The 282039-nt window shown below is 36.6% G+C and overlaps 25 protein-coding genes and 1 long non-coding RNA gene across 44 annotated transcripts in view; 14 read left to right on the plus strand and 12 right to left on the minus strand.

Moving 5' to 3' along the window:
- Positions 1 to 8118: 8118 nt before the first annotated feature.
- Positions 8119 to 14348, minus strand: LOC117983203 (uncharacterized). 2 transcript variants are annotated; one of them, XR_011237573.1, is made up of 5 exons: positions 13933 to 14348; positions 13039 to 13230; positions 12391 to 12602; positions 9859 to 12131; positions 8119 to 8641 (listed from the first exon to the last, which is right to left on the minus strand). XR_011237573.1 is itself a non-coding variant. In XM_034969689.2 (4 exons), exons 1-4 carry the CDS (start codon positions 14112 to 14114, stop codon positions 10978 to 10980), a joined length of 1740 nt encoding a protein of 579 aa, XP_034825580.1. In that variant the 5' UTR covers positions 14115 to 14348; the 3' UTR covers positions 9751 to 10977. The 2 variants fall into 2 exon arrangements, 1 of the variants encoding a protein (XP_034825580.1); XM_034969689.2 differs by lacking the exon at positions 8119 to 8641 and having other exon boundaries at positions 9751 to 12131.
- Positions 14349 to 16653: 2305 nt separating this feature from the next.
- LOC117983241 (ribosomal silencing factor RsfS-like protein, 312) lies at positions 16654 to 19538 on the plus strand. The gene is made up of 3 exons (XM_034969731.2): positions 16654 to 17122; positions 18025 to 18285; positions 18854 to 19538. The coding sequence occupies exons 1-3, from the start codon at positions 16825 to 16827 to the stop codon at positions 19021 to 19023; spliced, it is 729 nt and encodes a 242-aa protein (XP_034825622.1). The 5' UTR covers positions 16654 to 16824; the 3' UTR covers positions 19024 to 19538.
- A 376-nt stretch (positions 19539 to 19914) lies between these two features.
- Positions 19915 to 21638, minus strand: CycY (cyclin Y). 2 transcript variants are annotated; one of them, XM_069503232.1, is made up of 2 exons: positions 21536 to 21638; positions 19915 to 21424 (listed from the first exon to the last, which is right to left on the minus strand). In XM_069503232.1, exon 2 carries the CDS (start codon positions 21308 to 21310, stop codon positions 20300 to 20302), a length of 1011 nt encoding a protein of 336 aa, XP_069359333.1. In that variant the 5' UTR covers positions 21311 to 21424; positions 21536 to 21638; the 3' UTR covers positions 19915 to 20299. The 2 variants fall into 2 exon arrangements, with proteins under 2 accessions (XP_069359333.1, XP_034825617.1); XM_034969726.2 differs by having other exon boundaries at positions 21507 to 21632.
- Positions 21639 to 22384: 746 nt separating this feature from the next.
- On the plus strand, positions 22385 to 37916 carry LOC117983164 (glycerophosphocholine phosphodiesterase GPCPD1). Of its 3 annotated transcripts, XM_069504354.1 has the most exons (8): positions 22385 to 22641; positions 22732 to 23773; positions 24093 to 24318; positions 24899 to 25108; positions 25390 to 25512; positions 26304 to 26438; positions 29145 to 29291; positions 31127 to 32550. In XM_069504354.1, the coding sequence occupies exons 1-8, from the start codon at positions 22635 to 22637 to the stop codon at positions 31502 to 31504; spliced, it is 2268 nt and encodes a 755-aa protein (XP_069360455.1). In that variant the 5' UTR covers positions 22385 to 22634; the 3' UTR covers positions 31505 to 32550. The 3 variants fall into 3 exon arrangements, with proteins under 3 accessions (XP_069360455.1, XP_034825551.2, XP_034825537.2); XM_034969660.2 differs by lacking the exons at positions 22385 to 22641; positions 31127 to 32550 and adding an exon at positions 32579 to 37916 and having other exon boundaries at positions 22674 to 23773; XM_034969646.2 differs by lacking the exon at positions 22385 to 22641 and having other exon boundaries at positions 22674 to 23773.
- Positions 35651 to 43212, minus strand: LOC117983220 (transmembrane protein 268). Of its 2 annotated transcripts, none has more exons than XM_034969717.2 (4): positions 41227 to 43212; positions 41032 to 41147; positions 40311 to 40823; positions 35651 to 37332 (listed from the first exon to the last, which is right to left on the minus strand). In XM_034969717.2, the coding sequence occupies exons 1-4, from the start codon at positions 41543 to 41545 to the stop codon at positions 37120 to 37122; spliced, it is 1161 nt and encodes a 386-aa protein (XP_034825608.1). In that variant the 5' UTR covers positions 41546 to 43212; the 3' UTR covers positions 35651 to 37119. The 2 variants fall into 2 exon arrangements, with proteins under 2 accessions (XP_034825608.1, XP_034825600.1); XM_034969709.2 differs by lacking the exon at positions 35651 to 37332 and adding an exon at positions 37624 to 37863 and having other exon boundaries at positions 41227 to 43209.
- A 3789-nt stretch (positions 43213 to 47001) lies between these two features.
- On the plus strand, positions 47002 to 50649 carry LOC117983212 (suppressor APC domain-containing protein 2). The gene is made up of 3 exons (XM_034969700.2): positions 47002 to 47997; positions 48734 to 48937; positions 50207 to 50649. The coding sequence occupies exons 1-3, from the start codon at positions 47002 to 47004 to the stop codon at positions 50318 to 50320; spliced, it is 1314 nt and encodes a 437-aa protein (XP_034825591.1). The 3' UTR covers positions 50321 to 50649.
- Positions 50650 to 50657: 8 nt separating this feature from the next.
- mRpS18B (mitochondrial ribosomal protein S18B) lies at positions 50658 to 51860 on the minus strand. The gene is made up of 2 exons (XM_034969741.2): positions 51347 to 51860; positions 50658 to 50825 (listed from the first exon to the last, which is right to left on the minus strand). The coding sequence occupies exons 1-2, from the start codon at positions 51734 to 51736 to the stop codon at positions 50670 to 50672; spliced, it is 546 nt and encodes a 181-aa protein (XP_034825632.1). The 5' UTR covers positions 51737 to 51860; the 3' UTR covers positions 50658 to 50669.
- Positions 51861 to 52236: 376 nt separating this feature from the next.
- Positions 52237 to 67748, plus strand: LOC117983186 (centrosomin-like). 3 transcript variants are annotated; one of them, XM_034969681.2, is made up of 13 exons: positions 52237 to 52472; positions 52507 to 52548; positions 62391 to 62440; positions 63318 to 63457; positions 63548 to 63667; positions 64294 to 64371; positions 64584 to 64642; positions 64726 to 64762; positions 64848 to 64955; positions 65042 to 65196; positions 65285 to 65356; positions 65652 to 66730; positions 67441 to 67748. In XM_034969681.2, the coding sequence occupies exons 2-13, from the start codon at positions 52517 to 52519 to the stop codon at positions 67632 to 67634; spliced, it is 2124 nt and encodes a 707-aa protein (XP_034825572.1). In that variant the 5' UTR covers positions 52237 to 52472; positions 52507 to 52516; the 3' UTR covers positions 67635 to 67748. The 3 variants fall into 3 exon arrangements, with proteins under 3 accessions (XP_034825572.1, XP_034825560.1, XP_034825565.1); XM_034969674.2 differs by lacking the exons at positions 52237 to 52472; positions 52507 to 52548 and adding exons at positions 58909 to 58960; positions 59163 to 59265; XM_034969669.2 differs by lacking the exons at positions 52237 to 52472; positions 52507 to 52548 and adding an exon at positions 58873 to 59265.
- An 841-nt stretch (positions 67749 to 68589) lies between these two features.
- On the plus strand, positions 68590 to 85732 carry LOC117988870 (U2 small nuclear ribonucleoprotein auxiliary factor 35 kDa subunit-related protein 2-like). Its single transcript, XM_069499516.1, has 16 exons — positions 68590 to 68759; positions 69264 to 69402; positions 70277 to 70454; positions 70681 to 70780; positions 70850 to 70946; positions 71433 to 71570; positions 72163 to 72270; positions 72957 to 73023; positions 77273 to 77329; positions 77414 to 77488; positions 78104 to 78321; positions 79524 to 79787; positions 80689 to 80865; positions 82090 to 82255; positions 84112 to 84217; positions 85544 to 85732. Exons 1-16 carry the CDS (start codon positions 68623 to 68625, stop codon positions 85710 to 85712), a joined length of 2196 nt encoding a protein of 731 aa, XP_069355617.1. The 5' UTR covers positions 68590 to 68622; the 3' UTR covers positions 85713 to 85732.
- On the minus strand, positions 73077 to 75097 carry LOC117991984 (uncharacterized). Its single transcript, XM_034979974.2, has 4 exons — positions 74810 to 75097; positions 74504 to 74701; positions 73761 to 73876; positions 73077 to 73600 (listed from the first exon to the last, which is right to left on the minus strand). The coding sequence occupies exons 1-4, from the start codon at positions 75006 to 75008 to the stop codon at positions 73442 to 73444; spliced, it is 672 nt and encodes a 223-aa protein (XP_034835865.1). The 5' UTR covers positions 75009 to 75097; the 3' UTR covers positions 73077 to 73441.
- A 2114-nt stretch (positions 85733 to 87846) lies between the features above and the next one.
- mTTF (mitochondrial transcription termination factor) lies at positions 87847 to 89508 on the plus strand. Of its 2 annotated transcripts, XM_034977548.2 has the most exons (6): positions 87850 to 88203; positions 88322 to 88500; positions 88583 to 88679; positions 88750 to 88903; positions 88980 to 89130; positions 89242 to 89508. In XM_034977548.2, the coding sequence occupies exons 1-6, from the start codon at positions 88005 to 88007 to the stop codon at positions 89464 to 89466; spliced, it is 1005 nt and encodes a 334-aa protein (XP_034833439.1). In that variant the 5' UTR covers positions 87850 to 88004; the 3' UTR covers positions 89467 to 89508. The 2 variants fall into 2 exon arrangements, with proteins under 2 accessions (XP_034834823.1, XP_034833439.1); XM_034978932.2 differs by lacking the exon at positions 88583 to 88679 and having other exon boundaries at positions 87847 to 88203; positions 88734 to 88903.
- Positions 89509 to 90169: 661 nt separating this feature from the next.
- Positions 90170 to 92057, minus strand: LOC117987965 (dnaJ homolog subfamily A member 2-like). The gene is made up of 2 exons (XM_034975411.2): positions 91886 to 92057; positions 90170 to 91750 (listed from the first exon to the last, which is right to left on the minus strand). The coding sequence occupies exons 1-2, from the start codon at positions 91952 to 91954 to the stop codon at positions 90590 to 90592; spliced, it is 1230 nt and encodes a 409-aa protein (XP_034831302.1). The 5' UTR covers positions 91955 to 92057; the 3' UTR covers positions 90170 to 90589.
- Positions 92058 to 93035: 978 nt separating this feature from the next.
- LOC117992936 (uncharacterized) lies at positions 93036 to 116409 on the plus strand. Of its 5 annotated transcripts, none has more exons than XM_069507540.1 (6): positions 93036 to 93239; positions 93975 to 94127; positions 102896 to 103001; positions 109372 to 109532; positions 114186 to 114425; positions 115682 to 116409. In XM_069507540.1, exons 2-6 carry the CDS (start codon positions 94110 to 94112, stop codon positions 115838 to 115840), a joined length of 684 nt encoding a protein of 227 aa, XP_069363641.1. In that variant the 5' UTR covers positions 93036 to 93239; positions 93975 to 94109; the 3' UTR covers positions 115841 to 116409. The 5 variants fall into 5 exon arrangements, with proteins under 5 accessions (XP_069363641.1, XP_069363806.1, XP_069363718.1 ...); XM_069507589.1 differs by lacking the exon at positions 93036 to 93239 and adding an exon at positions 93603 to 93754; XM_069507705.1 differs by lacking the exon at positions 93975 to 94127 and having other exon boundaries at positions 93037 to 93235.
- A 782-nt stretch (positions 116410 to 117191) lies between these two features.
- On the minus strand, positions 117192 to 131351 carry LOC117986014 (polycomb group protein Psc-like). Its single transcript, XM_034972822.2, has 8 exons — positions 127836 to 131351; positions 126849 to 127020; positions 126602 to 126680; positions 125311 to 125488; positions 124210 to 124376; positions 123521 to 123816; positions 122511 to 122829; positions 117192 to 121710 (listed from the first exon to the last, which is right to left on the minus strand). Exons 1-8 carry the CDS (start codon positions 131118 to 131120, stop codon positions 121479 to 121481), a joined length of 4728 nt encoding a protein of 1575 aa, XP_034828713.1. The 5' UTR covers positions 131121 to 131351; the 3' UTR covers positions 117192 to 121478.
- Positions 131352 to 133897: 2546 nt separating this feature from the next.
- Positions 133898 to 135345, plus strand: LOC138404442 (uncharacterized). The gene is made up of 3 exons (XR_011238380.1): positions 133898 to 134059; positions 134151 to 134219; positions 135268 to 135345. It is a non-coding gene; the product is annotated as an uncharacterized lncRNA (long non-coding RNA).
- An 883-nt stretch (positions 135346 to 136228) lies between these two features.
- On the minus strand, positions 136229 to 137530 carry LOC117996222 (uncharacterized). Its single transcript, XM_034984262.2, has one exon. The coding sequence runs from the start codon at positions 137445 to 137447 to the stop codon at positions 136248 to 136250; it is 1200 nt and encodes a 399-aa protein (XP_034840153.2). The 5' UTR covers positions 137448 to 137530; the 3' UTR covers positions 136229 to 136247.
- Positions 137531 to 141633: 4103 nt separating this feature from the next.
- On the minus strand, positions 141634 to 150800 carry Tpr2 (Tetratricopeptide repeat protein 2). Its single transcript, XM_034972764.2, has 9 exons — positions 150592 to 150800; positions 149720 to 149970; positions 146972 to 147170; positions 145936 to 146074; positions 145699 to 145816; positions 145192 to 145609; positions 144566 to 144650; positions 144255 to 144348; positions 141634 to 143361 (listed from the first exon to the last, which is right to left on the minus strand). The coding sequence occupies exons 1-9, from the start codon at positions 150657 to 150659 to the stop codon at positions 143249 to 143251; spliced, it is 1485 nt and encodes a 494-aa protein (XP_034828655.1). The 5' UTR covers positions 150660 to 150800; the 3' UTR covers positions 141634 to 143248.
- A 1247-nt stretch (positions 150801 to 152047) lies between these two features.
- LOC117985970 (dolichyldiphosphatase 1-like) lies at positions 152048 to 155140 on the plus strand. Its single transcript, XM_034972775.2, has 6 exons — positions 152048 to 152264; positions 152353 to 152453; positions 152996 to 153174; positions 153705 to 153932; positions 154642 to 154776; positions 154888 to 155140. Exons 1-5 carry the CDS (start codon positions 152168 to 152170, stop codon positions 154772 to 154774), a joined length of 738 nt encoding a protein of 245 aa, XP_034828666.1. The 5' UTR covers positions 152048 to 152167; the 3' UTR covers positions 154775 to 154776; positions 154888 to 155140.
- A 6749-nt stretch (positions 155141 to 161889) lies between these two features.
- LOC117985979 (uncharacterized) lies at positions 161890 to 165269 on the minus strand. 3 transcript variants are annotated; one of them, XM_034972785.2, is made up of 5 exons: positions 165065 to 165269; positions 164216 to 164362; positions 163546 to 163740; positions 162393 to 162462; positions 161890 to 162050 (listed from the first exon to the last, which is right to left on the minus strand). In XM_034972785.2, the coding sequence occupies exons 1-5, from the start codon at positions 165143 to 165145 to the stop codon at positions 161959 to 161961; spliced, it is 585 nt and encodes a 194-aa protein (XP_034828676.1). In that variant the 5' UTR covers positions 165146 to 165269; the 3' UTR covers positions 161890 to 161958. The 3 variants fall into 3 exon arrangements, with proteins under 3 accessions (XP_034828676.1, XP_034828683.1, XP_034828690.1); XM_034972792.2 differs by having other exon boundaries at positions 162389 to 162462; XM_034972799.2 differs by having other exon boundaries at positions 162385 to 162462.
- Positions 165270 to 165417: 148 nt separating this feature from the next.
- NC2beta (negative cofactor 2beta) lies at positions 165418 to 167444 on the minus strand. The gene is made up of 4 exons (XM_034974844.2): positions 167300 to 167444; positions 166860 to 167215; positions 166375 to 166538; positions 165418 to 166010 (listed from the first exon to the last, which is right to left on the minus strand). Exons 2-4 carry the CDS (start codon positions 167098 to 167100, stop codon positions 165864 to 165866), a joined length of 552 nt encoding a protein of 183 aa, XP_034830735.1. The 5' UTR covers positions 167101 to 167215; positions 167300 to 167444; the 3' UTR covers positions 165418 to 165863.
- A 1480-nt stretch (positions 167445 to 168924) lies between these two features.
- On the plus strand, positions 168925 to 170817 carry LOC117982373 (coiled-coil domain-containing protein 25). Its single transcript, XM_034968732.2, has 4 exons — positions 168925 to 169209; positions 169587 to 169678; positions 170252 to 170398; positions 170471 to 170817. Exons 1-4 carry the CDS (start codon positions 169137 to 169139, stop codon positions 170780 to 170782), a joined length of 624 nt encoding a protein of 207 aa, XP_034824623.1. The 5' UTR covers positions 168925 to 169136; the 3' UTR covers positions 170783 to 170817.
- Positions 170813 to 175879, minus strand: Tgt (tRNA-guanine transglycosylase). Of its 2 annotated transcripts, XM_034968719.2 has the most exons (6): positions 175577 to 175876; positions 173912 to 174209; positions 173223 to 173466; positions 172602 to 172770; positions 171809 to 172003; positions 170813 to 171193 (listed from the first exon to the last, which is right to left on the minus strand). In XM_034968719.2, the coding sequence occupies exons 1-6, from the start codon at positions 175706 to 175708 to the stop codon at positions 171038 to 171040; spliced, it is 1194 nt and encodes a 397-aa protein (XP_034824610.1). In that variant the 5' UTR covers positions 175709 to 175876; the 3' UTR covers positions 170813 to 171037. The 2 variants fall into 2 exon arrangements, with proteins under 2 accessions (XP_034824610.1, XP_069362024.1); XM_069505923.1 differs by lacking the exon at positions 171809 to 172003 and having other exon boundaries at positions 175577 to 175879.
- A 175-nt stretch (positions 175880 to 176054) lies between these two features.
- Positions 176055 to 178373, plus strand: LOC138403296 (uncharacterized). The gene is made up of 2 exons (XM_069503296.1): positions 176055 to 176150; positions 176705 to 178373. Exon 2 carries the CDS (start codon positions 176705 to 176707, stop codon positions 178364 to 178366), a length of 1662 nt encoding a protein of 553 aa, XP_069359397.1. The 5' UTR covers positions 176055 to 176150; the 3' UTR covers positions 178367 to 178373.
- A 3478-nt stretch (positions 178374 to 181851) lies between these two features.
- Positions 181852 to 201314, plus strand: LOC117982159 (uncharacterized). Of its 4 annotated transcripts, XM_069503388.1 has the most exons (26): positions 181852 to 182041; positions 182407 to 182423; positions 182616 to 182848; positions 184481 to 186432; positions 186625 to 186804; positions 187005 to 187781; positions 187910 to 188050; positions 188181 to 188534; positions 188754 to 188897; positions 189433 to 189627; positions 189815 to 189998; positions 190423 to 190532; positions 191164 to 191310; positions 191803 to 192014; positions 192793 to 192823; positions 193312 to 193531; positions 193826 to 193904; positions 194219 to 194397; positions 195081 to 195276; positions 195489 to 195710; positions 196160 to 196256; positions 197546 to 197702; positions 198733 to 198909; positions 199592 to 199755; positions 200660 to 200809; positions 201122 to 201314. In XM_069503388.1, exons 3-26 carry the CDS (start codon positions 182662 to 182664, stop codon positions 201287 to 201289), a joined length of 6423 nt encoding a protein of 2140 aa, XP_069359489.1. In that variant the 5' UTR covers positions 181852 to 182041; positions 182407 to 182423; positions 182616 to 182661; the 3' UTR covers positions 201290 to 201314. The 4 variants fall into 4 exon arrangements, with proteins under 4 accessions (XP_069359489.1, XP_069359441.1, XP_069359579.1 ...); XM_069503340.1 differs by lacking the exon at positions 182407 to 182423; XM_069503478.1 differs by lacking the exons at positions 181852 to 182041; positions 182407 to 182423 and adding an exon at positions 182224 to 182351.
- A 6396-nt stretch (positions 201315 to 207710) lies between these two features.
- The window catches only part of Pka-C3 (Protein kinase, cAMP-dependent, catalytic subunit 3), a 108588-nt gene continuing 34259 nt past the window's right edge, over positions 207711 to 282039 (plus strand). The window contains exons 1-4 of the mRNA XM_034972457.2: positions 207711 to 208216; positions 241194 to 241362; positions 243492 to 243601; positions 252788 to 253033. Coding sequence (XP_034828348.1) covers positions 208039 to 208216; positions 241194 to 241362; positions 243492 to 243601; positions 252788 to 253033 — 703 coding nt within the window. The 5' untranslated portion in view covers positions 207711 to 208038. The remainder of the gene's footprint in view (positions 208217 to 241193; positions 241363 to 243491; positions 243602 to 252787; positions 253034 to 282039) is intronic.
- Positions 269821 to 282033, plus strand: LOC117985759 (uncharacterized). Its single transcript, XM_034972544.2, has 3 exons — positions 269821 to 269985; positions 281396 to 281524; positions 281827 to 282033. Exons 1-3 carry the CDS (start codon positions 269956 to 269958, stop codon positions 281977 to 281979), a joined length of 312 nt encoding a protein of 103 aa, XP_034828435.1. The 5' UTR covers positions 269821 to 269955; the 3' UTR covers positions 281980 to 282033.

Below are 282039 nucleotides of genomic sequence, written 5' to 3' on the forward strand. Positions count from 1 at the left end.
ATTTAAGTAAGCTAAAAGTTCCTGCGACAGTTGCTAATTGCTATAAAATTCTCTAGCTGTCCTGCGACTTTGATGGAAACTATAAGATCAATATTTCGAGATACCTTCATTGACACTGTTTCGGTCATAAGCGAGAGATGAATCTATCTGACTAGGCCTTAATTAAATTGCTAAGTATGTTTTTCTCTGAATTAGATTTATTGATTGATTATTAGATTTATATGGGTCGGGATTATTTTAAGAGAGATGAGATATCAGGTAGGTAAGTGTCTACTAAAAAGGAACATCATTTTGATTACCCAAATATAATTTCATTTTTATTACTTAAATACAGGGTGTAACCAGAACGCTGGCAAAAACGAAGACAGTGATAGAAAGTACTGATGATTATTCCACAAAAAAAAAACGCGAAAAATATATAAAAAATACCATAAATATTTAAAACAACTGATTGATGCTAGAGGTCAACAAACATTGGGTAAGTAGGCCACTCGGAGTCAATGCCACGTCGTAGGCGAGGCATTGACCCGAGTTTTGCACGCTATACATTGCGGATTTAAAAAATACTTACTAAATCACTGTAACTACAAAATGAAGAAAATGGTTATTGGTATTGGGTTGTGTTTAGGTAGTATAATATAATAACGCTAAGTTTTTGCTAGCGTTCTGGTTACACCCTGTATAATTTATAATTGGTAGTTGTCTAGTTATTAAAACACAGATCATGGAGTCAATTGAATCTTTAGGTATTTTTAACATAATATGTATCAATATCCTATATCGTTACAACATCAACATAGTGAAGCAAATAGAAGATATATTTAACTTCTTTATTGTTCCCTCTTGCGATCCGAATCAATAACAAAGTACATATGAAGTGAATCCAAGTAAATAGATGTATCTATATGGGTATAGGTGGTATTTTCAATACTTCAACTGCAGCTAGTGCTAGTAGGATCATTACTGCTTGTCGTAGCGGCTCTACATCTTCCATCATTGTTGAACCCTTCAACTAAATGAAGTATTTTTTCACAATAAGAATGTTCAAGGGAAATTATCAAGTAACATACTGCATCTAGACGGTAAGTAATGGTAATTAGATTCCGAGGCATCCGCAGTTTGAATAGATAAATGATGTCGAAGTGGCAATGTAGGTCGTTCCCGTCACGTGTGCACGCGTGTAGTTCACTCTACCTGTAGGCTTGTGTAGCTCGGCGTGTCACGGTGTGTTAGTATTGTTCTCACGAGAGATGGACCATTTCACAGATAGCATGTGAAAAATGACGTGAAAACCCGAGTCGAAGAGCGCGCGAGCGAGATTACTCGCACTTTGCAGCGCGTGTCAGAAAGGGAATCTGGAAGCAATCGTTTGCTACGTTGCGTTGCTTGCACGAAAAGCGAATTTTCGCACTTACAATCATGAGTGCGAAAATTCACTTTCTATGAAAACCAACGTACCTAAGTACAAAAAATCGGCGCTATTAATTTTGATCATAATTCCTATTTAAATTAATTTAGCAAACGATTGTGTTGAAGTGGGAAAATTGAAAAATCTGTTTCCGTTCCGTTTCCTGTCCAGAAAAATAATAATTTCACCAAATGAAATTAATGATTGCAAGTGCGGAAATGGAAAAATCACTTTCAGTAAATAATCGCCAGTGAAATCACTGTGAAGAAAAATAATGATTTCACCAAATAAAAATAATTTAAAAATAGCAATAATGCCCATCGCTATCGCTAGTTCTCACTAGTCATCCTTTGTACACCCCACAATAATAGCTTTCTTACCAATGATCGAACTGGAACAAGAAACCTTGTTCCGAGGCTGTGTTCTTTCAATGCGTTCGACTTATCTTGTGAATGTGAACGCGTGATTATTGTCTTCACTGAATGGGCCGTGGCTTGGTTAGGACTGACGAACGCACACATTTCGGTCCTTTATAAACACAATTACATTATACTGAGATATCAATTATTCGTGGGGTGAGGATGCTAGATCCTTTTTTAAGGACCTTTCATCCCGTCTCGCGGAATCCACGGGGGACCGCAGGGCTGGCAGTTACCTCAGTCAGCATAATTATTAGTCTGGCCACTCAACGAGGTAACGCTGCCAGCGTTCTGGGCACCCTGCCTCGTTGCGGTGGCTTAGATGATATTTTCGATCTGTAATTTTTAGGTTCAATTATTGTTTAAATTTGTTTTAGTGATAAATAAATAAATAATGTATTAATGAGATATGAAACTCAAAGTTCAGACATTCAGTATAAAATGACAGACACTGTTAAACTGTTTCTAATTTTCAGCTAATTTATGTAATCCTACATACATAGGTACATATCATATACCTACTACCACTGAATACTTGATAGCAACTACTAATTATTGATGTAGGTACGATATATTATATAAAATATATCAGATCAGACTACTTAATATTAGGTATAAAGGCGAAAGTTTGTGTGTAGGTATGTATGTTTGTTACTCTTAACCCAAAAAGCACTGGACGGGTTTGGCTGAAATTCGGAATGAAAGTACATTATACCTTTGATTAACACATAATTATGCTACTTTTTATACTGGAAAATCAAAGAGTTCCCAAGCGGTTTTGAAAAATCCAACTCCACGCGAATGAAGTCGCGGGCATCATCTAGGACGTTATAAATTATATTCAACGAAGTATCAAACCAAAATGAAGGGAAAGGAATATTTTCAAAGTGCCATAAGCTATGGGGCCAGTTACCTACTCTGTACTCTGTACGCTGTTATTAGCTCTGAGCTGCAATTAAAAATAATTAATGTCTCTATTAATCGTAACAGAAAGTTATAATTATTATGGATATCGATCTTCCCTTGAGATTTCTGTGAAACGAACATGTAAATGTAATCCGGGACGACCTTTAGCCCGATGGACCGAACGTGATGATCATAGGAAGGAGGTGGATGACGGCCGATTGATGGATGAATGTAAACTGGGCAGCCTGGGCTGTAGGTAGGTATATCACACTGGACGAGACGTTAAAATACATTAAAACAGAGCAAAAAATTGCGAAGCTACGAACCGTTGTCTCTCTAACATGGTAAAGATTATGTGCACTAATTAAAAACATCTATCAGTTCACGGACAAGGCCACACTGTTAACAAATTGGGTCAAATGATTCTTGTAAATTAATGCCGGATTAAGTCAAGACAGACCGACTATTGTTATTTATTATTATATTCAGCAGCTCACGAATCTAATTACTTATATTTTAAATACGAATATTTTCTGGACGACTGCTGTCACCTATCTAGTATCAATGTGCTAATTGCCTATACCTACTCGTAGACGATTTCATAAATTAATTTTCCCCACTAGCAGTACACATAATACACAATAGCTTAGCTACCATTGTTGTTGAAACTATGTACTTACCCTTTATAATACACATTAACAGTCATACGATGCGTAGGTATATACTATATAGGTATACCTATTTAATATAAACCCTATAGACTGTAATAGGACCACGAAATAAAGAAAAGCTGATAAGAACCTACAAGATAAGTAGGCGGTAGCCGTAGGCAGCGTCTCAGAGACTAATCAATAGTCCTCAGATTAATTTAAAATAATAATAATCAATAGTCTTTTATTTAAAACTAAGTAAGTAATTTGTTTAAAACCACAGGTTTAACGTATTCGATATTTTTTCAATTTTATTATCCCTATGATGTTCAATAAAAACATTAATTATTTTATCAATATTTTTTTATACAAAAAAAAACCGACTTCAATACCTAACCGTGTTTGTACACTAAAACCAGCCAAGTGCGAGTCAGGCTCGCGCAATGAGGGTTCCGTACTACAGTCGTATTTTTTCGACATTTTGCACGATAATTCAAAAACTATGATGCATAAAAATAAATAAAAATCTGTTTTAGAATGTACAGGTGAAGACCTTTCATATGATACCCCACTTGGTATAGTCACTCACTTCGAAAGTTGAAAATACTAATTATTAGTTCATGACCACAATTTAATTTTTTTGTGTGATCTAAGCCTAAATTCACAGTTTTCAGATTTTTCCCCAAATGTCAACTATAAGATCTACCTACCTTCCAAAATTTATTGACGAATATCTTATGTATACAAGAGCATCATCATGATCATCATCATGATCAACCCATCACCGGCTCACTAAAAAGCACGGGTCTCCTCTCAGAGTGAGAAGGGTTTTGGCCATAGTCTACCACGCGCCATCTGGCCATGTGCGGATTGGTAGACTTCACACACCTTTGAGACCATTAAGAAGAACTCTCAAAAAATATTAATACTATAGAACTATATTAACTCTTGAATACATAATCGAGGAACATACATAAAAAATAAAAATAAAAAATTATAATAATAAAAAAGATTCCAACGAATTGAGAACCTCCTCCTTTTTTGAAGTCGGTTAAAAATACCTAGGTAGGTACATTTAATTATAGTAATTTTTCAGGCTCTGCTATTCATAGCCTATTTCGGTGCCGTCACAGTCAATTTTAAATCCAATACCATTTTTAGTCCGATAAAGGAAGGTCGTTAATGTCTCCAACTGACAGTAGTCCTTGATTTAAAATATTGCCCGTCGATTAAATTGTGACAGGCCTTACTCAAAGTGCCAACCTCTTGCTTTAGGGCCATTTATCAAACAATCTAAACATTTATAATATTATGGGCTAACTTAATAATATGAAATTATCGTTGGTGATACCCACAACAGAAGTTTTAAGTTTAAAACTTTATTGTGACAAAGCACAATTCACATTATGTACCTAGGTATTGAATATATATTATAATGTAATATACTTTGCTATGCTTTAAATTAGAGTTTTGAATTACCCTAAAAAAGCTATTAAACATATTTTAGGGCACAATTATTGTAGGTAGGTATTGTATACTTCTTTTTGGCACTATGACGCAAGTGTTGACGTGGAGAGATTAGCCAGTTCATTCTAGGGACAACGTTACAGTGATTATAAATCAATCGACGACTTGACCACACACGAAGACTTCAATGACGTCCAAGGAATTAGTAGGTAGGTAAGTGCAGGCTGCATGTAGTAAATTATGTCTTAAGTCTATTTGCACACCATCGAATTCAGAATAAGTAGGTATAGCTATAGAAGTAGTAAAGAGCGAGACTGTGTACAGTACGCGGCCGAAAGTAATGTAGTTACATCGGTCTTTAGAATGACATTTCGGTAGTAGTAGAAGTTGTAGAGCGTTGTCTCTGTTACTCATACCTATATGACGTTTTGTCGGTCTGAACGACAGAGACAACGCTCTACAAATCTGCTATCCCCTTTTAATGGTCGATGTACATTACTTTCTGCCGCGTACTGTAAGTTAATGATTTAGACTTGTGGATTAGCGACATTATATCGAATACGCACAACGAATAATATGATGATTTTGAAAAGCGAAAAAAATGAGAAAGCGGGTAGTTCGATACTGCCCGTCACTGCTTCACTTCACCTCTCTGCAGTCACGTCGCGCATGACTACGATTCTTCAATTAGATTTGGTTTACCTACCCTAAAGTTAACGTTGCACGGTCCGCTTCTAGAAATTCATTCGAAGTTCTTGATTTAAAATTCAAATCGATCATCTTAATCTTAACTTAACCCTTGGTCAGTTGTTAATACCTACCATGGTGGAACCACAGGTAAGAAGATTTATATCAACAGCTATATTCTCTTCCTTTCCTTTATTAGCCCTTGTTAATGTTAATCAATCGTTGGACATAGGCCTGTTCATGTGTACGACATTACTTTCACTGTTATGCTAATCTCATCTAACCTACAAGTTTGAAGTGAATAGACTGTCATCACTAACAATAATTATTCAAATAAACATCATCATCATCAACTCATCGCCGGCTAATTACTAAGCACGAGTCTACTCTCAGAATAAGAAGGTTTGGCTATAAGTAGTCCACTACGCTGGCCAAGTGCGGTTTGTTTGAGTTCACACACCTTTGAGAACATTATGGAGAACTATCAGGCATGCAATTTTTCTCATGATTTTCCTTCACTGTTAAAGCAAGTGATACTCAATTGCTTAAAATGTTCATAGCTCTGAAAAGTTAAAAAAAACCGGCCAAGTCCGAGTCAGGCTCGCGCAACTAGAGTTCCGTACTACAGTCGTATTTTTTCGACATTTTGCACGATAATTCAAAAACTATGATGCATAAAAATCTGTTTTAGAATACATACGTGAAGACCATTCATATCCACTTGATATAGGTACTAGTTACCTTACTTCGAAAATTGAAAATACTAATTATTAATTCATGACCACAATTAATTTTTTTTGTGTGAAGTAACCACAAAATATAAGCTATAAGACCTACCTGCCAAATTTCATGATTCTAGGTCAACGGGAAGTACCTACCCTGTAGGTTTCTTGACAGACCGACAGACAGACAAAGTGATCCTATAAGGGTTGCGTTTTTCCTTTTGAAGTACGGAACCCTAAAAGTAAAAGTGAAAGGTAAGTACGTGCCCGACGGAACCCCCGATCCACTGAATAGGAGCCGAAGTCTTAACCACTAGGCTATCACCTCTTGTCAAATTATGGTAGAGCTGTATTTAAACATAATATAATAAGAACAATGAGAGAAGGTAATTAGCGTCAACATAATATATCGTGCAAACGGAGGAACGGAAAACGTATGCCATTACAAAATTCATTCTAGATAACTCGTGACATAAATTTAGTATCGCCTTGTACAGTTCATAGAACTTAAATTGTTTGTTTATTTGTTTGTGTACACAGATATACACGAGATGGAGACGTGTATGTAGAGAAAGTCATTATGTTATCGGCGGTGCTTGCGCTGCGGAGAAATGCATGCACTCCATCCATCCATGCAGCGAAGACACTCGTTCGGCGATACCCTTATCACCAGGCATTGTCCCGTACGTGACCAGTTGATGTTTATTGATTAACATTCTTGAACTTTGTGCGTGTAAACATATCTCTCGTTATCTTTATTGCTTCTTAAAAATAACGAAGTACAGTACGCGGCCGAAAGTAATGTACATCGACCTTTAGAAGGAGATAGCAAATTTGTAGAGCGCTGACCCTGTCGTTGAGATTGACAAAACGTCATATAGGTATGAGTGACAGAGACAACGCTCTACAAAGCCGAATTCTAAAGGTCGATGTACATTACTTTCAGCCGCGTAACGTACTTACCTAGTTAATTCGTTGGTAAAGGGATGTGTAGAGTTCGAGCTTCAGGCCCTCGGGTGCCTCGGGCCTTGGGGAATACCAATCAGTCTCAGTTGCTGGAATAAGATTTTATTGATTTTACGTTTGTATGGTCATCTACATTGTGCAATCTCTCTTTGCTTTGCACCTTAGGGCCTCCTATTCGGGGGCCGGAAGTTCGATCCCGGCCACGCACCTCTAACTTTTCAGAGCTATGTGCGTTTTAGAACCTGGAAACCCATCACAATATTATCCCAAAGACAACCCCTACCCTATACCTTACGAGGTCACGAGCCTCAGCAGAATACTCCGAAGAGAAAGAGAGGGGGTATGTAAAGGGTACGTAAAATAGTAGGTAAAGGTAACACTCTTAAGCCTTTCATATTCAAGTAGGTACTGTATTATATTAGCGAAGTATCGCACGCGTTCATCTCGACGACAGACAACGGGCTGTCCTCGGCGAAATTCGATTTATCGCCGGGCGCGCACAACGCGGCCCGTTGTGGAGTTCCGCCTCTTTACTTGCGAGCCAGAACACGTCAGGGCTAACGACACAAGAAATCGCTAACTCTTACCTTCTAATTACCACTGAAACTTTAGGCGTGGTATAAACTGATATTTAACGTGGGTCGTAGACCGTATGAGATTTTGTGGTAAGACAGCTACAGGTTTCTGAAGAAAACTAACATCTACCCATTTTCCACCATTTTATTTTTATCTACAGATTTTTGCTATGTTCATCATCATCAACCCATATCTGGCTCTCTACCACCCTGCTGAGTTGGTTCTCTCGGAATGAGAAGAGTTTAAGCCATAGTCTACCACGCTATCCTATAATGGATTGGCAGACTTTATAGATAGGAACCTTCGAGAGTTGAGAACTACGTTAGAGAACTCACAGGCACTCTCAATATGCAGATTTATTCACGATGATTTCCTTTAGGTACGGTCAAAGCAAGTGATATTTTAATTGCTTAAAACTGCGTGTTGCATTGCCAGCTTTGCACGAATATGTTGGTCCGCCCCTTGAACAGGGAGAAGCTAGTTCCAAGTTTGCATATGCGTATCAGAAATGAGTTGGAATAAATATAATAATGTGGAAGGATACCATTCATTAAGGTGGTATGTGGTGGTACTACCTCCCTTACCTACTATTTCAGTGTCACGCATTCATTAACCTGATTTTAGCTAAGCACACTTGTCTAAATAATAATAATAATAATAAATACTTACCTAATGAATTGCAGCCCTACACCGGGGTCTGCAAATTAGTATAGAAGATTGAGTACAAGAAGTGTCGGATTGCAGCGTCCGACGGACGAGGGCCTTGCGCAGCCTCCCGCCGACAGCTAGCGTTTATTTATGCCCTTCCTTACTTTCTGCATTGTATCTTACTACTTAGGGCTGCAACGATTTGTGGCCGATTAGTTTCAATCGCCAGCGAGATCATAATGTATCTTTGGACAGGCGATAGACAGCAAATGATATAGTGGGTAGTCGTTGTCCCACAAAGATGGATATAAAATTATTCAATGGGAAAAGGTACAGGTACGGATGCTTTTTATGCAATTCGTAAGAAACTTGCATGCCTTAGAGATCTCCATAATGTTTTCAAAGGTTTCTAAAGACTATGGCTAAACCCTTCTCATTCTAAGAGGAGAACCGTAGCTACTCAGTTGTGAGCCGGCGACGGGTTGATGATGCTGTTGATGACTCCAACTTTTCCCTACCCAAATATTTCGTCCTCAGATAAGACCACGGGCATAGGTACTTATAATAAGTATGTAGGTCCTGGCATAATGCCGTTCCCGCCGCCTGCCTGCAATTACCACACTCATCTCCGGACTTCCATCGACAGGGCACGGTGAATTAGCAAAAAATAATCATCAAAGTGCACCGCGGCTCAAGCTTACTCGCCCCGCGCGTATACATGATACTTGAGAACATTACTGCAGAAATTTCCATGAAATTATATTTGCAACAGTGTACCTATTAAAGATCGTAATACGAACGTTATTAAGGAAATTATCCATAGCATTATTCACAAATAACAGTTGTTAGGGAGGCTCGATGAATTATTTTGACGACCTGTCTTCTGTTCAATGCTACAAAAACTCGCCCTGTTAGGTCCCGGGTTCGAATGAGAATGATGAGGTCGGGTGATTGGCGATGAGCTTTATTAATTGTCGAATCGGCCGTCATGATATTCTTTCATGAAGACTTTCGAAACCTCATGTAAAAGTAGGAGGCGCTCTACAAGCCAAGTGCTAAGCGATTCAGCATCCTGGGAAACCAATAACGTCCACTGCTGGACATAGACCGTCTCTTGTAAAGGCTTTCATTCCATACGCCTGTTTCCAACTGCTCCCTGTTGTCACAGGTAATCGCGAAATCGAGTTGTGTTAGGACAACGCCTTAGTTACTTCTAACTAAGGCGTTGTCCTAACACAACTCGATAAAAATTTGATTAGCATTAATTGAATGGCGATCTGTATTTTCAAGTCAAGTCAAATCATTTATTTAAAATAGGTAACATTTGATTTGATAATTTATATAATATAATCATAATTTGGATAATATAATCCATCTGACACTAAAATATTTATCCAATAGGTACTTACTAGCTGTGTCCCGCCACTTTCGTTTCGTAATTCACCGAAGAATAGGTAACTACCTATCTGTTTTACGGTTTGCCGTGGAAACAAAATATTTGCTCCTGTTAAAAAAAATTATTTACACTGTAAAAAGTAGGTTAAATATTCCTTGCAAAAATGGGATCCATCGAAATCTTAAATCAGAGAAACCGCTTAGGAGTTTAGCACGCACGACAGCTTGCCAGACAGATAGACAAATATAACTTAAGAAAAGGCAGTTATTTGGATATCACAGATTGAGAATTTTATTTATTTTTACAGATTTCTTAAATAAAATTATAACTATTTATTGGAATGTTACAGTTAAAAAAACCCTTTCTTAGACAAATTGCGTTTTAACTACCTAGAAAAAACTAGTTCTAACTGATAGCCTTTGTTTTAGAACTACGTTTAACTAGCAAAAACTAGAATCCAGTCGAATAGTACTAACAAAGACTAAGAACTAGTAAAACGTATTTAAACAAGGCGGGGAGGGCTCTGTTACAGATAACTATACTATACCTAAATCTGAGTTTTTAATTTTTTTACCCAAATAAAAAAAGAATTTACAAATTTCTTGGAAGTAGGTAGGTAGTTAAGTAGGTGCCTAATACCTATCCATCTAAATCTTTATTGTATAAACAAAATGCCTTTGAAACGCTGCACGCGTCTTCTTTCAATCCCGATCCCAATTGTACAAGATCGAAGGCAGTTGCTATCAAATAAATAACAACACAAAGGGGAAATGGTTAAAAATTGTACAGCTGCCGAAAAGGAAGACTTCAATCACAGCCGTGAAGCGAAGTATTTTCTTTGAAGTGAGTAACACAAAGCATTATGTTTATTGCTATAAGTGTATTACGCCATGCACCTCGGAATGTCAGCGTAGACGGTAGAAGAATAGTGTACAACAATACATACAGGACTAATGTTCTAGGCGTAAACGTAAACCATACGTAAATGCTTTTATGGTTTTTCTGTTAGGAAAAACAATAAATAGATCTGTCAACGTCGTCGTTCTGTCTAAAACATGAACCAACGGTGACCTAAAAACTTCAACTAAGTAGATACAAGATTTATCTAAGGTAGGTGAATTATTAATATTTATCAATTTTTGACAACTCTGTTCAAATGCACCACAGTCTCTCTCGGTTGTAATAGCAAAAAATATACAAGAAATAGCATGTAACTTAACATCATACCGCCGATTGTCACTATTACTACGAAACCTTTCCACCAACTATGTAGATTGTTGTCGATAGTCGCCCATAACGAGATGAATATAACGATCTCCACAGTGCACACTATGATCCAAAACGCATGCCACACGCGGACGTGGCGGAAACGAATCTTGAACTCCATGAGGCAGAACAAGTATATGAACGCGAGAAACACGTAAAACGCTCTCTTCACCGTACTAGCTTGCGGCACAATTAAAAACAGTAACATCACCTGATAGTGACCCATTAAAATAAAAATAGCTAAGAAAGGAAAGAAATTTATAAACGCAGCTATAGATATCAATCGCGCTACGAAAAAGGAATACCACCCTAAAAAGTTAACAAGTGCGCCTGTAGCGTCTTGCGGCAGAAGACCGCGCAAGTAGGACCGCGGAACTCTACGCGGAATGTCAGGCTCGTCTTGGATTACTTCCCAATGCTTTCTCCTCGGTGGAGCAGACAACCAGGTGGGTATCGATTCTGCATTTTCGACTAATTTCTCCGCCCACACGGCGAATGAGCCCGGTCGCGGCGCCGGGACTGCCGGCGGCGGCGGGACATCTACGGTTTCAATTGTGTATTGTGTATCACGCCTCCGCGGTGCTACTCGATCTATAATGGATATAGGACGAACGTATTCATCGTCGCTGTCATAGTTCTCGTTACGGGCTTCCGGAGGTAAGCCATCCAAACTCAGATCTGAATCCGAATCTATGTAATCATCGTAAAACGGTTCTTGGAATTCCGAACTACGCGGGGAAAATTGTATTAAATCACTATTTGTTTGTTCTCGGTTATCTAGTGATTTTTGCGAAGTGAATGACTGTCTTTTTATTATTGGCTCGTAACTAGCCCTGCTTTGATTATTGTTGTTAGTTTGTCCATCATTTTCTTCGTTGATATTTTTATCTTGATTTTCTACGTTATTTCCCCATGGATATTTCCGGCCACACAACTTTTCTCTTTCAAATCTTCGGTACATAGTAGCAGTACTTGCCATTCGAAGACAAGATGCAATGAGGCTTATCGCTTGCAAATTAACTGAAATAAAAACAAATCCCCATTAATTTAAAAATTCTAGTAGGTAGAGGTAGGTAATAGGTATGTACTTAACTTGACTTGATCAAGCCATAAGCCCAGGGTTATTATAGCCATATAATAATATAATTACAAAATCTTAATGTATCAGTTCCTACTTTAGTAGTCATGCGTTGTCTGTCTATCCTTAATAGTATCTAGCCACTTTTTAAACATCAGCTGTACTAAAACAAAGAACATGCGTTGTTTACATCATACATACGCTTATCAAAGTCCGGATTCGCATAACGTGCCAACATGTCTAGGATATTGATAACAGCGTGAGGCGCGCAATGTATGAAGGCCTGCAGGAACAAATAGAGCTCCATTGAGGAAGGCGTGCGGGCTCGGTTGATCGCCTCTCGCGTCCGTGCCTCGTCCTGTGCGTGAGAGGAACACACCGCCTCGACCCACCAGAATATCAAGTAGCAATATCTATAACATTAATTAATATTTTACTAAAACCCGTAAGTGGTTCAGATCCTGGTCATCACGCGCTTTACAGTGAAGAAAAACATCGTTAGGAAAAGGAGAAGTTGTCTCCATCATAAACCTTATGACGTGTAACTATCCATCTCCTTCAAGACGCCTTGAATAGAGATCGTTCACCAACAGTGGAACATTAATGCTGATTAATGGCCCACTGTTGGCCAATGGCCATTGCTGACGATAACTATAATTTATTTGAAAGTTTCAGACCGTAACAAAATTTGAATCAACCATAATAACCAGTACCACGATCGTAAGTAAATAAGTATACAAGAAAGTGTAATATGTAAATATAACAAAGTGTCACAACTCACTATCTATAATAGATTTAAGACCTAAGTATTAGGCAAAGGTAATTACTTATTTATTTTATAGGTCTCACCTTCCAATAGCAGCAATAGGGAAAAAGAGAGCACTGAAAATTTCCTGAACGATCCATAGAAAATCATTCTTTTGTATGTTGACGTTGTAAGCAGACAGGTCTGTCTGCAAGCCTGGCGGCGGCGAGGCGAGGGTGAACACCAGCGACAGCAATGCGGGCATTGCCATTAGTATCAAGCAGAATATTGCAAGCCTGGTGGAAATTTGCGATAATTAGGTAAGTTTTATTCTCACCATCTGAGATGTCCAGTAGGTAGGTACTCTTCCACAATCCACCTCCAGTCCTGCTAACCACCCTCTTTTAATTATCTTACTAGTTACTTAGGAGTTGGTGGATAGATACGTATTAAGTACTTAAATCTACATAAGCAGGTATTGAAATGTTCAGTCCTGTTCCTGTTCCTGTCATACCTACACCGAGATTAGCGAATCAATCAAGATTAGCGAATCAATCGAGATATTAGCGAATTACTCCTAGCACAAGCTTGACGCTTAGTTGGAGAGGAAAGGGGAATATTAGTCGATTAACATGGCTAATATACTTTTTTTTTAAACACCTAAGGATACTTACTTAGCAAATTAATTTGCTGAATTTCAATCAATATAATCTACTCATGTGCTGTAAGCCGCATTCTTAATTTAAACATCTCCATATTTTTTTATTAATTAAGCCTGACTCGCACTAGGCCGGTTTTTTAGTCAGTCTACGGTTGGGAGCTAGGGGGCCCCGGGCCTGTATACATATTACATTTACTCCAAGGGCCCCGGGCCTTCCTAGAACTATGCTCTACGATGATGCATTTGACATTTTTATTAGGTACAGTGCGACAAGGCTCTTTTATATTTTAGCAAATACCTAGTTATAAGTTAATAAATAAATTATTATAAAACTTACGCATTGTCTTTATTTTGAAATTGTTCATAAATAAGTGCCAAATCGTAGCAAACAACGACCAAGTAAATGATCAGACCGCCGCAAGATGGCATCACTCGGTGCAAAAGTAAAGCCTGCCAGGCTGGCAACTTCCATCCTAAGATCTCACCAGATACTTCTTTGTCCAAATCGCATACCACCATGTTTTGTTTCGTCAATAACAAACTCAACTGTTCACACTCATTATAAAGAGTTAACTAAGTACTTGTTACGTACTCCATAAGCCCTTTAGTATTTACGTCTTCATTTAACTTTTACATCACATAATTTAAGCCATATTATTCACAAATAACGTTTTTTTAACATTTTTCCCCATAGTAAAGGTATAAAACTACCTATTTGTAAGACAAAATAAAACGAGTCAAATTCTATTCAGAATAGCCCCACGCCTATTGATAAAAGCTGATTAGATAAAATTGTAGATGATAACTCTTGTCCTGTGGCATAATTTTAAGTAATTTAACCGACTTTCAAAAAGGAGGTGGTTCTCACTTCGTCCCGTTTTTTTTGTGTAGGTATTTATTTTATTTTATTCACATACAAAGTTAGCCCTCTACTGTACTGTACTGTACTGTAATCCCACGGTGATAAGTGACGATACAGTCTAAGATGGAAGGAAGGGGTATGGGCATGGCAGTTTTTAATAAACCCATGCCCCGTTGGTTACACGGCATTATATCGGAACGCTAAATCGCTTGGTGGCACGGCTTTGCCACTAGGGTAGTAACTAGCCACGGCCGAAGCCTTCTACCAGACAAGACCAGAAATTTTGAAATTATAAAATTCCAAATCCCAGGAATCGAACCAGGGACCTCCCTCTAGTAAGACCACAACGCTTACCACTGCGCCAGGGAGGTCGTCAAAAACACCGATTTTTCTAGGTTTCTGGACCATTTTTTCTTTATCAACAGCTAAAGTATCCGTAGTGGTCCCATAAAAATTTCTAGATCCACCTCCTAAATCCTGATGCTGCAGGATTACTGCAGTTATCAAGATTCAGAAAGTGTTCATACTTCATAGTGAATTAAAATTGTAGGTACCAAGCAACGACTTCATGCTTGAACTCCAAATCCCACCTCCTCAACCCTGATGATGCAGGGTACAGTACTCTTAAACTATAGTGATTCAGGAACTGTGCAGTGTTATTTTAGGTACCAAGCATAGACTACATCGAACTTCGGATCCCAACTCCTCAATCCTGATGCTGCAAGGTACTGAACTCCTAAGCCACGGCGATTCGGGAATTTCTGATGGTGAATTGATATTTTAGGTCGAGCAACGGCTTCATGATCATTGATCATACTCCAAGTCCGGACTCCGAACAGAAATAATATTGTAAATGCCGCGCATATACATTTTTTATTGAATTCCAAGTTCCAACTCTTCAATCCTGATGCTGTAAGGTACTGAACTTCTAAGCCGTGTGGATTTGGAAGGTTTTTGCTGGTGAATTGATATTTTAAGCACCAAGCAATAGCTTAAAATAAAATAAAAAATATTTAAATACCGTCTTCCAAAACCACTAACTAACTAGTTACTAGTTAGTCATAGTAGTTAGTGCTCAAAAACATTCCGAGGCACGAGTTGAGAACAACCTCCTTTTTTAAAGTCGGTTAAAAACACAGACTATTGACCTAGTATAGAGTTTGACATAAGATGTAGCTAGAATCAAGAGACGTGTCAAACGCGTATACCCGAAAGGGACAAAACAACAAAAGAAATAATACTCACGTAAAAAAGGTTATGTTTCATAATTTGCGTTCGCTACAACTTTTACACAGCAATGCAACATAAATGGCTTCTACACACCTTCAATACTAAATTTAAAACAGAAAACTAAATAAAAACTCGTAATATTCGCAATAAATGACTATCACAGAGGTTTGTTGGGCACAAACTACAACGTGCCCAACAAAAAAAAACTAAACTATGACAAAGACAAAAAACTGTGTTTTTCTCTTTATCACTCTTCAGAGCTTTTCTACACACCTAGCTTGCTCTAGCAAGGTATTTTAATGCCAAGTCTCCTTGATTCTTAGTCTGAGTCTGTGGTAATTTTCTTTCTCCTTTTCTTGCTTAGTGGCTTTTTGTAGTGCCAGAACCAGCACAATGCACTTCGCCAATGTCAAGTAGCTTGAGGGAGGCACATAGGAGATTGGCCGGTAAAAATGTGCCAATTTTCTGAGTATTTTCTGTACTAATAAAGGTAGATACAGGAACGTTTGCTTTCTCATTCACACTAAAAAGTGAGCACAGATAAAGTTACTAATGTGATAAACAGAGACGCAGCTAACCTATTTTTTGTCCCTTATCGTGTAACTGGTTTTTTTCAATAATACATACAAGAAGTTGCAAAACAAACTTTGAGAATTCGTGGCGTAATTGTATTTCTCATGAGTTATTTACTTGTTTTCACATAAAAAATGTTTAATACAAATATTGTTAATCGGTTAATACAAATATTGACTACTAAACAATGGTAATAATTGTCGTGTTATTCATCGTTACGTCGTGCTATCGCTATCTCATACGCGGTTACACAGTACTTAAATCTACCTATTATTCTATCTACGACCTAATAGAAGGCTTGTCATCACAGAGTAGGTACATTACCTACTCTAAGATTGGATATGATTTTTATCTTTGCTAGGCAGGCTAGGCTGGGCTAGGCTCAAAAGCAAAAACCCAGAGCTGTAAAACCAGTTAAAAAACAAAATATCTTTGTTGAAGGCTGAAGCCTGAACTAACCTAAAAATAATATATGATAATTATTTGTTATGTAAAAAATACGATGAAATTTATCAGCTTAAAATATATAATATAACTTTATTTGCATATTTGTATATCATAAAAATGTTTAAGAAAATATTTTTTCAAACTGCAATCAACATTCATGGAAGTAGAGTTTACAAACTTTCAAGAAAATGCAACAGCGTTTTAAGTAAACAGTATATACATTGTGGAATGTTATTAAATAACCCAAGAAATTCTTCAAAATCAAGTGACCATACTTCTCCAGCCATAGCCAGCAAGTACCAGGTTATAACGGAAACCAACTCTCCTGTTATTGAGAACACTGCAGATGAAAATGTTTACTTGCAGGATAAATATCCTGTTGTGAGTGATGAATTCGAAGGAATAAGCTTGAAAAGTAAGTAAATAAATTAGGAGTATAAGAAAGAGTTGCTAACTCATTAGTATATTATCCTTTTACTAATATTAGGTACTAGCTGCCCCAGCGAACTTCGTACCGCCTAACAGTCGATTCAAATTTTTTGAATTTTTCTCTCCGTAAGAACCATCCCCGTACTTCAAGGAATATTAAAAAAAAGAATTAGCGAAATTGGTTCAGCTGTTCTCGAGATTTGCGATCAGCAACACATTTAGCGATTCATTTTTATATATAGAAAGATAATGCCAAAGTTTGTCTTGGTATTAAGTACCTTGCATCCCGGAGATGGACATAGTCTACATTTTAGCCCAGAAATTCAAAGAGGGATTTTCAAAAGTCCATCTGTTAATTTTGTACAGAGCTAGTACCTATGCATCCTGGGAACTGATATAGGATATTGTTGATTTTTAAAACCATGCAGATAAAGTTGTTATCAGGTAGATATTATATTAAGTATTGAAAAAGAGAATCTGACTGACTGACAGCATACAGCTACAGCTAGGTCTAGAAAGTAACAATTTCCTTTGTAGGTTTATAACATACTAGCTGATGCTCATGACTTTGTCTACATGGATTTAGGTCTTTGAAAATCCTGTGGAAACTTTTTGATGTTCCTGGATAAAAGTAGCCTATATCACTCCAGATCTTTAACTATACCTATGCACAAAATCACGTTGATCGGTCGCTGCGACGTGATTGAAGGAAAAACCAACACACTTTTGTATTTATAATATGTGTAGTGACACCTGGAAGTCTTATGTTGTAGAACATAGCTAAACAAAGCCAGGGGGCCAAATAGTGCAGACTGCAGAATAAATGTAGAGTTTGACCAAAGTGTAACAATAATTCACACATTTCCCATGCTTTTCATTTTGTTTCAGGAGGAAAAAATAATGTATTTGAAATAGAAGAACTGGTTGACTTACTGCAGAGAGAAAATTCTAAAGACATATTTGTAGCAAGTGTGCCAAAAGACATAAACTATGTGGAGTACATGTGTATTGTTAGTGCTCGCAGTAAGAGACATATCTTGGCTCTTGCGGAGTTTGTAAGAAAAGTATATAAAAAAAAGTGTTACAAAAGTGACACTATACCTAGAATTGAAGGAAAAGATTCTGATGAATGGATGGCGCTGGATTTAGGTGAACTGACAATCTTTAAACTACTACATAATATGTATTTGTGAACACAGTGTAATGTTTTTGTATTAGTCTATTGAAAATGAAGTCAGTGTGTACGGGTTTGAATAAAATGTGGAAAATTACTTATTCAAGGTCCTGTCTGTTGGTTTATTTTATACATATTCCTAGAACAAATATGCTGAGTTTGCTACACTCATATGTGCAGAAAGGAAAATATTAGTTACAATATAATTAACTTCACGGGTGTGAAGCTACAGGGACTGTGGTTTTTGTGGCACTGAATGTAGCAGAAATCATGTGTAAGTTTAGTAAATAAATAGAAACATTAATACTTTTTACCAGTTGATCCACCCGGCTTCACTCCGCTGAAGATATAACTATGTATATAGCCTATGTTGCTTCTAGGTATAGTAGCTATCTAATGATGAAAGAATTATTAAAATCAATTCAATAGTTTCAAGAGTTATTAATTACAAACAAAAAAATCTTTACTCTTTACAATATTATCGTACTTAAAAATGGCAATGAATTATAAATATAATGTAATCAATATTTTACATTGTTTCAGGTAATATAGCTCTGCACGTATTCTCAGAGAAAACTCGCAAAGTATATGATTTGGAAACACTGTGGTCTGTGGGGTCAGAATTCGATGAGAAGACTAATAAGAGCAGTGATGTTATAGATATCTTAGAAAATTATAGCTCCTATCTTAAAGATCTTAAACCATTAGCATAAGTTATCAATAAAAAGTTATCAGTTACCTATAAAATTAATTAAATATCAAAATATTTTAATGACTTTAGTTATGATTTGTAAAGTGCAGCAATGAAATACTTGTTTTGCTGATCAATAAATCATAGACTTGTAGAGACTTAGTACAGTTAAAAGTAAAAAATTGAAATACAATAATTATGTTATAAATGACTGACATTATGCAAATCTTAGTTTATTTGTAGTCTGGAATCCTACCTTGCCGCAGTGAATATAATTTTTTTTAATCTAAGCAGATATTAAATAAGGGTTCAAAAGGTAAATAAAACATAAAAGTATGAATTCAAAGTCTCATATAAAATGTTTATTTTGCTTAATTAGGTATGTTAATGATACATAAAGTATGGACTGCATAACTTATTCACAAAATGTTAATTGCTTTTATAATAGTTCAACCTAATCAATTCCTATAATATTGTATAGTGAAGTATTATAATAAATATTGTTTCTTTCACATGAAAATCATTTTTCGAGCATAACATTATCATTTCCTATTTAATTATTGGATTATAAAATAATTTGGCATAATTTCATATATAACTATGTCAAAGCCTAAATGCATTATTTGTTAAAATTAAAAATATTATAGAAATGTTGACTAAATCATTCATACAACAATCACAAGATCTTATTTCAGTCAAATGCACTTGCACATTTTAATAGTTTCTAAGCTATCTCTAAGCAGCATAATTTTGGAAGCAACTATTTTATTAGTGCTTCTAATAGATTAAAATTACAATAAAATAAACTGGAAGCCAATACAGTATAAAGAAACATAATAATTTATGTATAAGAATTAAGTAGCAAAACAACAAAATAATATTTTGTTGTTTTGTTTTTTTTATATTCCATATTATGGATATACTTAATACAAAAAATATTGGACCTCATTTTGCAAGTCTTTCATTTTAAGAATCATCAGTAATAAAAAATGATGACTAACTTTGTATAGAATGACTATTATTACTCCCAAACAATTCAGGTTTTTGTGCACAATTAATATAGGTACTGTCATTAGTTTGGTTGCTTCACCCAAGATACACAACATATTATTTCATCTTACCTTGATATTTGGCAATTCTACAAAGCATTCTTTGTAAATAATGACCTTATATATTCTTGACCAATAATATAATCCAAAGAAATGTCAACACTTTAGTGTTAAGGTTTTAAATACAAAAGGTCCATAAATATTGAAGTATCTCTGATTTAAATCTGGATCCCAAAGATTCATAAGTAATTAAGATAATATGGCCACACTACGTCTAACACCAGTGCCAGAATTGACATTGTCTAAACTTGACCACTTTTTAATGCCATTCTTAACCACTTCTGCAGATATCTTGTCCTCCATTACTCTCGACATTGCTTCCAGTTTTTGTGCTCTTTCTTTGCTCAAAGGTTCACTAGGGAAAGCTAAATCATTAGCTTCAGCTAGGGTACGCAAGTCAAAATAATATTTAGCATATACACTTGAGGGAACGTTAATATTAAATTGTAGCATTTCTAAAAACTGTCTTTCTAATTCATTCATATCTTCCACAGTGATGTCTTTTAATATTTGGCAATAGTCAACATTCCAAACCGCCTGATCATCCCAAACTTTACTTGCCAGTAAAATAGCTCCCAAAACTATTCTTTTCCAGTTGGAAGGAGCGATGTCAAGCTCAGCACATATGAGAAGCCTCTCCAAGTACACCAATGTGATAATAGCACACTCCGCAGTCAACTGTGCAGCATTGAACAAAGTTCTTACGAATTTGTAAATTTGCTTATGTTCAGGATTATACTTATCATAGTCATCACTTACTCCTTCTCTACTCAAGGGATGCAATTTTTCATCAAATATATCCAATCTACGTTCTGAAGTTCTATTTTTTATGTGATAATATATTGCCAGAGCAACACATTTGACTGTGTTCTTTAAATTAGGCTGAGACACGGTGCTATCATCTAAATATATAGTAGAACAGGAACTGCTTTTTTTTAACTTATTTTCAGCTATCTGATGTTGACTACGCTTTCGTGTTATACCATTCTCAATTGATGCTTTGGACCTTTCCATAAAAATTGTACCTGCAATAGGGTCCTGAGAGGGATCAATGTCACCATCGTCAGGCTCTCTCTCGCTGATGTGTTGAATATTGTTAGAACTAACTTCTCCCTCGGGAAGATAGTCTTCAAGTTTCACGATATCTTTCCTGATCGGTGATGGGCTCCGGTAACAACAACAACTGTTCTGGTTACCCATAGCTGAATAATGTATAAAGTTATGGATAATAATACATTATCTTTCTTCAAGCACGAATTGAGGCACCTAAATAGAATGCCGACTTGCTAGTATGACTTATAATGCCCATAGTACCTGCAACAAAAGAAATTAATATTCTATTACCTCTGCTGGTATTGATTTTTTATACCAATTAATGATTGTGGTCCTAACGCACCCTAAAGTTACTAATCACATCACAGTTACCTATTATATTTAAAAATTAGACGAGAAAATCGGAGCAAAATACATTTTTAATGTGACATATTTAATCACAGATAACGACAAGACATTTGATGTCTTTGGCAAGTTTTAACTGGCCTTACGGCTCTGGATTCTAGCCGTAATTGTCAGCGCTGCTCCTAACCATAGAAATATTAAACTATAATTATCTTTGATGAAATAATTATAATATATATCTCTATGCTCCTCAGACTAAGAATCAAGGGACTTGTCAAACGCGTATACCCGAAAGAGGGACAAAACAACAAAAGAAATAATTAGGAAATAATACTTACGTATGAAAGGTTATGTTTCGTAATTTGCGTTCGCTACAACTTTAACACAGCAATGCAACAGAAATGGCTTCTACACACCTTCAATACTAAATTTAAAACAGAAAACTAAATAAAAACTTAAATAATATTATAAATAATATACTTTATAAAATTATAAACATATAGATATTCGCAATAAATTACTATCACAGAGGTTTGTTGGGCATAAACTACAACGTGCCCAACAAAAAAAAGCTAAACTATGACAAAGACAAAAACTGTATTTATGTCTCTATCACTCTTCAGAGCATTTCTATACACCTAGCTTGCTCTAACAAGGTATTATTATTTTAATGCCAAGTTTCCTTATTCTTAGTCTGAGCTATGCTCCCATCTATGCTCCATCTATGCCTTTAAGTTTATTCCACCAGGGTTCCACATTTGTTCTCCAAAAGAGCCCCCCTGTCAATGTCATTCAAGTGCCAAGATAGCCTTGTAGGCTTGTCATAATGATATATACCTACATTATGGATTAATAAAAGATACCTATAATAAAAGATTAGGACCAATTAGGACGCGGACGTTGTACTACGAAGTACCTAGTACTTAGAAATTCTTTGGATGGTAATCATTCATCCAAGGAATAAATCTTATTGTTTTATTTTAAAAAAATAAAAAAATTCCTTCGGAATTCATATCAATAGTGCTAATCACAGAAACAGAGTGCTATGAATTAGTTCTTCCTTCAGTTCTTGACTTTTAGTTATTTGACAATAATTATTTTCGTAATCATATCAATCAATAATTACATGAAAGGTATTTTGAAAATATATTTCTGCTACGTATATTTTTGTAAAAATTTTCTGTTCGCTTATCAGATTATGCAACGTTGGTTCTTTTTAACAGATCGGAAAAAGCAAAAAATTAAAGTTCCAAAAAAAATGTCTCAAAAAATTCAACCTGAACTACCGGAAATCTTATCCCAGGACTGGGAATTCAGTGTATTCGCGCCGAACATTGGAGCCAAAGAAAAGGTAGTCATAACGGGAAGCACCACAGAGCTCGGCGAATGGAATTACAAGAAATGTGTTGTGCTCGATTATATAGAAGAAAAGGACTTATGGATGAAAACTGTAGTCATTCCAAATACCTGTGATGTCTTCTATCGCTACGCCATATGTCTCATAAACGAAGAGAGTAATGATATAATTGTGCGCAGGTGGGAAACTCACATTCATCCAAGAGTCATCAAAGAAAATATTCTTGTACCTGTTAGTGATGTGTTTGGTGAATATGATGGCAAACAGAAGGTCAGTAGAGGATGGCTCACTGCACAAACTTTGGTTCAGCTTAAATTTATGAACAATCCATTGAAGTTGAAGAGTCGACTCAGTGGCCGGCTCATGAACATAAAAGTTACACCTGTGCAGTTATCTTTTGGAGTGGAGCCTCATGTAGAAGATTCATCTTTGAGTACAGACATAATGGATGCAGAGGTTCCAGCGGGTGTCTATGTGGAAGTAGCGACTCTTGATAATGACCCTACCATTTGCCAGTTGCAGCCTCAGGAACAGTTTGGTCGAGAGTATAAACCGGATGGAGTCCTCTTGGTCAATGTCTTTGCTCCTAACCCAAAGGGCCTTGCATACTTAATTGACTTCTACTCATATAGCACTCGAGCTTCTATAGAGGACCCTCCCTGCCACATCGGGTACACCTATGTCCTTCCTAATATGTTTAAACCTTCCGAAGGTTGTTTGGAATTGCCTGTCACATGCAATGTAAAACACCGACCGCTGGGCACTGTTAATTTTGAGTATCTGATAATTTGCCCAATGGAAGATAGTATCTGTAGCTTGGATGTGTCTTACGCAAAGCATTGGGATTCAACTTGGACAGGACTGGAAGTTGGGCATAGAGGCTTAGGTGCTAGTTTTAAAACCAAAGAGTAAGCATACATCAAATAAGACTAATATATATTGGCTAATACTGAGTTATTTCTTACTAGATGATGCCCGTGACTTCATCCTTGTGGATTTAGGTTTAAGATTTCTATGGGAACTCTTACATTTTCCAGTATAAAAACACTGTACTGTCACACTTCAGACCTTTAACTATATATTTCACATTTATAATATTAGTAAGCATTTGTTTCTTATCAATTCTTATAAGACACAACACAAATACAAGACATAAGACATAAGACTTAGGTGCTTCTGAGACAGGCAAGACCTGGTAGTTTTGTGCTCTAGTTTTAAACATTTCAGGGGAAATGCCATTCGTGAAAACACAATAGCTTCCCTAAAAAAAGCAGCTGCCAGCGGGGCAGACATGCTGGAATTTGATGTGCAGCTCAGTAAAGACATGATACCTGTCATATATCATGACTTTCATGTTTGTATTTCAATGAAAAGAAAAAAGGAGGTTGAGTTCACTGAGATGCTTGAATTGCCCGTTAAAGACTTGACCTTGGAGCATCTCCAGAAACTGAAGGTATCATGCAACCTAGCTACACTATACTGTGAATGCTGTTTTTTTTTAAATTTCATGATAAAATTTCCTAGATTTGTTCATGATCTCAGAAATCATTAAATTCATATTGCCAAGGTCTTTCCTTTTTATAGTCGCTGATGATAATACCTTTGAACTTACAGATGTTATGTAAAACTAACATCTTATTAATAAAAAATTATGCATTTCTTACTGTACTTCTTCTTAGACCAGTGAGTAAATTTTTATTAGGGCTGTTTCTAATAAAATTTCATTTTATTAGAAACATTTATTTGTTCATCATTATTTAATATACTAAATTTTCTATTAATTATTTATATTGTCAGAAAATTAATTAATATGTTTAAAAATTAATTAATATGTTTAATAAAAAAAACTATATGTAAGAATTATTACTTATTTAATATTTATTTATTACTTTTTTATATTGTCATAATATTATGTTTACCACTTTGAGACGATTTTTTTTAGAAAGATTTATATTTTCACTTACTATGTGTAGATAAAGATAGTAAGATAAAATAGTAATTGATTGCAATGAACACAATAATTATCTTTACAGGTTTACCACTTAGTTGAGGGGCGTAACCATGAAATTTTGTTCTTTGATGAGGATTTAGAAGAGCACCAACCCTTCCCCACTTTAGAAGAAGCATTGAAGACTTTAGATGAACACGTAGGCTTTAACATTGAACTGAAGTGGACGATGGAGCTGAAAGATGGTACATTTGAGTTGAACAACCCTTTTGATATGAACACTTATGTTGACAAGGTAACAAACTGAACATGATTTTTAAATATGTAACAATATACATGTCTATGCCAGTTTGTGTGTGTGTAGTGTGTGAATATAGGTGGTAATTATAGGTTAATTAATTAATTAATAGGTACCTACCTATTTTATACAGAATTTGCAGCACGGGCAATTTTACAATTTTAACAGTTGAATTCTAAATTGACTACTGCACAGTGACAACAATTTTGACAAAAATTCAGGTGTTGCTGTGAACATAATATGAGGTCTGTTTGATTTATAAGCTATTGTATTCACAGGTTCTGGAAGTGGTTTTGAAACATGCTGGCCAGCGTCGGATTGTCCTTTCCGGTTTCAATCCAGATATTTGCACCATGGTCCGCAACAAACAAAACAAATATCCAGTCATGTTTCTAACTGTGGTACGTACATTGCTTGATTTATAAGGTTCAATTGAATTTTGTTTTATGGCGTGCGGCCGCACCAGACGGGCGCAATTTACTTCGCCAATGAAGTGTGGAATTGAAGAGACACGTTTAAGAATGGTTGGTGATAGCTGGGAATTTCGACATATAATTTGGATAGTTTATAAGTTGCTTTTTTCGAACGAAGTCGCGGGCATCAGCTAATAATAATATAATATACTCTGCGTATATTATATTATTATTAGCTGATGCCCGCGACTTCGTTCGCCTGGAATTAGGTTTTTTAAAAATCCCGTGGGAACTCTTTGATTTTCCGGAATAAAAAGTAGCCTATCTCACTCTCCAGGATTTTAACTATACCCAAGCAAAAAATCACGTCGATCCGTTGCTCCGTTGCGACGTGATTGAAGGACAAACCAACCAACCAATAAACCAACAAATAAACACACTTTCGTATTTATAATAAGGGTACTGATTTCCTGAGATAAAATTGGCACGCCATCCCTGACCTAGTAGACAAATAATTTTAATTCCCGCTGACACTTTATTAGGATTCACTTATTATGTTGATTTCGACTGTGGTTTCATCGTAAGTTTTGCATAACGACGTCGTCAAACTACCCAAGTCGTTCTACCCAGGTCGACCCGTGAAAACGCGGATCGACTTATATCTGAGGTGTTGAGCATAAAGTTTCGTGCGATTAGATCGGATCTGGGTGCCAATGTTTCCAATCAATTTCTCACTGCTCTGTGGTAGATGAAGAAGGAACGAAGAAGTACATTTTCAGGGCGCTACGGAGAAGTATCAACCGTACCGTGACCCGCGCTGCCTGTCGGTGCCGGCGGCCGTGCAGAACGCCATCAGCTCCGATATTTTAGGCATTGTGGCGCACACCGAGGACTTGCTCAGAGATCCTACACAGGTAATAATAATAATAACAACTTCTTTGCTCATGCAGCCAGCTCCACCCACCTTCATATTTCCTGAAGCTGCAAGCATATCTTGCATATTGTTTGAAAGTTATTAAGAAAGTACCTCTAACAGTAAGCAAAACTTCATATTATTTTCAGTATGTGTCACGAAAAAATAAATGGGACTATTCACCTAAATCCATGCAGGTGAAGTCACGAGCATCAGCTAAGTCATATTCTTTGATTGCTCAATAAAAACTAAATGCTCATAATAGTTGACGGACAGGCTTAAATGCATAATCGTAATTTAAATTGGCATTGTTGTTCGAAGTCACGCGATTGCAATTTGTTTTAAAATGGGGGAGTATTGGCACGCTGCGTTGAGCCAAGCGGATATATCGGTCTCATCGTGGGAATTATTTACTACTGATGCTAATTGATTGACGCTGATTGCAATGTTTTTTTAAGTTACATTTCTACATATTTTTTTACTTCAAATAAGTACTATAAGTATGTAACAAAAGGATTAGAATTCTGAAATTACGAACTTTTTAATCGGTGTCCAAAACTTTCATGGACCTAGTTCGCAATTAGCGAGCTAATGAGGCTTCAACTTATCGATTATGATTTTAAATAAGAAATATGTTAGGAAATAGTATTGAGCCATAATCGTGACCCAAAGGACAGACATAACAGACAGGTATGTAGATATAATGGTCCACTATTGGGATTCGGCAAAATATGATTTGTGATATTTTATTTATGAATTTGTGGCTTGCGGCAGCAATGGTATCGTTCCGCACATTCGCACTAACTCGAATGGTCGGCCCAAATATAGGTTTCTTAAAATCACGCGGGAACTCTTTGTATTTCCGGGATATATCAGTCTAAAAGATATCCGAACACCACGGGAAGACTATTCACTGTCACAAAAAGGGTAGTGATTTATATTTTATACGGAGATGCGCTGTCATCCGCCCCCGCTGTCGCGTCGTCCAGCGACCAGCAGGGTGATTCGCTAACTCAGTGTTCTGCAGTGTACGATAGTCACCGAGCTTATTTGATATATTGGTTGGTTCTACAATGCTGCTCCATTGAGTGATATTAAAATAATTTTTCGTAGAAAACCTTGAATGGATTAAAAATAAATGTCAAATGTGCTTGGTGGCTATCATTCAGTGTTGATCACTGAGCGAATCACCCCACAGTACGGCAGCGTATTGTATCATGCCCTGCTCTCGCTGACGTCGAGGCCGCGGCCCAACGGCTACATGCACTAATATTTTATATTATTTCATGAAAGTGAGTAACGACATCATGATAAACGTTGGATTAGGCAGGTGGTAGGTAGGTCAATATTGTTTTAATATACGAATTATTACATGATAACGTAATCTTATGGTATTATTTCAGAAAATCGATCGACACGAACACAATATAAAAATGGTGGTATGTGCCTACCTATGTGTATTACCTACGGTGCCAACATTGGTTGTACCTGTATTTTTAACTAGCAGTTGCACGCGACTTCGTCCGCGTTATCATCATGATCAACCCATCACGGGCTAACATTAAGAACGGGTCTACTCTCAGAATAAGAAAGGTTTAGGCCATAGTCTACTACGCTAGCCCAGTACAGACTTCACACACCTTTGAGCAAATTATCGGGAACTCTCAGGCATGCAGGTTGCCTCACGATGTTTTCTGTCGCCGTCAAAGCAAGTGATATTTTAATTGCTTAAAACGCACATAACTAAACTTAGAAGTTCGTGCCCGCGATCGAACCCTTTACCCTCAAACTCGTTACCACACGTCCTCGTATAATTTCTAATTATCCATATTATTATGACGTTAAAAATCTCCCCTGTAAAAGCTTCACACACTTCTTAGTCTCACCATAAGAGTTTACATTTCATTTTCATTTCAAATGCCTAATTTCATACAGCTTTCATAGAAACGACTTTCGTACAATCTTCCAATCCCATTTTACCCTCTTAGTAGTAGAACTATGTAAAATGCTTTATTATCTGATGCATACCGGAAGGCATAGCGTTGGAAGACCCCTCACTAGGTGGACGGACGACATCAGACGCGTCGCAGGGAGCCGCTGGATTCAGGCGGCGAAAGACCGTGGCGTATGGAAGTCCCTAGAAGAGACCTATGTCCGGCTGTGGACGCCTGTCGGTTGATGATGATAGTGATCTGATGCATAAGTTGTAGAAGAAACCTTCCTTCCGAATTACAAATTAATAATGACATTAAATAAAAAAAGTCCATACAAACTTTCATCTCCTATTCACCTTTAAAAAGGGGTGATTTTCAAAAAGGTTACACAATGTTTTTATTATCTCAATATATAAAAGCGAAATACCACTCACTCACTGACTGACTGACTGGCTAATCACGAAATCTCAGGACCTATAAAGCCTACAAACTTGAAAATTGGAAGGTAGGTTCTTTCTAGGGCGTAGGTGTCAGCTAAGAAACGGTTTTGAAATATCCTTAAGGGGGAAATTTCCCAAATTGACATTTATACAGATTTTAAATCTACCGTCCCATTTTCAAGTTTGTAAGCTTTATAGATCCTGAGATTTCGTGATTCAGTCAGTCAGTGAGTGGTATTTCGCTTATATATTATATATATAGATATAGATAGATAGATAAATAATATTGGACGTAGTCGAATTTCATTTCAGAGTATAACATCTTTTTTTTAGATAAAGCTAGCGAAGGACGCTGGTCTAGTCATATTCTGTTGGGGAGATGACAACAATGACAAGAACACTATAATGAAACTCAAGGAGATGGGTTTGCATGCTGTGATATACGACAAACTCGATCAATACATCACTAAAGAAGTTAAGGTATGTTTATGCACTTTGATTTTATACACTTTTCCAATATGCACAGCTCCGGCATTTAATAAAGCACGAGCAATTTACCTATATATCAACTAGCTTAGACCCTGCCTATGCTTACGAGTTGTCCGCGTGGACTACACAAACTTTAAACGCCTATTTTCCCCTTTAAATTATCCTTTCTTAGCGGATGCCTAGTTTATGACGTAGGCATTGCAATAACTGTCTGCATGCCAAACAGCCCTATCCATCTTGTATTTTGAGCTGTGCGTTGATAGATCAGTCAGTCAGTCAGTCACCTATTCCTTTTATATTATGTTTAGATGTAGTAATACGGTTAAGCACACATTACTTGCTTCTTTTTCGCAATGAACATAGTCAAAAGTTTGCTATAACTTTTATTATTTCATGTTACAAATTTTCAGTTTACCTTGAATGAGTCATGTTATCCCGCAATCATAGCGCATTATGCACAATGACATTAGGGATTATTTTAATTTCCATAATCTTAGTCACGTATTCTCCTTTTCCGTCGCAAAAAATTTATCCCAGGGTCGAATATTTACCAATGGTGTAGTTCGATTCTACAATGGTTTGGATTTCAATCCGCCCTAAAATATATTGATCTAATTAGGTCCTTATAAATTATTGAACAGCTGATATTATGTCTACAATTTAACTGCATCGGTTCCTGAGCTAGCTGTGAAGTGCAGGAGGGGTGACGGCAGCTGTTAAAGATATTCTTTTTCATGAAGTCCGCTCAGCCTTGGTTGTAGTCGTAGTATTGGGTGTAACGTTAAGCGTTAATGTATTTGTGTCAGTAACGTAAACCGCTTTACGGTCGAGACTGACGTTGAGATCTATAGAGCGCACTTTGACTTTGCCCAGATTTAAGCCATTGTTAAAACAAGACAGCGATATATTGCTGGCATGAATCTATCTCATTTTATAACTACAATTTAAGTCTGAGCAGAGTCAAAGTGAAGCTGTGATAGCCTAGCGGTTAGGAAGTCCGCTTTCTAATCGGAGGTCGGGGGTTCGATCGCCCCACCTCCTCTCACGCACCTCTAACTTTTCGGAGTTATATGGGTTTAAACTAATAAAATATCACATGCTTTAACGGTGAAGGAAAAGGTTCTCGAAGGTGCGTGAAATGTTGGTTGTCTACCAATTCGCACATGTCCAGTGTGGTAGATTATGGCCAAAATCCTTCTCACTCTGATGATAGACCCTTACTCTGTGTAGTGAGGCGGCGATCGATGGGTTGATCATGATGAGAGACAAAGTATGCTCTATACTCTATAGATCTTAGCCTGAGTATCACTCACACTAAAACAATGTGTAGATACGTGTATATTCACACAAACATAAGCCATACGGGCTTCCTGAAATATAACATCTTTACGTCAACCGACACTGGGCAGCTAACATCTCGGTTTCAGTAAACCGGGGTGATTACGTAAAACGTTGCTGTAGCGACAGCAATAGCAATCCGACAGTTCATTTGCGGTCTCTCTTCTTCTTATTTTGCATTGTGGCTATTGCTGTCTCTCTCTAGCCGGACGTTTGACAGCAATGATCGCGAGATTTACGCCTGTCGCGAGATACGTAATCACCCCGCCGCGCCGGTCGCATATTATCAAAAGTTGTCTGTCAACTTTTTGTCACACCATTCTGCGACCATCAGAAGCAGAAGTATTCGACAAAATTCTGACAGTATGTAGTGACAAAATATATGGAATTGAGTGCCTTCTGGCGCGTTAGAATATTTCGATTAATTTCCGATAATATGCGGGCGACTTTGAACGGTAGACCTATAAATGTGTAGCACTATACAACAGGAAAGTATATTCCTGGTGGAGGCGCGCGAGTCGCAGCGCGACATGATGCGCCAGGCCGCGCTCGGTACGCTGCCGCTCAGCGATGCGTCGTCGTCCACGCGCACCGCGGGCGACTCGGCCGCGCGCCCCTTCCTCGACCTGTCCGTGCGCCGCAGGGCGGACGTGCCCTCCACCGTCACCTCGCTAGAGTCGCTCGCCTCCTCCATCGACATCCGCGACGACCCCGCCGACAGGAGCTTGAAGCGCAACCGAGACCTCATCATAAGCATAGATAAAGAGTCGCAAGTGAAGGAACAGCGCGGCTCGTTCAAGGGTCTGTTCCCAGCGGGCGACTCGTCCAAGGGCTCTCCAAAGAAATTGCGTGTAGATGAATTGTAACCCGAATTTATTACGCTTAGAAATACGAGTAAATAGAATTAGGATTCTTATTAGTTTTTTCTCACTTAGCTCAATTTTGTACTTCTCTCGATTTAGCTCAATTATCACCTATCTCGTATTATAATTTTTATCCATTTAGATAAATTTATTTAAATTATCATATCTTTCTTTTTATGTGGTATAGGCTCGAGTATTATAACTTTATAAAATAACATAATTTCTGTATTTAATATTTAATAATAATATCCTAGAAAACAAATTGTTGTAGATAACTTGTGACAAAAAGTTGAAAACTAAAACCCGACTACGAAGTAAAATTGTTTTTCTGTCCCTTGCCTTGGTATACTTATTTTAATGTTCCAGTATAATTTTCACCTCTTTCATACGATAGCAAAAAAAAATTTTGGTGACCCCCACTTTTTTGGTGCAACATATTAATTGTTTCTTTTAAATGTAGCCTATTCCCCGGACCATAACAACGAATCAATTGACACCTCATTCATTAAAATCGGCCCAGTAGCTTAGCCGCTATAGTGGAACACACATAAATACAAACCTACATACATATTATATACATAGACTGCCAAAATCATAACCCTTCCTTTTGGCTTTGCCGTAGTCGGGTAAAAACACAAATAGAGACAGAAAAAAAATCATTTAAAAATACTTACATTTTATTGTGTAAAAGTTTAACAGTTAATAAACAAAATAATTAATATGTAATTACAAATAGGTTTGTTAATATTTTTTTATCCACTATTGGAACCTGTTTCATCTTTTATTTCAATTTACAAGTTATGCGATCAAAAAAATAGTCATTTTACAGGAATATGTTCTAATTTTATAAATAACAAGATGCCAATTTTGTAGTTTTGTTTACAAGAATTTGTATTAATTTATAACTGTGATATTGGATTAATTTTGTACAATATATAATAAATAATTATTTTTGTATCTTTTATAATTTCTCATCATTTAAGTATAAAATATATTACCACACCAAGCAAGCGTTTTAATTATCTCGTAAGTCGGAAGTGTACTAAGTAATAAAAATTTGACATGTCTGTGCCAAAGGACAATGCAGGGACATCTAAATCCGAAGAATGAAGGTATCTACTAATAAATTTTATTGTAAACTTTTTATTGCTAACAGCATATTTGAACAAGTCCGTTGCCCGCTTGTAAAAAAGCTATGCATATTTATATCGTCACTTCAATTTTGTACATAGAATAGGAATCAATTTACTTGCTATTTGCATCTATAGGACGCTTTTAGAATTTCAGTTAAGCCTTTGTCTATTTACATCAAATTAAGTTTTTTTTTTAATTTCTCATCTCCATACATTATTTATTTACATTGTGAACTCCATAATATTACAAGGTAAGTAAAAAAATCTTGCCGGTCTTGTAATCCATACTTATTATAAACTAGCTCATGACCGCGACTTCGTCCGCGTGGATTTAGGTTTCCCGGATCCCGTGTGAATTTTTGATTTCCCAGGACAAAAAGTAGTATTCCGTCCCATAGTAGCCTGTCCTCAGGATGAAAGGTATCTCTCTGTACCAAATTTCGCAAAAACATTTAAACGGATGGTTCTTTAAAAATCCCGTGGTGTCCACCACGATTTAGGAATGCAATTCCTTACAATATCAGGCTTGAGAAGTTGGGTCCTCGAGTTTGACGTTAATGTTTTTACATGGTAGGTACCCCCAATATCAATTATTTATAACCGACAGTTTCTAAATCCCATCAGTTTTGGTGCTCAGGTTCCCTGCAGCATCAGGATTGAGGAATTGGAATCTAAACTTTTATGGGACGTCACAATTTTTTTCTATCGATTAAAAAAATAAATAGCGCGAATCGGTTAAAATCTCGCAGATTTCGGTGTACATGGGTAGAAAAACACAACTCCTCTTTTTTGAAAGTCGGTTAAAAAAGTAGCCTATATTACTCCTTGGTTAATCTTCTACTTGTCAGTGCAAGTCTCGTCAAAATAGATTCAGCCGTTCTGAAGATTAGCCCGTTTAAACTGACTAAAATTTTTAAAACGTGATTCAGTTATGGTACAGTTTAAATAACCTTATGAGCTTAATATGAGGTAGTTTTTTCGAAATTACAGACAGACAGTTCAATTTTATTTATTAATATAGATGAGGAAGTGTGTCTGTCTGTCTGCCTGCCTGTCTGCTAGCTTTTCACGGTCCAACAGTTTAACCGCTTTTGATAATATTTGGTACAGAGATAGCTTACATCCCGGGCAAGGACATTGGACATACGCTATTTTTTATTCCGGTTCTCACAGGATTTAAAAAAAACATAAATCTACGCAGACAAAGTCACTGGCTGGCATCTAGTTTAGTAAATAAAAAAACCAATAATTTCTACTTAAATGAATTTATTAAATACTTGTATATTTTGTTAATGACTAATATGACCTATAAAGTGTAGAAATACTTCGAGTAAAGGACGGAATGTTTTACACGAAATCACAACATTCAGCTACCCCAAGTTTGTTATTTTAATAATAGTAATAATTCTATTTGAGACCGCCCCATTTCAGTGGAAATTCACCCTTATAACTGGGTCCCAGACCTCAAAAGGGTTACAGTGCGACAAGGCTCTTTTGGCGCGTGGCTAAAATCCCCTTTCGGGTTTCCTAATATCTTTTTCAGTTTAAATTAGATAAAATTTACTCGATTTTCAACATTGACATGTTCAATATATGTATTCCGTAAAATTGAGATTTTATTTGCTGGCAACCTTTGTTCTACAACTGCGCCCCCGCCGCACCGGTCCCCCTGTCAATGTCATTCAAGTGCCAAAAGAGCCTTGTCGTCGTACTCTAGATATTGAAAAAACAATGTGAAAAATGGATGATGACTTATAAAACGTCAAAATACTCGCTCAGTAGAAGAGCTTGTATTATGAAATACACAGATGTGACGTCATAAACGTTTGACGTAATTCGACGTACTTTTTTACTTTAATCGGTAATTTAAAATTGTTAGCAAACTTAAAAGTAACAGCGGACGTGGATATTACAGATTTTGGAAGATCTTATAATATTGGGGCCGATTCTCTAGTACACAATCTCTAAACTAAACTAAATTAACAGGTCTAAATCTAGTGCTTTCCTTTTCCGCAAGCAACATTATGAAAGGGATAGCAATAGATTTAGACGTGATATTTTAGTTTAGTTTAGAGATTGTGTACAAAGGAATTAGCCACAATCTTATTTTTTACATAGTCATCATCCCAATTTTAAATTACGCTGGGACTAAATACCTAAAGTACGCGACAGGTCAATATGGCAATCGGGCCATCTCAACCTGTCGCGTACCATACATAACAAATGTTCTTCAGAGATTTTGAACATGAATTCACTTATATTAATAGGCTACTTTCAAAGGTACACTCACATATTCGCACGAGTGGCTTATGCCTGTTCACACATACGTCTCGCCTCACAATCGCTTGGCGAGATTAAGCGCATATCGATAGTGTTCCCGTGAGTGAGTGGAATGTCGAGTTTGTATAATGCGCGATAAAATCAATTAAGCAACATGCGGGCATCTTAGCGACCATCGCCGTGTATTTGAAGTTAATATTAACCTACAGAATATAGATTATGTATTGGTTTCATACTATAATATATACTGTCTTAGTTAAAATTATAAATAGTTTAAAATTACATAAGTGCTTGTGTGTGTTAAACAGTGCAGTATTAAGTTAGATAAACATTATGCTAAGGTAACTAATTAATTTGATTATCGCTAATAATAAATTTAAGAAAATACATTTATATATTTTAATAATATTTCCAAACATTATATTGAGCTTTGGCTTAAAACTATAATATTATATAAATACTTAAACTGTAGGAAAATTCCACAATCTGATATATGTTTTAAAATTGAAGCAATCAGCAGATAAATCATAATGTACTAGACACAGAGATATCTATTGTAAATATTTATCTATTAAAATATGTATATTTAGTTGAAATTATCGCTATAATTATAAATATAAGTACATTTTGTGCGTAATTAATTATTATTTGTGCAACTGATACTGATATGTTATTATGTACCCCTGTTACATTTTGTAAATACTTAACTATGAATATGTTATAACAATGTGAGAAGAATGAAATTTTAAATAATAATAAAATATAAAATTAGCGTTTGAATCGAAATGTAAATCTATACTGACTACAATAAATCGATCAGTCTCGTAAGGGCTCCAGTAGACGGATTGCACGCTTGCAGTCCGTCTGGTGGAGCCCTAATACCTGTTGTGATGTAGACATCTATATTTTAACTTTACATACAATAATAACCTCAAAAAATAAGAGAATATTATGTTTTGTTATGTATGTGTTAATGGAAATCACTCACGATAGTTTAAACGCTAAAATATGTTCTCTTTTAGCTTGAAATATTATCATTAAGTACTTTTTACATTTAAGTTGCTACAGGCTAATAAAACGCTAATATGTAAACTTGTTGAGTTATTCATGCCTGTATAAATATTGAAGTTGCTATCTGAGCCCTGCCAGTCAGTATGCGGGCATATTATCATGTTCGTGCTATATTTAAAACAGGCATATCATATACCTACTACTGTCAAAAATAATTACATTACTTCCGACAAATACATAACTAACAAATCTAACAATATAATTTAACCTGTGATTGCAGGATACAATATTATTTTAGATAATAATATGACTTTATCTTCAGTAAATAATACTAAAGTTGCTTATGGCCCCTTGACATTTAAATCTTACGTAACTACCATAAAATTAATAAAATAAGTTAACAAAATAAAACATTTTAATCAAGTGGTCCCAAAAAGATTGCTTAAGTACACAAAATATGTATAAATGACTAAAATACTTCAATTAATTAGTTATTTAGAATTAAAAATACAAATTACTAATTAGACATCAATCTATAAATAGATGCTATTAGTTTTAGCAATTTAATAAATAAGCAAAGCCTGAAAGTTGTTTAGAATCAATTGCAATTATTTTTACTACAGGTTATATTTTGACCAAAAATACTTTAAAATCCTGAAAATTTGAACAACTTGTTTGAATGACCGCATGCACCAGCTGATTCGAGCCGCGCAAGCAAGAGCGCGCACGGTCGACGTTAGCCGTCCCGTTTGCTCCGGCCACTCGCTTGGGGTTACCATGTTTTGCGAGGACAACGACTCAGCACAAGCTCGTAACAAGTTCGTAAATTGTCATGAAATATTTTTGAAATTTTGTGTATACGTATATTCTTTATGTAAAAATATTCGACACGTGTTTCGGTTTTTGCTTATACTAAAACTAACATTGTATTGTATGTTAAGACGTAACTTAGTAATAGAAAAAATTATAATACAGCATCATAAATTATTGGTATAGAGAAGGGCAATCTTAACCATCTTAAAACTGCCACATTCAGATACCATGGAATATAACTATTCTTATACTGCTAATCACATTTCATACAAGCGAAAGCAAGAGTATAAGAAAATTGTAGACATGTAGTATATAAAAACGGAAGATTTGCAATTTCGAGTTCGCATAATGGACGGATTAATTATCATTTAAGTATGTCTTTTAGTATAATTGCATATTTTGAGTAGGCAAAGTGAAAAACTTAGCCATTCCCGCCGGCGGTTTAGTTTTCAAGTGCTCTTCTATAAACTGACAGGGACAGACGTACTTCTCACCGTGACGCCCAGGAACGGCGCTGCTAAGGTTTAACTTTTTTTTGACTACGTAAGTTCCCCAACGGCCGGCGTAACGTAAATATAGAAGAGCACACCTTTCCTGTAAATAGACAAAAATATAAGTTACTATTTACGGTTGAAACTCATTATTTTATATGGGTCGAACTATATTGGAGGAGACATCATTAACAATTTACCAATCTAACACTTTCAAACCAAACATTAGTTTTACACTATGAATAATTATTATTCAGAGGTTTTGCCAGACTGTTAACTGACATCAGACCATTCATTTGTGCAGATCTGCATAGACCAGGTACTCTGTGACGTTAACTCCTGCATAGTTCAACCTTAAAAAAAATGTAGACTTGCCAAACATAAAGCGGTTTGGTCAGTCGAGACCGCGCCGCCTGAGCCAGTCGTTGCAGGGCGGACAACAGGCGCGAGTGTCTCTGGGCTCTTTGTTCCTCAATATCTCCTCGACATACTGACAAGGACACATCGCGTGCGCGTAATGGCGCGGCGACGCGGGATTTCCCCCGTCCTCGTCTAGCGTCCAGTCGAGCCGACGTCGCAAGAAGTCTTTGCCCCACCGCTGGAGGTATCGGAGGAACACTTGCTCTGCCATATCCTGCACATTTATATGCTTCGCTTACCCATCACAATACTACTTGACCATTAATAGAAATAAATAATAACCCAAAAAGACCATTTATAATAGGTATTAATAGATAGACTGTGAGCAAGGTGAGTGTAAGTAAATACAGTTAGTATTAACTAAAGTAATATAACAGATATAAAACTATTGTTATACCCTTATTCTAAAAATCTTCTAGTTCAGTAATAAAATATGATGCATTATTGGACACTATAGTTTAAATATTTCAATCTACAACAAATTAATACTTTCTTCAAATAAGAATAAAACTGATAATATAAATTATATTCCTGTAAATAGATATAAATATTCTATACATGGAATGGTTTTATTATAAAAACTAGCTTATGCTCGCGACTTCGTCCGCGTGGACTACACAAATTTCAAACACCTATTTCACCCCCTTAGGGGTTGAATTTTCAAAAATCCTTTCTTAGCGGATGCCTACGTCATAATAGCTATCTGCATGCCAAATTTCAGCCCGATCCGACCAGTAGTTTGAGCTGTGCGTTGATAGATCAGTCAGTCAGTCACCTTTTCCTTTTATATATTTAGATAAAAGTCAGTCAATCTATTCTCATTTTTTGAGATAATGGATTCCCTTTTAAGAAAAGTAAGGCTAATCAACTAATAAAAGTACCTAATAAAATTGTGAGGGTCAATTATTAAAAGATACAATTCAAGCGAAACAAGAAAGAAGCAGTTCAAAAGGCAATGAAGTAGTTTTAATGTAGGTTATAAAGTTATTCAAAACCTACATATCCATTAAAAAATATACTGCCAAGTGCGAGCTAGACCTATTACCGATCATAGCTTGGATAGAAACATATAAGTAAATAGATAATTTGTTAAATAAACTGGCTCAAAAATATTTAATTGTAAGTAATATTTTTTGAATTGTTTAATTTGCAATAAGGTTGGCCAAGCGGCTTGGATGAATTAGTGTTTAAATTCATCCAAGTTGGGTGGACATTATTTAAAATTCGATAGCATTAGGAATCACTGAAATAAGCAGGTGTGACAGATAAATTAGGTACCATTTTAATACAGAACCTTAAAAAAATATGACATTCTAGTACGCATGCTGGTTTGGCCAATAATAATAATTAGCACATTAGACTACTCTGAACAATTTAAAAATCCTAAGTAGGTCTGCCAGTATTTCTAATTAGCCAGTCAGGAATCAGGATGGTTCCATCCATATAGTAATAAGTCAACCAGCTCATATCCTAATTAGAATTTCTAAATTCAGAGTTGTGTAGTAAGCATTTAACTCTTAACCACTTTGAGATATAAGGCCTAATAATTTATACAAAAGCCACAAAACCTATTAGTAGAGTTGAATTTGAATTTTATTTAAATGCCTTCCCAAAATAAATCTATGTTAGTATTATTATATCAAGCGTGAGCATCAGAATGTTAGGGATATGGCATTCGAACAAATAATAATATGTCTATGGCTTTCATAGATTTACGAACATGACGTAGTAGTTTATGAAGACCTAATTATACACTGAAAATATTGAGGGCTTCATAACAGAAGTGCAGTTTTACAGGACGGATAAAAATGGAAATAAAATTCATAACTAGCTGATATAATAATGTTTAGTACTGATATTTGGGACATGTCTCTTTTTAGGTAAATAAATCTAAACTATGTTATGGAGCTTATTTTGTTCTACATAGCTGTTGCAGCAAAAAACTTTTAATGGCATTTTTGCCTATATATACATCCTATGCCTATATTTATATCCTTTTGTTATGAAGCCTTCTGTATAGATAGAGGGATTAAAGAATAAATATGCAGTCCTAGCCCAGTCTGATAAGCCAAGTGGTAAGTATTATTATAATAATAAAAATTTGTTGTCTATATGAAATTATTAACAGAAAAATTGTTGCCAAAGTTAATTTAAGGGTAAGTATTTTAGAACTATGCTTGGAGCTCATCTATATGATCATATTAGAAATGGTGAGATAGGAGAACCAGAGTAACTGACATAGCTCAATGAGTTGCTAAGCTGAAGTGTCAATGGGCCGGACTTATGGTTTGAAAAACTGATAGACATTGAGGTCCCAAGGTGCTAGAATGGCTGCCTCTGACTGGTAAGCGCAGTTTTGGACCCCCACTAGGTGAACAGACAACAAGTGGCAGAAAGCTGTTGTATTCAGGAGTCGCAAGATCATGATGTGTGGAACACAAAAAAAATGTATTTTATGATATGAAACAAGATGGCAATGATTGTGCAAGAAATAAGCATTTACCCAACAAAAACAGTTCTACAGCCTATTAATGCCCCACTAGTGGGGGAAAAGCCATGTAAAAAGGAAATGCATAACTTTATTCATAGCCCTTGTCTCATATCATCATAATTGCAATGTATTATTAAAAAAATTAATTAAGTTTATATTTATTCAAATACCTGTTTCCTAGATAATCGTGTAGACTGGCTACCCTGGATAACTATATCACTTGCAGATACATCCAATCTTTGTTCCCAGCCTTGCATTATAGTTTTGCCCTCTTCACTTTCAATGAATTGTTGTAAATGAGCAATGCAGGGAGCAGAGTCAAAATAAATGAAGCAAAGGTTAACTTTGTGGCATGATAGTTTACCCCTGTCGTCTAAAGCGAGGAGCAACTTGTGCTTATTTAGTAATTTATTGACACTCGCCAAACACTGTTCCAGTCCTTTGGAGAGTCTTAACTTGATCCACATGCAAAGAAAGATGGCCAGAGCATTGAGAATAAGCCACAACACTCCCAGAGAGAATAGTGTGAGCCCTTCCAAACCAGAGAACAATAGAGTGAGGAGCACAAGAAATGCCACAGTTATCCAACAAACTAAAACTCTCTTGTAGCAAACATTGTACAGTGTGAAACGGGCATCGTTAACAAGCAACTCCATAGCATGGACATATTCTTCAACGGTCAACTAAAACAATGAAAATATACTTATTTTGAAAAATTAAAACAGAAGTAAAGGACCACATTTAATGATAATTTAGAAAAATCATGATTTTTAATGAGATTGCTTTCAATTTAAAAGATCTTTGTAAAAATCATATTCTAAGTGAGAACATAATATGTACAATGTTTTACATTAACACTTAGCTGAATAAAGTTCCAATATATCAACTTACAGTCAAACCTTGAGCCATCAGCTCTTCAGGCACAAGTTCTGGACGAAATCTGGCTGCCGTTATCCAAGGCCATTTAGTGTTGGTAGGCAACAAGGTCACAATAATGTCACCATTACCTGAGTATAAAAATTATATTGAGGAAGGAAATAGCATTACGATAATAATGAAGATAGGTAAAACGATAATAAAACTTACTAAAACCATGTCGGACGTTTCTGAATTCAACATTTTTCAGGACAGCACTCTGCGACATAGACTCAATGTTTTTGTCACCACGATCTATGTTTACATGAACAGTTTCGGTTTTCAGAACCGCTGGAACTGTAGCATTTGAAGACACTGATGGGCTATCATTTAATACGGCATGATCATTAGTTAATTTTGGATCTGATTTTAAATTGCTTGTTTGCGGACACTCATCGTCAAATTGTACCCAATTTTTCCTTGGTTTATCTTTATTTATATCACCATTTGATTCAATTGCTTCAGGCACCTTATCGCCTAGTTCACTCATTTTAAGTTTAAATTAATGCCTAAATTGTATTCTTAAAATTATAATTACTGTAAAGCCAAATCGGGAATAAATAGACGGTATTTTTATTTTTCACTTTCAGACAAAGAGTATTATTATATATAGGGAAAAGAGAGCCCTCTCGAGGCATTTTATGCCAATATATTTTGAAGCGCCATCTGGTTCTTGGTACCGACACTAATCGATATATATACCTACGTATACTCTATATAGGTATCTATATATTGTCCTACCGTGCTGTTCACAGGAATAGGCTACTTGACTCATATCTAATTTCGTCCAATAAATGATTATTTATTATAGTATTTTGCTTAAGACAACGAAATATATCAATAACAATTATTAAAAACGCAGGATGGATATATAAATCCAATTTAAAAAAATACAATTTTTATTTTTATTTGACACGCAGAAAACGCTGTCAGCCATGATGTAAATATGTAAACAAAGAAATGTCATCCCTATGTCACGCGTGGACTAACGTAGTATCCATATATATAAAATTTAAAGTTCTGTAAAAGTTTGTCAGGACTTTAAATTATCTACTTATTATATCAAAGCACAGCCTAAACATCTAAACAGCTGGTCCTAGATACATGAAATTTGGTGGGTGTGTTCTTTGTAGGTAAAGAGAAGGTATCCACTAGGAAAGGATTTTTTGAAATTCCACCCCTGAGTGGGTTAAATGGGGGTTTGAAATTTATGAAGTCCACGCAGGCGAAGTCACGAGCATAAGCTTGTTTTTATATATTTCTAAAAACTCATAGTAAACGTAAAAAATTATCGTTTTCTCTTTATAAATTGAATAAGTTATTAAGTAAGACTTACAACAAAGTGATCTTTGCAAAAATAAATTTGGGTTGCAGTCGTTAGTCATATAGGATCCCTTTAAGCAAGTCTTCGCGTGTTACGTATATTTATTTCACTGGGCACTCTAATCCACAACTTTCCTGTGGTCTTTATCGATGCGTTTTTACATTTTTGGATGATACAATAACGATAATTACTATATTTTTCATGTAAACTAGTATAGAAGTCATGTTTATTAAACTTTGGGAGGTAATGCTGTTGTTTACAAATGCATGACGTCAGAGCACAGATAATCTATCGGCCAAACATGGCCGACAGTGTTTTCACCTGTCTAAGAAAAATATATTTTTAAATTAAAGTTTTACGGTTTTTAGGGCGCAAAAAAATATAGTGTTAATTTTTTTGATCTAATAGGACAAATATTGACCATTTAAGACCTACTTAAAAAAAGTGTCAACTAGCCTATTCAATATTTTGGCGCCAAACAGTAAGTTCTTTGTTTAGGAATATTATTTAAGGATATTATTGTGTTAACAAGACTTTCTACGTTTATTAATTATTAATATTCACAGAAAGTCAGACTTAGCACAATGATATCCATTATATTCCTCAACAAAGAAAACTCACAGTAGGCGTCAAAATATTAATTTCCTGCAAACAGAATTAACACGGCAGAATATAGCTTTCGTTTATACAAAAATAAACTACAATAATGTTCTAATCTGCTATTAATTAATATTGTAGCAAATAAACTTTTTCCCAATATCAATAAATAATTATATGACTAAAAAAAATACAAAATATTACGCTCGCCACAATATTATAGCATACTAGAACAAAATTAATATTATATCTATGTACAGAAGGGCAGGATTTATAGCTAAAAGAATAGAATTTCAATTTTCAAGTTATTTTTTATTTTTATAATGTTTACGTTTATTATAATAAATAGCAGCGTTTCTTTTAAATTTATCTTCACCTCCATATGTGATTTTTCCGGATAAAATTCGATTAATGGTTCTGCACCAACTATACAAAATGATATTAACTGTGGCATCTAAAAAATATGTTTTTAGCTTATCTTTGTGAGTCAAACATTGAAATGGGTAGTCTACCAATACATCACAAAGTACGACAATACTCTTTTTAATATTTTTTTTTGGTACGTTATTTTTCAAAAATGATTTTGTAACATTCTGAATGTTATGGAAGTAATTTTCAGCAGCTTCACTCGGATAACACAGCCAATTTTTGTTGCAATATTCTTTTGCTTTTATATATTTATATATATATTTTCAGACTTCAGAGCTCTGTGCTTCAGAGATTTTAATTTTGAACGTCACCGTCAATCACAAAATGTCACGAGATTTGTAATTGGTTTACGGCTAGAGGTTCTAGCCTTTTAGTGCTATTTGAAAACACCGTTCCCGTCGTTGAAGGTTCGTTGTTTACGATGTCACATGACAGCTCATGAACCTAAAAAGATGGCGAGTAGCATAGTAGTGTTTTCGCGGCGGCAATGCAAAATTTAAATGCATTTTTATTGCACTTATCGATCGAATATTTTTTTTGTAAATTGTATGGTAATTTATCATTACTTTAGGATCAAATTAAGATACTTTAAAAAAAACAGGCTAAGTGCGAGTCAGACTCGATTTGAAGCAATCCGTTTTGTAATTTGGTAATTATGGTTTTCTATGAATGTTAGGATGCAATAATGGTTTTTAGTTAACTATGAGGAAATATTCCACGTACGTAACGGAAATGAGGCAATATTAATATGAAGATTGTAGAAATTAGGAATTGTTAGGAAATAAGATAAAGGAACGGACTCACTCCAGAAGTTGGCTTGGACGACCGTTATGCTTCTGGGTCCACTCTGCTGCGAATTTTCTGCCGATGACTCGGAAGATCGAAGAGTTTCTTCTTTGTTCGAAGGACCACTTGTTTGTACCTTGGGCTGTTGGTTAGGCGCTGGTAAGTTTCGAACCTTCGTTCTTCTTGGCTGTCGCAATTGGGTTAGTGGAATCTTGAGTTTTCCTTTATTAACTTGTGTGTTGAAATCGATGTAATGTAAAAGTCCGTTAACGTTACGTGCTGAAATCATCTGAAGCCTGTTAGTCCGTTTCCTGCCTAATGTCAGGCTGTCACATTATATGTCGTATCACTGTCACTGTCAATGTCTTTTGAGTAGACCACAGACCCAGTGCCTTGTCTATGATCTGTTTGTTTATATAGTTGTTGTGTTCACAACACGCACCGAGTGTAAAGCCCTTTCATATTATGATACCCCACTTAGTATAGTTATCTTACTTTGCAAATAGTTACATTTTAATTTTTTTTGTGATGTAACCACAAATTCATGGTTTTCGAAAATAATTCCTTTACTTGTGCTATAAGACCTACTTACCTACCTTCATTATACTATGTCAACGGGAAGTAGGGTACCACAGTCCTTTGTTCTGAGAGGTACCCTATAGGTTCTCTTGACAGACACTACGGACAGACGGACAGATGCAGACAACGAAGTGATCCTATAAGGGTTACTTTTTTCTTTTGAGGTACGGAACCCTAAAATACGTTGTTACGTTGAGTGTGTTTTGCCGGACAGCACGTGAAGTTCTAAAAGAATAAGAAAGAGGGTAGTTCGCTACTGTTCATGACCGCTCGAATTTCATCTCGCAGCCATTGTTGCCAACTCGGATTTTGAAAAAGGCGTAGACCACATTAGAAAAAGACGTAGATTTAGTAAAAATTTCGGATGAAAAGTTCGTAGATCAACGTACTTTTTTTCTGGGTAAAATGAAGAGAGTAAGGTAGTGTTTTGTCATACAATTTATTCATTTTCATCAATTTCAGCCTCACGCAAATGAAACTCATACATATTTGTTAAAAAATTCTTGCAAAGGTCGCTGTTTTTTTATATTTAATTTTTGTAAAAAGTAGGCCAGTTAGTGTTTTATTGAAAAGTCTGTTTCTTAAGTTTGTTTTCATTAAGTTGTTAGTCCGTTTGAATTTGAACTTTGAATCGAAATGCATAGTATCTCTATGATAGTACGACATAGTGCATACAAGGCTCTTTTGGCACTTGAATGACATTGACAGGGGGGTGTAGTTGTAGAACAAAGGCTGCCAGCAAATAAAATCTCCTCAATTTTACGGAATATATTGAAATTGTCAATGTCGAAAGTCGAGTAAGTTTTATTTAATTTTAACTGAATAAGAAATTGGGAAAGCCGTCCCTGTTTCCAAATAGAGAAAGAATAATAAAAACCATTTATAGGTGGACTAGCTATATTTAGTTACCTGGTGCTAAATATAGCTATAAGATGCAGACACATTTATGCTGTACAATATATTATTAGGATATATCATGATGTTATTTAAATGGAATGGCTCTAATATTTAACAAAAACAGTGAATTTTAAATTTTTTTACTTAGCAACACTGCATTTAAGGTCACACCGTGATATTTCAAAAGATGGCGGCTTTATTTTCGCCACGCGCCAAGAGTCTGACAGTGACACTAGTGACAATTTCTGCAAAGCGAACGTTCCATTTTACACAGTCACATGTATATTGTTGTAACTGTATAAAAAGGGAACTTTTTTAATAATCTTTTTCATGAATGAAAAGGAAATTCAAATTATGCCCATTCAGCCTCAAAAGGCTAAGTATTCGATTACTTTGTACAATTTGATAAAAAATACGTAGATTCTGGGACTGAAGTTCGTAGGTTTGCAGGAAAGGCCTAAAGTTAGTAGATCTACGTAAAAAGACGTAGATGTGGCAACGCTGCTCGCAGCACTGCAGTGAGCAGTCCCGTCATGACCCCGACCCATGGAACTGGGTCGAAATATCGACAAATAAAGTCATCAAATTAATCGTGGTATGCACCCGTTATCTACATTATAATATGGAGCCCCAAAATGCTGAAATTCAATATATATTTTTAGTGTCCCTAAGGCTCTTACATAATGTATGACCTAAATCGGCCCTGTCGGGTAGGTATGATTCTATCGAAAATTCAAACTAAGTACCTACATAATATGAATCCGAAAGTACGTTTATTCTATCACCAGTTTCAATTAAATTGGGAAGTTGGCACAGACCTAGCAGTCCTAGCGCACTATTTGTTGATAGATATAGCGGGTGAAGTAGCGGAGAGTGAAAAACATCAATCCAAGTAGGTATATCAGTAGCGCAAAGGCAAGTCTAGCTATGGGCTATGGCCTCTACCTGCCCGAAATGTAGTCTGACCGGTTTTCATGCTTACGGTCGTAGCCTGCAGTCCGCAAAATCACTCCCACTAGCCGGTTCCATCGCCCACTTCAAACATAATAATTCTACCGTTTTAAGCAACCTGATTTTGTCTCTTATCTATTACATACAGTAAGCGAAGTGAAGTTAATAAAATCGAATTAGTTTCGTTGCTATTTTTTGGAGACTGATTTGTAATTAATGTTTGTGATATGTTGATAATAGTGAATATCCTGAGATAAACATACCTAATAAGTAGTTAGGTATTTAAGAACGATGTGTTTTAGTGCTAGTGTTAGAAGATAACAAATCTTTATTGGTCACTGATCAAGAGATTCTAAAACGAACAACAAAAGTACCTACTTAACATGATACATTATAATCCTTCGAACATGGAATCTCTACCCAAACAATTTGTCTCTGCAATGAGAACTCTGTTTGATATCATGGATGATAAACACACTGGGTATGTAAATTTAACGGATATCGAAAACCGATGGCGCGACGACCGCACCAAAGGGCTTCCCCGCGGCGTTATAGAAAGCCTGCAAAAGGTTGCTTCCCATGATGGACTCCTAACGTTTGAAAGCTTTTGCACTGGTCTTAAAATTTGTCTCTTGCGGAATCAGGTGCAAAATGCTTCCAATAAAATTAATGCAATTTCAGAAGATATCGATGCGAAAGGACTGCACTCTCAGATGTGTAGTAGTGCACAACTCCATCGCCCTCCGTCTGCTCCTTTAATGGATATGGATAACGCACATAATAGAGATAGAAGTTGGAATTTGATGAGAAAAGCGGGGAACTCGACACAACATCGAACAACGAGTATGCCTCAATTGATTGAAAATAAGGACACTCCACTACCGGAGATACTTTCTAACGGTAAACCATCGTCTATTACTAAACACGATACTTCTCAATCGCATCGGGTTTACGGGCCTCCAAAACCGCCACGCTTAGAAAAAAACGCCATGGAAAGGAAAGAAAATTCTAGAAGTTTTAAATCAGAAGATAAGATTTTGGGAAGTGATGATATAGGAGACGTTAGATTGGATAAGTTAGATTTTGAAGACATAACGCGATCTATAGAGGGGCAAGATCGTGGTTTAGGAGATGGTAGGTCAGCTAATGGGACACAGCAGAATCTTAGAAAAACGCCTCGTCGACGGGAACCCCGCCGCCACACGCTTCATAACGGCGTTGATTACAATCTGCTAAAAAAAATGAAACAAATTGAGCAGGAAAAAGACGTACTGCTACAGGGGTTAACTGCTGTAGAGGAAGCTCGGGAATGGTACTTAAAGCAGTTGACAGAAGTACAAGATAAGATGCGCTATGCGGGAAGGATGGGTGCATATGTGGTAAGAAAGTTGCTTATTTCATACTAGCTCTTGTCTGCGACATCGTCCGCCTAATAATATAATTCATAGCCTCGATTATTATGTACACGACAATAATGTACCTAGGTAGCTACTCGTATCTATCAGTGAAAGAATTCAGATATCAGAATCGGTTCATCAGTGCCGGAGTTGGTGTTTGGTGGTGGTTGGTGTTGTTTCTTTTGTTAAAACTTCATAATATAATCAACTTCTGGCACGCGAGCAGACACGTCTACACGCCAATATTTTAAAGAGGTAAAGATTGTAAGTTTGGATGTAGGAGATACTGTCCAAAACTATAGTAGGTACGCACGTCACCCGCGCTCGCCCACATCTGGTTAGTGCAGAGGCTGTGCGGGTGTGCAGGGCGTTCCCTCCCCGATTGCCATCTCGAGCTGTCGCCGACTCATCCGATTTCAAAAATATTACATCCCAGAGTACTATTGACCTTGACCTTTTATTTTTATTTTAGGTAGGTCACTAATTCAGCGCCGGGAGCAGCGTCGTACCTTTTTAACGCCTGTAAATAAATATAAATATTTTTATTCAATTAAACTTTTGAATCGTCAAATGCATCTACTGGTTCGGAATGCCTTTTAGTAGTTTTTGCCACATACTATCATCTGGCACGGTTACGGTAACGCTGCTCCACTTTCGTCTTTTAAAGCTGCCGGCATCGAACGTAACCACTAACCTATCTTGACATTGGTACTTTAAGGAACCTTGGAATGAAGCACATCAAGAGCGCCTGGAGCTCCTTCGGGCGCGTGTTTTAGAACTAAACCGACAGCTTGGAGCATTGGCCGCAGGATGGCGCCATGGGCAGTTGTCCCTGCACATGAATTTGGCTTTGCCGGCAACTACTCCGACTACGCCGAACAATGCTGCTGTGCTCAAGTCACAGAACCGATTGCTTGCTGAGGTAAATTTTTTGGTATAGTTCTTGCAATTCACGAGCGCGCGTGAACTTTACTTGTGATTACGTCGTCATATACTATTACGTAAGTGTGCGTGCCTGTCGGACCAAATCAGTCGCGAGCATAGAGCAGAAACAAAGAGGAGATGTTGTATTAAGATTTCCCTATGAAATATCGAGTGACATTTTGCGGGGTGAGGGGTTGTGGAACGCCGCCCACTTCTCAATTTTCCATCTGCGGGTTAGTAGCAAAACTACTCGCTTAGCGACCTAACATCGATGTCACTACATAGTTCAGCTATCTCACACTAGATGTCAATAATCTAGAACTATTTTAATAATTACGTATAAAATTACTTACAAATGAAATGTGATACCATTCATAGCATCAGAACGTCTGTCTGAATAACTTTGACACGATAAAACACAACACTTCATCCTTTTGTTCTTAAAAACGCGAAAACACACCGATAATACGAGTCTCAATATATGTGAACCTGACGAACGCAGACAGCATACTAACTAAGGCCCCGCCCACAGTGATGACGTCAGGACCTAGTTGAAAATCACAGTGCACAGTTGCTTAGGCCAACTCCTCTTTGTTTCTGCTCTATGGTCGCGAGCATAGGCTTGGTTGTCTGAGCTGCAAAATGAAAAGGGCAGCCTGATTTTTTCTAATCTGAACAATTCATGGTTTCTTTTTTATTCACTATACCCACCCACACACTTGAACCCAATCATTACCTGATGTAAAGTGATGATTGGGCCTAAAATGGGACATACAGGATGTAACCAGAACGCTAGCAAAAACGATGACAAGTGATACTACTGATGATTACTGATACGATAACACCAAAAAAACGCGAAAAAATCTAAATAAAAGTTCTATATTTCCTAAAAGTTCACGATATATTGCAAATAAAATATCTGACTGACGCTAGAGGTCAATAAACGTTGCGTAAGTAGGCCATTCTGAGTCAATGCCACGTCGTAGGCGGTGTAGACCCGAATTTTGCATGCTGTACCTACATTGCAGGGTTGAAAATAATAAATCACTAAAACTACAAAATGAGGTAAATCATTATTGTTATTGGATTGTGTTTAGGTAGTATAACAATAACCCTAAGTTTTTGTTAGCATTCGGGCTACACCCTGTATTTTGCCTATTCACTCTTGTTTTAAAGATACTTGGTTCATAATTATTAATTGGTAAAATTGGTAAATTATAAAATTGCTCTTTTAAAAGTTGGTAATCTTTAACATTATCTTTTACAGGAAGTGACTCGCAAGAATGAACGAATATCTATTCTAGAGCGAGAAAAGTCAGCGCTTATAAGAGAATTACTACTACAAAGAAACAGAACAAAAATTATGGATAATTTCACATAACATCATTATAATAAATTAATAAAATCTCTTACTTTTGCCATAATATACTTTAGATATCACAGAGTCATTTTGTTTTTAAAGCAGTTTATTCACAATGTCTCTATGTTATATACATAAAAAACAGTAATGTTAAAAATCTTATTTATAAGCCTTTTAAATAGTAAGAACACTAAAACTGACAACTAACTAAGAATCATAGGGTTCTTTTTCACTACTAAAAAACCTGTTAGATCAGTTTCATTTGAAAAATGTGCTGTTAATAAAAAGAGTTATATTTCTATTTATTATATAAATAACTAATTTTGTCCACAATATTTTAATAAACTAATACATACTATAATCACAGTTTTTAATTTGTTCCAGCATTTTTATTGTAAAGCGAGTAATTGTATTCCCTAAAAGGTACATCATAAGTCAAGTACCCCTGATCCCAGGCTCTTTCAATAGCAACCAACAGCTCCTTGTGTTTCTTTTGGCAAAGACCAGTTTTAAATGCATCCAAAATCTGTAACAAATAGGTAGCACTTTGTTATACAAGTCTACATTCTGAGTTTGTCTATTTCTATATATTTCCTAGTGGATTTCACAGATTTTCGGCATCATTTAGAATATGTCTTGAGGAAGGTTTGTGTATACATAACACATTCACACTAGAATAGTTAAGCCCACCCAAAAACAAAGCCAGAGCAAGTAGCTAGTTACAAATCCATACTATTATTATAAATCTGAATCGATCTGATCTGATCGATATAGATCGTGTCTACTACTAGTATCAACTAGCTTTTCACTGCCTATCTGTTTAACCAATTTTGACATTTAGTACAGACAGCTTGCATCTTAGAGACAGACTTGGCAAATTTTTATCCCGGAAATATCTGGATTTTAAAAACTTAAATACACATTGGCATCTAGTAAATATATATTTTTAACATATTGATTTTACATACAACTTCTAAGGTTATAAGAGCGGAACGAAGCCTGCAAAGCAATTGAAAGATGTCCAATAATTTGTTTAAAAGATATTACCTGGCCAGTGTATTCAGATATAAACTGCTCTAATAGTTTTGTGTTTCTTGGATCTAATATCAGGTACTCATCGCGACAAATAGGGCAAGGGTTCCCCGTCGATATGATACCATTACGAATACAAGTTCTTCGTGTTTTCCTTGGTGCAAAACCGCCTCTGTGGTTGCGTCTGTATAGATACCAAACTGGATTATCTCCATACGTTTGTTTATACGCTTTGCTATCTAGGTATCTCATGCTTGTTTCTAATGGTATAAGCTTAGTTCTATCTTTTAAAGGATCAATTGTTTTCTGCTGTTCTTCAGCTTGGTCCGAAAAGAAACGAACTGTTTTCAAATCTGCGAAAATTGCTCTGCTAATAATAGAACGTACATTTATTGCAAATGCCATTTTCTTCAACCTGACTTATTCGAATACAAAGGTTTTTAATTTATCAAAAATAGTAAAATTAATAAACCCAATTTATAGGTTAAAACTACTTTACTCTTTAGTCTATGGCACAGTTTTTTTTTTTAATAATAAACTCACAGATAAACTTCTTGTTTACGGCAAAGAGTATTGTTTTTTTTATTTTTTATTTTACGGCCCTGGAAAGAGTATTGTAATTTTTTTTTTTTTTTTTACGGCCCTGGATAACAGTTTTTTAAGGCCTATTGTAATTTGTAATCCCCGTGTAACACAGAACGCTAGCCACAGAGTATATTGAACGCTAGCGCTAGCTCCACATGTTGGCCCCAATGCTGGCCCTTGTTCGCCCAACAACGTGTGTATCGGGAAAATGTTGCCCTTTTCTGATGTAATAAATATCGACTGTTTTGTTTCCTATAAAATACCTATCGTAGGTACAAGAACATCCCTAGTGAAAAACGATTCTTTTTTGAAACTCTGCTTTGAAATAGTTAACTGACTTGACTAAATTGACAGAACTGCGCAACGGAATTTCAGAATTTATTGGAATTTAATAGAAAATAATTTCGTTTGATATAATTTTTGTAGAGGTAATTTAAATAAAATATCGTTAACATTATTAATTGTTTTATCAAAGAACGAAGTGGTTGGGTTAATTATTGTGATATCTGAGTGAACTGTTTTGGAACATTAGTTTTTCATAGAACCTTCGAAATTGTCGCAAAATCATAAACGTAGTGATTATATTCTCTTCGCAAAATCATGTCGGAATCTGTAGTCGAGAGCGGTATGATGTAAGTACCTTCTGATATCTAATTACCGACCTAATATGTTTTGTGGCTTTGTGCATAATATTATTTTGATTATGGTTTACATGCGGAAACAAATTTGTTTAAAGTGTAGGTACCAGAGGTACCTTTACATTATATCTTAATGACTCCTAATAATCAGGGCTACAGAGCACAAACCTGCATATACATGTAGGTAGGTAGGTAGTTCAACATAATAAAATTATGATAAGTTACTAATTTAATTAATAAGACACCATAGCCTTGCTAATTACATTTAGGTCTAGTTGCACGATAGGTGATTAAAGTTATATTGGGTTACTGTTTAACTTTAACTAAGTAGGTACCTATCACAAACAAAAACAAAAAAATGGGTTTCATAGTTTATGCAACCCACTTTGCTTTTATTGGTAGTTAAAATTTAGGTAAGTACCTAATATGATGATTGCAAATTGTTTATTTATCTGTTACCATTTGACTGGCCATCAGCACTCATTTTTGCACTTATAAAACTCAATTCAATTTGACCAAAGCAATTAAAAACTGGCTGGCATCCAAAGGCTATGAAGAAACAAAATATTTTAAAAATAAGAATATAGTTTGCGCGCGCGCCCACTCACACACACACACGCTCACACACATATATATACACACACGCATACAGAAAACACACACGTACACACACTCACGCTTATCTATAATTTTAGTATATTAGGTATAGTATTAGGTGAGGTATAATATTAGGTTAGTTTTTAGGAAACTTGTAACTGCCTTTCTGCAACACAGGTTTTTTCCTAGTGCAGAGGGTAGGAAACTCGTTCTCTTACCTATAATTTTAGTATAATATTAGATATAATATATTAAGTCCTTAGTTTTTAAAAAACTTGTAACTGCCTTCTGCAATACAGGGTTTTCCTAGTGCAGAGGGCAGAAAACTTGTTTCTCGTGTCTAAATTCTAAATTCTAAATTCAAAATAAATTATTCTTATTCTTATTCTTTATGCTTCTCACCCTGTTTGGAGCGGGTGCCAATTATTATCCACGCAAACCATCTAGGTACTCTTCATATTTTCTGTGACTCCACATTGGCACCTACTCCAAAAACTTATTGTAGAACTAGGTACGGTAAATTATTATACTTACAGGTAATATTCTGTAATAAATTTATTTACTTTTTATTTATTAGTGCTAGAGTTTTCATTTCTTGTTTTTTTTTTTACTTACTGATCCCTGTTACTTTCTTCGTGTGTATTTAGGTTTTTAAAAATCTAGGGGGAACTCTTTGATTTTCCGGGATAAAAAGTAGCCTATGTCACACTCCTGGTCCTTAACTATACCCATGCAAAAATCATGCATGTGATTGAAAGACAAACCAACAAACAAACACACTTCCGCATTTATAATATGGGTAGATCACATTATTTTAGTGGCACTATCAGAATAACAAAATTTTAGTACTACCTGCACTTAACAGTTCATAGAATAAGTAATCAGCTTAAATCGGTGAAAAGGTCCACTACCTTCAAAGGTCTTTCTCTGAACTTCCATGTGTTATTAATTATGCGTGCTCAAAAAAACCACCTGTTTAGTAAAATAAATGATCGCGAGTGATTTACTCATATTCATTGAGGAGTTCTTCTCCATATCCAAAAACATTCATCAGATCTTCACTTCTGAAATACAACCTACAAAACAAAAAAACGATCATCATAATCGATTCTCAATTGGCGTAGTCACATACCTAACAAACATACAAAAAAAAACCGGCCAAGTGCGAGTCAGGCTCGCGCAATGAGGGTTCCGTACTACAGTCGTATTTTTTCGACATTTTGCACGATAATTCAAAAACTATGATGCATAAAAATAAATAATATAGTCACTCCGAAAGTTGAAAATACTAATCATTAGTTCATGACCACAATTTAATTTTTTTGTGTGATCTAACCCTAAATTCACGGTTTTCAGATTTTTCCCCAAATGTCAGCTATAAGATCTACCTACCTGCCAAATTTCATGATTCTAGGTCAACGGAAAGTACCCTGTAGGTTTCTTGACCGACAGACAGACAGACAACAAAGTGATCCTATAAGGGTTCCGTTTTTCCTTTTGAGGTACGGAACCCTAAAAACATAAAATAAAATAAAAACATTTAAAATGAAATAAAATATTAAATAGGGGTTTGAAATTTGTCTCTTCCACGCGGACGAAGTCGCAAGCATATAAGCTAGTCAGCTATAAACTTTTGCAAACAAACTTAGTTTTACCGTCCAAAACAATGACATTCTAATAAGCAAGGACATCGCACTGGCGCGCATAACAAGGGACCAAGTAAGTGTGCTTATACTCGGTGTAAGCACACTTTCTTCATTAGTCGCATGTTGACTGCAAAGCTGTCAATATGCCTAAATGCGCGATCAAAAAGTGCCGAAATAATACGTTAACGACGCAGAAAAGAGTGGTGTGACTTACCACCGGTAAGTTTATTTTATTTACGTAAGATAACATGCGAAAAAGTGTAAAATCCTTAGTAAAACCATTGAAAACACTAGAAATATCTAAAATTATTTACAATGTTCCCATTCCTTTCTCTCACGCACATCGGAAAGAGACAGATGGAAGGGCGCGTCATGAATGTCGGAAAAACAAAACTGTGGAGTAGCTTTTTTTTGTTCAATGTAAAATCTATTGGCCATTATTGTATCACATTTATTTTATTATCTTTTGACGACCTCCGGTGCGCAGTGGTAGCGCGGTGGATTTGTATGACGAGGGTCCCGGGTTCGATTCCCGGCTGGGCCGATTGAGATTTTCTTAATTGGTTCAGGTCGGCTGGTGGGAGGCCTTTGGCCGTGGCTACTTACCACTCTACCGCCAAGCGATTTAACGTTCCGGTACGATGCCATATAGAAACATCTATAACGGGTGTGAATTTTACCCCACCCCTACAAGTTAGCCCGCTACTATCGTAGACTGTATCATCACTTTCCACCAGATGTGATTGCAATCTAGGGCTAGCTTGTAGTGAATAAAAAAACTTGCAAGTTTTCCCAGTTAAGAAAAACATATTACATGCTTCGAAGGTTATATTGTTTATCTTTATTTGGTTTTATTTTTCAGCTCCCTGTCAATTGTATGAAATTCTGAGTGACATTTGTTCGAGCACCTATCTTCAATACCCTGGCCGTGCTCCTCACCGAAATCCTCAATCATCAGCTCTATCCATATTTTCCTCCGAATCATTTTTTGTCCTCTATACGAAACAATCGGTAAAAAAAACATACAAAATTTTACAGAAGAGGTGATCAAATGAGTCAGTCAGTCAGTCAGTGAATCAGCACGAGCAGATATAGTATAATAGTTATATAGTAAAGATATAGTATAATAGTTTCATATTTACAAAAACGAAAAATCTCTCAAAGAAATAACAAAAATTAATAGTGCTACACTACTCCATTCCATTTTTTGTTCAAGTTTGCTTCTAAAATCACCTTATTCAGCTTCGAGTGCTTAATCGATTTACATTGCGGCTTAATCACTGAAGTTAGTTTACAGGACTTGAATGTTCGCGGGAATGTATAAATGGAGCAGTTGAAGCTAAATAGGGTGAATTTAGAAACGTGTGCCATGTCTGGGCTCTTGTGTTGTATGCCACGATGTGTCCATGCTTATTAGAATGTCATTGGTCCAAAATGATAGGGTTTTGTTTTTGAGATGGTAGAATAATTTAACAAAATAACTATTTATGTTCTTTCCAAGCTCTAAGGAACCTTCAGTGGGCGAATCTAGCTCACATCACTTGGCTCGTTTTAATTTTTAACCAACTTTGAACATTGATGCTGTTGTTTTTTATTTTTGTACTATACTGTACCTACTGTACTGTAATTAAAATCTTTTATAAGTATTTTTAGCTTTGATGAAAAATTAAAAGATGAGCCAGAGCCGGCCCAGAAGTGGAGCGTGGTACTACCAGTAGCGTGCACAGGGTTTGAAGTCAGGGTAGGCACTAGTTAATTAGGAGCCTGTTTACTGGTAGCTCATAATGAAAATATGCATTGAGCTATTACAACTGGGGTAAGCAGTGCATTTATGCCTCTATGACCTGCACGCCACTGGGTACTGCCGTACTCTTTCGTCGCGCGATTAGGTCTGCGTTACCACTTTCGAGAAAAGTTTGACCAAGAATTATTACTTCCTAGGTAGGTACTTCCACAGTTTGCCCTGTGTTTATAAAAAGTCAACTATTGTCATTTTGAAATGTTTAGGTATTGAATTTTAAGAAAATACAATTTTTGAAAAATGACTACGTTGCCACCGATTTAGCTTTAGCAGATTTTTTATAAAATATACTTACGTAATGAACTGTACTTGTAGTACTTGAGTCTTGATCTATACACTACTACATAATAATTGGGGCCCTACCGCGGTTGTTTGACAGCTACAATGTCACGATCGCAATCATCTCTGTTTGGTTAATGCTCGCTCACTATTGGCTAAAATGCATTGTTGCAACAAGAATTGCACAAATTCAGCCAATCAGAACAATTGAGATTGTAATAATGATTGATGCCGGTTTTAGACAATCGCCCTACTGGTATATGCCGTCTGTGCTGCGTTGGTGCCACGACGAGGACTCGTATTTGAAAATAACGTATAAAAGTCAAAAGATAAAATGCAAGCGAAGTGAATGCAAAATGTTGTTTAATTTGATGGAATAGCTGATGTTCGTCTGAACCGAGACGCCAACTATTGACACATTGGCAGTTGTGTATCTTGCTACTGACTTGCAAGGATCACCTGAAAACATGATCTTGTACTTCTTAATGTGTCTAGCGGATTCCAGCAACTCGCGAAACTTCGCCATTCAAGTCAATATTTGAACGCGAACTTCTAATGGTTCCTCAAATTATGTGCTTCCAACCCCACCCACTTGAGCTTCTCTAATTGTAGGAGAAAAATATAGTTCTTTAAAGTCAAAGTCAAATGATTTATTCAAAATAGGTAATAAATTACTCTTTCCGATTGTCAGTTGTTGGATTTGTGGTGATAATTATTTCGCAAACTTAAAACTAAAGCTACGAGGGTTCCAAACGCGCCCAAGTCTGAGAAGAGCCCACAACAAACTCAGCCGGGTATTCTTTTTATTATCACCACTTTACAAAATCATAAATTAAACTTATTAGAACTATCACAAAGCCATTAAGCAACTCATTCCCAAGCTTGCTTATCATTTAAAAAACCTTAGTGACCGATATCGGAATCGGTCACTCCGGTTTTTCTACAGATCTCCTCCGTCTCTTTAGTCAAGTGATTTGATCGCGGAGAGATACTCCGAACATGCATCTGTAATAACGTTGCTTAGTTGTTATAGAGCACCTTTTGCGTTGTAGGTATCGCATCCCGACTCGCGTCACATCCTGGTGCGGCGCTTTTGGTACCCCCATACCTCCAGACAGCCTGTTTGCCTGTCTCGCCTATTGTTCCTCCGCATTGAGTTCAATATGATGTTTCAGTAGTGTACTTATGAGGTGCCACTGAGATTGGGAATAGACCTGCAGTTTGCAGAGTTGTTTGTATTACGAAAATTGCCGCTTTTGAGATAGATTAGCGGAACAAAAGTAGGTAGGTCTAAAACTATTATAGCTCCAGAAATCGATTAAAGTAATTAATATTTTTTAATAGTTTTGTGGTTTGTAAAGTTATTTTTAATGGTAGATTGTAGTCTGGGTAGAAAAATATTTTGACGTTTTTCGGCTGATTTACATTGCTTTGTGAATTTCAATAGTAGGTACCTACCTAATTATGTAAAAAGTTAATAGACAGAGGGACGAAGACAGCACAAGTGAAAATTGGCTTAATAAAGACTTTAATAACTGAATAGACTATTCAGAAACCGGCCCATTCCTACAGTACCTACCTACCTATAGACGGTGTATAGATCAGTCTTCCGGGTCTAGGATGAGGGGATCCCTAAATCAAATACTGCAGTTTATTCACCTGTTTGTAAAGACCGTCAATTTTTAATAATTTCCATTCTAATTTCAAAAGCAATCATACATGTCGCACTCCTGTAAATAATTGCTTTTCATATATCGTATTCTGAAATTTAGAGCACCTTACCTACTTACTGATCAACTCGTATATCTATTTCTGTACAATGTGTAATGAACAGCATCCGTCTCCGCCCTTTGTGCGATTGTGTATTTACTCCCTCAACTATATTTATCTCTTTTCATCCTGACTGGCAGCTGGAGTGATAATGTTCTACCTTCGCATTTATACGAAGTTTCTCGAGAGTCCCCGATTTCTACCCGAACTGCGCCTGCCCTAATTTCAGTGTCCTCTCGGGTGCCGTCAAAACATCGACATCAACACAGCATCGTTTACTATTTCATTTGTTTACTTGTTAAACGCGCAAAATGTGATTGTAACTCTAATTTTATATTCCGTTTAATAATATAAACTCTCTTTTACCACATAATACTCATTAATATAATTTTAAATGTAGACTATACTAACTAAGATCAGTGATTTATTTATAGACGTGAAGATTGTGTTGTGATTTATAAGTCGTGGTCTTTTTATGATATTATAGTTACTGGGACATTAATTGTAACTTTTAGCTTTATTGCATGCATGTTGCACGTGTCTAAATGTTAATATGGCTACTTTACCTCGAATGAACACATCAAAACATGGGGCCAGCACTATATCTTCACCTTTTAGGTAATATAAATAGATATTTACACTCTATACCTTTAATATGTATTATAATTTATACGTCATTCAGTTATGTAGGTTTGAGCTACGTAAACGTGACATATTTATTACATTATGTATTGTATCATTTATTCATTAATAATAATTTATCAATTCTTAGTAGCTAGGTAGGTATTCACTTAGGTAAATAAGCGATAAGCTCTCTCAACATATACCTAAACTGTCACGATTTAAACGTAGTTGACAAAACAGTAATTAATACAATAGCACATTAGCATAATATAACTGTATAACTACCTACCTACCTACCTATTTTCGCGTGTTTTTCAAAATAATTACTTACTGTCCGTATAACATCTATCAATCATGCAGCACTTCTTGGCGGGTAGGCAGCTACTTATATTATGTACGAGCACGTCGGGAAATAGGTAATAATATTATTACACTTTACACTTTTATAGTTCTTGTCAGAACAGATATTATGATTTTAATACATAATATATTCACTATTTACTTAATTTTAGATCTATGTGTGTCTACGTCAAAATTCCTTTAAAACACTATTCATATAAGCTCGGAACAGGCAACAATCTTCCAAACATACAAACAATAAAACACACTTTCACATTTACAAAATTATAATTCTCATATATTACTTATAAATGAAATTACATCATACATATAACTCTCATACATATTAATTAAATTATTTACCTACTCAGTCTTATTCGAAATATTTTGTTTCACAAAGAACAATAAGCTTAATTTGCTGTCATCATCATCATGTTCAACCCATCGCCGGCTCACTACAGAGCATGGGTCTCCTCTCAGAGTAAGAAGGGTTTTGGCCATAGTCTACCACGCTGGTTATGTGCGGATTGGTAGATTTCACACATCTTTGAGAACTTTATGGAGAACTCTCAGGCATGCAGGTTTCCTCACGATGTTTTCCTTCACCGTTGTAGCAAGTGATATTTAATTAGTTATAAATTAAAACACACATAACTTCGAAAAGTTAGAGGTGCGTGCCCGGGATTGAACCCCCGACCTCCGAAAAGGCGGACGTCCTAACCACTATGATTCGCCAAAACAGACAAATCTGCTTGGTACAGTGCAGCATGCGATATACACCACCCACCCTCCTAGTAACAATCATGCAGAAAAGGTGCTGCAAAAGGTGGTGCTGGTTGTTACCATACAGATTTATCTGTTTTGGCGGATTGTAGCAAATGAAGCTTATTGTTTATAAGTAACTTAGCTTCTATACTTTTGTTTAATTTGGTTTACGATTGTAAAAAACTAAGCCGTAATCTTCAACACTGTCTCGTCTGTGGTCTCGTTGTATCTTGATTAAGACGTGTCAATAAAAAAATCGCCATTTCTCGAAAATTTAGTCTCACTAGCTGATGCCCGTGTGAGATTTATGGTAAAAAGAAGTTAAGACAGTGGGCTTTAATAGTGATGATAAATTAAATCCAATGATTACTTATGAAAGTTATCATTTATCAATTATTTGTCAGGTAAGGCCAAATACTAAGTAATTAAAAATCAAGCAAAGCATCTGCCGTATTATTTCAAAGTAAGAATCCTAATCATCTAAACAGGCTTCTATAGTAATTAGAAGCTAACAACCTAGTGTTTACTTTTATCTCAATGTATAAAATAAATAGCACAAGAGGGTAGGTGATAAATACAGAAGTAAAACCAACCAAGTCGAATAATAACTGAATTGTATTTGTTCAGCATTGATCTATTTATATTAAAATGAATCTACCACCCATTTCGCTAAGGTGTTTAGTCATGGAGAAGAAAGGGCAAAGAAACTCCATAACACACATCTTTTAAAACATTAGAACGTTGAGTAAAGTAGTAGGTACATATTTGGTACACAGTTACAACAGGTAACCTATAAAAGGCAAATGATTACATTACATTATAATACAATATAAGAATACTTAACTTCAGTAAGGTCCGCTGTGTTTGCTCTGGGCTGTCGATACAAGACTGTCCCCTCTCTGTCGAGGTAGGGTACTTTTATAACACTGCCATCGCAAACCAGGCGGATGTCGACTATCACATGATCTTAATATTAATCATTATTTATTTTAGGTTTGTTGACAAAAGGTATGTTGACACACCCAATTTACAATAATAAAATCAGTGACATTGATGGTGTACGTATTAATAATTTACAATAATAATAAGCGACTTAAATTGTCAGTTTACACAACATTATTATTTCACATAATAGCCAACTGTATGTTGACAATGGCTTAGTATAATGTCACTCTTAGTACATTGACATTGAATCCGGAAACGGAATAACGATTCTGTTTTAAATATCACAACAAATACTTATCTCGGACTCCCAAGTTTATGATTAGATGAATTTTAGCATAATAATTATGTATCCAATTTTATCGTAATATAACACCCGCGACTTCGTCCGCGTGGATTTAGGTTTTTGAAAATACCGTGGGAACTCTTTGATTTCTCGAGATAAAAAGCCTATGTCGCTCTCCTGATCTTTGATTATACCCATGCAAAAATCACGTCGGTCCGTTGCTCCGCTGGGACGTGATTGGAGGACAAACCAACAAACACACTTTCGCGTTTAAAATAGTAGGTAGTGATTCAAGATCATTTGACTGTTAGAACTTATTACGTAAGAGAATTGCAACACTGAGTCGTATGTCGACTATCACTAATTGAAGTCAAAAGGGTAGGTACTACCTAATAATGTTTTATAGTATAATTTCACCAGTATCAAGAAGTAGTAGCGGTGAATCAATAGATAGTAGCTATAAATTGCCTCCTTGAATAATTTTGAATTTGTTTGATCGACTTGCGCGGCACCAGCCTTGTGTTGATGGTACCCTCAGATTAATCTGACATGGTAAGTAGGTACTTACCTACTGTGTCAGAAACTTTCACGCAACAACAACTGTACAAACAACTCAATCGGATCAACGATACGCGATGGCATAGAATATGATAATCATTAAATTGATCGATTCTATTAATAAGTCGAAATTATCAGAATTAAATTTTATCATCTTGGGTCTCCCAAGATCCTGGTTCGGTTATTTCTCAGTACGCAAATGATTTATAATTTTTTGACAATTTTTCAGCACCAGCCCGCGCAAGCTACAGGAAATGACGTTGCCTTCTGACGGCCATGGTACGTACCTATGTATATGTTAAACTGACATACCTAGCTAGTATGTACGTAATGTTAAGAATAAATTATTTTGTAATAAATAGTAGGTAGTTATACTATTCATAGGCCATAGCTGTGATAGCCTTAGTGGTTAGGGTGCCATCCCTGGCATGCACCTCTAACTCATCGGAGTTATGTGCGCTTTAAGTAGGTAATTAAATATCACTTCCTTTAACGGTGAAAGAAAACATCGTGAGGAAACGTGCATGTTGGACGTGCGTCATGTGCAACTGAGAGTTCTCCATAATGTTCTCAAAGGTGTCTGAAGTCTGCCAATCCAAACATTACTTATTTGCATTGGGCTTTGAAATCGGTATTAACTATGTTACTTGCCAGCGCAGCGCAGCGCAGTGGAGAAGGCGGGTAGAAAGGCGCGAGGAGTGCAACGGATCGACGTGATTTTTTGCATGGATATGACATAGACTACTTCTATCCTGGAAAATCAGAGTGCCCGCAGGATTTTTAAAAATCGAAATCCACGCGGACGAAGTCGCAGGTATAAGTCCCGCAAATTGCTAATGCCCGTGGCCGCCATTTTAGTGACGTCAGCACTAGACTGAAGTTTTGAGCTGATAGTAGGTATATTTTTATCAAAATTACGTCATTTCGATGTTAATGAGACATGGTTCCATTCCAGCGCAATAGCAATTTGCGGGACTTATATCAAGTAGTTCGTAAATAATTTAAAATACACGGGGTCGCAGGACCACGGGAGCTAAATTCCCGTACTGTAATGAACTTGCGTTTTTGTGCATACACCTATAACATTGATATAATTTAATATCACTGTGTTTCTGGATTACGTTTCTTATTAAATTAAAATTTCGTATTATTGCAGATGTGACAACAGCTAGCGGCGTTAGCATGAAACAATTTGAAGAACAAATCAACAGCTTAAGAAAGGAAAATTTCCATTTAAAGCTAAGAATATATTTTCTGGAAGAAAAACTAGGAAGTGGAGCACCACCCGTTGTTCAAGTGAGTATGTTAATTGTTGTTGTGGATTAAAAGAATTCTACTTACAACACTGTTGATGTTGCTAACACGTTTGCACGTTTGGTGTTGTAGGGGTTATTGGAACATAATGTACGACTTCAAGTGGAAGTAGAAGAACTGAAGAGGCAGCTCAATGATAAACAGGAATTGCTGGCCGCAGCTGCAGAGGCAATTGACGTGTTGGAGAATCAGGTAAACATTCGATAGGTATTTGCGTTTCTTCAAGAAATCTTTCAAAGCTAAAAAGTAGTTTATACTTGAAACCCAAAACTCAAATATTGCGAATATATTACATACATTGTAATGAAATTAACATTAGATCTTCCTTATAATACATGTCATAAGTAGCCCTTAAAAATCGTAGCGAACAGGAAAAATCAAAGTCTTTTATTGAATTAGAGATCCTTACGAAAACTGTAATTGGGTATTACAGATCTCTTATTATTGAAAATAAAATACAGCCCATGTCACTCAGGAATAACGTAGCTTTCTACTGGTGAAAAAAAATTCAAAATCGTTCAGTAGTTCCAGAGATTATATCCTGCAAACAAACTTACAAACTTTACCTCTTTATAATTTTAGTATAGATGGATACCACTGTACACTTTATGATTGTAAATTGTTTAATTTGACAATTAAGTATGGAAGTAATGGTGATAATTAATTACGTAAACTTCAAATTATAAAGTTGCATGGGTTCCAAACGCACCCTAGTGTAAAAAGAAGCTCAAGAACAAATTCAGCCGAGTATTGGATAACATAAATTAAATTACAATTAGATGTTATGAATTTCATTAATTAATTTTATGGTTTTAAAGGGCTCGACTTCTACAGAAGCCGCAGATTTGTCAATTAACAACAGTATCGTAAGAAAAGAGACGAATGAGCCGTCTAAGGTTAGTAAAAAATAAGAAATCACAGTTTAATCATACACTTTTGACAGGCCAAGAGAATGGCACCGAGTGGAGTCGCAAGATGCGGACTGCGAGCGGCGAACGGATTGGATGGAGGCGACTCCGCGGCTCTTCTGGTAAACGTTACCACCCACTCGATGTCACCCTCTTGGTCCGTGCTCTACCTAACTCATCACTTTCTTCAATTTATTAAGGTTGCTGACCCCCAAACGGATGCCGTGGATGAAACGTGTCAATCAGAATCTGCCGCTGGGTAAATAGCTAACCATATTATTGATTTACTTTGTCAAAGTTACCAATATTTTTCTTAATGTTGTATTATTATTACTGTTTCAGTGATTACTTAGCTGTGACTGTAAACAATGAAAGTTTGGTAAGATTGTTCTTTCTAACTTAATTAATTCTCTAAATTGTATCTTATTCAACATAATATTATATATATGTATGTTTAATTATAGGATCAATTGACCCGACTCAAAAAGGAAAATCGTAAAGCCCTTCAAATGATAAAAGGGTGCATGAAGAAAATTCAACAACAGGACCAGGACATTAAAAAATTAAAATTGGTATGCTGTTAAATCTAAGTAAATTAATGAAGCGGTCACTATACATACCTACTTAATTAATATCAATGAGTAAAAATTATTTTCAGAATAAAGAGTTGACATACGCTCAAGTTAGTGATTCTCATATAGAAAATTATCAGGAGATATTAAAATGTAAAGATGAGCATATTAAGGACTTGGAGAACAAACTTCGACTATTACAGAATACTGTAGAAAACATACAAAATGATGATGAAACTGGGTTTGTTGAATACTTATATAGTGATTTATTTAAATACCAATTATAAATACATTATATCAATACTATAACGACTAAACATCCTTTTCAGGAACCTACAACAGCTCTTGACGAGACGTTTGCAGGGCTTGGCATATTTCTTAGACAAATTATTGTCCCACAAGTAAGAAATATTTTATGCTAATCTATGTACATCCACTATTTTTAGGGTTCTGTACCTCAAAAGGAAAAATGCAACCCTTTAGGATCACTTCATGAAAAAATCCGAAAACCGTCAATTTGTAATTACATTACCAAAAAAAGTTAAAATGTGTTCATGAACAAATATTAGTTCAAAGTAATTTTCAAAGTCAGATAACTATACCAAGATCTTATGAAAGTGCTTTACCTGTACATTCTAAAACAGATTCTTATTTATTTTGATATATCATGCAAAATTTCGAATTTACCTACCACAGATGCGTTCTCGGCGAAGAGAAGAAAAAACTGGCTGAGAGTATTTTAGAGCAAAGTTTGGCACTTCCTGTTGGCTTACAATTGGATGAAACGATGGCTCCAGCCGAGTTTTCTATGGATGAAAGTAATCTAGACATTTCACAGTCCATGAGAATAGAAGATTTAACATTGATGTTTGGACATCATCTAGCGTGTGGTTCTGATAACAACCACAATTCATTTAAGAAACAGCTAAGACATATTCCACAGGCAGACATTATATCGGAGTCTGAATGTTGGTCAGAACCTGACAGAAACGTTTCTTTAGCACGAGTCGGTCTGTGCGATACGGGGGTAGCCGCACGGGAATGTGTATCCGAAGCTAACCGATATCGCACCCGTCGCTCGCGGCTTTCCTATGGATCGCGTTCCGAGGATAATAAGCCTATACAAGAAAATGCCTTACTGGAACAAAATGACATATCTGCACTTAATCGGCAATTAGAGGAGGAAAAAAGAGAATTAACTAACAAATTGGACCAGGCAATTCAACAAATTAATGATCTTGTTAGTGAAAATGATGATCTGAAAGCTGCGTTGGACACCGAGCGTACGAACGCAACTGACACTAATAACCGTTTGGAAATTGTACAAGCTGCTTTGATCGCTCTGGAAAGGAAGCTCGCCGATAACGAACAACAAATTGTGTGCAATGTTCAGCTGGTGGAAAAACTGCGTGCAGAGAAACAAGAATTAGAATCTACGTTTATGGAAACGGAACGTTCACTCAGGCGAGCCGCGGACGAAGCGACCGTGCAAGCGTCCAAAGTGGCACTCGAGAGAGCACAGGTGCAACATGACAAGTTCCTAATCGAGAGAGAACTCGAGCAAACAAGGGAAAAGTTATCTGCAGCGATGGAAACCAATGCGCAGCTAGAGATTGAAGTGACCCGCAGAGTGGCAATGGAAGATGATGATAAAAATGTTGAGCCCCGTGAAGGCCTGCCAGCCGAAGAAGATCGATCTACGTCACCGGACCAGGGTATAGACAGCGATCGGCTGTCAAGCTTAGAACATAACGATGCTGTCAACTTATCACCTCGTAAGTCATTTTCTTCTTTCAGTTATTAGATTTAAAGAAAACACGAACGCTTATTTTCAACCGACATAAAAAAGTAGGAGGTTCTCAATTCGTCGGAATCTTTGTTTATTATTATGTATGTTCCGATTACTCGAAGACGCCTGGACAGACTTGGAAAATTATTTTTTTGTTTGAAAGAATATACTTCCGAAGGGGTCCCATATAAATTTGGTGAAGATCTGATGAACATCTTTGAAGATGGATAGTGGAACTTCTCAACGGATAAGAGTAAATTGCTCGCGAGCTTTTAACAATAGGTTTTTAACCAGGCATAGCATATTTTAATACATGGGGCCACTAAAAATTGTATTTATTATTCAATACCTTACCACAACCACTAAAAAATAAAAAAATATTTCATTTATTACAGAATATATTATGTATACAAGAGTTAATGTAGTTCTATAAATAATTTTTTTTGGAGCCGGTGCCAATTAGCCACATAAATCGTCTACCTACTCTTCATATTGTCTTATGACTCCACATTGACACGTCATTGGCACCAACTCCAAAAAATATTATTATAGAACTACATTAACAGCTCTTGCATAATAATATATTCGGTAATAAAATAAATTATTTTTTACTTTTTAGTGGTTGTGGTAAGTTTTAGGGGTAAGGTATTGAAGTCGTTTTTATTTTTAATAATTTATTTTTCTTTCTTTGTCTAGGATCCTTATATGAGGAAAATAAAACATTAAAACAAAAATTGTCAAGGACGAAAGCCACTTTAGCAGAAACTCTAATACAGCTCAACGCGTCCAATATGAGAAAAATGGGTGTACAACGAGCTATTTGTAGAGAAATCCACAAAACCCACGGAGTTTTGCGCCAAGTCCGAGGTCATGTCGAACATCAAAAGTAATATTTTGATATGCGTGCCGTTTAGTGTAGCCGTGTACTGACATTTTTTCTTCTATATTATTTTACTTAAAAGAATTGACATACTTATCAATAAATATTATTTTTCGATTAATCATTGAAGGTGCTTTATTTTATTTTCTCTTTATCTAGTGCTTAGTAGTAAGAAAAATATATTATGTATACCCCAGGTACAATACGCGTCAGAAAATAATGTACATCAGCATTTATAATGACATTTTGGCTTTGTAGAGCGTTGTCTCTGTCACTCATACCTATGTGAAGTTTTGGTCTGTTACAACGACAGAGATAATGCTCTACAAAATCGCTATCTCTTTCTAAAGGTAGATGTACATTATTTTCTGCCGCGTACCACATTTAAAACTAGCTTTTGCTCGTGACTTCGTCCGCGTGGAAACCCCCTTAGGGGTTGAATTTTCAAAAATCCTTTCTTAGCGGATGCCTACGTAATAATAGCTATCTGCATGCCAAATTTCAGCCCGATCCGTCCAGTAGTTTGAGCTGTGCGTTGATAGATCAGTCAGTCATCAATCCTTTTATATATTTAAGTAGAAGAAGAAGGAGTCTAATAGGTATTATTAAACGTAGAAGTACGCGTTGGCAAAATAAGTAGACCCGGCAGCACAGAATATAAATAATACCTCGTAACTACTAACGTACCGGCTGGAAATATTGTATATATCTCAGTAAAATCTTTATTCCAAACAACAGCTGTGGCAGCTAAACGTAAAGAGACACCAGTCATCCTACATTAAAATAATAATAATTTATAAATTATGATTTTATAAAGATACCCGCCCGCATCCACTACACCGCATTCGATTTTTAAAAAATAACTTTAAAATAAATCATGTGTATTGTCTATGGTTTTGATTTTCTTTCCGTTGGCGCGAAATAGTGAATCGTGTAGAAAAGTATCGGATCGAGGTATAAAAATTTAAATAGAAAAAAGTATTTTCCTGTATAAAAATATGATGCAAGGATACCAATATAACATATCAAACTCAAATTTTAATAATTTGGGTTATCTTAAAGTCGTTGCTAATATCGATGACAAACATGATCGTTCTGCTCCGTCGAATTACCACTGGAAAGTACTAAAATGTAGGTACGTACATAAGGCTGATCGTTCCCTTTGAAAAGAAATTGTGTGTGATTAAAGGTATTTATTCCTTAGTGTGTATGAAAGCAACGCATACCTATAAGCAACGTATAAACGCAGAGAAGTCCAAATCTTTCTATGTGCTAGCTCTTGCCGGGCTTATTTGGCGCTATGACTGCGCGCTGTGAATCCGTCATCACCACGGTCCTCAGAATACAGAACAATTCTGTATTCTGAGCGGTCATCACCTAGTGCCTTGAGTTGGTAGTTAGTCTTTAGTGGCAATTGGCAGGGCACTAGGTAGTTCGAAGAACCGATTGATAATGAGGATGGTGATGACTGCGCGCAGACTTCGATATCTACTGCGTATCTAAAGTCACAATGTGCTCGTACATAAAATTTATAATTATGTACCTACTTACTGCGTTTAGTGTAGTACAGCTTGTACCTAACAAGGAACATTACTTAAACGGAATGTGTTGATTACTCAGAAAAGTTAATATTTTTTAGAATGATAATATTTTCTGCTTCATCTATACTGGCAAGTCCAGACAAAAGTGACGTTAAACAAATACACATTATTTTCAATAAAATAGGGAATGATTACGATCGTCTGACTTCTTTGTTTTTGAAATATTCTTTAACTCAAGTAAGTCCTAAGTTACATAATGTGTTTATAAGTTACTACTTAGATGATGCCCGCGACTCCGTCCGCGTGGATTTAGGTTTTTGAAACATCCCGTGGGAACTCTGATTTTCCGGGATAAAACTTCCTATGTCTATTTCCGGGATGCAAGCTACATCTGTTAAATCGGTTAAACGGATGGACCTTTAAGGATCCCGTAGGAACTCTTTGATTTCCCGGGATAAAAAGCCTATGTCCTTCCCCGGGATGTAAGCTAACTCTGTACCAAATTCCATCAAAATCGGTTAAACTGTTGGGCTGTGAAACTGTTAAAGCTAGCAGAGGGACAGACAGACAGACACACTTTCACATTTATTATAATACTAGATGATATGCCCGCGACTTCGTCCGCGTGGATTTAGGGTTTTTAATCCCGTGGAAACTTTGACTTTCCGGGATAAAAAGTAGCCTATGTCCTACCCCGGGATGAAAGCTATCGCTGTACCAAATTTCGTCAAAATCGGTTGAACGGGTGGGCCGTGAAAGGCTAGCAGACAGACAGACAGACACACTTTCGCATTTATAATATTAGTATGGATAAGCGGTACGAGACCGTGACGTGCGGCAGCGACGCGCGATTCTTGGGGAACGAGAATAAATTGTGCACTACTTATAGTACTTTGTATATAAATGTATGGATAGCATTGGAGGTGAGAGTCCGCAACGCACGATAACTTGCATACAATTGCGCGACACTGTGTCGCGTGTCACCGTCACATAATAGTTTTTGATTTATCATGCAAAATGTCTAAAAAAATACGACTGTAGTACGGAACCCTTGGTGCGCGAGCCTGACTCGCACTTGGCCGTTTCTTTGGTTAATTCCCTGTTGTTTTAGGATGGTAGTATTGGCCAAGTGACTTCCGAGATGTACCAAATGTGTTTCCACTACACTATGTCGGCTAAAATCGCACCTATTTGGAACGTCTTGGGATATAATCATTTGATAAACAACAGAGATTTTTTAACGGCTCCAGGACCACAAGATGGTATTCAATGTGCAATTGTTGCGAACAGTAAGTACAAACTAACTTGGCCTCTATCTGTATCATTTATTTATTTACCTATTTTATAGTGCGCGCAAAATTAGTAGTCCAATAGCAAAATTAGTAGCACAGAATATATAATAGTATGACACGAGGCATACCTACCTAATATAATTTGCGCATTGTACGAAAACTCGCTCGATTACCTACTACAGTATGTAAATGTATTAGGTATCTATCTATACACCCATTTCAGAGTCCACATTAACATTACAATTGAAGCCAGAGAAAATCCACTTGATAAAGTGTAAAGACGAAAAATACTTTGAAGGTGAAAGCATAAGAGTTCTTCCTAGGTAAAGAATGTTTTATCATGATTCTAATATCGATAGAATTTCTTTATTAACAACTGCTTATATTTTAAGCCTCAATAAAGGTGTAATAGAAGAATATTATGGAGCTTTACCTCAATCCGCTAAGTTCAAATGTTATAAAGATCTACGGCGTCATTGGAAAAATATAGTAAGTCCATATTATGATCCAAGTAGGTAACTACAGAAGTCAATTTTTCTTGTTATTGTGTACAAAACGATAAATTAATCTGTACACTATTGCGTACATCAGTCCAGTCATGTTTTGAATCTCTATGTGGTGAGATCTGCGAAGTTTTTTGTGTTTTAATGCAAACCGCTAAGATGTGGAATGCCCTTCCGACCTCTGTCCTGCCACATAATAATAAAACCTAAATACCTTTAAGCCAAGAGTAAATAGGTATCTTTTAGGCAAGCGTGCTCCAACCTAGACATCATTAATTCTTTTTATTAAGCATGGTTGTCGTCATGTAAAAAAAGAAAAATAATAAAAGATCACTTTAGTGATAAGGTCGCCCTTTGTTTTTTAGGTGTATAGCTATTCTTACTCTGTAATTTTCTTAACAATAAAGTTGTTTTAAATTAAATTAAACTAAATAAGTTGCTTCGAACAGTCATATCATTTTTACCTTTATAGCACGGTTACCGACTACCAGAAGAGGAGTATCCATGTTATTATGCGGTTAGATTTTGGCGCGGCGATCCGTTGACATACCCTGCAATTTGCTTAACACGAAATTTCCCTATCATTACACCCTTACCAAAACCAGCAGAAGTAAGTTTGAGTTACCTATCTCAATCAAGTAACTAAGGCTATAAAGCCATGATTTGAATTTAAAAGAAAGTAGGTATACTGGCCGAAGCAACGTGAGGATGGTTTCGACATTGCGAGTGGGTAACTTTAGAGTACCTAACATAATTTAACGGAGCTCTCCAAACGCTAAAACTAACGTCCGCGTCCTTAGTTAAACAGAGGACATATAAGACAGTATACTTACAAATTACGACAAGATATGAGGCCCTGAACCACGCACAACAGACGGAAACGTTTAAGTGCGGAAACCAGCCCAGAGCGAAGAAGAGGCCCTGAACCCTAGGCCCTAGTTTAACTATTCAAGTTAACGTTAACTGTCATAGACATAGGATTATTGCTTGTGCATAAATCAGCCATTTTATATGGATGGGAAAGGTGCAAAACTTCCGTCCTTTTTCTGTTTTTCGACAGATTTACGCAAAGCTTAGTAGGGCCTCTGGTTCCTAGATAGTAGATTAAGCTTTAATCGGTCTATCTAGTACAATATTCGGCCGTTGATGCGTAAAATAGAGAGCTAACTAGGTATCTCTATAGTATTTTGTTTCACTTTCAGCGACAAATATTAATGAGATTTATTAATTGCTTAAAAAGTAAGATGCCAAGTTTTCTTGGGATTCCACTAACGATTGAAGCAGCTAATACCGAAAACAATTTGGAAAACGTAAGTTATTTTTTGAAAAAAATGTTACTGCTTGATTCAATTTATTATGGCAAGACTATCCATTTGTCCAAAAGTTGTATCATATTTTATGAATACTTATTCATGTTTATACCGCGGAGAGTGCTTGCACAAATAAATAGTTGTTAAATAGGTATATGATGAGCCCACGATCTTTGAAAACGGCTGCTTAATTTTCAAACAGGTCGGTACGCTTGACATTGTTTGATATTCTGAATTCGTATTTGGTACCACAAAGTACTACCTATAGGCTATATGTATAGGTACCTACCAGGTACAGAAAGCTCACTCCACAAAGATATTTAAATGAATATGAAATATCGACTCTTTAACTTCGACGCCATAAAATCCAGTTCCGTTTGCACAACGCTGCAGCCTAAACAATGTTTATAAAAATGCCTCTCTTTCCATCGCATAAACTCTCTCTCATAATATTATGAGATAAAAGTTATGCAAGTGCCGTCGAAGGGGCGCGCTGCCGGCCGTTAGGTACCTATATTCAAAGGGTCAAGTGACCAAGTGAGCCCGGCAAAATTAAGCAATCGATTCCAAAGATTTGTGTAGGTAAATGTCACAAACTCTACGTTTGTCCTGGCTTTTCAGTTTACGAGGTATATACCTACCTATCTACCGAGATATCAATGCATTTTCGTAACATTCTTTTTCAGATTAACCATGGCGAAATTTTATCAGAAACGCAAGCCGTAAGCCTCTGCACACCAACTCAGTATCAACGCAGAGATAATTAGGTAATTGTTTTAAAAATATCAATTTCAGTAAAAGAATACTTAATAAAACGTGATTTATTGTTAAAATGTAATTTATTTAATTAATCATTTCAATTTGTCGTCAGGTGGATTAGTAAAAACATTATTAATTTGTCACAATGCAGGTATAAAATTAGTGCATTATCCACTTAGATTAAAATAATAATTCTCACTTCACATCGTCATTATCACCATTACAATATTTGTTGTAAACCGTAACATAAATTAATCATTAAATATTTTTTCGTCATGTCTAAGTATGTTGTTTTATTTATTTTAGTTAAATAATATGATTTAACTACATTATCACTTGTATACCATACCGTCTTATTAAACCTCATAATAAAAAATAAAAAAAAAATTAAGGTGAAGTAGGTAGGTACATTCTAAAAGTTAAGTTGGGTTGAGGGAGACAACGCCGACCGTGGTGTTGGGCTGCGAGGTGGAGTTAAGGACGGTTGACCAGCTGTGAGGTCGAAGAAATGGGCCACCGATGGAGACAGATTCCTGTGCGCTGGTTGTGGAACTTGTGTGCTTCTAACATCCTGAAAACGAAAGGGATTTTAGCTGTTATGTTATTTTTAAAAAGAAGTTTTTTTTGTGCAAACAGTTTACAAAAAAATTGTAATATCTATCCTTCAAAACAAGAGGAGGTTAAAAGCGAGAGGAATAAGAATTTATCGACATTTACTGGAAACAACTAACCGTTCTTGCCCCACGTGGAGATGAATTCGGCGTAACTTGAAGATTAGTTTGGAACACAGGAACATTTAATAGATATTGAAGTTTGTATCCCCTTGCTAAGTCGTCCACTGTTTTACCTGAAATACAAATCGTGGGTATTATCATCATCAACCCATAGCCGGCTCACTAATGAGCATGAGTCCCTGCTCACCTCTCAGAATGAGAAAGGTTTTGGCTATAATCTATCACGCTGGCCAAGTACGGTTTGGCAGACTTCACACATATTTGAGAACATGGAGAACTCAAGTGTGCAGGTTTCCTCACGACGTTTTGTTTCACCGTTAAATTAAGTGGTATTGAATTTTATAAACGCCCATATAACTCTGAAAAGTTAAAGGTGTGTGCCCGGGTTCGATCTCCCGACCTCCCGAATAGGAGGCAGCTGATGTATTAACCACTATCTATCTATCACGGCTGTACTCGTAAGTAGGTGTAAATTATAATGCGGCGCATTATGTGCACAAATCTAAACACGACTCACGAGGCGTATGATTTAGCATTGTCCAAAATCAAATCTCGGCCGTGCGCGAACTGCCATGTTACAACTTCAAACTCGATTATTTGTTTTGCGAGCAATATTTAGCTTGGAGGCAGCATGGCATCGGTTGAAGAATACCTACCTACGATAAGTACCTACCTAGGTACTACTTTGAGAGCGCTCGTCAGTAGGTATCTTTAAAATAAAATTAATGACGGAAAATTACCTGTTAGACTCGTTGGAATGTTAGGGTTACACCGTCCTGTTTGCATAATTTTTTTCAGAGCTGCTACATTATTGAAAATTATTGCAACCGCCGCCCCATCAGCTAACTGAGACGAATCGCAGCATGATAACAAAAATGTCCAGTCATCACTCTCCCAGTGTAAGGCGGCGAACACTGCAAGTTGCAATGTGGATGCTCCTAAACATAAAATATTCTTTAATCCACATTCAACAGTCGCTTTATAAAGAAACATCTGCGGTAATTATTTTCACATTGCAATTTAATCTAGGGCGTTTTTTTACTTACCAGCTTCACTTAATAAATGTGGATTAGCTCCATATTGCATTAATAGTTTTACAATACAGTGTAATCCGTGTCGAGCTGCTAGTCTTATGGGCCATCCGCCTTGAAAATTAGGATTAAAACCACTGCTTAATAATTTTGTCAACTCTCTTTCATTACTGTTTATTATATTAAATTTTAAATTTTCCTTGTGTCTATCCATTAAATAAGTTTTTTTTAAATATATATTTAACAAATGATCTACAACTCCTGTACCTACGCTAATTTTACCAATAAATTTTCAACTACCCTCTTTTAAAATATATCATAGACAGTAGACACACTAACATAAAAAAAAAACTAATTAAGCTCGTGTCACTTATGGCAGTGAGGACAAAATTCATATCGATAAAACATCGCTACCAAAAAAAAAATCGTCAATCGGCTCTTTTCGGTAGGTAGGTACGCAATGAAATAACACGCCAGCACGCCAGCAATTTCCCAGGCGTAGATAGAGTAATAAAGGTAGATACAGGAACGTTTGCTTTCTCATTCACACTAAAAAGAGAGTACAGATAAAGTTACTAATGTGATAAACAGAGACGCAGCTAACCTATTTTTTGTCCCTTATCGTGTAACTGGTTTTTTTACTCTATCATAGATAGAGTTATGACTTATGGACTTATGTGATAGTCTTTGGTCTTGTCGCACTGTAACCACAGACTGTACCTGCTGTACCTTAGATAAAATGTGCTGTAGCCTTGTGCCTACCTACCTACCTACCCTTGCTGTACCGTAAAACGGGGTGAATAGGTACGAATTCTAACTTCGCATTGAAATTTACGGATGTTTTGGTACAAATTATGATGCTTTAACTGTTTGTAAGCATCTCCGGTTGTAAGAATTCTAAGGAAACATCCAAAAAATATAAAATAATGATAAATTACTGGTATATTTTAATCAAAATATATGCTGTTCCTATTTATACTTGATCCGGGGTGTAACGGAATGGCAAAGGGGTGAATAGGGAAAAAAGGTTAGGGTTGTCAAACACAAGTTAGTCTATCCTCTAATATTACAAAAACTAGCTTATGCTCGCGACTTCGTCCGACACAAATTTCAAACCCCTATTTCAACCCCTTAGGGGTTGAGTTTTCAAAAATCCTTTCTTAGCGGATGCCTATGTCTTAATAGTTATCTTCATACCAAATTTCAGCCCGATCTGTCCAGTAGTTTGAGCTGTACGTTGATAGATCAGTCAGTCAGTCACCTTTTCCTTTTATATATTTAGATTAGGAAAGTGAAGACTTGTTTGTTTGTAATCGATAAACTCTGAAATTACTGGACTGATTTTGAGAATTCTTTCACCATATTCTATAGCTATTTTATTCAGAAGTAACATAGGCTATATTTTATGTTATTATAGATGGCATAGTAGGTATCAAATCTTTAAAAAAAGCAACCGCCGAGTTTCTTGCTGGTTGCTGGCATTCCGAATCAGTGGTTTGACGATTCAAAAATAAATAAATAAAAATATTTTTTATTTAATTAAACTGTTACAAGTAGTGTAGTTACCTATACTTGTAAAAGTTTAATTGAATAAAAAATATTTTTATTTATTTATTTATTTATCAATATTAAACAGTAAAATGCCATTTAACTAAATTTTACTAGTCGACTACACAAGAAGGAAGATTTTTTTTGAACAATTTAATAAAATATATAAAGTGACAGCCCTGTCCCTATATAAACCTTACTGTTCCTATTTAACCTTGATTCGTTCCAATTCAGTAAGTATAGCGTTCCTATCCACCCCTTTCCCGTACCTATAATCCCCATGGCAAAGCCAAAACCACTTGGTTCCAATTTTTTCTTTTTTACAGAAAAATATGTAACATTTAGACAAATCTGCTTTTGTGACGCCTCTTAGATAAATGTTTAATGATTTCTAATAGTTTTTGTACTGTTTTATTCTCGTACTGCGTCAAAGTAACCAAAGTTTTGAGACCTACGGCTTAGCGCGTTTTGAACAACGTTTTTGCAATGACGCTTTCGTTATTTTAATGTCAATTTGTCTCTGGTTCAGTGTTGCCAAATAAAAGATCAAATAGTCTACTATAGGGAAAAACAATGCTACCAAAATTCTAAGCTGTTTTGGGTATTATTTTTACGTTCAAATCTCATTCCCAGTTTTGTCCCTATTCACACCCCGGTTCCTATTCACCCCGTTTTACGGTACCATTGCTGTACTGTAACTGCATGTCAAAGAGTATATAATCACTACGTATAAAAGGACTACCTACGTCCTACGTTCATATATTACAAAGTACTCTGTGGTCCTACGTCTGTATTATGTATGCGCAGTGCACCGACCAGAAATAAAAGCGCAGTGGAAATAATAATCCAAAACGTAGTGATTATATTCTCTGAATAATCCCACATAATAACAATTTTTGCATGGATTTTTGTAGTTTAATGAGAATTGAATACCTTGTGAAATAATCAAAAAAATATTAAATGGTTACAATTTGGTGTTTTATAATGGGAAAGTAATAAAGCTCAACTTACCTAACCTTTTAAAATTATCACAAGAATAGGTACTTAATATTTATTTGTTATTAATTTTTAGGCATAAAGAATGGCGAAAGATTGTAAAAAGGGAAAGAAGAAGAAGAGCTAGAACACAGTTAGCAAAAGAAAGAGGCAAGTATACTATTAATAATAATAATCAAACAACAAATTATATACCTAGGTATTTCATTATTGAGCCTGTAATATATATACTGTATAATAATATATATTATGTATATACTGTATAATATATATTTAGAAACAGGAGCATAGGTACATTAATTATATTGTGTAAAAATACCAAAGCACTGTACCTATATTGTAACACTGTTACACACATCTCGGTAGAGACAAGTGGCAACTGGCAAGCTTACTTCTAGAAATATAAGGCAGCTACATTTTAAAATAACAGTCAAAAGTGTTTTAGCATAACACATACACTTAAATATCTTTGGTTTTAGTTAAATGTTTTTCCTTTTATATATTAGACTAGCTTATGCTCGCGACTTCGTCCGTGTGGACTACACAAATTTCAAACCTCTATTTCACCCCCTTAGGGGTTGGTTAGCGAATGCCTACGTCATAACAGCTATCAGCCCGATCAGTCCAGTAGTTTGAGCTGTGCGTTGATAGATCAGTCAGTGTCACCTTTTCCTTTTATATAGGCGGATGCGGATGTGGCTGACATCATAATATTAAATTTACTCAATGTTTAAAGATAAATGTAGAAAATATTGATCATTTCAGATTTTAGTTTTGTCCACACTGTCAATGATCAAGATTTGCTTGAAGAACAAAAGGCTTTAGAATTACTTGAAATAGAAGAAATAAAAATACAGAATAATATTGAAAATGAAAAATGGTTGCAAGCAGAAGTCATAGCAATGGACCAGTGGAATAAACTTCAAATGAAAAGAGAGCTGTTACGACAGAAGCAGATTGAACAGCAGACCAAACTTAAACTTGTAAGTTTCATTGTATACTTAAAATTAAGTTACTATATTAATGGACAAGTGGTGATAGCCTAGCAAAACACATATTATACAATTGAAGATTATGTAAATGATAAAAAAGCGTGGGGCTCTGCAATTGCTTGTTCAATATAGCATATATTATAAATGTAAATTATTAAACACTAGCTGATGCCCGCGACTTCGTACGCGTGGATGTAGGTTTTAGGTAATCCCGTGGGAACTCTTTGATTTTCCGGGATAAAAAGAAGCCTAAGTCACTCTCTGGTCTTAAACTATACCCATGCAAAAAATCACGGCAATCTATTACTCCTTTAGGACGTGATTGAAGGACAAACCACTAAACCAATTAACCATCAAACCAATAAACACGCTTTCGCATTTATAATATGGATAGTGTTTTGAAACGACCAACCGCCGAATTTCTTGCTGGTTCTTCTCGGTAGCGACAGCATTCCTAACCAGTGGTAAATTATTCTGACAATTCAAAAGCTCTTGTAAAATTGATTTTTAAGTAGAAAAATTTATTCTATTCTATTCTATCCTAGTTTAGTTTAGTTAAATATTCTTTATTGTACACCAAAAAGAAAAGACACAAAAAAGTAACATATAAAAGAAGAACATACAATTAGCGGCCTTATCGCTGTGAAGCGATCTCTACCAGGCAACTAGGTATCCTAGTGGTTAGACTAGCCTCCTAATGAGGGGGTCCATTTTAAACAATTAAATCTATAGAATCACTGAATTTAATACATTTCCGGTAACATATACATCATACGCACAAAGCCAATAATTTTGTGGTGATCCAGATTTACTACATTGTTTTACGTGGTTTTACCCACAAGAGTTGTGAAATGTTATCTTATAATATTTAAACTTTGTTTACACATAGGTATTCAGTTAATATTACTGTTGTAATATATCACATTTTGCAGTTTTTTTTTTAAGAATATTAGCCAAGTTAATTGCTGACTAATATTCCCCTTTCCCCTCCAACTAAGCGTCAAGCTTGTGCTAGGAGTAGGTACGACAATAGTGCAACGGGTGGGATTTGAACCGGCCACCTTTCGGTTTTCAGTCCGCTCCTTTAACCGTGGAGCTATCGAGGCTATATATAACATATATATTATTATTATATATATTATTTTAATAGTAGTGAGATGTGAAGTGATTTTCAAATGTTTTGTAAATTATAGGAATGGGAAATGGAGAAACAAAGACGAGAAAAAGAAAAGGAAAGATTAAAGAAAATTGAAGAGGAAAATAGGCAAAGACAAGAAACTTTCATGTACAATCTGGAAAAGTTCCTAAGTGGAGACACAACAAAGCTGCCTGAAGAGTTGGCCGTTTTATATGAAACAAGACCTGACTGTGATGTATGCCCATTTTTCATGAAAACTGCTTGCTGCCGCTTTGGGGATGAATGCTCTAGGAATCATAAGTACCCAGGCATAAGTAAAGTAAGTTATTTAACAAATAATACCCTAACACAAGCTTTATATTGTTTTGCATTTTTTAGCTTTGCCATTACACGTAAACTTTTTTTGGAAATTTGGGATGCAAATAGCTAATGACATAGACATCCGCTAAGAAAGGATTTTTGTAAATTCAACCCCTAGGGATTTAAAATTGTCCCAGTCTACGCGGACGCAGTCGCGGGGATAAGCTAGTTGGTAGTATTGTTATATATTGTAACTTTGAAGACAATGCAGTCTAAGATGGAAGGGGTATGGCAGTTGTTATTAAACCCACGCCCCTTTGGTTTCTACACTGCATCGTACCGAAACGCTAAATCGCTAGGCATACGGCAAAGCTTTGGCGGTAGGGTGGTAACTAGTCACGGCCGAAGCCTCCCATCAGACCAGACCAGAAATTTATAAATGATAAAATTCCAAACCCCTGCCAGGAACCTCCGACAAATAAGACCACAGTGCTTACCACTGCGCCAGGGAGGTCGTCAAATTTTGCACCAACACTACATTTTGAATGTATCAATTCTGGAGAGGACGCGTGATTCTAAGTTAGGGTTAGGTCATGCTAGGTTAGGTAGGTACAGTACGCGGCAGAAAGTAATGTACATTGGCCTTTAGAATGACATTTCGGCTTTCTAGAGCGTTGTCTCTGTCACTTTTTTTTTCTCATACCTATAAGACGTTTTGTCGGTCTCAACGCTCTACAAATCTGCTATTTCCTTCTAAATGTCGATGTACATTACTTTCTGCCGCGTACTGTATATTGATTGGAATATTTTTAAGTGATAATTAGTTTCAACTTTTAATTAATTAGACTATTTTGATAACAGTTGATACTATACAACTATAGTAGGTACATACATAAAACTATGTTTTTATTAATTTCTAGTTTCTCCTTGCTCCAAATATGTTTGGCCACTTCGGGTTAGATAATGCCAACTATAATGAATATGATACTGATATTATGTTGGAATATGAAGACAGTGATACATATAAAGACTTCAAAAACTTTTTCTATGACATATTGCCCGAGTTCCAAAAATTTGGTAAAGTTGTACAGTTAAAGGTAAGTTGATGTTGGAAGCTAGTTTGAAATGTCAGCATTCACGTAATGTATCCTTTACAATATTATACAAGGTTATAAGTACATATATTTATAGGAAGTTTTCCAGTGAGAGTAATTGTATTTATAACTAGCTGACACTCCCCGGCTTCGCTCGGGTGGAGTTTAGAAAATTGAGGGGGAGGTTGAATTAAATTTTTCTCCGTAAGAACCATCCTCGTACTTCAAGGAATATTATAAAAAAAGAATTAGCGAAATCGGTTCAGCGATTCTCGAGATTTGCGATGAGCAACAAATTTAGTGATTCATTTTTATATTATAGAGATAATAATATTGGGGCTAATTCCTTTGTACACAATCTCTAAACTAAACTAAAATGGCACGTCTTAATCTATTGCTATCCCTTTCATAATGTTGCTTGCGGAAAAGGATAGCACTAGATTTAGACCTGTTAATTTAGTTTAGTTTAGAGATTGTATACAAGAGAATCGGCCCCATTATTTATATTTTATGATTCCACCATTATTTGGTAACAGCATTCTATTAATAAATAAACTATGTATGTAACAAATTGTATCTTAACTCAAAAATCATATAAATACATACATATACCTACAGAGTACATGAAGTACCAGTTGAATGTACTTTCAACATAGCATTGTGAACCCCTTTGAAGAGTATAATGGATCTATTATTGTGACAAGGTTTGTATGGTATATAATCTTATGTAAATGCACTCTAAGGCCACGTTTCCATAATGCAAGTTCTTTTTTTTTAAATAAAAATAGCGAGCAAACGAGCAGGCTGATGTTAAATGGTTACACACAGGTATAACATTTGCATGCAAGTTACTACTACTACTACTTAAAATTATATTTCCCTGTACTTGCTCTGCACGTTAAAGGGCAAGCGTTTGCGCCAACGCTTGTAAGACAGTTTACTTGTCACTTGCATATCATATTGGACGTAAGCGACAATTGCGCGTTTTGCTTAGAAGTTCAAAATCTACTTTCGTGCAACCTGCAGCTGATTTTATGCTACGTTTCCACTACTGAAGTTGTATGTATAAGTTGCAAGCAAGCCACTTGTATCATGGAAACGTGCCTTAATTTATATGTAAGATGCGTTGTTATTAAGGTATTACATACTAGTGAAGTTTATTTAATCTATGGATTAAATTTTACTTTGACTCCTAATTGCTTCGATTATTCCTGTTTCTTCTTACAGGTATGCAATAACTTTGAAAAGCATCTCCGTGGGAACACATACATAGAATATGAAGATATACACAGTGCAGTGCTGGCGTATAGAGCCCTGCATACGAGGTGGTATGGGGGGAAGCAGCTTTCATTGCAATTCTGTCAGATTATATCATGGAGTAATGCTATTTGTGGTATGTTGCTCGCAGGCATATTATAATTATGTCGTACTATATAATAAATAGCCTCAATAGCTCAACTGGTAAAGGAGTGGACTGAAAACCGAAAGGTCGACGGTTCAAACCCCGCCCGTTGCACTATTGTCGTACCTACTCCTAGCACAAGCCTGACGCTTAGTTGGAGAGGAAAGGGGGCTATTATCTGTACATATATAAAAGGAGAAACTCACTGACTGTGTACCGGGTGTTAAAAAAAATTAATTATGAGAGAAATGATGGAAATGAAACTGCGTAAATAGCACACGGTAGGTAGGATTTAATAATATAAAAATATTGGTACAGAAAAACTACCGCGGCTTAGCTCATGGGTCGGCACACAAAATTTGTAGGGTCGTGGTGTTACGTTGATTTCGGCCTTTGCCCTAGCGGCAGTAATGTGTACTCCCCTTGTGTTGACGGCCTCGTAGATGGTGTGAGGCCGGGAGTTCGATGTCAGCAGATGTTGCCGTGGGTACCCGACGGTGCTGACTAGATGATGGAGTTTGCTGGTGGGGTTTAAACCCGCCTTTAAATCCAAACTTCGCCCCTGGAAATGATAACCAAGGTGGGTTATCCTCTGGCATATAAATTTCCATTCTGGAATCGAACCCGGGTCCGTGTCGAACACAGAAGGTAAGTACTTCGACATGACAGAATTGCCGGTGTGGCGATATCAGAACGGAGATTACAATGATTTGGCTAAATAAACGGCTGAAGGCCCAAAATATTGAAAATAATGAAATTATTCACAAAAATATAAAAAAGAGGGTTGTCAGAATAATTTTACAATGATGAAGCAATCTAGATTGAAAATTACTAATGAATTGGCAAATAAACTACGCTAATCGATAATGCAAAGGTTGAAATTAACTACTAAGGTTATGATTATTAAAATAAGCAAGTAGAATAATCGAAATTTGAAAAAATAACTAAGTATGAAACGTGGTGAAAAAAATGACAATGAAACAATTACGATTTACATGTTTGAGTACCATCCAAAACTTACCCGTAAACGGGAGCGTAAGAGCACTGCATAATATATTTAAATTAAAGAAAACATTTCCATAACGCACATTTTAAAGGCGTCGCGTCCACCATAAAAAAGGTGGACGCAACAAAAAAAACTTACACACCCAGCGTCAAGACGCGCCGGGTGCATAATGGCGGTCTGTCAATCAAACCAACTTCAAGCCGTTCTATTCGACCTGACGTATAAAACAAGCAACAGCAAAGATTTCGTTTGGAAATGGGTGTTGCTATTTGCAACGCCTAAATTTAATAACACTGTATATGAATTTAAAAAAAATACAAAATTACGTTTAAAAATATGATTTATAATAATAAATTAGATAAATTATAATATAAATAATAAATTCATGTAACGCTTCGTTACATTACCCCCCTTCGCACGTAAGGATTTTATTTTAAAAATAAAAGTTTTTAATTTTTTTGACAACTGATTTTTAGGGTTACCTCAAACGGAACCCTCACTTCGTTATCTGTCTGTCGTGTCTGTCAAGAAACCTATAGGGTACTTCCCGTTGACCTAGAATCATGAAATTTAGTAGGTAGGTCTTATAGCACAAGTAAAGGAATAAATCCGTAAATCGTGGATTTGTGATTACAACACACAAAAAAATGAAAATAAACAAATAATTAGTATTTTCAATTTTCAAAGTAAGACAACTATATCAAGTGAGGTATCGCATGAAAAGGCTGTACCTGTACATTCTAAAACAGATTTTTATTTATTTTTATTCATGTTTTGATTTATCGTGCAAAATGTCGAAAAAAATATCCGAATACGGAACCCTGTTTTTATTTGATTACAGGACTGCAATCTCGTAAACGCTGTCCAAAGGGCAGAACTTGTAACTTTCTCCATGTATTCAGAAATCCTATGAGGCTAACATTTGATGAAAATCGGCATTCTGAAAGGTAAAAACGTCCATATAATTATTATGTTATATTTTATTATTACTATTATATAAATAGAATAGAATAATATAATATTCTACTGTGCTAAAGCTTTCGCTTGCAACTTAGAGGTGAGTGGATTTAGGTTTTTAAAAACTCGTAGTAACTGTTTTCTCGGTATTAAAGTATCCCTATCCTCCAGGCATAGTTACTATGCTATTGCTGTTCCAAAAGATAATGTAAAAAATGTCCCAGCATCGTTGATCAAAATAATTACTATTTGTAATATAGTATAGTCACATAGTGTATCACAGGCCATAAATAGGTCACAAAAAATATGCATTTAGTTACTAAATATACTTAACAGTCAAGCGCTACCCTATATTATAGTTAGAATAAAATAATTTATATACAGGAAGATTTTTTTTGTTTTGCACAAATTTTTTTTGGTGGTTCTGTATCGTTAATAAAACACATTTTCATTCATAATTTTGTACCATTTTAGAATTTATTTTTTTACCTTAAAATAAACAAATCATGGTCATACTATTCGTAAACGAAGCACGCTATAAGCACGCTAGCTGACTCTGACGTTTTCCCTTTTTAAAAAAAGTACCAAATTCGCATCTTAGACGATATTAAAGCGCGCAGAGGTCAACGGCCGCCGCGCTCGTCATCGGGTGTGAGTGCGTGTATTTTAATCAACAGTTGAAGATAACTTTTGTAGGGTGACCCTAATCATCTGTTCAAAAGTGGATATCTTTGGTAAACGATAACTTTGGTATTCTTAAGTAAAATAAAAAAATAAAAAATACGTGTTGATTAAATTTCAATCGATGGAAGATCGATGGAGATGGAGCGCGCCTGCTTAGGTGCCTGTTCACGCTTCTTTTGAAGGTCTGAATATTAAAATTGGGGAGGAAAACGGCAGCCGGAAGGGCATTCCATATTCTATAATAGCGGTGTGTATTAGATACGCGGTGGAATTTCGACTACTTATGTAGGGAGGGCACACCTTTACGGCGATAAGGTATTGTTTGATACCTTATCACACTCCGAAATATAATGTTACATTCCGAATTAATGTAGAATACCGTTATTGATTTTTTTTTAGAATTTAGGCATTCTCTTTTTCATCAAGATCGGTTTAGTAGTTGAGCCGTAAAAAGGTTCATATTAAGTAGTATGGAATAAAAATAGGTGCCTTCGTTTTTATGACAAAAACTGACAAAACTTTAGTTTAACTGATGCCTAAACTTAAAGTTAAATCTGATTATTTTTTATTGTGGAAAGACGGTACTTAGATGTTTAAAACTATACATATAGTATACTTAATATTTGTTTTAGACAAGAGCGAGCCTCACGATCTTGGCGGTGGTCAGAATCACCAGAAAGGACTTCGCCAAAACGCTCATCGCCGAAGCGTACAGACAAAGACAGTGAACGTTACCACAGGCATAGGGATAGAAGACATTATCATTCACATCGTTCACAATCGCATCGAGAAAGATATTGAATAAAGCTACATAATATTAAGACTCATGTTTTATTGATTGTTTCCACAGATATTATGGATATAACTAAACAAGTACCTACTGGTACTGCTGCTGACAGCAGCAGTGAGCGTCTTGCCGCATGACTCATGTGTCATATTATGTGAGCTCTGGTGCTCGGAAAATGTTAGCGATGTCATGGGCAGATTACACCTACCGAGTAGTGAAGCGAGACAGTAAAATGTCACTCAGCCGAAACAGTGCTGTGGCTGAGAAATTGCACTCGTTAAAGTGTTTATACCAACCGAGGACACTGACTCGCCACTGTACTCGGTAGGTGTAATCTGCCCATCAGCATGTCGGCATAGTTTCAACACGAAGACCATAGGTACATACATATCAATTTAAATTCCCAGTAAGCTCTGTGGGGCGCAAAATATTTTGTATGGCACACCTTTTCCAGCGTACTTGTTATAATTTGTTCATTTCTGTGTATAAAAGAAACCCATAACATATTTTTAAAAAATTAAGTAAGTAAAAACACCATACTAACATGATTAGTATAGTATAGTATAGTATAGATACCTTGGATGAATGATTACCTAACCAATCGACCATAGATTATAATATATGAATACCTGCAACCGACCTCCCCCGGTTAGTCCCTGTCCCTACGTACAAAATAGTATTTAACATCAAATATCTAATAGAGAGTAAGCCCGGGAGGGCCAGACCTTCGTTATTTTAAAAAAGCTGAGAGTATCTGCGTATTGTCCCCACAACAAGGAGGAACGATCAGCGACTATACAAAGTCCCGCAAATTGCTATTATCTCTATGCGCTGAAACCATGTCTCATTAACATCGAAATGACGTCAACCGAAATAAAAATATACCATCAGCTCGTAACTTCAGTCAAGTCGTCACTAAAATGGCGGCAACGCGCATTACCAATTTGCGGGACTTATACCTACGATAAAGTTTTGATCATGGTGGCTTTGGGACAACAGGTTATGAAGGTGTAAAACATGTGTAAAAATCTTATGTCAAGGGTCAAAGTATGCTTTGACGTAGGTTTGACTAAGTAGTTATTTGTACCTACTTATTTAGTGTAATTTTTTATATATATTTTCATTGGAATAGTGTTATTAAATCAGTAGCTGATCGTTTCTCCCTGTCTTGGAACAATATGCAGAGAAACTTTCAACTTTTATAAAATAACAAGGGTCTGGCCTTCCAGGGCTCTTAAGCAATAATATTTATAGTTCAATGCATAAAAGAAGTACGCTTAAGGGCCTGTTTCACAACCTCCAGATAAGCTTTATCCCAAGGCTTTATCTAACGAATAAATTTGACGTTATGACAGTTTTTGTATTGAAAATCCGTCAAAGTGTCATATTTATCCGATAGATAAAGTATATCTGGCGATTGTGAAACAGACCCTTAACTTATTTTAAAATTTGTTTTAGTAGATGGTACCGGTGAATAATTGGTGGTTGATTTTTAAAATAACGGCTGTATGGTTCCGCTAGATGCAAACAACATGCGGCTGACACCACAGAGTACTTTATAGATTCAGTATTTGGCTTGCAGCTAATCTGATCGAACAACAAGCGCTTCCAAGCGATGGCAAGTATAAGAAAACAAACACTCGTCCACACGCTTGCCAGTGCTTGTTGTTTGCTGTTTGTCGCAAGCATGTGGATCTAAGGCTATCCTGCTTCAAAATGACATTGAGGCTTAAAAAGACTAGAACCCGAAGCCGTAAAGCAAATTAAAAAATACGTCAACAATTGGCCCCGTGTCATATCAGGAAGACAGCATCAAGACCGGGAGCCGCAGCAGAAACAGCTGAAAACGGCAAGCGGCGCAAGTATGCCTCTCTTATAGAGAGTTACATTTTTGTGCCGTTTGCCGTGGAGACCCTGGGGCCATGGAGTCTTAGTGCTAAAAATTTTTTACGAGACATTTCACCGCGATTAATAGCCTCAACTGGTGACAGAAGGGCTGGCTCATTTTTTGCGCAGCGGATCAGCCTAGCTGTCCAGCGCGGAAATGCAGCCAGTATTCTTGGCACCATTCCACGCGGTCATGATTTATATAGTAATTAGATAAGGCTAGCTTTAAGTTTTATTGTATTAAAAAAAAAAAATTGACACTGACAGTGACATTTAACTTCTATTTTTAAATATTTTGTAATGTAAGGAATGGTATGATTTTGTATTTGGATTTTTTTTTAAATAAAATTAAGTACAAGTACCTATTTATCGCTTAAAAAAGCATTAATTATAATAAATCACATTGCTGCAATAATCTAATGGCCACCAGGAACGTAATAGCAGTGCTAGTCTCAAAGTCTTCATACTTTGCATATCAAAAAATATACCTTCATTCTTTTATAGTCTCCTGTAAATTTCCAAGAGAAACTCTGTTAACTAAGATACTACGTAGCAATTTCTTTGCTATAACAGCTAAAAAAAGTTCTAAACATGCACCAGAAGCTACAAACGATAAAGGTTTGCTAGAACATAACATGTTTGCTAAAACAATTTTTATTAAAATACCTACATTGAAAAATAATAATTATGTTACATTCTCAAGTATTTTAAGCTTAATATTCTTAAAATTTTCCAGTAAATGATAATTCAAAAGCAAAGTTAATTAAGGGTCTTAATTTTCATTCTGATTATGAGGCGTTACCTTTTTATAAATTGCCCATAAAGACATTACTATATATCTACAAGACAACAAAGAAAGATGAAGAATGTGGTTATTGCAAAAACAGGTTGTACTATATTGCAGATCGTATCAAAGTAAGATAGTGTGCAACTAATAAATTATAGAAATAATTTTAATAAAGTGAAATAATTATATATACTGACAGTTTATTTTCAGTGCCCTCCCTTAGTTCTAAGCCAACATATTGTTCGAAGAACCTTTGTATACAGCTTATCATTTGATTGGCTTGAAAGTTCCTTGAAAGTTTTATTAGGTAAGATAGAAGTTGAAGTAAAACAAAATAATTTGCTCTGAATAAAACTGAAAGTTTTATCAAATTTTAGATATGGGTGTGACAGGAGACCGAATACTGAGAGATTTGTGGGTCCTTAAATATCACCATAATACTATAAAGGAAAGACTTCAAAGGGTTAAAAACAATGGTGTTGAAAACCTTTACCCTTGGATGGTTAGGTGTTCAGAAGATATAATGAATAGGTACAACTATTTACTATAGTTTTGAAGATTTCTAGGTTAATTTAATATACTTATGTTACCTATCAACATCTTTTAGGTATATTCAAATATTCCAAGAAACAAAATCTATTCTAGGGGAGAACAAATCTACAAAGATGTATCTTGCCAACCGATTAAATATCTCCCCAGAAATAATCGAGGATATGTATTTAAAAGTTCCAGCCTTAAAAACTACCAGAGCTACTAAGGTATAAAAAGACTAATATAATAAGTACTTTGACTTACCTTAACTCAACATTAATTATTAGATTTTTGAAAAAATTAAAATATATTATAAATAATTATTATCTCTGTTACAGGTGAAAAAATTTCTAGACTTTCTATTAGAACAGGGTTTCAGCCTTGAAGAAATTACAACTAAAGCTAGAATACTTACAGCATCTCAAAATACAGTAAAGCAGAGACTTGAAAAATTAAGAGCCCTGGGTTTACGAGAAATTAATTTAAATGTTTTGTGTAGAAGTAGAAAAGATTTTCAAAAGTATTGTGAGTCAATAGAGTCAATCACTAAAGAGCAGTTATAGAATGTTGTGACTAATAATTTTAATAAATTGTTGTATTTTTTATTGCTTTTTATTATTTATAAGACTTCCTGTTCAAATACATGTGAAAATGTTATAGGTATTTAGTAGGTACCTACTCAAATAGAAATATAATTTTAATCCAAGTACACTAAGCTGGAGAGTATGTGGCTAGTACAGATAAACTATCTGAATGCTGATTTGCAGCTTGTTTTAGAAGAAAAATTGGATTATTATTCAAAGTATTACAGGAAATAAGGCAAGAAAAAGTGTGTTCACGTCACTACCTACGCATTCATCAGAATTTAAAACTGTACAATTGTTGTTGGCAGTTGAATGCAGATTTCTGGCATAGTACCATCATGGAAAAGGTAATGAAAGTGGTACATATGGCACAAATCACTACCTCTATTATAAAAGTGTTTGTTTGTTGGTTTATCCTCTAATCACGTCGCAACGGATTGACGTGATTTTTTGCTTAGATAGATTTAAAGACGGAGGGTGACATAGGCTACTTTTTATCCCTAAAGAACAGAGTTCCCACGGGATTTTTAAAAACCTAATTCCACACGAACGAAGTTGCGGGCATCAGCTAGTACAAAATAAATGATCAAGTAATTTGAATTAATGAGGCATTGCAACTGAACAGATGTCCATCATTTGTTAAGGTAGAAATAAAATTTCTTTTCATGCAAATAAAACAATATTTCTTTTTAATTTAAGTATAATAATCATAAACCAATGCAGTTACATGCACCTGTGGTAGTGGAATGAATTACATGAATGAAAAAACCATTACTAATATGTTTACTGAATCCTCAACATTACATAAATTAGTAGGTAGGTATAATATACATATTATTTTGTAAATTATAAAATAATTATTATACATAGTATAGATAAGGCGGTTTATTGCAATGATATTGTGACCCTAATAAACTACATCTTGACATGTTCAGTCACCACTCACCAGACAGTAAATTGATCAGAAACAACTCTAAGACTATTCTGCAAATTAAGAGTGTCATATTTTAGTCAATATTAACTACCTAAAATTCATAATAAAATTATATAATGTGAGGTCTGAGTATAAATCCAAAAATAAGGATTCAATACATTTATTAAGCTATTGGTGAGCGCATTGTACACCTGGACCTGCATGCATATGCTCATCGTCATCACTGGCATAGGCTTCCTCCCGCCCTCGGCTCCTCTCACTGGCTGTGTGCTCCATCATGTTGACTTCTTCCACATCCTCACCAGTCGGCATGACAAACACTGGTCTTGGAGGTAAAATACTTTCGATTTTCTTTAATTGCTCTTCATTTGCAAAGTGGTTTTCAGGAAAAGTTACTTCAAATCTAACATAGAGATTTCCTTTTTCAAATGGGTTCTTATGTTGAGGCATGCCTTCGCCTTGTATGCCTTTTAAGTCTCCAGGTTTGATCACTTCTCCAGGAGAATGTCTTATAAGAAGATCCCGTCCATCTAAATGTTTAATGACAAACTCAAAGCCACACAGAGCCTCAGTCAAGGTAATCTCTCGCTCCATCAACAGGTCATCACCTGTTCGTTTGAACAGTTCATGAGGTTTTTGTTGTAATACTATAATTACATCACCAGGTTGAGTGTCAGGCTGCTGGTCTCCTTCTCCTCTAAAGAATATTTTTTGATTTTCACGCATACCTTTTTCAACATGTACTTCTAATATCTTGGTTTCATTTAAAACTTTCTTGCCTTTGCATTTAGGGCATTTGTCTTTTTCATCAATAGTTTCACCTTGCCCTTGACAGGTAGTGCAACGAGTCTGGAATTGACGGGTCATATTGGGGCCTATTTGCTGATATGACACTTTTATACCTTGACCATGACAGTCCCTGCAAAACGAAACGGCTCCAGTCTTTCCACCGAGACCTTTACACGGGCCACAAATTACATTTTTACTTAACTGTAGCTTTGCCGTTTTTCCGACATACATATCTTCTAATGTCACTTTCAATGGATGTATGGTATCCTCGCCACGCGCACGTCCTCGTCCTCTGCCACCACCACCACCACCACCACCACCCATACCGAATATGTCACCAAAGAAATGTCCAAGAAAGTCGTCAGAAGGAAATCCTCCTCCTTGTCCACCTTCTTGCAATCCTTTGAGCCCGAACTTATCATAGGTTTGCCGTTTTTTTGGATCTGATAAAACTTCATATGCATAGCTTATCTCTTTGAACCTATCGCCAGCTGCTGGGTTTTTGTCAGGATGGAATTCTTTAGCCAACTTGTGGTAACTCTGAAATAAAATTAACAAGTTGCATTGATTAAATGAATCGAGACAACCATGCTTGACAAAGGAGTAGGAACTCGAACTCGCATAGTTACATTGTTGAATACCAGCCAATTAAGCATTATGTTAAAAGTTTCTTACCCTTTTGATTTCAGAATCACTTGCATTTCGCGAAACGCCTAATATTTCATACAATTTATTATCAGCCATTTTACGATCGAAATGAGGGAGACACCACGGAATTACCTACTTTGTCGCAGCTGATGGCTGCTGCAAAAACGAAAAAGAGCGATTTCAGAATTGTCACAGTCAATGTCACAGATGATGCAATCCACAGAGTACATTATATATACTGATGCAATCATAAATGCAGATAATATGAGATAATATTCTTTACTCTATGATAATATTATTTGGTTCTTGGATGAATAATTATTTGGTGGATAGTGGTCACGGGTAACTTTAGAAACGTGTCATAATAATTATCCTTTCATTGTACCTAAAATAAGGATCTTTCTAAGCCGTGTTTCTTTAAACTAAAAGCCCTGTTAACTGTTTAACGAGGTTTAACGAAAACTGAGAGTGTTTAAATTAAATTTAGCATTCTAACATTCAACCCGCTGCGCTGGCAGTGCGATTGTGTAAAAAAATCTGTATGAAATGAAATTCAAAGTTCTGACTTCTGACTGACTGACTGACTTATAATATAGGCTCTAGAGACATGAAATTGTTGTACATAATATATATCAGTACCTTTATTATAAATGCGAAAGTGTGTTTGTTTGTTGGTTTGTCCTTTAATCACGTCGCAATGGTGCAACGGATTGACGTGATTTTTTGCATGGGTATAGATGAAGACGTCAATCCGTTGCACTGTTCCGACGTGATTGAAGGACAAACCAACCAACCAAAAAAATGTGAATAGCGAAAAATGCCGAATTTTTATAAACTAGCTGATGCCCGCGATTTCATACGCGTGGAATTCGATCTTTGAAAATCCCGTGGGAACTCTTTGATTTTCCGGGATGAAAAGTAGCCTATGTCACTCTCCAGGTCTTTATCTATACCCATGCAAAAAATCACGCCAATCCGTTCCACCGTTGCGACGTGATTGAAGGACAAACCAACAAACCAATAAACCAACAAACCAACAAACAAACACACTTTCGCATTCGCGAGACCAAGCCTCGAGGCCTGTACTCTCGCTTAGTCGATCCGGCCAAACAGGGAATCCCCGTACCACAGAATAATATATAATAAATAGTACTAAACATCATCCTCATTAAATTATCAACTAACTGAACTAACAGCCGCAGTCCTGCGCCTTTTGCTAACTAACTTTACTCACAACTTTCCTATGGTATAACATCTATGGTTTACATTTTGTGTGTAGTGCATAGATTAATATGTATACCTGTGTAGTGCGACGTGCGTGAGAGCCGAGGCCCGAGCGGTGTCTAGCTACGTCTGATAACATTTGAATAGCGTTAAGTAGGTAAGTATAAACTTTTAACAAACGTGCCCACAGCCCTCACACGTACCTACGTAATACAAGAACAACGTATAATTTAATTTATGACACAGTAATAATATGGGGTAGGTATAAGGTAGGTTTTATTGCGTAACATCATGGTAATTGCCGCCACGCCCAATAACGAATTTCTACTGTCACCTTTTATGTATGTTGGTGCACAAAGTACAAACATTTGCTTTGTAAACTGTATAGGATAGAGCGCATAACTCCGATGGCGATGTAGGTACCTCCGTGAATATTTATGACATATAGGCATAGTCACTGATATAGATACCTAGGTGTGTCTAACTATCTACTGTGAAAGTGCGCCCCAAGCGTCTGTAGCTCTGAGGAAGTGCCGCCTTTGTTATTGATATTTAGACAAATGCTTACCTAATCGTATTACATAGATGTATACTTTTAACATAGTTTTTAGACTAGAACATGTTATCTCAATGTTTACATAAACCGTTTGAAAGCGAGAAAGTGCTGAATAGGTATGATAGGTTAAAATATTATTAATAAGTACCTACCTAGGTATAATAGTACATTATGGTGCAAGTGTGTAATGTTGGTGATTACCGCTGAGGCGCCATTGAGACCCGAGCCGTTAGGTGAGATAGCCGAGGACGGTAATCATCAATAGACACGTGTATCATACGACGTTTATCAACACATTTGTGAAGAAAATAATAATAATAGTACATTACATTCCAGGCCTGAAATATAGCGATTACTGGCTGAGTACTATATTGGAAGGCCAAAGCGAAGCCGAGGACTTCTCAAGTGATTTTGAAAGGACGAGGCGCCAGCCTACTTGGGATCCACTTGTGAATCGTGATCCACTCACTGATGTTCGTCTTGTCTACAGTAAATATGTTTGATGTTGCAATGTCGTTGCATAAGTAACTAAATACTATCAAAATGAAGGTTAGTTTTCGAATCGTCAATGAGAACCGCAGATTCCGATAGGACAGATAGGAAGCGCGACAGCAGCGACACGCGACGGAAACGTGCCCAACAAAGCTCCTAGAACTGAATTTGTAATACAAGATATTACGTACAAGAAACTGTAGACATGAAGACGGCCATAAAGCGAAGCGCGTAGGACGCTGCTGCCATCACGCTACAGATCGTGACGTGCTTCATCCAGTTCCTTTATGGTACAGCTGGGTGTGCAGCGCACCGGGCTCGGGTTTAGGAGACGCCGAGCGCCGCGCCGCTGGCAACGACGCCTCCAACAAGCATGCGTCGCTCACGGCCTCAGAATAAGGACTGTTAGAAGTAGCCCTATTGTGACACTTACTGTTAGAGCGAGATAGCTAAATGCATATAAAGCTCTTGTTACAACATGACAAAATGATTATGCTTTGTCCTTATCACCGTGGCCACTTTTTTTTGTTTGTCAAAATGTATTTGTACGTGAGTATTTGACAAACAAATCTGCTTGAGCGAGAGGGACTGAGGGGGCCACGCTAGTTGCAAATCTGGACATATCTGTGCTCACGGCACTCTCTTCTCTTTTTTAATATTTTTGAATCAACGACAAACTTGTGCTTATTTTTTCTTTTTCCTGAAAAATAGTTTTTATTCTTCTACCTTCTAGTGCGAGTTCGACTCGCAAATAGCTGGTTTTTTAATAACTAGTTACTTACTGAAAAAAAATATAGGTATATTTCTTTCGGCATTTGCGACTCAAGTTTAATATACAGGATGGAAAAAATATGAGGCCCTTCACCACAGATTTTACTGAAAGGAAATTTTCTCTTTTTTTTTAAAGAAACGGAGTTTGCATTCAAAAAAATCTGAAAATCGCTTGTCCCACCCGGGAATCGAACCATTCCGTTATTAGTGGTTCCATTTAGACCATAATCTAGAACAAGGTACTTAGAGATAACATATTAGCAACTTCTACTTCAATGTCTTTGGATGTTAGAGTTATAAGAAAATTATAACTGTCTTTTACAAAGATTTATGTTGAAAGTGAACAGTTCTAGGTAATGTTGAAAGAACTTGTGTACTAAATATTCGATTTTATGGATATCGTGTAGGTACGACAGACGAGTGTAAGAGATAATGTTTCTTGGAGAAATTGGAATCGATTTTTTTAATTAAATAAAATTGAAGTGTCTGTCTGTAATTTTGAAATATTTACCTCATATTAAAGTCATGTGGTTATTTAAACTGTACCATAACTGAATCACACGTTTTAAAAAAAAATTCTTCGGAACGGCTAAACCAATTTCGACGGGATTTTTACAGATAAGTGGAAGATTAACCAAGGAGGAATATTGGCTACTTTTTAACCGACCTGGTGAGATAGGCTTCTTTTGTCCCAGAAAATCAAAAAGTGCCCACGGGATTTTTAAAAACCTAACTCTACGCGGACGAAGTCGCGAGCATCAGCTAGTAAAAATAAAATTGCCAGTGTTTTTTTTTAATTTTTAGCTTGTACGATTCCCGGATGAGATAAGCGAATTTCAGAAAAATTTTGAATCCAGTTTTTTTTTCAAATAAGAGAAATTCCTTTAATTAAATTTGATATGGCTAGAAGTAAATTAGATAGCTGGCCGCGATTTTTTTCCAGCCTGTATACTTATTACTTACCTATGCGATACGTATAGTTATTTCTTAATTTGAAACTAAATATACGTCGAATTATTGAATTAATGTATCGGATTTGGGTTTGTAATTTAAGCTCCCAACTTTGAAAGATCAAGTTGATTATATTACTTGTTACGCAAGAACATAATTTTAGTGATATTGTGAACTCATGATGATTTTGATTTGTGTCGAAAAGTCGGAATATACTTAGACATTCGAATAAAGAGAGGTCACGTTGCATCACGACGAGTGGTAAACCAAAATAAGCGTGAATAGGGGATAAGCTAGAATGGCCATAAATGTTGCATTTGCCATTGCAGGCATTGCGTAGGTACTTGTGCAAACTGCATATTAGGACCGCAGAAGTAAATAATAGCTACGGAATATTTACCTACTCATGTATCTTGCACGTTTCCACATTGTCCCACTTATGTATGTATGTATTTACTTTATTGCACCACAAAACAAATAACAGGTTACAAAAAAGAAAAGGAACTTAAAATGTTGGTACAAAAAAAAAGTTCACCAGGGCAGCTAGTGAGTAACATACCTATTTAATAAGTATACCTACAATTAATAAAGGAAGCCGCACTTTTGTCTAAAAAAATCTTTTCAAAAGACCGATTTCATACGCCACTACAAAGTATTTAGATAGGTAAGTATAAAAATAATTTTTGTCTGTACACCTCTATTGGCATCTACAATATTATTTCATCATCAACAGTTCCTGAATCCTTACGGTTTGGAAGAGCTCTACTCAGCAGCATCAGGGTTGAGGAGTAGAGAATTGGAATTTAAGAATAAAGTCATTTGCTTTGTACTTACTACACTAACTCCCCCTTAACAATTCTTCAATTAACATTTAAGCGGAATACAGCCTTGCAGCAGTTGAGGAGTTTGATACAGTAATTTTTGTAGGAGCCCTTTGTAAATTTACTCTAGATCAGTAAGAAAGAATCACGAAAAACGGTCCAGAAATCTTGGATAAATCGATGTAATATAAAAAAACCCGGCCAATTGCGAGGCAGCCTTGCGCACCGAGGGATCCGTAGTACAGTCGTATTTTTTCGACATTTTGCACGATAACTCAAAAACTATTCATAAAAATATTTTTTTTTTAAATCTACAGGCCTTTTACAGGATACCCCACTTGATAGGTATGGTTCTTACTTTGATAATTGAAAATACAAATTATCAGTTCTAATTATTAGTTATTAGACGGACGGACCGACGGACGGACGGACAGACAGACAACAAAGTGATCCTATAAGGGTTCCGTTTTTCCTTTTGAGGTGAACCCTAAAAATAGCTTATTAAATAGTACATTTAAACTACCTACGTAGTCTTGCGAAAGAAAGTAGAGGTGGGTCTTGACTCTTGGTAGTCAACTGTCATTACAGAAGTCATTACGTACCTATATGTAATAGAAGCTAAAATGTTGAATGACCATTATGGTTAGCCATCAATGTCATGATCATTATCACCAACCCATGTACGAGTACCTACCTACCTCCCTACCGGGAAAGCCGTACCGCCAAGTGGTTTATCGTTCCGGTACGATACCGTGTAGAAACCAAAGGGGTATAATACTGACATACCCAGATTAGCCCGCTACCATCTTAGACTGCATCATCACTTACCACCACGTGCGATTGCAGTCAAGGGCTAACTTGTATTTGAATTAAATACCTAACCTACGGAGTTCTTCAATAAATTCTTTAAATATCTTGCGACAATGACTCTAGTCCACAGTTTTAAATCGTAAAACTGTACTCTGGTCCTTCGGTACCCTTTTTCTAAAGCGACAGTCTTGATAATACCTACTTGAATCCTAGACTCCTACTCCTAGAACATGTTTTGAGCTTTGATGTTTTAAATTGAGCTACAAAATATTACTGACATAATGAATCCCACCAAAAACATTTCATGTAAATTTGGTTGCCAAGACTCACGAGTTCATAATGCTTTCACTGTTAAAAAGTTATGAGATCTCTAGTAGAGCCAAGCCCCTAGCTCGTTTTGTGCTGCCCATGGGGTTGTCCCAAGTCCAAAGTATATTTATAGCTCTTGTGTATAGTAAGTGCTCTTGACTGTATCACATTTATAATATTAAATAACAAATAACTCTACTTATAAGCTCTGATTCTACAATTCCTACATCTTGGTAAAAAAAAGTATTCTGAATCATTCTAATTTCTACTTGTACCTGCTACCATCTTGAGTCTCACTTTTAAAAATAACTTCATAATAATATAATGAAATGCAACCTAAGCTTTATAATAATATATGCATATATAAATCAGTTACCTACTTAATTATTTTTTACATAAGTATTTAATTATAATATTGTCTCGGGTCAACTCTAACATAAATATTTTGTACACTGCAGTATTGCAAGTGGATCATAAATATTCAAATGTTACGATTACCTAATAGCCTAATACAATCAGTGATATACGAATACAGTGGAATAAATTTAAACGAAGAAGTCGTTAGTAATAAAACCACTAATGAATGCGTTAACTTTCACTCACTGAAGCATTGAGACTATCTCCCGTTTTATGTTTAATCTTGCACTGGCACTGTTTACCGACCTCTCTGGTAAAAGGTTTCTTTATAAGACCGGGAGCCGAAGCAGAAACAGCTGAAAACGGCAAGTGCCCGCAAGTATGCCTCTTTTATCGAGAGTTATATTTTTGTTCCGTTTGCCGTAGAAACCCTAGCGCCATGGAGTCTTAGTGAAAATAAAAATTTACGAGACATTTCACCGCGATTTATAGCCTCATCTGGTGACAGAAGGGCTGGCTCATTTTTGCGCAACGGATCAGCCTGGCTGTCCAGCGTGGAAATGCAGCCAGTATTTTTGGCACCGTTCCACGCGGGCATGATTTGTACAGTACCTTATCTAATGTAAGGCTAGCTTTAAGTTTTATAGTAAAATTTATTTTAAAAAAAATGTTTCGGGTTTGATTCCCAGTGAGGTAAATGAAGAAAATACATCATCCTATCATCGCGTCGGCTCACTGTTGAACACGGGTCTCCCCTCAGAATGAGAATGCTTTTTAAGGACATCATGATCAACCCATCGCCGGCGCACTACTGAGCATGGTTCTCCTCTCAGTATAACTAAATTGACGACTGTTTGGTCTGGCATCTGGCAGTTATGACTAACCACAGCTGAAGCCTCGGGCTAAAGCCGTGCCACCGTGCACGTACCATCCGATGAGGAGGATTAGTTGTGGCACACATGTGGCAGCGCGTGTTATCACATTTAAACGAAGAATGAAATCTGGGGTAAAAGATAATGGGGATGAAACCTGGACGTAAGATCAAGAGAAATCTCAGTTACTTTTCACCGCAGGTGATTTTAAACATGATAAAATTTCGGAGAACACAAATGACACGACACGACGAAGTACCAGCAGTTCGAAAGGATGATGGGCTCTGGCTCATGAGCGCCCGGGTGCAATCAATACCCGGCGCTCTCTTATAGATGCGCGATTTAATGCGCGTGGGGTAGGCGAGTAAAAAGTATTTTTTAAGAAGGAAGGTCTTGCAACTAACTTACAAAAACACAAACTTTAAAGAGAAGTGAAAGAGAAGAAAGAAGCGCTGGGACGGCACACCATTGATTTATTAAATAAATCAATGCGGCACACGCTCTTTGAATAGGCTACTTGACTCATATCTAATTTCGTCCAATAAATGATTATTTATTATAGTATTTTGCTTAAGACAACGAAATATATCAATAACAATTATTAAAAACGCAGGATGGATATATAAATCCAATTTTAAAAAATACAGTTTTTATTTTTATTTGAAACGCAGAAAACGCTGTCAGCCATGATGTGACGTCATTAAATATGTAAACAAAGAAATATCATCCCTATGTCACGCGGGGACTAACGTAGTATCCATATATATAAAATTTCAAGTCCTGACTAACTTATATATCAACGCACAGCCTAAACATCTAAACAGCTGGTCCTAGATACATGAAATTTGGTGGGTGTGTTCTTTGTAGGTAAAGAGAAGGTGTCCACTAGGAAAGGATTTTTTGAAATTCCACCCCTGAGTGGGTCAAATGGGGGTTTGAAATTTATGAAGTCCACGCGGGCGAAGTCACGAGCATAAGCTAGTTTTTATATATTTCTAAAAACTCATAGTAAACGTAAAAAAATATCGTTTTCTCTTTATAAATTGAATAAGTTATTAAGTAAGACTTACAACAAAGTGATCTTTCTAAATCTAATCTAAATCAGCCTGTGCTGTCCCACGTCTGGGCAAAGGCCTCCCTCCGATCTTTACAAAAATAAATTTGGTTTGCAGTCGTTAGTGATATAGGATCCCTTTAAGCAAGTCTTCGCGTGTTACGTATATTTATTTCACTGGGCACTCTAATCCACAACTTTCCTGTGGTCTTTATCGATGCGTTTTTACATTCTCGGATGATACAATAACGATAATTACTATATTTTTCATGTAAACTAGTATAGAAGTCATGTTTATTAAACTTTGGGAGGTTATGCTGTTGTTTACAAATGCATGACGTCAGAGCACAGATAATCTATCGGCCAAATATGGCCGACAGTGTTTTCACCTGTCTAAGAAAAATATATTTTTAAATTAAAGTTTTACGGTTTTTAGGGCGCAAAAAATATAGTGTTAATTTTTTTGATCTAATAGGACAAATATTAACCAATTAAGACCTACTTAAAAAAAGTGTCAACTAGCCTATTCGTCTCGAGCGGCGGCGGCGCGGCGCTCTGCGTCGTACGTCGCACACCTTGCACGGTCTTCAAAAGTAAAGCCGGCACTTGATGATGGGCAACGTATGAAACGGGCGTAAGTCCAACAGAAATGTAACTACTTAACTAATTAGGTAGGATTTTAGGAACCCTCGATGGATGAGTAAGTACCTACCTAGCTCTCAGTTCTCACTAAATCGGCTTTTTTTTTCTTTATTTACCTATAATATGATATTTGATTTAATTCACTGTACAAAACCAAACTCTAAAGCATATCTTTCTTCAACGCCTATAATAATAATAAATAATTGAATTCCACGCACGTGCGTGGTCATCTCCTTCAATAATATTTTTATCGTGAAACTTAGCTTAATCGAATTGATGATACTTATTGCAAAAAATATACCTAAAAGTACATACTTGGAAGATCTCCATGAAACAATAGCTAAGACATACCTAACAATAGATTCTGAAAACAGTTTCCGTAGTGCACGTAATTAATTCAGTGATACAATTGTTAACGTAACAGGTACCTACTACCTACTACCTACTATGGTACGTCTAATGTCTATTATGTAAATTCGTGTTTGTATCCGGCTACGACCTCCAGAAGGTCTCCTAGGTGGTGCAGCCAGTTAGCTGTGCGTCGATGAGGCGGGGTGGTGCGGATGTATCTTCTCTCATATTGGAAGTGAAGTGAAAGTGAATGAATGTCGGAGGCTTAATTAGAGAGGACGGTTGCGCCTGCGTCAGTTCCTCTGAAACCGTCGCGTTCAACACACATCTTGCGTACTATCGGACGTACGCGCACCATTCTAGCACGCTCGCATCATCGTCACCACACTGTCCATAGAGGTACGCACGTGCACCACTGACACAACTCAACATGAATTACCTACCTACAAACAGTGTTTTAATTTAACGGGTCCACGTTAATAATTAAGTTCGAAAAGTAACTCCAGTACCTACCCGATTCCAAAAAGTGCGTGAAAATCTAATACTGAAAATTCGTTTTCCTGATTTTTTAAAATTCTATTGAGGTTTGTACGTTTTGAATGAGGAGACTAAATTGCATCGCACTTAAGTTATCTGAACATGATTTGAATCATAATCGAAATACTTACATACGGGAGCAGTAGTTTTTCAACGTCTGGTAACAATAAATAAAAGTTGTATTTACTAATAAATTAAATGTAATTTTATATTAAGAGTCGTGTTAATAAATAACAGTTACTATGACTCTACGGTAAGACAAGTTTTAAAAACGGGTAAGTAGAAGTTTGTTTAAATTATCTATACAACTCAAATAACTAAAAGATATTTTTTTAAAGAAAATAGAAATTATATGACGTAAGTTAATCACATTTTTACACTTACTTACTAATAATATTTATAAATTGCATTGGTTTATTAACACGGAATTTACGGAGGCAGTGGCGCGCGTCGAGCTTTCCGTACCATAAAATGCGTCCCAAATCGACGATTTCTCGCGCGGAGCACCTTTTCACGCAAACGTTTAAACATGCAGGAAGGAGGTCAGCAAATCGAGTTTTGCTTTCACAAACACAACAAAATAAATTCGTCTCACGTATCGATTGTCCTCGAGCATTCACGGACTGCATAAAATATAAAAGAAAGCGAACTCATTAACAGACTACTTTCTTTGAAGAAAAGCTTGTCATTAGGTGTAATTATATATTCTTGCGTCCATCAAAGTATTGCTAAAATCGTGAATTTGTCACTATGAAAATAGCGATTCCAGGAAGTCTTATGTTATTGTTAAGTTCGGCAATGGACTTGAAAAGCTAGCAACTGGAATAAAATATACCTAATACATTTTCCCATAACATCCGTTACCTAGACAAGGATCCAATTTTTGATTTAATAAAAATAATTTAAGTAGGTACTTATGTAAGTTGTAAAATGTAGCTACCTACCTACTTTATTTTAGCGTTTATAACTACCTACTTACCAAAAAATTTTATTTGATCTGTCGATAGTAGAGCAAGAAAGTTGAGCTTCTTAAATATACAAAAAATACTTAAACAGTCATAGTTTATTAACATTATTGTCTTCTCGTAGGTATTACTTAGGTCATTGTAAAATATGCCCCAAACCAGCACATTAAGCAAGTTACGAACCTATAGTATTTAGCTACCTAAATATAGTCAAACGTATAGGTATACAAACATAAGGTTCTAATCCCAATAAGAGATAAGAACCTCCTATGCACCACTCCTATAGTATTATTGTATCCCCTGCTAAAATTGTTTTCATCTACAGATGAGCAGGCACAGTTGCCTGGTGACGGCCGTCCTACTGGCGGTGCTCTGCCTAGCTGAAGCCCAGCGCCGCCTGGCCCTGCCTGACCCCAGGAGTTGCGCTAACCGTACGTAAATTACGATCATTATCGTCGTCCACGTTACTTAGACACTTATGTTCTTAACTTCTTCTACGACATTCTCGGAAATTAGCTACTTAATAGGTACACCGTTCAACACAAACTGGTTAAGTTACATTTTGCTCATCTGTTAGTGGAAGCATGATGGTTTACGCTTGAATAAGCTCTATGAAATGATGATGCACTCTAATATTTTTATGCACTTTTAACCTGGAAGAATAATTTTAGTTCTACATGGGTAAGTATGAGTGACTATGTTAAAAAAGTTCCAAATCCGAAATCCTAATTTACTTTTTGATAGGATTTCTTTTCGAACTCGAACATAAATAAAAGAATATAGGAAACATCAAGAAGAGATATCGTTTCCTAAATAACATGAGCTCACTATCCAGGATGTTCGATTTAAAGTTATTTTTTATAAAGTTGCCACAAAGAAAGTTGTTGTCTCAAAGATTTAATACATCTTCGAGATATAAGATAAAATCCGCTCTGCATATCCGTCTTAGATAGGTAGGTAAGTGGGACAAAAGCTCGTTGTGAAGCTTTTGTATCACACGTAAATAGGTATTCTTTACATCCTATACCTAAATACGCGATATCTATTTGATCTGTTTAATATAATATCATACATATGTTTATAAAACTCCATAAGTAAATGAATATGTGTAACAAAGGCAAAGGATTCTAAAACAGATTTTTATTTATTTTTAAGCATCATAATTTTTGAATTATCGTGCAAAATGTCGAAAATATAGGACTTTTTTACGGAACCCTCGTTGTGCGAGCCTGACTCGCACTTGGCCGGTTTTTTATATTATTTTTCCTTTTGAGGTACGTAACCCTAAAAATGTATTCATAATACACAGCTGTTTTGAGGTAAATTTGTCTTGTAAAGTAATTGTTTTAACATCATCTTTCTCGCATCAACTTGTGCCTTTTGACTTTTGACCCATGCTTGACCCGAGATATTGCGCCAAGTGTAAATTACACTCAGGTTACCTAGCCGTGAGGTAATCCTGAGACGGTTGGTATGATTCTAATACTTGATACCCGGAACAGTTCCACGTGTTATTGTAGGTAATTGTGTCACCATATCGGAAGTTCAGAATTTAATCTAAAATTGCTCAGTAGTATTCAATTAAATTTGTGTGCTTAGAAGATTACTTACTTGAAATCGATAATGTAGCATACTATCATAAGATAGTATCTGTGCTCGGGACTCGCTCTATGGTTTGGAGAGTCGAGAGTACTAAAATGTAAAATTGTTAAGAAAAGTGACCTAATAAAATACAATATTGTGAGAAAGTCTCTTTTATTTGTTTAAATAGTTACATAGATAGATAATTCATTAGTGTGATACAACATGTGCTTCTAAATATACGAGGCAGCTTAAGTAATTTCAATATAACGGTCAAAAGTGTTTCAGCATAATACATACATACATTTAAATGAGTATCTTTGGTTTTAGTTAAGTATTACAAGACTTTTAAGTTATTGTTTAGAGTGATTGTAAACGCGTTCCGAATACTCATTAGCAACTTGTTAGCAAATATACAATTTACGAAGAATGGAGTTGTGACGGCAACAGTCTCTGAATGTCTCATGGTCTGTAGTAAGAAGAACGTCCGTTTTGCACAATTGCTACATATAGCATAAAGACCAGCAGTGAGTAGTGACTGGTGGATCACCTTGCAGCTTAATTGCTTTGCCCAATTCCAATTGATGATCCTCGGTAACTGAGCGAGATCATCCTTTCTATTTCGAGTCACGTTCTATCGGCATTCTCATTGACCGTTGCCAGTAAACGTTATTTATGTGACCATGTATGTATTTTATAACGATTATCGATTATGTAATACCGATAATTGAATATAATTATAATATACTTACAGAGTTAATATAATTATGATTTGGTTTATGATGGTAGAGTCTAACCTACCTTTACGGTGTAGGAGTATACTTACCCAATCAAATTTTTAAAATATATAGTAGGTAGGTAAAGGTATATCTAAAGGTGCCTTCAAATTTGCCGCAAAATGCCGTAGGTAGGTCTTATAGCACAAGTAAAGGAATAAATCCGAAAACCGTGAATTTGTGGGTGACATCACAAAAAAAATTACACCACAAATAATATATATTCAACTTTCAAATTAAGATTACTATACCAAGTGGGGTATCATATCATCTTTACCTTTACATTTTAAAACAGGTTTTTATTCATTTTTATGCATAATACTTAGTTTTTGATTTATCGCGCATAATTTCGAAAATATACGACTGTAGTACGGAACCCTCAGTGCGCGAGTCTGACTCGCACTTGGCCGGTATTTTTAAGTCAGGGCGGCTCCTAACATACCCGCTTCGTGTGGGAGCGCATAGAGGACAATTGACCGTCAGCCGGACACAAAGATAACAAAGAATCTTTTGTGAGTGTGTACCTATTTTATATGTTTACAATATTACGTAATTTAGGTACCTATCAAAGTTTTTGTGTCCGCACTCAACCATTTTGCATACCTAAAGATACGGTCTACATATAGCTGAGCACAGCTGAGCAGTCAGTGAACCAAAGAGAAAATTATTAACCGTAATCACAACATTAGGTAGGCATAGTGAGTAGCTACGTATTTGAATTTCAAACTCTAGTGAATTCATTCCAATACTGGAAAAGTGCATTTTCCTGAGTGTCCCTGTTTACTGCGGAAATTATTACAAATATTTATAAATCGGATTCGGTTACATTTTGATATAAGTAGGTAGGTACCTACATATCATCATCATCATAATTAGCCTGTGGAAGTCCACTGTTGGACATAGCCCTAATGAGCGCCACCGCACCCAGTCCTCAACCTTTCCCATCCAGCCACTTCCCGACAGTCTCTTTACGTTGTCGGTCTATCGTGCTGGAGGACATTCTCCACGATGCTTGCTTATAAGTGGTTTCCACTCTAGGAATTTATAGAGTGTCAGACAGTGTCGTGGCAACCACCCGCCAGAAGCCCTTAGAGTTTAAGGGTGTCTGGCAGGAGGTTGCCACGACACAATGTCTGGCAGTGCATGACGTAATTTCTAATACTATTCCGAAGCAAACATAAAAAATTACACCTTTGTTACCTGTTATCTCCCAAAGCCACCATGATCCAAACTTCATAATGGCTAATCATTCCTCCCTATATTGGGGACAAAATAAACTTTCAGCTTTAATAAAACTAACAAAGGTCTGGCACGCGCTGGCTCATAGTCCATTATATACATTTATATTAATTTATTTCGGTAACTTACAGTTACAAAGCTCCATAAGGTAACGACCGACACAGATGACATGACCACGACATAGTATGACGTGATCATGTCATCTTACAATCCCTCAATAATCCGATTAGTCTTGCACGTTATAAGTATCTGTATAATGTAGAAGTACGAGCGATTATCTTAACGTCGCAATTCCCCGAACGTGAGTAAAAATCACCGTAAGGTCGAGATGTTTACCTTCAACTTTCTCTTCAAATTGAAATAACGAATAACAACATCCGTAACTTTTCACTTTGCTATAGGAAGGTACTAAATATTACGCCTTCCGAAAGTGTGGCTTGAGATTACATAAGGTATTTATCGAAAAATGTAATAGTTTCATAAATTCATACTTATCCAATTATAGGCATAGTAATTAGATAATAATATAATGGACTAAGAGACAGCGCGTGCCAGACCTTCGTTATTTTATAAAAGCTGAAAGTTTCTCTACCTATTGTCCCCAACACTAGGAGGAACGTTTGTTTGGATGTTCGTTGGCTTTGGGAAAAACAGGTATTAAACTGAGTTAAAAATCTTAATCGTGAAAGTATAAAGTCAATTTATTTTATATTTTCTTCAGAATAGTATTAAAATCACGTCATGCATTGCCAGGCACTTAGTGTCACGGCAACCCCCTGCCAGACACCCTGAAACTTTTAAACTTTAAGGGTGTCTGGCAGGGGGTTGCCATGATACTAAGTGTCTGGCAATGCATGACGTGATTTCTTATACTATTCTGAAGAAAATATAAAAAAATAGACATTACAGTTAGACGAAAGATTTTTTACACCTTTATTAAGACGTAGGTACTTACCTGTTATCTCCCAAAGCCACCATTATCTAAACAAACGTTCCTCCCAGTGTTGGGACTTGGGACAATACGCAGAGAAACTTTCAGCTTTTATAAAATAACGAAGGTCTGGCACGCTCTGGCTCTCTCTCTATAATAGTAAAGTCGATGTTCTTTGAAGTGTCAGACTCTTTTTACACACGCCAATACGTTATAGTGCTTACGTAAAGTTGAATTTATGTTAACGACGAGTCAAGATGTAAATGTTTTCCGGTGTAGGGGTAATTATAATTTGTACAGATGCGCGAAAGGCGAAATATGCCATAGAGGGGATCACAATTTACAATGGGCACTTTCTCGTTGCGGAAGAGACGCTCCATTGCTTTCAATCTGCCCATGATAGGCTTGTCTTGCGATTTGCGGCCTTTTGCAACGCGGCTAATTTTCGCGGATTTATTGTTCCTAGTAGGTATAGTTCCTTACTTGAAAGTCAATACATAATAATCATACTTCGTTATCATCATTATCATCGTCAACCGATGGACGTCCACGGCTAGACAAGGGATTTCCACACGCCGCGGATTCCCGCCTAAATCCAGCGGCTTCGAGCGACTCGTTTGATGTCGTCTATTTACCTAGTTGGGATCTACCACAGACGTTTATCCAGGACCAGGATCTACCGTCACTGTGCCTTGTGATGCGAAGTTCCATTCCAGCACCTTGGAACCCCAATTTCAGTTTTTCGAAATATGTGCCTGCCCATTGCCACTTCAGCTTCGCAATCCGTTGAGCTATGTCGTTTACTCTTATGGATCGCCTCATTTCTGATTTGATCACTATAGACATTTCAAGCATAGCTTATACATAGTACCTAGAACCCACAGAACATAAAGAAAGTACCTATGCTATAGCATAATAGCATCATACATAGTAAGTAGTAGTAGTAGGTGTGCTATTATGTATCTTCCAAATATTTTAAGTAGGTGCTGTACTGTACCTACCGCTTCTCGGTCGCAACTTTTATCGGAATAAAACAGTACTTATAGGTACTCAAGCATTAAGTACAATCCTACATGAATACCTAAGTATAATCGTAGCTTACATAATTTGATGTACCTGTTTAGAGTTAATCTTTGCCTATTTCACACAAATAGCACCCTCCGTTCCATTAGTTGCATAACACTTACATTTTTTAGGTATCACATGTAATTGTACAGAATACATTAGTTTTTATGAAAACGTAATTTACTGCTAACAAAGACGTGTGAACCGAACATTCTATTGTGTTAAAGCCGTGAACTAAATGATGTTCAGATTACATTTTGTAATACCGCTGTAATTTTACAGCTTCGAGAACGTCAAGAATCGCAACTGCTGGCGCTCATGTGCTTTTTGAAACACCGAGTGGTTTTTGTAGACTACCTCCTTACCTTCGACTATTTCAGTGATGTTGCAACGTTCTCACGATTCAATGCCACAGACCAGACGAGTTGCGAAATAGCACTACCCATCTAATGACTTTATCCTCACTGAAGTATACTTATCTAAATATTTAAAATGACCTTATGACCCGAAAATTTATCAATCCAAACACTTCAAGTGAACTAGAAATATTTTAGATTGTTGATTTTGTTATGAATGTTATCTTTCGATCTACAAGTACCTACTTACCTGCCAACAATAGGTAAATAGGTAGAGGTATGTTACGTAGTAATGTAGATAGCGATTGAAACGGATTAGATTATTTTTATTGAGTTGGTCCTTCATAAAAAGCTTTAATAAAAACACTTCTTACAATTAGTAAGGATAAGATTGTAGATTCCTATACTTAGGTACCTACTTAGTTCGTTCCTTAAACTATCCACTATTTAGCCAGACATTTAACGATTGACTTAGGTACTAAAATGTAGACTTCGGTTTTTGAGGTGAACAAGCTTCTAAACAGATAGGTAGTATAGGTAATTAATACCGTATGATATAAGAATTCTAGACTATAGAGATGAAACCTTTACATCTCCTTATTTGTTCATGGCTAATAAGTATGTAGTAGGTACAGATTTTTTTAATCATCTAGTTAACCTACCAATTGCCTATATTTTATGATGGCATCATTATTCGTTACCTATGCTACTTATCGATTACATAACCGGTGAGCATATCGAAATGCCTTTAATTATTTTAGAAATGTTTAAAATTAAGTCCACTGTGCAGTTGGTATCCGCAGGTATCCGATTATTAAGTATAATAAATTGATTTGCTTTTCCCATTGTTTAGGAGTTCGTCATTCGACATACCGCGATGCGCGAGGAGTTCTACACTCGTACTTCTTCAGCTGGGAACATGCGCCCACCCGCAACCTGGAGGTTGACTGGCTCGACGCGAGAAACATCTGCAGGCGGCACTGCATGGACGCTGTCTCTTTAGAAACTCCACAGGTAAATAATTTTAGACCTCTTGCACATATTTATACCTATCAAACTAAAGCTACAAAGTCTTTCAAATATTGGACCTACCTACTCGTAACGTAATAGATGAGAATCGGATTTCTAGTGCCGATTCAGTCATAAATTAAGTACTTAGTTATAAAGTTTAATTTGTAAACTATTTTAAATTTAGAGAAGGATCTTCAACTTATTGTTTAATATACTTAATAGATTATAGTATAGACAATTTATAAATGGGTTTTCTGCGAAAAAAAACACCGAGGATCATATTATTAAGTCTTCGGTGGCCACTGGATATTCATAGTTAGAATATCAGCTCCTTAAGGTAGGTATCTTAATAGTTATCCCTACGAAACAATTAGGAAATCGATATGTTGCCTACTATTGCGAATATGTGTTACTAGTCATGTAGGTACAAAAATATATAGGCGCCTAACTTCAAAAGATCAGTATCTATTGTGACTGATTTAATCTACCTACAATAATTATGCAATAGATCGATCGAAGATCCAAATGCAATAGAGCTAGACTTGGTACAGATACTCTCTTAACAGGTACGAGTAGGTATCTTAACTTACGTCACGTAAGGTAATAGGGTCAATCGTGTTTCGTGACGATACGCTCACTTTCCCATAGGTATAATCGATGTACTATAAACATCTAGTATTAATAATACTGTAGTACATATTTGTACATATAGAAATCTGGGATTTGCCATTTGCAATAGCAGTTTATATTATGTTATACCTACAATTATCGAGTTTTAATGAAAAATGCGAGGAATAGGCTGCTTAAAATAGAAACTCATAGATCAACATGTAAGCTCGTTGAAGTCTTTTGCTTAGCATCTCCGCTACTGATAGAGAGATTTGCTCGTGTACAGCGAGCTTCAAGTTAATCTGCTATCCGATTAGGTGTTTTCCTTGTTCGCAAAGTGCATGTTCAATCTTAGCTACATTTTCGTATATAGTAACCTGGAATTTGCAATAGCAATTTATGTTTCTTAGCATGTTAATTTGATATCCGGTTAAGAAATAAATATTTTGTGAAAATTTCAGCTCTCTACCTATTACGGTTTATGAGATACAGCCCGATGACACAGAGACAAACAGACAGACGGGCGAACATCGGAGGCTTAGTAATAGGGTCCCGTTGGCATCCTTTGGGTATACGGAACCCTAAAAATTCACGGATACTAATCTTCTCGAAATTGATAGATCAACATGTAGGCGCGTTGAAGTCTTTTGCTTAGCACCTCCAATAAAGCTTTGACAAATTAATGTTAGTTGTTGAACTCAAGTTGTACCTATGGGCTTCAAGTAAATCTGATATAGGTACGTTTACATATTTTCCTTTTTCGCAAAGTACATATTTTATTTTATACAAGCTGATGCCCGCGACTTCGACCGCGTAGAATTTGGTTTTATAAAATCCCGTGGGAATTCTTATATTTTCCGGGATAAACAGTAGTCTGTCACTCTCCACGTCTTTATGTATAGCCATGCGAAAAATCACGTCAATTCGCTACTTGACTCATATCTAATTTCGTCCAATAAATGATTATTTATTATAGTATTTTGCTTAAGACAACGAAATATATCAATAACAATTATTAAAAACGCAGGATGGATATATAAATCCAATTTAAAAAAATACAATTTTTATTTTTATTTGAAACGCAGAAAACGCTGTCAGCCATGATATAAATATGTAAACAAAGAAATGTCATCCAGTATGTCACGCGTGGACTAACGTAGTATCAATATATATAAAATTTAAAGTCTGTAAAAGTTTGTCAGGACATTAAATTATCTACTTATTATATCAAAGCACAGCCTAAACATCTAAACAGCTGGTCATACATGAAATTTGGTGGGTGTGTTCTTTGTAGGTAAAGAGAAGGTATCCACTAGGAAAGGATTTTTTGAAATTCCACCCCTGAGTGGGTTAAATGGGGGTTTGAAATTTATGAAGTCCACGCAGGCGAAGTCACGAGCATAAGCTTGTTTTTATATATTTCTAAAAACTCATAGTAAACGTAAAAAATTATCGTTTTCTCTTTATAAATTGAATAAGTTATTAAGTAAGACTTACAACAAAGTGATCTTTGCAAAAATAAATTTGGGTTGCAGTCGTTAGTCATATAGGATCCCTTTAAGCAAGTCTTCGCGTGTTACGTATATTTATTTCACTGGGCACTCTAATCCACAACTTTCCTGTGGTCTTTATCGATGCGTTTTTACATTTTCGGATGATACAATAACGATAATTACTATATTTTTCATGTAAATTAGTATAGAAGTCATGTTTATTAAACTTTGGGAGGTTATGCTGTTGTTTACAAATGCATGACGTCAGAGCACAGATAATCTATCGGCGAAACATGGCCGACAGTGTTTTCACCTGTCTAAGAAAAATATATTTTTAAATTAAAGTTTTACGGTTTTTAGGGCGCAAAAATATATAGTGTTAATTTTTTTGATCTAATAGTACAAATATTAACCATTTAAGACCTACTTTAAAAAAGTGTCAACTAGCCTATTCGTTGCACCGTTGCGACGTGATTGAAGGACAAGCCAACAAACCAATAAACCAACAAACAAACGCACTTTCGCATTTATAATAAGGGTATAGTTAGGTACTCCATTTCTCCCTGATGTATGAATGGATCTTATCTATTTATGAACTTTCCATTCTGTACCTACTGATTATTAATTGATTGAATATATAGGTAGTAAGTAGAGCTCCTACTCAAAACTTTTCGCAACGTTGTAAGGAAATCAATTGTTAGCGATCATCCGGGTGTAGACTTCAGTAATTGCATGAAGTACCCAAGTAAACCTGCCTATCTTGTGCGGCAAGTTTTCTCTATGCGCTTCCTACCGCAATCGCAAGTCAACGAACGCAACATCATTGTTGTGTCTTCCTATTACCTATTTGAGATGGTAAGAGGATTTCGCGATTGACTCAAATCGTGTTTTACACGTAGCTCTGAAGTTCGAACAAAGACTTCTCATCTCACTGGTCGTAGGTGCAGCAATAAGCAGCACTACCGTAGTTATGTATGTAGCTTTTCATTTTTCAAAATCGGTTCAGTATTTCCAGAGATTATCGCCTACAAACAAACTTACAAACTTTATCTCTTTACAATATTAGTATACCTAGATATAACCTGAGAAAGATTAGGTGTCACCTGCTGTAATCAACACCAGGCCACTACAAGTGTTGTTAGGCATCATCCATATTAATTGGGATGCTTAATTTAAATTGATTAGGTTTGTAGAGCGTGGAAGGCGTCCGAGAAAGGGGTGCAATGGCCGAGCGCGTCACTTCTCGACTAGGCAACGTACTCATAAGGCGCTCGCAAGTCACAAGTGGTACATGACCCACATTCTTCAGCAGTCGACAGCCGTGTTGCCCACTTCGAGTGCCGGATGCTTCATGCTTGTAGCGGAGGTGAATTTCCCGTCACAGCCAGCGCTCCTTAATTACTGTTTCATATTATATGACACTCACAGACGACACTTTATGATTAGAAAAGAATTTCTCTATTAGATTTTTGCTAATTTACCTCCTATCCGGAATAAGTAAGTTTGTACGTACCTACTTGGATGTGTACGTAGAATACCTAAATCTGACTTCGATCACAATCTTTGTACCTAGGTACTCGTACCATTCTCAATTTATTTGAAAGCTTTAACTCTGTAAGGCCCAGCATTATGTAATAGGATAGAAATGGAACAGCGCGTGCACGATGGTCGATGTAGCATGAATCCAACCTATAACCCTTAAACCACTATTGGCGTAGTGTAGGTATTTGATTCTTCAACTCTATTCACGCGAGCAGTCAGCATCATTATCATCTCAAGCCTTCGTCGGCCCACTCCTCTGAGAAGGGTCTTATCTCTAAGTCATAGCCCATCATGCTGGTCAAGTGCGGATTGGCAGACTGCACACTACACCTTTAAAAACATTATGTAGAAGTCCCACGCATGCAGATTTCCTCACGAGTCGCAATGTTTTGGTTAAAAACACTGTTAAAATTCATAATATATATTACTTAAGTACTATGAAAAGCGTGCCCAGGATCTTACCCCATACACCCTGAATGCGAGGCCAGTCACTAGTGCTTGTTACGTTGACTATCACGCGGATAGTATAGAAGTTTTAATAAATAATCGGATTATAAAATATAATAAGCATCGATGGAAAAACATTTTTACTTTTATGATTATAATAATGAGTCTTAATGCAAAGACTGAGGACTCATATTCTAGTGAAATTTTTGAGCTTTGTTACATTGATCTTTGGACGGACAATCATAATAACCGGATTTTGTCCTATCTATCGTATCTAACTGGTAGATACCTACTTAGATTAGATAGAGTGCATTTCACAGGTATGTAGGTACGACTCGTATGTATAGCAAGTTGCATTCTTCCATAAACTTGTCTAGTCTAGAGATGTTTTTTTAACCGTTGATATTATAGGTATGCGTTTAACTGCAATCATAGTAGGTGATGATACAGCTTAATAAGGGTCAGCACACATGCCTGGAAGGTGTCCATTCACTCTTTTGAATGAACCAATATTGTACCAATAAATGGACACAATTTATTCTAAAGTAAAAAAAATCATTTGCAGGAAAATGAGTTTGTAAAGCAAAAGATAGCCCGTGCCAATATTCGATACATTTGGACATCGGGCCGTAAATGCAACTTCGCTGGCTGCGACCGTCCCGACTTGCAGCCCCCCAACGTGAACGGCTGGTTCTGGTCGGGCTCCGGAGCGAAGATCGGACCGACCGCGCAACGCAACACCGGCGACTGGTCCTACACCGGCGGCTACGGACAGGCCCAGCCCGACAACAGGGAGGCTGCTCAAGTAAGTTGAAGAGATTTGTTAGGGCGCGTCCTTGCTCTAGAGCTTGCACCGTAATTCCTGCTGTCCCGCGCAAGTTTAGGTAGTCTTCCTTATAAAATCAATTTTGCTCTTTAAAAAAAATATCAAGTTTTTTATTGAATTGGTTATCGATTCGTGTTAGTTGCAAATTAAAATTGCGTATTTTAGGAGGTAACGCATGGAATCAATTATTATTTCACATTTTGTGATTCTTTTATTACGTTTGATAAATATTTACTTCCTTTTATAATACCTACCTAATTCAAATCGGTTATTGTGAAGACACAATATACCTACTGTATTTTTTTTATTTAATAAGTACACATTTGTTTTAAATAAAGAGTAGATAACTAGGCTCTCCCATAATACAGCTAGCGCAGTATTTTACTTGGAGACGCACCTTAAAGACTCTTCGTTGGTGCAGGTGTGCATTAAGTGGCATTAAAATGGGAAATCCCGAAGTCGATCCCCGTGTGGGTAAGAAACCTGTATTGTAATTCGAGTCGTGGTGACAAACGATGTAGCGCTTAGAGAGTTCATTATGATATCGGGTAGAGATTAAAGAATAATCAGTCCTATAGAAAAAAAACCTGCACTACGTAAATTCACTTCTCAATGATTTTTCGTCATTTTTATACAATTTAGATATTTTTTTACAATTTCTAAGCTAAAACCTAGCTTAAAATATGATATTATAAATTCCGTTAAAAACAAAATTTTGACTGCCTAATATTTATATAGTCGCCATTAAAAATGAATAGCTACTTTAAATTCCTAACTTACTTTCTAATAAAATAGAAAACTACCCGTTACTCATAACTTGTCCGGTTTTTGGGTAACGGTGTATCGATATTAATATTTTTAATTATGTGTGTGGAGGACGAGGGTGATGACGCGGACATCGCGGACTGACATTTATTATGATTTATTGACTATTGTGCTTTTGGGTCCACCTCCATACGGATTTAGGCTTTTATCTTTCTTTATTTGAAGCAAGTGATCACAATAATAATAATATTAAGTATGTCCGCCTACACGAGAGAATTATACAACTGCAAAATATTTAGTGTTATAGTTCCATAACAATTTTACTTTCCCCGCCCATATTAACCGTGGTAAAACGAGAAAACACGTTCCAACCAGCAGCTGTTTGAAATTTGAATCGACGACCTTTCGCCTTAAATTGATCATAGTATCATATATATGATAGTAGAAATTAATGCTATTTTTATGTTTAGGGCAATGACGAGTCGTGCTTAGCGATCCTGAACAACTTCTACAACGACGGCGTGAAGTGGCACGACGTCGCCTGTCACCACGTCAAGCCGTTCGTCTGCGAGGACAGCGACGAGCTGCTCAACTTCGTGCGCTCGCGCAACCCCGGCCTTCGCCTCTAGGACTCTACCGCACCGCACTACTTCGCCCTCTAAATTATAAAATCGTCACCAACTTAAGCCGCACTCAAGTACAACTCGTTATGGAGTGATCATTTAAATGTAGGTTCTAAGTTTTATGAAGCCTTTCCTTTTCCTCCTCCAATTATATTAAAAAGTCTCTTTTGGAGTTAACTAACGTATTGTGCGTGATGACGAAAATCTATCATTTGTTTTGAACAAGCCGCCCTGATTTGTAACTGTACCTACTGCGTAAGTTAACGCGCGCAATCTTACTTTTTTCATTTGAATTTTATGATTACGAGTACCTGTGCTTTAGCAGTGCGGTTAATGTGAGCGACGACCTTTAGATGGTTGATATTGTACAAAACCAAGTGGCTAACTCTATTTAAGTTATTTATTAATTAAATAAAACTAATACTGACACTAAAACAATTATTTCGTTTAGTGTGCTTGCGTGACCTGTCAGATAGAGATTATGATTTAACTCTCGGTCAGTGGTTCTATCTTGTAAAAAGCTTTGCGCAAAATAGGATTAACTTATAAATATTAGAATAAATGAATAAATTGTTTTGGCGTTGTATTTTCTTTGAACTGCCCTAATCCACCTATCCTATCCACTTATTTATAGTAGTTACGCGACAGGTCGAGATGGCAATGAGGCGGGGAGGACGCCCCGCACACCCGCACGTCACCCGCGCTCGCTCGCACCGGGTTAGCGCGGGGGCTGTGCGGGTATACGGGGCGTTCCCTCCCCGATTGCCATCTCGACCTGTCGCGTACTATAGGTACCAATGAAAAAATAATCAAACTTGAGTTTAGTTTAATATTTATATTAATATCTTAAAAATATGAATTTCACATAGATAATTCACTTATCAAAGTCAAACAAAACACTATATAAATCAATTATTCAAACAAATACTACAACATTTAGCATAAAACAGATGTCAGCTCATTTCACAATTATTATAAGATTAATTAAAAACAAAATCAAGAAGAAAAACAGACACAAGTGAAAGTATAAAAATTATAATACTCTTATCAAATCATAAAAGTAGCCTCATGAGGGCTGGAGTGCTATAGTTTATTAGATAATGCATTGCTCGCATTGAACACTGGTATTTTGGCAAGCACGACGAAAACTGCTCAGTAGGTTGTCACACTACGTGCGTCTATCATTTGTTAATTGTTATTAAAAGTCATCGCTCATTAGAGCCACCCGGCACCCAACCACCGACTTGCATCGTGCAGTCAGTAGATCGCCTCGTTCACTGACGCTTCGGAGTTGATGTAGTAAGTGTATGTCCATAGTAGTCCTTATAAAAAAACTGGCCAAGTGCGAGTCAGGCTCGCGCAATGAGGGTTCCGTACTATAGTCGTATTTTTTCGACATTTTGCACGATAATTCAAAAACTATGATACATAAAAATAAATAAAAATCTGTTTTATAATGCACAGGTAAAGCCCTTTCATACGACACCCAACTTGATATAGTTATCTCACTTCGAAAGTTGAAAATACTAATTATTAGTTCCTAATTTAACCTAACCCTAAATTCACTGTTTTCAGATTTTTCCCCAAATGTCAGCTATAAGATCTACCTACCTGCCAAATTTCATGATTCTAGGTCAACGGGAAGTACCCAGTAGGTTTCTTGACAGACAGACAGACAGACAACAAAGTGATCCTATAAGGGTTCCGTTTTTCCTTTTGAGGTACGGAACTCTAAAAATACTAACCTTACGAGACGACGCAGTGCAGTTCGGGTGCCGGGTGGCTCTAATGAGCTATGAGCATAAGGGAATGTTCATACGTCCCTACAGCGCGCGTCTACAAGAGCGCGCTTATCTGCGCTTTCTTGTGAAGTTGTGAACGCCTTTATACGATTCCTATTGTGCAGACACTGGCAAACAACTTTATCAAATGCGCAGTCAATCTTTAAATCTCTTTGGCGGACCGAAGGGGACGCGAGGGGACTTCTACTGCGCGGGAGCACGCGATTGGTCGGTCACTACGCTGCTTTTGCTCAAGTGGTTTGTTGGTCACTTTATTACAACTTTTGCGAGCTACATTAGACGTCGCCGTCGTGTGCACCCAGCCCTACGTCAAAAATATACCTATAACGCGTAAAATCTAACTCCTCACGCGCCATTTTAACTTTTTGTGTCAAATTTCGCGTCCAAAGTACGATTTTAGTCCTTATTAAGTAAGTGGTACTTTTGACATGACAGTTGACTCATAGAGTTAAAACGGCGCGTGAGGAGTCATTTTTTACGGACTATTATCATTTACAACTGCATGTCCATATACATAAACTAAAATCTTAATTTAAATAATTTATCCTAAAACATATTAGGTATATTGAGGTAATAGATATACAATGCAAAAGCAGTGCCTATTTACTATTACACAAATCTCCAAACAAAATTGACGGTAAAAAATTTAGGAGTTAAGTTCGTTTTAAGCAATGAAATATCACATGCTTTAACTGTGAAGGAAAACATCGTGAGGAAATCTGTATGCCTGAGAGTTCTCCATAGTAATCTCAAAGGTGTGCGAAGTTTGCCAATCTGCACTGGGCCAGCGTGGCAGAAGTGACCTAAACCGAGAAGGCTTCTTTCTGAAATGAGACTCATGCACAGTAGTGGGCCGGCGATGGGTCGATCACAATGACGATTGCAAAACAAAATTTAGTCTTATCTGAATTTGCGACAGGTTAACCCAATAAGGGTTTTAACTTTTAGCAGTATACCCTCGACAAGGCCAGCTGAGATCTGTTTCAGTACAATACACCACAGTCGCCTTGTGATCAGATTGGCCTACTTGTTTTGCGCGCTAAACCTAATTTGCTATCATTCTGATAATGTTCCTAGCAGAATGGCTTGTACAGCTTTTACTACCAATTTAGTTCAGAGTTTTGTGTACAACGAAATAGGCACCAAAGTCAATAAATTAAAAATCTAAGATATAAGGCTAGTAAACATCACAAGTAAAAACAAATTGAATTAGTCTTAACTAAATAGCAAGCTGTTCCTTTTGCGGGAACTTTGTAAAAGATATATATGTACCTACTTAACTGAGAAAGATGTGAATTAAAAATGTCATGATTATAATTACGCGAATACTACTATATCTATATTTAAGTCCCTTATAATAATATATTCACTCACGCATTAGTCGCCTCAATGGCGTAGGCCTCCCCCAATTCTCTCCAAAGCTCACATATAAACATAACTTTTGACATTAAAAACTAATTTTATTATGACGATGAATGAACTGATATATTTTTATGAATTGATATTGTTTCGAATACGATGAATTTATGATCAAAAATGATGTAAAAATAATTAAATTATTGTAATAGGAGATATAATTCGAATTAACGTATTAGACAATAAAGGCTTTTTTATTTATTTATTTATTTAATCTATATCTATACTAATAAATAAAATTGAAGTGCCTGTCTGTAATATCGAAGTAACTACCTCATATTAGGCTCATATGGTCATTTGAACTGTACCATAACTGGCTCACACGTTTAAAATTAAAAATTTTGTCTGTCTGTCTGTTTGAACAGGCTAATCTTCGGAATGGCTGAACCTATTTTGACAGGACTTTCACAGACAAGTAGAAGATTAACCAGGGAGTAACACAGGCTACTTTTAACAGACTTACAAAATAGAAGGAGTTGTGTTTTTCTACCTATGTACATTAAAATCTCCGAGATTAATTCTTACTAAACCGATCTGCGTAGTTTCTTTTTTAATCGATAGAGAAATTTTGCAACATTGTTTCATAAAAAAATTGGATCCCAACTCCTCAATCCTGATGCTGCAGGGGACCTGATCAGTGATCACCTAAACTGATGGAATTTAGAAACTGTCGGTTAAAAATTGATATTGGAGATACCTAGAGTGAAGAAGAAGAAGACCTACTAAGTGAAGACTATAGTTGAACTCGAGGACCTAAATCCACGCGGGCGAAGCCGCGGGCATTACCTAGTTAAAACTAAAATTCATTGGAAAATCTAATTAGTAATTACATTAATACAGCTTGAGATTTTGGAAGTAGAGTTTAAAACTGTTGGATGAAAATCGTTTTTCATTTCGAAAATCGAAATTCGTTTCCTATCTATAATAATCTACTAGCGACCAGACCCGGCTTCGCACGGGTAGCTTATTACCATTTTCTTAGGGATCTCTAATTTTTTGAAAATACAGCCTATGTCAATAATGTAGCTTTCTAATGGTGAAAGAATTTTCAAAATCGGTTCAGTAGTTCCAGAGATTACTTCTTAAAAACAACGTCACAAACTTTACCTCTTTATAATAACAGTTTAGATTAGTATATACTTATGATAAAACTAGACGATTTCGAATAGGTACGCTCCCCATGTGAAGCCAGGGCGGGTCAACTAGGTCCCTTTTATCATCGTTGTTTGAATATTATACTCACCGACCCTTACAAAATCTCATTCATTATTAGCTTAATCTAATACACAACTGTGCCGTCGCAGTCTGAAACATTAGATATTTTTCAGGCCAAATGCGTTCCTTCCTTCATTATGTCTGTACCTGGGGTCGCGTCGACCGTCGTAATCGTAAAAGTAAACAATTAAAAGACGTTGCCACTCTAACGTGGTAATTGGTATCCTGAAAAGCATCTGTGTGCGAGTTGGCTTATTACTGCATGCGTGTTCGACGTTGCAGCTCTCACGATGTGGAAGGTGATTGGAATCAGTCGGTGAAGCACTTGCAGTCGGCGAGTATGGCGGGGAACAGCAGCGCGGCGCGCCTCGTCCCACTGCAGGGAGCTACCATTCGCTATCACCAACCAATAGCACTGCGGGCGTCCGCGACGCCACGGTAATGTTATCTATACAGTATTGTAACTCAGCCGTATCTTTGAAATAAATACCTACCGCAGCGCGGTACGTAAACATGCGATAGGGCTACCCGCCTCCAGCATTTTAATTACATTTGCTTACTTTGTGTTTAAATATGTACTTGTTATTTGCCTACTTTTTTTTTACGTAGATACAAGTTAGCTCTTGACTGCTAAGATGATAGCGGGCTAACCTGGAAGGGGTATGGCAGTTTTTATTAAACCCATACCCCTTTGGTTTCTACACGGCATCGTACCGGAACGCTAAATCGCTTGGCGGCACGGCTTTGCCGGTAAGTTTGTGTTTAAATATGTACTAGAACTTATTTTTAGTGAAAAAACCGCGCGGTTATTAAAAAAACAAAACACCGTCCGTTCGTCACTGCGGCACAGTCGCGACTGACTGCACCGCGAGCGCACCGCGAGATCGAGGCGCGTAGGTATAGCTCGCGTTTCGCCCGTTTGTATAAAGTTGGAATACTGCATAGATAACATTACCGTGGCGACGCGCCACCTACCACCTAACGCATAAACTTGTAAACGTCGCATTTTATAGTGAAACTATTTGGTATCAGGAGGTAAGTCACCTGATGTCGGTTAGCACGGCGGAGAGCAGCCGCTTGTCTGTGAGCGTGATGGTCCCGATCTCGTCCTCCTGCAGGAACGCACATTCGCCGGCATCGAGTGCATGTGACGTTGCCACTCCGAAGCATGAACTTGGCAACGTGGTGTCGTGTGGTGGAAGTGGTTGGCATCAGCCGGTGAGGCACCTGGAGTCGGCGAGTATGGCGGCGAGCAGCGGCTGGTCGCGCAGCGCGGCGCCGAGCTCGGCCTCGTCCCACCGCAGGCGCAGGCGCCGAGTGCGCGCGCTGCCCGCGCCCCCCGCACCGCCGCACACTCGCAGCGCACCCCGCTCCTCGAGTAGCGAGCAGGAACATGCCATCTCACTCACGTCCAGGGGAGCGATGTTCCGCGCCTTGGCCACCCTGATTAAATTAGGATTATGATAATACTAGCTGATGCCCGCGACTTCGTACGCGTGGATTTAGGTTTTTAAAAATCCTGTGGGAACTCTTTAATTTTCCGGGATAAAAAGAAGCCTATGTCCTTCCCCGGGTTGCAAGCTACCTCTGTACCAAATTTCATCGTGGTAAATTAAAACTACCTGACTATTCATAAGCACTTGTAAAAAGTTTACATGAATAAAAAAAAAAAAACAAAAAAACATCAAAATCGGTTGAACGGTTGAGCCGTGAAAAGCTAGCAGACAGACAGACACACTTTCGCATTTATAATATTAGTATGGATTATTATACTTTTAAAGGTAGACTTTTGAGTCAAGCGTCTGCGGCGTCAGTGAAGCTGCAGATACAAATATGCGCAGCGATACTGACTACGCCGACTAGAACCTAGACCCGTAAAGCCAATCAATAAAACTGACGACCTCCCTGGCACAGTGGTAAAGCGCTGTGGTCTTGTTAGTGGGAGGTCCCAGGTCCGATTCCCGGCAGGAGTGGAATTTTATAATTTCTAAATTTTTGGTCTGGTCTGGTGGGAGGCTACGGCCGTGGCTAGTTACCACCCTACCGGCAAAGCCGTGCCGCCAAGCGATTTAGCGTCCCGGTATGATGCCGTGCAGAAACCAAAGGGATATGGTTCAATAAAAACTGGCATAATTCTTCCAGGTCAGCTCGCAACCGTTTTAGATTGCATCATCACTTACCACCAGCTGATATTGCAGTCAAGGGCTAACCTGTATAATATGAATAAAATAAAATAAACTCACCTTTTATAAACATCATGCAGTTTTCCCATTACAATTTCCTTGCTTTTCCCCTTAGTCAACATCAACATAAGACTGCACAGGATCAACTTTTGTTGCATCGGTAAGCTGTTTTCCACGTCTGCATCAATTCTCCTACATCCACCGTAGACGTCGTTGAGAACTTCTAGAACTTGCTTTAGTTCTACGGTGACTGATGAATCCTTCAGCATTTTATCTACAGATTGATTCTCCGAGAATTTACTATGTATTGCGAGATCAATAACCCTCCGTCCTATGTCTAAAGCTCCTCGCATATCTCCGGATACGGCGGCAATTTTGGCTAAAAAAGAAAATCTCTTAAGTGAAAGCTATAATTTAAAATTGATAAATTTATAATATAATTTAAAATCTATAATTTAAAAATGAATCACTAAATGTGTTAGTCATTGCAAATCTCGAGAACAGCTGAACCGATTTCGCTAATTCTTTTTTTTGAATATTCCTTGAAGTATGAGGATGGTTCTTACAGAGAAAAATTTAAAAAATTTGAATCGACTGTTAGGCGGAACGAAGTTCGCCAGGGCAGCTAGTTTGCCATATAAGTGAGTAGGAAATTCACGTTTCCACGAGCGAAAAGGAAAGTACGAACAGCAGGAAATATGAGGATTTACAAAATGTTTATAACAATGTACACATAGGTACTAGTGCCAAAGTGGTAAGGATTTTAGGTCTAAGGATTTGAGTGAGGTTCACGCTTCAGTTAGCTCATTGAATCTTTTTCCAGAGCTAAGATATTATGGAAAATGAAACGATCTTATTAGTGAGGCAACCCACCACAAGACAATGCTATATGTTTCCACTGGCATGTATCAATATACACATCCCAGTCGAAAGGTATCCTCGCTCATACCTAACAAAGACAAGGCCTGAGAGAACCAGAACTTCGTTATTTTATAAAATAACTAAGGTCTGGCCCTCACGGGCTCTTAGTTCATAGGAGGTAGGCAGGTTAATATCATTTTGTAAATTACCTGCAAGCATCTGTAGCGCAACAGGCGAGAACACATTAGTGGTGTCCTCAGCAGCTAGCTCGTGTGTGAATATATCGATGATCTGCTGCTTGGTGTAGGGCGGGAAGTGTAGCGTGGCAGGTCGAAGGTTCGCTCGAGTTTGCAGTCTTGGGAGCGAGCGCTGCGTCAAATCCAATGAGTTTGCAATCCCTATTAATACTAGTCGAGTTTCCGGTGCGGATGCCCACTCGAATATAGTGTACAGTACTGACTGTCGCTTGCTATCTAATTGATCGATCTCATCTAAAATTAGTAGGCTGTAAGTAATAAAAAGAAACAAGTAAAACATTGTTCTGCAAGTGAATATGTCTCAAACAAAACTTTTTTTATTTGTTAAAAGAATCGCCACTTTCAAATAAAGATGATTTAAAAAATGATCTTTATCGCAAACATATCATGCACTTTAGCACTTGGATATACCGGTAGTCGATCCAGCATCTCTGCAGCGACCTTCACCGAGTCTTCGATTCAGGGGAAACTTCGGCTAAGTTTCCATCGAATCGAAGACCGCAAAGCGGCGCAACACCGTGGAGTGTGGAAGCCCCTACAAGAGGCCTATGTCCAGCACTAGTGGACATAGTCGCTTGTAGGGTTATGGGTACCAAATGATTATTATGTAGATACAACATTTTTAATTACAAAATACTTACACGAGCTTGTGTTTTTTAAATAAATATTTTTCAATAGCGCTAAGACAAGCTTTCTCGCTTGTGCCTGAAGTTGTTATCTGCAACTCTTTGCAAATCCTACAATAAATGTTCGCCGCCGATTTCATCGTCGTACAATTAATATACACTTGCTTATATCCATCGTGTATCTAAAACAGTAGACTAACAGTAAAAATCAAGCAAAAATTATTATTAGTATTTAAATGATCAAACAGTTCTTTAAAAAAACTAAGAGTAAAAAGTAAAAATTAGCAAGGTTGAATAATATTACATAGAGATTAGATAGCATGTCCATCTCCGAGTATATGCATTATGCAATACTAAAAAATATTGATTAGAATTGAGATGATGCCTATGTCAAAAAGAAATTATTTCTTAGGAATTATTAAATACATGGTCTTTCAAAATTCGTAGAACCCACGTCCAATGTGATAGTTTTAAGTTTGCTAACCATTTACCGATTTAACTAGAAAAATACTGATCTGACTAGTAGTCATCATCCCTATTGCCCTTGATTTCTCTTGGCTCAAAGAAATCCTGTTGTAGTAAATAATCTCTAGAGTAAAATAACAGGTCTAAATCTTTGCTATCTCTTTCTTCCTGCAAAAAAGGATAGTACTAGATTTACACCTGTCAATTTAGTTTAATGTTTAGAGAGGTGTACAAGAGACATCAGGGGCCATATTACTGATCTATACAATTATACACTACATAGAAGCTGTTATAGCCTAGTGGTTAGGACGTCCGCCTTCTAATCGGAGGTCGGGGGTCCGATCCCGGGCACGCACCTCTAACTTTTCGGAGTTATGAGCGTTTTAATTAATTAAATATCACTTGCTTTACCGGTGAAGGAAAATGACGTGAGGAAACCTGCATGCCTGAGTTATCCATAATGGTGGTGGTTCTCTCAAATTGGTTCTCAAAGGTGTGTGTGAAGTCTACCAATCCGCACATGGCCAGCGTGGTAGACAATGGCCAAAACCCTTCTCAGTCTGAGAGGAGACCCGTGCTCTGTAGTGAGCCGGCGATGGGTTGATCATGATGATACAATTATACTCTACATAAGTTATTTCGATAGTTTACCTTTGGAATTTGTAAAATGTACGATAAACTCGCAGTTTTGCCCGTACCGGGTTGTCCAGAAACATATAAAGAAGCGGATTCGCCCTTGTCAAGTTGTTCAGTTAAAAAATGCTGTAAAAATTCTATTTCCTTTTCTCTACTCACAAGTGGTTTTAGAGTGTTCTCTGTAGGACTATTTCTGTAAAATTTAGAAAGTTCATTAGATAGTTCGCACTTCGCACCATGTCGCAAGACAGCGATTTGGTACTTCTTCAGAGCCCTTGATGCGAGTTTCATTGTGTTGAAGTCATTCACATTTTATAGTAGTCAGCAACAAAGCTAGATTTGCACCCGCCAGTACAAGCAACTATGGACAGGTGCATACCTAGCTTTGTTGCTTACTGTACCTACGCGACAGGTCGAGATGACAATCGGTGGGGACGCCCCGCACAGCCCTCGCGCTAACCCAGTGCGCGATGGCGCAGGTGACGTGCGGGTGTGCGGAACGTCCCCCTGCCTCATACACCGATTGCCATCTCGACCTGTCACGTGATATAGGTACAAGTGACGCCAAACTAAAATGCAGTGATAAAAATAGCCTAGACGTATGCCTTCCAATCGGAGGGTCCGGGGTTGGATCACAGGCACTCTAATTTTCCAGTTATGTGCGTTTTAACGTTAGGCAGACGCTAACGTCTGGCACTGACCTAGGTAGCTATTTGCTGACGCTATCTGCATTTTCAGAACCCCCGATGCAAGTCTCGTGCGACTATCATCATTCATCATTCATTTGGATTATAGGTACTAAAGATAACTTGCAGGCGTGGAATGCTCAACAAGCAGCTCGAAAAGCGCAATATGAAACTTTGAAACTTTGATTGTCTGTCTATGATGCTTATTTCATGTTTCATAATTTGTTTTTCATGAGAAGGTAAGTATTTATATTTTCAATAATTTATTCAAATTGTTCTGTAGGAGGAACTCCATATAGAATGCGCTTTTACGAAAACTATAAAATCTTTTACTTGGGATACAGATTGGCAAGAATTCTGTAAGTATATTAAAGAGTATTTAAACCAAGGCTAATGTACCTACCTGTAGGGGTTATCTATACTAATAATATAAAGAGGTAATGTTTGTTTGTAGGGGGTAATGTCTGGAACTACTGAACTGATTTTAAAAATTGTTTCACCAGTAGAAATCTACATTATCCTGAGTGACAGGCTATATTTTATTTTCAAGCACCCGCGCGAAGCCGGGGCGGGACGCTAGTTAAAAATAAAAAGTTTGTAAGTACAAGTAATGAACTCACTCAATATTTGGGGAATGTATGGTATCTTTTTGTGCACAGTTCTTTTGCTTTCTTGAAATTTTCTTTGCAGAACACACATCTGAAAGTTAATAAAAAAACTTGTTAGCTATGTCATAACATGGGTAAGGTAGGGTTCCATAGTCATGCTTAAAACCCCTTCTTACTGTAAAACAAAAAGAAAAAACAAAGCTTGAAACAATTTCTTGAGTGAGTCAGATTTGAACAGATATAGGTACTAGGTACTAACCATCCGTAACATTTGCTTCTGTGATCTTATCTTCTAGTTTCCTTTTCAAAGGACTTTTCAAAATGTCAATATTTAAAATGTCTTTATTTTCATTATTAGATTTGATTTTTGTTTCATTATAATAAGCTCGTTTTCGGGATTTGAAGGGAATAGTTGCTTGTAGCGACGCCATCTGTAATTAAATTAATATTTATTTACAAATATAATTTATATCTAAGAATCCATTTAATTGTATTAAACAAAAACATAATTTTACCTTTGACTTACATTAAGAACCTACTTTTCCTTTTAGAATTTCAATAATACTATGATAAAAGAAAATATCACGTTGATCAAAAGTATTTTATTTAAATTCATCACATTTTAAAACATAAAACCAAAATTTTGGTCCTACAATTAGTTCAAACAATCTTATATCAACACATAAAACATAACACATGATTAATTTTGATTTTGTAAAAAGAAAAAAAAACATTTTGTTGTTATTGAGTTAAAAAAAAGTAGTAATCATAATTAAAATAATAATTCATACATCTAGTACCTATCATAAGTGTAAAAATGTAATTATTATGTACCCAATTAAATAATTTATAAAAATGCATACTGTAACTGTTATATATTCAATGTCGCAAGATATAAAAATATGATATTAATCATCCCTATTAAAAATATTACAGTATAATATGTACACAAACAAAAAAAATGTAAACTCATTCAATGAATTAAATATTTGTAAGTAATTGATATAATCAAAAATTTATAACTGTACTGTTAGTTCACACTGCTGTGAAATACAGACTAAGTATCAGTAATATGTATTAATAAATTAATAATAGTTAATCTGCAAACTTGGAACCCAGCCTTATACTATGATTATTGATTAATGTTTATTATACCCACTTATTGTTTATCTTTGTTATTAAAATCGTTTTGGGCTGAATGCGACATATTTGACATGTTTTTAAATAAATCATATTGTCTTTGTGCTTTAAGCCAAGCATTTTGCATTTCCATTTGATGTCTCAGCATAGCTCGATGAGCGTGAGATAACAGTTGTGGCTGCGTTAGATAATCAGCCGGAGAATTTATAGGTTGACTAATATTCATTGTGGGAGTTATGGGTTGTCTTATGCCTGTCACCTTGCTAGGAGGCATTTGTGGCTTAATAGATTTAATGCCTGCTTTGGATGGCCCTGGAGAAGCTTTGGGGGGCTCAACTTTTGGTGTGCTTGTATTGGGTAACTGAGTGCTTGTAATTTGATTTGACTGATTCATGTTCAGTTCAGTAGATGTACTATTTGCTTGCTTCTCCTCTGCAATGACTAGCTTTGGGGAAGAGCTAGGCGAGCGAGTTTGTGATCTTGGTGAAGGTTGAGTTGCACTGGATGAATTGTGAGGGTAATTAGGGGATGGAATAGTGGGGCTTGCATTGTTTGTCTGTTTCATCTGATTGTTCTGTGGATTTGGGTCTGGTCGAGGAGGTGGGTTAACTTGTGATCCATTAGCATTAATTTTATCAAGTTTTAATTGATTTATAGTACTTGCAGACGGCACTCTCAGTGGTGGAGCACTAGTCGGAAGGCTTCTGTTTGAAAAGCCTGCATAGCTGTTTGCTGGAGCCATTGGCATTGGTACTGCTTTTGAAGGGATGTTCTGTTTCTTAGCCAAATTAGCTATAGATTGCATTGTCTCAAAGGCTTTAGTGTGTTGCGGTCCTAACTGACTTTGGATGTTATGTGGAGTGGACAAATCTAGTGCAAGTGCCTTACCTTCCATATTGCCTACATTTGGTGGATTTGGTTTAGCAATAGTGGTATTAAGTTTATTTGCAGCAGTGAATGATTTTGGTGTAGCAGGTACCAGCTTGGGGACTTGAGTTTTGTTTTTAGGCAGTTTAGACTTTTTGTCTGACTGTAATGATTGGAGTTGTTGCTCAAATGTTTGTTGGAATGTAATTGGCTGTGTAAAATTAGCACTCTGTTTAGCTAATTTAGTATCAGAAATGGGTTTCAAATTAGGTACAGGACCCTTTGCGGAAGTTTCAGATGATTTAGTGGGTGGTTTTGGAGGTCCTGTATTATTTTCAGATTTATTAGGCACATTATTTTTATCAATATTAGGTTCTGGTTTGTTTAATTTCTTAGGATCAGTGTCAGGCAATTTAAGAATCTCAATGTAATTATGCACTGGAGGACTAGGCACCTTATGAGCACTGGTAGTAGAAGCAGTTGAAAGGTTTTTATTAACAATATTCTTTTTTGGGTCAGAATTGTTAGGGTCAGAGGGGCTGCGAGGATCTAATTTCTGATCAGTCAAAGTGATAGACAATGATGATGGTATATTGATTTTACATGAATCAAACAGTGACTTTAACGGATCACCTGATGATGGTGGTGTGCTAGGTGTGGGAAGGGATGTTTTAACTTGTGACAATATTTTACTTCTATCAATTGTCGGATCACAGTTATTAGCCAAAAGATCCATTCGCAATTTTCCAATAGGTGGCCCTTTACTTTGTGTTGTCGGAATAGGAGGTATACTGGGCTTAAGATCAGGCATTTTCTTTATTATAGGTTTAGGAAGTTCAACATGTTTAACATTAGATGATGGTGTTTCAGGCTTAGGTATTTGGAGTTTAAGAGGAGATACAGTTTTCTGTACTAATGGAGAGGGCTGTGGAGCTGAAGGTACGTCAGATGGTTTACGTTTGGGGGACGAGATGGTCTGAGGCACTGCCACTGGTCTTTTTTGTGCAGGACTATCTAAATGTTGTTTTAAAGTAGGAAATTGTTGTGGTTTAACTTCTTTCGAAGGCATTTGAGTATTATTACTTGCATTAGGAAGGTTGGGTTTTGGGGTTTCATCTACTTTTTTTACTTTATCAACTAAATCAAGTGTTGGTTTTTGAAGGTGATCATTTAAATTAGATATTTTTATGGTTCCTATACCACTGCTACCTGTTTGAGGTAAGGGTATTTTTGTCTTCTCTATCTCTATTTTAATTTTTTTCATTTCAGGTAACATTTTTGAACTTTCAAATTTCCTTTTCAAAGTAGCATCAGTTTTTGTTGCACTAGCCAAACATTTATTTGGACTGTCTTTTGGTGGCGTTTTTGTTTCACTAGCATTGGGCTTGTTAGACGGAGAGTTTGATGTAGTAGAAGTACTTTTAGCTGTTAATTCAAATGAATTTAAAAACTGTGACTTCTCCACCTCATCATCATTCTTTTTTACTGGCGAAGAGCATCTTGGTGTCTGGGCTGAAGCAGAATCTTGTGCATTTGTATCCTTCACTTTCTGTCCTAATGCTTCGTTTTTCTTTGTAGTATCACCTACTTTCTTTGTATTATTATCATCAGGCATTGGACTGTTGGTACCGGAGGAAGCTTCCGAGCCCTGATCGTTTACGTTAGGGGCTGGACTGCTCACATTTGTGTCTTCAGTACATGTAGGACTGGATTTTCTATCAGGAAAATGGGTTCCTTTTCTATTTATATCAAATAATCTATTCCGAATTGCAACATAATCAATTATTTGGTAAAAAAATCTCATTGGTTCATTCCTTTTCCAATTATAAATGTAAGCAATATCCATGAGTGTATAATAATCTGGCAACGGAACTCTTTTGTATAATATGTCAATAGCGAACTGTGTGCTATCAATATCAAATTTCATACTCAAAAACTTTTTTAAATGACTTATATTGACAACAGCCGGACATTGCAAGAATCTCCTAGTAGTCAGTGAAACTGAAGGTGGCTCATTGCTGTCTGAAGATTTGCTGGATATACTATCAGCATCTGTAATATCAGCATATTCCAAGGAAAAAGATATCACATCCTCTGGACTAAAAATTATTCTTTCTGTATCTTCTCCTCTCTGTTCTGGTGTAGCAGATGCAGCTTGACCTGGCCTAGATGCATAGAATTGCTGACGGCGTTCCATCTCTTTTTGAAACAGACCAGGCACTAGTTTGTACACTATATCTTGCAGAGCTTTATCAAGTTTGATGTTAGGTTTTGCGGAATTAATCATCATTTCACAAACTGGGCAGTAGCTTTTCACTTGCAGATGTTTTATAATACAGCTACGGCAGAACGAATGTAAACATTCGACGATGGTAGTTGCATCGATGTAGTAACCTCGACACAAGGGGCACGTAATTTGTTCGTTGACTTCACCAAGTAGTGTTCTTTGAGGTACCACTACACTATTGTTTTGTTCAGTCATTTTTACGACTTTTTTATCCGATTGTTTGTTAGAAGTAACCATTTTTAATGAGCATTACCAGCGTCACCAAATAACGGGGGAAACACAGGAGCCAATTAAATAGCATCCCCAAACAAAAAGTATTATTTCACTATATCGTTGTATCACGTTAACAAATCACATACGTTTTCAAATTACATTGGTGATAAATTAACTTTTAAACATTTTAGTTTTTAAATGCGCATCGATATTTTATAAGAAAGAGTCGGTCAGTCGACAATCGACATGGCGGATATTCGCTAAGTTGGCAACCCTGTGACCCTGTCCATTATTAGTGGTTATGTATTAGCAAATAAATTCTAACAAAACAAACTGTAAATAAGATGCAATTTAAAGTAAATGCCATAAAAGAAACAAATTACGGTCATAATACTTAGGCTTTAGATAGTAAACTTACCCTAATTCTTATGAAATTGTATGCATTGTGTCGTCCCAAATTACAGAAACGATTTTGGCGCGAATATTGTCCTGAACTGTCAAAGTCAATATTTTAAAAACAGATAAATATAGGATAAATAACAGCTGATTTGAGTGCTGCCAGGTTATATAATTTTCATTTTATTTTATCTATGGTATTCGAGTTACAAAAGCGGTTTCTAAAATCGCCCTGCGAGCCTGTCCGAACGTGGTTCGAACCATGTCGGAATGGTCGGAACCTTGTCGGAACGTGTACTGCTGAATAAATTCATCGCTTTAGTTAGTTATAAATCATAAAATAAAATAAAAACGATCAGGGGGCACGGCAGTGCTCCCGCCAAGACGAGCCGAACTAAAAGACGGGTTTCAAGTTCCAAACCGACTTCACTACGAACGAAGCAGGCATTATTATACAATAATCAAATTATTATATTTAAATAATTAAATTATTGTACAATCTTATACGAATCCCGAAATATCTTTATGTAAATCCCGTGGTAAAATCTGCATCAATCACGAAGCACAAAGCACGAAGGGGATGGCGGGGTCTGTAAGTCCCCTGTAAGTAAATCTGTAATCCCCTTCGTGGTTATTTGTTTTTAAAATACCTAGAAAAAGGAGCCCCGCAAGCGGGGCTCCGTCGACTTGGCCTCCATCGCATAGTGAGGGGTCTCTTCCCTCCAGCCCCCACTTCGGTAATTATTTGGTGAAATAAATTTATAATGATAACTATTTTAACATTTGCATTTTGCAAAGTAAAACATTTGTTAATAGAATATTTGTCAAATGTTTTTTTGTAAAATGATATGTTTGCGGAATAACTAGGTACGACGTTTGTGACTTGATTAGTTTTTGAAGCGTTTTTGGTGAAATGATCATTTGTTGTACCTACGTTTTTTTTCATCATTAGTGAACCATGAATGAATTAGGGAATGATTGGTGCATTATTACAATCCCAATTGTTGTGATTGGCTGAATTTGTGCTATTCTTGTTGCAACAATGCATTGTTCCCAATAGTGAGCGAGCGTCAACCAGTCAGAGGTGATTGCGATCGTGACATTCTACCACAATCGCGCAGCATATCATGGCTTTGATTATAAAAAATAGTGAAGAAAATAAAAACGTAGCATCCTTGGAAGCCTAGAATAAAATAAGGCGGTAGGTAACCCTAATTTTAGGCCTCCCAAGGTCTCAAGGAACTTATCTATATTTTTTACTTATTTATTTTACAAGAAACGGGAATTAAAAAAGTTTTTGATTCTGCATTGCAAATTAACTATTTATCTATTTAGATTTTATTATATAAAAAAAATCTTATTAAAATGGAAAAATAGATGACCAAACACCTCCTTCGTCATAAGATTCTACCAATAAAATAATTTAAGATAGTGAAATGATACTGAAACATGGCATGATAGACCATTGGCCCTACCGCGGTTGTTTGACAGCTACAATGTCACGATCGCAATCATCTCTGATTTGTTAATGCTCGCTCACTATTGGCCACAATGCATTGTTGCTCATTGTTGCAAAAAGAATCGCACAAATTGAACAATTGAGATTGTAATAATGGTTGATGCAGGTTTTAGACAATCGCCCCGCAGGTTAGTATGTGCACTAAATCATACTGGGTTTTTTTTTCTTAAAACGCCCATTACATTATCCAATTTGCAGAGCGCTAGATCTAGTGCTGCAGCGCGATTAAAAAAGAGCTAACTTATTACACTAAACTAGCTAGCAAAGCTAGTTATTTTAACATCCTTTCACTGTAGTCGTAGTGGTAGTGATCGTCATCCAAACCTCATCTTTCGAAGAGCACTTAACGAATATGGCACCATCAAAACACCAGAAAGTTGGCATTGCTTTAGCAATGGTGTCGAGTTTAATGAGGAGTAGTAAAAAAGACGCAGAAAATGTGGCTAATTCCGTTAAATACAATCTCTAAACTAAACTTAAATGGCACGTCTAAATCTATTGCTATCTCTTTCATAATTTTGCTTGCGGAAAAGGATAGCACTAGATTTAGACCTGTTAAATTAGTTTAGTTTAGAGATTGGGTACAAGAGAATCGGCCCCAATGTTGAATCAAGGAATATTTATTGCTGAGACAAAAATTGACAAATATGAACATTGTGAACGTATTGGAGCCATCTGATTTTAGAATTTTTTTAAGATTGGGATCTTCACTTCACAGCATATTAGCTAGTGTTTGGCACGCTAGAACGCTTAGCGCGCTAACTCATCTAGCGCTTTGCAAATTGGATAATGTAATGGGCGCTTTAATAAGGGCGTAATAATTAATGGCAATTTTTTACTGAAACTGGGGTAAAACCAAAATCAAAAGTGGAAACACTAGACCAAATGTCAATTGCCAATCGCCATTTGTGGTTTTCTTTCTTTCAAAGTTGACAGCACGAGAGGACCCATCTTTCTGTATCTGAAAATATTTTAACAATCGCAAGAGCCTCGTTTCTTTAAAAATTACTAGCCTTAAGGCTTAAACTTTTCAAATATGAGGGCTAAGGTATTTTAGTGCTACTTTCAGTTAAATATGGTGTTTTTATGTTGTGGGAAGGAAATGCCGCATTTAATATTTTTGTTGTATTTTGTTTCAGTGGCGTAAGAAGCGCATGCGAAGGCTAAAGCGTAAACGTAGGAAGATGCGTGCGAGGTCTAAATAAAAGGTAAAGTTTCATATTCTCTGTATTTAGTACCCATGTAAAAAAACCATGCTTTTAATCCAAATTCACAGCACTTTCGAAACCAGTTGTTTGACATTTCACACAATTTATTGTAATTATTAAGTCAAAATATATATGTCTGGATAGGTTAGAATTTTCCATAGTTCATGTGGAATAGGTATTCTCAGTGAATTTAATGTCTACCTTTATTTGAGAACTAAGTACCCATTATAGTATACAGCATGTTAAGTAAAACTAGAAAGTTGTTATATGGTATTTAACATGCTGCACTAATTATTGTAAGTTGCCTAGGTTTGTGTGCCTTTTTTCTTAGGAATTTCCATAAAGAATATTTTAGTTCTATTTAGTTTTAAAAACGATAATACTGAAAGCTAACTTACCAACAGTAGTAGTAATAATAATCAGCCATGTAAATATTATTTAGCACCTCATGGACTTTAATCATGTAGATGATTTTAGCACCGCATGTTCATACGGAAGCATGTGGGTTGGATCTCGCAAAGAGATCCATAAATCCATACTAACCATTTCTATGCTGTGGCTCGATCTGATAAACGTATGCAAGCTGAATTTGTATAAATGAAGAAAATATTGATTAAGCTGTAGATCTGGTTAGATATTTTGTTGCGTAAAAACTATAGAAATTACCTATTTATTTATACTAAACAGCCTCCTTGTAGTAGTGACTGCAGGACCAAGCAAAGTATGTTAGTGATATCAGAAACAATTAATGTGGCCACTGTTTAATTATATTCAACCAACACTAGTTGCTGCTAGGTTAGCCAGTGTTTTATTTTTTTTTCTCAATCTCAACCTGGAATTATTTTTCAATATTGAATAACCCTCCTAGGCAGTCGTTATCTCTTCATGAGAATAATGCAAAGAATTGGAGGGAATATTAAAAATATGTGCTTACTCCACCCTTGTGTATATTATTATGCTTAAGGACTAATAAAAGCACACATTTTTTTTTTAATTACTTGAATAGTTGTGATTTTTCCAAATTTTAATTTTTTCATGTATTTTTCAGGTACACCAGTGAGGAGAGAAGAATAATATTATCTTTTACAACTTAACTTGTGTATCAAATAAAAAATTCAAAACCCAATATTGCCTCTCCTTATTTTTACCTGACTGTGGTGTAGTCCAAAGGATGGTTATGTGTTTGATTTATTACTGACAATGAGTACTTCCCGGTGACCTAGAATCATGGAATCTGACAGGTAGGTAGTTTTATAGCACACTTATGGGGAAAAATCGAAAAACAGCGAATTTGTGGTTACGTCAATAAAATAAAATGTGTTCATGAACATTAGTATTTTCAACTTTCAAAGTAAGATTACTATACCAAGTGGGGTATCATATTCATATGAAAGGGATACCTGTACATTCTAAAACAGATTTCTATGCTAAATAGTTTTTGATTTATCGAGGCTGTAGTATGGAACCCTCGGTGCGCCGGGTCTGACTCACTAGACCATTTTTTAGGGTTCCGTACCTCAAAAGGAAAAATGGAACTCTTATAGGATCACTTTGTTGTCTTGTCAAGAAACCTACTTACGTTGACCTAGAATTATGAAATTTGGCAGGTAGGTAGGTCTTATAGCAGACGGAAAAAAATCGCACAATAAGATAACTAAGTGTATACCTATTAAGTGGGGTAATCATAATATGAAAGAGCTTCACCTGTGCACTCTAAAACAGATTTTTATTTACTATAGATCGTTTCAACGAATAGTACCTATGGCGTTATGTTGGCAGCGATGTTTTCCAGTGTTGCCACATTACCTATAATAACCTACCTCAAAGTAAGGGTGATTTTAAGTGTTTTTAGATAGATTCTTATATATTCACAAATGATTCGATTATGGTTTTCTAACGATTGCGCAAATTTCACTCATTACTTTACTACCGCGATAAAATCCGTACAAGTCGTTTCATTATAATAGTTATATTATTTGATTATCGTTTTAAAAATCTGTATCGTTAGTAATAAAAAGCATAAATTATTTAATAATTTTTATTATAATTATGATCCGACAAAAAATGCTCATCCAACGAATTTATACCTGAGAGATCGTCGTCATCTTCATCTTCCATAATATCATCATCGTCATCAGAAGTGTCGCTATCGTCTCCCACTTCAATTATGAACCTGTCCATCTCGCTATCAATAACTGGGCCATCGGCGTTATATTTTTCTTCCAATTTTTTCACGTGCTCGCATTCTTTTCTCCATTCTTCATCGGTAATCGTTGCAAAGGCTTCTTCTGTGATTTGAACGATTTTATTTGCTTCTTGACCTACGTTTCTTTCAGCAATACGTCTTTTTAAGACACTCCATATCAGCTCTATGGGGTTTAAATCGCAGTGGTAAGGTGGAAGCCTTACCACTTTATGCCCATGCGCTTCCAACATTATATCGGCTTCATAAACGGGCGGCTGTTTGTGCTCTTTTATTATTTGAAATAGCTGGGCTTTTACCATTGTTTGCAAATAAGAAAGACCATTTCTTGTCATCCAGTTTTGCATTTCTGCTTTTCTGCTTGACATTGTTGGTGCTTTGTTAAGCTGTACTGTGTGGTAGGAGGCGTTATCCATAACCACAATTGATTGGGGAGGCAGATTCGGTATTAGCTTTTCACTAAGCCACTTATTAAAATTCGTTTTATTCATATCATCGTGGTAATCGGCTGCTTGTGACCTAGATCTGAAAATCAGTTGAGCATTGGGTATGAAACCCATAGCACCACCCGCGTGGACGATAATCCAACGTGGCCCTTTGGAGTCTGGTGATAATACACCTTCTTCTTGTTCGCTTTGCCAACATTTTCCGGCGCAATATGTTGCGTGCATATATGTCTCGTCCAAATATACAACTGGGCGCTGGTTTCCGAGACGATTATTTCGCAATTCTTCCAGGTATCGATAACGCCAGGCGACAATGTCGTATCTCTCCATTAGGACTTTCCTTTTGGATCTACATTTTTTAAAATAAAACCCCATATCTTTCATTATTCTCCACAAAGTGGTACGACTTCCTTTGAAATCTATCTCGCTTTGCATTTCATGCGATAACTTTGTTAGAGTAGGCAATTCCTTTTTTACGGAATAAAATTCATGTATTTTATGCCTTATAGCACACCGTTCGAAGTCATCAAGTTCGATTCTTTTAGGCCGGGGACCGCTTTTGCGTGGTTTTGAAACCATAGTCGACGTGCTGGCTGCGACCTCACCTTCTTTGGTGATTTTAGACACCTAACCACCTTTTCGGATACACCTAAAACAAATATTTCGGTTTATTACACCTAAAACATGTATACATGCTTGCTTACAAGTAACTGCCGTTTAAAAAATTGCAGTTTAAGTGTGGAAATTATTATCTGCCACTGGTAACCCTATTTGACTAACCTGTAATGGCGGCGACGCGAGCTTGAACACATCTTAAAGGAATTAATGGGGCATTATTACGTTTTTCACGTTCACAAAATTTCTTCACCTTTAACACCATCATTCTCTCACCACTTTTCAAAGTTTTGGGCATGATTTCAGTCGAAAATCAAATAAAATAAACAAAATCTGCGGGAGCGTCTTCTCGTGACAATATGGTGCCCAAAGAGTATATAATCACTACGTCAAAGACACTACGTTTTAATGGTGCCAATGACACTGTGCCAATGACTTTGAAAGACAGGGGAGCCAACATAACGCCATAGGAACTATTCGTTGAAACGATCTATAGGTTTTTTTTATAATTTTTTAGTGTTTTACCTACACTTCAAGAAAATTACTAAATCATTTTAAATACATATCAAAAATTGCGTAACCGGCAGGACTCGAACCGGCATCTGCTGGGTTCGCGCCCGATGCCTTGACGCGACTGTTCCTGCCGGTTACGCAATTTTTGATATGTATTTAAAATTATTTAGATTTTTATTTATTTTTATGATAAATATTTTTTGATGTATCGTACAAAATGTCGAAAAAATACGACTAGTATGAAACCCTCAGTACGCGAGCCTGACCGGCCGGTTTTTTCAATTTATGAACTGGATGAACCAATCTATGAACCTTTCATTTCATAATTGGTTGGTTCACATTTTGTTCTGTGTAACATGGAATCCCATTTTGTAGTCATTATGACACCACTGAGGAGTGAGTTTGGTTGAATGTTGAAACACTCATCATGATCAACGCTCATCTAAGGAACAAAACGATGTCATCATGATCCGAGAAACAAATACCCTTGGCATATTATTATGCTCTGGATCAATATACCTACCTGGGAGAAGCAGTTTGAGTTGGAAGGTGTATGGGCTATGGCATTCATAGTCAAGGTGGACTAGTCTGTGATGTCAGTTTAAAATCTAACTGCTTTTCTATGCATCGTACCCCGGTACGCTAAACCGCTTGGCGGCACGAGCTCGCCGATAGTATTGGCAACTATAGCCCGGCCGGAGCCTCTCACCTGATAAAACTTAATTTAGAATCAAATTACCCCTGCCAGGAATCGAAACCGGGACCTCGCACTTTAAGAAAAAATTGGGAATTCGATTCGTAGTTTTTGAGCATATAAGCAATCGTTTTATATCGCGATTCAAGTCGCAGTTATGACGTATTACTAGCCAGTCTCCGTTGCGTTACACGCTGCAATGTGACGTGCTTTACTGCTCCGCTAGCAGCTCCTCGTACAAATCGAACACGCGTACGCGCGCGTTCACTATAACCTGCCGTACAGTTTTTCTTACACGTACATGCTTCAGCCTTCAGGTGACAAAATATAAATCAGCTTTTAAATTCAAGCTAATACCGGAAAATCAGAGTTCTCGGAACAATAATGGAGTTTTTTATAACCTAGATCCACGTGGACGATGTCGCGGAAACATAATAACTTTTTGAAAGTTTTGTTAGTTTTTTAGCGACTCTCGCCATATCATAGACAGTAGAATCCTTCTACTGATGTAGATTTGAAGTGTCTAACTCATTTAACTAAATTGACAGGTTATAGGTACCTACCTACCGGTAGTCTTTAAGATCCACAAATTGAAGGATTTTTCTTCTGATAGGGAAGCCACAATACAACAATGGGCCGTATGTCCGGAATAAAATGGGAGAGAGCTACACAGTGCAGGCCTATTCACAACATTATTTCATCCGATTTTCCCAAGTATTATCCGCAACCATGGAAATTTATGGTAGGTACAATGCCGTCCTATACAGAAAATATTCAAAATAGGTCAAGTGCGAGTCGGACGCCGACTGACATACGGTTTACTTTTACGGTTCATGAGATACAGCCCGCCGACTGACATACGGTTTACTTTTACGGTTCATGAGATACAGCCCGCCGACTGACATACGGTTTACTTTTACGGTTCATGAGATACAGTCCGCCGACTGACATACGGTTTACTTTTACGGTTCATGAGATACAGCCCGCCGACTGACATACGGTTTACTTTTACGGTTCATGAGATACAGCCCGCCGACTGACATACGGTTTACTTTTACGGTTCATGAGATACAGTCCGCCGACTGACATACGGTTTACTTTTACGGTTCATGAGATACAGCCCGCCGACTGACATACGGTTTACTTTTACGGTTCATGAGATACAGCCCGCCGACTGACATACGGTTTACTTTTACGGTTCATGAGATACAGCCCGCCGACTGACATACGGTTTACTTTTACGGTTCATGAGATACAGCCCGCCGACTGACATACGGTTTACTTTTACGGTTCATGAGATACAGCCCGCCGACTGACATAAGGTTTACTTTTACGGTTCATGAGATACAGCCCGCCGACTGACATACGGTTTACTTTTACGGTTCATGAGATACAGCCCGCCGACGGACAGCGGAGGCTAGTACTAGTAATTAGGGTAGAGAACGCTAAAGATCGGATACCCGGCGTGTGCTACTACTACGCTAAATAAATGTGCCTAATGCTTTTATTAGTGATCTAAACCATCTTCGCATTATTGCCTTTCTAATGAGATCGGTTTGGGGCACATCAGTTGGACAGTCAGTCAGTCTATAACGGACATAGGTAGAAGAAACATTTGTGTTTTATATATTTTAGATTTACCTAGAGATATGTGAGTAGGAAATAATATAAATAGATACACCTTTTAAAGTTATATTTCAGGAAGGACGTTCACGAATAGAATGGCTCCTGTCGTACGAATATCAAAGAATGTGGTTAGAAGAGAGAGAAGCTTGGAAGAAGCGCATGTATCCTGAAAATGTTACAGTCAACGTTGATATTGTAAAGCGCTACGTTTTGACATTTAAAACGAACTACAATCCCCCGAAGCCGGAACAGAAGAAACCATTTAAAATGAAAAAGTACGTACGTAGAAACACAAGATAATAAGAACCATAGAACAATGTTGATTGTTTTGCATCTTGTTTTTGATATTATTTGAAATCCATTAACCATAAGAGTTGTATATAGATATAGTGTTGTTGTATAGAGCTTCCGAGACGGTCAAGCAAGCGGCTTGATGTAAAACACCGAAAACGTAGATTTGTTTTGCTTGATGAAGCAAACGGCACTTTTCTCATATCTCGAACACAACGTATCCAAACGTCGTCGTCGCGTCGCACCAATTACCCCCCCATGTTGAATAAAATCTATTTCTGCGCCCGCGCCGTGTTCACGTCCACTAAATTCTATGAAGAGTGATATTGTAAAATGTAAGATTATGTACCTTGTGTGACAACTGACAAGCTTACACTAAGCAAAGCAAGTAGTGATAGGAAGCAAGCAAGAAAAGTTAGGGTCAAATCTAACGGAATTTATTTCCAGTGTCGTCTGTGCTGATATGCGCTGTCCTAAATTGCCACATTGTAGCGCAATCCCGTGCGCTTTCCGCTAGATTTGTCCTTATATATTTAACCAGTTGAGTACTTGAGAACAACGATGATGACTTGAGAAGAAGCGATGAATCTAATCTATCTAATAAAAGAAAAAAATAATTTTAGGTTTGAAGGAATAGGAAGTAAAACAGCTTCAAAACGTCCACCAGGAGATAAAGCAATGGGCAAAAATAAGAAAACTGAGAAGTCCGAAACTTAGTTACGAGAAGAAACAATAATATAATAATATTACCTCTATTATATTTATTCCTCGCTACATATTACATTTTTCTATAGGTATTTTACTTTTAACAATTTACAATAAACTATGCGATATTTGTTTTATTAACTTTATTTTATTTCTTAAAATGCCTTTGCAATTTTCTTTAAATGACTTACAATGTGAAACCGATTTAGATGCAACAAAATTCATAAATTTTCATTATTACTTTTTGGATATTCATATTATTCATTAAAAATAATTTTTAACCGTTTACTATACCGTTCAATATGAAATTAAACAAACGTGTTCCTTATTAAATATGTATTTAATATGAATTTATCAAACATGTTGCAACTTTTTAGCTATAAATGTTAAATACCTTTTTTTTTTTTTTTTTTTTTTTTGAGGGGGAAATCTTCTTAAGATACCCAATCAGGTTATGTGGGATTTCTACCCACTAAAACCCCCTCGGTGGCCCTCCTCAGCGCGTTTTTGAGAGGCTTCGGGAACTCTAAAGAACGTACGCCGGTGCCTCTCTCGCGCGACGCCCGTTGGACACATCCTCGAGAAAGTGCAGCCACTCGCGACTTCGAAGTCCTAGCGCCAGGGACTAGTGGTTTAACTGATCAGGACGTTGATCAACGCCGCCCTGATATCTCCGCCTTCAAGCAGGATCAGCGCGCTCGCGAACCCGCTCGGCGGCCTCCTTCTTGAACATTACTGTTTCACAGAAGGAGACCACTGCCCGCCATGCTTCATTGTCTTCCAGCATTGCCGCTATGACGGCCGGTGGTGACAAGTCTCACCCTATGCAGCCGACCAGTGTGCACCGCTCGGGCTCCCAGGCAGGGCACTCTTCAAGCGTGTGCTGTGCGGAGTCCCTGTCCTCTTCACAGTGATGACATCGCGGGGTAATCTCGCGACCGATCCGACACAGGTACTCACCGAAACAACCATGTCCGGTAAGTACCTGCGTCAGTCTGAAGGTTACGCTGCCATGTTTTCTCCCCAGCCAGGCTTCGAAGTTTGGTAGAATGGCACCGACAGTGCGTTAACGTGCGTTTCTCTCCTCGTCTAAACGCTTGCGCCAATTTACTAATGCTTGCCGGTGCGCTTGCCGTCGCAGAATTCCGGTATTCAACCCGTCTAAACTAAATAATTTATTTATTTATTTAATTTACACTGTTTCGGAAATTCGCCAAAATAGAAAACAATCCAGTCCAAGATTATCTCCAGTAGATCAATTTCATACCTACTGACTAATATCAAACCTCTTTTTTCATAAAAATGCTTGTTCAGTTCTATGTAGGCCACCAAAACCACAAATTATTATAGTTAAGAAATAAAATTGCATTTGATTTTAATCTAAGTATATTAAAAATTTACTAATACATACTTACTGTGATCAATTAATGGAGAAATCTTAACAGTCATTCGTATTAATTAATTATTATTTGGCAAAAGTTCATATGGCAGACTGTATTTTATCCTAATCATGAACGGTGAGATTGTGATTTGTATTTTAGAATAACAATCATAGTTTTTCACGTTATAACTTTTTTATATTATAAAACTAAGTAATTTATTAAATCAGTCAAAATAATTGTGAGTATCATACGCAATATATAAAGAATAAATATGTGTTATTAGTTTTAGTCAAAGTTATACTAATAATATTCATTCCTTAAACATATTAAGGCAAGGCAAAAGAAAAAAATCTACATTTATTTTTGGTTTATTTTGGTATTTTTAACGGTCATGTGATGTTACTTTTCTATGTTAAGCTTTCTATGTTTTGACGAGAACAATAATCTTGTTTTCGATAAATATGGAATGACGGATTTAGAGATGTATTAAGTATTTCTTTATTTTAAGATCCATAGTTTTCGTTTTGTTTGTGGAAAGGTGTTTACGACTTAATTTATCCGAATTGGAAGCTGAATGCAGACCCAGGGAAAGCACTTCCAGCACCGAAGTCGAAATGTTGAGCGCCGCGGTTGAAGTATGTCTGGAAGGCCATGTTTGGATCCATATCTGAAATTAAATATGAAAAACTGGTCAAGTACATGTCTGAAGTCAATCAATCATTCTTTATTTGCACAAAATGCAGGTTTACAAAATGTTTTTAAATTCACTTATAGTATCACCACATTTGACACACAATGGCATGCAAATATCTACTCACTTGAGCTCATATGCTATTACAACGTAACTATTTAAGTTCAATAATATTTAAATATTTCAATGGTTCAAAAATTGCCTAAACTACAACTTACATCACGTCACATATGACATAATAATAACCTATAATAAATTAACAAAGAAATAATCAAAAGAAATAGTCGCATATAATATTATATTATCAGAACATGAATAAGGTAGAGTTCCACAGTCGTATTTATAATCCTAATAGTTTATTCCCGCGACTTCGTCCGCGTAGACTACATATACAGTATACTTCAAACCCCTATTTTACCTCTTTAGGGGTTGAATTTTCAAAAATCCTTTCTTAGCAGATATGTCTACGTCATAATATCTATCTGCATGCCAAATTTCAGTCTGATCTATCCAGTAGTTTGAGCTGTGTGTTGATAGATCAGTCAGTCAGCTTTTCCTTTTAAATATATGCAGATTATTACTTAAAAATAAGAATAATCAGAAACAAAATTATAATTTTTTCTTTAAATAATTATGAGTGAATTTGTTTCTGCCTTTAAACGCAGCCGACCGACGCGACGCATCGACGCTTGTTTCACGCTTAAGACTTAAATTTAAATCTCTGCCGCGTGTAGTTATAGTACGCGACAGGTCCAGATAGGCAATCCGGGAGGTCGAGCGCGGGTGTACGGGGCGTCTCCCCGCCTCATACCCCGATAGCCAGCTCAACCTGTCGCGAACTACAAGTAGGAATATGGTGGAGCACTGACCAGCCAGGCCGGAGCCGTCGTCGTCGAGGTCCTGTCCGCGGTCGTAGCGCACGCGCTTCTTGGGGTCGCTGAGTACCCCGTATGCCTCGCCCACCTGCACAAACAAACACAAATCATTACTAATACTATACTAATAGCATTGTGCACGCAAAGTACTACTAGTCGGAACACGAGGCGTATGATTTCTCAAAAAAAAATAGAAACAAAAATTCGGATCGATTTTATCCATATAAACCCTTTACCCTATGTCTGAGAAAAAAATCTATTCCTCTTGCTCTGAAATGTTTTACGTAATAAAGATTGCTCCTTACCTCCTTGAAGCGTCGCTCCTGTTCGCGCTTCTCCACGTCCGTGGCACCCGCGTGCCGGTCCGGGTGGTGCACGAGGGCGCGCTTTCTGCAATACGCACATCATTTGCTATTATGAAAGAGAACTATAAATAGGAATCCGGTTCCAAGGACTAAAGTAAGGGTCCAGTCTCCACTTAAGCGGAGAGATACTTTTTTACGTTATCTGTTGAGAATCTGCCCCCCGATTGTGTAAGAATAACCATTTCATCGCTATCGCAATTGTCAAGGAATTCTGCCCTTTGATTGGTTGATTCGCTGTTTACATTTTTTTACAGCCAATCAAAGGGCAGAATTTCTTGACGATTGCGATAGCCATGAAATGGTTATTCTTACATTGATTGGTATGCTAAACATATCTCCCCCATTTTGGTTGATATCAATTTTTTATATGTATACAAACGTAGCACAGTACGCGGCACAAAGTAATGTACATCGACCTTAAGAAAGAGATTTGTAGAGCATTGTCTCTGTCGTTGAGACCGACAAAACGTCACATAGTGACAGAGACAACGCTCTACAAAGCCGAAATATCATTCTAAAGGTCTATTTACATTACTTTCTGCCACATAGTGTAGGTAAGTACGTACCTATAAGCTTTCTTGATGTCATCATCGGATGCAGTTTTCTCAACTCCAAGAATTTTATAGTAGTCTTTACGTTTAGATTTTTTAAGAGCGATTTTGGCCTCGTGTAATAATTGCTTGTTTTCTTTGCTCTTGTCGATTTTGTATAGTTTTTCGTAATCCTTGACTGCCTCCTCGTAGTCTCCAAGTTCAGTGTAACATTTAGCGCGTCTGAGTAGCGCCTTCACGTAGTTCTCGTTTAGTGCTAGAGCGGCTGTGCAGGCTTCGGCGGCTTGTTTAGTTTGATTTAATTTTGAGCAAACTGTTGCCTTGTTAAAGTATAGTTTAGCGTTCACTTTCTTATTTGTTTTATCAATAGTTAACGCTTCGTTATAAAGAGTTAAGGCTTCCTGCCATCTGCCCATTTTGAATGCTTCGTTACCTGTAAACAAATGATATACCATAACGTAACGATTATTACTTGAAATATAAGATATCAATATGTATAATATAAAGCTATTTAAAACTAACCTTCTTCTTTCTTTTGTTTCAACAATTTAGCCTTTTTGTATGCTGCGATAGCCTTTGTATGATCGGGTGCAAGGCGAAGAACTTGCTGGAAATGCTTAAAAGCTTGCTCGTCTTTATCCTGAAAGTATGAAAACAAATAAATAAATGAATTCCTTATTATTAATAAAAATACGAGCGCCGCTCGCAAGCGAAAACCTTGCGAGGTAATGACCAGAAAATTAAAATACAAGTGCATACCTCAAAATAAAGGCACAATCCTCTCACGTAAAGTGCTTCAGTGTCAAAACTATCGAATCTTAGGCAATCGTTGGCTATCTCTTGTGCTTCTTGACATCGCCCAAGCAGAGCCAAGCACTCGGCTTTCATGAGTTTAGCCCTGAAGAAAAAATATTCAGTATTTACTATACATACCCATAATATTTAATATACATATCCAGTCGTCGTCGTCGTCGTTATCAACCGAAATACGTTGGACATAAATGTACAGTACGGGGTAGAAAATATTGTACATCGACCTTTAGAAAGAGAGACAAAGCCGAAATTTCATTCTAAAGGTTGATATTTCTTGACGGCTACTGCAAGGTAACCACACGCCGCAGTCCGCGGTCGATCCAGCGGCTCTCTATGACTCCTATGGGGGCTTACTAATGCTGCGCTTTCTAGTGCGAGGCCCCGCCCCTCCCATTGCGACTTGGGCAGTGTTGGTTACTCTGGATCTCCACATTTCGGATTCGATATTATAAGCTAAGGAGCAATATTTACATGAACTTTATCAAGATGTTGACCACATCCTTGTATTATGGAGATAGTGCAGCATAATAGATAAAACAATTACATAATGAATGGTTTTAAATAATGAATATTTTATGTTATATATGTATATTTTATGTACTTTGTGAGACAGCTTGGTTCCAATACAATAGAGATTTTACAAGAAGCTCAATTTTGCAATTGCAGAGAAAAGGACCACCTTCACGATAGCGCGACTGGGATAGTGGAAATAACTGGGCCCAAGGCCAGGCTCAGTATGACCCGGCGATGGGTTGATGATGATTAACCAAGACAAGCAGTCAAAGTCAAAGTCAAAGTCAAATGATTTATTCAAAATAGGTAATTAATAACGCTTTTTGATGGTCAGATGTTGGATTTCTAAGATATAGTGGTGATAATTACGCAAACTTAAAAAACTAAAGCTACGAGGGGCAGTTGGCGTGCATTGAGGTTGGAGATGATTATGACGATGATGATTAAAAAAAGGAAAATAAATAGTTACCGAGAGCTGGCGGGACTGTATTCAAGGCACCGGTCCATGCAGAAGACCACGCGGCGGTAGTCCTGCGCGGCCATAGCTCGCTGCGCGTCCTCGTGTAGGCGCCGCAGCGACTCCAGCGCGCTGCGCTCGTTGGACGCGCAGTCGGCGCCGCCGAGCGAGCTTGCGCTGTTGACGGCTTGCTCAGCTCCGGATATGTCACCTACAAAGGGACATATTTTCTGAAAGACCTTCTAACCCACAATCAAATCAAAACTGAGATATTTTTTTTTCATTTATTCATTATAGGCGCACGCTTGACCACGATCACACCTGATGGTAAGTGATGATGTGGCTTAATATGGAACGTGTTTGCCTAGAATGTGCCTATTCACTCTTGTTTTAAAGATACCCGGATTGTAATTGGTAGGAAACACTGATCTCGGAAGAGTATTCCAGACCCTAGCCATGCGTATAAGGAATGATGACGCAAAGCGTTTCGTAAGCGTAGATGGAATGTTGACGACATAGGGGTGGAAACTCGCCCGGCGTCTTCCTACCACCGTAGGTAGAAAGGTGAAGGACAAGATCGAACAGCTCCTGAGCACACTCTCCAAAATATATCCTGTAAAACACTGATAGGCCGGCAACCTTACGGCGGTTATCAAGACTCTGAAGCTTCCCCAAAAGTGGTGAATCTTCGCCTAGAAGTCTCCTTGCACATTATGAAAAAAAACTATTCCTATATCCTGATTGCCCAATACACATGTCACCCATACAGACTTTATTAAGTCTGCTTTGGGCAGTCCTTTGCACAAGTGACTAGGCTGCTGGTTGATAAACCATACTTTTGACATGATAATTGATGCATGGAGCAAATATGGCGTTCTTTTTAAAAGTTTATGCATTATTCTGTTTAACTTTATGAATCTCTGTATTTTAATTAAATTAAATTTAAAACATCTTTGTTGCTTAATACTATGACAAAGAATAAAAAATACAGGATATGCTTAAAAACAAAGGGTGGTTTAAGTATTTTTTATTGTCTATAACATAATATATTATTGGTATGTTGACATAGCTAATGTGCTGGACTTGTTTCTTAGATTTAACATCTTACTAGTATGTACTTATACATTATGCAAATAAGGTGATCAGCATGCTTGCGTAGGTGCATATTAACTCTTGATTTATATTAATTTTAAAACACAATGACTTTTGGTAAAACCTCTTACCTACGTAAAGTGCTTAGGAATTCTTTCTCTAAGCTTTTAAAGTTAATATAATTTAAAAAGATTTATTTAGTTTTATACTAGTTGATGCCTGCGACTTCGTTCGCGTGGAAATAGGTTTCAAAAATCCCATTGGAACTCTTTGATTTTCCAGGATAAAAAATAGCCTATATCACTCTCCAGGTCTTCAACTATACCCATTCAAAAATCACGTCGATCCGTTGCGACGTGATTGAAGGACAAACCAACAAACTTTCTTCAAGTCAATTAATAGAAAAGAATCAAGCCAAAACTCAATATAGAGTGATAAGATAATATACTAACATACTTGTACCTATTTGATAGTTAAGTTCATCTTTATCAACAAAACAACTCTTTTAATCAAGTAAATAGTATTATTCATTAACTCAGATGTCTCAGAGTAAGCTATGACTAATGACAGATAACTACTATTATGATGCAACCTCATTTTCTCTTTTGTTGACTCACACTCGCCCACATAAACTGGAATTTGTTATGCTGTTATTATCAATCACACTTTGATTCTATAAAATAAATAATAGGATAAGACGTTAGACACCAGTCTGTCCAAAACTGTATTCTGAATAGATGATTAAAAGGTCTTGTAATTTTAAAAATATCAACATATTTACTATAATGTTGTGTAGGTAACTAGTTCATTTTTTTAATAATTTTGTATTTAATCAAATAGTTTGATGGTATTTTTAAAATAAGCTTGTTTAATAGTAGGATGTAGGTATAGTACCTCACTACACAAAACAATTAGTCCATCTGAAGTTGCACTAAGAATTAAAACACCAGCCTGGCTGTGATCTGCTTATGTTGGACTACTTATTTTGCACACACTATATAGGTTATGACTTTAATGAAAACACCAAAAAGCAGTAATCGTAAATACTATTAGATTATTTTCTTACAGTATAGTTTTAAGTTTGTATTATATAAAACAAATTTCTTTACACCTTTTACCTTGACTTGAATTGTGAAACTAGTCTGGTGTTTCATTTTAATGCAGCCGTGACATTATTTAAATTACAAGGGCTAGTTACTAGCTACATTTCACTGAAAGTCGAGACTTCCCAGGCAGAATGCTACTACATTACATTACATATTATAAAATTAACTATTACTGGGTACACTATGAGGAATGAACGATCTTCCACATAGTGTGCCTGATAATAGTAAATTATACATATAACATATTATAAGTGAGAAAGTAGCCTGCCTGCTAGCTTTTAACAGCCCATCCTTCCAATTTTAACAAAATTTGACACAGACATAGCTTGCATCACAAGAAGCACATGGGCTACTTTCCATTCTAGAAAGTCAATGAATTCCCACAGGATTTTTAAAAACACAAATCCACGCAGAATAAAGATGCAGTAGTGAGCACGGAGCAATAATATAATAGTGGTGTTTTAATATTGGTGACGGAATTTTTGCCTATGTAATCTATTGTCGATGCAAAAATACACAAACATTACTTTTCGTGTACAAGAAAATGAAAAATCAGACCTACCCAATGCAATATAGCATTTCGCCATTCGTATGTAACCTTTGGTGAATGTGGGATCAAGGGCGACAGCTTTCTGTGCATCTTCAAGAGCTTTCTTATACATATTAAGCATCATATAACAAGCAGCTCTGTTGCCATAATATGCAGCATTTTCGGGACATAATTTTATAGCTTCTTCATACATGGCCAATGCACCCTTATAATTTTTAACCTTGTACAAATGGTTTCCACTCTCTTTTTTTTCTTCAGCCAGTCTGCGAAATTTGAATGTTAATTTAGACATGTATTTCACTTGATTTTCTTTTACATTATTCATAAAGAAAACAAAACTTTTATTATTTCAGTAGGTACTTCAGGAAAGCCTCAATAGCTCAACGTGTGAAGGAGTGGACTGAAAACCGAAAGGTCGACCATTCAAACCCCGCCCGTTGCACTATTGTCGTGCCTACTCCTAGCACAAGCTTGACGCTTAGTTGGAGAGGAAAGGGGAATATTAGTCAATTAACATGGCTAATATTCTTTAAAAAAAAAAAAAAAGTATTATTTCTTAAGGTAGTACTTATATCTATTTCAAAGATCAAACATGATTTATATGATATGAACACAGTCTCTGTGAATTATTTTAAATGATAGGGATGTTATTAGATCAAAACCGTGCTTTCCAGACGAAAATTTTCATCCAAACTACCCTACGTTCAAGTGTTCAGTAGGTTGTTGTCCTGAAAGTAGGTCACGATTCAGGAAGATTCAAGACTTATTTAAACAGTGTATTCATAGAATTATACTCTGACTGCTATAGTTCAATGCTTAAACAATATAATTTATTGTTGAGAATTAAGAATTGGGTGTACAAAAGGTCAACAAATAAATCATACCTGTCTGGACTTTTAGGAATAATATCATCAATTGTGATGTACATATCCCCTACTTCCGACTCTGCCATTTTCAGTTTGTTATGAATTGTGATAATAAACACGCGTTTTTTCACTTAAATTCCACAAATCTTTCTTTATTATTTATATGGTAGATTACGGAACCACAAAATATGTCAAAAGAAAAATGCCAAGGCAAACGGCGAATGGAAAAATGAAAATTCATAGACAATATTTCTGGTCGGTGGACAATACAAGCCGAGACGCAGTACCGTAGACTGAGTAAAAATGTCTAGACAAAAGAACGTTTGCTTTCTCATTCACACTAAAAAGAGAGCAAAGAAAAAGTTACTAATGTGATAAGCAGAGACGCAGCTAACCTATTTTTTGTCCCTTAACGTGTAACCGATTTTATTCAAGGAATACAACTTTAGTTGCATAACAAAGTTTGAGAATTCGTGGCGTCATTGTATTTTTCATTAGTTATTTACTTGTTTCACATAAAAAACGTTGAATACAATTAATATTGTTGAGCGGTTTATACATATATTGACTACTAAACAATGGTAATTGTCGTGTTATTCATCGTTACGTCGTGCTATCGGTACCTCACACGCGGTTACACAGTACTTTAGTCTAGCTTTTTTAATCAGTCTACGCGCAGTACAGACCAGCCTAAATAAAAAACTCGTTTGGATTTTATCCAGTATGTTGTACAAGTCTCTCCTTTACTCGTTATTAGTTTTGTAGATAATAAAAAGAGATAGCTCCATATATTTTCTTGCCAGGTAAACGAGGGTAAATTCAAAGCTACTTCTTAGTATAGAAAGTCATAAAATGGGGTTATCTTAACATAATATATAGTGAGACATAAGAGTTCAGACAAGGCTCTTTTAGCGCGTGGCGAAAATCAGAACTAACGCCGCCCTGTGTCCCCTATGGTCTCAAGGCTATCTATATCTTGGCCGAAGAAATTGTATGTAAAAGTTAGGTAGGTACTTTACTATTTTAGTTACTACTAACGTAGGTGTATTCCTATGTCGATGATCTTGGCACTTGAATGTCATTGACAGGGGTATATAGTAGATAATCTATGGACAGGGGGCAGTGTTGGAGAACCGTTATATTATATCCACGAAATCTATGTGGAGAACAAAGGCTTAGAATCATAGAGATATTCAAACGTATTCTAGTATCCAGTCTGTGGTTAGTTACTGGTCTGTGGTTAGTTGTATGTTATTGATCTGTGGTTGTTACCACAGACCTGAAAACCTGCTTTGATCAATCATTATTACAATCTCAATGTGATTGGTTGAATTTGTGCGATTCTTGTTGCAACAAAATATTGTAGCCAATAGTGAGCGAGTATCAACCAATCAGAGGTGATTGCGATCGTGACATTGTAGCTGTCATTCTACCGCAATCGCTGTAGATTATATACCAAAGGGTTGTCACTTGTCAATTGTCACGGTTGTTGATTTTTCGTTTGGGGAAAAAATATTATAATATTATTCTAAATGCTTAAAAATGGATTGAATAAATGAAGTATTCATCAGTTTTTATGTAAAAGGGAGTCATAATGGAAAATACTGCATCGCCTGTAAATGAAGATTTTTTGCATAATGGTGAAATTGAATGGCAACCGCTTTCTCTTACTTTGGTTGAATATCCAAAGGGTACAGTACAGACAATTTTATAACTTGCACTACTGATTATAAAAATGATTTGCATGATTTGTGGACGAAATATTGTTATTTGTTTCAGGCGATTTGTTAGGCAAATTTTTTGCCTTTACAAGTTTAGCTCCATTTGGAATTGGTGCTGGCTTTGTAACACTAATTTTATTTCGAAGAGACTTACACACAGTAAGTGCTAGATTTTTTTAACTCTCTATAACAAGCAAGAAATTGACTAATCTCGCCTGATGGCAAGTGATCTCAGTATGGCTAATTGAAGTTGTACACAATCTCTAAACTAAAACCACAGATTGAAATGTATTGCTAACCTTTTCATGATGTTCCACGTAGAGAAGGATATCACTAGATTTAGATGGAATTGGCGACATTGAACTGTGGTAGTCTCAGATGGACACTAATTAATTTACAGTGTGAATGGCAGCTTAAACAAATGCATCTAATCGGTTTCTAAGCATTTTAAAGGTATACTGGGTAACATTTTAGAATTTTGTACAGGTGAATGAAAAAAACCAATTAATTGTTAAACCCAATATTAAGTAATGATATGTTTAACATTACCTACTGTAAGAAAAAGTGCCTAAAACAATCATTACAACTTACATTATTTATTAGTATTTACCAGGAAGATGGCACACAGTTCACACATTATACACACACACATGAGTGTGAGTACACTTTTCAGTAAGTAAAATGTTTTGTCTTTCTTACAGATAGCTTTCTTTATCGGAACACTTATCAATGAAGTGTTGAACATAATATTGAAACACATAATCTGTGAGTCGCGGCCGCTAGTCCGGGGCCACTTGTATAATGAATATGGAATGCCGTCATCGCATGCTCAATTTGTTTGGTTTTTTAGCATTTATGTACTTTATTTCTTCATTATAAGGTAAGAAAATTAGAATCTCTTATCATCATCAACCCGTCTCCGACTCACTACTGAGTACAGGTCTCTCCTCAGAATGAAAAAGGTTTAGGCCATAGTCTACCATGCATGCAGATCTTTTTAATAATATTATGGAGAACTCTCAGGCATGCAGATTTACTGACGATGTCTTTCTTCACATTAATGATATTTGTTTTAAACGCACATAATCCAAAAAGTTATGCCCGGGATCGAACACTAGATCTCCCGAATAGAAGGTCTGTTTTGTCTACTGTCTTAACCACTAGGCTAAAATCGTATTATAATTTACTCTAAAAATATCACTTGCTTTAATAGTGAAAGAAAACATCATGGATTCTGCACACCTGAGAGTTCTCCATAATGTTTTCAAAGGTGCATGATCTGCCTAAACCCTTACCATTCTGTGAGCAGACACATGCTCAGAAGTAGGCTAGATGTTGACGATGACAAGTTAAATATGAAGAACATGCTAAGATGATAAATAATACCACAATTTTTCCATTTGGTTTTAGGTTGCATCACATAAATAATAACAGCATTATATCCGCACTATGGAGAGTTATTATAGTAGGTAGCTGTTTTACTCTTGCTTTAATTGTATGTGTGGGAAGAGTATATCTTCACTACCACACGACAGCGCAAGTAGTTGTTGGTAGTATTGTTGGATTTATATTTGCCACTGTGTGGTTTACGGTGGTTCATAGAATATTAACGCCGTTTTTCCCTCAACTGGTATCTCTGTAAGTATTGCTACGTAATTATTATTTATTAATGACTGGTTGATGCCTGCAACGTCGTCCACATGAATTTAGGTTTTTTAAAACTCCGATGGGAACTCTTTAATTTTCTGGGATAAAAGTAGGTTTCATCTCCAGGAATTTGACTATACCCATGCAAAAAAATCACGTTGATCTGTTGCTTCGTAGAGACTTAATTGAATGATAAACCTACAAACAAACACACTTTCGCATTTATAATAAGGATAGTGATTCTAATGAACACATTCACATTTTGTAAAATTTCAAGCATTTAATTGAATTTTCAGCTTTTATTTTAGGAAATCGTTAAGTGCAGTTTTTTTCTTATATCTATGATATAAAAAAAGAAACGACTAAATCAACTTACAGCTCAAAGCACTGGGTCTAGAAAGTTGAGATTTTGCATGTAGATGTTCTTTGTAACATAGATCTTCTAGGCAAATACACTCCCAACCTCGACCTCATTATTGCTTTTGTGATTGTCGTCAAGTGCAATCTTGCAATAAGAAAACACCCTCGTTTCAGAAATGTTTCATGAGCGATGCCAGACTGATCAGTTAATTGATGTTTAATTGCTTAGATCTCTACCTCTATATTACTCTATATGTCCTTCTGATTGACAGCTTCCAAATCATACTTAATTTTTTCATGTGATCAAATAAATAACATTATCCTGTTATTTTATTTCCAGCAAACTATGTGAAATGCTTATGATAAGGGACACAACACTGATTCCCAACGTGCTATGGTTCGAGTACACGACATCGCGGCAGGAGGCACGCACGCGCGGCCGTAAGATGGCTGCCCTCAAGCCTACCCAATGACGGTAAATATTTTACACTGTTATTTCATTGTCTAACAAGTACAGCTAAATAATAAATTTATAACGCGTACGCTGATCAGTTGCGGGCGACATTAAACAATTGATGGGCTTTAGGTACGCCTGCGCGCGCGCATCGTGCGCCGGCGGCAACGCGCGGCTGCGGGCGTGACGCTTCCTGGCCGCGGGGGTCATCGCGCTACTTGGCGGCTTCGTTATATCTAGATTAGAGACAGGCTCAATACTGACATATTGACACACATTTGTTTTAAGTTTCACTATCTTGTTATGGTTGTTATTACTTATTATTTTTCTTACGTTTCATTCTATACAGTGTATTCCGCTTATAATAAATCAAGTCAAATGACAATCGTACGTTACTTATTTCATAAGTGCGTGTTCACGTCAAAAGTGTCGAAGCCGTTCGGCACCAGGGTGTTTCAATTTTGGTTGACGTGAATGGCCACTTGAAATAATTGTTGATTTGAAAAAAAATAGGTAGGTTTTAGTAGAATAATAATAAGTGTTATATAATAATAAAATACGAGACGCGCCCATTTCAGCGCATTTCGTGGCAATTTATTATTATAAATCACAGAAGTGGCAAGGCAACATTTTTAATTTTTATCTAACTTTGGAGACAGACTTTGGGATTTTGAATAGAATAGAATAGAATGTTTTTTTATTCATGTAAACTTTTTACAAGTGTTTATGAATAGTCAGGTAGTTTTAATTTACCACTGGTTCGGAACGCCGTTCCCACCGAGAAGAACCAGCAATGTGTGTATTGCGTCCCGTCTTCGCCACTCATCACTTCTGTACAAACTGCACCATATGTTGTAAATAATTTTTCAAATAATTTGACATGGATCCACGACATCGTGGATGGACGACAGCGTCCTTGTGAATAGGCTACTTGACAATTTTTTTAAGTTGGTCTTAAATGGTTAATATTTGTCCTATTATATCAAAAAAATTAACACTATATTTTTTTGCGCCCTAAAAACCGTAAAACTTTAATTTAAAAAAATATTTTTCTTAGACAGGTGAAAACACTGTCGGCCATGTTTGGCCGATAGATTATCTGTGCTCTGACGTCATGCATTTGTAAACAACAGTATAACCCTGTGGTTAACAACAGTATAACCCTGTGGTTATACTGTTGTTTACAAATGCATGACGTCAGAGCACAGATAATCTATCGGCCAAACATGGCCGACAGTGTTTTCACCTGTCTAAGAAAAATATTTTTTTAAATTAAAGTTTTACGGTTTTTAGGGCGCAAAAAAATATAGTGTTAATTTTTTTGATATAATAGGACAAATATTAACCATTTAAGACCAACTTAAAAAAATTGTCAAGTAGCCTATTATAACGAATATCTTTCGAAACTGTCGTTGTGCTTTTACTCAGTTAAGTACATACATATTTGTAAATTCTTACAATATACAGTTGATAAGTATAAAATATATAAGTACAACTTTGCAACATGTATGTATAGAGTATTTTATAGACTATTGAGTATTAGTCAGCCAATACTCTCGACATCATATATGCTTCCGTTATGATTAATAAATAAAATATAATAATAAATAATACACACACAGATGAGACACATAGGTAACGATAACGAATATGTACATACCTACAAGTACCTACTTTGGATGATGGGCTTGTAATAATAATTCATCTTATTAATAATGTAATATGTAGTTTGATATTCGGCGACTACACAAAGTACTTAATACGGTAGCTTATATGTACGAAACATCGATAGTAAAAAATATTTTACCTTATTAATTAATAAGAACTGAATTGAGAACTCCCTCTGTTTGAATTCTGTTAAAAAATTCCAATAATCTGAAAAATTTTGAAGTGAAAAGTTTTTGATTAAGGTAGGTATATTAGCCGAATAAGTATTACAAGACAATGGAGTCCAAATATTTGAAATGAGTTTACTGTACGACGTTCGTTTGAATTAATCTATACCTAATTCTTTGTCAAAAATTAGGCCTTCGTCTAAATAGGTATATAAAAGGAAAAAGGTGACTGACTGACTGACTGACTATCAACGCACAGCTCATACTACTGGATGGATCGAGCTGAAATTTGGCATGCAGATAGCTACGAGTATTATGACGTAGGTATACGCTAAAAAAGGATATTGAAAATTCAACTTTAAAAAATTCAAATTTAAGGGGGTGAAATAGGGGTTTGAAATTTGTGTAGTCCACGCGGACGAAGTTGCGAGCATAAGCTTAGCTAGTCTTCCTATAATTGCATGATAAGTTATTACAACGGTCAGACTATCAAATTAAAATAATTTCTCTATTCAAATTATATTGATAAAAAGTATTGATTCAAAGTAAAAATAAAAAGCGCATTATTAATATAATTAAAGTAAAATAAATAGATAATCCCAGTCTACTTCATAAAAAATGTTTGTCATAGTAAAACTAGATCTTGCTAGTAAAATAATAAAATTAATTGAGGCTATTTATATGGCTCATTACTAGATTGAACTCTGTAATTTATACGAAAACAAGATCATAGTTGGAAACTGTTTTGATGGCGTGTAGTATACTCCTATTCTATCTACGACCTTGTTCTATGAAATTACAATTTGAAGCATTAAAAATATAGGGAACAATAGATAGTAAATAAAAGATTGAATAACTGCTCTAACGGTCTTTACTGGTAATGATACAAATTATTGAAATGCTTCGATGTTAAATCATTATTAAATAACAATAAAATAGTAATTTCTGTATTAAAAAGTTAATAAAATTTTGTATTTATTGTACGTGTGGCTGCAAAATTAGTAAGTGTAATAAATTAAATAGGTGTACCGTACCTATTGTGTTGTTCGATTAATATCCAGTGAATTAGTTGAAATAATATTTATGTTTATACTAAAAAAATTGCCATTTTAATTATGAAAGAATTTAATTAAAATTAAATATTGTATTAGGTTGAATTACTTTGTTCTAATTGGCAGCATTGTTATACGCGAAGCTTGGTTTTTTATTGTTGTTGCCATAGAGTTATGATACTAGGTAGTTGCAGTTATTAACTAATTTGTAAATATGTGTAAGGTCGACCATTACTAGAAATTGAGAAAAACTTTGAAGCACGCTGGAAAGCATTATGCTCATACATTTTGTACTAGATCCCGCAGAATTATGATGGATCGGACATCCGCTTCTGATGCTCACAAACTACAGCGTGAGTGCGACAGAAGAGTTTTCTGTCAAGCAATTTCTGATAATGAACTGCTGGCTTAAGACTGCGTCCACGCTGCAAAGCACAGAAAGGCGCGGACGTAGGTCATGATACACTTAGGACGAGCGAACGTTTTAAATCAGTTACTTGAGATAAAGTATCAGTCGAAATCATACACTGAGCTTAATATTGCACAGACAGGCATATTTGGAATTGCGTTTTTTTAGTAAAACAAAAACACTGCATGATATAAAACATGTTCAAAAAGTAAGGCCAAGAAAGCCGCATTTCAGTCTGGACGCGGTTGACTAGTTATGATAGTGTAGGTAAAGTCATCTTTAAGGTTGTGTCTAGAATGTTAGGTGTTATGAAACTCAATGATACTCTTCCATTTAACGCGATTGTTAAAATAGGATAGATTTGATAACTAAAGATATTTTAGTCATAATAACCTACCCTATAAAACTGATTTATCTCTTTTGTTTTATTAGGTAAAAGAAACATACAACAAGTTTGTTATCTACACTAATATTATAAAGAGGAAAACTTTGTTTGTTTGTTTGTTTGTTTGTTTGTTTGTACTGAATAGGCTCAAAAACTACTGGACCGATTTTAAAAATTCTTTCACCATTCGAAAGCTACATTATCCACGAGTAACATAGGCTATATTTTATTTTGGAAAAAAATAGGGTTCCGTAAGATATTTGGGTTTTTCGGACACAAGGTGTAAAAAATCAACCAGAAAAGTTACTTATTTTGCGTACGCTGCCTAAACTATAAAAGATAGAACCATAAAATGTTCTAATTAATTGTAGATCTTATAAATATCTACAAAAAAGTCCGCGACACACTATACCCATCTATGTCGAGTGAGGCACAGCAACCATTTTTTTATTTAAAAATCTTGAATTTTTTTGGACTACATTTAAACGCGTTTATTTTACTCATGCTATTAATCCTTATCAAAATAAATGATTTCATCACTAAGAACAGTTTATGGAGATAATATTTGGTCTTTGAATGATTAAAATTGGACGTTTGGTTTTGAAGTTATGGCGAAATTAAAATATTACGATTTCTGCTGCACGGCCCGTTGTATTATATTATATAAAGAGGTAATGTCGTTAAGTTTGTTTGTAGGGGGTAATCTTTAGAACTACTGAACCGATTTTAAAAATTCTTTCACCAGTAGAAAGCTACATTATTCCTGAGTGACATAGGCTATACGGGATCTTTAAAAACCTAAATCTACGCGGGCGAAGCCGCGGGGATCAGCTAGTATTTTATAATCTGATTTACGTATTTAGATCTAATTAGATTTACGAATCTAGATTCTAGACCATATCTAGACACAAATATTATTGTTACTAGACTTGAAAATGAAAACTGACTTAAGTACTATATTTACTTTAATCAATGACTAATGTACCTATATATATATAATATTTTGTCAAATAACAAATAATGAAAATATGCCTTCACTTGAAATTTTAAAAATAACATGTATCTAGATGAAGATAGAACTTATTTATAATTTGTAATAATTGAGGTCCATTTCAGCTTCGTGGAATATTCGGCATTTGGCTTAGCGACGCAAATAAATAATTATTTATATTGATTTTTCAAACTGATATTCAACAGGAAGTCTTGTCGAATATTCAGCTTGTGTTTTGGCTTTAAGTTTTGATTTTGGACTAACGAAGGTCTGGCACGCAATGTAATAGTTTCATAAATTCATACTTATCCAATTATAGGCATAGTAATTAGATAATAATATAATGGACTAAGAGACAGCGCGTGCCAGACCTTCGTTATTTTATAAAAGCTGAAAGTTTCTCTGCGTATTGTCCCCAACACAGGGAGGAACGTTGGTTTGGATCATAATGGCTATGGTAGATAACAGGTAATAAAGGTGTAAAAAATCTTACGTCAAACTGTCTAACTAGGTATAAAGTTTTTATATTTTCTTCGGAATAGTATTAGAAATCACGTCATGCATTGCCAGACACTTAGTATCGTGGCAATCCCCTGCCAGATACCCTTAAACTTTTAAACTTTAAAGGCGTCTGGTAGGGGTTTGCTAAAAAATAAAAAAAAATTGACTTTATAGGTACTTTGACGTAAGATTTTTTACACCTTTGTTACCTGTTATCTCCCAAAGCCACCATGACCTAAACAAACGTTCCTCCCTGTGTTGGGGATAATACGCAAACTTTCAGATTTTATAAAATAACGCAGGTCTCGCACGCGCTGGTTCTCTCTATTATATTTACTTTAAGTTCCAAAATCTATGATCCTCTCTTCAAAAATGCGGTAGTAAAAATAATGTGTTTGATTAAAAAAGCTTTACCTTAAAATTCGAGAGTTCGCTATTTCTAATTCGTCAAAAGCATTTTGTATTAGCACTAGATTACTTTGACTTCGCGTGGATTTACGGTTTTAAAAGTTAGAATTTTTCAAAAAAAATCCTAATAATTGTAAGTAGATACTTATGGAATGTAAGGTTTAAGCCTATAGGTTTACCGGTTGGCTGTGCTTTCTGTCAGTTAGTCACAGTTAACAGTTTCATTTCATTGGATAGATATTTATTTGTATGACCGCACAAGACATTATTGGAATTAGATGGTTCATGATTGTTTTCATTTTCGATGCCGCTTCGATGAATAGATATTTGAAATCATCTTCAATTGCTGATAAAGTAATGATATTTGCGTTGTCTTTCACGAACAATTATTCATAATAGAGATGAACCGTCTAATTTTGTACTTAAGAATAATATATTAAATTTATCTAATGATATTACCCAGAGTAGCCTTGTGAGCCAAATAAATAATCTGGATACCAAATGAAAAATAATATTATGAATGCTTAAAAAATAATTATATTTTTCTCGGATACAATATTTTTTTCATTTATTTCCATATTATCATGAATAATTGCATTTAGAAATTTATAAGAAAATGTTAGCTATAATTTATATGCATATTAGCACAAGCACATTACAAAATTCGAAAGAGTGCACGAGAATCACTGACTGTTTATATACTTGGGTCTACCTCAATGACGAGAATAATTATTATTATTGAACTCACGACCTACTGAAAATAGTCGCTTAAATTTTAAACATTAAAACTTATATTAATCTATACTAATATAATTAAGAGGAAAGATATGTTACCTATAGTCGACGCATTTTAAACTGAGTCGTCGAGTTCTGTCTGTTTCGCTCGCACTTACAGGTGCTTCGCTGTACGTGCGAGCGAAACAGACTGATAACTCCATGACTCAGTTTAAAATGGGTCGACTATAGTTTGTTGTAAATTGTAATCGATAAACTCTGATACTACTGAACCGATTTTAATAAATAATTCTTGCACCATGAGTAAGCTTAGTAACGAGTTACGAGTATTAGGCTATAAAGGAAAAAACGGAATCCTTACTGGATCACTTCATTGTCTTTTGTCTGTCAAGTAACCTAGAAGGTACTTCCCGTTGACCTAGGTCCTGGAATCTTGAAATTTGGCAGGTAGGTAGGTCTTATAGCACACATGAGGGGGAAAAAAATGAATTTGTAGATACATAACAAAAAAATAATTAAAATGTGTTCACGAACAAATAATTGGTATTAAAATATGCAAAGTAAGATTACATTATAAAACAAATTTTTATTTATCTTTATTATAGTTTTTTATAAGTGACGTGCGGGTGTACGGGGCATCCCCCTGCCTCATACCCCAATTGCCATCTCATCTCAACCTGTCGCGGACGTAACCCAGCTTGTCGTTATTTTATTTTTATGCTCTTACTTGTAACTCGGTACTTTTTTGATAGGCTTTTGTAAAAAAATATTAGTTGCTGTAGGTACTTCTGCCGAGTAATAATAAATTAAACAAAGTCGTTTTAAATTTATTTTATTGGTTTACCAAAATAATTGCTACCTAGGTAAAAAAATAGAACACAACTTCTTTATGTTGGTTTATCGATGTTTTCGTTTTTATTGTGCGTATCCTCTGCACTATCTGTTTCTTCTGTGTCCGCTTCGTAATCACTTAACATACCTGTAAATAAGTAAATTAATTAGGTATTATGTAGGTACTAAAGAACCGTGATGCCTAGAGGTTAAGAAGTTCGTCTCCTATTCGGGAGCTCAAGAGTTCGTTCCCAGACACGCACCTTACAATTACGACTATGATAATTAAATAACACTTGCTTTTCTATACTATCCTTGTGCTGCTGACGCGGCTCTACCTAGTTCCAATTTTGCCCACCTTAACAAATAAGATGGTGACACAAAAATATAAGTTTAGTGGGTAGGTAATGTACCTACCTAGGTATGTATTAAAATATAAGGTACTTACTTATGTCTATTTTCTAGAGCTTTGAGCACATTACCTACTTACTGTCATTTTGAAATCCAGATATCATTGAGCAAAGTGAGGTTCTATTTTCTGTTAAACTTTCCAACCATTTCTGTAAATAATATTTTTTATCAATCATTATTTATTATACACAATCTATAATTCAAACTTATTTTAGTTAGGTATTTATATTTTGAAGAGTAATCATTAAAATCATTTAAGTAGGTCTGTACCTATCATTAAAAATAATTGTAAGGGTGCGTTTCTACTGACGCGGAGTTGGGCAGAGGGCTGATGATAACCTATAGGTATGCCTATTTTCACGTCTCTAACTTAAAAACATAGAACTTTCATACAACCTTCCAACCCCCATTTCACCCCCTTAGGGGAGGACTTTATCAATAACATTTCTTAGGTGACACGTATATCCTAGAAGAAACCTACCTTCCAAATTTCAAGTATGTTCGTGATTAATCAGTCAGTCAGTGAGTGAGTGGTCATCATCATGATCAACCCATTGCCAGCTCACTACAGAGCACGGGTCTCCTCTCAGACTTCTACCACGCTGGCCATGTGTGGATTGGTAGCTTCACATACCTTTGAGAACATTATGGAGGACTCTCAGGCATGCAGGTTTCCTCACGATGTTTTCCTTCACCGTTAAAGCAAGTGATATTTAATTAATTAAAACGCACATAACTCCGAAAAGTTAGAGGTGCGTGCCCGGGATTGAACCCCCGACCTCCGATTAGAAGGCGGACTAGATAACCACTAGGCTATCGCAGCTTATTTCCTCCATCCCTGATACTTCATAGAGTGAGTGGTATTTCTCTTTTATTTATACTACTAGCGACCCGCCGCGGCTTCGCATGGGTGCAATGTAGATACTAATGTGGTGTCATTGCCTCGGAAACTAAAATGAGGATTTTTTCCGACCTAATTCACATTATTTCAATTTCTCTAGGGATCTCTAATTTTTTGAGAAATAAACTATAGCTATAAACCTTCCTCTTGAATCACTCTATCTGTTGGTGAAAACTGCATTAAAATCCGTTGCGTAGTTTAAAAGATCAACGCGTTCATACATACATCCATATAAAGACAGCGGGAAGCGACTTTATTTTATACTATGTAGAGACTAGAGATATATATAATGGGTAGTGAAAAGTGATAGATAACAGCGACTGTTCTTTACCCTATCGTTTGGAATCAGCCGATCTACTTTTTTCATAAACGCAAAATTAGCTTTTTGCCCAACCAAATGTTTGGTGACTTCGCTTGTCGACATTGCTCTATTCAACATTCCTTGTATCATTTCTGGGTCTTCGACAAGTAAGCCAGGAAACATCAAGACAAGTGGCTTTGTTTCAGCTCCGTCTTCGTGTTCGACCTACAATTTATAATACCAGAGTTAAAATAGCAATAAAGCAAGTTAAAAATAATCGGTCATGTGCGAGTCGGGCTCGCGCACGAAGAGTTCCGCAGTCCGTACCAAGAAATAACAATTTAATTTTCATGGCGGCCATTTTGAAATCTTTATTATTTGTTGTGATAGCCGCCGCCGGCCCTAGAAATACATATTCTGTGAAAATTTCACCTTTACATATTACCGTTTTAACTAAGTAGGTAAATACTACTTACAAAACAATACTTTGACATACAAAGACGACGTAACGCGGGTTCTGTTTCGTACCTAATTACGCTAGTCAGGTGAAATTGCAGTAAAATAAAAAAGTCTAGACAGATATATCCAATATGTCCATGCTACGTCTTCGCCACTTGTCTAAACCATGGCTAGGTTGGTCCACTATTTTTATTTGAAAAAGCTGTTAAAATTAGGTAGGTATAGGTATTAATTTATTTACGAGTTGCAGAATTGCCTCCGCATCGCTGTTGCTTTTTGAATCAGGTGTGTTTTGTATGATATCAACCCATTCTGAATCTTTAGCTAGCAAAGGACACTGCGGTTCCGCTCGCTCAACTTCATTTGCGTTGCTAGAGCTTTCACCTTTCTGGAAAAAATTACATAAGAACATTTTCACCATCATCATCATCAGCCGGTGGACATCCACTGTTGGACATAGACCTTCCCTAAAGAGCGCCACTACACCCGGTCCTCAGCCTTCCTCATCTAGCCTCTATATCGTCGGTCCATCGTGCTGGAGTGCGTCCCACACTACGCTTGCTTTAATTTAATTAAATTAAGAACATTTAATTTGCTCAAATTAAAAAAGGGTTTAGTTATTAAGTAGTTTGGCAGTGGTCCTATTTTAGTAGGTAAGTAGGTACAATACTTACCTTTACAGGTACAGAAGGCTCACCCTAGCGACGTTCGCGCTAATTACCACCAGGTGTTACGGATATCCGCATCCGCAAATGCGGAACATCCGCATAAATACAGACATTTGAAAATAAAAAAGTCTTGACTATGCCATATGTCCATGCTAAGTTGTTCCACTATTCTTATTTTAAAAAGCTGTTAAAAGGCGAGATGGCAATCGGAGAAAGAACGCTCGCATGCCCGCACAGCCCCCGCTACCCTGTGCGGGCGAGCGCGGGTGACCTACGGGTGTGCGGGGCGTCTCCCGCCGCATACACCGATTGTCATCTCGCCCTGTCGCGTACCTAGGTACTAACCTACATTTGCATAAATTGATACTATGCAAGATACCAACTTTGCAGGTTTTAACAGGAATTGTAGAGTAAGTACTTACAGATGCTTCTGGACGCGTAGTTGCAAATGTTTTATGTTTTGGTCGTTTATATTTCTGTTTGTTGGTTTCACCGCTATTCATATTGTGGGAATCAACATGTTGGAGCTATTTTTGGAATAGTATGAACAATATATAATAACACAGATATTGTTTATTTATTTATTTGTGAATAAACAACATCTTTGATGGTGATTGTAACGACAATGATGACAACTTAATAATCTTTTTTTAAATTTTTCATGTGGGATGTACCTAGGTAACATCCTCCTTTTCAATCACTGCCACTGACCTCTGCTAATACAAGTACGCTGGACTTGCGATTGCCAACTTATGTTTTGATTGATAAAACGATACAACTTTGAATAAGCTGACTTTAATTTCAAGAGTCACATAAAATTAACATTTATATAGGGCTTTAGGATTGAACAATCAAAAAGAAAGACGGAAACTGCGCTGCAGTACGTCTATGTACGATTTGACATACAAGGCATGAATCACGCTATACTGCAGAGGGCGACATGCACGATGTGCGACTTAGCGTTAACCAGAAAAGTCTTCATACAATTTCTTACACTGTGACGTCTAAGGGCCTCAAAGACACTTTACCGTCACACGTTGCATGTCTTGCCATGAAAAAAAAGATACATTGACACACTTTTACAATTAAAATATTAGTATGGATGTTTCACCAATCAACACAGTTTTCTGGTATGTATAGTATTTTTTCAACATTAAAAAAAATACATAATATATTGATTTAAAATAAAATATGAAATGGTAAAATGTTTTCATAGTGCAACTATGAGTAATCATCGTCCTCAGTGTCCTCTTGTTTGATTGACTGTGGTGGCACGTACGGCTGCGGCACCCCCTCCACACCAATCAAGCCTTGTTGTTGTAATAGTAACCACTGTTGTTGTTCATGTTTTGCTTGTTCCTCTTTAGCCTGAAATATTATATTAATAAATACTTATTTCACACTAGCTGATAGATAAGTAATTAACTAAATGATCAGGAACTTTTCAATCTTGTCCCCTCTTCACCATTTTACCACCAAACCGCAAGACGTCGGGCGAGTTTCCATCCATATGTCGTCGACATTCCATCTACACGCACAAAACGTATCGCGTTCTACGAAACTAGTCAGCCTAACGTCGACTAAACACGTGAGTACAGCCGGGTGTAAGATATGTATGAAGTGAGAATAAAATCAGAAGTTTGTCAGCAGAATCCAAAATTTGTCAGCTACAATGATCACAATGAAATTTTGGGTGCAAAGCTTGCAGTATGTAAAATGATCTCAATCTTACTTTAGCAAATAATTCCTGCTGTTGCCTCAACAGCTCTTCTTCTGGAATGCCCAAGTTTTCAAGCCTTGTACTTTGTCTTCTTCTTTTAGCAGCCACTGCTTTGCAATCTTTCAGTACTGCTTCTGCTTCAACTGTGTAATCACTGAAACCCAGTCGATCCAATGCTGAAAAATGTTGTTAGTAATATTATTTAGTGCAAGTTTACGTTATTTGGCCTTATGTATAAGTTTAAAAGCTTAACTCCTGGCTTGAAAATATTAGAGAGCATCAAAGACAAATGTGCACTTGACCTTGATGATGTCACAAATGAGTAGATGATAGAATGTTTTTTGTAAGTGAGGCAACACTTAAAAGTTATAGGGAAGGAGTAAGAAAGAAATACAATCCATATGGTTGGAGAGTTATATTGGCGGAGTAGTATCATAAGCTGGAATCATCGTGCAATGCATATTGCTGATACAGATAAACATGGCTGTTCTACTTACCTTGAAGAACATGTTCAGCATTTATTGTTTTCTTATTACTCTGATTGCATACTTCATTAGCCTCCGAACTTATAAGATGAATAAATTCCGTACAACAATTGAGTATTAGCTCGCGAGACTCGAAAGCAACTCGAACAGAAGGTACCAACTCTTTGATCATTTTGTTAATACTTGCTCGAGGCAAGGTTAATTCGTCTTCTTCTGATGGTGGAGGGCATAACTCTCGCTCTGGACTTCCCATGATGTTGGTAGTATATTGTTCTTTCAATACAAAAACGGTCACAAAACAGGTTCACTTAAATCTTTCCACTTACATATGTACTACGAAGTACCTATTCTTTTTTGTGGACTTCTATCTAAGAAATAAAAAAAGACAATTATTTAGTTATTTTTACGTTTAAACAAAAGAGAATGTTAAAAAATTATTATTTTAACCTCACCATTAATAAACATTTGGGTTTGATTTGATTTTGACATTGACATTACCAGGGTTGCCAAATGCTTTACAAAACGCAATTAAATCGACCACAATAACGCACATTGTGCTAATTTTTATTATTACAAAAAAACAAAGATTCCAATGAATTGAAAACCCCTTCTTTTTTTGAAGTCGGTTAAAAAATCACAAATTGGTATAATATAAAATATAAAGTGTGTGAAATAAAAGTGTGTGGTGGATGAGGTAGGCAGGAGACCATGTTTGGACTTTGGTGGCGCGCTCTAGGAAAGCATAAATCCAGCAGTAGACGGATTTAGGCTGATAGCACAGTTTAACGAAATACTACCAGTTGTTCGACGCCTTTGAAGTCGAGCGATGCCACCGCTCGTGTAGGTATATACGTGTTTCTACGCAAATATGCAAGGGTTGTCACAAAATTGGGATTACAATCGCGGGGAAATCGGTGTAATTTTAGACCCTTGTTCTGTTTACAATTCGTATAGCATCCGTAGACAGAACAGTAATGCACCATTTTATGATAGAACTTACTAAACGACACTTAAAATATTTAAAACCACGCTCACGAAAACCCTCGTCCATCAATCACGCAAACTACGCGAATCTGCGTGCAGCGGGCCGCGCCGCCCGCGCTCCGCAACCCACCCTACCGTTGCTCTGTACAAGTTACAAGTACATTCGTAATTGGACTGTATATTTCAAGGCTGTGCTGATAGAATGGAATGAAATGCTGAAAAACTACTGAATCGTTGAAAATGAACAACGGTTAAAATAATATATCTAAGCTCACTTATTTCGGAAAGTGGCGACAAATAAAAATAAAATCATTTTTTTTTAAATAATTTAACTTATTTATTACCGAATATAATATATAATATATAATATTATATATACAAGAGTATACACACAAGAATTTACCGTGCAAAATGTCAAAAAAAAAGGTTCCACCCCCTATTCTTTGAAGTTTACCAGTCTAAAAATCTGAAAGAATTGGATTTTTAGGAGTTAATGTATATTTTACAGAAAAAATAAAACTAACGCTCTATCATAGTTTTTTAAATATTAATAACATTGTGGCTAATTCCTTTGTACACAATCTCTAAACTAAACTAAAATGACAAGTCTAAATCGATTGCTATCCCTTTCATAATGTTGCTTGCGGAAAAGGATAGCACTAGATTTAGACCTGTTAATTTAGTTTAGTTTAGAGATTGTGTACAAGAGAATTGGCCCCAATAAACCTCTACAAAAAAAGTTAGTTTTGCGGTTCGTTAACAAAAGTGATTCTTACTGTTTTAATTCTTTTTTAGTACGGAACCCTCGGTGCGCGAGTCCAACTCGCACTTGACCGATTTTTTTAGTAAAACAAAACATCACAATGGGGCCGATTCTCTAGTACACAATCTCTAAACTAAACTAAATTAATAGGTCTAAATCTAGTGCTCTCCTTTTCCACAAGCAACATTATGAAAGGGATAGCAATAGATTTAGACGTGTCATTTTAGTTTAGTTTAGAGATTGTGTACAACGGAATTAGCCACAATGGTTGAGGTTGTTTTAGTGCATTCTTTGGAAAGCATTCGGCAACACTGCTGTGCTGCCACTTGTCAGTGTCATTTCTGCAGACGAAGTAGAACTACCTTAGATGAACTAATTTTTATTGTTATTCATCACAGAGTAGGTACTTTGGTTATTCATTTTTCTAAAAAATAGTGCTAGTCGATTAGGTTACATTTAAAATAAAATGTTGGTAGCTTTTGTAACAAGAAAACATTTTCAGTAGTCATAGATTGATATATTTATAAACGCTCTCAGGCAAAATGGTTTTTTATTTTACAAGCGATGTTGTTTCACCACCTGTAACTTTATTCATGGGTACCGACAAACATGAGAGTAAGTAGTTTTTTATGTATGTCTGCTACCGTTTCTTAACTCATCTGTTTAACCGATTTTTACATAATTTGGTACAGAGTTAGCTTACATCTTTGAACTTACATCCTGAAGACAGGCAGGTTACTTTTTAATAGAGCTCACACAGGATTTTTAAACACCCTTCCGTTTAACCGAATTAACGATTGGTAGGTTTCCTGGACATGGGTGTAGGCTATTTTTTATCCTGGAAAATCAAAGGGTTCCCACATGATTAAAAAAACTAAATCTACATAGCAGTGATATAATGCTTTGAGATGTACCTACACACTTTTGTAGAATTCAAAATGCCTGGTCTAAAAATAAGCATAGTCATAATATTATATTCCAAATTATTTTAGATGAAGATTTAATTAAATGGGGATGGCCTGAAGATGTTTGGTTCCACGTTGATAAAGTTTCATCAGCACATGTCTACCTTCGTTTAGCACCTGTAAGTAGTCTAATGTAAAGTTGTCCTGATTATCAGCATTATCCACATCCTACATCCACCCAGACGAAATCGCGAGCATCGTCTAGTAAATAATAATAAAATAATATGGCCCCAAAGTCGTTTTCCTGATGTTTGGTTCAGTGTATGCACATTGTGATTTTTGACTTGAGTAACCTGGTTATTTTAACAATAGGCCTACCTTTGCTAGTTTTGGATAAAACAAAAATTTGTTTTCAATTTGGGATCAATCCCAGCATCCCAGTCGTAATGATAATGTTTTAGGTGGTTTTAGGTTGTTCACCCCAAATTGCACTACAGTGGCAGAAAATATTGTACATTGACCTTTAGAAAGGGGTTCTGGCTTTATAGAGCGTTGTCTCTGTCATTCATACCTATATGACGTTTTGTTGGTCTCAACGACTTACAACACTACCAAACTGCTATCTATATCCAAAGGTCGGTGTACAATATTCTCTGACAGGTACTGTACCTATTCAGATTAGGTACTGGTGATTATGTATCTACAACGTTACATTTTACTAAGGATTAAAAAAATGTTTTGTCTTTTTTAAGGGTCAAACAATAGATGATATACCAAATTCTGTGCTTGATGATGCATGCCAATTAGTAAAAGCCAACTCTATAATGGGCAATAAGATGAATGATATTGACATTGTTTACACTATGTGGTCAAATTTGAAGAAAACAACTGGTATGGAGGTGAGTTATTGTAATAATAAGAGAATACAAATGAATTCAATACAGTATTTTATGGGATTTTCTTGCTTTCAGGTAGGACAGGTTGCATTTCACAAAGATAAGGATGTAAGAAAAGTCAGAATAATTAAAAGAATTAATGATATTGTGAATAGACTAAACAAAACTAAAAGAGAAGCATTTCCTGATTTGAGACTAGAAAGAGAAACTAGAGACAAATTAGAAAGAGAAGATAAAAAGAAATTGGTAAGAGAAAAAAAGGAAAAAGAAAAAGAAGAAGAAAAACGCAAGAAAGAGGAAGCAGAGTTAAGAAGCTATGCTACTTTGATGAAGAAAGAAAATATGAAAACAAATCATGATGGAAATGATTCCGATGATTTTATGTAATGATCTAATAAATAAAAACTGTGCTATGTTAATTAGTGTATGCTTTTATTTCTTAGATTTACTTTAACAACAAAATAAAACAGCTGACAGATGTGATTTGTTTGAGGGCTTCTGCTAGTGGCAATATAGAGTACCTATTACCATCTTGTCAGCAAGGCCAGCCATAGTTCAGTATTTGATTATTTTGCATATATACACTGCCATATAAGTTTTTATTCACTCTCTTATGAAAAAGTAGTGAATTTTATAAGATGTTTAGTCTTCCAATAAGTTAATTCCAACAGACATCAACGAGTTTATAATCCAACTAGGATAGTTCTTATCAGGATGTAAGTCATTTACAAATTTCTTAACAAATTGCGGGAATGTTCCTTGTTTAATATTTTCTCTCATGGTTCTCATCAGACGCATCTGCAATGAATTAAAATAATGAAAATTGCCATAGCCCAGCCGCAATAAAAGCATAGCTGTATCTCCACAGTAACCGACAGCTCAACAGGTTGCGAAGCTGAAGTGGTAATGGGCAGGGCACATAGTTCGCAAAACCGATAGACATTGGGGTCCCAAGGTGGTGGAATGGGTCGCCATTCCACCACCTTGGAAGACGCACGCACGCACCGGAAGACGCAGTGTTGGAAGACCCCCCACTAGGTGCACGGACGACATCAGACGAGTCGCACGGAGCCTCAGGCGGCGCAACACCGTGGTGTGTGGAAGTCCCTACAAGAGACCAATGTCCAGCATTGGACGCCTATCTGTTGATGATGATGATCTCCATATTTATATTATAAATGAGAAAGTGTGTGTCTGTCTGTTAGCTTTTCACGTCTTTTGATGAAATTTGGTACAGAGATAGCTTGCGTCCCAGGAAAGGACATAAGCAAAATCAAAGAGTTCCAACAGGATGTTTAAACGCAAAAGAAGTTGTGGGCATCATGTAGTTTTAAACATCTTCACTTAATTATCAAGTAAGATCCTAATTAAATGTCTTTAAATTAAAAATTGTAAAGTATAAAATATAGGTACCTGAAACGCAATATTGTGCACCGAGATCAAATGGCATGCTACTGTTTCAACTGATACTATACAATGTAAATAGGCTCTGGTGTAGTTTTTACATGTAGTACATTCACAGTCTTTGTCAATGGGATTGAGATCACTTTCAAACTGTTTCTGTTTTAGGTTCAATTGACCTGTATTTATTAAAGCACAGCCAAATCTCTGGAAATAAAAAAAAAACTTTTTTTTATTGTTCTACTCAAGGCTAGGGTGAAATCTAGATCTAGCCTATTCTAGATATTGTAGACCACAGTATTACATTTTCTAGTAAGTTGATTTCCTCCATGTAAGAAATTTCTAATTCCATCTTCAAAATTTTGTATGTACATGTATAGAAGAATAATAATCTCTTAAGTTTTGTAATGTACAAACAATTTTGTTTTTTTATATGTATCAAAATGAGGGAATATGTGGCCTAGTTGTGTCACTGTTTATCAAACGGTAATCATGCTGACTAAACAACGTTGACCCTGGTTGATAATTGGACAGGTAATTAACTTAGAGAGCATGTTCAGCCGTCGTCGGTCCCGGTTATTATCACTAACATCAGATAATAACCATTAAAACTATGAAGCAGAATCTCGTTCTCTTAGTCATATGCATAGGAGGTTCTGGGAACCCCCACATTATTATCTCAAGAAAACTCCTAACATTATAATAATTACGGAATGGAGTGACGACCCTCGGAACTAAGGAATATGATGCAATTTAGTTTTTTGTACAATATAAAGATATACTTAAGTATTACAAAAGTTCTTACAGCTGTCCGTGTAGGGAATACACAATCAAACATGTCAATTCCCAGTGCAACACACACAACAAGGTCAATAGCTAAACCCACTCCCATCAGATAGCGTGGTTTATTTTTATCTAGTATTTCAGTCCCCAGGCTGACCATCGGCCAAAAGTCATCTTTTGCTTCTCCTCCACTGCAAACACAAAAATGTTATTTCATCAGCAGCCTGTGGACATTCATCTATCTGGCCATTGAATGTAGGCCTTGCTTATAAATATTACAACTTTTTTAAGTTTACCTTAACCTAATTTCTGTTTTATTGAACTAAACAATTATGACAAAGTTTACTAGGCTCAGTGCTAGAGATAATTCTTTGAAGATTTTCTCTTAACACTATTTTGAACTCTATTTTAGTTGGGATTTAGTTTATTATCAACTTATCAATAAACATAGCTCAAGTATTTTGCTGTTCGGTGTGCACTGACCCTAACAAAACAACTATGGACACAGGTCTGCTACTATTAATCAAGAAAGCTCTTTACAAATTAAAGTCTACACAAATACACTCCTAAATAGGCACTTATTGCCCAGCTAGCTAGCTTATTCTATCAAAGTCTGTAATTAATCTTCAATATTAAAATGTACCTAAGACCTCCAATAGCAAAACCATTTACATCTTTTGTGATATGTTCCTCAGCACTCTGTCTTCGTAATTCTGGATTTAATAAGCCTTGTACTATGGGGAATATATTTTGTTCGGTAGGCCTTTTATGAGCTTTTAGACAACGGTCCAGCCAGCGACTTGTTCTTTCTGTGGCTTCTTTTATGCGATCATAATCTTGGAATGTTGTTTGTACTACATCGTCTAGCTGCATTATAATATCAGCACCTATTAATCAATAAAATTTGCACCCATTAATCCATATAATATTACAAATGCGAAAGTGCATCTGTATGTCTGCTAGCTTTTCACCACCAGTCTGATTTTGATGGGTACAAAGACAGCTTGCATCCCAAGGCAATCAGCACCTATTAATCAATAAAATTTGCACCTCTTAATCCATATAAGTTTTGATTGATTTTTGTTGTTTGATTACCGGGATATAAGTTTTTTATTCCGGTAATCAAACAACAAAAATCAACACTTAAAAGCAAGTGAATGAAGTCACGGGAACCACCTGTCTGGAACAGATCTTAATTGTATCTCTGAGATGGGCAGGTATAGACTGCTTTTATCCCGGTTAATCAATGAGTGCCCACAGAATTTTTAAAAACCTACCTCCACATGGCCAAAGTTGTGCATCATCTAGTAGACAAGTGTAAGAATTTCTCACCTATACAATTTTGAATTTCTATAGACTTCTCTGGTGTTAACATTATTTCACTATCATCATACGGGGATTTAAATTTGACACCTTGTTCTGTAATCTCTGCCAATTTAAGCAAAGATACCATTTGAAATCCTCCTGAGTCAGTGAGGAGTGCTCTGTTCCATCCCATAAACTTGTGAAGGCCTCCTACTTTCGTCAGTACTTCAACACCAGGTCTGTTTCCCAAATGATAGGTGTTTCCCAATATAATCTCACAATTTAAATTTTCAAGCTGATCTGGCAATAATCCTTTCATTGTTCCCTAAAATAAAAATTCATCATAATATATAGTCACTTTATCCTATTAGGGATTATGCCCTAAATTTTTATTAGGGTTGTTTATCACATTTTGTTCAGATTACTTTTCCAAGGCCGTAACAGAAAAAAACATCATGCCTCTGTGTAGTTGTAACAGGTTTCTGTAAGTGCACTAAATTTCAACTTTACCACACTCCTAATGACTGAGACACACAGACAGGCAGACAAAATGGATTGGACAAAACTATGTACAAAGGTTTCTTGTTTTACTTCAAAACAGTATCAAAAAGTTTGTTTGTGATGAATTCTCTAATGAATACTGTAATTGTTTAAATAATAAAATTAAACATGCAATTATTAAAGTAGGTAGTACAAACATAATTCATGTGACACATCTGTGCTCCAGGCGAAAATCATTATATTACACAGTATAATACATGATATGAAGCTACAATATCAATTGCCATTGTCAAATCCATTAAAACACTTTCTGACCAACAGAGTTGTTCACAAATGGAATAAATTGCCTAAGGATGTGGTTATGTCAAGTTCTGTTAACCAGTTCAAGAATCGATTGGACAAACATTTGGAAAACTCAAAGCACTTCTGATATTATAGACACATCAGTGAAAGCTGCTTAGTCTATTAAAAATAATAATATATTAGTCATGTTCCCCTTTCCTCTCCAACGAAGCGTCAGGCTTGTGTTAGGAGTAGGTACGAGAATAGTGCAACGGGCGGAGTTTGAATCGTTGACCTTTCTGTTTTCAGTCCACTCCTTTACCGGTTGAGCTATTGAGGCTCAAGTTAGTATAGGTTTGTTATCCATACTAATATTATAAATGCAAAAGTTTGTGCTTGCCTTTCATGGCCCACCCGTTCAACCGATTATGACGAAATTTGGTACAGAGATAGCTTGCATCCCAGGGAAGGACATAGGCTACTTTTTATCCCGGAGAATCAGAGTTCCCATGGGATTTTTAAAAACCTAACTCATCGCGGACGAAGTCGCGGGCATCATCTAGTTATGAATAAATTGAAGTTGCTGGCCAGTTGTATATATATAATACTAGCTGATGCCCGCGACTTCGTCCGCGTGGATTTAAATTTTTCAAAATCCCGCGAGAACTCTTTGATTTTCCGGGATAATAAGTAGCCTATGTGTTAATCCAGGGTATAATCTATCTTCATTCCAAATTTCATCCAAATCCGCTCAGCCGTTTTTGCGTGATTAAGAAACAAACTTCCAAACATCCACACTTTCACATTTATAATATTAGAGAAGGATTATACTTAGGAATTCTAACGACAGTCAACAAGGAATGGAAATCGCCACAGTTTGAGTTTAACATTTATCTGATAACAACTTACCTGAGTTCCAACCGGCATAAATACAGGAGTTTGAACTTCATAATGCGGTAACTTCATTGATGCGGCTCGAGCTCTTGATATGTTACATTTTGCTTGCACATTGAACGTTAAAGCTATCGGTGTGCTTCCCATCTTAAAATTACTCAAAAATTTGATTCTCTTTCTGTTTTAACTGATTTTGATTCACATTTTATACAATAAAAGGATACATATGACTATGTTCATAAAATCATAATGTACTCTGTGATCATAATCAATCATATTTCGGTTCTGTGCCTTCGGCCTGACCCATTGGAGATTACCTCTCCTATTTACAGTCACGAAGTTGGTGTGTGTACCCTATACCTATCCCGTTCCCTCCTTAGCTAGCTACGGTATAACTGTCTCTCTTATACGCGCTGCGACCGGCGGCTAGTTGCGGGTCCCGCGCTCGCCGCGTTCCGTCGTATTTCTTCAGTACCTACGCTTTTATTTACATGAGCGATCGGTGTGTGTGCATAAACTATATAGTTAAATCTAAAATTTTCCAAAAAACGTTGTGTAACGTTCATTGAATTCATCCGTAGAAACTAAGGTAAGTTATTTAACAATTCTTTTCAGAGATTCACTAGCGTAGAAAAGCCTTATAACTTATACGTCTCGGCTCAAAGCCAGAGGTAAGTTATTTAGGCTAAGCCGAAGCTCTTTAACCTTCAATCAGGCGCCTTTGACTCCGGTTTCGGGTCAAGCCCAGACGGTTAATGTCAAACCCCAGTCGGGCACCGGAGCTGGCCCGATCGAGCGCTGAATACGGCCCGGTCGGGCCGCGACTTTGGTCCGACCGGGCCACGGAATTGGTCCGACCGGGCGCGAAATTTGGGCCGACCGGGCACGGGGCCTAGCCCGACCGGCCCCGAAAGTGGGGCTGACCGGGCGCTGAATATGGCCCGACCGGACCACAAATTTCGGCCGACCGGACCAAGAATTTGGCCCGACCGGGCGCAAAATTTGGGCAGACCGGGCACGGGGTCCGGCCCGATCGGCCCCGAAATTTGGCCCGAACTGACACTAACCAAACATAGCCACTGGGTACGGCAAATATCATGGCAAAGTAACCAAATTTGACTCCCCTTTCTCTTAATTCGACAGATGGCGACCTCCCAGGATTTCGTCACTCTAGGAGAACTGTTCGAGAGAACTTGTGAGGAAGAAGATGAAGAATTATTTGCTAGAGTCAAAACAATCATAGAAAAAAGCCTGCCCCTGGGCTGGAGAGACTGGAGAGTCATAGACTGGTCCAAAGAAGGACTTTTGGGCAGAAAAACTGATCATAAGATCTTAAATAAAATTCGCTACGCTATCCCATCAGTGGAACTGGTGAAGGCTTTCTACCCGAAAACAAAGACTATCGGAGAAAAATCGTACAAAAAGATGAAGCTCAAACTTTTAGACTGGGACATCTGCAGAGCCCTAACGACTAACCCAAACCACGTAACAGCCAAACTGCGGGGCTCATCAGCACAAGCAGAAATATTTAATAGGGCAGTCGAACCAATAAGAGCGTCGGTCTACTCAAGAGAACAAATCTCAGAAGTTCTCACAACGGACGTGGAGTCCCACCAAAATAGAATACGAAGTTACTCCAGATCCATTTCAGACAACAGGACAAAACCCACTCTAACTAGATCCATAAAACGGGGGCCCACCAGACGATTATCACCTTCTTCGGAAGGAAGCTCTACCCAATCAAGGCCAAGGAGAAACCGCTCTTACTCATCATCACCAGATGAAAACTCTCCTAAGCGCAGGTGTTATTCATCATCACCGTCACGGTCACCGGAACGGAACCCAGTCGAGTCAAGACTGGACCGACTGGAGAACATGATAGAAAATGTTTTTTCTATAATGAATAACAAGGATAACGAAAATCGGTCTGAAAATTCAAACTGGCGGGCCCCTAGCCCAGAGATGAATCTACCTCCTCATGCCTCTGATAAAGATGCTAATAATGATTGGGACATTTTTTCACCCGAAACAAAAGAGAGTGAGCCAGCCATTCCCAGAGCCGATCCCACCCTTGAGCAACAAGGTCTAAAATGTCAAAGACTCGGAGAAGCAACCTGGAATAAAATTCGCTACGCAGAATCTCAAAAGAAACTACAGGCATCGCCGGTGTTTCACTGCCTGCGAGTAAATGCACCCCTTTACCAACATTCCAACCCTAGCCAACTGAAAGACCTACTGGGAAAATGTGACTCGGCATTTGGCACAATCACACACGGCCTCCTCATACAACGCCTAAGGCTCCAGGAAGCGCTAAAAAAAGTGGCCCAACAGCACCCTGAAGCAACAGGAAACTTAATGAAGATATTAGCCTCAGACAGTGATCTTCGTACAATTTCCGACGACCTACTCCAATATACCTGCGGAAAACGAGCGGAAATCATTGAATCCCGTCGGAAATTGTACGAACCAAAGAACAACTACTATCGTTCAGTCCTCAGCGAAATCCCACCTTCAAACACCCACCTATGGGATGAAGAAAAACTACAGGACGCAATAAAAAACCACGGTATTTCTAAAATCGCTCCACCTCCTCGCCGAACATTTTCGAATAATGTGGAAAAGGATAACAAACAGAAACAACCTAGAGACTTAAACCACTTAAAGAAAACATTCCAAGTATCCAAGAAATTCAAACAGCAATTTAAACAACCAGAATTTAAACAGCGATCCCACCAGTCGTCAAAGGATCAAAAACGCCACAGCTTCAAGGAAAGAAGTGGGAGGGACAGAAGGCGGTACCTTTGACGACAAAAGTTTCCGAGCGGGACAACTAGCCGACTACAAACTAGCCTGGAGGAACGTAAAATAAATAAATAAATAAATAAGCCTTTTATTAACTGAAAAAATATAAATATGTAGGTATACACAGAATCAAATTTTTCTAGTAGCTAGGTACTCACACTTTTCATACTTTACTTAGTTGAAACAAAATTTATGTTCTATGCTTATTTCCTTATTTTTAAACTTTCAGTGATTTTACAACTAATCAAGATAAAGAATACACGATTTATAGACGTTTTACCTCATTGTTACCTAAGAAGGTACATCAAAACATTAGAGAACTTTTGTAATCAATGAGATAAGTTGAACTTGTAACAATGTATTTAGATGACGTAAATTATTCTATTTTATATAGGAACATTAAATAATATTTGAATCTAGGACGACATAGGTATTAACGTTTTTAGAAGACAACTTAAATTATGCGGTTATAGAATAATTTACATTTTCAACATTAAAAAAATTTATTTACTTATTTCTAACACAATAGATACCTACCCATTACATTTAAGCCTACTATATAAAAAATTATTACTTATCTAATTTATTTTTATATTTTCACAGATATTTTAAAAAGATTTGTGCATTTATTTCAGTAAGTAAAGTAAGTAGGTAGGTATAACACAAATATTTGTATGATTATAATAAAAATTTTAGTGTAGATTCTATGTTTGGTACAATATTTCTTTTTGACAACTTCTTGATTAAATACTATATTAATTTAACATTTTGCAATATAAACTTAAGTTACTTTTTTAAAATATAAGTCAATTGTTATTTTTCAGTCCGCCTCTAAGGCGTAAAGGCCTCCACTAGTTTATTGACTATATTGTTATAAACCTTTTAACTTTATTGTTATAAATTTTTCTTTATTCTTAATTGAAACTGGTGGGTTTTGGTCTAGCCCTCCCACGGTGACCAACCGGATTGGGAGGCAGAGGATCTCTCCTCTCAGAGGAGCCAATATTGATTATTATTTTTATCCCTGATATTTGGACTGCTAATTTTGAAGGGATGTGGACGGCTGTGAAAGTTGTATAGTGTAGTTTTTAATGTTATATTTACTTTTCTTTGAAGATTTTTGCTCATTGTTATTTTTTATTATTTCTGGAGAAGCCGATAAATTTCTTTTATTATAATTTTTTCGATAATTTTGGCTAGGATTGCTTTTATCTAAATATATTATCTTATCATACTTTAAAATACAGTTTTTTCCATTTTTCCAAATTTGTCACACGATACCCATGCAAGCAGGCAGAATTCGTGAATGCCTTCACAAAGAGGTGGGAATACAAACTGGGATGGATATTTCCTCCACCACCATTAATTCCAAGGATTTTACAACACCTAAATCAATGTCAAGGGACCTTCATCTTAATAGTCCCCAGGTGGGAAAGTGTCTTCTGGCGACCTGTCCTCAAGAAGAGAGCCCTAGACAAACCGTTTACAATACAGAATCTAGACAATCACCTCATAGACCTCCAAACCAATCGAGCACCACCCAAGACACAAGATTTGTACTTGGAAGCATGGAAAGTACGGGGTGGGCCGATTTGGTGAAAAATTGGTCAATCGAGGAGAAACAAATTCTGGAAACGTCATGGCGTAAGTCATCCCTAAGCACTTACTCAGCAGCATGGAAGAGCTGGTGCCATTGGGCTAAGGAAAGGAAGATCTCAATAAATAATCCGAACCCCACAGAAGTAGCACAATATCTTTGTTTTCTATACTATAAGAAGAAATTGTCATATGGGACCATCTACTTGCACAAATCAACCATCGCAACATTCTCAAACCCATTAAACGCAGATAAAGTCTCCAACAACCCTTTAATAAAACATATCCTGAAGGGAATATCAAACACAAACCCTCGGATCCTTCGGGCAAAAATCTGGGATATCAATAAATTGTTAAGTTGGATAAACCGCAACCCTCCGGACCCAAGAAGTCTATTTCAAATCTCTAGGCACCTAGCATTACTGCTGCTTTTATCATCTGGAAGGAGAGTGCATGACCTGACTCTCCTCAGAATAGACCCCGACTTTTTAATACAATCAGAGAACGAAGTTATCTTCTGGCCACAGTATGGAGCGAAGACGGACAAGCCTAAATACATACAGTCTGGATGGAAATTATTGAAAAATGAGCTACAGTTATGGGACGTCATATACTGGTTAAAACAATACATAGAAATATCACATCAAAGAAGACACACCAATAGTCAAACGATTCTATTTTTGTTCGTCACGACACGAGGGAAAACGGGCCCAGCCTCTCGTTCAGTAATAGCCGGATGGGTGCGGACAGCCTTAAGATCAGCAGGAATTGAAGCAGGGGCAGGCAGTACCCGTTCCGCAGTTGCCACTTTTAGATTCAATAACCGGCTGCCATTAGATGAAGTGTTGAGGAAAGGGAATTGGAAAGGCTCAAATAACTTCTTTAAGCATTACTACAAAGAACTTGACGAATCACCAATAAATGAGAATAGTAGGGACAAGAACATCACGGACTCCTTCGTGCCAGTATAATTCGGAATCTTAGGAATTAACTAGTTCCGGACTAGATTAGAATATTGAATTCATAAAAATCTATTAGATTGTCTCTACGTTCATTGTTATTTAAATATTTCAATTTATATATTAAAAAAAAAAAAAAAAAAAAAAATGTGCCATAAAAGCCTTCTAGTCGTATCCTGTGGTGGATACCTAAGACTGAGGGGCAATTTAAATAGATATAGCATTAGTTTGTCGGAATTAGAATAAGTATAATGGAAAGAACTGCTTATACAAGAATAGATAACTAAGCTTTACCCTTTTAAAAATATATAAAAAAATAAAGTTAATGTTCTCTTCTACAGTTTTTTTTTATGGTATTAATCTGGTCATTTCCTATACCTAGCCCAAGGTAGGTATCGCTATCCCATAGAATGCCTGTCACAGTACGCTGCTTCGTGTAACTAACACGCCGCCGGCAGATTGAAGACACAACTCAATGGGTCAGGCCGAAGGCACAGAACCGAAATAGACCAATTTTTCCCCCGAAGGGAAGAACATTGATATTTCGGGTCTTGCCGTAGGCCTGACCCAGGCAATTACTTGCCGGCCGATAGGTACTGAAGAAATACGACGGAACGCGGCGAGCGCGGGACCCGCAACTAGCCGCCGGTCGCAGCGCGTATAAGAGAGACAGTTATACCGTAGCTAGCTAAGGAGGGAACGGGATAGGTATAGGGTACACACACCAACTTCGTGACTGTAAATAGGAGAGGTAATCTCCAATGGGTCAGGCCTACGGCAAGACCCGAAATATCAATTTTCTTCCCTTCGGGGGAAAAATTGGTCTAATAACATAATAACTCTTTGATCATAGATACAGCACTGTCTATCTGAAATGTCATTGTCAATGTCCAACTCTAAATGTCTTTGGTCGTCTTTATGATATGATTTATCTTTATAACCTAATTTTGTCTTATGAGTTGCGATCTTGTATTTTAATATTTTATTAAATACTAATCAGTAAAAAAAACTACTCAAAAGCTTTTTTTTTGTTTTTGTGTCGTTTGTTTAATAATTTTATTTGTGCTTGTTGATGCCCAAATGATTGAAACTGTGAGTTTTAGGAAAACAGCACACGTAGAAGGTACGTATTAGATACTTTCATTGCAAATTAATTTTACAATAATTAATTTGTATTTAATTACTAGTAAAACATTTGCAGGATTTTTTTTCTAACTACTGAGTCCAAACCCTTTTGAATTTACGTTATTACATTTTGGTACATTTTAGCTCAGGCATAAGCACATGTTACGGTAGTTCCGAGGCGTTGCTTGGTTCGATTCTAAGATTTTGTTTAGTTTGGTTTTTTTAAAAGTCTATATCGTTTGTAAATATTATGTTATTTTGTATTGTTTTATAGTGTGGTTTTACAATTTACGTAATTTATTTTTATGGTAGGTACATTTTGTATCATTTGTCTTGCATAATATATACCTATATTTTTTTCAGTTTAAGAAATTAACTAGGTGTGTACCTATATCTACCTATTTTTTTTACATTTTCTTTTTTAATTTATAAATGCTATTAAAAATTTCAAGATCATATACTCTTGGAGGTTAGCTCAGCTGACCGAAGGTCTGTTTTTATTGCATAGCATTTATTTGAGTGTTCTAGGTTCAATCCTAGGTTGTGATGGTTTTTTATTTTTATTTTTTCAGTTGAAAGTGTGATAGTGAGATTTCATTGAAAGATAAATTTGAAAAAATGAGCACTGAAAAGTCAAAAAAAAGAAAAAGTGGTTCACATAATAAAAAAATTACAACAAAAAATAAACATGTTGAGGATCAAAAAAGTGATGTTCTTGTTTTACCACCAGATCTTTTGCAAAAATTAGGCATTAATTTGGAAAATATTCAGTCACCCCAGCTCAGCTTGATAGAAAAAAATGCAGGTAAGGTTGTGTTATATTTCAGGATTTTAAAAATTAAGTCAAATGTGTATTTCTTTTTTGGCATGATGAAACATTACTTAATACAAAACACCAGAAATGCAGAATGCCCAAAGCGAAATTTCACATTTAAAGTAAGGTGTTCTTAAATACAAATTAGGACTTCTTAAATTTTAATGGTCTCTTAAATTTTAAGAGCATCTAAAACTTTAAGGGGCTCTTAAATTTTCCACAATTAAAACAAATTTAAGGGGATTTTTAAAAACTCTTAATATAAATTTATAGTTAAACTAGCTTATGCTCGCGATTTCGTCTGCATGGACTACATAAATTTCATACTCCTATTTATACCCCCCTATATATATATTTATAATTTTATACCCTCTTAGGGGTTGAATTTTCAAAAATCCTCTCTTAGCGGATGCCTACGTCATAATAGCTATCTGCATGCAAAATTTTCAGCTCGATCCATCTAGTAGTTTGAGCTGTGCGTTGATAGATCAGTCATTCAGTCAGTCTCCTTTTCCTTTTATATATTAAGATTTTTATTTTATTTTATTATAAGTACAATTTAAAACTATCATTACATTAATTAGTTTATAGTTTAATTTTTGATCTTTAACTATAGTGATTTGGCATATCTCGTACCTTGGTGTTAAATGATATGGCATTTCTACGTTAAGTCCTTTGGCATTCTGCATTTTTGGTGTTATTTTGTGTGGGGCAAGATTCAACCTATAAGTAAAATCTGATTACATAGTATATACCTACTATCTACCTGCCTACCTATTACTACCTACCTAGCTACCTACCTACTACAAATTTACATTTGCTGTAGGCACATGTACATTTTATATTCACAGACCACTACACATTGTGTAAGTTTGAATGTGATAGTGATTTTAAATCAACTAGCTGGTGCCCGCGACTTCGTCCGCGTGGAATTAGGTTTTTTAAAAATTCCGTGGGAACTTTGATTTTCTGGGATAAAAGTAGCCTATGTCACTCTCCAGGTCTTTATCTATACCCATGCAAAAAAATCACGTCAATCCGTTAAATCGTCCGTAAACCGTCAATTATTTTATCGGAAATTTAATTTTGGTAACTTTTGACGACGTCCCAGGCGCAGTGATGAGCGCTATGGTCATATAATCGGGAGATACCGGGTTCGATTCCTAGCTGGGGTTTTTTTTTAAAGAATAATATTCCCGTTTCGCCTCAAACTAAGCGTAAAGCTTGTGCTACAAGTAGATACGACAATAGTGCAACGGGTGGGGGTTTGAACTGCCGACCTTTCGGATTCCAGTCCGCGCCTTTCCCTTTGTTGAGCTATTGAGTTATAATTTCTTTATTATGTCTGGTCTGCCGAAATGCTTCAGCTGTGTTAGTTACCACCCTAATGGCAAAGCAGTATTGCCAAGCAACTTAAAATTCCAGTACAGTGTTGCATAAAATCATTAGGGGTAAGGCAGTTTCGAGAATAGCTTGCTTCCATCGTAAACTGTATCATCACTTACAATCAGGCGAGATTTCAGGGCTTATCTGAATTTTATATCTGAATATAATAGAAAAAAAAATAGTTCTTAAGGCCACTCATAACAATTTTGAATTGAACTTTTCATTGAATACCTACAGGTGCCTGCAGTCATTCAAACGAATTTCTAAGAATAGAAGCATCTGAATTGAATACAGATAACAAATATATTCCCAATGATGACAAAGAAACATCTATTTTAGAAACAGCTAGTTTGATGAAAGCATCTGTATTTCTTAGCCCAACATTTAGCTCGTTGAAATCAAACATTAGCTTAGATACTGAAAGTAACAACTCTGAAATATGTATTGAAGAAATTATTGCAAAAACCTCTGAGACCATTAAGACTGATAAACAAAACAAGCATTTTAATAATAAGGATGAGCTAAAAGCAGACTGTTTAGCATGTATTAATACACCAATAAATGATTGTAAAAAAGACATTTGTGGGGATGAAATACAATCAAATGTAAAGTCTACTTATAAAGATATAGGAAATATAATAGAGCCTGTAAAAGCTTCAGCAAAAGGTTTAGAAGAAAAAAACGAGCATCCAAGGGCTATCCAAATGGAATCTAACAATAGAACAGAGAAAGAGATATTGGAAGTTGAAAAAAAGTATAGATCAGCCCAGAAAAATACCTTAACATCAACACCATCACCAACTTTAGATGCAACAATTTCAATGAGTAATAAATCTTCAAAAAGGAATAAATCTTCATCATCAAATACTGTTGAAGATCGATCAAAAACTCATCTAGATATGACAAGAAAGACACAATGCGAGCAAAAAATTAATTCAGAAAAACATGATTCTAGTGCCAAATGTTCTCTTGAAGAATTTGGTAACAAACTTAATCAATGCTACACTCCTGAGATCACTAATGTTAACGATAAAGTTATTAGAATAGGGAAAAGAGAACTAGACAATAATTCAAATAATTGTAGGTTGCATGATGAAAATGTCACATTAGGTTCAAGTTTGGAGGACAAATTGAAATCGCAAGAGCCGATAGTTGAAGAAAAATGTGGGGAAAATATCAATTTACAACACAATCCAAATATACAGACTATTGCTAAGAAAATAAATGGTGATCTTTATTTACCTACTACTTCAGGGTACCAAACCGATATTCAAAATAAACCAAGTAATGCCATGTGTAAAAATTTGTATGAAGAAAATAATTGTTATGATTCTTATGAAGTAATACATGAAGCTAAAAGAATATTGCACGAAAATAAAAATTTGGATAAGGGCAAAAAATATATTGCATCAGATAGTAACTGTGCTGAAAATGCTCCCTGCATGTCTCAACAATTGATTGATAATATCGATAACAGGTCCTCAGAGTTAAAGTCATCCATAGGTAAGGTAGAAGAAATTGCTTTCTATTTAAATCAACAAAAACAGAACAGCATTATCAAAAATATAAAAACTACACAAAGTTCAAGCAATTCTAAATTATGTATTCAAGGTGTTGAAAAACCTGGTGGAGATATAAAGAGCATTCACCTCAATAGAAATATAAAAAACTACTCTAGGCGTAAAAATCCAAAATTACTTAATACTACAAGTAATCCTCTTATATCCTATTCAGATTATAATGTAGATAGCGAAATAGATTATAAAATTAACGATATAAACCTATATTCCGAAACCAAAGAATTGAATACTTTCTGTATATGTGACGATTTTGGTAATTTTTTCAATTATGATTTGGATAACAATTATGGACATATTCATTTTTGGGAGCGAAAAGAAGTTCAGTGTTCAGTTGAGACTTTGTTAAGCATATATGAGGAAAGTAATTCAATAGATGAGATAAAAGGAAACATATTAAGCATTTTTGAGTCAGAAGACATAGATGAAGAAAGTCAATATAGGACACCTAAGAATTCGGAGATGAATATCTGTTGGAATTATGATAGAAATATAAGTAAAAAAGAAAATCATGAATATAACCCTCAAAAGTTACCAAATTTGAATGACGCAGAAGATTCTGTTAATAAAAATGAGAACATTGATAATATTGACACTCCGTTAAACAAGGGTGTAAGTATTTTTAATTTTATTTCATTTTAGGAGTTACTTGTTTAAGTCATTAATTAGTAATGACTAAAATAAGTAACTTCTAACATATTCCTGTAATGTTATATTATGTAAGTGTATTGTGTATGTGTGGTAAGTGCACACACAAATAGTTTTCAAGGTCTGATTTAAACATTAAACCTTTTAAAATTACAGAAAAGGAAACGTGTAGATAAAACATCAGAAAGTGATTCAGAGAGCGAAAAACACAGCGCAAAAAAAGCAACTACAGCTATCAAGTGTGGAGTGTGTAGTAGTAAAGTATCAAAATATGAATGGAACAATCATATATCTAAAGACAATTGTCTCGTAGCATGGAGGGCAGGCCAAGAAATAGTAAGTAGAGTTATTAATTGTGGTGACTGTACTATTAATGAAACATAATTTTTCTCCATAAGAATATATTTACGTAATTTTTCTGCAAAAGTACCTAGGTAAGAAAGGTAAGGGATATAATTTTATCGATATTTGTTATTAAATGTTTAAATTTGACAAAACTGTTTTGTTAAATAAATATTTTTCATTTTCATTTTCAGAATGGCGACAAAGCAGCTGATATCACTGAAACTCCCGAAATTGTCATAGAAGTGCCTCTAGGTCATGAAGTATTGGAGAAAGAAAAAATTGAAAAACCTGCATTGGATATTGAATATGAAAAAAAACAGATTACTGAACCACGAAAACTACAGAAAACAGAAATAAAGAAAAATGTGGAAGAACCCTTACAATTAGAAAATGTAGAAAAACAACCAATTAGAAAAGGTTTTTGGCAAACAGAAACTAAACAAGACCAAGAAGTTGAAGTATTTCTTGTAGTAACAGAAGAACAACAAAATACCCAAATGCCTATATTACAAGTATTAGAAACATGTCTAAATCAAGAAGCTGAAGTGCCTGTATTACAACTAGGTGGAACTGAACAAAACCAAGAAGTCAAAGTGCCTGTGTTACAACTAGTAGAAACTGGTCAACATCAACAAGCTGTAGTGCAACTAGTAGGAATTGGAGAAAACCAGGAAGCTGCAAAGCCTGTACTACATGTTGAAACAAGACAAAAACAGGTACATGGAGGTCAAAAAATAGTACCTGAAGTACTTACATTACAAGGAAAAACTGAGCAAAAACAAGCAGTCGTGCCTGTATTAGAAATAGAAAATAGACAAAAGCAAGTTGCTGAAGTGCTTGTAGTTGAAACAAGGGACAAAAATGTAACTTGTGGAGTGTGTAAAGCCGTTATTCGTGACAGTTTGTGGATGAAACATATAACCCAAGAACATAATTACATTGCTTGGAAAGACGGTGAACCGCATTTGGTAAGTTCATATAACTTTATCCAAGGATTGTGGTTGGAGATAGAGTAATAAAATCATTTGGTTTATGCAAAAGATTTTTTTAAGTGTTATTAAAACTATCGTTAAACGTGTTTGCTTTTGTTTTTTAGGATTGTGAAGACGAGGAAGACATTCGTCATTATCTGAATAATATAATAAAAGAAGTCGGCGAATTAGTTTGTAAAATATGTGGCCTAAAACGCAAATTCGCAAAATCTTATTTAAAGCATATCAAGAACTGTCCAATCACGGTATGTATTATTCCGCTTTTTACCGCTTAAAACTTACGGAAAGATGCTATATACTCGGATACTTTTTATACTACGTTAACGTAACTACTTTTTACGCCCATACAGTGAAATTTTTATGTTGCAATTTTAGGAACAGTCAAATGACCAAGAACTGGATCAAGTTACAACACCAATTTCCATTAAATCTGAAAAAATAGATTCAGAAAATACCAGAGGTAGAAGGGTAAGAAAGGAAAGAAACTATGAAGATGACATAGAAAATACCGAAGAAGTAAATGTAGAAAATATCAAAAAGGAAAAAATCAATAAAATTGGTAAAGACAAAACTAGGAAATCAGACACAGAAATTGTTAAAAAAGTGGAAATCGAAAATGTTCATGTTAAATGCGGCGTTTGTAAGCTAGAACTTTCAAATGCTCAATGGATGGAACATATATTCAAAGAACACGATTATTTAGCTTGGCAAGAGGGACAGCCTGAAATAGTAAGTTTGCAACTTTTTTTGATGATTATTTGGGTAGAGAAATTTTTATCAATGCAACTGTACTGGGTGGTCAAATATTATATTAAAATCCTCCAGATTTATATTTTTCGGGTTTTTCGAGCAGTTTTTAAACTAAAATTTTTGTTAATTTGGTATTAACAAAAATTTCAATCGTGTATCTCATGCATCTATGTACCTAAATGTATAATTTTTTTGTAGGATATGAACGATAAACAACAAGTATACGATCACTTATTTTACATAACAAAGCAAAACGATGGATTAACTTGCAAGAAGTGTGGATTAACGCGTCGATATGTTAAAAGTTATTTAAAACACATAGACATTTGCGAGAGCGAAACCGTAAGCATTTAGCGTGCCTTTTTTCCTTTTGACCCAAAAAAAACGGTGAAGTACGAGGCGGACTCGCACACGGAGGGTTCCGCACTATCATAGAAAAAAATCACAAACCAGTGTATTTATACATATATGTGCATTCTCTGATGCGAATGCACATGGGAAATCTGTGTTTCTCATTAGAGAAACTGAAATACGAAAGGTCGGCGGTTCAAACCCTATCTGTTGCACTATTGTCATAGCTACTCCTAGCTTTACGATTAGTTGTGGAGGGGAAAGGGTAATATTAGTCATGACTAACATTGTTAATATTCTTAAAAAAAACTATGTTAAAAGGTATGCGAAGTCTGCCAATCTGCACTTGACCAGCATGGTGGACTATATCCAATCCTTCTCATTCTGAGAAGAGACCTGTACTCGGTATTGACCCGGCCATGGGTTGATGACATTGATTCACTGTGTTTATACACCTGTATAAGTAGTGTATAAAGTATGAGTAAGACTGTATAGTATAAACCCTTTTATTTATATCAATGTCCAGGAGACTCCAAACATCATACTGGGTTCCGACGGTACCAAGGAAGCCAGCACTATTGACACACTTATTCTGGATTTGAGCAACGATGAAAAGACGAAATGTGGAGTGTGCCATATGGACGTTGAAGCAAAGCAATGGTTCAATCACGTACATATATGTCACGCCTATTTGGCTTGGAAAGAAGGGAAACCAGCTTTGGTATGTTACATATAGGTTTTACTCAATATTAATTGCTAGGGATTGTCTCTACTAATAAGTACGCTGGACCTGCGATTGCCGACCTGTTTTCGAAGCAACTTTATTTTCCCCAGTTTGGGACGCAGCTTGCGAGATCTCTCTCGGACGTCCGAACGCTCAGCAATCTTAATTTTTATTTCTTTTTCAGGACTTGGAAAATGAGCAAGAAGTTCAGGAGTATTTATACTTTGTGAGCAAAAAATTCAATGGATTGATATGTCACAAATGTGGCTTGAACAGGAAATATGTGAAGGCTTATTTGACCCACTTAGAGTCTTGTGAATCTAAGTTACTTGATCCCTCTGTCTTAGGGGATGGAATTCCTAGTAAAGGTATAGTCTACAACAGGTCGAGATGGCAATCTGAGTATGAGGTGGGGGGACGCCCCGCATACCTGCACGTCACCCACGCTCGGCCACACCGGGTTAGCGCGGAGGCTGTGCGGGTGTGCGGGGCGTTCCCTCTCCGATTACCATCTCATCAGCGTAAACTCTGTAAGGAATTTAAAGTGACCGACAATTTTCTTTATTTAATAGTTTTCGTTGAGAGAGTAAAAACCAACGAAACTCAAGTAAATATGTTATACTATAGGAAGTGTTTCATTAGAGATAAGTTATTTATAGTGAGCTTGCATGGTAACTTGAAAAACATTAAAGCTAAAGGCAGCTTTACATATGAACTATGTTGAGTAAGCCTGCGTTTGGACATTTTTACATGACTGACCAAAAAGATCTTATGCTCATAAAAAAATTTCAGATTCGTTTGTATGTGCTGTTTGCTCCGAAGTAGTGGATCCAAAGGAGTGGAACAACCACGCGATGAAAATGCACTATAATATCGCGTGGGTTGTAGGCGGTTATCCTGTTGTAAGTATTAATTTATGCAGAAAAGAGCTAAGAAACGCTTGACTGCCAAATGATGGTTAGTGACGATGCAGTCTAACGCTTGGTATACATGACGGTAATGATAGTCGACACAATTTTGTTGATGTCGACACTAGTGTAGAATGTACCATTTCATACAACAAGGTGGCCGAGGAAACCGAAGCTGCCGATTCTCTTGTACGGGAGCAGCGTGATGTGTACTCGACTGTAACAATAATAAGATCTTCCTCCTAGCGCGTGTCATGCTCGGGGCCCAGCTGGACCGACCGTTGTATCATAAAAATGGTATATAATATAGGCTTCTGAGGTTACAGTTTGTAAGCGTGATTCAGGCTCCATAGTGAGTGAAATACCTGTGGCGCCATCTAGTATCATTAAATGTTTAACTTGTGTGGTTGCTGTAGGATCCTTCTGTATGAGTGCGAGTAGCGTCATCTAGTATATGTATGTGGCGACCGCCACAATCTCTTACTGAAGTTCGATTGTTGTTCGAACAAACAAAAGTTAGATTTGATTTGTAATATTTTCTGACTACGTGATTACGGTAACATGATTTGAGTGATTTAATAATGATGTTTGAATTGAGAGATTCCAATGATTTTAATATTTACAGGATGTTAAAAGCGTTAGTGCAGTCGAAAAACTGTTAAAGGCGTACCAAAAACAGAATGGCAGTTTCAAATGTAAGATATGTGGTATGAAAAGAGCGTCGCCCATGGGCTTCTACGTGCATATCATACAATGTGGGAAAACGGAGGAAGTATGTACTATTATTACTATAAAAATAATCATCTTCTTGTACGTTTATAAAATAATGTTTGTTTGTTCGTTGCCGATGAGTTTGCGCATCGTTCATGCGATTCAGTTGAAACTTTACGGTTGTTAGCACTTACGCGAATTCTTTTGACATAGTATACCATCAACATACGCGACAGGTCGAAATGGCAATCGAGGAGGTAACGCCTTGCACACCCGCACAGTCTCGTGCTAACCCGGTGCGGGCGAGTGCGGGTGACGTACGGGTGTGCAGGTCGTCTCCCCTTCTCATGCCCCGATTGCCATCTCAAACTGTTGCGCAAAAGGCTTATAGTAACAAAATTGCGCATTGTTTGTGGCAGATTGCGCTATAATAATGCATCGTTATAGTGTGATAGTCACAACATTTTTAATGTTTTGAAGTTTTAATAACTGGTAGAAGAGCGATTACGAGTACTGACAAAGTTATTTGGTAACATTTCGTTAACATTTTCAGGAAATCGATCAATTTAAAGTGTTTTGCGAACTATGTAACAGTAAATATCTGTGCTTTTACAAAAGTCAGCACGCTATAATGCATAGAGAACAGGAATTATCGAAGAGGAGAAAGTTAATGAATCGTGAAACAGAAGATACACAGGAGGTCAATGAATCTATAGATTCCCCCCAAACTGGGCAACACTCTGGGCGAAGACGTGCTGCTGAAAAGTAAGTCAGACTCCCTTATAATAAGTTGTGGAGCGAGAAAAACAAATTGTCCAATATGAATACGAAGCATAAGACTGCACATTGTACAAGAACAAATTTAATCCGTGCTCGTGTAATTAATCCATTTTATTTTTTTATTTTTTTCCACACAAAAAGAAAAAACACTTACAATATTGGTTTCTTCGTGCTCTTAAGCGCTTGGTGGCTTGTCTGAGCACTGCACATTCCTCTGTCGTTAATACTTAGTCTAATATTCTAGGTAGGTATGTGCAATTATTATGAACATAATGTAATGTAATCCTTATGGACTAAGAGCCAGCGCGTGCCAGACCTTCGTTATTTTATAAAAGCTGAAAGTTTCTCTGCGTGTTGTCCCCAACACTGGGAGTAACGTTTGTTTGGATCATGGTGGCTTTGGGAGATAACAGGTAATAAAGGTGTTAAATATCGTACGTCAAAGTATAAGTGGAGTCTGCCAACGCCGCACTTACCGGTGGGAGGTCACCATTCTAGCACCTTAGGACCCCAACGTCTATCGGTTTTTCAAACTATGTCCCTGCTCATTAACACTTCAGCTTCGTAGCCCTGTTACTGTTACTCTGGGAACTCTATCAGGTTTAATATAAACTAGCGTTTAATGTTTGTAATTTTTTTTGTGGTAAAATCGTCAGCTGACCTTAACATGGTATAATTATTTTACTCCCCACTGGCCAATCCTCGTGGTGCTTTTGGAAGAGTTTTGAGTATGTATTAAATATTAAAATGTTTACCATTTCAGGGCACGACAATTCATCGAGAAATCTGAAAAGGTAAGTTTGCATTGGCTTCATCTTATCGTTATCTCAAGCAATGCGCGTGCTTTGGTTACTGTTAACGTGGAACGCGGAACTCTGTAAAATTTTAATTTGGGTTTACTTATAATAGTGTGGGAAAAACAATTTTTTCACGATCCTATTACTTTAGCAATTTAAAACATCATATCGCCACGCGCCAAGATAGCCTTGTCGCACTGTATGTACTTATTTAGGATAAATCTTGTATATCTGTCTACTCAGGCATAAACTTGTCATAAAGTGTTAGGATTAAAAGTTTAACTAAACCAGGTGCTCGAATACGCTACAGCTACAATGTAACTGTCTTGCGAATCCAGCGGCTCCCTGCTACTTGTTTGATGTCGTCTATTGACCTGGTCTGCCAATTGCCAATTCTGTGATTTCTGTTGCGCGGTTCCCATTCCAGCATCTTGAGACCCCAATGTCTACACAGTTTAAAATAATAAAATAAAATTTGTCAATAGTTCGCACACAACTGCTCCAATTGTGGCTACGGTGCAGACGACAGGGCGGAGTTAGACGAGCATACTTGTACTAAAGTGGATTATAAGGACTATAGTGACTCTGAGGACTCCGCGCTAGTTGAGTCGGCTGACGAGTCTCCGGACAGCGCAGTTGACTCCAACTTGTCCGATGAAGAGGCTTCCCCAGAACGCAGGAGAAAGAAGGGGCATGGTGACTTAAGTATGTTTCATCCAAACTAACCTCATCCAAGCTAATCCATACTATCCATAATAATACATAATAGTATTATAAATGCGAATGTGTGTCTGTATGTTACCTTTTCACAGCCGATCCGTTTTAACAGATTTTGACGTACAGACTACAGATATAGCATGGATTCCGGACATGGGCTACGTTATGTCCCGGAAAATAAGCGAGTGCCCACAGGATTTTTAAAAACTTAAATTTACACGGTCGTACGAAGTCACGGGCATTATTTAGTTATTCATAAATTTTGCTATATTTAATTTTCAGGTGCAGCAACAAAAGTACCAAGGATCCCATTTGCTGTAAAATGTGCAAAATCATATTTAAAACAAAGCATGGACGACTAGTAAGTTTTAAATAATCAAATATTAATTTTATTTAAAAATGAAACCCTGTCTATGCTGTTTTTGATTATTTTGCACGGAATTTCTAAACTAAATATAAATGATAGGTTTACGAAAGTTATTTATAATACTCCCTGCGGAAGAGGATAGTTTAGATATTTAGTAAAACAGAATTAGCCATAATATTTATGCTAATTATCGTAATATTACCCGGCCATATGAGCAAAGAGTCTGGGCATTGTTCATAGTGTTCAGTTTATCTCTAAACAATGCCCAGAATATTTGCTTAAATCATAATACCACAATGTGTTTTCAGTCGCAACGCATTCCTAACAAGTGAAACACTATATCCACATTGGAGAACTTGCGACATAGAATTAATCGCGGACGACCAAATAGCAACATATTGGCCAACTCTCAAGGAATCCTGCAACGTGATAATCGGTAGATCTGATCCTGTTACGTATAACCTGTTCCAAGCTAAAAAACAAAACGGTAAGCATTTAAAGAAAGGATAATCAAGTACTAATTTTAGGTTAGTTTCTCTTATCACTGCTTTCGATAATGATTACTTTTCTTTCGACTTTAAGAGAAGAAAGACGGGAAAAAGATTAGACAAACATAGTCTGAAATTCATATTCATATCTAAATATATAAAAAAAAAGCTGACTGACTGACTGATCTATCAACGCATAGCTCAATCTACTGGACGGATCGGGCTGAAATTTGGAATGCAGCTTATCTGAAACCATACATGTCACAACTAGTTTGAGAGATGCGTTTGTAAGTGTAATACATCACTGATAAGCTGCAATGAACCCAATTCTTTGCACGCTTTTGCAAAACAAATGAACAACAAACCTATTCTGAGACAGTTTTATCATAGAATGATTGGGCCGTTTTTGGATCACGATTTTAGACTAGTGTCTAACTAACGCTAGGTATGCACGATCAAGTATACCGTGAAGTTTCCAGTCAATAACTATACACCGTCAAGTTTACTGGACGGCGCTGCAAACTTGACCGGTAAATTTGATTGTGTATGGCTAGTGTAAAACGTGTCTTGTTGCAGTTGCGTTGCGCCCTCTGTTCTGGGTCTGAAACTCCTTGTTCACAGTTTAGTAGCCTTGCAAGTTAAAATGTAGCCTTAGGTATTAAAAAAACATATTTTCATATAGGGTTCTCAATATTTGTTGGTGGGTGTATCCAAGCCATCTCGTGGGCCCCTCCTCACTTGGACGACAGCAGCGATGCGTTAGGGCACTTTTTGGCGGTGGTCTGCCATAACGACGTCGATGCACCGCGGCTCGACTGCGACAAGACTTACGAGTACTCGGGACTCATACAAATATGGGACTTCGGAGATCTGTCGAGGTAAGTCAAATCAAATCAAAATATTTTTTATTCAATTGAACATTTACAAATACTTTTGAATCGTCAAATGCATAAAACTGGTTCTAACATGCAAAACGTACACGTAAAGTAATAGTCGTCTATTACTTTACGTAGAGTCGGGTGTTGCCAGTGTGTATAGGATTTTTATCCTTGCCAGGTTTTCTAATAAGAACTATCACTTTCTTTTTCAGTACATACCCGGAGTTTGCCCTAGGAATAGCGCACGATTATGGTACAGTTTGGGCAATCGATTGGTGTCCTTCAGGAGTAAGAGATGTTTTTCCTTTAGAGGAAGATAATGAGTTGAAATCTACTTCATATACGTTCCTGAGACTTGGTCTTTTGGCCGTAGCGTGCTCAAATGGCTCCGCTTATATTTTCTCTGTACCTTATCCTTCAATAGTCAAATTTAAGTAAGTAGCTTTATTTTTAATAACGATTAATTATTTTGCCGTTTAGAACTCTGGTATCCCACAAGCAGAGAGTACTAAAGAACTGATGGCGTGTGGCGTACCGCCGCAGTTTGATTCCTACGAAGTAACGATCGCAATCACCTCTGATTGGCTAGCACTCGTTTGTTATTGGCCGAAATCCGTTGTCGTAGGATGAATATCATAAATTCAGCCAATCTATTCATAACAATTGAGTTTGTATCAATAATAATTGATACAGATTTTTCGCGATCGACCAGCCGAGTTCCGCGCTCAAAACTAACCAAAGGTAGATAGAAATATCGGTCGGTCAGATAAGGAACTAAGTATTTTAAGCTCTTGGCTGCAACTCTCAATTGAACTCGGGCTATGTAATCAACACCGTTGATTATCAGAATTTGTTATTATTAATTAAATACTCTTTTTTTCAGTGACAAAATTGTATATAAGCTAACTCCCGTTGCAGAACTTAGATTATCTAGAGGAAAGCGAGATTCATGTCAAGCCACTTCAATTAGCTGGTCTCCGGTAAGTAACACTTCTTTAAGAAACTTCTTGTATATGTCCCGCAAATTGCTAAAGCGCGGCCGCCATTTTAGTGACGTCAGCGCTAGACTGAAGTTTCGAGCTGATGGTATATTTTTATTTCGTCAAAATGACGTCATTTCGATGTTAACGAGACCTGGTTCCAGCGCAATAGCAATTTGCGGGACTTATAAGTACTTAGCAAAACATATAGATCCCCTGTTAAGGCACTTGTTCCACCGCCGACGATTAGTGAGAAACAAATTCATCTAAAAAAATAAAACTAGAAATGAGTAGACTGATAGCGAGAAACGAGTGTATAGTTTTGTCTGTAAGGTATAAGCACAGACCACCACCTATAGACTCCTAATAGCTGGACACCCGCGATCGCCAAGCTTAGGCAGTTGCTTAGCATAAAAGTCGGCCCACGCCCGTTCGGTACCCACATTTCGCACATTGTCTTGATTACGTGACTTTTGAGTCCACCAATCACAACAAAGCATTCTTCCCTGTCCTCCGCCAACATTTAACGATTTTGTTTTCATGCAAAACCTTGTATATGCGTACTCTTGAGGTTTAATTTTCTCTGTGGGTATAAGTGAGTGTGCGACTGTGACGAGCGATTACTCACGCCGGTAACTTGGATGGATAGCCGAGTCTCTGTGCTAACTGCGCTAGTATTATGACCTACAAGAGAGCCGACGCTAAGAGATATTGAGCGATTTTTTCTTTGATAGCTCTTGTCTCTGTGACTAACTAGTAGAGAAACAATTCTCGCCGATAGTGCACAGTCAGCGATCAACTATTGGTACATTTATCTCTTATAGCATTTTTATTATTATCTTACTTATAATCATACATCGATTGTACGTTTCTTGAGCGAGAAAATAGTGTCTATAAGTAAGTAAAGTAAAGTAAAAGTAAAATATGCTTTATTGTACACCAAAACCAAAACAATAGACATATAACAAAGATAGCATGTACAATAGGCGGCCTTATCGCTAAAATAGCGATCTCTTCCAGGCAACCTTAGGGTAGGTAGGTATATATATATATATATATACATAAAAATACAACAGTAAATAAGAGAGGAATAGAGGAAGAGGAATAGTAGTTTCCTCGTCGGCGGTGGGACAAGTGCCTTAGTTATATTTTATTAAAATAAACATAAGAAGTGAACATAAAAAAAACTATAATCATGGTGATATACCTTTTAACTCTTGTATCATTGTCCTCTTTTATGATGTTCACAGTTGGTTAAGGTTATAATATTATAGTATTTTCAATTTTAGCAAAACGGCCACGGAACAGTGATGGTGGGGTACTCCAGTGGTACAGTTGCATTGTACAATTTGGAATGCGATTCCCCTCTGCTGATGGAGAGTGAAGGCGCGGTCAACATATTCTATCCTTTTCTAGACGAGCGTCCCCATAGTTCTTGTATAACAGGTCAGAACTTAGATTACTTTAGGATGTCTAATTTATGTAGAATCGGTACTATTTATTAAAAACATACAGTCAAATTGAGAACCTCCTCCTTTTTTTGAAGTCGATTAAAAAGAGAGTATCACCATTAATTTGGAGCAGTCAGATACCGCACCCGTTTGACCAGACGTGCCCGAATATTGATTGAGCCTTCGTGCAAAGCGATCAATCGTCATACATCATTGTTCTTTCTAAATACGAAAAATCGATCTACTCTCCTGTCGAGGTCTGTTGGATCAACGTCGCGTGGCGATTAAACTTGTGAAAGTTGTTGAGACGACCCGTTGACGGAAGTCGTTGTGAAATGGTACCCTCTAGTAACTCGCGTCAACAAACAAAATCTAGCAATAGACGCCGAAATGGTATTTTTTGTCGATCGACACTAAGGATCGTCTTTGTCGATCGATAAATCAAGTATAACTTTAGTGATGTTGGATTATCTATCGTGAACTTGCGATGCGGGTAGCAATCGATAAAATCCATCCAATCCATTACATCACATCATTATCTTACAAATTCAAGAATCGACCATCAACAATTGTGTACAATGTTTATATTGAACTAGCGTATGCTCGCGACTTCGTCCGCGTGGACTACACAAATTTCAAACCCCTATTTTACCTCCTTAGGGGTTGAATTTTCAAAAATCCTTTTTTAGCGGATGCCTACGTCATAATAGCTATCTGCATGCCAAATATCAGCCCGATCCACCCAGTAGTTTGAGCTGTGCGTTGATAGATCAAATCAGTCAGTCAGTCAACTTTTCCTTTTATATACTTAGATAAATGCCGTGTGTTTGAATCGATTAAATCTGTAGTGTAGGCAGTAGGCACCTTTAGTGTAACGATATAACCATAGTTACCCTTTCCAAGTTAGCCCGCTTCCATAATATTAAATTGCATTAACACTTAACATCAGGTGAGATCGCGCAGTAAATGGCTAACTTATATCGGATTAAAAAATAAAAAAATAATTAAGGCGATACGTTTCGCAGATGTTAAGACGTTCCCCGGTAGAGTGGGCGCCGGGTTGATGAGCAGCGTGTCGCCGACCGGCAGCGAGACGGCGCAGCAGTGCGGCTTCGCGCGGATACACAAACACTTGCCGTCTACTTGCTCTGCGTTTGCGCCGCACTGGCCCGCTCTGATGGTGTCGGGAAACGAACTTATTGGTAAGTGTGATAGCGAGAACGTTGGGGAGCTGGCGAACAAAACTGTATCATTACACGAAATTAAATCTTACAGGAGGATTAAAAAACTGAAAGAAAGCTGTTCTGATCGACACTATTTGTAAATACTGTGATTTGTAACTTTGTTTTTTGGTAATTTAATTCTTGTTATTGGTCTGATTTAATTTTCTATGATTTGATATGTAATTTTGCTAATCTTGTTTATTGTAATACTGTGATTTGAAGTCTTCTTGACATTTTATACTTTGTTGTAAATACTTTTATATCTGCTAAATTCTGTTTAATTTTTTAAACCAAAAGATATATGCATTTGACCGCAATCACACGAGATATTAGGTGATAATTCAGCCTAGAAGGAGCGTACCTGCCTAGAAGGTGCTTATTCTTGGCAAGAAAAACGGGTTCCGGAAGGACATTTATTATTCTAGCAGTGCGTATTAAAACGATAACGCGAATCGAACTGCTTCGTACGAGTCCATGGAATTTCGACTACGTAAAATTACAAACCTTTACGATGCCTCATGGTCCGATAGTAAAATGGCGTGAGGGACACTAGATCAGACAATTCCTTAGAACACTCTCCGAACATACACTTTAATGTAAAAATTTTCTGCAAAATAAACAATTGTTTGGAAACAGACCAAATTAAAATCTGTTGTTTCAGTGAACCAAGCAGTAAACGAGTTGGACTTCTGGCAGCAGGGTCGGCGCACGGGGGCGGTACAGAGGTGCTGCGGCTGTCTATACTGCGGACATATGGCCACCTTCGCGCCGCCCGTTCTAAAAATCCTCACCACACATCCCGCCTACACCGATTTCAACAAAGAGGTCCATATAACCACAATATTTAATAGTATCTTACTGAAAGGCTCACTCTGTAAAGACGTTTAAATAAATAGCGACTCTTGTAAGAATGGTTTAGAATAGAATAGAAATATTTATATTCTAAGAAACTTGTTCAAGTACTTTTGAATCGTCAAATGCATCTATCCAGTAGGTCAATTTCGTAAAACCTGCATCAAGCCTTTCCTACGACGCAATAAAGTGATATTCAGCTTGCAAACCTCTCTTTCCATCCCGTAAACTCCTATATTTCTTCCTCTTTCCTTGCCCCTTCTCGGGTCACGTGACCAAGTGAGCTCGGCCGTATAACATTGAATAGAAGTAGGCGTTACACACGCTCAGTGTGAAGCGTGTGTGGAGTGTGTGTTGGGCGTGTGTGGAGCATGTGTGGGCGTGTGTGGAGCATGTGTTGGGCGTGTGTGGAGCGTCAGGGGATGGTGTGTGGAGCGTCAGGAGATGGTATGTGGAGCAGGGTTAGCCTTGTTGTTACTTAAAAAACCAGTTTTCAATCAATCAGTCGTCAAAAATCAACTGGTTGGTGAAAACCGTATGACAATCCTTGAAGTAGTTTTGAGATCAGCCCGAATAAACACGAACTCAACCTGATAGGTACTAACAACTCTAATTTATAATGTGTACTGGCAATAATGTGTGTGTGTGGTGGTGGTTTGTATTGCTTGCTTGGTAGCTCGCTTTTTCTGCATGATTAGTAGTGGAAGGGTGGGCAGGGCGTTGTATTATACACATTTGTCTGTTAGCGGATTAAACTTGTTTCTTATGTTGAACGGCTGTATGAAGTATCTCTTTGGCAGTAATAAATTAGTTTGGGTTAATATAAACCATATAGATATAAAGATAGTATTGATTAATAATAAAATTATATTTGCAGCCAATCGCAGTTTTTCAAATGAGGCCACTGAGTAGAAAGCGACCAAAACAGAAGAACGACGAACTTCAAGTGAAGTTGGAACCTCTTACATACTACGATGCTGTGAAATTGTACGCGTTAGACTTCAAGCTTATGAAGGACCTCGATAAGGTAATGTTTTTCACTATGGATTTCAATATAAGCTCCCTTTCTAAGCGAGCGTTTTGACGTTTGATAAAAGTCACTGATTTGATTAATATTCGCGGCAAACAGTTATAGTCCGCGACAGGTCGAGATGGCAATCGGGGCGTGAGGCGGGGGGACGCCCCGCACACTCGCACGTCACTCGCGCTCGCCCGCATATGGTTAGCGCGGGGGCTGTGCGGGTGTGCGGGGCGTTCCCTCCCCGATTGCAATTTCAACCTGTCGCGTACTATACCTCTATTTGTTTTTACTACTGTTCACGCTTTTGAAACTTTACAGGAATCTGCCAAACAGGTATATAAACCTAGGGAGCAATATCCGGAGAGGTTTCCCCTCAGTGATGTGCCGTCTATGGCTTTCTACCCTTCGCAGAAACACCACAAAAAACTAGCCGTGGCCACACACGCTGGCATTATATTTATTTTAACCGATGATATTGCTTTATGAAAATGTTCAAACTGATTTGTTGTTATTGTAAAAAATTATTAAGATGCGAACGTACCGAACGTGAAACGAAAGTGATACTAAAATAGCTCAAATAATGAATAAGCATAGCCTAGTCTCGGCTGTTTATTCATTTTGTATTATTTCTGTTCTGATGTGGCTATGTAGGTATAAATGAAATAAAATGAATTTTTTTTTTTTATGTAGGTATAGTACGCGACAGGTTGAAATGGCAATCGGGGAGGGAACCACCCGTACATCCCTCTCGCTAACCTGATGCAGGCGAGCGTGGGTGACGTGCGGGTGTGCGAGGCGTCTCCCGCCTCATACCTTCTTGCCATCTTGACCTGTCGCATACCATATTCACCTTGGCACCATGTCGACCATAATAGTGCCCGTAAATGTTTTTGGCAATTGAGTGAATATACATAGTTACAAATCGTTTGCATTTCACTGACAGTCTTCGCGGTCTGTGTGAGTAAATGACGTAGTTTTTTTAAACTGTTTGTACGGCTCTGGAATGACGTTGTGCATAGTCCATGGAGTTAATAAACTTAAAAGAGATAAAACAGTTATTTTCAAACGTAATTGACACAAGTTAGGGTTCTAGCCGTATCTCATTCTAACAACAGCCAAAAGCCATTAGGGGGAATAGTATTGCTATATAACTAGTAACAGTTTCTATTAAATTGTGTAATTCTTTTAGTATAGTTTCTAATTCTATGGCGCAGACCCAGTGGACCCCCGCACAGCTCCCCTTTCACACCTAAAAGTAATTTGCGCAGAAATTAGCCAACTTCACGTAAATTCCAAGAAGATTTACGGGCAATAATATCGATTTATTGTGATCGTCACTAATTTCAGTATCATTTTTTTATCATGCTGATATATTCGTTATCAAGTAGTGTATCCAAATTTTTACGGAGTAGGTACGTTTACATTAAAGCTAGGCATCCTTATAAATATATTAACTGTTCTGAGAATAGTATGGGTATCCTTTACGTTATACCTACCAATTACCAAAGAATCTTTTAAATTTATGAAATCTTAAAATAAGCTAAGTTATAAATCCACTTAGATCCATAATTAAATTAAGTTATTATTGAGCAATAATTTTTTTGAATGTCTTCGTATTATCCGTCATTTGTAGAATAGTTTAGTCTGAGTATTATGTTTTGCTAAGAAACTACACTACACTACAGACTAAACGAGACATATTGCAAACGGATGGCCTATAAATGAAACAGGTCCAGATGAAATCGATTTAAAAACTGGTTAAGTGCGAGTCGGACTTAGGTACACACGATGTGTTACCATCATCGAATCGTACCGTACCACCGCACCGTCCAAAATAATATAACACTATGCACTTTTGTTTTTGAATTTGCATTGCGGCAATTTTGTAATTTGCCATATTGGTTGTTATTTGTTGATATAGCGTAATAGAAATACACACTCGTGTGAAAATTTAAACTACCTATTACGGTTCATCAGATACAGCCCGCTGAGAGACTAACTGACGGATGGACAGATAGACGGACAGTTGGCACCCTTTGGGTAAAGAACCTTAAATAATTAACCATCTAGCTGGAGCAAATTTTAAATGCTAACAGGTGCGGTTTCACGCCTCGTGTTAACTTCACTCACAACTTCATTAATTAATAATAGTGAGTGAAGTTAGCGGGAAGAGTCAAGCCGTGCCAGTTGGCACATGCTTGCTGCAACTGTTGTTGGACTCGTGATTTTCCTTATATAGTATGTGCTGTAGATGTTCTATTTAGTTTATAAATGGGTTAGGACATTTTTAAATTCTTATTCCATAAGTTTTATTATTTTAAAAAGAAATTGTTGATATGTATGTATGTAGAATTTTGTATATGTGTAAATAACGTGATTTTTGTACATTAAAATTACTGTCAAACAACTGATTTATGTATTTGATATAGATTTTATTTCTTTTGAGATAAGTTGCTTAGGTTCATGCTACATATTTGTATTTTTTAAGAAAAATTGATGGCAGAAATCGCTTGCGCCTTGTAACACATTCAAGCCTAGTATGTAGATATTTTATTAATTATAACCGGACGTCATCTCCGGTGATGGTAATGCGCAAGTTGCCGGGTGGTGAATTGTAAGTGACCGGCGCGGCGGGGTGATTACGTAAAACGTTGCAGTAGCGGCAGCAACGCGACAGCAGTAGCAATGCGACAGTTCATTTGCTGTCTCTCTCTAGCCGCTGTTACGTGTGACGTTTGACAGCAATGATCGCGAGATTTACGCCTGTCGCAAGCCTGTCGCGAGATACGTAATCATCCCGTGGGCCGTTAATCACTTACTCGTATTTAAGGCTAGGGACATTCGGCGCGTGAACCTGTAGCAATTACGCGACAAATCTAAGCGGAAATTCCGCTTCGGTTCTACGCAATGTACATGACAACGCATAGAATCATGGAAATATTCTGTACGCTCTATTATAGCGAATGAAATCTTTACCTACATAGACGATCGCTGTCGCACACATCTTTAATCCAATCATTCCGATTGTAGCTCCGTAACTGTCACTTTGAGTCGACCAATCACGGCATCGGCCAGTGTCGCATGACACACAGTAAGTACAAACCAATAGAATAGAATAGTATTTTATTCAAATAAACTTTTACAAGTGCATTTGGATCGTCAAAATAATTTATCAGTCGTGAGCCTGTTGCGATTTACGCTAATTTAATTTGTCGAAGTTACGTGTTTAACAGACGTTTGGTGGGCCCCTATTTTCAAATGTCAATTATTGTTAGAAACGTGTCTTGTATGCTTTGTCGTTCACTGGTTCTGTGACGTTGTTACAATAACAGTGACAGCCTTATGCTTCTTTTACATATCTATACTCATTCTGATTTCTGTGGATTTGTCTCTTGCCTAAACAGTTACCGATTTTTCTATAAAAAAAAACGCCTCCGTAAAATAAAAGTAAATTGTATTATGTAATACCTAAGTAGATAATATGTATTTGTTACAATATTGTAAGAACCTCATATGAATGATTTTATCGTTATCTTACTTATTTTTGATAAGCAAAATGATTTCGTCGTTTCCGAATTTTTGTGTAAATAAGTAGGTTTTTTTTTCTAAGTTAGTTTTCGATTTAGCTTAAACATGTTTAGGTATTAGATAAGTTCAGGTATTTTCATGAATTCATTTTTCGAGTCTCTTCACGTTTAGCTATAACCGCGAAGAGACTTGAAAAATCGATAGATCAAGGTCTTCAGGTGATGGTACCATTGAACTTTTTAGACAATTCAGCGGTACCTAGTACGAACTACTCGGAATTGAGTTAGTCACTCGCAATACGCCACGCGATTGCAGTTTGTGAAATAGAGATTTTAAGAAGGTATGTTAGGTAAGGTATGACTAATATTCCCTTTTCAACAAATCGTAAGGCCGCGGCCTCGACGGCAGCGGCGGGCGGAGCGGGGAGCGGCGGCGACAGCGTTGGATGACAATTTGCATTCATTTAATATAAAGTCACCGCCGCCGCTGTCGTCCAACGGCATCATAATAATAATAAACTAGCTGATGCCCGAATATTATAAACTAGCTGATGCCCGCGACTTTGTCCGCGTGGGATTAGTGTTCTTAAAAATCCCGTGGGAACTCTTTGATTATCCGAGATAAAAAGTAGCCTATGTCACTCTCCAGGTCTTTATATATACCCATTCAAAAAATCACGTCAATGCGCTTTACCGTTGCGACGTGATTGAAGGACAAACAAAAAAACCAACAAACAAACACTTTCGCATTTATAATAAGGGTACTGTGGTACTGATGAATGCGCATCGGTCATCTGCGTCGCCCCGCTCCCGCCTCGCCCACCGCTGTCGTTGAGGCCACAGCGCTACAATACAATGCTAGTATAGTTTTATTATACGAAAAATCTAGGTAGGTATATGTATATGCTATCTGTACATCACTCTATCCACGGAGAGAAGTTAATACAGGGCTCTCTTTATTACTTAATCCCATAAAAATGACAAAAAGTTGTGGATATTTTTTGTACCAGTTTGAGTGACCAACCAATCACAAACGACCCTATAATAACTTCTCTCCGACGATAGAGTACGTGTAGGTAAGAATAATAAAATGAACGCGGGAACAGGTCGTAGTTATCCAATATAATAGGTATTATATTCACAAGTGATAAATAAATAAATGTTGGTTAACATCAAATATATTGGCAATTTAAATGAATTACATCTTTTTGAACAGCTGTGTCTGTATCAAGGTTCCCAAGTTCTCTGTGTCTCTTTGCCCAACTTGGCATTGTATGACGTATAATTTATCTTTTATAGTCTAGAATCTAGACTATGGCATTCTTTTAAGAGCTTCCGAGACAGTCAAGCGGCTTGACGTCAAGCACGTAGATTTGTTTTGCTTGATTAAGCTGCTTGATGCGTCCGTCAAGCGGCTTTATCAAGCAAACGGCACTTTTCTCATATCTCGAACACAGTCCGACCGTCGCGTCAAGAAAAAATATAAAATCGCATCAATCACATAAATGCTTGACTTAAGTATCAAGCAAAGTTTGTAAACAGTCAAAATATTTGGACTCAAGCAAAAATCTTCGTGCTTGACGTCAAGCTGCTTGACCGTCTTGGCAGCTCTGTAGAGGTGAATCGAAAATATTTTCATTTCATTGTCAGTGGCCCCGATTCTCTAGTCTCTCTCTAAACTAAATTTAGAGTATCTGCATCCTTTTCTTTTTACTAATGCTAAAAAAGGAACGGAACATGACTTTCACATTTAAAGACTCTAAATTTTAGTGCACAATACAAATTTAAACAGTAGATTCGCGAGTGCGTGCTAAAATCACGGGTTTTACCATCTAAAAATTAAATTTAGAAATGTCAAACTGCTTCTGTCCTTTTCATATTACAATAGTAAGAAGAGGGTGCGAATACTCTAAAATTAGGTTGTGCTTAGAATCGGTGCCAGTGTTTTGTTACTGTAAATAAAGTTCGAGCTAAGTTAAGTAGTTTATGTTTGTGTATATTATGTTTGGTTTTAGCTGTAGATATCTATTTATTTCTAGTTTTAAATGAACCACGTATATCGGATATCAGTGATATTAATATTATATTATTCAACTGTACCTAATGTAAGAAAATAATAAAATATGTTATGCTTGTTGCCTAATAATTAACAAACCTTTTAGTTACATTTTTCGTTTTATTTTTGACCTGAATGACTCCCGAAGCCGATTATATTTTTAAAAAAATTAAGAGAGAAAATTGTCTGCTATTCAATCTTATCATCTTGACTGCCTTTTTTTTCTAGTGAAGGGGCCCCAATCTTTGTAGCCTAAGAGCCACATTGATTATTCCACTAAGCCTAAAGGGCCAAGAGTCAATACCCATCTAGCGCATTAGGTACACCAATAGGTAACTGTTGTTTTGAATGTCGCATAGTCCCGGAGCGGGCAAAACAATAAATACTTTTTTATATTGGAATTATTAATTCTAAAAAGAAAAGACCACCATACCGACACGAGTAAGTCAGTAGGTTGTTAAAAATCCGTAGCAATAAGTTTCTAGATTGTGAGTTCATTGATTTTTTGGTTTGTGATGCTCATTATTTTTCTTAAGGTCAGCGTATAACGATGATTTGTACACCAAATCCAAAATGAATAGATGACTAATAGAGATAAATAAAATCAAGATTGGGCGAGTTGTGACGTGATATACGCATATACACTCGCCACTCAGAATCTGTGTTGATGACCAAGACGATTCAACAATCTCTACCTTTAGAATCTGGATGTACACATTTTACCAACTTGGCTTGGCAACTCAGTCAAAATTGGTAAACTTAGGTAGGTAAGTACTTATAGTACCTAGGTACGTGACAGATCGAGGTGGCAATCTCGGGAGGGAACGCCCCGCGCTAATCCGGTGCGAGCGAGCGCGGGGGGAGGGGATGCGCAAGCTGAACTTTTGCACTCCGGCGCCGAATATGCTTAAATATTATAGGTACCAATGTACTCTGATGCTTAAGACGGCCCTGAGTAGGTACCTACTTATTACGTTTAAGCACAGAATATATAATTTAAGTTTCAACGAACTTGTATACTAAGTAATTGTAATTAACTACCTATAGTTATTTCTACGTTTAGAGGTGTGATTTATAGTTCCCCCTTTCGCGTCGTGACCACGGCGATCCACGTAGGTAACTGGGTCGAAATATCAACAATTAAACAATCGTACCTAATTATCGTGGTACGTTACCGCTAACTATGTACTTGCATTATTGTATTAGTAGGTGATATTTGTACCTAAAAATACTTTTATGTACGTATCTCAATTCTCAAACTATGTTTATGATGACAAGATATTCGCGTATTACTACGTTTGATATGAATCTTTGGAACGTTATTCGCAGACCGCTACCGTTGAGCAGTGGGAATCAAACCGCGTCGACGTAAGAACGTGCCACACGTAAATAATTTCGATCGCGCGTTCTTGCACTCGGCGAGTCCGACAAAAATATAAAATCAAACAACTGGACTGAAATAAATCATGCACGTTTTCATGTAAACTGTAAGTGTAATTTGATATAAATCCTGAAATATAATTGGTAAAAATAATACAAAAGTTATTTTAGTTTCAAATAAAAACAATAATGGTTTAAATACGTAAAGCTCCGTTGAGCTTTTGGTGAAAGAAAATCGCGCATCTATAGATATTTCACACGCCAAACTTAAAATGATGATGGCTAGTGCAAAATTAGTGAGGGACTGTAGCTCGGAACTGAGCTCCGACGTGCGGTCTCTTTCAGTAGCATCTTCTACTGAAGAACAAGATTCCACCACCACAGAGTCCGAGTATTCCGAAGAGGAGAAGGAGTATGAATTAGAAGATCTTCAAATTCTCAAAACTATAGGTGAGTGCGATGTTACTTTGTATAATAATATTACGGGTCACTATAAACCTGATAGAACCTACCCATTGTTATCTAATGCCGCATTAACTCACTGCCTGATCCCCAAAAGTGGAAACTTGGAGATAGGTACTAGAAGAAAATTTACTTACCTACTCACAATTCCAGTTTTATAAAAGAGGGCTTTTAGATTTTACATAATAATGAAAATTGATAATAGGTAGGTACCTACTATACTTATCTATATACTGTAGGTACCTAAGCTTGTTTAAGGGATGTCCACTTTCAGCTTATACCTAACTCTTTATAGTACTAAAACACTTTCAGTTTCATATTCCGGAGGTAATTATTATTATAAAGTAGGTAGGTAGGTATGTCATGAAAGTTTTATTTTAGTAAAAAAGCTAGGAATACCTATAATTTCATATAAGATTTTTTATACATTTAATACCTGTTATCTCCCAAAGCCACCATGATCCAAACTTCATAGTCGCTGATCGTTCCTCCCTATGTTGGGGACAATACGCGGAGAAACTTTCAGCTTTTATAAACTAACGAAGGTCTTGCACGCGCTGGCTCTCTCTCTATGATGATAACATAAGCCGCAAGCGAAGGTGAAGTTCTCATATTTGTTTTGTCGTCATAATATATTATAGGCTTAAAATAGTAGGTCTAGGTACTCACTTATCTAGGAATGTTATAAAAAGGATTGATGTTGGAAATTTTAGACACGTGTCAGGTAGGTATTAACTATTTTCCTATCTATACAATACAAATATAATAAAGTTTGAAAGTTTCTGTGGAAGAGACAAATCCCGATACTACAAATCCGATTTTAAAAAATCTTTCACTGATAGATAGAGTAGGCATATCACTGAGTGCTATAGGTTATACATATAATTATCTAAATTACCCATTTAAGTATGGTGGACGAAGTCTCAGGCAAAAACTAGATTTTTCTTTCTATAGAATATTAGTCATGTTAACATTCACCTTTTTCTCCAAATAAGCGTAAAGCGTAAAATTTGTGCTAGGAGCAGGTACGACAATAGTGCAACGGATGCAGATGGTACGAACCGCCAACCTTTCGGAATTCAGTCCGATCCTTAACCGTTGAGCTATAATAAATAAATAAACGTTTATTTCAGACCATTCATAGATCCATTGCTATTGAGCTATTGAGGCTCCACTTCTTTATGCAATTTCTTCTATCGATTAAGAAGCATGACTCCGAATTTTTTTACTTTGGGAGAAATCGTTATTTATACGTTTTACGACCCTTTCGCAAGTTAGCGTCGAAAGTTCTTCGCACCTATCTACAGACAGCAATCTGACGTTGACGGATTATGCAAGTATGGCCATACTTGTATGTATAAAGTAGGTAGGTACTTACCGCAATTTCTAAATTAAAAAAGTCGTGTATCATCACTAGGTAGGTATCTACGCCATAAAAGTAAAGTCTGTACTGTTTAAAAGCGCTAATCTCAAAAATCTCTTAACGGATCACAGCATAACATTAACATTACATATCCGCATGCCACCCACGCTCCCCCGCACTGTGTTAGCGAGAGGGCTGTGCGGGGCGTTCCCTCCCCGATTGCTATCTCGACCTGTCGCGACTATACTTACCTACCTATAAATTCGTACGGTTAGTAGTAGTAGTTCTTTCTTTCTTTCTTTCTAGTTTGTTGCCTTCCATGCCAGGCAAGAATAATTTTTTTTTCATCTACGTATGCCGGGTATCGAACTCGTGACGTATTGCAAGCGTATGGCTTGAGACGCGACTGAGACGTCGTCCTCTACGTCTATATTTCGTAAAGAGAATTTAAATTGAGAACTTTTGGTTAATTTTGTAATCCTCTACCATAGACATAATTCTTCAAAACATAAAAAAAATACTATCACTAATGCTATTTGTATTTTTACAATATTTGTAATTTTGTTACAATCGCACAGAAGAACCACCCGAGTAAAAATGTAGAGCTTTCATTATGAGCCAATCAATGTTTGTTAGTAGGTTTAGGTAGATAGTCAAATATTTTATCTGCTAAATATTTGTGCCTATAGGCAGGTTAGTGGTTTGTAAATACACGATTTTGTATCACTGTCCTTGCTCTAAATATGTCATCGCGCAGTATTGCAAAGCAAGAGGTAGGTATCTAGGTACCTAGCTGCCCCCTCTGACCCAATTATAGCGCGGAGGTACGAGTCAAGGACATTTGAATTATGAGGTCCGTTAATTGTTGTCGTCAGTTGACGTGACTGATAGATACCTATTTTACCCTATTATAAGTAGGTATTTCAAATAATTATATTTCAACGAAGATACTTTGAAAGAAACCACGATTGTGTAGGTAATTATTAGATATAGGTAGGATTTTTATAATCCCGTAGGATCCCTTTTCAGTATTTCGCCCTTTTTCATTTTGATAGGTACCTTTTCCATCCACACTATTGTTATATCCTGATGTAAAATAAATAATATAAATAAATGTGAATAAACTAAGTTATGTAAACTTTCACTAGTGCTAATGAGGTGTAGATAATTTAAATTCGTATTTAAAATAGTGTCGTTGAAACTTGATTGAGTCAAATTTTAACAAAACTAGATTATATATATATTATATCCACTGAATTTTAATGTTGTTTACCATATTTTCTAAAAAAATGATGTTAATGTTTGATTTCACTTTGTTTTTGAATAATAACTTAATTAATAATATTAAGTATAAATGCTAAAGTGTGTGTCTGTCCTTTCACGACTCATCCGTTTAACCGGTTTTGACGAAAGGTAGAAAAGATAGCTTGCCTCCCGCAGACAGGCATAGCCCATAGGCAACGTTTATCGGGGTACATCAAAGAGTCCTCCGGGATTAAAAAAAACCTAAATCCACGTGCACTAAGTCGCGGCCATCTATTTGAAACCTGTCTAGCTTCTTCCTAGTTTGCATGCCGGAGAGGGACATAGGCTACTTTTTATTCCGGAAATTATAAGAGTTCCCACGGAATTTTCAATTTTTTATAATAATTTATTAAAACCTAAATCCACACGGACGAAGTCGCGCATCAGCTAGTACAATACAAGCTAATGGTCGGTCAGTGTTTCTAAAATAATTATTATGTAGCCACTTGCCTAGCAGTAGCAGGATCCAAGAGCGCGCATCAGGGGGCCCCTTACATCCACGGCGTTCTTGGATCCTGGTAAGTGATTACAAAACACTGACCATCCACTAGCTCTTATTCTTGACAGTATTACTGTGGATATAACGATGATCATCACGCCATTCTTCAATTAATCTTTTTTGAGAAAACAATTTTCCACACACTGAAGAGTCGACATCACCATAACGGTTTCTTTTGCTATTTTCGCCACTACTTAAGATATAAAAATACATAGCTAGGTAGGTCGTGATGTATAAATGTGAGTGAACTGAGGTAGACACCTACTTACATGCCGTAATTCAGAGGTGAAAAACAATAGTGCGGATGAAACAGAGCACAAAAACGTCTCTCAGACAGATGTATCTGGTTTACCTATTATCCTCTCGACGCCCCAGTTACAAAGGTAACGACTGTATCACGACTGTGCTCACCTCTCAGCCTCTAGAATGTCTCTTTATGACAAAAATCTTACATTTAAATCTTGATATTATGACTCTGATCTGCCTACTTAAAAAAAACTTTTATTTAACAATAGTTATAACTGGCTTAAGTATACCTTCATCCTCGTGGATTTAGATTTTCTTAATCCTGCAGGAATCTATTGGATAAAAAGTATCCTATGTTCTTATGGCTCCAGTTTTGTGTCGAACGTTGAAATCGGTCGAGTATGTAGGTAGTTGATACTTGATAGGGTAGGTACATTAATGGTCAAAATGTAACAAATATACAAACAGGCAAATTTTTGGATTTATAGTAATGAGAAAAACGTGAAAAAAATTATGGCATAATGCAAATATTATATTATCGCGAAGGAAATATCTAGTTTATATCATATAATATTGTAAAATGTTATTTTATTAAATGGTAGGTTTAGGCACCGCAAAAGTGATGTGAGCTCGAAAATAAAATAAAACGTAAATGAATCTATGCGGAATATATTCTAACCCCCCGTTCCCACTTGTTGTATGTCGGGCCCAGATTTTAATCGGATGTTCCAGTAGCAGAACATTTTATATGAAGCTATTCACACTTGTCGGAAAGCAAAATGTTCTGCCACTGGAACGTCCGATTATCCGGGAAATCCGGGCCGCGGACGAAAAGTTGGAACGGGGGGTAAACGCTATGTGCGAAACGGAATTCTTAATTGATTTTTACCGAGAATCAATCCCTGCTTGCAATTTGCTCGTTGCGTTAGGTATACCTTTAAACCAAATGGTTTTCTAACAGGTTCTGGAGGTCAACCATCAACCACTTCACGTAATACTTCGTCAGATCTAGTTTAGTAGGTAGGTAGGTAGGTATGAGGTAGGTAGATATCTATTATCTAGTACAATTTGTAAGCAGACCCTGAATAAAATACTGCGGGAAAATACACGCAATAAACTATAATAATTATTACTATTCTAACAACAAGTACCTACTCTTAGTATGAATTTGCACATCTCGAAGACGTTATTAGATTTCGACGATCGAAGTACTAACGTCAAAGTAAAGTAAAACGTGGTTGTTAGGTTCGAGTTCTCGAACATCTACCAGTTAGCCTCCGAAGCGGTAACTTTTCGAAATAAAAATCTGTAAAACTGAATATATGCGACTTAAAAAACAAGTTAGGTTTAGGTCAATTATCTCTCTCTGTGCATTGGATATTATTACATATTAAATTACATATAAGGAACACAAAAAAATACTTATAATACAGATAAAAAAAACAAGTAATAATTAAGTAGACCTAGGTCTAGTAGACGTATGAATGGGCAACCCCTGCACTAGTAAACACTGTATTACAGTGGGTTGCCTTCTCCATTTCTAAAAACTTGAATAATTAATGTTATTACAATTTTGTGCGCTAAGGTCGGACATGTTAGACCGGTGTCTATTACAAGTGATAGTGGTGTGTATGTATGCGAGTGTGTGTGTGCGTGTGTTAAGGTGTGTATGTGTGTGTGTTTGAGTGGGTGCGTGTGTGTGTATGTGTGAATGTGTATTATTTTTTGTTTATATTAGCTAGTTTTTTTTATCATATTATTTTAATCAGAAGATCCTCAGTTTCGTTATAATTTAGAGCATTGAGATATTTTATTAATTATTTTATTGTATCCCTCATTGCTGAAGGTCGTGATTCCTTTGCATTAATCACATAATGGTAGTTTTCTTGGGATAATAATGCAGTGGCTTCCCAGATCCTTCCGCATGCAGCTCGACTAATGGCCGAAACTAATAATTCATTAATCAATCATATCTGTCATTTGTTGATAAGTTACTAACAATGTTGCTACATTGTTATTTGTCAAAAATTGTGTGTACCTATACCTATATAATTATATATATTTAGACAATAATACTTATCGACAGATTTCAGATCGGATTAATTATTAAATACGGCTGTAAGAGAATAAGATTTTTACTCGGACGGGCCTGCAAAGTCGGTCACCTGTCCAGTTACTAACTTTAGTCAACGTTGCTTAGCAATCGTAATCAATTGATATGCTTTGTCATAACTAGGCTAGACGTCCCTCTCCAGTTCCATTTTATTTTGATGTTAAAGTGCATACTCGGATTCTATCAACGTTTTCGAGATGTTAAAAATCGTACTAAGGGTTATTCTATTATACGATTCGTGTTTGTATTGTCATTGTCACGCGTGATTAGCAGCATGAATGTGGGTTACTGTATCACGCAAACTTTGGGAGATCAGAAAGCAATACATATTTTGATACAATAGAAATAGACACAACACCAGTGGCGTGCACAGGCCCGGAGCCCCGGGTATGCATGGGGAATGCATCGCAAAAAAAAATTAAAAAATTAAAAAAAAAAAAAAAAAAAATTAAAAAAAAAAATTGATTGATGATACATACTACTTTAAGCCGTGATAGCCTAGTGGTTATGACGTCCGCCTTCTAATCGGTGGTCGAGGGTTCGATTCCGGGCACGCACCTCTTACTTTTCGGAGTTATGTGCGTTTTAAGTAATTAAATATCACTCGCTTTAACGGTGAAGGAAAACATCGTGAGGAAACCTGCATGCCTGAGAGTACTCTATAATGTTCTTAAAGGTGTGTGAAGTATTCCTTTGCGAATAATTTCTAATTTTACGTTAAAGCGAAAAGAAACAAAGTTTTGTCTAAGTACCTTTTGTAAACACACAGCGCCATCACAAACTTCACATGAATAAACTTCCATTTTCCAAATAAGTAATAAGTATTCTATAAATAAACCTTTATACACACTTTTAAAATCACAAAACTAACTGGATTTTATTTACTTCACGTAGTTATATCCACAAAAACTCTATTTTTCACCAAAAAAAAACAAAACACTGCACATTGAACGATTAGAAACAAACAAGATGGAGTAATAAGAGATTTTTATGCCAAAATATACCAAAAATCTCCTTAAAAATTGAATTATTCATAAAAGCTATTATTTATTTGCAGGAAATAGTATTTAATTTTTAAAGAACGATTGCAATTATCAATAAAAGGCATAATGCTTTTAAATCTTTTATTCTTTTAAATAGTACGACTTTTGGTTTATTTATTTGAATTTACGTTAGAAACATAAACTGGCAAGCTTTATCTTAGAATCTAAACCGTACTCAAATTTATGGAAAATAATATCAATAAATTAATTAAATTGAAAAAGTATAGAATTATAATAAATATAGCTACTTATTTTGATTGTACTAGATTAAAAACTCATGTACTTACGAATTTAAACTCCGCGCGGTATTGAACTCTCTTGTGATTGGACAGAAGTCGTGCTTATTTCGCCCGTCAAAAAGGGGTCATTTGACGCACACATTAACAAATTCTAGGAGAAATGTCTCACACATCTAGACCGTAGAGTTGCGTAATATTACTATACGTGTAAGCGTGGATGTGTGAGTAAAAGCACAACTGGATTTTGCCTCTGATGACGCGTCTCGTCGTCCGAGTCATGGGAGAGGACTGATAGTACCGATAGATGGCGTTCACTCAAGGTTCATCGGCTAATGGGCTAAGCTTACACCTACCGCGACCGTGATTGTGATAGTGCTATAATTTTATTGCAAGGCGCGGCGAGCTATTTGATGAATTTTCAATTCTTTTTAAAAAAGATTCCAATCATTTGTAGATTCAAAATGCCAGAGCTTTACCAGAGTAAGCCAGGGTATGCTGAGCTTTTAAGCTTATATACTTTGCACGCCACTGCACAACACCCATCGTTTGTGTTCTGTGAGGTAACGTATCATCTCTCAACCCATACTCGGCCCATTACTGAGCACAGAATTCTTCTCAGAATGAGAAGAGTTTATGCACTAGTCCACCACGCTGCGCAAGTTCGGATTGGCACTCAAATACAAATTTCTTTATTGCGAATCTGGGTAAACAGTGGAGATGTTACAAAAACAAAAAGGTACAGCCAAATTTTGCCTATTAGCATGTACTATGTTATGATATACCATACCAACGCGTACATAGTTTTGATAAAATTAGTCACAAAAATAAAATTGTATTATAAATTTTGTTGGCTTCTCCTTCAATCACGTCGCAACAGTGCAATGGATTAACATGATTTTTTGCATGGGTATAGATAAAGACCTGGAGAGTGACATAGGCTAGCTCAAAAGGATAAAAGGAACCCTTATAGGCGAAGTGATTCTATAAGGGTTCCTTTTATCCTTTAGAGGCGGAAAAAGGTAATCATCAATCGAGTAATATGTATTTTATAACAGTAGTTTTTTCAATTACTCATTGAAAATATATGAAGAACTCTCAGGCATGCACTTCGACAAGTTAGTGATGCGTGTCCGGAATTGACCCCTAGTACCCACGAATAGGAGGCCGAAGTCTCAACCACTAGGCTATCACCGCTCCGCAGATAACGTATGCGCCATACGTTATCTCAGAACATAATTAAACAATGGCATTGTCTCGACAGACGGTCCTAATTGGTACGGTTTGATTAATTGCTCATATCACTGGGTAGGTAAGTAGAATACGTATATACCCGCTCAACGAATCTAGATATTCTATATGTAGATACATATTAATAATACACATCAATATATGTAGGTTGTACCGAATGTGACAAATATTTACAATTTATATAATCCATACCATCCATACTATCTCTGAAAATATGTCTGTCACTCTGTCTGCTAGCCTTTTACGGCCCATCCATTTAATCGATTTTGATGAAATTTGATACAGAGATAGCTGGCATCCTGGTGAAGGACATATAGGCTACGTTTTTATAAACGTTTTTATCCCGGAGAATCAAAGAGTTCCCATGGGATTTTTCAAAAGCTAATTCCACGCGGACGATGTCGCGGGCATCATCTAGAAACCTATAATGACGTTATTAAAAATGCATACTAATTCTGGGAGCCTTTGACTTAGTTCTTGTCAGTCTTTTCGCTCTTTACAGAGCAGTCGTAGTTACCTACTTGAGAAATTGATGTTATTTCACGAGATGTTGTAACAATTATTTCGTCTCGTAAAAGTGAATACAAACTTGACTACTTACGTTAGCCACGTGCAGCATATTATGCCACCGCTCGCGGTTTCCAATGTTTCTACACATTTCTTCTATGTATTACATACAAGGTAGGTACGTAAGGATTAGCGTGAAAATAGAAGTAGGCGTAAATTTTAAGGCTTCGCGAAACCTTACCAAAGTCATGAAAATTAAATTGTTATCACCGCAAATTAGAGATAAGCATTTCATATTCGAATTCAAATTTTTCGCTACGGCATTTTCTACTGTAGTTTTGTCAATTTTCACCTTAAGTTATAACACACTACAGGTAGGTACGTTGAAACTTAAAAGCCTCTCTTTTAGATTTATGCTTCCCTTATCTCGTGTACATTTGTACACGAGATAAGGGAAGCATACTCACAAACAAAGCCAATGCTAATATAATAGCGTAGATCGATTACACGATACTAGGTACAATGTGCGATTATCATATTTCACACATTAGCTACAACTGGAGCAGCGGCGTTTGGTCGGATTTAGAAAAGAAAGTAAGCAAGACAATACGGCGACTGCGGTAGCCGCGACGCGTCCGCATGGAACCGGGCGTATACGTTGTACGCTTGAACGAAATATACACTTTTACGTGCTCTACTATTACATAGATGTAGTTAATTGGTATTTTCTTACTGTGCCATATTGGTAAAATTTTCCGGATTTTATTGAATGATTGTAGCCAAACGATGTTTTTGCTTTTTTGATATATTTTGGGATTCGGACGTGGAAGGATTTCAGACCCCGAAACATTATTGATGCAAATAAACCCTCTAAATAATAGGTAAGTATATAAGAGGAAAAGTTCTGACTCACTGAGTGACTCATCATTAATGCTGCTTGAATCTAGAAAGCTGAAACAGAGCAAAAGGAGCGAAATCGCGGGCGGTCACTACTCACTAGTAATGTGACAAATGGAAAGAATGTAAAGCGTCGTGACCACGTCGTGACCGTCAGCAATAAGGAAAACTCTCAGAAGAGAGTATTTTTGGTTAACGAAGTAAGTATTATTAGTTTTGTTCATGCTAGAGTATGTTAGTTGCTACCTACCAAACATACATAACTCTTGAAAAGAGAAATTGTGGTAGAGAATAAAGAATCTTTTTAATCTCTTATCTATGAGTCCTCTCGTCCTAAATTTCTCAGGGTGCTTGAACACTAAAATCTTCTAACAGTGCCTGTTGACAGTGATGACATAATATGAAACCAATACATGGGCCTCATAAGAAAGTTCAGAGTCCACACAAAGAGCGACGGAGATCGCTATGCTTGGAGTTAGTACTACACGTGATCAAATCAGAAATGAGGAGATCCGTAAGATAACCAGAGTAACTGACATAGCTCAGTAGATGGCGAAGCTGAAGTGGCAATGGGCAATGTACATAATTTTAAAAACCAATAGACGTTGGGGTCCCAAGGTGCTATAATACTCCAATTAAAACTCATAAAAGAGCCCCAAGGAGCCACTGGATTCAGGCGGTGCAAGACCATCGCGGTCTATGCTTGACCTATGTCTAGCAGTGGACGTCTATCGCTTGATAATAATAATGAACTATGAGTAATTTAAAGACTTTAGTGCGGGTGTAGGCTGCTCACGTTTCATGTTAATTATTACACAAATGATACTCGAGACGATAAAGTTGGCTGATAGGTAATCTGCATATTTCTGCGTGACCTGATTCATTGCCTTGGATCTTCAATTCAAGTCACCTTGCACTTTGTTATAGTACCCTTGGCCGATTTCCATGCTCTGTTTACTTACTTATCGTAATTATTATTAGGTATAATAGGTTTGCGTTCAGGAATCGATGTATTAATGTTGCTGAACATACGGGTGATGAACTTGAAAAGGCCACTGCAATTTAATGCATTTTGCATTTGAAGCATTTCTTCCATATTGGTCCGGACATTAGATGTATAGCAGGAGTAGATTTAGGTACGATTTTGATTCGTCAAAATCAAAGCATTTTATTAAATTGGGGACCATTGTAAGTACCTGCACTTTTTGATTAATTTTATTAATTGTTGAATTTGTCAGATAGGTAATTGAAGTAGGTAGTGGTGATAAATAATTACGTAAACTTAAAACTAAAACTGCGAGAGTTCCAAACGCTTCCTCGTCTGAGAAGAAGTCTACAGGAAACAGCTTTGATTATTATTATCAAATTGTGATAATGGACAGGATTGATGACTGCTTGTGCTTTTCGATGCACAGAAGAAACGAAAAAGTGAAATTCGGACCTTCAGAATAGTTCGCACATCCAGTTCTCAGCTTGGGTTAAGGTTACTTACCCAGTGCAACAAACTAGATGCGCTGTCACAACTATATCTTGGCCACAGTTGTCTCAAATAACACTTTGTTTCTACCTATTAGGTATTTAAAGTAGTACTTACCTGGGTTGAGTAAACATTTCTAAATTATAAAACACACCATAAACATACATACATTTAAGAACTTTCTCTTTAACTTTGTAAAGGTCTTCAGTGAAGATTCATATCGATACATAAGAACTTCAGCTACGCTTCAATGTGTCAACCAATTCTATTGTGTTCACCAAGTGTTCACTTTTATAGTGTCATGTCATATTGTCAATTTACCTTTCGACATTATAATTATGGATCTGGCACCAGCATCACGCTCTACTGGTGAACGCAAAATATTTAAATTTCGACTTATATTATACGACATTGACACTGATTGATTTCCTTTTGTAAGATAAATTTAACAACAGGCGGATCTACGGATCTGCTGCCAATCATTTAATCTTATAACGCTATATAATATTAGGTAAAGGAAGATAATAACTGTATTGCACATAATATTACTTGAACCTAATAGAACTAGAATATTAATCAGTATTAGCTAACTTACTATATTTAACCTCAGACAGTGTTCATTAAAATAGGCGCTAAAAGTAGGTAGGACCTGCACTAGATTTAGAAGTTGGCAGCACTAGTATTTTAATATATGTATTATTAGGAGGAACCTAAATTGAGCCATAAATAAGTTTTAATTGATATTTTCATAACAAGCGATTGTGCAATTTTATGGCACGTTATACAAGCAAAACAAAAACTTCTTGACTTTTTTTTTTATTTTTTATTATTTTTTTATTATTACAATAAAATTTAAAGCTAGCCTTATCTAATTACTATATAAATCATGACCGCGTGGAATGGTGCCAAGAATACTGGCTGCATTTCCGCGCTGGACAGCCAGGCTGATCCGTTGCGCAAAAAATGAGCCAGCCCTTCTGTCACCAGATGAGGCTATTAATCGCGGTGAAATGTCTCGTAAATTTTTTTTAGCACTAAGACTTCTTGACTGTAGTTTTACCATTGATAGGTACGATCACTCGGGTCTGTAGATTTTAAAAAGTCAGCCAAAAGAACTAGTGTTTTACAATATTCTTGTAGCGTTTACTCAGGACTGGGTCTGGTGTTATGCAATCAGTAAACGACTTCAAGATACCTACGTACGATTACGAATAACGATAGCACTTTCACCAAGATGATTTGGTTTTACCGTGACATTGTGCGTTCGCTTGCCCAGAACGCATCTTTGCAATAATACCTACCTGAATTTTGAATACGTAGGACCTTGAAGGTACCGATACAATTTGATACTGACTACTTCCCATAAATATAAAAATTTATTACTTTTGAAATTCTTGTAGGTAGGTATTGTATCGATCTCGCGCGAGTTTGGGATGTTCTTTTAGGATTCTTTCGCGGAAGCCAGTCAGTTATCGATGGTGTTAGAACTATTAAAATTCCAAGCATTATCAAAGAATATTTCATCGAAAAAACTTTTTGTCAGCCATAATAAATTATTTACAAAAAATATAATATAAAGTACCTATTTACTTATATATTTTACTCGGCTTGTAAGCTTAAAGAGAAGAGCTGTGATCCAAAAAGCTTAATAGGTATATATATATATAAGTGCTTTAGCGTTCATTATCGGAAATAAAAAAATATGAATGTCTGCCAACTGGTTTGTTTATGTAAGTGAGTGCAGGTAATCCAAGATGTATGTCGTCAGAACCCCGGGGCCTGTCGGAAAGTTTGAATAAGGTGACGTTGAAGGTTTGTAAGAGCCAAACAAGTTGTTCGTAAATGGTAGCTCTCTACCTACTTTAATTTTTACGAGGGATTATAATTATAGGTAGATGATAAATATCATAATATTGTTACATAATCGTACTTACATTAAAAACGCGAAGACTTTGTTCATTGTTCAATAAATAATAATGAAATTCAACGAAAGACTATAAAATATACTCGTATAGTAAGTAAGTACGAAAATATGATTATGATTAAAGAGGTTTTATTTTGCTGTTAAAAAATTATAAAAATGCTTTTCGTTCGTAGTTACAGTCTCACACTTTTACATTTTTTTAATGATTAAAAAATAATTTCCTTCGGTGTTGCATTTGCAATGTAACGTTGCTCAAAGTAAAATATAAAAAAACAAACTTTATTTACATCGTGAACAGTGCGTTTGGTTTTGTTATGACGCAAACAGAAATATAAATGTAGTAACGTAAATCGTATTGCATTAATTTATATAAAACCCCTCCGCAGCCAAGGAAAATTTTCTTCGCTGCTCTTCCGGGATAAACAGCTAAACAAACGTTTGAAGCAAGCATTGTTTTGCATTATAAAAAATAAAAAAATATTAAGTATTAGGTATAGGTATAGGGACCTTGCCACATGAGTAGATATAAGTACCTTGCCATGCAATATACTATGATTTTTGTACCATCCGTTCTTCTATTACTCACATGTTGGAAAAGCTAACAATAAGGTTCAAAGGTTGGCGGTTGCCTTATCAATCAGTCGTACGGACGCTTCGTTTATCCTACTACGTGATGGTTCATGTCGATACCATATTCAAAGACTAGGTAAAGTAGGTAATATAATTAAAAGACATAATAGTATTTGTACATTTATTAACGTTAATATACTATGTTAATATCTGGAGTGCTCATATTTTCACTAAATATTGCAGTAATGTTATAAGCGAACAAACCGATACACAGTCGTTTTATAAATTTTAGAGAAATCAGAACATAAAATAAATATGGCCCAGTAATTGTAGTTTGTGCCAAATATCGCAAGATCGTAACATAAACAAAAGTATTAAAATAACTGCCCTCAAAACTTACTTCGAAGAGTTTGTTAAATGTAATTAGTGTGTTTTATTCTGCTTTCTTTATAGTAAACTAAATGTTACAAATATGATGTTTCCAAATTATTATGCATAGCGGATTAGTGTCCTAATAATCTCTTTTTGGGTTAAAATACCTGCCCATGTAATTTTAAAACAAATGTACATACTCTTCCGGTGAAATGACCTATTTGTTTTAGCACACGTCGTGATCTTCCCACGCTTCTGGGAAACACTCGTTTAAAGTTTTGACAATTTATTTAAATGCGCAGTGCGACGACCCGTGGTCGAGTAAAAAGCTTTGAGCATTTCCGCAAAAGCGTTACTGGGAAAAGCTTGTTTGACAGATAATCAAGCTGTCAAGTGGGTTTATTAAGGGTGACGAGGAATTTATATTTTATGTCGTAAAGTGTAAATAATAAGGCACAATATTTTTTTCCAATAAGATTTTTACCAGGATAAATAATTGACTATTTATTTTTATTTTGAGTCAACATCAGTTGAATATGTACATTTTGTAACATTGATATTACATTCCTACGAGTAAGTAGGTAAGTATTTGCTACCGAAAAGTATTACGCTGATTAAAATTAATTTGGAATGTCAGAGTTATTAAAATATAAGATTACATTATTTACTATAGTTATTTAGTCCTACGCGCACTTTTAAGTAGGTATCAAATGTTGGTATTTATGATGATAACGTTCTTGTTTTCCTTGGAACGCTTTGATGTAAATTCGTTTTGCGTTAGAATATACTAAATAAAATAAATAAAAATCTTTTTTATTCGAATAAACTTTTACAAGTACTTTCGAATAGTCGGATACATCTACCACTGGTTCGGAATGCCTTTCCTACTAAAGGTAGGCTGTTACTCGTAGTTCATTGTCTTGATGTACGTCCACAAAATCGTTCATTCCAATAATTCACGCTCAAGAGGGAAAAAACGTAGTAAAATGTCCAGATACAAAACTAGGAGATGAATTTTTTGAATGTATAGGATCGATAAATTAAATTGAATAATTACCTAGTTAATTTATTCTAAAAGAAATAAAGGTCCATGTAGTCTAAAGAAAAACGTAGTTTTCATGACTGTATGTATTTATTTGCTTCATTATTCCGATTGATACTTAAAGATGGGCGCTAGAAATATTTATTTATTTTAAACGATTAGGTAAAGCTTGGAATTACAGGCTCACTTTAAACGATTTAGTATTCTCGCTATGTGTTTGCGTCATATTTTTGACATAGGTAGGTATAAATTTTATGGAGATGTAGGTATTATCTCTGAATAGGTTTTACGAGATGTACATTGTTATTGGAGTGAAGGAACCGGTAAATTTAACTTGTTATGAAATATTAGTACATCGACGGGTGCCAACACGTGCCGTCTGCACAAACTTGATAGAAATAATATACCTAATGTTTAGTAATCTTTTACAAATATCCCTTTCCCGCGTCAATCGTCAGTTAATCCTTCTCGTTAGCGAACGTTTGATGTCTTAAACCTAGTTTATATTGCCAGATTAAATGAGAAATTTTACTATCATAATTGTTTATCCAACTATCACCATCACCAGTTTGTTATGAGCTGAGGTAGATTACAGTCTTGTGTATACACAAGGTGCGTGAATCGGTACAAGCACGGAAAGTTTGCTTAAAGTATTTTTGAGCTTATGCAACAAGCCGCATGCCCTAATTTGATCTGTATACATATCTTTATTAATACGAATTATTGGACATACCTACATAATATAAATTAAATATATTTGAAGAAAGTATTTGAGAATTATTATTATCTATTAATATAATCTTAGATTATACCTTTATCTTACTAGCTTATCTATAAATATACAAAAGGAAATGGTGTCTGACTGACTGATGATCTATCAACGCACAGCTCAAACTACTGGACGGATCGAGCTGAAAGGCATGCAGATTAAGATGTAGAATCCGCGAAGAAAGGATTTTTGAAAATTCATTCACTAAGACGGTAAAATAGGGGATTTGAAATGTGTGTAGTCCACGCGGACAAAGTCGCAGGCATAAGTTAGTCAATAAAATAAATCTTTCTTTGAAAAAAGTCAAAGGGCAAAGAAAAGATGTTTATGGCAGAATATAAAATGATATTCAATACCGTCATAATATTTTAATAACACTTCACTGGTTTATTTATTACCTACACGTGTAAGATTTGATATTATTTTTAAACAGATATTTGATTAAAATTAAATTGGAACCTAGGTAATGTCCCGGGGAACATGAATGTATAGTAGGTATTAATAGCGACCCGCCCCGGCTTCGCACGGGTAGCTTATTACAATGTTCGTAGGGATATCTAATTTTTTTAAAAATAAAATATAACCTATGTCACTCAGGAATAATGTAGCTTTCTACTGATGAATTAAAAAAATAATTGGTTTAGTAACTCCAGAGATTACTTACTATAAACAAACTTACAAAATTTTATATCAGTATAGTAAATAGTATAGAAGTATAGATATAGACGAAAATAATAATTTATGGATAGGCATCTTCGATTTCATGTTATGAAACTCATAATAGAAAATCTACTCTTCGTTAAACTTTATTTGCGCAGAAAACGGCTCCCTTGTCGTTTCAAAGCTCTTGAAAGCGGTAAAATAATGTCTGGTTTCGTACTACTTAATGAATTTCACAACATACCATAATATTCATGGCAAATTACTTCGACTGCTTCCGTAGCATACGCGTATTTACTGCAATACTGCACGCGTAGAATACGCGTGCAGTATTGCAGTAAAAAATCGGTATTCACCGGCTTCCTAGGCGTGTGCCATTAGAGATTTCACGAGTCACGCGTTCCAGTTAAATATTTTGCAATAGTTATCTCATGTCTAGTCATGATCAAGATCTCAGTGCGAAAATCTGATTGATAAAAGAATTAATTGAAGTTTTACTGTTCAAAGTGGAACTATCATTTTAAAAAATTTACCTAGGCAGTTTCGTCACGCTCAAAGGTGTATATAATATGTGTATAACGCACTTATATGTATAAACTAAATTTAAAAGTCCACAAGTGTGCAGACAGTGCAAGGGAAGATAAAACTTCATAATAACAATATGAATTGTAATAATTATTACGTCCATTAATTGTATAGAATTGATTTTCACTTTATTGATCGATTGATTTTGTTACCTTATTGAACCACCATTCTCAAATACTTATTTGTATTTGGTTTAATCTCAGAAAAAAGCTAGTTATGAACAGCGTGACAATGAAAATATTTCCGGATGATAGCAAAATCAAAAGGGCCTCGTCTCAATTAGAGCGTTTGCTGCTTAGAGGTGTTGTATCTATATTAAGCCTTCCCAAGACTTCCACTTAAATACAATAGATATTTATTAAGAAATTTTTCACGTCCTCATTTTGTTGTTTACATCTCATTAAGCCCCTCGAAGCAGTAACGTTATCATTGAGAGAGGACGTGAGAAGAATCTTCATTGTGTTTATTTTTATGATCAGGAAATAAATTTGGGTACCTACGTGTTCGGGGGATCATAAATGATAAAGTTTATACGCTGACATTGATTCATTTACTGACACTGTTAAGTATCGAGATTTATTATTTTGTAAAAATAAATAATTTATTTATTATCATCTTGAGGGGTCTTTTTTACCTTGTAACCTTGGCTGTTGTTTTTAGTTTTATTGTCACATACTTAAATTTTTCTTTCACCATATTTCTGTAGAAGATTTATTTTTTAAGTATTAACATATTAAGTATTCTTAATGTCATCCTCAATTCGGAGAGTCGTACCTCTATCCGTTAGGTAATCACGAGAAAATAGATGTTGTGGTTGGTCCCATTTCCTCTCACACCTGGTCTAATATAATTTCTGTGTATAAAATAATAATGAGTAATTTATACAAGTTCCTTTTTACTGCAGCTAGTGCGACGAGTACCTACCTACCTACTTGTTATGTAATTTATGATTAAACAGGTTTTAAAATAGAACAGGTTTTCTTTAATTAAAGTTTCAATATTAATACGGTTTTTGACCTATGAATATACCTACCTACTAAGTGCACGCGATTTCGTGGGACGTAACATAAATAATTACCAAACCGCACCTTCGTGTTAAAGAACTATATCATTTATTTTTTTCGTTATGTAAAGATTAGGTTTAATGTATTATTTTCAGTTAGTACCTACTACAAACTATAGATAAAAATAATAAGTAAGTAGGTACATAGGTACTTAGTTTATTTCAACAAAAGGTTTTTTTTAAATAAAATGATTAAACGAATACTTAAGGTTATCTAATATTATGTAAGTACTTACTTATGATAATATCTCAGACCAAATATTATTATATATTATTTTTAATAAGATATTATAATAAACAAAAATACCAAACTTATTCTAGAACATAAAAATTACAGATCGAAAATATCATCTAAACCACCGCAACGAGGCAGGGTGCCCAGAACGCTGGCAGCGTTACCTCGTTGAATGGCCAGACTAATATGCTGACCGAGGTAACTGCCAGCCCTCCGGTCCCCCGTGGTTTCCGCGAGACGGGACGAAAGGTCCTTAAAAAAGGATCTAGCATCCTCGCCCCACGAACCCATGGTCTCCACCCCAAAACGCACAAATATGAAACTATTTTCTATATTCTCATATTTGCGCCTCTTGGCCCTTTCTGCCTTAGTAGCCGCCGCTCCGGCCGCCACGGAGGTCGCCTGTACGTGTGACAGCGCCAGTGTATCCACACACGTGGTATCCCACACAAGCGACCTACCTTGCTTCCACGGGACATATATATTATTTAGAAGTAGGTATATCAAAAGACTGCGTTCTTCGATACCAATATCAACAGTACCTAATAAATAGTAAAAGGAAAAACTATACAGTTAAAGTAAATAAAAAGTTATACAAAAGAGTCACCCATTTATTTATTTTCTAGTACTTTTAAAAATATTGCATATCATCTCTCGTTATAAACACAAACCTTCCAAACAAAGGCGTGTCTTAATATTTCTGAAAACTTTTTAATTTTATATAGTCAACGTGCATACAAGTGCTCTGATTTACAAATAAGGTAAAGTACGTGTGATGAACTGATGAAGATGCGTGTCACATTAGCGTCCAAATAGCAAACATGTTCCGGTATAATTATGTTATGACGATCACAAAGTTCAATAACCGAGAGTATTGTTTTCGCCAAGGATATTTCAACAGATGTCGTATAGAGATACATAATTATATTATCCTCTTTGCTACTACCTATTATAATTTTTTATTACAAAAATATAATAACCTCATTCTAGCTGAATGCTAAGTAGAGCTGTTGGTATATTCAGAGGCGTCTCTAGCCCTTGTGGCGCCCGTGTGCAACCAGTACCCTGGCGCCCTCTAGTCTAGTAGGAGCAGGTTCAAAATGGAATACTAACAGTTATATTTTCAAACGGAAGTTCGGATGCAAATGGTGCAATTTTAAATGATGACGGCGTCGGCCATAACACGAGCGCAGGGTCTATGAGAGCGCCGGCATCGACGCATCTTTAGAAGTGTCGCATTAGAGGGCGCTCGGCGCCCCCTTAGACCCGGCGCCTGTGTGCGCCGCACACAGGCGCCGCCGGGTCTAAGACGCCTCTGGGTATATTTCATGAATATACAATAGATCATACTTCGAAGTTTATTAATTTCAGATTATTCAATAAATACGGTAGATTAGACACGATTAAGTACCTACCTAAATCATACATTGAATTATTATGTAAGTACTAATCAAAGAAATCATATCGATTATTTATTTGGCAACTATGTTCAATAATGTTTGCTGTTTTTCCATGCAATTATTGTATAACTAGAGAAATGCCCGCGACTTCATACGCATGGATTTAGGTTTTGAAGAATCCTGTGGGAACTCTTCAATTTTCCGGGATAAAAAGTAGCCTATGTCCTTCCCCGGGATGCAAGATATCTCTGTACCAAATTTCGTCAAAATCGGTTGAACGGTTGTGCCGTGAAAAGCTAGCAGACAGACAGACAGAGAGATATACAGACAGACCGACACACTTTCACATTTATAATATTAGTATGGATACAGGTGGTGATTGTTGTATCCTTGAAAGTTTTAATGCTCTATACTTGTCAGGTAACAGGCTCTGTTCCACAAGTGGACTATAACCTTATTGCTGAATTAATCGTTAATGTTATTTGAATTTAATCTTTCAAGCAAATTCTTCGTTAGCCTATGTTAAGAGCTATTGTAGGTAATTTACTAATGTTAAAGGATAGCTTCTGCTTATACGCCTAATTTAATAACTTAACTTAAATTACATGAAGATTTTGTGGTAACTAGCTTTTGAATTATTCAACGTAGGAACCATAATGGGATGGTTAGTTATCAATTTTATAATCAAGTCAAATCATATTTCCAAAATTAGGGCATGAATATACTGCGCTACGAGATGCCCTTACATTTCCTCTTTGTTCGCAGCCTCATTTTCATTCTTTAGCTCATTTTATTCTTTCAGTAAATCAGTGCACATCACAACTATACCTACATGAAAACGATATTCCAAGTAGGTGTATACCTAAGTATAATACACTACCCTCAATAGAGTTGATCCCACACTATCTGTCAGACAAATACGTGGCATAGTGAGTGTTGAGATCACTTAACGTCTGTAAAGTCTCTTAACAGCTGATGGAAACGACAGTTTGGATTCTCTCCAACTCTACAAGTTAAACATCAGTTCTTGATATGCGATGAGGATGGCATCATTTATATCAGCGTTGTTTGTTCGTGTAACATGAGGACGAATGTATGGAAGTTATTAATAAATTGTTTAGGAAAATATTTATTCTGTGATTACTTTTGTTTCATTTTTAACGTAAACTTTTCATCTTTTACAGCGGTGGCTTATAAACATCGTACAAACATAATTATTATTATCAGTCAATGTCCAGGTGCTCCTCCTTTTCTCCGATCTTATCAACGAAGAATCGATATATTGGTCAAAATGACCAAAACGACTTAAAATACACACAGCTGGTAGGTCTAATTTGTCATACTGAGGCAATACTCATTTTCAGCTTGTATCTAACAACTTCTCAAAATTGCGTAGGAGCTTTCGACCCGTACTAAACTATATTAGCGTTATCTATTGAACAAAACATTTTTTCGCGGTTGTAGACCGATGTTTAGTTCAATAAATTTGTTTGTTTAGTTCAATAATTTAGAGCCTCAATAGCTCAACCGGTATAGGAGTGGACTGAAAACCGAAAGGTCGACGGTTCAAACCCCGCCCGTTGCACTATTGTCGTACCTACTCCTAGCACAAGCCTGACGCTTAATTGGAGAGGAAAGGGGAATATAAGTCATTTAACATGTCTTTAAAAAAAAAAACAATAGATAGGTATTTGTAACAATAAAAAATCCTAGTAAGTATAATATTGTACCAAGTGTTAATTTTGTTGAAACATACCTACCATGAATAATTTGATCAAACAGTTAAAAACATTTTACATAGGTATTTCTTAGGTACTCGTATATCAAGCATTTTATTGTCGAAATTTTCGTTGTCTGGCATTAAAGGAAAATGCGTGGCAAAAACCAATTTCCTTGACGCTTCAAATACTTATCCGACCTTTGAATTATTTTCGGATTGTTTTTTTTTTACCTTTTCAGAAGGTTAACAACAGAAAAGTCTTGCGAGTGTCAACAAAAACAAATGCCAGGCACTTAGTGCGGTGGTGAATACTTGAGGATGGTGTTGCCTAGATGCACTATCGCAACTTCAGCCGATTGCACTGGTTAAGCAACGTTGACCTAAGTCGGACCAATCAAATAATTAAACAGATAATTTATAAATTAATCAAACATTCATTTAAGGTAGACCGTGTAAAAGATTTTTTTTAAACGTAGTAATTTATTCCATTTCGTTCGAAGGCTAATGATTTATTTTTCGGTAAGTATCTAGGAACAGAAAGTAGTCAGATGTGAGATGCTGCATATAAATGAGGAACAATCTTTAGAAATCTAAAATATTGAGTTTTTTGAAAGCTAAACGGTAAAGGCAATAAAATTTGATATTTTGTTGCGAATGTTTAGACGGCTTGTGTAACATTTTAACATGATCAAATGCGAAGCCATACACTCTAACTGAATGGATAGAAACATATTGGATTTTGAAAGTCTAAGAGGTTTTTTATTTGATTATGGGACGATGTTCCCTTTACTACGTTTTATTGTAGGTATACCAACCAAAATTGGTTGGCATATTTCAAGTTTATAAAGGATTGCATGTCATCATGTAAGGTATGATGGCCTAGTGATTAGGACGTCCGCCTTCTAATTGGAGGTCGGGAGTTCGATCCCGGGCACGCACCTCTAACTTCCGGAGTTATGTGCCTTTTAATTAATTAAATATCACTTTCTTTTACGGTGAAAGAAAACATCGTGAGAAAACCTGCATGCCTGAGAGGTCTCCATAATGTTCTCAAAGGTGTGTGAAGTCTACCAATCCGCACATGGCCAGCGTGGTAGTCTACCACCTGTACGTGGTAGAATGGTTTTGTCCATAGTCTATGGACAAAACCATTCTCACTCTGAGAGGAGACCCGTGCTCTGTAGTGAGCTGGTCATGGGCTGATCATGATGATGATGTAAGGTACTAACGAAACTTTTCAGAAATCGTTTGCCTATAGGTAGGTTGTTAACAAACCACTTCGCCCGCGCGTTCGCGCGTTTTATCTCATTTGGTTTTAACAACAGCGTACCTACCTATATCAAACAATACTACATTTTTGAACTGATTTATTTGATATATTATGTGCAGATAGATAAACATAACAGCTTATCTGCGAGATAGAAGTGGACATGACACCCATATCTCTCAGAGTACCTAGTTATATCCAGTTAGTGACGTGCATTTCAATCACACAAAGGCAATATGATAAGTTGAAGCCTTTTTATTGACATCATACCTATTTTTTTATTATTTTTTATTATTATTTTTGTAATTATATTTATTACAAAGTAATAATTAAGTTAAGTAGACAAAATTAAGTGGATGAAGCTTATTTTTCTAATAGACAGTTTCTCTGATACACATAAGTAGGTATAACATTATTTTTTATTTTATCTGATTCAAGTAAGCATCTGTGAATATATATTTCTTTGCTTAGTAGATTTTAATTTCATGCAGGCATCACTGCATGCTAGACAATTAAAATTCCTAGGAAACGTAATAAAATTAAAACATACACTTTTACGATATTGCATAATGCACCGCTGGCAAATTAAAGTCAGTTTGGTGAACTGACTGAATGCAAACACTAGCAGTAAGCCTTTAGCATTTCAAAACTTCTCGTTCGTTGTCCAATCTATTTTTTCGTCTTGGTTGTATATCGCTAGTTTACCTCGTCATAACGTAACAGATAACAGAGTTACCATTCCGAGGTTTCGCAAATTCGCTGTGCTAGCAGACAGTCGGTGCAAGTGACTGACTTCAGTGTAATATACCTAAGTATACTTACAATAATTAACGCAACATATAAATAAACACAAACACACAAACCCACCATTCCCAGGTTTCGCAAATTCGCTGTGCTAGCAGACAGTCTGGTGCAAGTGACTGACTTAAGTAGAATATACCTAAGTGTACTTACAATAATTTACGCAACATATAAATAAACACAAACACACAAACCCACCATTCCCAGGTTTCGCAAATTTGCTGTGCTAGCAGACAGTCTAGTGCAAGTGACTGACTTAAGTATAATATACCTAAGTATACTTACAATAATTTACGCAACATATAAATAAACATAAACACACAAACCTACCATTCCCAGGTTTCGCAAATTCGCTGTGCTAGCAGACAGTCTGGTGCAAGTGACTGACTTAAGTATAATATACCTAAGTATAGGTACTTACAATAATTTACGCAACATATAAATGGTACCTACGTATGGGTTTGTACGGGAGCGGTGTGCAGGCTCGACCGTACCAAAGGGGAGATCTCCCACCGAGCGGTTGGTTGTGCTCGGTAGCGCCAGCTGGGCCGACGGTTATGTCTTGAAACTTCTATATATAGTCCAGATTGCAGAAAACTCCGTTAGTGCGATTACTATCGGCGGTACATTTGTTCGGGACTACGCCATCGATTGAACAGCGCCATCTAGTTTCTATTGTGGTAACCGCCACATCACTCCCCTCCGAGACGAACGCGTAGTGTGAAGCAGTGAAGAGAGGTGGCGTTGTAGCGTGAAGGCGTGTGAAGGGCAATGGCTGCTAACCATCCAGAGAAGCGGTAGACCAGGACGCTTGTAGCTGGTGATGGAGTGCAGAGCCATTGTGCCCCGAAGCTGTGCTACATCCGTCTTACAGGCCTCGATGTGATTGCTGTTGCTGCTTGTAGACTTGGAGTTTGGAGGAGACGTCGGCTTGCGGTGTGTGATCCAAAGGTGTTGCGGTGTATGCGATCACCCTTGATCACGTTGAGTGCGGTGCGGAGTTCGATCGAGTTGATCTTCGATGACGTCGGCTGTTGTAGTGTGCGACCATTCTTGTTTTCGTCGGTTGTTGAGGTGTGCGACCGTTCTTGATCACGTCGGGGTCACCAATGTACGGGAGCGGTGTGCAGGCTCGACCGTACCAAAGGGGAGATCTCCCACCGAGCGGTTGGTTGTGCTCGGTAGCGCCAGCTGGGCCGACGGTTATGTCTTGAAACTTCTATATATAGTCCAGATTGCAGAAAACTCCGTTAGTGCGATTACTATCGGCGGTACATTTGTTCGGGACTACGCCATCGATTGAACAGCGCCATCTAGTTTCTATTGTGGTAACCGCCACAGGTTTAATAAAAACTGCCATACCCCTTTCAGGTTAGCCCGCTTCCATCTTAGACTGCACCATCACTTACCAACAGGTGAGATTGCAGTCAAGGGCTAACTTGTATTTGAATAAAAATATATTATATAAAAACGTAAAAAATAATGTTAATTATACAATGTGTGTATAAATGTGGTGATCGCCTTTTTGCGTACCTAATAAACATACCTATCGCGAACCGAGAGGCCGTTGTAATAGCTGCAAAAAATGTCCTTGTATCATCTACGTTAAACAGACGTTAAATTACGTTTAACAGACTTCAGCGGGTTGGTGGTAGTTTAACGATGTAGGCCAAGATTTTATACTGATATAAGTAGATCTAGGTACTCTAACCCTTCACCTGGTGCGCGTATTAGATATCAGTTTCTGCCTGAATCTGGAACAAGGTTTGTACCAAAACGCACTTTATTTGCCACTAAACACGTTACAGCACATCCTGTCTCTCATCTCCATGCGACTTTAATGTGTGATATCGGGGTTTATGTCGCCCGTAAAAATATCCGTACTCACTAACCTAATTAAATATAATTCTGTTAACACGACGATTTTTTTATCGTTGATTGCCTATAAATCAAATGATTTGAACAGGAAGAACTTAGGTAAAAGAATAATAAACTGTTTTATGAACCGTCAGTAAATGAATATTATCGGAGTCGGTTTGGCATCCCTAAATGTTAAATGATGCATAATGTGCTAGTTTTAACTTTGAATACTTAGTTAATGTCCCTACACAATCCCGAATTGTAACTTATTAAACCGACTTTTCCACTGAACGGTAATAAGTGAACACGTTTGCATAGCCTTCAGACGGGTAGGTAAAGGTTTCCCTAAAATATATCTTTAAGAGGATTTGTTTAAGGAAGTAGTAAGTTAAAAGGTAAAGTCCCTTTAAAGATTATTTTTTATCTCTTGTCACAATTCAAGCAGAAAAAGATAAATATACGTGATTTAAGATTTGGAATGTACCTAATAAAGTAGGTAAATCAGTGAACAATGAACATGATAATATTATTATTAAGGACATAATATTTTTAGTTGTCTTTACAAAATTCGAATACCTATTACCTAGAATCGATTGAAATTAGAAGGTACAATCATTTTCAATAATCAGCAACCATTGTGTACAAATAAACAATCTCCATTTGTAACAAGAACGATACGTGACTTTATTATGGCGTTAAGGTTCCTACTACCAAACTTATATAATTACAGGTTTTTCAGTCGAGTTTTTCCATATCTCATTTTATTAAGAAGAGCAATCGCAAAACATTGATTTAACATTTAAAAAAAAACTAAGTATTTAGTTCTTTTGTGTTGCTTGATTATGGCAAACTAGACCTGCCAGCGGCGATAGCCTAGTGATTATGATGTTGGCGTCTTATTCGGGGAGTAAGGAGTTCGACTCTGGGCACGCACCTCTAACTATTCGAAGTAAGGTATATGCGCTTTAAGCATTTAACGAAAAAATCTATACGCTTGAGAGTTCTTCATAATGTTCTCGAAGATGTGTGAAGTCTGCCAATCCGTTGGGATTAGTAAGTGTGGGGACTACGGCCAAACCCTTCGGAGGCAAGACCCATTCTCAGTAGTCGGCAATGGGTAGATCATGATGAGACCTGCCAGTTTCTGAGTAGGTTGGTTTTATCTACGGAGAGTGAAAATGACAAGTTACAATGGGACAGTCTTAAAACGACAAAGACTTAGACTTAGAACCATAGTAGAACGGAATACGTTTCAATGTCGATAAAAGAACGAGACAATTTGATTCCGTTATTCAGAGGATGAGTGTCTGGCCGACTGAATGCGCTTGCGTCTGAAGGCTGGACATTTTCGACGACGATATACAGTACATAAATAGGTCTTTAGTCATAGTAATATTTTTATAGTAGAAAGGATTAAAAATAGCGTGATTGATTTTACATGTTCTTACCCTTGGTTTAAAATGTAGGGCAGCAGTTTAGATATAACAAATATAAATCCGTTTCACAACAGCTGTTTACGTAGTTTATAAAGTGTATAAAGAACTATCTGACTCACACCGACTTCGCATGGGTGGGCTTCTATTCTGTGGACTAAATGTAACTGTGTTTATAACTTATAAACCTGCCTTATGAATTCTAAATAATGAAAAAACCAGTCAAGTGCGAGTCGGACTCGTACACGAAAGGTTCCGTAACATCGTACAAAAAATAAACCTTTGAATTTTTTTTGAATTTTCATGGCGGCCATTTTAAAATTATTATAATTTGTACTTATAGCGGCAATAAAAATACACATTGTGTGAAAATTTCAACTCTACCTATTACGGTTCATGACACCCCCGCTGACAGACAAACGGACGGACGGACAGCAGAGGCTTAGTAATATCTCAGAATACATAATATAGTAGTAATAGGCCCCATTTGGAACCCTACGAGTACGGAACCCTAAGAATGATTAAATAATTTAGAAGTTAAAAGTGTTTAAAAATTTAAAGAGATAGAGATGGAAGTGAGCGTTAATATAATGTGATTTGTTTGCACCAGAAGTTTTGAAATGTTAGATATAGTCAGTAATGTTTTGAACAAAATATGAGTAGAGAAAACCATACTTAATATTTTTTAGACATGCGTGGGATTACAATATTTCATAAACCAGTAATCTGTTTTGATTTCAAAGACAATCGAATGATGTCATCAGTTTATTTTTGTTTGTTTTGGTTTTTGTTTTCATTACTCGCTCGATCTTATCTTGTACCTACCTACCTATTAAATATAGAGCAGGTCATTTTCGAATAAATCTAAATTTTATTGTTTTTGTACTAGGTATGATTATGATAAACTCTTATTATGATAAACCCCCCATCATCACCTCTATCTTTGTCTCCTGCTTTTGTATTGTTGTTTTTAACATAAATAGCGAGTAAACGAACAGGGGTCATCTGATGCATGCAGAACTTTTTGATTCACTATAGACACACGCTTTACCACGATCACACCTGATGGGATGTGATGATGTGGCCTCAGATGGGACGTGTTTCTCTAGAAGGTGCCTTGAGAAGGTGAACTTGTTGCAATTTTAACAGTTTGGCCTGTGACCCGACAACCAATGTTAAGTGGTTACCGCAGTCCATGAAAATTTATAGCTACAGACGAACCGCCAATGCCGGCCGGCTTTACAGGAATTTGTTGATCCGCCCCTAATTATATGGTAGATGCTGTTGACGATTCAAAAATACTTGTAAAAGTTTAATTGAATAAAAAATATTTTTATTTTATTAATGTAGAGAACTGGCTAAAAACGACGAAGGCTTTGTAACGGCTTTGATTTGCATCGCAAGGAAGATGTATTATAATATTATGAGTAAATATTGAGACAGATAACAAAAGAACTTTAATGACGTAATAGACGCCGTCAAACCCGTTATGTGGCTATGTGCGTTATGCTTATGATTTATGCGCGCAGTGAAAGTAGTCGAACTAGCCGCATCTCAGTCTTCGTTTAAAATTCTTTCGTCCTCCTCATCATCATAACAACAGACTGAGATGGAACGCTGTCGACAAAAGGCAACCCGTTCTACCATTCACTGACTTCCGATTGCAAGGTTCCCGTATAATAAGCCGCGATGATATAATATTTGATTGAAGTTGATTGCATAGCAAAAAGTAATTGCATAATGGATGGTCGCAGTAATTTATTTATTTAGTCGCTCTACAATTGCTTTAAATTAACTAGTACCGAAAGTGAGGTTAGATTTTTGAGACACTAATTTAAAACAGTTCATAAAACTTCAGATAGGCAAAGCTCATACAATTTTATTTTAAAAAGTGAAGATGAATTTGTACGGTTGGGTGTTTGGCACATACCTAATATGCGTTGCGACCAGGGTTGAGAATGCGGATGCGGATTATTAGAAGTTCATATCCGTGGATGCCGATGCGAATGTTCCGCATTCGCGGATGCGGATGCGGATATCCGTAACACCCCTGCACTGTTACGGATATTCGCATTCGCACCACGCTGGCCTCGCCTACTTTCTTAGCAGGTCGTTACTTGTTGCAAATATGAATAAGCTCCGCAGTAATTTATACGGAGGCGGATGCAGATGTCTGAATTAATGCGAATGTTCTGCATTTGCAGATGCGGATGCGAATATCCGTTCACCCCTGGTTGCGTTAGAAATTGACGCGGCGTTTTCATTTTACGCACATTTTGATATCGAGCGTGTTTCAAAAAATGGCGGTCCGTTACCAGGGTTGCTTAATTTTTATATCGCTATAAGATCTTTTAGCTTGATTACTTATTCATGAAACTTTCTACAGTGGGCGTCGAATTAATAGAGCAGTTATGCCCATATTTTTATTGGGTAGGTACGAGTTTACGACTTGCCATAGGTACCTATTCCAAGACTACAATTTAATTGGTTTCTAGAAGGCTTGTTAGTAAGATGATCACTAAAATATTGTGATATTTATTATAGGCCTTTATAGCCATGATAGCCTAGTCGTTAAGACGTTCGCCTCCTATTTGGGAGGTCAGGGGTTCGATCCCGGCCATGCATCTCTAATTTTCGAAGTTATTAAATATCACTAGCTTTACGGTGAAGGAAAACATCGCGAAGATACCTGCATGCCTGATATTAATTATCTCCAATTTTTTCTCCATAATGTTCACAAAGGTGTGTGAAGTCTGCCAATCCGCAATCGGCCAGCGTGGTTGACTATGGCCAAACCATTCTTATTCTAAGAGGAGACTCCCATAATGACTCTCATCGCGTGCTCAATAGAGCCAGCGGTGGATATAATAATAATCATACTATAGGAAACTGAAGTAGACCTGACCTGACCCAATTTAGTAAATATCATGTTTTAAAATACAATATGGAATTCAACTTAAGAGCGTTAATGTTCCAAAATTATCGTGTACCTACCTGCCTAAAAGATATCCTAAAACTGAAACCAGTATTTTTTTCTAAGATTTAATGGAGCTTATTTAATTTATTCAAATTTAAATCAGTTTTGCACACATCTTCGACTGTAAAATGTGACTCACAGCTACTGGAATACAGAAATATTAAATTGGACGGAAAAAATTTGCACCTACGTTAGTGATTCAGTCTGATTATTTTGTATTTTTTGTAAGTACATAGGTATATTACCACTATATTAACATGATCAAAAATATCTCTATTTTTCACGGTATCCTGTGCTCTTTAATTCGTCCAAGCCTTGGCTCAAATTTAATTTTGTGTAATATTAATATGACAGAATAAAACACCTGAAATGTACCTGTTGTGTTCACGCTACTAATGTTGTATCGACATCATCTGAACCCATCGCCGGCTCATTACTGAGCACGAATCTTCTCTCAGAATGAGAAAGGTTGAAGGTCAGGGTGAGAACGTTGCATAGAGTTGAGTAAGTAGGTAAAATACTTAACATTAAAAATCTTCTACACTAAAAATATATTCAGCATCATCACTTACTGATTTGCGTCATCATTGCTTGGTTAAAGCAATCGTTTGAAATACGTAATCGACAAGGCTTCACCATCAATCAATTAATTCATTTGGTAATGCCCATCATCCTTCAAAAGAGATGGGAATCGTGTCAGCATCATAATATATACAAACTTGTACCTACACTCTTCACGCCTGTCTTGCGTAAGACGTGTCCGAAATAAAGTGGGATGTAGAAACTAACGAAATGCTAGACGTCACGGGCGCTAACAAAATTAACAACAGTTACGCAAAATTATTCCTAGTTAATAATGGGTTTTGGGTCATCCAACTTTATGTGTTTAATCGTAAACTATTTGATAAATAGCAAATATTGCAGACTACTGAAGACGTGTTTTAAATTTTACGAGAGTAGATTAAACTTTCAGTGGACAGTTGCGTTTTTGTAAATAACATACAGTAACTGTAACTGCACATACTTTATGAAGAAAAGATAAGTTGTAACTATTTTTTTTTTGTGCAGCCAAACGGTCAAAGGTCAACCAATATTTAACAAAAAAAAAAATTCTTACGCAATTTTAGAAGTAGATATCCATGATCATTGATCATGGAGTGCTTAGTACAGAATTTGTACATTTGATTTTATTATTACCTATATAACTATCTAAAACCATAACTTTGGGATGGTGCCTAGCAATATTGGCTGTTTTGACAAATTCCGAAGGTCACAAGGTAATTGTTCTTTGTAAAAACTAATAGAATGCTAGGTTGACGGATCTTCGAGCGTTGGTAGTAAGTGCATGGGACGCAGACCTGGCAGACCTATTGTTCATCTCATATACTGTAGGCGTAGTTTTAGTATGGTAATCCTCTGTTACAATGTAAATGAAGCACCTGCTGTTAATACTTTATTCTAATATTATGAATTCTTGTATATTTACCTAAGTACTCGTATAAATCGACTATAATACACAGATAATGTTATGTATGAATAACATAAAAGGAGAAATTGACTGACTAATTGAAATGTAAACGTAACTAGAAACAGATCTAGAAATGTATTTTTTTGTAATTTGCATGTAGGACTTCCAAATTACGTAGCGCCCCACTAAAAAGTATTTTCAGAAATTCCACCAGACCAAAGTGGAGTTCAGCAAGTAGTTCTACAAAAGCACGGAAAGTAAAATAAGTAGAAACATTGATGTTGCGATTACAAAAGCTGGCACTGATCATCATTATTTTATCGCGGCCACTTATATGCCATTTTTCTACCAGTCCTTGAACCATGACTGTTGTAAACAAGTGAAAATTTAGAAAGCGTCATCACCTCACGTGCTAAAAACTTTGTCAACAAAAGTTTATGACAGAGACCTTTGACGTATTGCGTAAGTTACCGTTCCTACCTTTGCTAATTAATTACAGGTTTTAGTAAAACATCTTCTCTAAAGTTTGAAACACACAGAACGCGTGATTGAAATACGGTGCAATCTGTTCAACGCGACTTCTAGAAGTTCTAATACAAGGAACGTTGATAGAATTGGGGTGTCGAAATACAATAATGTGAAGATAAAATTGACCAAAAGGTCCTTGACCCAAAATAAAAAATTCAGCACTACCGTTTTGAATTTCATGTTTAAGGTTTTCGCTTGAAGATGTATGCTATAATACTGAAGTGAGATGTAAAACCTCATGCTAAGCATCTAGATGAAGGCGTCACACTTGAAGAGCGCGTAATTGTTGCGTAGCCAAAAAGGCGTGCTGTTTTCCTCACGCGCAGCAGTCTGATTAGCTTTTTACCAGGCCACGGCAAAGCTAAAAGGAAGGGTTATGATTTTATATATAGTTTGTATTAGTAATCTTACATTTGTACATGCTCTGTTTCTGTGCAGTCTAAGTACGTTACTATAAGTAGTTCATGGATAATGTCGCGCGTCAATACCGTCCCGCGACGTACCTGTCCAACCCTTTACTTATGTTGTTCGGTACAAAGATGTTATTGTAATCCACACGGTGCTTTAATTAATCAACTTGTTTTTGAAGTAAAACGGGGAATCCGTTACTGAGTCATGAAAAAATAGTTATTTCTCGCAATCGTTATCTGTATAGGTATAGTGTATCATATTCTTCTCCAGCGAACTAAAAATACAAATCTTTGCTTCATGTTAAGCATCGCATCATCATCAAGAATGACTCAATGCTGATAGAGTTGAAATAAATATCATGTTGAAATGGAAAAATAAACTCCAGATGGTCTTGAAAAGTCTATCGTGATAATTGTGGTAATGGAGGACAATTATTTTACATGCTCTATGTAGCAAACGTCTGCATCAATGGATCACGGTGCAGCATTCGAAACAAACAAAATAAATGGCTCTTTTCATTAAAATGTTATGAACCCAAATACCAATTTTCGTCATCATCATAGATATAGACTCGAAAAATGACGGACTTTCATACAAATTTACAATACCTAATCCTATTGGGGGTGGAATTTCTAAAAATCCTGAAACGTAACAATATATTTCTTCATTTTTAACTAAAAGCCCAAATACCAATTTTCAAAGATAGATAACTTGATAAATGACGGACTTTGATACAAACTTTCATGCCCTATTTAATTAACCAAGTAGTGGTAGAATTTCCAAAAATCATTTCTATTTACAGAGGGACCTACTGTCCAAAATTCAAATTTCTGAAATATTTTGGGGGTTTGGGCTGCGCGTTGATAGATATCAGTCAGTCAGGACAAGTATTTCTATATTATGTTTTGTGGTTTTTAATTTACTCTTGTTTCTTTTGTTACAGGAACGGGTACATTCGGCCGCGTGTGTCTCTGTCGAGACAAAGCCGCCGATGAATACCTGGCAATGAAAATATTATCTATGGCTGACGTTATCCGCTTAAAGCAAGTTGACCACGTTATGAACGAGAAGAGCATATTAGCAGAAATCAATCATCCGTTCATAGTGAATTTGTAAGTTACGAATTTTTATTTCGCAAGGAATAAACTTATTTTGTTATAGTTCGGAACCACATAAAATCCGTATGGTACAACCTGAAAGTATAAAGTTTCTGTGGTAGGCACCTAGTAGGTAGGTACAGTGCGACAAGGCTTTCTTGGCACTTGAATGAAATTGACAGGGGGCGCTGTTGGAGAACAAAGGCTTAGACTATTCAAACAAGAACAAAGGGGACACTTGACGACAACGTTAGTTCCTTTTTTCGCCACGCGCCAAGATAGCCTTGTCGCACTGTACAAGGTGCAGTATGTGCTATGCAACTACACCATACGCTCTCCCGCTTATAACAAGGTGATTACATATATTCTCTTTGGCTTACAAATGCGAGAAAAAGAAATTGGTCAGTGTAGACTGCCGACAGAAGTTTTACCCATCGAATTGCAGCCTACTTTTCAAAACTTACATAATTTGTAAATTAAAGTTATTACAGTAGTACCAGTAGTTTAGTTTTTACATCTATCGGCACTCCGAATACTACCATGTTAGTTACGTGACCTTGGAGTTTTTACGCATCTCAAAATCGCGCAACGCGCGTAAAAGGTGTTTTCACTTAAATAAGCAACTAAGCAAGCATGCACTACCACGAAGCCATACCTACCACACAGCACGTTTCACTCCGACACCGTAGACCGCAGGTTTCACTCTGGCTTCCTTAGATGTTGATAAGATTATTTTGTTAGAAACTTTTTATTTGCTTAGTTTGTATATTTAGTTGATAGATGTTTGCCTGACTGCGACCTTATCAGTTTGTTAGGTTGATAGGTTCGCATGGACCATGCCATCTGATGGTATTTGCTAATTCAAGAACCAGAAATATGACAGTTGGAAACTTTACATAATAGGTAATAGGTATGGTAAATGATGATGCTTTTTTTTAAAAATTGTTTTTACCCAATATGAAAAAAAACGAAAACTGGAAATCTGCTAAAGCTTTTAGCTTTTAAATAATGAGAAGCTAGATATAATGTGACGAACGCATTAGGCTCTGATTGGCCGCCCCGCCACTTTTCCGCTATTGGCATTGTTGCAGCAAATACTATCATCAGGCCAATCTCAACAATAGGAACTGTTGCAATGAATAATGCAGCTTCCCCATAATAGACCCGTGGCCCTACCGCGGTTGTTTGACAGCTACAATGTCACGATCGCAATCATCTCTGATTGGTTAATGCTCGCTCACTATTGGCCACAATGCATTCTTGCAACAAGAATCGCTCAAATTCAGCCAATCAGAACAATTAAGATTGTAATAATGATTGATGCAGGTTTTAGACAATCGCCCTTCCGCTGGTGGTGCTTGTTAGAAAAGGGGTGTACGACATTAGACGTGACGTATACTTTCGCAATCACCTACGTCACCTTAAAATGTTCCACGCAATGTAGGTGGTATAAAATTAACCTTACCACATTGGTCTATTATTAATACAATAAATAGATATTCCCCACCTGTTGTAGTTATGAATAGCTCGCAAATATTAAACATCTTCAACTTATCAGACACATGGTGTTAACCACGTGTCGACATTTCGCCTGTCTACTAGTCACTACCCATATTATAAATGCCAAAGTTTGTTTGTTTGTTATTTTTGCATGGGTATAGTTAAAACCGTGATAGCCTAGTGGTTAGGACGTCCGCCTTCTAATCGGGGGTCGGGGGTTTTATAAAGTCCCGGTGCATTGTAAAATATTTAAGAAAAAGTATGTCTGCCTGTCTGCTACCTTTTCACGGCCCATCCGCGCTAACCGATTTTGATAAAAGGTACAGAGTTGCACCCCGGGGACATAGGCTACTTTTTGTCCCGGAAAATCAAAAACGCCTTACAGGGTTTTTAAAAACTTCAATCCACGTGGATGAAGTCACGGGCATCATCTACTTGGCTCACAGATAGTTTGCATCCTGAAGACGGCTACTTTTTATCCCGGTTCCCACAGGATTTTAAAAACCTTAAGCCACGCAGACGTCATCTAGTGGAAAATGAAGTTGTAATGTCCCGTGGTAGTAATCGTAATAACCAGTAGTGACAGTAGGCTGATAAATGAATTTTGATAAAAATTGATTTTCATAAAAAACACATTGTTTCAGGCGATGGTGGACCCATGATGACTCGTGTATATACATGTTATTTGACTACGTGTGCGGGGGTGAACTTTTCTCTTATCTGAGAAATGCTGGCCGTTTCAGCAATAGTATTGGTAAGTACTATTTATACTATGTGTAGAGTTACTAGTGTGACTATGTGGCTCTCGTAGGTCTAGTAGCACTTCTCTACGACCAATACAACCATACCTGCAGGTATCTAAATATATAAAACGAAAAGCTGACTGACCGACTGATCTGATCAAAGCACAGGTCAAATTACTGGACAAAACAGGCAGATTGCTATTATGACATAGACATCCGCTAAGAAAGGATGTTTGAAAATTCAATCGCTAAAGGGGGACAAAAGAGGTTAGGAATTTGTGTAGTCCACGGGGACGAAATCGCGGGAATAAGCTAGTTAAATATAAGTTATAACAATATCAATTTATCAATGAATATTTCCACTTGTACAATGTGTTTTTTCAATGAGTGTGGTTTTTAAGAGGGTCACATTATAACGAAGTTAGGTAAATAGAAGTACTTTCTACGAGCTCTAGGTGAGCATGGATAGGCATCTTCTAGGCGTCAACCAGTCCTCATCATTGCTTTCCGTACGGCATGATTGTCGTCAAGCGCATGAAAAACAGTATGTTAACTTTGCAGCATTATAAAATTGTAATACTTAATTCTAATTTGTAATTATATTTTAAAAACAGAGTATTTTATGATCGAAAAGTCGCACAGCAACGATGCATTTTTAGAAAATTCATAAATTAAGTACCTACTTCGTAATTTATCGGTAGATTTATGTGAAGAGTGTAGCATGCTGTTACTATCAAGATTAAAGTTATTCGAGAATTAGTTTAGGTAATGCAGAACCGACCAAAGAGCATTATTCAAATAAAATAGCATACTACATTCCACAAATATTTAGATATAAAATCAACTACAGAAATCAGAATAAATAGTAAAGAGTTCTGAGGTGTAGTGTACAAATGATTAATTCAATGACGTCATGTTCTGTCTTTTATCATGCTTTTGCTTTGACGAATTGTGCTTTTGCGCAGTAGCACGAATTTATATTCTTTTAATAAATGATTTGTAAGAACATGGTATAACAAAATACAAATTGCAGTTGATCAAAAAGTGTAATCATCTAAAGTTCATGCAATAATTATTCAATTATTATAGAACCACGTGCAGAACTAACTAAACAATATTATTCAAATCGCCTTGAACTCGCTACTATCAATGCGATAAGAATGCATGAAAAACTTAAATCGATAATTGGGTTGTTTCAAGGTGGATGTAGGTATATTTCCACAGTTCAGTTCTGGGTGCAGTGATTGATTCGATGACGTTACTCTATTCGTTTCGTGCCAATTTTTATTTGTTACGGTTTGAAACAAACACAACGCGCGATGGTAGCGATTACATTTTTGAACTCGTATCCCAATTCCTCAATCCTGATGCTGCAAGATACTGAACTCCTAAGCTGTTGGGGTTCGGAAATTTTTGAAGGTTAATTCCCTTTTCTAGGCTTCCAAAGCTACTACAAAGTCAAAACATATTTTGTTGTTTCTGCGCGTAATTTTTGAATGGCATACCTCTTCCAGCGTACTTTTATACTAAGTAAGTATGTCATTTTAATGATTTTGGTCCAAAGTTAACAAACTGTGACTGGTGCAACTATCATTTTGCTTGAATTCACAAGTAATAAACTGGATCTAGGAGCCGCATTGGACACGTTAGCGTCCCTTCTGCTTCAGGCTTTAACTCGTAGCGCGTCGAATTTTGCAACAAACAACTAGCGATTGGGTTAGACTGAAAATTTATTTTTGCGTTAACAAAAATTGAAGAAGACAAGTTGATGGCAATAAATTTTGTGAACGTTGCGTCTTACGACTAATTATTTTCTTGGTTGTCGTTTTCTTTTATAATTTAGACAGACTGGTCTGAGCGTAGTACCTACACCAAATGTTAAGGAAAATAAACAGATGCTTTGACATTGTTACTTACTTTTTTTACGTCTACATCCAGTAAATGGTGGCGGCTACTTACTTGCTCTTTTAGATTTCAAGAATTATATAATATTCCTGTAGGTAGGTAGGTACTTTGTTTAAAATACTAATAATAATTAAGCAATAGATTGAGATTATTAAAAAACTAGCTAGCGGAAGTTTTGTCTCTATTGTAGAGTAACAATAGAGACAAAACTTCCGCTACGATTAAACACCTATTTAGCTCAACGATCTCCATAATATTATATTTTATTGATTTTTATTTCAATGTTATTAAAATAGTTATTAAAATAGTAGGGAATCCCATATTATCTGTGCGGACATTACACTGAAAATGAAGTCGTACGGCGACTTGAACAATTATTGGTCCGAAATAAGCCTGATTAAATCGCAACTTAAAAAACTGGCCAAGTGCGAGTCAGGCTCGCGCAATGGGGGTTCCGTACTGCAGTCTTATTTTTTCGACATTTTGCACGATAATTCAAAAACTATGATGCGTAAAAATAAATAAAAATCTGTTTTAGAATGCACAGGTGAAGCCATTTCATATGATACCCCTCTAGATATAGTTATCTTACTACGTAAATTGAAAATACTGATTATTAGTTTATGACCACAATTTTTTTTTTGTGTGATGTAACCACAAATTCACGTTTTTCAGATTTTTTCTCTAATACCAGCTATTAGATTCACCTACCTACCAAATTTCATGATCCTAGGGCAACGGGAAGTACCCTCTAGGTTTCTTGACAGACAGACAGACGGACAGACAGACAGACAGACAACAAAGTGATCCTATAACTATGGACCCTACCCTACCTAACCCTAAAAATATGGAAAATTAATAGTTTTATCTTAAAAGACAGTGTAGTTACATTAAATTAACCGACAAAATTATAATCCCGTTAAAATTACCCCAGTTTATAAACATAAGAATAATATTTAAAAATAAGTAAAATGAATGGCATCAGACACTTCTCTTCATATTTCTAGATGCAAATGGAAAAGTGCGTATAACCGATTAATCAGTTGTGAATAAGCGTGTATTTCTGGAGAAAGGACATGAACAGAAATAATAAGCGGTCAATGACGCGCGTGTAACTGAATTCTGACTGAGTTCGAGGTTATACTATACAAATATACAAAATTGTAAGGTTAACATTGAACTGTTCGTATGTTTTTGTGTCATGTATTCGATAAACGTACGATCTACGTGATCAAATCGACTGTGGAATGGAGACCCGTAGAACTAGATAATTGAGCTTAGTTCGAAGCTGATGTGGTAATGGGCGGAGTAAACAATTCGAACGACCGATATATTTTCGGGTCCCAAGATACTGGAAAGGCTTTGCGTTGCCAACACTGCGATTTCTGGTGCAAGAGTACTTACTCCAGAAAACGCAGTATTGGTAACGCAGTAACAGACCGCCTCCACTAGGTAGATAAACGACAACAGACGAGTGCTTTGGAGTCGCTGAATACACGCGACACAACCACAAGATGACGTGCTTGTGGAAGTCCCTATAATTACAAGAGACCTATGTCCAGTAGTGAATGTCTATCGGTAGACAAAGACTACGATGAACAATAAATATAGTGGTTTATTAAGGCCGGTAGTAACGAGCTCGCGGTGAAGCGGCGGCGGCGACCGACGTGCCAGACGCCCCGACGCCACTCCTGTGCGTATAACGTATATGCTTATAATAACCCATTTTATAAAATGTTCAGTGGTCTGGTTACGTGAGAAAATCTTGAGGCAACTTTACATAAATAAATGTGATGTTCGAAAAATTATTTAAGAGCCATTTTGTGGTTTGCCCAATAAACTTTTTATCTAGACCTATCTTCGAATCGCATGCGGTAGGTATGCAGTCGTTTATTTTTGTATTTTTTCATAAGAAGTTATTCTTGTAATGGACTGTAATCTTTTGTTGTTATGATGGTGTATGTAGTATGCTTACATAGAAGAAGTATCTAAGGTTACCGGAAGGGCATTACTAATAATAATATAATAATATAGAGTACCTACCTTATTACTGACTTTGTCGAAATTTAGGTGGTTTGGCAGTGGCATATTTTCTAAAAACAATTCATAATAATTTATACAATTTTATGTGTTTGCTATATCCAAAATAGAAATAAGTAGCACATTTGTAACAAAGAGATTTTTAAAATAAATAAACAGACAGAGAGACAATTTATTTTCGAAAATCCTTTTAATTCGACGTATAACATCGTCGAAACAATGTTCATTACAACGATCTCTATGTATTCATTACGTAGATTACGTAAATGTGAACGTATTAGTTTATTCGTTTTAAAGAGGTCGTAAAAATGTAAGTAAAAGTGGTCGTAAAAATGTAAGTAATAAGTTTTCGGCTTGCGATATTTGTTCCAGTTCTAATTCTGTGCGCAATAAAATAGGTAAGTAGGTACCTAGTATTCAGGCAAGTATAAGGCTAGGCACACTACCAGATACCCATTTATGGACCGTCTGACAAAATATTATACCTAGATATTAGTTACCACAAAATAGGAAAGCCAAAGATTTTGTTTTACTTACTAAAAGTGTCATAATTATGATTCCATCACTACCCATATTGTAAGGGCCTTTGTGCACTCATCCGTATTCGGTTCGTATCCGTGATTCTTTGCAGTGGCCGTCATACAAATACCTACATTCGATTCGTTTTTTTTTTTCACGGATCCGTCAAATCACGGATGACTGCACGAAGGCCCTAAATGTGAAATTGTGTTTGTTTGTTGGTCTATTAGTTTGTTGGTTTTTCCTTTAATCACGTCGCAACGGAGCAACGAATCGATGTAATTTTTTCCATGGGTAGATTTAAAGACCGGAGATAAGATAAGATAAGATAAGATAAGTTTATTAATTGCAAAATTGTATGTACATAGGGTCTTAAAAATATAAAAGTCCAATTACAATCTGCCATCAATGGCGCGCAATTTTACAATAGTGTCAGTTACACATTTAGTTACTATTAACATAGGTACTAAAAAATTAAAAATAAATTTAAAATATGATGTCAGAGAAAACCTAAAATAGTCTTATTTAAGTGCATGTTAATATTAACATAATAATAAATTAATTACATTGATGAAATTAATTACTTAATCAAATCTCGAAATTAAGCCTTAATATGTCGTACGAAGTCATCCACTGCATAAAAATTTTTTTCTTGCAACCATTTTTTTAATTTATGACAGAATTGTTTAAATGGAAGCATTTTAATCTCCATCGGCAATTTGTTAAAAATTTTTATGCACATAGAGTAACAATTTTTTTGGTATAATGATGTTTTGGAGATCCTATCAGACACTAATTTATCTTGATTTCTCAATCCTCTTTTTCCAACATTATCATGCAGAGTTTTGAAATAATGAAAGTTCGTTTTGACAAACTTTGCAATTTCTAAAATGTACATACATGGAAGTGGCAATATTCCATGTTTTTGAAAGACAGGCTTACATGATTCATAAGGAGGCATGTTAAGAATAGCTCGTAGACATTTTTTCTGAACTATGAATGCCTTATTAAAATCTGTTGAATTTCCCCATATAATCAGGCCATAACGGAGTACTGATGACACGTAACCATGGTATGCTGTGAGAGCAGTATTCAAACTAGCAGTCTTTACTAGTCGACCATACATGCGATGGATGTTACCTGCTTAGTCATAGGTCTGTGGTCATACCTAAATCAATCCTACTCTGTGCATATACCTACAAAATTATGTGGATAGGTGCTTATTCGTAGTTTTATCTTAGCTGTTTCCGTTTCTCCGATCCATTCCGGATGTTTTAATTGCAAGTATATATTCCAAGATGCACGTAATGATTGTAGTTTATGAAACATAAATGTTAAAATATTTTTGTTTGGTTTCCTATTCCTGTTTGGAGAGGATCTTATTGCATCAATGTTTAACATCTTTTCTTATAATAATGTGTATATAATAAGAATAACATCGATATTAAATCACAAAGACCTTTATTGAAAAAAAAAAACTGAAAAATAGGATTTATCCCTTTACAAATATTTGGGGTCCTACAGCCGGTAGCTTGGCCGCTAGTGAGACACAGTTCACACAGATCACCCTAGTGAGACGATTCCAATCCTCTCTGACCTGACGTTCTCACTATTTGCTAAAATGCATTATTGCACTAAAAATACCATTTCAGCCAATCACCACAGTAAAATTTGACTAAATCTGATTGAGCAGTTTGTTGCAAGTGGGCATTAATCTGTTTTTAGGGTTCCGTAACTCAAAAGGAAAAACGGAACCCTTATAGGATCACTTTGTTATAAAGTGTTTTAAACAAATACTTAATTAGTATTTCAACTTATAAAGTACTAGCGACCCGCCCCGGCTTCGCATGGGTGCAATGTAGATACTAATGTGGTGTCATTGAGGTGTCATTGCCTCGGAAACTCTCAAATGAGAGGAATTTTTTCCGACCTAATTCACATTATTTCAATTTCTCTAGGGATCTTAAATTTTTTGAGAATTAACTATAGTTATAAACCTTCCTCTTGAATCACTCTATCTGTTGGTGAAAACCGCATTAAAATCCGTTGCGTAGTTTAAAAGATCTACGCGTTCATACATACAAACAGCGGAAAGCGACTTTATTTTATAGTACTATGTAAAGAACATTACGATACCAAGTGGGGTATCATATGAAAGGGCTTTACCTGTACATTCTAAAATAGATTTTTATTTATTTTTATGCATAATAGTTTTTGATTTATCGTGCAAAATGACGATGAAATACGACTGTAGTATGGAATCCTCGGTGCGCGAGCCTGACTCGCACTTGGCCGGTTTTTTTCCCCTGTAGGCAACGTGGCGTAAATATCAATAGATATTCCGGACACAAATCGTTCCTCGGAAGTTGGAACATGACAATTTGGCAACTGCTGCTCTTAGCTCTGTTATTTGTGAGATTGTAAAGTTTCCTTCGCATAAAAAAAATCATATTGTATTGTCGAATTATGTAGAGTTGTCTTTGAATTTGTATAATCGTGCGGTAATAAACTTTAGTAGGTACCTACTAGGTAGCTAAACCAAGAAATTTGCATTGCAATCAATAATAAACAAGATAAAATGGTTTCCGTAATTGAGTTTTAACAATCTTCTGTATATCATGTACCTACGTACTTACGTAGGTATGTAATATGTATAATACCTTGGTATTTGCACTGCCTAGTTTTTTTAACAATACTTTATTAGGTGGTTCAAGATCATAATTATTAAATACTAGATGATGCCCGCGACTTCGTCCGCGTGGATTTGTGTTTTGAAAATCCCGTGGGAACTCTTTGATTTTACGGGATAAAAATATATATAGCCTATGTCCTTCCCCGGGATGCAAGCTATCTCTGTACCAAATTTCGTCAAAATCGGTTGAACGGTTGAGCCGTGAAAAGCTAGCAGACAGACAGACAGACACACTTTCGCATTTATAATATTAATATGGATTAGAACTGAGCGGGATGTCGTCATAATATTAACGGCACAAATCCAACTATGACGCTATATCGCCCACGAACCTCTGATTCATAGGTACCTATCATTTCATAACTCTAGTTTCTCAAAAACTTACTCAAAAACAAAACACCTTCAGAATTTAAATCATAAAACACAATATAGTAAAAAGTAATTTCATCATGTGGGCGGATTAATCACTCAAACGTAGTTTTAATAATACCCACCTAACTGCACGTAAGTAGAGGCATAGAATATAGAATATTCAGGGTGTAACCAGAACGCGACCAAAATCTTAGCGATTGTTATACTACCTAAACACAATCCAATACTAATAAGAATAACCCTTTGCCTCATTTTGTTGTTTTAGTGATTTAGTATCTTTCAAACCAACAATGTTGGTATAGCGCGCAAAACTCGGGTCGATGTCCCGCCTACGACGCGGCATTGACTCCGAGTGGCCTTCTTGTGCAACATTCATTGACCTCTAGCTACAGTCAAATGTTTTATTTGCAATATATCGTGCATTTTTACAAAATATAAGATTTTTTAATTTTTTTTCGCGTGTTTTTTTGTGGTTTCATACCAGTAATCATCGGTACTATCACCTGTCTTCGTTTTTGCTAGTGTTCTGGTTACACCTAGTATATGTAATAGGTAGAGGACATTTTCTTGCAAATATCAACTGATAATACCTGCTTACGCAAAATGACACTCGACGTATCGTCCAGCGCTCGTCCTTGACTTTATGAAGACTGAAATAAACTTCATTTCTTTTGTAAATCTTAGTTTGATTTTATCAAAGCAAGTATTACGTAGTTTCGACCCGGGCCCGGCTGTTATTATTTCCACTAGTCTTTTAGTAAAGAATACTTTGCATGTCACGTCTCGCATGATACGTAGAAAGCGCTCTTGGTCACTTTTTATTCGTATTATCCATATGTATGACTCAAGTTTCGTTTTTCCCGTTTACAAAATATATTCCTACAGAACATCGTGTTCTATAAAATTGTTTCACAAGTGTAATCCTTCGATTATAATAACCTCAGCTTTCAGGTTAAGATTTATCTCATAAAAATAAATAGAAATTTTTAAAATAGTATATATAAACCCTACATTACTGTAATAAGAGTTCAATTACCTCTTTTAATATAGTAGTTATAATGAGTTTACTACCTAGTCGCAACGCGAGTTAATTTTACATATTCTTATCTCTGAGTAATTGTACCTCAGTACATAATAATTCAATGGCTTTTATACAATGACTAGCTTATTCCCGCGACTTCATCCGCGTGGAGTACACAAATTTCAAACAACTATTTTACCCTCTTAGGGGTTGAATTTTCAAAAATCTTTTCTTAGCGGATGTCTTCGTCATAATAACTATCTGCATGCCAAATTTCAGCCCGATCCGTCCAGTAGTTTGAGCTGTGTGTTTATAGATCAGTCAGTCAGCTTTTCCTTTTATACATATAGATAGATAGACAGCGTCACGTTCAGGTCCAGTACTATATAAACGTTTGACGTAAAATAAAACAGCATTTCTTAAAAAAATGAGCTATAATTTTTAAATTTAATTTAAAGACATGAATCACATGAATCTCTGCACTTTTTTATTAATAGTCCAAGTATTTAATAAAAACTAACGTTCGCAAAAATAAAAATGTATGGTCGTTGCTCATTTTAATTCAGTCGACTCGTTTACTGTTAAGTCTAGATTGCGCTGTCAGATGGCGAAAGTTGTATGATTTATGTTAGTATTTTTTGTACACAGGAAATTTCTATGCAGCAGAAATAGTCTCGGCGCTAGAATACCTTCACGCTCGAAACATTGTGTATCGAGACCTGAAGCCAGAGAATCTATTGCTCGCGAAGGATGGCCACTTGAAGATCACGGATTTTGGATTTGCGAAGAAACTAACAGATCGCACTTGGACACTTTGCGGGACGCCGGAATATTTAGCGCCTGAGATCATTCAAAGTAAAGGGCACAATAAAGCGGTCGACTGGTGGGCTTTAGGTTAGTAACAGTCATTTACTTACTGAATTTTTAGCTTTTCAAATCTATCTAGAACTATTTGCTGACTCAACTAAACAATTACTTCTGATTGATTTTTAGCGTCACTTCGCTTGGTTGGTTGTCTATTTTTTGTCTAGATTCTACAGCAATCAAAGGAATAGATGCAAAACTCAAAACTTCAACGCACAGTTTGCGTTTTGCATCTGACACATCGCACAACGTTGCGAAGTTCGCAAGTCAATTATTGTAGATTTTGTCAATTGTAGAATAATTATTATGTGGACGAGAAATGACTGGTCTAATATGTAGAGAAAGTAGTATATATGTATTTCTTTTTATTCATAAGAGGGACATTTTGGTTCTTTGCCAACTTCTATACCTAATCGATTGTTTGTTGATGTAACAATTTTATTGATTATTATTTAATACACAGTTATTTGTTACTATGATTAAGTACCTAATTATTATTAAACGATAATTTAGACCGGCCCAAGCTCTGCAGTTGCTTGTGACAGCTATCTAACTAGAAACTACTCACCTACTGGTAAAATTCAGAGCTGGAAAAATTTCAAAGCTACAATTTCGGGTATCGATTTAGTGGGAAAAGTTTGCTCAAATCAAGTTTAGAATCGTGGTAGACGAATATAAACTGAAAAATATGTTAGCAAAGTAACCGGGTCAGATAGCTAATCTTTTCAAGACAAAGGACATAATCATGATTTTATTAAACCAGCACTTGCCTAGTTTACCGAACTACATATCTCCAAAACGTATACTAATATTAAGCATTAACGTAACCAGGTCACGATACCTTCGTATGTTACTTTTAATTACTGTTATGCTATAGGTACCCTTAATTTTGCTGTCTACTTTTTCCTTTGTTCTTTTAAAAGGCGGGTCACGCTGCGCAGTCCTAAGTATTTCTGATAAAGTCGTCATTTTTTAAAGGTTATTTTTTTATTCGCTTTGCCGCAATTTTTTGCAAAATATTTTTGAGTTGTTGAGTAGACACAGGTGCTAATGATGTAGAATGTGCCAAATAGATTATACTCGAGTATTAGAGTATTAATAAATATATTACGCATATTTTAGATGAAAGCGGACTATTTTAATATGCACTGTTCTTTTCGTAATGTTTGAAATATTATGCATCTGTACTAATCTATCACATTTCTATGTGATAGATATGTGATCATTTGTGATCCATTTACTGACGAACTCGCTTGTCAAAGGTGTGTAAATATGACCAGCCTGGATCCTGGATGAAAGATCATGCATACCTACTACGTGCATGACTTTTGCAGCAATTAGTTTGGGTTCAAGTAGGTACCTACGTATTTTTATTGCAATATTTTCAACAAAACAAAAACAGACATTTTGCAAATATAACTTTTGTGATTTCTGTGGTGATCTTTGTCAAATGAAATTAACTACGTTTATGAAGATAGGCACTTAAGGCAGCTCAGTTCGGTGCTTTCTTCATACAAACGTAGGAGGGAAAATACAACAATATTCGATATTGTACGCACAAAACTAAGAATTATATCGATTTATCTCGTCATTATCTAGGTTCAATGATATCTAAAACATTGAAAAAAATATTGATTTAAAAGTTACGAGCCTCAAAAGATTCCTATTTTAACACTAAATTTATGTCAACTTTGGGCGTAAATAAATAAGATTAGGAATAGGAAAATTCTAAAAAAAATTATCATTAGACATAGTTTATTTATTCATTAGTTGAAATAACTTTACTTTGCAAACCTAAATTCAGTAGTTTTTTCTCAAAAATACTTTTCCCAAACTACTGTTCAACCCTTTTCAAGCGCTAGATTTCGGCTAAAATCATCATGCTTCTCACCCCAAAACATTAGACACCGCGCGGGTGGCGGAGGGAAGGGCCAGCCCAGCGGCGCGCGGCTGCGCGTGTAATATTGTGGTTTCTATGACGACAACTGTTGTTATTAATATGTTTTCAAAAACAAAAGTCGTAATGATTTTATAAAATTAATTTTTATTCAGTGGCTATGCAAATGTGTAGAAGATTGAGCAGAGCAGAGTCAATAAGTCCTTCAAATACTTATTGCATTTTGTACATTGACCTCTGGAATTTGAAATTTGGACACCAATTTTATTCATTGGTTTATTGACCTGACTTTGTTGTTGAGGTCCTAGTAGGGATATCTACTCGTGTGGTCCTAGTACAATAGGTAAGTAACTTTGTTTAGTTATTTATTTTATCTAATTTTAAAAAACCGGCCAAGTGCGAGTTGCTCGCGCACCAAGAGTTCCGTACTCAGGTATTTTTTTGACATTTTGCTCCATAAATCAAAAACTATTATGCATAAAAATAAATAAAAATGTGTTTTAGAATACACACAATACAGTAAAGCCCTTTCATATAATACCCCACTTGGTATACTTATTATACATTGAAAATTGAAAATACTAATTATTTTTTCATTAACACACTTTAATTTTTTTTTGTAAGTTGTAATCACAAATCTATGGTTTTCGGATTTATTCCTTTACTTGTGCTCTAAGACCTACGTACCTACTAAATTTCATGATTCTGGGTCAACGGGAAGTATCCTATAGGTTTGTGTGACAGATACGACACAGACGGAGAGACGGACAGACAGACAGACAACGAAGTGATCCTAAGGGTCCCCTTTTTCCTTATAAAGTACGGAACCCTAAAAAGGTACCTGTATATGTATAATAATATATATAGGTAGGTAGGTACCTACCTGGTGGTATTTCTTTGTATTTTTAGGGTTCCGTACCTCAGAAGGAAAAAACGGAACCCTCTGTCTGTCTGTCTGTCGGTCCGTCTGTCCGTCCGTCCGTCTGTCCGTCCGTCCGTCCGTCCGTCCGTCCGTCCGTCCGTCCTTCAGTCCGTCCGTCCGTCCATGCGTCTGTCGGTCCGTCCATCGGTCCGTCTGCCCGTCCGTCTGTCCGTCTGTTCGTCTGTCTGTCTGTCCGTCTATCTGTCTGTCTGTCTGTCTGTCCGTCTTACAAATAAAGTACGCAACGCTTCGTACAAATAGTACTTTTTTATTTATTATAATAGGTAGTTATAGCGTAGGTATAAGTAAGCGTAGTGTGGGACGCCTTCCAGCACGATGGACCGACGATATACAGAGGCTGGCGGGAAGTGGCTAGGTGAGGAAGGCTGAGGACCGGGTGTGGTGGCGCTCTTTAGGGAAAGCCTATGTCCAACAGTGGACGACCGCAGGCTGATGATGATGGAAAAAATCACGTTGATCCGTTGCACCCCTCACACGTCCCTATCCGCCTTCTCCACTCCTGTCACGCTGGCGAATAAGTTTGGAATAGAATAGGATTTCGATGGAGTGCGTGGATTTTTGTGAACGGAGTTCAACCATGTAGTCGTGGTTTGGTACAATAGTAAATGGTACAATATTAATTCACCAACAACAGTTCCTAAAACCCATAGAATAGGAGTGCAGTACCCTGCAGCATCAGTATTGAAGAGTTGGAACTTAAAGTTCAATAATGGTATATATGTTTGGCATCTACAATATTATCTCACAATCAACGGTGGCTTAGGAGTGCAATACCCAGTACCCTGCATCATCAGGGTTGAAGAGTTGGGATATCGAGTTGAATTATGAAGTCGTTGCTTGGTACCTAAACCAGAGATAGTTTATTCTAAGCGTACCTTTAATATCAATTCAACATCAACTATTCCTAAAACAGCTGATTGAAATCCAAAAGTACAAAAGCTACCCGTCATTATTATGATGATGGTTGAGAAGTTGGAACTTGAAGTTTTAACATGTATGGTTTCTAACAAAAAAGAATGAATGAAATCGGACTACGCGTTAATGAATTACAGCTCAGTATACATTTTAACTTTCAACCCCTCTCCTAAGGGAACCATGCTGAATTTCGGGATAAAAAGTATCCTATATTCTTCCTCATAGTATGACGTCAAATCGTACCAAGTTTCATTGGAATCCATTCAGTAGTTTCAGCGTGATGCGCGGCCGTGATACAGACAGACAGACAGACAGACAAAAATTCCAGTTTTGGGTTCAGTATCGATTATAGAGTGCCCTCGAAAAAAAAATTTCAAAATATCTTCAATGTACAGAATTTCACCTGTTACAGTTTTATTATAAGTAATAAAATAATAATAATAATATTGATTCAGATACAAGTTAGCCCTTGAATGCAATCTCACCTGGTGGTAGGTGACACGGTAGGTGATACAGTCTTGCTTACGACTATTTCGGATCGGAAATTCTTGGATTCAGGTTAAATGCAGTGCAAAAAGAGAGATCATTAGGATTCCGTACCTCAAAAGGAAAAAGGAACCCTTATAGGATCAGTTTGTTGTCTGTCTGTCTGTCCGTCTTACAAATAAAGTACGCAACGCTTCGTACAAATAGTACTTTTTTATTTATTTATTCAGATACAAGTTAGCCCTTGACTGCAATCTCACCTGGTGGTAAGTGACGATACAGTCTTGCTTACGGCTATTTCGGATCGGGAATTCTTGGATTCAGATTAAATGCAGTGCAAAAAGAGAGATCATTAGGATTCCGTACCTCAAAAGGAAAAGGGAACCCTTATAGGATCAGTTTGTTGTCTGTCTGTCTGTCTATCTGTCAGTCTGTCAGTGTGTCTGTCAAGAAACCTGTAGGGTACTTCCCACTGACCTAGAATGATAAAATTTGGCAGGTAGGTAGATCTTATAACACACGTAAGGGGAAAAATCTGAAAACAATGAATTTGTGGTTATATCACAAAAAATAAATAAAAATGTGTTCATTAACGAATAGTTAGTATTTTCAACTTTCAAGTAAGATTAGTAAACCAAGTGTGATATCATATAAAAGGACCTTACTTGTACATCAAAAACCGATTTTATTTATTTTTATCCATACTAATATTATAAATGCGAAAGTGTATCTGTCTATCTGTCCGTCTGTTTGTCTGCTAGCTTTTCACAGCTCATCCATTTAACCAATTTTGATGAAATTTGGTACAAAAATAGCTTGCATCCCGGGGAAGGACATAGGCTACTTTTATGATAAATAAGATTTAGTGGATACCGCTATTTTTCTGGAAATAACGTTAGATGCGAAACTTCAATGGGGCTCTCATATAAATAACTTATCGAACAGACAGTTCTGCTGCATATGCGGTAAAAAAGATTCGCCAGTTGACAGACATAGAAACGGCGAGACTAGTATATTTTAGTTACTTTCACAGCATTATGTCATATGGCATATTATTAGAAAAGAAAAAGAAAGAAAAGAAAAACGTTTATTTTTAAAGCTGTACCACACATTACCAGTTACCAACTGGTTAGGTTATCCCAGCGCCTCTTATACTTGAGTAATAAAGTCAAAAACCTCAAGTAGAAGAAGCGCCGGAATAAAGTATGTCATGTGTGGCACAACCCAAAAAAAAAGGTCCCTACTCAGCATAAATGCATATTGTCTTGCACAAGTACAAAAACATACAGCGCTGGTTTTCAGTAGAAACCCTGATTCAGGTGGCACCACGGAATTATTATGGGGTAATGCTGCTGATATAAATTCTATTTTTGTGCTGCAGAAAAGGGCTGTTCGAGCCATATATAGTATGGGACCACGAGAGTCGCTGCGAACTAAATTTAGAGAAGTTAAAATTATGACAGTGCATAGTCAATATATTTTTGAAAATTTATTGTACGTATATAAAAACATAAATAAATTTAAAAAAAAAGTGACTGTCATAAGTTCAAAGTGACTGTCATAAGTTCAAAGTTTTCATAAAACGTAAACTAATTAAAAAATCCTATTACATTGTAAAGGATTATTTAAATGATAAGCAAGCTTGGGAATGAGTTGCTCGGCTTTGTGATAGTTCTAATAAGTTTAATTTATGATTTTGTAAAGTGGTGATAATAAAAAGAATACCCGGCTGAGTTAGCTGTGGGCTCTTCTCAGTCTTGGGCACGTTTGGAACCCTCGTAGCGTTTGCGAAATAATTATATATCACCACTATATTTTACAAATCCAACAACTGACAATCGAAAAGAGTAATTTATTACCTATTTTGAACAAATCATTTGACTTTGACTTTTGATCCCGGAAAATCAAAGTTCCCACGGGATTTTTAAAAAACCTAAATCCACGCGGACGAAGTTGCGGGCATCATCTAGTGCATACTAAATAGTTTTTGATTTATCATGCAAAATGTCAAAAAATACTATTTACCTATTTATTTATTTTTATTTTTCACTAGCTGCCCCGGCGAACTTCGTACCGCCTAACAGTCGATTCTTTTTCAGGATTTTTTAAAAATTTTCTCTCCGTAAGAACCATATTCGTACTTCAAGGAATATTATAAAAAAAGAATTAGCGAAATCGGTTCAGCTGTTCTCGAGATTTGCGATCAGCAACACATTTAGCGATTCATTTTTATATGTACCGAAATTCTAGTTACATAGTAGTAATACATTAAGTTACATTGTAAATGCTTATCTCTAAACAGAGATTTAGAGATAAACATTTTACTATTGTAGTACGGAAACCTCGGGGCGCGAGTCTGACTCGTACTTGGCCGGTCGGTCTGTCGGTCGGTCGGTCGATTTATTTTAGAATGCATCGTATCGACAGCTGGTGGTAGTAGTTTACATATATCCTACTAATATTATAAACTAGGTGAAGCTATGATAGCCTAGTGGTTAGGACGTCCGCCTTCTAAACGGAGGTCGGGGGGTTCGATCCCGGGCACGCACCTCTAACTTTTCGGAGTTATACGCGTTTTAATTAATTAAATATCACTTGCTTTAACGGTAAAGGAAAACATCGTGAGGAAACCTGCATGCCGAGTTCTCCATAATGTTCTCAAAGGTGTGTGAATTCTACCAATCCGCACATGGCCAGCGTGGTAGACTATGGCCAAAACCCTTCTCACTCTGAGAGGAGACCCCTGCTCTGTAGTGAGCCGGCGATGGGTTGATCATGATGATGATGAGGTGATGCCCGCGACTTCGTACGCGTGGAATTAGATTTTTAAAAATCCCGTGGAAACTCTTTGATTTTCCGGGATAAAAAGTAGCCTATGTCACTCTCCAGGTCAACCATACCCATGCAAAAAATCACTTCGATCCGTTGCTCTGTTGCGACGTGATTGAAAGACAAACCAACGAACCAACAAACAAACACACTTTCACATTTATAATAGGTGTAGTGATGTGTGTGTGTGGATGTTTGGATGTTTGTTACTCAATCACACAAAAACGGCTGAACGGTTTTGGATGAAATTGGGAATGGAGATAGATAAAAGTGTTAATTTAGGGTATACCCTAAATTAACACATAGGCTACTTTTTATCCCGGAAAATCAAAGAGTTCCCACGGGATTTTTAAAAACCTAATTCCACGCGGACGAAGTTGCGGGCATCAACTAGTAATAAATATAATTTGGACTTATCCGAATTCCGAAAGTCAGGGTTGTCAAATCACACTTATATTATAAAGGCGAAATTTTGTATCTGCGTGTGTGTGTGTATAGGTTTGTTACCCTTTCACGCAAAAAGTACAAGACGGATTTGGCTGAAATTTGAAATAGTGATCGCTTTTGAAAGAGTTCTCGCGGGATTAAAAAACCACTATATCCTCGCGGACGAAGTCGCGTGTATCATCTAGTTACAAATATAAGTATGTAGGTCATATTGTGTGCTTAGACAATTTAATTATATACTTGAGTTTTCATGTAACAGAAACAAAAATGGATTGGCGGAAGAGGAAAAAGAAACGGTTTAGACTCGCAAAAGCAAATCCCTTGCAAAGAGGAGATCTATTAAAATTCATCAGAATCTTTCCAAACCATAATATTATCTTGTGATGATAATGCCATTACTTTTTCGGGGTTATTCCTGTGAGTCACACCCGACGTGAGTAACAATGTGACTCGAGGGGAATTTTATTTGACTGAATATGTACTTTTCCGGGATGCTGAATTTGATAATGACATTTATTTTCAAATCCAAAATAGCAGACATGCACTTTTCACAAAAAATAGAAATGGGTGTCGTTTTCAGGGTTTCCAGGATGCTGGTTTTGATAATGACATTAATTTTTTAATCTAAGATGGCGGGCCAGCACTTTTTATAAAAAATAGACGCGAGTGTCGTTTTCAAGGTTCTCCAGGATGGTGAATTTGATGATGACATTTATTTATTTTAATAAATACTTATATATTATACTTCTATTTTAGTGGATCACAGGATTTTCTTTGACAAGGAAACGACAAAGCAAAAAATCGAATTGAATTAGATTATGATGCTATCACACCGTACCATTTAGAGCCAGCTTCTGAAATTGACACTGTGTTTGTAAGTTGATATATTTAGATACTAGCTAATGCCCGCGACTTCGTCCGCGTGGATTTCCAGTTTTCAAAAATCCCGCGGGAACTCTTTGATTTTCCGGGATAAAACAAAAAAAAGGGTAGCCTATGTGTTAATCCAGTTAAAGAATTCTAAATTTCACTCAAATCCGTTCAGGCCTTTTTGCGTGATTGAGTCAACAAACATCCTAAACATCTACACTTCACATTGATAATTCCCACTAGCTGCCCTGGCGAACTTCGTGTCCGCCTACGGCCTAACGATGCAAATTTTTTAAATTTTCTCTCGGTAAGGAACCATCCTCGGTACTTCAAAGGAATACCTAATTAAAAAAAAGAATTAGCGAAATCGGTTCAAGCTGTTCTCGAGATGTGCGATGAAATTTAGTGATTCATTTTTATATTATAGACTAGCTTATGCTCGCGACTTCGTCCGCGTGGGCTACACAAAATTTCGAACCCATATTTCACCCACTCCAGAGTTGGAATTTCAAAAATCCGCTTCTTAGTGGATGCCTAGCGTCATAATAGCTATCGCCATGCCAATTTCAGCACGATCCGTCCAGTATTTTGAGCTGTGCGTTGATAGATCATCAGTCAGTCAGTCAGTCAGTCAGTCAGTCAGTCGCAGTCAGTCAGTCAGTCCAGTCAGTCAGTCACCTTTTTCTTTTAAATATTTAGATTAGGATTAGGATAATATAATTATTATGTTACTAGCTGCCCCGACGAACTTCGCACCGCCTACAGTCGATTCTTTTTCAGGACTTTTTAAAAAAATTCTCTCCATAAGAACCATCCCCGTACTTCAAGGAATATTATCAAAAGAATTAGCGAAATCGGTGCAGCTGTTCTCGAGATTTGCGATCAGCAACACATTCAGCGATTAATTTTTATATGATATAGAGATTTACTATTTGTTGTCAGATTTGTCAATGCTGAATTATGTTGTATTTTAGTGACTCAAGACATTCCTTTTAGAAGAAAACAAGGAAAATAAAATGAATATGCCCAATATACGTACCACTGAAATCCAACATGATGCTGCAACATTCAATTCTGTACTAAATATTGAAAGGTCTACCATACCATACTTGTAAGTTGTTATGCTATGTTTTTTGCATACATTCTATATAGATAATACTCACAATATAATTATGTTGATTGTATGTTTATTAATTCCAGAAATGAAATGGAGAGCTTCAATAGTTCTGCGTCGAATGATACATCTAATGTGACTGTTGAAACAGAAAATGATACATATTGTGTTTATGTATGTAGTGGGCTTTTAGAGGGAAATTGAATTGTACCTACTTCCTACTTATAAAAATAAAATTTTCATTTTTGAGATCAAAGTGGAATTTATTTTGACTTTTGTATACACAAGTAGATAGTATATATAGTTTTTAGTCGCTACTAATAGATAAGTGTAGGCAACAAAAGTTATTTTCACAGACAAACGAATGTGTAATCATGTGTTCCTAATAGGTAATCCGCCAGCACAGAGAATTCAACTCCTAGAGTACGCATATACAAGGTTTTACATGAAAATCGTAAAATGTTGGCGGGGGACAGGGGAGAATGCTTTGTTGTGATTGGTGGACTGACTAATCAAAACAATGTGCGGAATGAGGGTACCGAACGGGCGTGGGCGATGATTCATTTAAAATTCCGTGGGATCACCACGATTTAGCAATGCAATTCCTTAGGTACAGCATCAGGGTCGAGAAGTGGGTCTTCGAGTTCAATGATAAAGTCTTTACTTGGTAGATATAGGTACCTACCTCCAATATCAATTTATAACCGACAGTTTCAAAATCCCATAAGTTTTGGTGGTCATGTCCCCTGCAGCATCAGGATTGAGGAGTTGAAATCCTGTGTGTCCTATATAAAATGACATTTTATATAGGACAATGTTGCAATGTTTCTTTATCAATTAAAAAAAATACGCAAATCGGTTCAGAAATCTCGGAGATTTCTGTGTACATAGGTAGAAAAACACAACTCCTTTTTTAAAAGTCGGTTAAAAAAGTATCCTTTGTTAATCCTCTACTTGTCTGTAAAAGTCCCGTCAAAATAGGTTCTGCCGTTCCGAAGATTAGCCCGTTCAAACAGACAGACAGACAGACAGTTTTTAAAAACGTTTGATTCAGCTGTTATGGTACAGTTCAAATAACAATATTATGAGCTTGCGGTAGTTATTTCGAAATTACAGACAGACACTTCATAGAAGTATGGATTTCTATAATATATACGAGTTGTTTATACACGCTGAGGCAGTAGTTACCTAATAGGTATGTATGTAAGTGAGATTTTATAGTATTCATCAAAAGATAAGTAGGTAATCATTATCATTCAAAAAAAATTTAAAAAATATTTGTTTCAGTAGGTAAAACAATTTCACATAGTGCGTAGTAATTGGGACCATCCCAGTAACTGTTTTAGTATTGCTACGAGTACTCGTGGCAGGCGACCCCGCTCTTCCATAAAATCTTATACAATAATAATTGAAATAAGTAGTTCCTTCATAAATCATATATAAACAAAAATTCATCGGTGACATCTGTCCAACTATCTGTGTGCCATCATCAATATATCCGGACGCTAGTGTGAGCGCATGCACTCGCTACACTGCTCATCACTGAGTCTATTTCTTTCTATCACAATGTTAGGTGAAATAGCATACAGGTTACCCACGTGGGCCGAGCAGTTCGGACGTGCATCCAGCGTCACCTTAATTGAACCAATTGATGAAAGTATTGTATTGAATGAAAAAGATGACCTGGCACTATTACATCATATTAATAAAAAACACGGTTGATAATATTAGGTTATCATTAGATAATAATTTATGTCATACTGAATAGATAATATTACTAAAGTAGCAACGTACAGACGGGAAACAGCTTTATTCCGCATTATGACAAGATACCGAAAGATTAAGTGCTATTCTATAGATTATTATATTTTCTTACCTAAAATCACTATCCATAATCTATATTTTTTATGCAATTACGCCTGAAATGGGCAACAGATTGACGTGGTTTTTAGTATGTATACAGTTACAGGCCTAGAGAGTGGCATAGGCTACTTTCTATCCTATAAAACCTATTGGAGAATCTCATTAACTGAAAAATGCAAAATAAATATTTTTAACAAGATTCTCCATTTTTAGGGTTCCGTACCTCAAAAGAAAACGGAACCCTTATAGGATCACTTTGTTGTCTGTCTGCCTGTCGGTCTGTCAAGAAACCTACAGGGTACTTCCCGTTACCTAGAATCATGAAATTTGGCAGGTAGGTAGATCTTATAGCTGACATTTGGGGAAAATCTGAAAACCGTGAATTTGTGGTTACATCACACAAAAAAAAATTGTGGTCATGAACTAATAATTAGTATTTTCAATTTTCTAAGTAAGATAACTATATCAAGTGGGATACCATATGAAAGGTCTTCACTTGTGCATTCTAAAACAGATTTTTATTTATTATTATGTATCATAGTTTTTGAATAATCCTGCAAAATGTCGGAAAAATACGACCGTAGTACGGAACCCTCATTGCGCGAACCTGACTCGCGCTTGGCCGGTTAATTTTAAAGCAAAGCAAAAGCATAAAATATCGTGCTCTATGAAGCTTTAAACATTTGTAGAACATCAGTGTCATCAACAAAGTTTTGAGCAAAATACCTATACCTACTTACTAGAGTTTGATTGAGAGTAGTTATACTAGAGAAACAACAAAAACAATTGTAATTAACAACTTATTAATGTGCCTACCTACAACCAGCAAATAAATGACTTGTATTTGTATTTTGAATGAGAGAACTCTCGGTTTGATCCTGAATCAACGAATGTTTTGACATCTTCTATCTTCTCTTATAATATAATATAAAAATGAATCGCTAAATGTGTTGCTCATCGCAAATCTCGAGAACAGCTGAACCGATTTCGCTAATTCTTTTTTTAAATTATTCCTTGAAGCACGGAGAGAAAAATTCTAAAAATTTCCTGAAAAATAATCGACTGTTAGGCGGTACGAAGTTCGCCGGGACAGCTAGTCCCGACTAATATAACAGGCGAAAGTTTGTATGTGTGTGTGTGTGTGTGTATGTTTTTTTACTCCTTCACGCAAAAAATACTGGACGGATTTGGCTAAAATTGGAATGGCGATAGATTATACCCTGGATTAACACATAGGCTACTTTTATCCCGGAAAATAAAGAGTTCCCGCGCGATTTTGCGAAGTCGCGGGCATCAGCTAGTTATGTATATAAATAAACTGCTATTTTTAACCTTTTTGGAGAAAACGCTCTTTTAAAATCTGGTTTTATTCTTCCTTGTTTGAGTGGTTTGAACTTTGAACAGACCTTAACTTCTCATTGCGATTAGATGTGGGGTAAAATAAGTACAGTCTATGAACCAAATCGCAAACAAAAACAACTAAATAGTGTAACCCCCCGTTCACACGGCGTCAACTTTTGTCGGATCCTGCAAAACCGGATAGTGTGTTCACACGGCCCGTCCGGCGTCGTTAGCGCCGGTGATCTCCCGCCCACGCCCGCCGCCCCGCCCGCCCGCCCGACTCACTGGTTCTGGGTTTTTTGCGGGATTCTTGATCCGTACGCCTAGTACGAGATTTTATGTCTCACCAACGTTTATAGTATTCGAGTGTAAAAACTCTTCCGCGTTATAGTAAACTAGCTTATGCTCGCGACTTCGTCCGCGTGGACTACAAAATTTCAAACCCCTATTTCACCCCCTTAGGAGTTGAATTTTCAAAAATCCTTTCTTAGCGGATGCCTACGTCATAATAGCTATCTGCATGCCAAATTTCAGCCCGATCCGTCCAGTAGTTTGAGCTGTGCGTTGATAGATCAGTCAGTCATTCAGTCAGTCAGTCAGTCAGTCAGTCACCTTTTCCTTTTATATATATAGACTAGATACTGGAACCCTCGGTGCGCGAGCATGACACGCACTTGGCTGGTTTTTTTAATTTATTCCACTACAAGTTAGCCCTTGACTATGTGATGATGCAGTCTAAAGTGGAAGCGGGATAACTTGGAAGAGGTGTGTTGCCACAAAATCGGATCCTACAAAAACGGCTCGTGCAAAAATCGGATGTGTCAGTGTGAACGCGTCGTTAGTAGGTAGTTGACAAGGCAAGAGTTAATGACCAATGATGTTTTGTTTTGTCTGTCTGGCATGATTCATAGCTGAGTGTAAACATCCCAGCTGTTTACTCCACTATGAATTTTTCAAGGGACAAAAAATTATCTATTTGTAGTAGTGTTTTTTCAAAGTAGGTACCTTATACCTACCTAACAAAATAGATAATATCATCGTCAATTACTTATTATCATAAATTGCGGAACCGGCAGGATAACAATTATTATTGTTGATTAGCTGATGCCCGCGACTTCGTCTGCGTGAAATTCAAAATCAAAATGCATGCAAAATTACGTCAATCCGCACCGTTGCGACGTGATTGAAGGACAAACCAACAAACAAACACAAACTTTCGCATTTATAATAAGGGTACCTACTGATAAAGGTACCTATTGATACGATGGAACCCTTCGCGTGTTAGTCCGAATCGCACTTTACTGATTTTTAGGGTTCCGTACCTCAAAAGGAAAAACGGAACCCTTATAAGATTGTGGCGGTTGCCACAATAGAAACTAGATGGCGCTGTTCAATCGATGACGTAGTCCCGAACAAATGTACCGCCGATAGCAATCGCACTAACGGAGTTTTCTGCAATCTGGACTATATATAGAAGTTTCAAGACATAACCGTCGGCCCAGCTGGCGCTACCGAGCACAACCAACCGCTCGGTGGGAGATCTCCCCTTTGGTACGGTCGAGCCTGCACACCGCTCCCGTACATTGGTGACCCCGACGTGATCAAGAACGGTCGCACACCTCAACAACCGACGAAATCAAGAATGGTCGCACACTACAACAGCCGACGTCATCGAAGATCAACCGCACGCCGCCGCACTCCGCACTGCGCACTCAACGTGATCAAGGGTGATCGCATACACCGCAACACCTTTGGATCACACACCGCAAGCCGACGTCTCCTCCAACTCCAAGTCTACAAGCAGCAACAGCAAGCACATCGAGGCCTGTAAGACGGATGTAGCACAGCTTCGGGGCACAATGGCTCTGCACTCCATCACCAGCTACAAGCGTCCTGGTCCACCGCTTCTCTGGATGGTTAGCAGCCATTGCCCTTCCTTCACACGCCTTCACGCTACAACGCCACCTCTCTTTACTGCTTCACACTACGCGTTCATCTCGGAGGAGAGTGATGTGGCGGTTGCCACAATAGAAACTAGATGGCGCTGTTCAATCGATGACGTAGTCCCGAACAAATGTACCGCCGATAGCAATCGCACTAACGGAGTTTTCTGCAATCTGGACTATATATAGAAGTTTCAAGACATAACCGTCGGCCCAGCTGGCGCTACCGAGCACAACCAACCGCTCGGTGGGAGATCTCCCCTTTGGTACGGTCGAGCCTGCACACCGCTCCCGTACAAGATCACTTTGTTGTCTGTCTGTCTGGCTGTCTGTCTGTCTGTCTGTCTGGCTGTCTGGCTGTCTGGCTGTCTGTCTGTCTGTCTGTCTGTCTGTCTGTCTGTTTGTTGGTCTGTCTGTATGTCTGTCTTTCTGTCTGTCTATCTGTCTGTCTGTCGGTCTGTCAAGAAACTACACCTATTTGGCAGGTAGGTAGGTCTTATAGCAGACATTCGGGGAAAAATCTGAAAACCGTGAATTTGTGGTTACATCACACAAAAAAAGAATTTTGGTCATGAACTAATAATTAGTCCTACCTACATATTTTTAATTTTGGAAGTAAGATAACTATATCAAGTGTGGTATCATATGAAAGGGCTTTCTTTACCTGTGCATTCTAAAACACATTTTTATTTATTTTTATGCATCATAGTTTTTGAATTATCGTGCAAAATGTCGAAAAAATACGACTGTAATACGGAACCCTCGCTGCGCGAGCCTGACTCGCACTTGGCCGGTTTTATTTTATCAATGTAAGACGTTATCGGTACTGATGTTATCATTCAGTGAAAGAATTACCTTGAATATAGCCTTGATTTGATTCGTTGCTAACCATACTAACACACTTATACGGCCGAAATAATTGATATCAATCTATTGGTAATCCATCGATAAATTACTAAGCAACCTTGTTGTTTGTAGAATTGTATGGTCATTTCTAGTGTTCCGTACAACTCTCCACCTCCCATGGCCCCACTAACCTCTCGGTTATATGGGCCGAATCGCGGGAGGGCGCCCGTTCGGTACTTGCTCTTGGCGTTTTCCCGGGGCGCCTTCTTGACTCCCTACAAATTATTTTATGTCTCCTCCTTGTCCCTTATGCTCATACTCTCCCCCCTTGGGGGCTAGACGTCACTAGCACAGCTGAGGTCCCCGCTGCTGCTCCTTCGTGGTGCCGGCCTGGCATCTGAACGCTCCGAGCTGCTTCGCCTCTTATGCCAAAGTAGAGAGACTCTTGTAGAGAGACTTCTACACGCCACGGTCTTGCGCCGCCACCATCTAGCGTAAGAAACAATACCTACGGTTAATCGAAGATTGAAAAGCTTTGAAAGTTTGACACAAGCTTTAAGACAAGTCTCTTAAGCGTTCTCCATACAAAATCAATGAAAATTAATAAAGAAAACTCATTGAAATTTTCTAGACGTTTTAAAAACTATCCGCGTCTAATAAAAAATATTACAATAAAACCTTGAGCTAGCCTTATCTAATCACTATACAAATCATGCCCGCGTGGAATGGTGCCAAGAATACTGGCTGCATTTCAGCGCTGGACAGCCAGGCTGATCGGCTACGCAAAAAAAGAGGCAGCCCTTCTGTCACCAGATGGCGCTATTACTCACGGTGAATTTCTTTTAGCACTAAAATAGATAGGTAGGTACCTATTTAAGCATACGACGATTTTGATTTTATTGTCTTGCGAGGTGCGAAAAGTAGAGTATTGAACTTGGTGGCAATACGGTCAGCGCACTCTGGCTTAGCTTAGACTTAAGACAGAGTTAAAACGAGACAGAGCTATATCTCTCACATAAATCTGTCTCGTTTTAACTCGATCTTAAGTCTGAGCAAAGTTAAAGTGCATTCTATAGATCTCAGCCTTCTTAATCTTGGGCGCCCCTAAACTCCATGCTTCACTCAGGATTCTACATGGAACACGCTCGCTTCGCTCCGGAGTTTTTTAGTATCTTTTACAGATGCAAATCACTCGCGCACCTACCCAGGTTGCGGAGTCATTATTAACGAAGCTAGACGCTCTAAAAATTATCTAAGTCACAACATCAACACGCGGGACCTATGTGTTTCGAAGATAATAGGGGCGGACACTCATAATGCCCGGCGCGTCTCTTATCCCAACATATTTATTTAAACCTTGTAGCCATACGGACTGGCACGAAGTAAAACGATATATTGGTATAATTATTTATTATTTTTATCTAGTTTTCTGTTTATACGGAAGTGGTATTTTTGAAAATGACAATGGCTGGCGTTAGTTTTTCAATGGTAAGTTTTTTAATTATTACCTAGATTTTTGTAGTTTTGATTTCAAGTAATTAAATATCACCGGAAAATATCGTGAGGAAACCTGCACGCCTGAGAGTTCTCCATAATGTTCTCAAAGGTGTGTGAAGACTGCCAATTCGTTCTTGTCGAGTGTGGTAGACTATGGCCAAAACGGAGAGGAGACCCTTGCTCTATAGTGAAGTGAGCCGGCGATGAGTTGATCATTACCTAGATTTTTACAAAAAGAGTTTATTTATTTATGTGTTTTTTTTGTTTCTTTGTATCTTTTTCACACCATTTGAAAGAGGCACAAAAATAATGCATTTCAGTCCAATTAATTATAATTAATTTTATCTAAATTCCTTCCTTACGTTTAGAAAATTCTAGACTCATCTTAAAAAGTTCTATACTCTGCCAGACACCCTAAAGTTTAACAATTTGTTAAAGTTTAAGGGTGTCTGGCAGGGGGCTGCCACGATCTGGCGTGGTTTCTAATAAGTATCTACTAATCCGAAGAAAATATAAAAAATTAGACTTCATGCTTTGATGTAAGATTTTTTACACATTTATTACCTACTAGCTTATGCTCGCGACTTCGTCCGCGTGGACTACACAAATTTCAACCCTCTATTTCAGCCCCTTAGGGGTTGAATTTTTAAAAATCCTCTCGTAGCGGATGCCTACGTCATAATGGCTGTCTGCATGCCAAATTTCAGCCAGATCCGTTCCGTTTGAGCTGTGCGTTGATAGATCAGAAAGTCAGTCAGTCAGTTAGTCATTCAGTCAGTCACCTTTTCTTTTTATATTTAGATTATCTCAGAAAGCCACTATGATCCATATTTCATAGTCGTTCCTCCCTGTGTTGGGGACAATACGCAGAGAAACTTTAAGCTTTTATAAAATAACGAAGGTCTGGCACGCGCTGGCGTCCATATCAAAGCACAGATCAAACTACTGGACAGATCGGGCTGTTTGGCATGCAGATAGCCATTATGACATACATATTATCTGCTATGGAAAGACTTTTAAACATTCAACCCCTAAGGGGGTAAAATAGGGGTTTGAAATTTGTGTAGTCCAGGTGGCCGAAATCGCAGGCATAAGCTAGTATTACTATAAGTAACCACATTTTTTTGAGTTCTTGACCAATTAATTTGGCATTGTTCTTTAATCAGTAGGTAGGTACCCTTATTATAAATGCGAAAGTGTGTTTGTTTGTTGGTTTGTCATTCAATCACGTCGCAACGGTGCAACGGGTTGGCGTGATTTTTGCAACGGTATAGACAAAGACCTGGAGAGTGACATAGGCTACTTTTTATCCCAGAAAATCAAAGAGTTCCCATGGGATTTTTAAAAAACCTAATTCCACGCGCATGAAGTCACGCTAGTTATTAATAAAATTCCGATTTTTTTTGCACTTAATTAATTATAAGAGCTTCGTAATTAAGTCGAAATAATAAAAAAACAGGATAAAAACTAATTGGATAACCTTTCGTACCTCGGTGTCAAATTGAATTAAGCCGGCCGCATACTATCGGCAATAATGTTCCTAACGCACTTCGGTACAGACAGAAAGTTTTCTATCCATCGATGTTGTTCTTATACAGCTAACTAACTAGCTGATGCCCGCGACTTCGTCCGCGTGGATTTACATTTTTCAAAATCCCGCGGGAACGATTTGATTTTCCGGGATAAAAAGTAGCCTATGTCCTTCCCCGGGATGCAAGCTATCTCTGTACCGAATTTCGTCAAAATCGGTTGAACGGATGGGCCGTGAAAGGCTAGCAGACAGACAGACAGACAGACACACTTTCGCATTTATAATATTAGTATGGATTATCATATCGTATCTTCATATCTATTATATTTTTCATGAGTGTTTCTATCTTCGTCCTGTACCTATTCTACTCCCTTTACAACCTCTCGCACTGCCAAGGGTCACTGGTAGAGATCTCTCATAGAAATAAGTGCTTCTCTGCCCACTTTTGCTCTCTTTTTCTCTTAACTGTAAATGTTAATAAAAAATTTGTGAGTTTGTTGTAGGCTCTTCTCAGACATGGGCGCGTTTGGAACCCTCTTAGCTTTAGTTTTAATTTTGCGTAATAATTATCACCACTATATCTTACAAGTCCAACATGTGACCATCAAAAATAGTAATTTATTACCTACTAGCTTATGCTCGCGACTTTGTCCGCGTGGACTACTCAAATTTCAAACCCCTATTTTACTCCCTTAGCGGTTGAATTTTCAAAAATCCTTTCTTATCGGATGCCTACGTCATAATAGCTACCAGTATGCCAAATTTCAGCCCGATCCGTCCAGTTGTTTGAGCTGTGCGCTGATAGATCAGTCAGTCAGTCACCTTTTCCTTTTATATATTTAGACTAGCTTATGCTCGCGACTTCGTCCGCGTGGACTACACAAATTTCAAACCCCTATTTCACCCCCTTAGGGGTTGAGTTTTCAAAAATCCTTTCTTAGCGGATGCCTACGTCATAATAGCTATCTGTGTGCCAAATTTACCCCGATCCATCCAGTAGTTTGAGCTGTGCGTTGATAGATCAGTCAGTCAGTCAGTCACCTTTTCCTTTTATATATTAAGATTTTGAATAAATCATTTGACTTTGACTTGATTTTGACTTTGAAATGTTTCTAACATAATACGCGACAGGTCGAGATGGCAATCGGGGTATGAGGTGGGGGGGACGCCTCGCATATCTACACGTCAACCGCGCTATCTCCCACCGAGTTGGCGCGGGGGCTGTGCGGGTGTGCGGGGCGTCTCCATCCCGATTGCCATCTCGACCTGTCGCGTACTGTACCTACCTACGTTTTAATATTATGCGGCCGGCCTTAAAGTCCTCATTATAATTTTTTATCACGTGCGATTGTTTACAATATTAATTAATATCACTTGCTGTAACAATGAGGGAAAACATCGTGGGGAAACCTGCATGCCTGAGAGTGCTCTGTAGTGAACCGGTGATAGGTTGATCATGATGATGATGATGATAGCTAACACGCTGGGATCTGAGGTGTTTTTCTCTATGTAACACGCAGGGATGCGACTGTTCTAGCTCGCACGCTCTTCAACTTGGGTTGATGACCGTGCGTGCGCGAAATTTAAACAATAATTATCAAACTTTGGAAGATTTTGCTTCGTGAATATTTACATGTTACCTACTTATTATAAGTACGATAGCAATTGAAAAAACTTAATTTATTGTGATTTTTCACATCAAGCCTACCACTCGTCACGGGTCTTCTCTCAGAATGACAAAGGTAAGGGGCATAGTCTGCCACGCTGGCCCAGTGTGTATTTTTACGTGATATCTATGAAATAGTCCATCTTTTATGCTGATACGAGGAAAGCAACACGCGCCGATATGCTTCGTAGCAAACATTAAATTAACTTGCAATTAATTAGATACCTTTAACCTTAGTTAAAACCAATTATATTAATAATTTATCGATTAATTAACATCATAATATCTATCTATCTAGTTTTATTGATTAAGTACAAAATACGCCTTACATACCAAATAGCTTAGTCACAAGACAGCTAGGTCTTATGTAAAGACTAGCTTAGGCCAGGGACTACATCCGCGTGGACAACACGGATTTCAAACCCCATTTTACCCCATTAGGGGTTGAATTTTCAAAAATCCTTTTTTAGCCGATGCTTACGTCATAATAGTTATCTGCACAGCAAATTTCAGCCCGATCCGTCCAGTAGTTTGAGCTGTACGTTGATAGATCAGTCAGTCAACTTTTCCTTTTATATATTTAGACTAGCTAGACTACTCAAATTTCGAACCCCTATTTCACCCCTTAAGGGTTGAATTTTCAAAACTCCTTTCTTAGCGGATGCCTACGCCCTGCGTCATAATGGCTATTTGCATGCCAAATTTGAGCCCGATCCGTCCAGTAGTTTTAGCTGTGCGTTGATAGATCAGTTACTCAGTCACCTTTTTTCTTTTATAAGTATATTTAGATTTAGATGACATAATTAAGTACAATTAGACTTATTTACTCATCTCAGTGTAAACAGCTAATTGAAGCATAGATCTCACTCAAACGCTTAAGATCAATGCTGAAAAACAAATACATATATATACAAAAATAACCTACTTACTAGAAAATGACAGACTAACAGACAAGACAAACATAGGACTACGAGTGATCCTATAAGGTTTCTCTTTATCATACGCCTACGACGTAGCACTCGTAGCAGGCATTGAATTTAAAATCCTTAGTCGAGTTGAGAAGTTACTTTGTTTAAACTTGCATAATCTGAGGTGGAACCTACCGCCGCCCTTTAGATCGCTAAGCCAACTTCACGCAGACGCATTTAAGTTTGAATCGTACTATATGTTTGATGGTTCACCAACTCTTCAATTCCAATTTCAATTTAAATTTTCATTTATTGCATTTCCATAAATAATTACATCATATTAAGTATGTACAAAGTATTATGGATACCCAGTTTGGGTGTCGCAATTTGGTCCTTAGACCTTGGTAGGGAGACCGATATTATTATTTATTTTTATGTTCGTCGTTTAGGAAATCATTTACGGCATAGTAGCCCTTTTCTAATAAAAAGTTTTTTAATATTTTGTTGAATTTATTTTCATTGTTTATGTTACGAATTTTGTCTGGTAAATTATTATATATCTGTATAGACATTACGTAGGGACTCGAGGTATGCAGTACTAATTTTGATATCGGAAGGTTTAATTTATTTGCATGTCTTTCTCTATCCATGACACATGGGACATGAAAAGAGCCTTCCCGCGTGGTGCTTAGATACCGATCACAAGCACCCGGCGACCCTGAAACAGCTACTACATGAACAAAATCAGTAGGCTGACTAATCTTTTCACCACGACCGCTACCTTTAAGACCGAGCTATCGCGGCAAAGTGGCAATGGGCATGATTGTTAACTATGGGCCTCATAAGAAAGCTCAGAGTCACTCAGCGGGCGATGGAGAAAGCTATGTGCGAAGTTTCTCCACGTGATTAAATCAGAAATGAGGAGATCTGTAGGAGAACTAGAGTAACCGACATAGCTCAACGGGTTGCGAAGCTGAAGTGGCAATGGGCAGGGCACATAGTTCGTAAAACCGATAGACGTTCACGTTGAGATCCCAAGGTGCTGGAATGGCGACCTCACGCCGGAAGACGCAGCGTTGGAAGACCCCCCATTAGGTGGACGGTCGACATCAGACGAGTCGCAGAGAGCCGCTGGATCCGCGCGGCGCAGGACCGTGGCGTGTGGCAGTCCCTACAAGAGACCTATGTCCAGAAGTGGACGTCTATTGGTTGATGATGATGATGATGATGATCGCGGTTGCGGCTTTTTGGGCTGCCCATGTTTGAGGTGATCGTCGACTCGAGAAGAAGAAGACCCTACTGGCAAAGCTGTTTCGCCAAGCGTTTTAGCTTTGAGTAGTATAGAAATTGATAAAGGGTAGGTATGGGCCAAACCCCTTCTGTTGAAGGGGTTTGGCCCATACCTACCGCCTACTAACCGGCTAAAGGTACCAACTTTTATCGACAGTTTATCTATTCAATAGCGCTTTTGGTCCGATAACTCGAGACAGTGCGTTTCTGAACAACGCAATGCAAGAAAAACTCCGTTTAAACTTAACTGGCCAATGTGCGCCGCTTATCGATTCCATAAAGTTATTTTACGTTTCATCTGTAAGTAGGTAGTTCATGGTTTGCGTATTTTTAGATTAAAAAGTATTTTAATAGTAAGTTGTTCGTTAATTTGCAAAAACAGTGTTTAGCCACTTATTTAGCATAGAAAAAATACTATTATTAATAAAACTAGTGTTGATAGCGAAATAAAATAATAATATGCATTTCAAACTCGTTTCCTGTAACAGACGCATCTAGTGACAGAATAATGAACTGGTTATCGGTTTCTTAGTTTTTGTTGTATTCAGAAACGCATGGAAAGTTAAACGACGTTTAACTTATACATAACTTTATTGAATCAACAGCTAATGAGAACATAACTGACGAGTTCAGAAACCAGGCATGAGACTGCAATCTGCATCATCACTTACCACCAAGCGAGATTGCAGTCAAGGGCTCACTTATACATGCGTTGGCGGTACGGTTGCCGGACAAACTACTCCGGTCATGTTGGAAGACGTGGCCTTTCTTCGCGCTAAAGTCGTTCCGCACGCGGTATGCTGAAAGTGCGCCAACCTTCCGCGCACTTTCCACGCTAAATGAGTTGATTGCTCAGCACCAGAGCCTAGACGTGTTCAATACAAATATAAATAAATTTATTTCATGTGTAGATCACTAAGACTTATAAGAACCTTTGTGTAATTGTTCGAATAGTATAAGTTATTAGTCATAAGTCTAACTTGTAATGCGCTTTGGCACTAGCTGTAAGCATACAAGCATCTATAATAAAATAAAATAAAATAAAAGGAATAAACCTACCTCAAGCTGATGTCGTCAAGATAAGCAAGTACAATAGAACTCGGGACTTTCTTATCAATTGCACAACCAAAACATCATCTCATCAAACGTCAGAACTGACCTAAATTACCATTTTACACCAATGGTACTTGCATTGACAGTTGAAAACAACTTTGCCCTAATTATGTTATACCTAATTCATACCAACCCATCGGTATCTATTATATAATTAATTAGTTATTACTAGCTTATGCCCGCGACAAATTGGTATCCTTTGAATTGGAAGCGAAGACCCGGAAGACCATTAAAAAGATGGGAAGACGACCTCGCGAAAGTTGCGGGGAAGATTTGGAGTACGCTGGCCAGAGATAGGTGTACATGGAGTAAAATGGAGGAGGCTTTTACCGCCACTGGCGGCCCTTACATAGAACTTGAGTAAAAAAAAAAAAAAAAAATGTACAATATAAAACTTTTATTGTAGATATTAGATTATTAAAATTGTTAAGTGTAAATAATAAGTAAGTTGGGAAGAATAAAAATAAGAAGTTTAAACTACAGATAAAAATGTAAAATTAATTAGTAAGGGATAAAAAATAAAGCTTTTTTATTTATTTATTTATTTATTATGCCCGCGACTTCGTCCGCGTGGACTTTACAAATTTCAAACCCCTATTTTACCCCATTAAGTGTTGAATTTTCAAAACGCCTTCCTTAGCCGATGTGTACGTCATAATGTCTGCATGCCAAACTTCAGCCCGATCCGTCCAGTAGACTGAGCTGTTGATAAATCAGTTAGTCAGTCAGTCAGTTTTTATTTTTATTTATTATTTAGATGAAGCGATGACAGCCTAGTGGTTAAAATTTCGGCCTCCTATTCAGGGGGTCACTGGTTTGATTCCAGGCACGCACCTCTAACTTTTCGTACTGTCATAACTTTAAAAAGTTAGAGGAGTTGTGTGCCCAGGATCGAGATCGAACCCCCGACCTCCCGAGTAGGAGGCTGACGTCTTAACCACTAGGCTATCTCTGCCGTTATTGTTTACTCAAATCTGAATACAATGTACTTCATCATTTGACGACCTCCCTGGCGCAGTGGTGAGCGCTGTGGTCTTAATAGTGGGAGGGTCCCGGGTTCGATTCCTGGCAGGGGTTTGGAATTTTATAATTTCTAAATTTCTGGTCTGGTCTGGTGGGAGGCTTCGGCCGTGGCTAGTTACCACCCTACCGGCAAAGCCGTACCGCCAAGCGATTTACCGTTCCGGTACGATGCCGTGTAGAAACCAAAGGGGTATGGGTTTAATAAAAACTGCCATACCCCTTCCAGGTTAGCCCGCTATCATCTTAGACTGCATCATCACTTACCACCAGGTGAGATTGCAGTCAAGGGCTAACTTGTATCTGAATAAAAAAAATAAAAAAAAATCATCATCATGATCAACCCATCGCCGGCTCACTACAGAGCACGGGTCTCCTCTCAGAGTGAGAAGGATTTGGCCATAGTCTACCACGCTGGCCATGTGCGGATTGGTAGACTTCACACACCTTTGAGAACATTATGGAGAACTCTCAGGCATGCAGGTTTCCTTCATCGTTAAAGCAAGTGATATTTAATTAATTAAAACGCACATAGCTCCGAAAAGTTAGAGGTGCGTGCCCGGGATCGAACCCCCGACCTCCGATTAGAAGTCGGACGTCCTAACCACTAGGCTATCACATCTTTCAATGTACTTACGAGAATTTAATTGATGACAACTGAGTATACTGAAATTGGGCTAGTGGTGTTTAGGTTTCTAGTATTTATCTAAGACTACTATTCTAGTACTCCATGTAGTACGCACTACGCACTGTACTTATCATTTGACCTTTGTAGTAGGTACTTGTAGTGAATCCAAGTTGTAAATTACTATACTTTGTTGTAAAACTTTGAATTCATAAGCAGATAAGATATATAATTATATTCACTTAGGTATTTGTTCTAAGTCCCTATGTTTAAAATAAATACTTTTAAAAAATTTTACTTTTAATAAATAAAATAAAAATATTTTTTATTCAATTCAACTTTTACAAGTATTTTTGAATCGTCAGAGGCATCTACCACTGGTTCGGAGTGACTTTCCTACCGAGAAGAACTTGCAAGAAACTCGGCGGTTGCTCTTTTCAAAGATTTGATATACAATATTATGCCATGTATAAGAAAAGTATAAGTAAGTCGTGGCGCCACCGTCGCCAAGTTCACGGTCAGCTCCGTAAATAATCGCGAAAATAAATATAAACAGTGCATTTCCTTCGGATAAAAAGTTATATAAAGTTTCTAAACAGTGTGATTTAGAGGTGGAAGTGTTATCTCAGTACAAATAGTGAAAATAAAGAAATTATTGCAAATAATCAGCTGGAGAGTGATAAAACCTTAAAACGGCATAAATCTACAGTTATTTGTCGAATACAAGTGTTTAAATAGCAGCTAAAAGTCTAACGAATACAACTATTGTGAAGTTTGTGATAACAAACGCGATATAAAAAAATAGGATGACAAAATAGGATCACAATAAAATTATAATTGTCATCATAAAGTAACGGTTGTAGTGTAAAAGTACTGCTACGCCAACTTTTGATATATTTGAACGTCACCTGTCTGTACTAAGTAGTGCCATCTACAACATAGTGACTGCACTAACTAGTAAATCGTGTAGCGTGAGTTTCGTTAACAACGTCGTAATAATTAAGTATACCGCGAGGTGTCGCTAGCTGGATCATAGCTTGTATAAACATGGGTTCGGACTTAGAAAAAATTCTACATGAACTAAGAATTAAAATTAGAAGCGATATGAATATTACTCTTACCAACCAGGAGGAAAGAATCACCTCAAAAATAAATGAGAATATAGACCAAAAATTTATTCTTATTCAGAAAGAAATTGAAACAGTTAAGCAAACAAATGAAAATCATGAGAAGAGGATTGCACTAATGGAAAAACAGATAAGAGCAAGAAATGTTATATTTTTTGGGATAGAAGAGGGAGAAAAATCATATGAAGGCTTGGAATGTAAAGTTTTAAGTACTATCAATAATATGGGGATAAAATATGATAAGAATGACCTAGAAATGGTTAGACGAATGGGAAAACCAACGGAAGGTAAAATAAGGCCTATTAATATCACGTTTACAACGTATGGAAAGAAAATAGCTATTCTTAAAAATAAAAGTAAGCTCAAAAACACCAACATTTACGTAAAAGAGGATTTCCCGCCCCATGTTTTAGAAGTAAGAAAGTCTTTGCAAGAACAGGTGCAGAAGGAGAGGAGTGAAGGGAAGATGGCATACCTAAAATACGACAAAATAATAATAGCAGGGGGCGGCAGCAGCAGCAAAAAAGTAGAGGGCTCTAGGAAAAATCAACAGTCTAAAAAGAGAGAGCTTGAAAGTTCGCCGCCCCAGCCAGACGGAAACCCCTCTACCAGCTCTGAATCAACAACTAAGCACAGGACAGCAAAAAAAAATAAAACAACATTGGGAGGACAGAGCTGCTTAACAAACTTTGTTCAAAGAAGGGAAGGTATCTCTCAAACACCCTCGATCGCTTCAAATGACCTGAATGAATAGCAATCAGCGAAACCCTCACACGCAAGCCACGACTTTAACAACCTACAAACAACTACAAACGCACTAAACTATCTTAATAACCACTGTAAACTCCCACGACGGCTGGTCACCGAGGGAGTTAGCGACTACCACCCCCCTGAACTTCAGAATATACGTAACAAAAACAAAGGAAATTTACTCAAACATTTTAACCTGGAAGATAAAGGGGGAGGCCTTTGCTCGCGTTTGGGATGACCTCTGAAAAATTAGATTATTTTAGATTATTTTAGATTAGATAATTAGAGTTAGATATACCTAATAAGCAATAATATATATATATAAAAAACCAGAAAAAAAGAAGTATATAAGGAAAAAAAAAAAGATGTTTATTAAAAAAACATATATATATATTAAAGAAAAACAAAAAAATTTAGAGGTAGGCTTATAAAAAAAAAAAAAAAAAAAAAAAAAAAAAAAAAAAAAAAAAAAAAAAAAAAAAAAAAAAAAAAAAGTATTTACAGGTCAAATCCACGCTCTTTTATCATTCAGATAATCTTCAATTGTGTAATACGCTTTTTTCAGGAGCATATTTTTAATAGATTTTTTTAACTTGTGTAAAGGCAAGTCCAAAATAGTTTGCGGGATTTTGTTATAAAACTTACAGCCCTTTCACACGGCGTCCAGTTTTTTGCAGGATCCCGTTTTCTGCAGGATCCCGTTTGATGGTGAATGTGTTTATATACTAGCAAACATCCCGCATGCGGGATGCTCGTGTGAACGCTGCAGAAAACAGGATCCTGCAAAAAACTGCCGTGTGAAAGGGGCGTTACTTATCTTCCTACCATATTTTTTTTGTAATCGAATTTGTATATCAAGCAGCGTTACTTAACGCTCAGTAATTGGATGGATGACCGACTCTCTTATTTAGAGTTCTATAATATAAATAGTACGCGACAGGTCGAGAAGGCAATCAAGCTAAGTGGCGGGGGTACGCCTCGCACACCCGCACCCGCACCCGCGCTCGTCCGCACCGGGTTAGCGTGGGGGCTGTGCGGGTGTGCGGAACGTTCCCTCCTCGATTGCCATCTCGACCTGACGCGGACAATGCCTCAAGGTTGCCTTTTGGGTTAGGATTTTTTCTTCTACCAACATCAATTTGTTTAAATAAGAATAGTAGCCACGTTAATTGCTGACTAATTTCCCCTCCAATTAAGCGTAAAGTTTGTGCTAGGAGTAGGTACGACAATAGTGCAACGAGTGGGATTTGAACCGGTGACTTTTCGATTCTCAGTCCGCTCCTTTACCGTTGAGCTATCGAGGCTCTGAATAATGATAGTCTTAATATGATGCGATTTTTTATACTAACTTACTGTTTCTTTTGTCAACAGAAATACGCCCTAGCATCCATTCTGGCGATGCTGTGTATAGCAGCTCTGATACAGGAGTCGAACGCCCGACCCCCCTGGCTGTCGCCTGGCAGTGGTATCTTCACTGAGTCAGCGGAGTGCCATACTGATGTAAGTCAATCTTTACCCCAACACTTTCTGCGTAGTAACTAATCCCCATTGCTGTCAGTCGTGATCCCTTCCATTGATCATAGTTGGGTTATTCCCGTTAAGTCACAGCCCCGTGAGTAACACTGTGACTCCACGGGATTTTTTTTAGAATTTTTGTCCCGTTGAGTAACACTGTGACTCAATGGGAATTTTATGAAATTGTTTTCCCGTTGAGTCCCACATACATATTGCGTGTGTAACAGTCGATCACTTTAGAACTTTATTAAAACTAGGTACTTATTTAATTTTTAATTTTTTTACAGGATGAACTTCTCGACCTCTGCCAAAGATGTGCCAAGCTCACGAAATCTAGATTGGCATATCCAGCCTGCTGTTCCACAGACTTGCAAGCTAGAAAGTGGTGTTCAGACTATGTCTACTTTGGTAGGGGGGCGTATGACTTCTATCTTATTTGAGGCTCGAAAAAGGGGGGACTTTAACTTGGAACCTCAAGTGGTAGCTATTAATTTGCAATA

Source organism: Maniola hyperantus, chromosome 1 (assembly GCF_902806685.2).
Source record: "Maniola hyperantus chromosome 1, iAphHyp1.2, whole genome shotgun sequence".
NCBI lineage: Eukaryota > Metazoa > Arthropoda > Insecta > Lepidoptera > Nymphalidae > Maniola > Maniola hyperantus.

What these genes read in the sequence shown, in the direction of transcription:
- LOC117983203 (XM_034969689.2), bottom strand. Translation starts at nt 14,114, where the DNA reads ATGGTGGTATGCGATTTGGACAAAGAAGTATCTGGTGAGATCTTAGGA. An exon ending in TTTCAAAATAAAGACAATGC is followed by an intron (nt 13,231 to 13,932) that starts GTAAGTTTTATA and finishes AATTTCCACCAG; the next exon opens with GCTTGCAATATTCTGCTTGA. An exon ending in GAATCCGGACTTTGATAAGC is followed by an intron (nt 12,132 to 12,390) that starts GTATGTATGATG and finishes TTTTTATTTCAG; the next exon opens with TTAATTTGCAAGCGATAAGC.
- LOC117983241 (XM_034969731.2), top strand. Translation starts at nt 16,825, where the DNA reads ATGTTTAAGAAAATATTTTTTCAAACTGCAATCAACATTCATGGAAGT. An exon ending in CGAAGGAATAAGCTTGAAAA is followed by an intron (nt 17,123 to 18,024) that starts GTAAGTAAATAA and finishes ATTTTGTTTCAG; the next exon opens with GAGGAAAAAATAATGTATTT. An exon ending in ATGGATGGCGCTGGATTTAG is followed by an intron (nt 18,286 to 18,853) that starts GTGAACTGACAA and finishes ACATTGTTTCAG; the next exon opens with GTAATATAGCTCTGCACGTA.
- CycY (XM_069503232.1), bottom strand. Translation starts at nt 21,310, where the DNA reads ATGGGTAACCAGAACAGTTGTTGTTGTTACCGGAGCCCATCACCGATC.
- LOC117983164 (XM_034969646.2), top strand. Translation starts at nt 22,707, where the DNA reads ATGCAACGTTGGTTCTTTTTAACAGATCGGAAAAAGCAAAAAATTAAA. An exon ending in GCTAGTTTTAAAACCAAAGA is followed by an intron (nt 23,774 to 24,092) that starts GTAAGCATACAT and finishes TAAACATTTCAG; the next exon opens with GGGAAATGCCATTCGTGAAA. An exon ending in CAGTCATGTTTCTAACTGTG is followed by an intron (nt 25,513 to 26,303) that starts GTACGTACATTG and finishes GTACATTTTCAG; the next exon opens with GGCGCTACGGAGAAGTATCA.
- LOC117983220 (XM_034969709.2), bottom strand. Translation starts at nt 41,545, where the DNA reads ATGAGTGAACTAGGCGATAAGGTGCCTGAAGCAATTGAATCAAATGGT. An exon ending in AAACGTCCGACATGGTTTTA is followed by an intron (nt 41,148 to 41,226) that starts GTAAGTTTTATT and finishes TTTTATACTCAG; the next exon opens with GTAATGGTGACATTATTGTG. An exon ending in CACGATTATCTAGGAAACAG is followed by an intron (nt 37,864 to 40,310) that starts GTATTTGAATAA and finishes ATAAATGTGCAG; the next exon opens with GATATGGCAGAGCAAGTGTT.
- LOC117983212 (XM_034969700.2), top strand. Translation starts at nt 47,002, where the DNA reads ATGATACATTATAATCCTTCGAACATGGAATCTCTACCCAAACAATTT. An exon ending in GAAGGATGGGTGCATATGTG is followed by an intron (nt 47,998 to 48,733) that starts GTAAGAAAGTTG and finishes TGGTACTTTAAG; the next exon opens with GAACCTTGGAATGAAGCACA. An exon ending in AGAACCGATTGCTTGCTGAG is followed by an intron (nt 48,938 to 50,206) that starts GTAAATTTTTTG and finishes TATCTTTTACAG; the next exon opens with GAAGTGACTCGCAAGAATGA.
- mRpS18B (XM_034969741.2), bottom strand. Translation starts at nt 51,736, where the DNA reads ATGGCATTTGCAATAAATGTACGTTCTATTATTAGCAGAGCAATTTTC. An exon ending in TATCTGAATACACTGGCCAG is followed by an intron (nt 50,826 to 51,346) that starts GTAATATCTTTT and finishes TATTTGTTACAG; the next exon opens with ATTTTGGATGCATTTAAAAC.
- LOC117983186 (XM_034969669.2), top strand. Translation starts at nt 59,201, where the DNA reads ATGGCTACTTTACCTCGAATGAACACATCAAAACATGGGGCCAGCACT. An exon ending in GAGCACCACCCGTTGTTCAA is followed by an intron (nt 63,458 to 63,547) that starts GTGAGTATGTTA and finishes TTGGTGTTGTAG; the next exon opens with GGGTTATTGGAACATAATGT. An exon ending in CAAAATGATGATGAAACTGG is followed by an intron (nt 65,197 to 65,284) that starts GTTTGTTGAATA and finishes CATCCTTTTCAG; the next exon opens with GAACCTACAACAGCTCTTGA.
- LOC117988870 (XM_069499516.1), top strand. Translation starts at nt 68,623, where the DNA reads ATGATGCAAGGATACCAATATAACATATCAAACTCAAATTTTAATAAT. An exon ending in CACACCAACTCAGTATCAAC is followed by an intron (nt 73,024 to 77,272) that starts GCAGAGATAATT and finishes ATGAGAATTGAA; the next exon opens with TACCTTGTGAAATAATCAAA. An exon ending in CAATTTGGTGTTTTATAATG is followed by an intron (nt 77,330 to 77,413) that starts GGAAAGTAATAA and finishes TATTAATTTTTA; the next exon opens with GGCATAAAGAATGGCGAAAG.
- LOC117991984 (XM_034979974.2), bottom strand. Translation starts at nt 75,008, where the DNA reads ATGGATAGACACAAGGAAAATTTAAAATTTAATATAATAAACAGTAAT. An exon ending in ACATTTATTAAGTGAAGCTG is followed by an intron (nt 74,702 to 74,809) that starts GTAAGTAAAAAA and finishes TTTTATGTTTAG; the next exon opens with GAGCATCCACATTGCAACTT. An exon ending in CTCCACGTGGGGCAAGAACG is followed by an intron (nt 73,601 to 73,760) that starts GTTAGTTGTTTC and finishes TTTCGTTTTCAG; the next exon opens with GATGTTAGAAGCACACAAGT.
- mTTF (XM_034977548.2), top strand. Translation starts at nt 88,005, where the DNA reads ATGGCCACCAGGAACGTAATAGCAGTGCTAGTCTCAAAGTCTTCATAC. An exon ending in ATATTGCAGATCGTATCAAA is followed by an intron (nt 88,501 to 88,582) that starts GTAAGATAGTGT and finishes GTTTATTTTCAG; the next exon opens with TGCCCTCCCTTAGTTCTAAG. An exon ending in TCAGAAGATATAATGAATAG is followed by an intron (nt 88,904 to 88,979) that starts GTACAACTATTT and finishes AACATCTTTTAG; the next exon opens with GTATATTCAAATATTCCAAG.
- LOC117987965 (XM_034975411.2), bottom strand. Translation starts at nt 91,954, where the DNA reads ATGGCTGATAATAAATTGTATGAAATATTAGGCGTTTCGCGAAATGCA. An exon ending in GTGATTCTGAAATCAAAAGG is followed by an intron (nt 91,751 to 91,885) that starts GTAAGAAACTTT and finishes ATTTTATTTCAG; the next exon opens with AGTTACCACAAGTTGGCTAA.
- LOC117992936 (XM_069507540.1), top strand. An exon ending in CCCCAGGAGTTGCGCTAACC is followed by an intron (nt 103,002 to 109,371) that starts GTACGTAAATTA and finishes CCCATTGTTTAG; the next exon opens with GAGTTCGTCATTCGACATAC. An exon ending in TCTCTTTAGAAACTCCACAG is followed by an intron (nt 109,533 to 114,185) that starts GTAAATAATTTT and finishes AATCATTTGCAG; the next exon opens with GAAAATGAGTTTGTAAAGCA.
- LOC117986014 (XM_034972822.2), bottom strand. Translation starts at nt 131,120, where the DNA reads ATGGTTACTTCTAACAAACAATCGGATAAAAAAGTCGTAAAAATGACT. An exon ending in ACATTTTACAAATTCCAAAG is followed by an intron (nt 124,377 to 125,310) that starts GTAAACTATCGA and finishes CTACTGTTTTAG; the next exon opens with ATACACGATGGATATAAGCA. An exon ending in TTTAAAAAACACAAGCTCGT is followed by an intron (nt 123,817 to 124,209) that starts GTAAGTATTTTG and finishes TATTACTTACAG; the next exon opens with CCTACTAATTTTAGATGAGA.
- LOC117996222 (XM_034984262.2), bottom strand. Translation starts at nt 137,447, where the DNA reads ATGGTTTCAAAACCACGCAAAAGCGGTCCCCGGCCTAAAAGAATCGAA.
- Tpr2 (XM_034972764.2), bottom strand. Translation starts at nt 150,659, where the DNA reads ATGGCAGAGTCGGAAGTAGGGGATATGTACATCACAATTGATGATATT. An exon ending in GAAATGCTATATTGCATTGG is followed by an intron (nt 147,171 to 149,719) that starts GTAGGTCTGATT and finishes GTCCCTTTGTAG; the next exon opens with GTGACATATCCGGAGCTGAG. An exon ending in TACAGTCCCGCCAGCTCTCG is followed by an intron (nt 146,075 to 146,971) that starts GTAACTATTTAT and finishes TTTTTTCTTCAG; the next exon opens with GGCTAAACTCATGAAAGCCG.
- LOC117985970 (XM_034972775.2), top strand. Translation starts at nt 152,168, where the DNA reads ATGGAAAATACTGCATCGCCTGTAAATGAAGATTTTTTGCATAATGGT. An exon ending in CTTTATTTCTTCATTATAAG is followed by an intron (nt 153,175 to 153,704) that starts GTAAGAAAATTA and finishes ATTTGGTTTTAG; the next exon opens with GTTGCATCACATAAATAATA. An exon ending in TTCCCTCAACTGGTATCTCT is followed by an intron (nt 153,933 to 154,641) that starts GTAAGTATTGCT and finishes TTTTATTTCCAG; the next exon opens with CAAACTATGTGAAATGCTTA.
- LOC117985979 (XM_034972785.2), bottom strand. Translation starts at nt 165,145, where the DNA reads ATGAATAGCGGTGAAACCAACAAACAGAAATATAAACGACCAAAACAT. An exon ending in CTACGCGTCCAGAAGCATCT is followed by an intron (nt 164,363 to 165,064) that starts GTAAGTACTTAC and finishes AATTTTTTCCAG; the next exon opens with AAAGGTGAAAGCTCTAGCAA. An exon ending in GGCTGATTCCAAACGATAGG is followed by an intron (nt 162,463 to 163,545) that starts GTAAAGAACAGT and finishes TATTATTTACAG; the next exon opens with AAATGGTTGGAAAGTTTAAC.
- NC2beta (XM_034974844.2), bottom strand. Translation starts at nt 167,100, where the DNA reads ATGGGAAGTCCAGAGCGAGAGTTATGCCCTCCACCATCAGAAGAAGAC. An exon ending in TGCTGAACATGTTCTTCAAG is followed by an intron (nt 166,539 to 166,859) that starts GTAAGTAGAACA and finishes AACATTTTTCAG; the next exon opens with CATTGGATCGACTGGGTTTC. An exon ending in AGCAGGAATTATTTGCTAAA is followed by an intron (nt 166,011 to 166,374) that starts GTAAGATTGAGA and finishes ATAATATTTCAG; the next exon opens with GCTAAAGAGGAACAAGCAAA.
- LOC117982373 (XM_034968732.2), top strand. Translation starts at nt 169,137, where the DNA reads ATGGTTTTTTATTTTACAAGCGATGTTGTTTCACCACCTGTAACTTTA. An exon ending in GGGTACCGACAAACATGAGA is followed by an intron (nt 169,210 to 169,586) that starts GTAAGTAGTTTT and finishes AAATTATTTTAG; the next exon opens with ATGAAGATTTAATTAAATGG. An exon ending in AGAAAACAACTGGTATGGAG is followed by an intron (nt 170,399 to 170,470) that starts GTGAGTTATTGT and finishes TCTTGCTTTCAG; the next exon opens with GTAGGACAGGTTGCATTTCA.
- Tgt (XM_034968719.2), bottom strand. Translation starts at nt 175,708, where the DNA reads ATGGGAAGCACACCGATAGCTTTAACGTTCAATGTGCAAGCAAAATGT. An exon ending in TATTCCCTACACGGACAGCT is followed by an intron (nt 172,004 to 172,601) that starts GTAAGAACTTTT and finishes TTTTATTTCCAG; the next exon opens with AGATTTGGCTGTGCTTTAAT. An exon ending in TGCACAATATTGCGTTTCAG is followed by an intron (nt 171,194 to 171,808) that starts GTACCTATATTT and finishes AATTCATTGCAG; the next exon opens with ATGCGTCTGATGAGAACCAT.
- LOC138403296 (XM_069503296.1), top strand. Translation starts at nt 176,705, where the DNA reads ATGGCGACCTCCCAGGATTTCGTCACTCTAGGAGAACTGTTCGAGAGA.
- LOC117982159 (XM_069503388.1), top strand. Translation starts at nt 182,662, where the DNA reads ATGAGCACTGAAAAGTCAAAAAAAAGAAAAAGTGGTTCACATAATAAA. An exon ending in GACTTCGGAGATCTGTCGAG is followed by an intron (nt 195,277 to 195,488) that starts GTAAGTCAAATC and finishes TTTCTTTTTCAG; the next exon opens with TACATACCCGGAGTTTGCCC. An exon ending in GTCGGGAAACGAACTTATTG is followed by an intron (nt 198,910 to 199,591) that starts GTAAGTGTGATA and finishes CTGTTGTTTCAG; the next exon opens with TGAACCAAGCAGTAAACGAG.
- LOC117985759 (XM_034972544.2), top strand. Translation starts at nt 269,956, where the DNA reads ATGACAATGGCTGGCGTTAGTTTTTCAATG. An exon ending in CTGGCGTTAGTTTTTCAATG is followed by an intron (nt 269,986 to 281,395) that starts GTAAGTTTTTTA and finishes TTTTGTCAACAG; the next exon opens with AAATACGCCCTAGCATCCAT. An exon ending in CAGCGGAGTGCCATACTGAT is followed by an intron (nt 281,525 to 281,826) that starts GTAAGTCAATCT and finishes ATTTTTTTACAG; the next exon opens with GATGAACTTCTCGACCTCTG.